Source organism: Muntiacus reevesi, chromosome 3, assembly GCF_963930625.1.
Source record: "Muntiacus reevesi chromosome 3, mMunRee1.1, whole genome shotgun sequence".
NCBI lineage: Eukaryota > Metazoa > Chordata > Mammalia > Artiodactyla > Cervidae > Muntiacus > Muntiacus reevesi.
Window position 1 is genome coordinate 191,985,711 of NC_089251.1, and position 288,358 is coordinate 192,274,068.

The following is a 288,358-nucleotide window of genomic DNA, read 5'->3' on the forward strand; positions in this document are numbered from 1 at the left end:
TGGAGAAGGGAATGGTTACCCACGCCAGTATTCTTGCCTAGAGAATTCCATGGACAGAGGAGATTGGCAGCCTTCAGTCCATGGGGTCCCAAAAGTCAGACACAACTGAATGACTTTCGCTACGAATCACCCAGACATCCTGCTGTTAACAGCTATGATGGTGGATGCTGGGCTTTTGAGAAGAGTAGAAAAGTAGTTGGAAAAATGAAGCAAATATGACTACATTTTCTCTAATTTTGTATAACTCATCATACCTGTTGCTTAGCATTAAGACTGCGTATGTTAATCTTCAAAAACTGGGAAAAGTTGACTTTGAATTTAACTTTCAGCTTAATATATTCTTAGCAACTGTGTTTGCTAGCATGGGGATTATTTCATTTCTGACTACTAGTAACTCAGACATTAAAATAGATAAGGTAAATGACAAATCCGTTTCATTCTAGTATTATTATAGCTCTTTGCTGTCAGGAAAGCCAGGTTGTTTTGCTTCCTTTCTGTAGGAAATTGTCAGTTGATAGGCAAAACTTCAAGAATAATTAAAAAAATAGGATATGTTCACTCCCTTGGGAAAATCAATCTTTTGGAAATGTATTTAAATGAATTCAGTATCCTTTCTTTTTAATAGTGCTTATCTGGGCAAAAGCATTTATTTTAGATTTTATTATGGCACCCAGAAAACTATGATGCTTCTTTAAAAATAAATTATAGTGTAAAAGTCACAGAGGAAGCTGATTAAAAAAAAAACAACCTCAGGTACATTCCCTGTGTATCTCCCACTGTGTTATGCGCACTTAAAGTATGCCAAATAAATCTCACAACACTTCCTGTGACCTGAGACTATCTTGAAGTGTCTCGGTAATTGTTTAATGCTTCTGTCTCTTAGCATGCCAGGAGGAGAATGTTTTAGGCAGAGGTAGGTTTTGACAAACATCACAGGTTAATTCAGCGGGTGTTATTGCATCTGTGTAAATCAAGGTTTCACAGTTGCCCAGAAATACTGGGTATTTCTCCTGGCCATTCTCTTTGGGAAACTAGACTTTGACACATGGCTTAGGTCACACATAAGTGTCACTTCATCTGTTTACCTCACTTCTTCCTCCATAAAAACATTAAAAAATTGCTTTCATCAATACATATACTTCTGCTTTGAGAATGCTAAAGGCCATGGTGTTTGTGTTTAGAAATGGAGATGAGATGGCAGAGCTGAATGCGGGATTTATGTGGGAATAGAGATACTAACAGCTCTAGTACCATAGAAAGGTTCACTATGAGCATGGTGCACTATGGGAATGTGCAGTGGATCCTTTCACTTTTATGGTAACACTGTGGGTGGTACGGTTACATCGTTTTAAAGATGAGAAAGCCAAGAGTTGGAGAGTTTAAATGACTTGCCTAGGTTCTGTCTGGTGAGGTGCAGAACAGAAACAATATGACTTCATGGTCAATGACACCACCTATTATACTGTGTTGGAAGAGAGGCAGATAGTAGAGAGGAAGGAAATATGTGGACCTCCATGCAACTGTTCAACTTCATTCAATATATATCCATTCAGTGCAGTTTACTAATTGTAAAGTATGGAAGGTGTTAGATTTACATAGCTGATTATAGTTGCCTTTAAAACAGAGAGTAAAGTGAAGTAGAAAATTGCTTAAAACCAGAAATCAAAGATTTCAATTTTGGTACCACTTCTATTACAAACTAGCTGAGTGAACATGGGAGGGTTACTTAGACTCTTTTTGTGACATGCAGAGAAAATAAAAATGAAAGATGGGGAGAGAACACTTTAAGTTCCAGATGGCTTTTTGATTTGTGGTTCCAGTTTTTACCTGATCCCCAGCTGTAAGCTTGCCTTTAAACAATTCTGAACGTTTATAATAATTTTACTCTTCAGATTAATCTAACTGGAATTGGTCGCTGTTACAGTCAGCTAACACAGCAGGAAATACCAGAGTCTGGTCCAGTCTGAGTTTAAAAATCACATCAAGATTTAAGAGCTCTACCCTGCTTTCTAGATACACCAGGTTCACAAGTCAAGCATTGTGAGGACTCAGGTTTACATTTCCCTTTCCAAGGTTCTTGTGTATGTTGGTCTCTTTTGCTGGTTTGTGTGGGTCCCTTTATGACACCCTTCTCCTTGTGGGAGGAGACCTGGGCTGCTCCTGTGTCCCTATATAGATAATAACGCTGAGCGTCAGCCTTTGTGATCAAGTGTGCAGCTCTTTGCAGAATAATACCTTCTGCATAAGACTTTTGACAGCTGTAGTTATCACAAGTTATAAATATATAGTCTCAGGATTTTCTTCCTCCAAGTAGCCGATTCAACTATCCAGACATAGTTTACATGAGAATTTCTTAAAAAAAAAAAAAAAGAAAATTACCATTATGGTCAGGTTGATAATACTTCTCTTTCTTTAGGATTAAAATGCTAATTATAGAGTATGTGTTATAGGTTCATTCATGTATTTTTAATGATGGGAGTCTGTCCTTTGGAGTATTAAATGCCAGTTTGGAGTTGATGATGAGGCACTGTCTATACTGCCATTAGGACCTGACTAGCAAATGGTCAGTTTTCATTCCAATCCCTAAGGCAATCCCAAAGAATGCTCAAACTACCACACAATTGCACTCATCTCACACGCTGGTAAAGTAATGCTCAAAATTCTCCAAGCCAGGCTTCAGCAATACGTGAACTGAGAACTTCCAGGTGTTCAAGTTGGTTTTAGAAAAGGCAGAGGAACCAGAGATCAAATTGCTAATATCTGCTGGATCATAGAAAAAGCAAGAGAGTTCCAGAAAAACATCTATTTCCGTTTTATTGACTATGCCAAAGCCTTTGGCTGTGTGGATCACAATTAACTGTGGAAAATTCTGAAAGAGATGGGAATACCAGACCACCTGACCTGCCTCTTGAGAAACCTATGTGCAGGTCAGGAAGCAACAGTTAGAACTGGACATGGAACAACAGACTGGTTCCAAATAAGAAAGGAGTACGTCAAGTCTGTATATTGTCACCCTGCTTATTTAACTTATATGCAGAGTACATCATGAGAAATGCTGGGCTAGAAGAAGCACAAGCTGGAATCAAGATTGCCAGGAGAAATATCAATAACCTCAGATATGCAGATGACACCATCCTTATGGCAGAAAGTGAAGAGGAACTAAAAAGCCTCTTGATGAAAGTGAAAGAGAAGAGTGAAAAAGTTGGCTTAAAGCTGAACATTCAGAAAACTAAGATCATGGCATCTGGTCCCATCACCTCATGGGAAATAGATGGGAAGACAGTGGAAACAGTGTCAGACTTTATTTTTTTGGGCTCCAAAATCACTGCAGATGGTCACTGCAGCCATGAAATTAAAAGACGCTTACTCCTTGGAAAAAAAGTTATGACCAACCTAGATAGCATATTAAAAAGCAGAGACATTACTTTGCCGACAAAGGTCTGTCTGGTCAAGGCTATGGTTTTTCCAGTGGTCATGTGTGGATGTGAGAGTTGGACTGTGAAGAAAGCTGAGCCCCCCAAAATTGATGCTTTTGAACTGTGGTGTTAGAGAAGACTCTTGAGAGTCCCTTGGACTACGAGGAAATCTAACCAGTCCATCCTAAAGGAGATCAGTCCTGGGTGTTCATTGGAAGGACTGTTGCGGAAGCTGAAATCCAATACTTTGGCCACCTCATGGAAGAGTTGACTCATTGGAAAAGACCCTGATGCTGGGAGGGATTGGGGGTCAGAGGAGAAGGGGAGACAGAAGATGAGATGGCTGGATGGCATCACCGACTTGATGGGCATGAATTTGAGTAAACTCCGGGAGTTGGTGCTGGACAGTAAGGCCTGGTGTGCTGGGATTCATGGGGTCGCAAAGAGTCAGACATGACTGCGAATGAACTGAACTGAACTGAGCAAAATGGCTGATGGATAATGACTTCTAAATTTAGTTAAGTCATGCATGATTCTTAAAAACCACCACTGAACTATACAGTGAGGAATTTTAACAGCATAGTAGTTTGTGTTCTCTCAGTATCAGTGAGATAAGCTGAGTCATGCTAACTTCAGCAGAAAGGAGAAATGTGTTAGAAGCATTTTATGGTACCTCATAGAATCAAAGGAAATGTTAAACCTTTAGACATTTGAAATGTGGAAACCAGGAAAAGCAGATCTCAGAAGCAGGAGTTTGTGACTAGTTCTGAAAATTTTTTGTCTTTAATGACACTTAATTCACAATTTCCAGCATGTCATTAGTCCAAGTTCTAAAATTCTGGGGAAAAGAATCTGATTGCCCTTGCTCTTTTCAAGTCCCTCCTCAGCCAACTATGGTCCAGAAAGTGATTGTACAGTACAAATATGGCTAGGTCAATCTGAAACAATTGCCTGGTAGTATGTTATTTAAGGTCCTTGACTATAAGCAACAGACATTGAATATGGGTTAAGTAGAAAGCACATTTTTTATTTTTTATTTTTTTATTCTTCAGTGGGTTTTGTCATACATTGATATGAATCAGCCATAGAGTTACACGTATTCCGCATCCCGATCCCCCCTCCCACCTCCCTCTCCACCCGATTCCTCTGGGTCTTCCCAGCCCACCAGGCCCGAGCACTTGACTCATGCATCCCACCTGGGCTGGTGATCTGTTTCACCATAGATAATATACATGCTGTTCTTTCGAAACATCCCACCCTCACCTTCTCCCACAGAGTTCAAAAGTCTGTTCTGTACTTCTGTGTCTCTTTTTCTGTTTTGCATATAGGGTTATCGTTACCATCTTTCTAAATTCCATATATATGTGTTAGTATACTGTAATGTTCTTTATCTTTCGGGCTTACTTCACTCTGTATAATGGGCTCCAGTTTCATCCATCTCATTAGAACTGATTCAAATGAATTCTTTTTAACAGCTGAGTAATATTCCATGGTGTATATGTACCACAGCTTCCTTATCCATTCATCTGCTGATGGGCATCTAGGTTGCTTCCATGTCCTGGCTATTATAAACAGTGCTGCGATGAACATTGGGGTGCACGTGTCTCTTTCAGATCTGGTTTCCTTGGTGTGTATGCCCAGAAGTGGTATTGCTGGGTCATATGGCAGTTCTATTTCCAGTTTTTTAAGGAATCTCCACACTGTTTTCCATAGTGGCTGTACTAGTTTGCATTCCCACCAATAGTGTAAGAGGGTTCCCTTTTCTCCACACCCTCTCCAGCATTTATTGCTTGTAGACTTTTGGATAGCAGGCATCCTGACTGGCGTGTAATGGAACCTCATTGTGGTTTTGATTTGCATTTCTCTAATAATGAGTGATGTTGAGCATCTTTTCCTGTGTTTGTTAGCCATCTGTATGTCTTCTTTGGAGAAATGTCTGTTTAGTTCTTTGGCCCAATTTTTGATTGGGTCATTTATTTTTCTGGAATTGAGCTTCAGGAGTTGCTTGTATATTTTTGAGATTAATCCTTTGTCTGTTTCCTCATTTGCTATTATTTTCTCCCAAACTGAGGGCTGTCTTTTCACCTTACTTATAGTTTTCTTTGTTGTGCAAGCACATTTATTTTAAGCATAAGAGAGTTCACTGACTGCTGGAAGGTGGAATTATCAGATCTAGAATCTTAACAGTGCAGCAGGAAGTAATTATCTTGTCTTAGCATTGCTAACCACTGAAATGAAAGTACTTCATTCATTTTATTTTTCTTACTTTCTTTATCAAATTGTTCTCAACATTAAGTTTCCCACAGAGAGGATATAGTTCTAACTTTGGTCATCTTTCTGACTTTTCCCCTAGGTTTATTTTTATTTCAATAAAACAATTTAATTGTAATGTTAACAAAATAGAAATATTTTCTAACAACACTTTCTTTAGGTTTCAAAATATGAAGTAATTTTTAAAGAAATATAAAGCTAATTTTCTGACTTCATTTACATAAAATTAGGAACCCCTGCAATCTATTTTAAATGCTGGAAAACAGTTTGAATATTCATCTTCCTTACTTGCTCTTTCCATAGGAAAAACTTCTTTTCTGGTGAAACTGGGATAAAGGTTCTTGTATGGTTTGATCTTTCTCTCTCTCTCTCCTGCCCACAGAAGGACTACTTTTTCTTTCTCTGTCCTGGGTTTCATTAGTAGGCATAGCCAAATAGTTCAAGGCCTGTTTTCTAGTGAAAGGCCAGAAATATGACTTACGAAGGAAGTTGTGAATTTTTTAGTGTAGAATGTGGAACTCTCTCAGCTGTCAGTTACAAGCTGTGGACTTGGAGGAAGGTGATTGGAGGCTCTAATTTTAGTTGATATTCACAGATCTATTATTTACCCTAGCTGTACCAAACGACAAATAGATAATACATTGAGAGAGTTAAATCTTAGGTAGGTTGATAAGGAGTCCAAGGCCCTCAAGGAGGAGAAAGGGGTACAGGGCTCTTAAGGAGAAAGCGACAAATGTTTTTTTACTTTCCTGCATTTTAGTCACACAAAATGTTTTTTTCCTTTAAGCCCAGAGCTAATGATTACACAACAAAACAATTCATCTTGCTCAAGGGTATGTTTTTCCTTAAGCTCTGTACTAATGATTCAGTTCAGTTGCTCAGTCATGTCTGTATATTTGTGACCCCATGGACTGCAGCATGCCAGGCTTCCCTGTTCATCACCAATGCCCAGAGCTTGCTCAGACTCATGTCTATCGAGTTGGAGATGCCAATCCTACCATCTCATCCTCTGTTGTCCCCTTCTCCTCCTGCCTTCAAACATTCCCAGCATCAGAGTCTGATCCAATGAGTCAGTTCTTCACATCAGGTAGCCAAATTACTGGAGTTTCAGCTTCAGCATCAGGCTTTCCAATGAATATTCAGGACTGACTTCCTTTAGGATTGACTGGTTTGATCTCCTTGCAGTCCAAGGGACTCTCAAGAGTCTTTTCCAACACCATAGTTCAAAAGCATCAGTTCTTCAGGGCTCAGCTTTCTTTATAGTCCAACTCTTTATAGTCCAACATCTATACATGACTACTGGAAAACCCATAGTTTTGACTTGACGGGCTTTTGTTGCCAAAATAATGTCTGCTTTTTAATATGTTGTCTAGGTTTGTCATAGCTTTTCTTTCAAGGAGCAAGCATTTTTTAATTTCATGGCTGCAGTGACCATCTGAGTGATTTTGGAGCCCCCCCAAAACAAAGTCTCTCGCTTGTTTCCATTGTTTCCCTATCTGTTTGCCATGAAGTGATAGGACCAGATGTCATGATCTTAGTTTCTTGAATCTTGAGCTTTAAGCCAACTTTTTTACTCTCCTCTTTCACTTTCATCAAGAGGCTCTTTAGTTCTTCTTTGCTTTCTGCCATAAGGGTGGTATAATCTGCACATCTGAGGTTATTGATATTTCTCCCGGCAATCTTGATTCCAGCTTGTGCTTCACCTAGCCCAGCGTTTCCCATAATGGCCTCTACATATAAGTTAAATAAGCAAGGAGACAATATAAACAACCTTGATGTACTCCTTCCCAATTTGAGCCAGTCTGTTGTTCCATGTCTGGTTCTAACTGTTGTTTCTTGACTTGCCTACAGATTTCTCCAGAGGCAGGTAAGACTGATCTACAGAGTTAAAGGCTTGGCATAGTCAATAAAGCAGAAGTAGATGTTTTCCTGGAATTCTCTTTTTCTATGTTCCAACAGATATTGGCAATTTGATCTCTGGTTCCTCTGCCTTTTCTAAAACCAGCTTGAACATCTGGAAGTTCAAAGTTCACATATTGCTGAAGCCTGGCTTGGAGAATTTTGAGTATTACTTTACCAGCGTGTGAGATGAATGCAACTGTGCAGTAATTTGAACATTCTTTGGGACTGCTCTTCTTTGGGATTGGAATGAAAACTGACCTTTTCCAGCCCTGTGGCCACTGCTGAGTTTTCCAAGTTTGCTGGCATATTGAGTGCAGCACTTTCACAGCAACATCTTTTAGGATTTGAAATAGCTCATCTGGAATTCCATCACTTCTGCTAGCTTTGTTCATAGTGATGCTTTCTAAGGCCCACTTGACTTCACATTCCAGAATGTCTGGCTCTAGGTGAGTGATCACACCATCATGGTTGTCTGGGTCATGAGGATCTTTTTTGTATAGTTCCTCTGTGTATTCTTGCCACCTCTTAATATTTTCTGCTTCTATTAGATCCATATCATTTCTGTCCTTTATTGTGCCCATCTTTGCATGAAATGTTCCCTTGGTATCTCTAATTTTCTTGAAGAGATCTCTAGTCTTTCCCATTCTATTGTTTTCCTCTATTTCTTTGCATTGATCACTGAGGAAGGCTTTCTTATCTCTCCTTGCCATTCTTTGGAACTCTGCATTCAAATAGATATATCTTTTCCTTTTGCTAATGATTGTATGTACTAATGATTATATAACAATAATGTATCTTGCTCAAGAGCTTGTTTCTCCTTCTCAGTAAGAACCTTCTGACTAATCTTGTTACTAAGACATATGTTGTGGGAGTTGGTCTGGTAGGACCTTTCTATTGTTAGTTCTAATCTTGTTAATTTAAGGTGTATATTGTAGGAGTGGGTCTGGTAAAAGTATATAAGGCCTTGATTAGACTAATGAGTGAGGCACTCTCTGTCTCCCTTCTGATGTCTGTGTCAGAAGATTTGTCCTTTTTCACTGTAATAAAACTGCTGCACAAAAGCTCTGAGTGATCAAGCCTGGTCCCTGATCCTGAAGCTGAGTCTTCTTCAGAGATCCAGAATCCAGTATCATTCACCATGAGCTATCAATATTGCCATCATCACTTTGTTTCCTATGTTTGCTTTCAATTTTGTTTGTTCCTAAGTGGGAGGTACAGTAAGTGCACTCAACACCCCCAATAAAAGCTTTAAAAGGATTTTCTGTGATTCTTCTAAAACCACATTTTCTAGCAACTTCCCTGGAAGTCCAGTGATTGCGACTTCACCTTCCAATGCAGGGAAGTTCTATGTGTTGGAACACATTTGGTCTCTGGTCAGGGAGCTAAGATCCCACAGGCCTCTCTGCCAAAAAAAAAAAAAAAAAAAAAGAAAAAAATAGAAACCAGAACATAAACCAGAATCAATATTGTGACAAATTCAATAAAGACTTTAAAAATGGTCCACAAAAAAATCTTATAAAAATTAAAAGTACATTTTCTATGAATAGGGAGAAAGATGGATCCACCAGTAGTTATACTCAGTTCAGTTCAGTCGCTCAGTCGTGTCTGACTCTTTGAGACCCCATGAACCGCAGCACACCAGGTCTCCCTGTCCATCACCAATTCCCAGGGCCCACCCAAACCCATGTTCATTGAGTCAGAGATGCCATCCAACCATCTCGTCCTCTGTCGTCCCCTTCTCCTCCTGCCATCAATCTTTCCCAGCATCAGGGACTTTCCCAATGAGTCAACTCTTTGCAAGAGGTGGCCAAAGTATTGGAGTTTCAGCTTCAGCATCAGTCCTTCCAATGAACACCCAGGACTGATCTCCTTTAGGATGGACTGGTTGGATCTCCTTGCAGTCCAAGGGACTCTCAAGAGTCTTCTTCAACACCAGAGTTCAAAAGCATCAACTCTTCTGCACTTAGCTTTCTTTATAGTTCAACTCTCAGGACTTCAGTAAATGAAAAATTGAAATAGTATAGAGTTGAGAGTAGAATGTTGAGGAAAAAACGTTAACCAAGGGATTGAAAGATTTGTACACTGAATACTATGAAATATTGATGAAAGAAATTTGAAGCCACACATAAATGGAGAGATATCTTGTGTTGATGGATTGGAGAATTAATATTGTTAAGCTCTCTGTTCTACCCAAAGCAGTATGCAAATAAAATGCAATCCCAATACAACCTCTAGTGGCATTTTTTTTTTTTTTTTTTTACAGAACTAGTAAAAACAATCTTAAAATTTGTAAAAACAAACTTAAAATTTGTATGGAACTACAAAACATCCCAAATAGCAAAAGCAATCCTGAAGAAGAACAAAGCTGGAAACATTAAACTTCCTGATTTAAAATGATATTATAAAGAGACAGTAATCAAAACAGTATGGTCGGTGCTTGTGTAAAATAAACAGGCCCAGAACAATGGAACAGAACAGAGAACCCAGAAATTAACCCACACATGTACAGTTAGCTAATTTTTGGCAGAGGAGCCACGAAGGCACAATGGAGAAAGGACAGTCTTTGGTCAATAAATGCTGTTGGGAAAAGTGGATAGCCACATGCAAAAGAAATCAAATTGCACATTTACCTTAGGGGAAAAAAACGCCTCAAGCACAAAATGAGTTAAAGATTTAAACATCAGGTCCAGGGCTCCCCTAACAGCTCAGTGGTGATGACTCAGCCAGCCAATGCAGGAGACATGGGCTCAATCCCTCGTCCAAGAAAAACCCACATGCCACAGAGCAACTAAGCCTGTGCACCACAACTGTTAAGCCTGGGCTGTCGAGCCCACATGCTGCAACTGATAAAGCCAGTGCCCTCGAGCCCACAGTCTGCAACAGGACAGGCCGCCACAATGAACAGCCTGTCACCGCAAGGAAGGGTAGCCTCTGCTCGTTACAACCAGAGAAAGGTCTGCAAGCAGTGAAGACCCGGCATAACCAAAAATGAATAAATAAAATTGTAAACATATAAGTCCTAAAAGAAGGAAACATCGGGAGAAGACTCCTTGATATTGGTCTTGTCAGTGATTTTTTTTTTTTTTTTGATCTGATACTAAAACCATGGGCAACACAAGCAAAAAATAAGCAAATGGGCTACATTAAGCTAAAATGCTTCCTTGCTGCAAAAGAAATCATCAACAATAATGAAAATGGAGCCTATGCAGTTGGAGAAAATACTTGCAGAATGTCTGTAGGAGAAAGAGTTAATATCCAAAATATATAAGACAACTCAGATAACTCATAACTAAAGCAAAACCAAATAACCCAATTTAAAAAATGGGCAAAAGATCTAAATAGTCATTTTTCCCAAGAAGACATACAAATGGACAGCAAGTATATGAAAAAGATACTGAACATCACTATCACCAAAAAATGAAAATTAAGACCACAATGAGATATCACTTCAAACCTTAGAACAACTACAACTAGGCCACACATCAGACTTCTCATCCTGGGGATCCAGCAAAGGAACTTGGAATCCCCAGGGAACCTGACTTTGAAGGTTAGCAGAATTTGATTACAGAGCTTCCACAGGACTGGGGGAGACAGAGACTTGTGGGGGGGGAGTGGGCACAAACAAAACCTTGTGTGCACTGGGACCCAGGGGAAAGGAGCAGCGATCCCACAAGAGGCTGAGCCAGACCTGCCTCTGGGTGTTCAAGAGTCTCCTGCAGAGACGTGGGTCAGCAGTGGCCTGCTGTGGGGCCAGGGGCACTGGCAGCAGTGGTCCTGGAAGGTGTGGTGTGTTGGCCCAAGTCCTCTTGGAGCAGGTCGCCTACCATAGACCTGCTGGGTTGGTGACCCACAAACTAGAGAACAGTCATACCGGAAAAGTTCACACACTGTTGCAAAGGTTCTAGACTCCACATCAGACTTCTCAACCTGGGGAGCCAGCAAAGGAACTGGGAATCTCTGAGCCCTCCAAGTCTGTAGATTTCCAATATGCTCCTGGGAAAGAGTGGAGAAATAGCTGCAAAAAGAATGAGGAGGCTGAGTCAAAGCAGAAACTATGTCCAGTTGTGGATGTGTCTGGTGATGAAAGTAAAGTCTGATGCTGTAAAGAGCAATATTGTATAGGAACCTGGAACGTTAGGTCCATGAATCAAGGTAAATTGGATGTGGTCAAACAGGAGATGGCAAGAGTAAACATCGACATTTTTAGGAATCAGTGAACTAAAATAAACAGAAATGGGCAAATTTAACTGAGATGACCATTGTACCTATTACTATGGGCAAGAAGCCTTTAGAAGAAATGGAGAAGCCTTCATAGTCAACATAAGAGTTTGAAATGCAGTACTTGGATGCAGTCTCAAAAATGACAGAATGATCTCTGTTCATTTCTGAGGCAAACCATTCAACATCACAGTAATCCAAGTCTATGCCTCAACCACTAATGCCATAAAAGCTGAAGTTGAATGGTTCTGTGAAGACCTACAAGACCGTCTAGAACTAACACCCAAAAAAGGTGTCCTTATCATCATAGGGGATTGGAATGCAAAAGTAGGAAGTTAAGAGATAACCCGGAATAACAGGCAAGTTTGGCTTTGGAGTATAAAATGAAGCAAGGCAAACAGTTTTGCCAAGAGAACACACTGGTCATAGCAAACACCCACTTCAAACAACCCAAAAGATGACTCTACACATGGACATCACCAGATGTTCAATACTGAAATCAGATTGATTATAATTTTTGCAGCCAAAGATGGGAGAAGCTCTATACAGTCAGGAAAAACAAGACCTGGAGCTGACTGTGGCTCAGTTCTTGAGCTCCTTATTGCAAAATGCAGACTTAAATTGAATGAAGTAGGGAAAACCACTAGGCCACTCAGATAAGACATAAATCAAATCTCTTATGACTATACAGAGGAAGTAACAAATAGATTCAAAGGATTAGATCTGATAGAGTGTCTGAAGAAGTATGGATAGAGGTTTGTAACATTGTGCAGGAGGCAGTGATCAAAACCATCCCCAAGAAAAAGAAATGCAAAAGGTAAAATCGCTATCTAAGGAGGCCTTGCAGGTAGCTGAGAAAAAAAGAGAAGCAAAAGGCAATCAGTAGAAAGAGAAAGATATACCAAACTCAGTGCAGACTCCCAAAGAATAGCAAGGAGAGATAAGAAAACTTTTTAAGTGAGCAATGCAAAGAAATAGAGAAAAGCAATGCAATGGGAAAGACTAGAGTTCTCTTTAAGAAAATTGTAGTTACCATGGGAACATTTCATACAAAGACAGGTACAATGAAGGGCAAAAATGGCAAAGACTTAACAGAAGCAGAAGATATTAAGAAGAGATGGCAGCAAGGATATACATAAGAACTCTACAAAAAAGCTCTTAATGACCCTGTTAACCACAATGATGGGGTCACTCACCTAGAGCCAGACATCCTGGATTGTGAAGTCAAGTGGGCCTTAGGAAGCATCACTACAAACAAAACTATCAGAGGTGATGAAATTCCAGCTGAGCTATTTCAAATTTTAAAAGATGATGCTGTGAAAGTGCTGCACTCAGTATGCCAGCAAATTTGGAAAACTCAGGAGTGACCACAGGACTGGAAAATGTCAGTTTTCATTCTAATCCCAAAGAAAAGCAATGCTAAATAATATTCAAATTACCATACAATTGCACTCATTTCACATGTCAACAAAATTATGTTCAAAATCCTTCAAGCTAGGGTTCAGCAGTTCGTGAATTGTGAAATTCCAGGTGTTCAAGCTGGATTTAGAAAAGGCAGAGGAACTAGAGATCAAATTGCCAACATATGCTATATCATAGAAAAGGTAAGAGAATTCCAGAAAAGTATCTACTTTTGCTTCATTGACTATGCTGAAGTTTTTAAGTGTGTGGATCACAGTTAACTGTGGGAAATTCTTAAAGAGATTCTTTAAGATTCTTAAAAATACCAGACCACCTTTTCTGCCTCCTGAGAAACCTATATGCTGATCAAGAAGCAGCAATTAGAACCAAACTTGGAACAATGGTCTGATTCAAAACTGGGAAAGAAATTCATCAAGGCTGTATATTGTCACCCTGCTTATTTAAAGTATATGCAAATACACCATGCAAAGTGCTTGACTGGATGAATCACAATCTGGAATCAAGATTGTTGGGAGAAATATCAACAACCTCAGATATGCAGATGATAGCACCCTAAAGGCAGAAAGCGAAGATGAACCAAAGAGCTTCTTGATGAAGAAAAAAGAAGAAAATGAAAAAGTTGGCTTAAAGCTCAACACTCAAAAAATGAAGATCATGGCATCTGGTCCCATCACTTCATGGCAAATAGACGGAGAAACAATGGAAACAGTGACAGACTTTAAATCACTGTGGAGAGTCACTACAGCCATAGAATTAGAAGACGCTTGCTCCTTGGAAGAAAAGCAATGATAAATGTTGACAGTGTATTAACAACCAAAGAGAGAACTTTGCCAGCAAAGTTCATCTAGTCAAAGTTGTGGTTTTTCCAGTAGTCATGTACAGATGTGAGAGTTGGACCATGAAGTAGGCTGAACCCCGAAGAATTAATGCTTTTGAAATGTGGTTTGGAGAGAGTCCCTTGTGCAGCAAGAAGATCAAACCAGTCAATCCTAAAGGAAATCAACCCTGAATATTCACAGGAAGAACTGATGCTGAAGTTGAAGTTCCAATAGTTTGGCCACCTGAAGTGAAGAACTTACTCATTGGAAAAGACCCCGATGCTGGGAAAGATTGAGGGCAGGAGGAGAAGGGAGTGACAGAGAATGAGATGGTTGTGAAAGGTTGTTGCTGAACGATAAGACGTGGGATTCTTGGCCTCCGGAGGAGATGAATTCAATCCGGGGCCAGAGATGAGGCCGGATCGCTCAGAGCTTTTGTGTAATAAAGTTTTATTAAAGTATAAAGGAGATAGAGAAAGCTTCTGACATAGGCATCAGAAGGGGGCAAAAGAGTACCCCTTTGCTAGTGTTAACAATGGAGTTATATACTCTCCAATGAATCCAAAGAATGTCTGGAGGTTGTAAAGACCTCACCAGACCTACTCCCATAATTTACATTTTAAGATCACAGAGTTGGCCAGAAGGTTTAATCCAAAGATTGTCCTCAGGCAGGATACATCCTTGTAAAGACCAGGCCTACCCTCATGATTTATGTTTTAAGATAACAGAGTTAGCCAGAGGGTTTGATCCAAAGACTGTCCTCAGGCAGGGTACATTATTGTTATATAGTCACTCACAATCTGTTAATGAAAAGAAAGGAATGGCATAAAACTTAGAATGGCACCAGATAATTCATCCCTGGCCATAAAACGATTGACTTGAATCTTGTAGAAGGGCAGATTACCAACAAATAGTTTCGTTTACATAGATTAGGGGAACAATACCTGAGTAAGTAGGTTGGGCCATCTGGCGGAACCAACTTGAAGATAGAGTCATAGCTTAAGACAACATTTCCATAAGAAAAAGAAATGTATTGGTTAACTCAAGGTTTGAGAGTAGTTAGCTTCAGGTGAAACCAGGTGTCATAGCAACACAGCATTTTAAGAGAAACCTCCTTTTAAATTTGTATAGAGAAGAAAAAATATCGGTGGTTTGTTTCCTCCTGCCGCTTAAGAGAGATAAAAATGTCTGGCACTTGCAGCCTCTTTCCTCCGTTTGGAGACCCCTGGCCTTCCTGCCTGTTACTCTCTCAGTTGGATGGCAACACCAACTCAAGCGACAGTGTTTGAGCAAGCCCCAGGAGATGGTGAAGGACAGGGAAGTTTGGCATGCTAAGAGTCAGACAGGACTTGGTGACTGAACATCAACAAGAGCAATTATCAAAAAGCCAAAAGATAACAAGTCCTCTTGAATATATGAGGCAGGAGATAGATGGGCTGCAGACTCAGCAGCTGGGTTTAACCCCTGTGAAGAGATACTCCAGCATGAAGATAACAGCAGGAGAGAGGAGGAGCTGAGCCCTGCCCATATAAGAGATGACAGATAAAGAGACCATGTATTTCTCATTCTTGAGGTCAAGGAGACCTTCCCAACTACGCATGCGCAGAAAGCCTCCTCTAGGGTCAAAGGAGGGGCCACTAGCCCATAGTAGGTGATGTCGGCCTACCTATAGGCCTGTTCACTAGAATTCATCTTGGCTAAGAGATGTCCGTGCACAGAGTGAAAACCCTGAGACAGACCAAATATGGACCGAGTGCCAGGCAACCAGATGACTGGCCAGAAGAACCTGTGAGGAATGCCCCATGGTTCAGACTCCCAGAAGGGCACTCCTCTCTCTGAGACTGCCCATGTGAGCTAGTTCACATGTCCTCTTTGCCTCTGTGTGAACACTTTGTCTCACTACTTCCCATCTTTCTGTGGAAATTCACTTCTGCAAAGCTGACAGGCATTGCCACTGGCCCTGCTCCCTGCTGATCTAGCGGCGAGGTGTCAGGGCTCTCACCGCTGTGGCTAGACTTCAGTCTCTGGCCCGGAAACCAAAATCCTCTTTCAAGCTGCTGCAGGCTGAGGCCACCCAAGATCAAATGTGGAGAAAGAGAACCCTTCTGCAGTGTTTGTTAGAAATGGAAATCAGCACAAATATTGTGCAAAACAATATAGAGGTTCCTTAAAAACTTAAAAATAGAACTACCACATGATCCAACAATCCCAGAGGATTGGGCATACAGCCAGAGGAAATGAAAACAGGATCTTGACGATGTATGTGTACTTTCAGCATTATTCACAGTAGAAAAGATATGGAAACAACATAAGTGTAGTTTAGTGGGTGTGTGGATAAAGAAAATGTGCTATATATAGTGGAATATGATTCAGCCTTAAAAAAGAAGGAAATCTTGCCATTAGTGATAAAATGGGTGGGTCTGGGGGACATTAAATAAGTCAGACACAGATATAAAAATATCACATAATCTCATATAGGGAATAAAAAAAAGAAAATCAGAATCAGCATAGCTGATTTATTCTCTATAAAATGATGGTTAGAAATTCAAGGGTGGGGATAAAGGGGGATATGAAGCAAATGGTGCAAACTTTCCCTTATAGTATGAGTAAGTTCTGGAGGTCTAATGTATAGAATGGTAATTATATTTAATAATAATGTACACTTGAAATTTGCCAAGACAGTAGATCTCAAGTGTTCTCACCACAAAAAAGTTTTAAAAAGTAACTATTTGAGGTGATAGATATGTCTGTGATTATGGTAATGACTATAGTAATCATTTCACAGTGCATACATTTATCAAACATCCTGTTGTACACTGTACTTTTTAATTTCTTGATTACACTTCAATAAAGCTGAAAGAAATATAATATGTAGTTGATTCTGAAAATGTTTTAAGACCAACAATTAGCATCTCTTTGAGTTCACTGGTTAGGTAAATTCAAGCTAAGTTTCAAGTCAGTTCTTCTGATAACCAAAGCATGGGCATTTATAAAATATAGTACTTGGAATTTTCTCTGTAATACTGCTTATCAAACCACATAGAACTTTCTAGAGATTATACAATTATGCCCTGACTTGGATGTGCCAAGGATCCTTTCAATTTTAAAATTATGTCATTATAGAAAATGATATATAGCATAAGGGATTCATACCATAGGGATTTCCAAAGTGACAAGAAAAAGGAATGTAAGTTTTTCTTAGTATCTTCACCGTTATAGTCTTATAGGAATAATAGTATAAGACTTAACATCTATTATTCAGTAAGGGATATGAGAGCAATACTTCATCCAGAGTAGGTCCTAGGAAACAAGCAATCCTTGATTGCCACCACCTATTCAAAGCTACCGTCTTGGAATATGGTCCATGTGACCGAATTCTAGGGCATGAGTTACAAAGTCTTATTCAGAACAAACATGTTTAGCTCCTAATGTGGTTGATATTTGCTTCAAAGGCAGATGAAATAGCACATTGGGGATTCAAAGCCTGAATTTCTAATCCTACTTAGTTGACAACTGAGAGTCTCTTGTTGATTCAGACGTCCTAGCATTGGCCTGTGGCCAGGTGTGGTCATAACCATATTCTGTCATCTTGAGGAAAAAAAGAGGAGGGTGTACTAGAACTTCACCTGCTTCAGTTTTGTTAATTCAATTAAATACATATATGTGAAAGTTGTTCATTTACTCTCTTAGAAAATATTTGTAAGCACACTGCTTGGAAAAACGAAGCACATGCAGCTGAATTAGAAGTAAATTAACAATCCAGAAACAGAAAAAGCACGCAAAAGCCACTTAATAAGAGATGTTAAGCTAATGAGACTCCTAAGAAAGGAGAGAGAATTTTAAAAATGATTGAATGATCAGAAAAGGCTTCATAGAGCTAAAGGAATTAGAGATGAACCTTGAAAGATGAGTGTAAGAGACATTATTGTTTTTTTCCTCACCCAGCATCTCTTTGCTTTCTCTGAGGGAGGAATCACTTCCTACTTCACTCTCTACCGAGGTGTTATATGTTCAGTGTCAGAACAGGCCTCCAACCTAACCTGGCCAGTCAGAGCATGCAGCCACCTGGCTGTCGAGGTTGTTCAGGGACGAAGGCATACTCCAGCCAGACTGCTGAGGAAAGCACACCACAGCGACCTTTTTCCTACTAGATTAACAGCATGTTCCTAGAACAGTGAGTGGTTCTGTGCATGGATTAATGTGTCTGAAACCTCTGTACATATATACTGGGAATGAACAAGTAACTAATTGAATGGTAGGTAGTGGGAGGCAGATATCTCCTGTTTGGAGTGGAAGGTTACAAATGAGCAAGGAGAAAAGTTTAGAATAAACTAGAAGTACTAGTTTAAAGTTAGAGATAACAGGTTGAACTCATGTCTAGCTTAATGTAGATAGAGACAAATGCATATAGAAATATTTATAGATATGTACATATACAATAGTCAAAGCCAGAACAATTTGAGCTACAAAAGTTATAAAACAAAGTGGTGTTAGAGCATAACCCGAAGGTTAAAATAAATATCCATAAATCCATACCGATTTAAATACATGAGTGAATCAATAAATGAGAGAGAAGACATAGATCTCTCATTCAGCAAAATTACAAAGTGTTTATGTAGCTAGCTTCCCCTCAAGGAGCTGGAACATAAATTCCCACCCCTTATGGTTCAATTCAGTCCCTCAGTCGTGTCTGACTCTTTGTGACCCCGTGGACTGCAGCATGCCAGGCTTCCATCATTACCAGCTGCCGGAGCTTGCTCAAACTCATGTCTATCGAGTCAATGATGCCATCCAACCTTCTCATCCTTTGTTGTCCCCTTCTCCTCCTGCCTTCAATCTTTTCCAGCAATAGGGTCTTATTTACCCTTAAGAGTAGACTATGCTAATTACTTGCTTCCAAAGGGAATAGTATGAAGGGAAAGGAAATGTAAATTGACTTTGGAGAACACTTTGGTAAACACTCTTACCTTAAGATGATGAATGTTACCATCATCAGTGACACCTCATGTTAACAGCATAAATCCTTGATGTGATGAAATGGGAACAGTATTTCATCTCTGTGGTCTTTCTTCCCAAGCTGATGACCTCAGTCTAACCATGAGAAAAACACCAGGCAAACCCTAGTGGAGGTACACTCTACGAAATACCTGACCAGTACTCCTCAAATTGCAAGGTCATAAAAAACAAGGAATGTCTGAGAAATTGTCACAGCTTAAGCAGCCTAGGGAATCATGGCAACTAAATGTGAGTAGGTATCTTAGATAGGACTCTGGAACAGGAAAAGGATGCTAGTAAAAATGTAATAAAATTCTAATTAAGTACTGAGTTTAGTTAATTTCGATATTGGTTTCTGACTTGTGACAGAAGCACCGCAGCAATGTAAAATGTTAGCAGTAGGGGAAATGGGTGTGGAGTGTACAGGAAATCTTTACACTAACTTTGCAGCTTTGTGTAAATCTACAACCTATTCTAAAATTAATTATTTAAATGCAAAAAGAAAAAAGATGGTTACTCTACTTTTCAAGCTCCATTTTGAATATGAAGTCCTCTAATGCTCTTCTTTGCAGCATGGTGATAGTAGGAACTGGCTCCCCACACCTTATTCTGTTCAGACAGCTTTGCTCTAGGAATAGTGCTTCAGGAAATAGATTAACAATATTAAATTACTTTTGAATACATACCATCAGAAAACAAATACTCACATGATGTCAAGAGTTATCTTCCCTGATAACAAACTCTTAAAGGTAAATGCATGATTTCCAAGAATGAAATAAATACATCTAAAACAATAAGCTCACAAAATGATGAGGCTGCTTGCAATACTCTCAGAGTTTAATTGGAAAACATAGTTACTGAAAAGGTAATTTGAACTATAACTATAAATCTTTGTGAAGAATAATCATCTATAACTAGCCTTTTACTTCATTTATTCTTAGCTATTGCATGTATACAAAAAAAATTTTTAAAGAAATTGGATGCACTAGAAAGTAATGAAATTTAAACTCATTCTTTTTGTACAAAGTGAATCTGTAAATCTCTCCTGTTGCTACCCTTTCAGTCTTTTTTTGAGATTTTTGCTTGGTTGAGTGGGATGAGGGAATGTAGTTTCTCAACAAACTTGTTTCTTTCCGTAAGGAGTTTCTGCCCTGGGTTTTCTTGCCACTAAAACTTATAACTTTTCCAACTTTAAAAATGATTCCAGTCAAATTGTGTACCATGTGCTTACTTTACAAAATAGAGGGACTTTGAGAAACATAGTGATCTCAGTTATGCATTGCTTACCTGCCAAGGGAGAAAGTTAAGTATTTCAGTTTTTAAAATACTTTAGAAAATAGGAACCCTGGATCATTCTCTCTTCAGCATACATATATGCAAAAATAATATGGTTTTAGTGGTGGTTGTTACTTTATGTTTGTATGTTTTCATTATTTTTATTACATTCCCCATAATCAGTCTGCTATTGATACTACAGTTGTGGTCACCACTTACCTCCCAACATTAATCCTGTAGCACGAGGTGCAAAAAAGAAGCTGTTATAAAGAATAATTTCAGTGAAGTGAAACATTTGTACTCAAAAAACTGACTTGGGTTAAACAAATACATAAGTTAAATTTCCCAAACTAAATAATTTACATTTAAAGCGTATTTTAATATTTTATTTTGATAATTCATTTTATTTTTATAATGCAATGATATTTTAGTACATTCTTTAATTTTAGTTCTGAATTTTAAAAAGTCCTGACATTTTAAAGAGGTTGACAACCTATCAGTGTTTGTTTTGAAAATTATTTTTAAAATTTGATTTTTATTAATGCTTAGAACTGAATTATTTCTCAGAGACTGCATTACCACACTAAAATATGAATGACATCCTTGATGATCTATCAGATATAAGAAATTGGTGAAAAAGAGAATTACTGTTAAAAGTGTGAAAATCCTTTTTACACACATATTGCAGTTAAGTTTTAAAATAATTTTAAAGTTATAGCGCAGAACCTTGTACCATTTGGAGAAAGGAAATGGAGTCTCTTTTATTAGTGAAGGGATTTTGTTTTATTAGTCATTATGATTCTGAGGAGAGGGATTGAGGTCAATGACAAGGCTAAATGGCAACAGAGAATTCGTAGGATGATGCCAACATCCACATCAGTCCTCTCCCCAAGATTCATTTTTCAGTTTGTACCTTCTCTGCACTGTCTGACAACAGGCAGAACCCTGTGCAAAGAAATCCTTCCTTGTGAATAAATCCTTCTCAAGCTGAACAGGTTTAGCTACCTAACTGCTGCTTAAGCTCAGGAACACTTTCCCTAGAGAAACCCAACTTAAATCTTCAGGTCTCTTGGATTGGGTATCCCTCCTAGGCATTCACATAAAGTAGTCTGCTCATCCCTACGGAGAGCTTTATACAACTTTACACACTGGCTTGTGATTTTTAAATTGTGTGCATGATCTGCTAAAATGTAATTTAAGGGCTTATTTATATTCTCAGTGCCTTATATAACCACAGGCACAGAGGAAGGGTCAACAAATGTTTGCTGAAGGAACAATTAAGCATAAGGGTAGAAAACAGGATGACCAGAATGATAAACCTACTTGGGAAGAACTGTCAGCCCTATCTTGAACTTCATCCAAAAAGAGGATAAAAATGCTTGGAGGCATAAGCTTCTTTGAAAGTGGGGCCATGATGAAGGCTGTGACACAGTCACTGGGGAAAGTGAAAGATTTTAATTTAGCAATCTTTTAAAAGATGTGCAGTTTTAAAGATGCCCATGTGGATATTGACAAGACAAATAGGTTGTTTCATAGCAGATTTAATTTTCTTTCTCAATGATTAGAGTAATTCATACTCATTCCTCTAAATTAAAAATGTACATAATTACATCTCCAATTGGAGATGGAAGAGCAAGGTGCTCACAATACTACAGACAGGGATCCATTTACAGCACTGGTAACACTTATAATAGACATCTATGATTTTGCCCATCAAATATCGATTTCTCCTATTTTGGGTAATAGCACACTGATTTTGCTTTGAGACTTGTCTCCCAACTTGGTTTTTGTGATTTACCTGGGGCAACTGCCTAATAAAATCTGAAGTGAAGCACATGAGCTAGATCTGGGCAACTAGCATAGTCCATTTTCTCAGTCACAATAATTGGCTGAGAGACAGATGTGTGATCCAAGTTGAATTAATCAAAACTTATCCGGGGACTTTTCCTGATAAAAAGAGAAGATACATTTGTTCCTCTATATCCACATGTCTGGCATCCACAGTTGGTTGAATCTGTGAATGAGAAGCCTGCAGTTATGGAGGGCCACTTATATTCATTGTATTATGCCATTTTATATAAGAGACTTGAACATCCAATTTGGGTATGGCAGGCAGGGCTTCTGGAACTAATCCCCTGCTGATACTGAGGGATGATTATAGTTTCTTTCCATTGCACTTGGATCTATGAAGATCTTGAGTTGCCAGGGGTCAACCACATGATGTCCCTGAAATGCAATCCATGCAGCAGAAAGCTGAGCCTGATGCTCTGATAATATTGTGTAGCTCTCCAGAAACAGCTATTGGTAGATAGAATTACTTCTTAACTCATCAGTGACTTGAGCTAATAAATTCCACATTTTGAGCAAAAATCAGGGAGTGATTCCTCTTTTCTAGGCAAGACCAAATTTTTTATTTTTCAGAATAAACAATGAAGAGATTTAGCTAACAGTGAAAATATTCTCTAAGGTTTAGTTTTCACTCAAAGGAATGTTGTCATAGTCAGATATTAAAATACTGGTTTTAAATCCCTGCTGTGTAGTTTATGTAGCGAGGGGATTTTGTTTGCTTGTTTTTTAGTATTCACGTAGTTCAGCTCAAATTTAACAAAGTAGATACAGAGAGATTAGCAAAGGAATGGACATTTTATACAAAGCCTGTTTTTAGCTTTTCTTTTTTTTTTTCATTACTTTTCTCTCTTCTCTTTTATCCAACATTGCTTTTCTTAGGGCAGAAATCATCGGCAGTGATGACACTAGTTATACCTGTGTGTGTTAGTTGTTCAGTGGTGTCTGACTCTTTGCAACCCAATGGGTTGTAGCCCACCAGGCTCCTCCGTCCATGGAATTTTCCATGCAAGAATACTGGAGTGGGTTGCCCTCCCCTTCTGCAGAGGATCTTACCGACTCAGGGATTGAACTCAAGTCTTCATTGCAGACAGATTCTTTACCGCCTGAGCTCTGAGGGGAACCACAATTACAACTCTAGTATCAACGTTGAGGTTTATTTATGGGCAGGTCCATCTGTGTTCTTTAGTAAAAGGTTGAGCAGCAAGCTCAGACAGTGTTCTCAACAGAAACAGATTTTTCTCAACAGGAACTTTTGAAGCATATTTGAATTATTATAGTGATGAGAAATGCATCTTTTTAAAGTTTATTTCTTTTTAATTGAAGGATAATTGCTTTATAGTGTTGTGTTGGTTTCTACCAAACATAAACATGAGTCAGCCATAGGTTTACCCATGTCCCCTCCTACTTGAATATCCTTCCCACCTCCCTTCCCATCCCACCCCTCTGGGTTGTTACCGAGCCCTGGTTTGAGTTCCCTGATTCATACAGAAAATTCCCATTGGCTATGTGTTTTACCTCTGGTAATATGTGTTTCCATGTTACTCTCTCTATACATTCCATCCTCTCCTTCCTCCCCCACCCCACCAGCCAAGTCCGTAAGTATATTCTCTAGGTCTGTGTCTCCACTGATGCTCTGCAAATAGGTTCATCAGTACCATCTTTATAGATTCCATATGTATGCATTAGTGCACAATATTTGTTTTTCTCTTTCTGACCTACTTTACTTTGTATAATAGGCTCAAGTTCATCCACCTCATTAGGGTTGACTAAAATGCATTCCTTTTAATGGCTGAGTAGTATTCCACACTATATATGTTCCACATCTGTCAATGGACATCTGGGTGGCTTCCATATCCTAGCTATTGTAAATAGAGCTGCAATAATATTGGGTTACATGTGTCTTTTTCAATTTTGGTTTCCTCAGGCTGTATGCTTAGTAGTGGGATTGCTGGGTCATATGGTGGTTTCAAAGACTACATAAACAGATGGGGAGATATTCCATGTTCCTGGGTTGGAAGAATCAATATTGTGAAACTGACTATACTGCCAAGTGTAATCTACAGATTCAGTGCAATCCCTATCAAATTACCAATGGCATTTTTCACAGAACTTGGACAAAAAAAGGTCACAATTCATATGGAAACACAAAAGACTCTGAATAGTCAAAGCAATTTTGACAAAGAAGAATGGAGCTGGAGGAATCAACCTTCCTGACTTTAGATTATACTGCAAGGCTATAGTCATCACTGGCACAAAAACAGAAATATAGGCCAATGGAACAAGATAGAAAGCCCAGAGATAAACCCATGCACCTAAAGGTAACTTATTTTTTTTTACAAGGGAGGCAAGAATATAAAATGGGGCAAAGATAGTCTCTTCAATTAGTGCTGCAGGGAAAACTGGACAGCTATGTATAAAAGAATGGAATTAGAACACTTCCTAATACCATACACAAAGATAAACTCAAAATGGATTAAAGATCTAAACATAAGACCAGAAAAACATAAAACCAAAAAAAAAAAAAAAAAAGACTATAAAACTCTTAGAGGAAAAAACAGGCAGAACACTCTATGATGTAACTTACAGCAAGAACCTCTATGACTTACCTCCTAGAGTAATGGAAATAAAAGCAAAAATAAACAATTAATTAAATGTAAAAGCTTTTGCACAGCAAAGGAAACTATAGACAAGTTAAAAAGACAATGCTCAGAATGGGAAAAAATAATGGCAAATGAAACAACTGAAAAAGGGTTAATTTCAAAAATATACAAGTGGCTCATACAAATCAATATCAGAAAAATAAACTATTCAAAAAGTGGTATAAAGACCTAAACAGACGTTTCTCCAAAAATGACATACAGATGGCTAATAAACAAGTGAAAAGATGCTCAACATCACTCATTATTAGAGACATGCAGATCAAAACTACAATGAGATATCACATCATACCAGTCAGAAATGGCCATCATTAAAAATATATAAAACTAATAAATGCTGGAGAGGGTTTGGAGAAAAGGGGACCCTTTTGCACTGTTGGGATTGTAAATTGATACAACCACTATGGAGTTCAGAGTGGAATTCCAAAGGAAACAGTATGGAGTTTCCTTAAAAAACTAGGAATAAATGAAATGAACCTTTCTAGGAGAAATGCCATTAGACATTTCTGCTTATTGTTGTTTAGTTATTAAATCATGTCCAACTCTTTTGCAACCCCATGGACCATAGTAGCCCACCAGACTTCTCTGTCTATAGGATTTCCCAGGCAAGAATACTGGAGTGGGTTGCCATTTCCTTCTCCAGGGGATCTTCTTGACTCAGGGATTTTTTGCCAATTAGCCACCAGGGAGGCATTACCCAAGGACAAAAGCTTCCAGTCACAACTATTTATTCTTTCTTTTCCTAAAAGTAAAGGACCAAATTTCAAGCACAGGATGCTTTGTCTATGAAAGGATCAGTTTTGGCCACATGTCCTGTGGAGCAGACTGTGTGAGTTCCTATAGCTTGCAAATTATTTATAGCAGGGGAGAGACTTCAGATAATAACCACTGAAGAATAAGCTTCCAAAAGAGTTTTAATAAGGAGAATGAGTTAGTCAGATTCATACTTTAGGATGATTGCGTGTGTGTGTGTGTGTGTGTGTGTGTGTTAGTCCCTCAGTCGTGTCTGACTCTTTGCAACTCAGCCCACCAGGACTGTAGCCCGCCAGGCTCTTCTGTCCTTGGAATTCTCTAGGCAAGAATACTGGAATGGGTTACCATTCCCTTCTCCAGAGGATCTTTCTGACACAGGGATTGAACCCCTGGGTCCTGTTTGGCAGGTAGATTCTTTAATACTGTGCCACCTGGAAAGTTCATACTAGTTGAATGGGGTCGCAGTCCATGGGATCCCAAAGAGTCGGACATGACTAAGCGACTAACACTATACTAACAGTGAGGAAGGAGGTTTTAAACATTTGATAGTCTGAGAGCTTTTACCTTAATATTGGCAGGAGATGGTGGTGGCCCTCATCACATAGGCTCAGTAAGCTTGGGGAGAGGTAGCAGACCTCTCTTTCTACTGTTGGGACATTTGTTATTGAGAACTGTCCCAACAGTAGACCTGGATTCCCTCAGTGGTCATTCGGTTGAGTGGATGGCAGAGAGGAAAGTATCACTAATAAGACCTAGGATTTTGGCTTGGAGAGTTGGATGGAGGGTGGTGTTATTTACTGAGATGGAAAATATAGAAAGAAGAGGCAGATTGTGAATGGGGTGGGGGTTGGAATTGGGGACAGCAAAAGGAATTAAATATTTGATTTGGGGCATGTTGAATTTAAGGTTTGAAAATTATCCAAAAGGTTTTATATAGATCTGAATCTCAGAATTTGTGGACAGAGACACAAATTTAGAAGCCATCACTATACCAGTACAGATCAAAGAATCAAAGGTCATAATGGGAAACTCTTTGATCTATTTATTTTTGGCTAGCATTCCCTTTTCTGAAAATATTTAGTAGTGATCAGGTAATTCATAAAAGTAATAATGTGGCCATCATTTTAAAAAATGAGTATTAGTTGCAAATATATAAAGGTATTTCACAAGAAGAGCATTGTCTTAAATTTTTCTTGAAAATATTGAAAAACCAGTATGTTTGGATTTATATTCTTTCCTGACAAAAACTGGCTGGAGATGCAACAATTAAAATTTGTATTTGAATACTCAAGACAGATGTTGTGAGAGAGAAAAAAGGATCAAGATTGGAAGGTAGAAAAATAGAAAGAGAAATGAGGAAAGCCAGAAAAGAGTATTTAGGAAAAGGACATAACTGTGAATAAGAAGGTAAGATAAGAAAAAAAAATCCACAGGATATAATAAAGAGGAACAGGGTAATATGCGGCTTGGGTGAAAACTGTGCAAAGAAGGTTGTAAAAACCACAGAATTAAAAAAAAAAAATCTCTGTTTGTCAAGAGGAAAAACACCTTTTGTCGTTCATTGACTTTTAATCTTTAATTTTTTTCTTTTAAAAACACACACTCTAAAAATTAAAATAAAAACACACACTCATACACATTAGAAATATAAAATTTGGTACCTAATCTATATTTTTTCTATGCTGATTCTCCTCTGTCCTCAATTTTTACCATAGTTAGCATTTTTCATAACAGAGTTTTCTTTGAAAAAAAATTTTGTGGCGTCACAGTATAGTCATGTGAATAATTGATGTAAATATTTCTCCATTCTTTTTTATTTTTTATTTTCCACTGAAGCAAATGAAGTATTTATTAGGAGGTGAAAGAGAACAGTACGTGTAGACACACGGGGAGACTCGGAGAGAGTCTCTGAGTCAGGCACTTGCGGTGGTTTGAATTGCTTTCATGGAGCATTTCTTCCAAGTTTCCTTTGGCCAATCATTTTCATTTGCCTGGTTCACAGTCCACATTTGGTAGATATCAGGATGCTCTCACGTGTGCCCACACGACTCTTAGCAAAGATGGATTCTACCCAAAAGGCTTATGGGTAGAGCATTCCTTGACATCACTCCCCCTTTGAGATCCAAGGAACCTTTCTGCGCATGTGTGGTCAGAGAGGTCTCCTGATTTTGAGAATGAGAAATACGTGGTATGGGCAGGGCCCAGCCTCCTCCCTTAATTGTCCTGCTATTCTTGTCTTAGTTTCAGTCTACAGGGTATGAATCTCTAATTACTTTACCCTGGGGAGTGGGGGGCATCTACCTCCTGCCTCAAATCCCCCTTGAGAGATGTAAACCCAAAAAATCTTTATTGGGAAGATCAAGGGCGAAGGTCTGTCTTTCCTAATTTCTTCAGGCTGACAAGGGGCTCATAGGCCCTACCAAATTGTGGTCACAGAGCTCTTATCTGTCTCATTAAAGGGGCCCCTGGGTGATTTCTGCTATTGTTTCCACAGGATTGTTGTGGGGAGTGGCTTTAGTCCCTGCATCACCATTGTCCTGTGATGCCCTAGAGAAAACAAACTAAATAGTTGGAGAAAAATGGGCTAAAGATTAGTATAAAATTATTCTTCTGTTGCTAGGGGAAGGGTCGGGCAAGAGACATTATAATTTTCTTCAGTAGGAAAATGAACAATTCTGACCTTGTGCATTACTGTTCTGAGACTTGGGCCTCTGGTAGAAGACTGTTTTCCATCAGAAACTGGGCTAAAATTCCTTATGCAATGGTCAAGGGTTTGTCATGGTCCATGATGCACTTACCTCAGAGTAAACAAATCCAGCATTCTGTCAACAAAATACTTCTGTGTTCTTTTTTTTTTTTCTTTCCCCGTTTTTGGCCATTAAAAATAGGAAGTGCTTCAGTGGGTGGTATAAATAAATCTTTGGTTGTATCTGATTATACTAGATCAAACTGACTTAAATATAAAGTTGGGTTTCAAGATAGATCACATCAGTTTTCAGTATATGTGAGTAAGTACCATCAGCAATGTGGATTTCATGAGTTAAATATTTGGTGGTTCTAACAGCTGTTGAACGTATGTATAAATATTTCTTACTCTGAGGGTGGATTCTTTGTCTTTTCATTTGGTTAAGTTTTCTTTAGATACTTTGAAGCTGTATTATTGGGTTCATTACAGATTTGGAGCTACCATCTTCCTTGTGAGTTGATCACTCTTTGATTATTAAATACCTTTTATGTCTAATAATGCTTTTTGTGTTTAAATCTACAATATCTGACATAGGTATAGTTTCTTGAGCTTTCTTTTATTTAATATTGCCTTGTAGATTTTCCACCTCTTTGGCTTTAGATTTTCTGTGTACCTAAAGTATATCTTTTTAAGTAATATGTATTTTCAAAATACAATTTGTCAATATTAGTTTATTACTCAGATTACTAGTTAATATTTATTTTTATATTAATTTAAATTAATTCAATAAACAATATAGTTGAGTTTATTGCTACCGTTTTATTATTTGCCAGCTACTTTAGGGTTCCTTTTCTTTCCTTCCTTGCCTTTTTTTCTGGGTTAATAAAAACAATAATTTGATTATCCCACTTATTGTGTTCTAGTGGTTTTCCTAGAAATTATAACACACATCCTTATTTCAGTCCAATGCTAACAAGTACTTTTACAACTTTTCTAGAAGGTCAGAAACTTGGAACATTTAAATTCATTTACTAGTACTTTATTTTGCATTACTGTTTTAAATTGCAGTATACACATGAGCTATAAATAGTTTGCATATATTCTAAATTTTTAAATCATTAAAATTAATGTTTTGTACAGTCAACATTTATTCAGTTAACCCATGTATTTGCCTTTTTCATTTCTCTTTGCATTTTTGGTTTTTGGTCTGGGATCATTTTTCTTTTGTTTGAAAAGCACCCTTTAGTATTTGTTTTAGTGCAGGTCTACTAAAGACAAATTTTTTTGGTTTTTATTTGGCTGAAAATATTTCCTTTAACTTTTGTAGATTATTTTCTTTGAATGTGGAATTTTAAATTGGTAGTTATTTTCTCTCAAGATTTTAATGATTCTGTGTATTCTGGCTTTATTGGTTTTTATTAATAAGTCAGCTTTCATCTTACTGTCAATCCTTTGAAGATGATGGTTTTTTCCCCCGTATACTGCATTTAAGATATTCTCTCTGACTTTGGTTTTTAAATGTTTTAATATGTTGTTACTTCCTATGTTTTTCTTTGTATTTTTCGTCTTTGGTATTCTTGGCAATTCTTTAATCTAAGTATCAAAGTCCTTTTTAGCTTTGGAAAATCTCCAACCACTGTTTCTTGAAATGTTGATTTCCCTCTATTCTCTTTCTTCTTTTATGTTATGACTCAGTTTACACGTAAGTAAAAACCTTTTCAATGTGGCTGAAATGTCCCTTATATCCTATTCTTAATGGTTCATTCTTTATATCTCTCTGAAGATCGTGTAGATATTTTCTACACCCCCTATTTCCCGTTCAACCATTTTTTCTCTTACTATATGTCCACACTGCTGTTAAATCACTGTTGAATTCTTAATTTTAGTTGTATTGCCTTTTCAACTCTAGAATGTTCATTGAATAGCTTTTATAAATGGCATTTATCTTCAGAAATTCTCCTTTTATCAAAGTTTTGAGCATATTAACAAAAATTATTTAAAATTGTACACCCAGTAATTCCTATATCTAAGACTCCCATGAGCTTGTTTTAATGGCCTCTTTTTTTCCTTTGTCCTATTTTCTGACATCCTTATTTTCTCTCTCCTTCCTTCCTTCACTTTCCTTCCTCCCTTCTTTCCTTCTTTCTCTCCTTCTCTAGATGTTATCTTGAAAACTTTTTAGAAATTCTGGAGTTCTGGTTGTTTTTCTCCTAAGAAAGCTTTTATATGGAGCTAAAATGGGCAGTTTACCTTAATCCAGTCAGGGATTGAATGAAATTTAGTCTGGTCTTCAATTTTTGTGAGGCCTATTTTGTTTACAGTTAACACTGTCTTTTAGGGAGCAATCTTCAGGGCCCTGCTGAAGGCAAGGGATATTTACTAGAGCTCCTTCCTCCTCCTCAGCAGGCCCTGTTTTCCCATCTCTATGAGGCTCTGAAAAGCACTCCTGGCTTCTGCAGCTTCTTACAGAAGAAGCTTTCTAACTGCTCTCTCAGACAATCAGCCGTGTGCTGCTTTTGAATAGACCAGATCTTGAAGGGGAAGCATGGTGCTGAACAACTCATTTCTCTGAGTTTCCCTGGACGCCTTGCTGATCTTCCCCAGTGGCTCAGTGGTGAAGAATCCGTCCACGCTGCAGGAGATGCAGGAGACCTGGGTTCGATCTCTGAGTTGGGAAGATCCCCTGGAGGAGGGCGTGGCAACCCACTCCAATATAAGAATATTGCCTGGAGAATCCCATGGACAGAGGAACCTGGAGAACTATAGTCCTTGGGGTCACAAGGAGTCAGATAGGACTGAAGTGACTTAGCACTCATGCATGTATGGATGCCTTGCTAGCCCCAAGTTCCAATTTTTGTCTTCCTAGCTATGTGCAACTGCTAAGACTCAGCTCTGCTTCTTTCCTCTTTTACCAGCACATTTTCTTTGCTTCTCTGTCTCTCTTGGTGCCAACTATTAATCCACAAATGCCTCGAGGTGAAAAGAAGTGTAGAAGACTGGCTCTCCCTCACTTTGTGTCTGCCTGCCTTTCAAGATCTTGACTGTCAAGTCCCAATTGCCCTGATGACACTCCTGTTCCTTAAAACAAATTTTGAAAAGCTATCCACTTCTCAAGTTGTTCTTGGTAGAAGAGTTGGTCAAATCCAAGCTCATAGCCAGAAGCAGAAGTCCTTAAATATTCTTATTTTGTGTGAATAATAAGTTATCTTTATAGATCCAGGACATTAATTCTTTATGTAAAATATTTTTTCTATTTTTTAGAGCTCATTTTTTATTTAAAAAAGTGTTTCTTATGTCTGTTGTCAAACTTATTAGTCTTTTAAGACTTCCATTGATACTAAGAAATAATTCTCTCCTTACCTTCTTCAGACATTTTCCCCCTTGGTTTGCTGCTGTTAGTTGCTAAGTCATGTCTGACTCTTGCAACCCCATGGACTGTAGCCTGTCTGTGCATGGGATTTCCCAGGCAAGAATAGAGTAAATGGCCATTTCCTTCTCCAGGAGATCTTTCAGACCCAGGGATTGAACTGGCAGGAGGATTCTTTACCACTAAGCCACTGGGGAAACCCTTTCCTTGCAATTAATTTTGTTGCATAGAATTCTGAGAAATTTCTATTTAAAAATTATTTTAAATTATTTGTTGAGTGAATTTTTCCCCCTACTGCTCTTTGAAATTTCATCTTTTTCATATAGAATTATTATTTATACTGTTGGCTGAAATAAAAATGCAAAACATGAGAGCTGTGGGTTTCAGTTTTATCTGAGCACTTACTGAGAACTGTAGCCCAGGATAAGCCTTTCAGAGAACTCTGAGGAACTGATCGGAAGGGGTATGGGGTGGAGATTTTGGAGAAGTGGTGGTGGGAGTGGATTTTGGAGAAGGGGTATGTGCAATCAAGCACACATCTCAGTGGAGGGTTGGTGCCAGTCATGAAGAACAGCCATCTCAGTTAATGATTTTGGTGCTTTTCTCTGAATGAGAAGATGCAAGACATTGAGTTCTTAAAATTTTCTCCAGAGAGTTTCTAATTATCTGAAGGCCTGTTCTACCAGTCTGATCTCTGTCCTGAACTTCTTTCAGGATGTGTTGAATATCAGCAACCAAGATAGCTAATGACTCAGTTCTTGTAGAACTGGGTGATGAAGCACCATCTTTAGCTGGTAATGCTTTGGTTTTTTTTTCTGAATTCTCATTGATCAGGCTCTTATTACACCTGTAATCTGCTGTTTCAGTTATTAAACTTTAAGCATTTATTTTACTACCTGGTGGTTCAAGTACTCTCTTAATATTCTTATTTGTCAATTTTATCTCAGCTGTTTATGTCAGGATTTCTTTGCCTATAGTGTCAGAAGTGATAATGATCTGAACTAAAGTAATAGTAGGGGAGCATATAGAGCAAGAACAAGGTGAGTGGTATTGATTCTTGCTGCCTGTAGTGCTTGAGGGATTTGGAGGCGGGACATGGCATCTCTCATGATGCAGCCTTCGGGCTTGATAAACTGAGAGAGTGGTAGTGTCATTAACTAAGACTGAGAATATAAAAGAAGGAGAATGTAACAGAAAAGGAGGTTCATCTGTTCCTAGAGCAAAAGCAGGAGAAGCAAAGACAATTGTAAAAGATTGATAATACTTTGAAATGGCTTTGTTGACTAGTAGGATAAAAAGTTGATGTGGGAGAATTTTTCAAAAAAAGCAAGTGAAGTCCAGTTTGAGTTAGATATCAAATGAAATTTGCTATAGTACCACTTCTAACAGTTGCACGATTTTTAAGGATTAGTCCACAGCAGCCCTTTCCATATACTCAACCATGTGAGAGGCAAGCTGTAAACAATGTTTGCAGTCTATTGAAGGTCCTAAGCTTGGGAAAAGGGGTGCAGAAGGCAGACTGATCAAATTTAGGAGGATCTTGAGCAAGAAAAACAAAAAAACAACTGCAAATGAAAAAGTACTTAGAAGCCACTGGTGAAAAAACTGTTGACGTGACCTTATAAAATTGAGTTTTGTAAAGAAAGAATTGAAGCCAGGCAGATTATTGCAAATATCAAATATGATTTTAAGAGTTAAAAGAGTTTTATAAGGCCTTGTTTTTATTTTATTAGGTTATTTACATAATGAGCCAGCCCTGATCCTCTCTTTTTGGCTATGCTCTTTGCAGTTTAAGGATAAAACCGTTTCTAGACAGGAACCCGGAGTCCAGTTTGTAAGTCTAATATGCACCTTCCTAGTTTCTTTCGCTGTGTTTATATCCACCAGTCTTCTTTTAGTCACCTTTATAAAGACTTGGAAAACGTCACCTTGAATTGTATACTCTAGCTCTAAAATATTGTCTCACTTAAACATAAAGACTAGGAAGGGAGAAGATTTTTTAGAGATTTATTTTTAATGAGGCTTCTTTTGCTTCCTTTGACTTTGGTCATCCCCAACCCTCGCCACTACAAATTTGGACCCCATGATCAGAGTTGTAGAATTTTGACCTTGTAAGAAATTTTTACAGTTTATTAAGCTCTAACTTTTTCTCTATTAAATAAATGAGACAAATGAGGGACAGAGAAGACAAGGCTGATGTCACTGGTAAGTCAAAATCAGAGCTAACCCCAGGAAATTCAGATTTCCTAACAAGATTTAGATACTTTCACTATAGTGTGATGATTAGAAAATTCATATTGATTCACTGTATCACTTTGCATAGTGTACCCCGCCCCCACTCTCCTTTAATATTCAGCAAAATTTTTAATGTGGAAGAATAAAAAGGGGTTTCTGATCCTCCCCCTCCAGAGTATCAGATTTCTGAAAAGAGCTGACACAAAGCACTTTTGTAACCTAATTTTGTATAAAAGCCCTGAGAGTATGCAAATAAGGCACAGAGCCAAACTTTAGAAGTGAAGTGAAGAGATAAAGAATTGATACGGTGCCCTTTTTAAGATTATACTCTAGCCCTGAATTCCTCTTCTTTCCTGGTTGACAAGCCACAAACAACTCTGACCTCCAGCAGCCTGGCCCCTGCGGAGGATGCACAGCTGGTCCAGCAACAGATGAACCCAGTTCTCGTTATTTTGGCAGTGTCTGTTCAGACATGCTCACCACACCCCCATCCTGTTCTACTTCAGTGTTAGAAGGAAATGAAGCCACAATGAGAACTAAAAAGAGCTGTAACACCCTTTGTCCCCTGCCTGCCTCCTTCCTCCCTTCTCACCCCCCTCCCCACATAGAGTTACTCCACCCCAAGCAGGCTCGGCGTGACATCCCAGGTAAAGGAACGATGAGCTGGGACCATAGCTGCAAAGTGACACTCAGAAGCCAGAAGCTTCTGTAAGTGCCAGGTCCGCACAAGACCCACGCCAAAGCAATGGCATTGTCACTGGAAGAATTCATCCACTCCCTTGACCTCAGGACCCTCCCCAGGGTCCTAGAAATCCAGTCAGGCTTCTATTTTGAAGGTAAGCACCTTCCTATCTTCTGATTGGCTACAATATGCTCAGTATACTGTTAGGAATTTAGGTGCAAGCTTTTTAAACAGAGAATATATGAGTTCTGTTAAAGGAAAGGTCATTATCAGAGACAGTAATTGAGAAATTGTCGAGACTTAATATATTGTGTTGAACAAAGGAAAAACTGGATAAGACTTGTGTGGATAGGGGCTAGAAAGTGAGTGAAGCTTCTTGAACTTTTTGTAGGGCTTTAAATAGTTCAACATGAATTATTCTTGCCTTTCCTTTGAAATTGGATGTAATTCAAGTGAAAAGTTATCTGTATCCATGTTTCTAGAACATAGAATATAGTTTTTGGGTTTTTTTTTTAAAAAAACAGCTATTAAAAGCACAACATTTAGGGAGAAAATTTCACCAAAATCTTAACCACTTCTAAATGTTGCTTATATCAATGTTTCTCTCCCTCTTTCCATAGTGGTCTAACTTCTAATTTAATAATGGCATTCATATTTAAAGGTATAGAAGTTAACACTTACTAAATACAAGATAATTTTTATAGAATCTTTGTCAGAGTTCTAAAGTCAGAGTTCAGCCAAGACTATTGAATAAGTTAGTGTGCTTTGGTGTAACTTACTGTTATTACTTCAGAGAAAGCATTAAGACTTACAATATATACAATACATACCCTCAATTTTTTTAAGCAGTGGTTCGACTATATGTAAGACAGAGTCATTTTCTGGGGAAATATATATTTCTGGTTCCAAGGGTGGTAGAATCGAGCCAGTCATACAATTAAGTCCAGAAAAAGTACCGGGAAGGTAAAAAGCTGTTGGTTGGCAAATCTTTCCCATTTGCAGACAAAATAATTTTTTAGATATTATATTAAGAAATAAAATGATTGATGAATGTCAGACCCAGTTCACACGCACACAAACACACACTTGCACACCTGTGAGTCTGCGCTCTAGTGCCTGGGAGCTGCGGCTACTGGTCCTGGGGTGCTCCTGAGCCCGAGCTCCCCAAGAGGAGAAGCCGCCACAGTGAGAAGCCCCTGCCGCGTCTAGAGTAGCACCCACTTACTGGGACTAGAGAGGGCCTGCAGGCAGCAGGGAAGACCCAGCACAGCCAAAACAAATGCATAAAACAAAATCACCTTATAGGAGAGAGTGAGCTAACCTCTTGAGGTAGTACAGAGTGACTTTTACTAAGACTGTATGATTTATAACAGAATAGAATGAGTGAATGTGGGTGGTAAAAAATCCACCTGCAGTGTGGGAGATGTGGCAGACATGGGTTTGATGCCTGAGTCGGGAAGATCCCCTGGAATAGGAAATGGAAGCCCCCGCCAGGATGCTTACCTGGACAATCCCATGGATAGAGAAACCTGGCGGACTGCAGTCCATGGGGTCACAAAGAGTCGGATATGACTGAGCGGCTGAGCGGGCATGCACAGGCAATGAATTGGTGTAGGCAGCCATCAGTTTTCTACAGACCATTTTGTTTAATTCATTTGTAAATTGATTATTTTGAAGCAGACCATATTTTTCCATATATATAATACTGCGAAATGTATCTTTGTTCCTAAGCTGTATCCAAGTCATTGTTTGGTCTCATAGTTTGTGCTTTTAAGATTTCACATTAGAAAGTTCTTCCTCATGTTTGGTTTACAAAGATATTTTCCTATGTTATTTTAAATCAACTTTAAATTTCATATTTAAATTTTAAACTATGCCATGAAGTGCAGAGGAATCCAATTTTAGTTTTTTCCATATAGTGACCACAATTTTCTAGCACCATTTACTAAGCTAGCCATCCTTTTCCCTCTGATTTGTGTTGTCTTTAAGTTATATGCTCATAACTGGGTTGGTTTGTCTCTTAAATATCTCTTCTGTTCATTAGTCTGTGTTTTCTCAATTGTGTTCAAGCATTGTTTTTGTAACTATGGCTTTGGCATAAGCATAGTTCACATATAAACCAATCTCTTTGCTCCTTTATCCTAAGTTGATGTAGCTATTCACAGACCTTTCAAACATGTCTTTAAATAAATCAATTGATTACTTTAAAAATTCAACTGGGAAAAAAAAATTCAACTGGAATTTGTATTAGAGTATGTTGATTTTATAGATTAACTTGGGAAGAATTGACATTTTTACTTTAAATCTTGCAAAAGAACATACTCTGTCCATGTGTTCAGACTATCTTCATCCTTTAATACTTTACTACACTTAAGAGAAAAAAGCATACATCTTGATGAATTTTCACAAATTAAGTATATCCATGTAACCACCATCACGGTCAAGAAATAGAAAATTACAAGTACTTTGGAAGTTAAATCTTGTGCTCTTTCTCAGTCATTATCTACCATCTTCCCAAGAAGTAACCCTTATCAGACTTTTGCCCATTTATGAACTTTATATTAATGAAACATTATAATAGTATTCTTTTATGTTTGGCATATATGTTCAACATTATCTTTGTAAAATTAATCCATGCTGTTCTATATAGGCTATTCATTCCAGTGTGTGTAATATTCCAGTAGATGAATATATTGCCATTTATTTATCCATTCCACTACTAATAGGCATTTGAATTATTTCCAGTTTGAAGATGTCTGTTAATGTTGTCATGAACATTCTTATATATGTGTGTTCACATGTGTATAATATTCAATTGTGTATATAAATGAGTGGGATTGCCACATCACACAGGATGCATATGTTTGGTTTGGGTAGGTAATGGAAAACAAGTTTCTTAAGTAGTTACATCACTCTACCTTCCTACCAGCAGAACATGAGAGTTCGAATTAATCCATATTCTTCATAACCCTTGATATCTCTTTTTAAGATAATTGAGATTTAGATCTAATATCATATATTTTCAAATGTACAAAACTATGATTCATTATTTGTACCTATAGCAAAATTATCACCACTATAAATCTAGTTAACACATATTACCACACATGATTACAGTTTTGTTTTTTTTTCTTGTGATGGGAACTTTTAAATTTTACTTTCTTAGCAACTCTCAGAGTCTGGTTCTCTCCTGAAAAGACAAGGATTTAATTTGTAAGTGATAAGGCATCAGTTTTTGAAAAATCTCCCTGATGATTAAAAATGAAGCCAAATTTGAGAACTAGTATTGTAAAATCAGTTCTCCCAATTTTTTTTTATTAGCAATTCATTAGTTTATAGAGAATTGACATGATTTTTAAATGAAGTCTTCTTCTGAACCATGAACCCAGTTTATCTGTCTAGTTATATGAATAGATATCTTTTCACTTCTGTCCATAACATTTAATAATTTTTATTTGTGAAGCTCTTACACTTCTATTTCAGATTTATTCTTAGTTACTTGATTGGTTTTTAAAATTCCATTATAAGTGGTATCTTTTGAAGTTTTCAATTTTTCTTTGTGTGTTTGAATTCTAAGAATATATCTTTATTTTAGATTTGTTATATACATATTTAAGTTTTCTATAAATGTTGATAGGTTCTTATTCTTTCCAATGATTGTATTTTATTTTCCTTCAGTTAAAGTATTAGCTAGTGTTTCTATCAATAGTATCTTATCAAATAAGAGTAATGATAAAGGCCCTTATTTTACTCACCTGACAACCATAGAGAGAAAGTTTTAATAATTTATCATTAAATATAATGTTCAGTTTAATTTAAAGAAGTTTCTAGTTCTCTACCAGTTTTTTAAGTCATAAAGTTATGTTTACTTTATCAAATTTTTAAATAACTTTTGTGATGATAATATTTTTTTTGCACTGATTTTTTAAAATCTTAAGTCATTTATTTGTGGGATAAGATCAATTTGGTTATATATCATTGAATTCAGTTTATTAGTTTTAAAGAACTCTTGTATTTCTTTTAGGGTATGAAATTGGCTTATAATTTTAATCTTGTATGACATCCTACCCAGGTTTTTCTACTGAATTATGTTGAGTTTATAGAACTTCTTGGGTAGAGTCTTTTTTTTTCTTCTTCTAAAGATATTATATAAATTAGATGTAATTTCTTATTTAAATATGTAGTAAAATTACAAATAAAGCCATTCTTAGCTGGGATTTCTAATGCAGATATGTTTTTTGATTATGACTTCAGTTTTTTAAGTAGTAAGGTCTTTCCTTCCATTAACATAGTTTATCTCTCATTAAAAATAAACAAACTAAAAATTCATCTTTATGATCATGTATTAGAATTTTTAAAAAAAATGTCTCCGTAGAGATCCTGTGTATTCTAAAGCTAGTTCCTAGAATGCAGACACATACACATGTTATATTGCTATACTGACTGATACCATATTTCCTCTGTTCTCATTGATTACCACTGAAGTGGAAATGTGAGTACCTATTACTATGATACTGATGAACTTATTAATTTTAATAATTTATTTTTTATTTCTCTGATTTTCCTAAATATTGATATAATTAGAAAACATTGAGTTGTGTCTCTTGTCTAATATGTTTTGCAACTGTTCATTTTTCCTTAACTTGATAGTATAGTCCAGAGCCTCCAGTACTGTGTTAAAAAATGAGAATTATGAATCATAAAGAAAATGTGTTTAAAACTCCTTCATTAAGTACAATATTCTAGAACTGGTGTTTAGTCGTCACTAAATTAAGGAAGTTCCTATCTATTCCTTGCTTTCTAGGTTGTTCGGTTTCTTTGGTCTGCTAATGAAATTACCTTTAAAAGATTTTTCAAACTGAAGAATCTTTTAATATAGTATTAATAATATGTAGTAACATTTGAAATACAAAGTAAGAGTTTGATATATTTAAAGATTTTTGCATTTGATCATAATTGAAATGAGCTAATAGACTCATTTATAATTTTAGATTCAAGATAACACTAGCTTTCTAAAATGAACTACATAGATTTTGTTGTTTTCTTTTTTTTTTTGAGGTGTTTGAAAAGAGAGAAATGGGCCTTAAACTCTTTACTTTGGTAAAATTCTCTTATAAGAATAACTGGATGTGAAATTTTGGGGAGGGAAATCAGAATTTGGTTTGGTGAAATCCTCTGTTGTTTTGCTTCTCTCCTTGATTTCTGACTCTATTATTTTCTTGTGTCCTTTGCTCTCCTGCTCCTTTTCTGGCTTCCTGGTATAAATCACAGTCATTTTAAAAACACTTCTTTCTTGGTAAGTACGTCTAAACCTATATTTTTCTCTAGATAGTTGTTTCTTTCTCATAAATTTTGCCTCGTAATGTTTTCACTTTTACTCAGTTCTGAGTACATGTTTTTCCTTTTAAATCCAATGGCTATTTGTTTTCTGATAATATAAAATTGTCTTTAGCTGTTCTTTTCTTTTAATTACTAGTTTTATTGTATGTTGTTAGAGAACAGTAGTCTATATTGTATTGTATTACTGTTCCTTTGAAATTGATTCAGGCTTCCTTTATGACATGAAACGTGAAATATCAAGTGAGTCTCAGCATGGACTAGCCTATATAAAATACAATAACACATTATCAGGCATTGTTCAAAAGCTAGAATCATGGAAGGGATTGGGGAAGCCCCTACCCTATTGGGGCTTATATTCCAGTGGCTGGAACAAATGACAAACAATTGACAGATTTGATATATACACAAGTACCATGAACTAAATAAGTAGAGAGCAAAGCAAGAGGGGGAGGAGATGATCTTTTGCTAGGGCAATCAGGGCAGGTAGGTCTGCTGAGATGATATTTGAGCAGAGGCCAGAATAAACTGAGGAAATGAGTCTTGCTTATTTCTGGAAGAACATTTCTGCTGAGGACAGAGCAAGTGCAAACCATATAACAGATCTCTTTATCTAAGTAAGAAGCAAAAAGGAGACACGTGAGGATAAAGCAGAGCAATTGAGGGGAAACTTAGTGGAAATGAGGCTGAGGACATGGGGATGCATAAATTTTGTAGGCCTTAAAAGCCATGTAATATATAATTTGCTACATAGTGGGGCTGGGGAAGTGGGTGGGGACCAGTAAGATAAAATGATCAGTGAACTTCTCTCTCAAGAGCTGGTTTAGTAGCAGAGACCTGAATGCTGAGAAGGAATCAGACAAGAAAATATCCTGGAGGTGAGTGTTCCAAGCTGAGTGAACAGCTAGACCAAAAGGGGGGTTAGTCTGTTTGAAGAAGAGAAAAATACCCCTGTACCTCGAGCGTGTAAGACAAAACGGGAAGGTCATATGAGAAAGAGACTTAAGGAACGGGCAAGAGCATTTCAAGGAGTTTAGATTTTATAACTGGTAATGACCAATGCGCAGTAGGAGATTGACGGGGCTTGTCACCATCTTAGGTGGGACTGCACAGGCTTTTGTGGGGCAGAAGTGGGTTGAGACACTTTAAGACTGTGTGACAATCCAGAAGAGAGTTCGTGTTACTTTGATTCAGTTGGAAGAGAAATGACGAATGTAGTGTGTACTTTGGAGGTAGAAATGTCAGGACTTGCTGATAGATTTGATATGGGTGTGAGGTAGGAGAAGACTAAATGATGCATGACAGGACTTTGACCTTAACCATTAGATAGATGTTTGTACCTCTGACAGAGTTGTGAAGACCTTGGCAGGATAGAGGTTTGATAGAGAAAGCAAAAACTCACTTTGGACATGTTAAATCTGTTATTCACCCAAATGGAAATTTCAAGTAGACAATTGAAAAAAATAAATTTTGACCACAGATTGAAATAATGACTGGAATGCCCCATCCTTGAGCTAATTGATCAGGACTTTATTCATCACAAACCTTGTAGGCTAAAAACAAAAAAAATGAGCACATACCTTAAAATATCAATTTCTTTATTGTTATTTATGGTAATTCTAAAGCATACACAGTAGTAAAAATTATAAAAGGATAAAGATGAAATTAATAATGTTTTAAACAATTTGTGTTTTATTAATAATAAACCCATTTTTCTCTCATAAAAGTTAAATTATTGTAATATATTAGCTATTATTTAACATTATTGGAAGTATTAAATATTTCCATTATTGAATACTTCAGTATTTGGAAAAATGTTGATTTAATACCATGTGATAGGGTGATTCAAAGACATAGCTGTAATGTATTTATTTCAGTGCTTGTTCTAAATAATAGCCCTTAAAGATACCTTGTAAAGGTCCAGCATACAGCATATGTACACACCATATAAAATATACATTTAAGGAAGATTTATCATTAATGTTGGTGGCCATCAATCCATATGTGAAATAATTTTCTTCATAAATCTGATTTTGACAGTTTCTTTAGACAGCAGTTGTATGTAGCTGATGACAAGTTCGTACTAGGAATAGAAGTGTCACTGTCATTTTCTTCTTGATAGGTTCTGCAATTTTCAATTCTGAAATGTCTTTGTAGGCATCTTACAAAGTTATTGCCTACTTTGTGGAGAGTTGAAACTGGATTATAATAATTATTAACTTGATCTGTATACAATCCATTATATGCAAGTATTGCAAGAAAAGGAACAAAAGAAGACAATTGCTTTCATTCATGTTTTTGGAATTCTGAAACTGTCTCAACATGTTGTAGACTATACATGTTATGTGACCATCTGGTATGGGAATAAATTAAATTTTTTATAATTAAATACTAGAGTTTAAAATTAAATTTTAGAAAATCTTTAGAGTAAATGTTAGTATAGTTTAATTTTATTTTTATATAAAAATTAATACAAATTGAAGCTCTAATATTTTCTTCTTTTATCTCCCTTCTCATAATAATAATTATCATAGATTTTTGTCTTTAAATTTTGAGTACATCATAGAATTGGACTTCCTGACTCTTTTCTGACCATAGGACATGGGACTTGCATTAACCAATGTAATGAGAGCAGAAGTAAGGTGTATCATTTTGAACAGATGCTTTAAGAACCAGTTCATAATTTAGCATATTTCATCCTGGTAGATCATGTCAAAATGAAGCCTTCAACAGTCTGGATCTCTAAGTAACTATAGTTATTAGAGACCCAGCCTTCACTCATTTGAATTGGACAGAGAGTGAAATGAGAAATATACCTTTATTATTTAAATCTCTGAGAATTTGAAGTTGTTTGTTATTTCAGCATATGTGTGTGTGTGTGTGTGCACTCACGTGTGTGTGCACGCATGCGCGCTCATTCATGACCAACTCTTTGTGACCCTACGGACTGTAGCCCACCAGTCTCCTCTGTCTATGGGATTTTCTTTGCAAGAATACTGGAGCGGGTTGCCATTTCCTCCTCCAGGGGATCTTCCTTATCCAGGTATCAAACCCACATTTCCAGTGTCTCCTGAATTGGCAGATGGATTCTTTACCACTGAGCCACCTGGGAAGCCCTATTTCAACATAATACTTTCCTTACTGATACAAGTTATATTCATTATAACTAGAACTGCATTTATTACCAACTAAAAAATCTAGATATTAGACAAACTCTGGAGAGAGTCATACAATCCCAGGAAAGTTAGTTGATAATAATGTTACCACATTTTTATGGAAAAGTGATTTTGCCACTCTGTATTCAGGAAATATTTGCTGCTTGACTATTCTGCATATCGCTAATATTACCATTTTTCACTGATTACTTCATATATGTAACCAGTTTGATGTTGTCTTAAAATTTTGGCAAAAACAAAGTTTATTTGTATTACAATCTTGCTCAATTAACTGGATGTTGAAAAAATGGTTTTTCTCTATAGAAATAATATGTGCACATGGCTAGAAAATTGGAAAATGTAGAAGCATAAATATTCAATAATTTCATCAAATATAAAGAAATATGATTATCATTTTGATGTATTAACTTCTAATTTTTATAAAAGTGTGAATTAACTTTTAAAAGGAGAAAAATTAATGCCAATTTCTCCCCCATGCTTTATCCAGAATATCACCACTCACTGCGACCTCCATCTACCCCCTTGGTAGGTTCAAATCATCATAACATATTGCCAGGATTATCAAAATAGCCACCTAATTGGTCTCCCTACTTCTCTTTCACTCTTGAAGTCTATTCTTACAGCATCCAGAGTCATGCTTGTAAGTGGTATGTCAGATTATGCTGCTTCTCTGTTAAAAAATCTCCAATGGCTCTCCCAGTTTTTCTCAAAATAATGATCTTCCAATGGGTAATAGGCTTTTATTTTTCTCTCTTTACTCTCATTATTGCTCTGACTTTATTGTTTACAAATCTTTCCCTTCTAACCCCATTGACCTCCTCACTGTTCCTCAAACTTGAGGATATGCTTCTGCCTTAAAACTTTGCTCCCACTTTTTCCTTGAGTCGGCAAGCTCTTCAACCAGATGTCAACTTGTGGGGCTTATCTGACCACCGTATTTATTACTGAAAATTTTTTGTTTCCTCTTCCCTATATTTCCTATACTCACTATTAAATTCTTCATTGTTTTGGAATCAAAACACTATCTTCTTCTTATATATCATGTAGGTTATTATTTATTGGTTGTTTTTGCATCTTTCCCCATTAAATTTTTCTTATAGTTTAAATGTGATATTAATTTTTTGAGGTATTAATTTTTAAAACCATATAATTCATCTCTTATAGGTATACATTCAATGATTTTTAGTAAATTTATAGAGTTGTGCAACCACCACCAATATTAGACCATTTCCATCACCCCAAAGAAGTCCCTTGAGCTATTTGCCAATCATTATTGCTTACATTTCCAGCCTCAGGCAACAACTGCTCTCCTGTCTGTCTATAAATTTGCCTTTCTTATACATTTCATATAAAATAAATCATACAGTATGTAGTTTTGAAACTAACATTTTACTTAGCTTAATGTTTTTAAGGTTCATCTATGTTGTAGCATATATTACTATTCTAGTGTGTTTTTTGTTCCTAAATAGTTTTTTTGTGTATGGATATACCACATTTTGTTTATTCAATACCAAAGGCCATTTGTATTATCTCCCTTTTGGAGATAATATGAATAATGTACCATTTTAATTTCCTACTTACAATGAATTTGGATTCCAGTTTCTCCAAATCCTTGCTAAAACTTGTGTATCTTTTGTTTTATAATCAATGGTATCTCACTGTAGTTTTAATTTCATTTCCTTAATGACGAGTGATGTTGAGCATTTTTGTCTGTGCTTAGTAGCAATTTATTCGCCTTTTTTTGAAATAGCATCTCTTCAAAGTTTTTGACCTTTGTCCTCTTGTTATTGAGCTGTAAGACTTATCTCTGTATTTTGGATATTTGATTTGCAAATATTTTCAGATATATAATTGAAAATATTTTCTTCTGTTCTATGGCTTGTCTTCATTTCCATAATATTATCTTTTGAAACAAAAAGATTTTAAATTTATATAGTTGAGATGTGTCATACATTTTTTATCGTGTTACCTAACTCAAAGTTAGAAAAATTTCCTCCTATTTTGTGTTGGGGGTCCACCAGATCATGCCTGGTTTTGCTGATTTTCTAGAAATACAGAACTCAGAGAAGCTGTTAAACTGAGTTACAGTTTACCACAGGGAACAAAGAAAAACTAAAGCCAGTAAAGAAAAAGGCATATATACAGCAGAGTCTATGAGAAAACAAATTGCCAGTTACCCTCTCCCAGTGAAGATACATGGATAATGTTTAACTCTCCTAGCAATGATGTGTCACAATAAGGACATATTATTTCCAATTAGGGACGCTCATCTCTGCCTTCGTATCCAAGGTTTTTATTGGAGCAGTTACACAAGCATGGAGGATTTGTGTGACTGACCTCAACTCCTGGGTCTTCAGATCCTCTTGAGATCAAGTGGTGCTGTATGGTCCAGGACCCCAAATGGACCGTAAAGGGCATTCACCATAAATCACATTGTTAGCATACTCTATCTGGTGTGGCCCAAGGTCCCAGATATACAAAACCACTCTTATCTGACAGGATAAGGGCTTAGATGCTTTCTCTCCAGAGCCAGTTAAGGGGTAGTCCTTTCTTTGATATGTGCAGGGTTTGAGCACCCTCAGTAATAGTTAGCTCATTACTACACAGTTTTTTTTTTTATACACGTTTTACCTCTTATCTCTAGGTCTAAGATCCATTTGCATTAGCTAGAATTTTCTGAAGCCTTAATTCCAAGTAACTTAAGAATTAATCAACTATACAGTTATGAAGCATGCTGGGGATGACTCAGGTACAACAAGCTCTCTCTAGCTGAGAGAGGTGAGGGAGTTAGCCAAACAGATATCTGGTGAATGGCTTTCCAAGTTGCGAGAATATCTTTAGCGAAATATGGTGAGAGTATGCTGGTGTATTTCAGAAAAAGTGAGAAACCACTAAGGCTAGAAGGAGGAGGAGAGTGGACAGAAATGATATCAGAGGGGAAATGGTGCAGAACCATATGTAGTTCTTTTGAATATTATAAGAGTTTTACTCTTAGAATTGGGAACTTGGAGGTACCAATCTAAATTAGCAAAAGCAACTAAAACAATGCAAGATCTCTTCTCATCACTTTGAATATAGATTCTATTAGCCATTTCTTCTGTTTACCAAAATGAATATTGATGAAAGCACACATACATTTGCAGAAGTGAGAGCATAGTTTTGCTTAAATAAGCCCATAAATATAATGTTCAAAAGTATTTCTTATAGCAATTTTTAAATATCATGAAAATGTTTTCCCTCTTGGGGAAAGTAAGATTTGGAGGAGGTAAGATTTTTAAATATTGTGTTTTGAATATATTAAATATCATATTTCTTTTTCCTGCCAAAATATGTTAAAATTATGGAAATTAGTCCTTAAATTGTATCTGCCTCCCTGCATTTCTTCTCTCTATCCTTCCTTCTACAAAATGAATAGAGAATGATTCTTGTCCTTAAGGACTCTTTAGCACAGTAAAAGAAGATAGATTTTTAAAAAATCAATACATGTGCTATATTGTGAAATGTATTTTAATAAACCGTTTTGTGAACACTGAGAATTTACCACCCAAAAAGCTTACCAAGAGGTGATGATATTTTTCTGCAGCCTATATAGAAAATGAGTAAGCAAATAAGAAAATTTCAGAATGAGAAAAAAATGTTTAGATCATTATACAAGTTTGAAAAATCAAAATGTGATCCAAGAACAGCTCAGAGAATAATAGGTGATCAGGTAATTTGTGGTCATATTTTAAGTGGCTTCTGAGCTATAATAAGGTTATTGAATTTATGCTGTAATCAATAGTAACTTATAAAAGAATATTATTTTTATATCTGATTATAAAAGTAAATCATGTTGATTGTAAATTTGAAAATTATAGAAAAAGTTAAAGAATTTCTGAGATTTTAAGGCAAAAAAAAAAAGCCTCAGATGAGTAGATTAGACATTTATTCCAGTAGAGGTTTACTAGATGAATATGAGACAAACACCAAGGATCTAGTTGCAGCTACAAATAGAAAAGAAAGGATCTGTGGTCTTTTTGGGTTGAACATTCTGAGCTTCACAGTTTATGAGCTGTGAGCAAGAGGGAGGAGTTGATGACAGATCAGAGGTTTCTGGACTAAGAAAACATGGTGGGTGATAAAAGTATTACTTGAAAGTCTTGCCACAAGAGCAGCAGCTGTTTTGGAGATGGAGGCATGATTCAGTTCCATTCCAATGAGCATGAACTCCGGTAGGACATTCAGATGCGGATGAACGTTAGCCCACCAAAAATGTATGTCTGAAGTAAAAAGAGTAGTAGGCTTCCCAGATTTAATATATCAGAATTGTAAGTGGGTGAAAAAAGCCTTGTTATTTCAGGATGGCGCTATAGTGCATGCGTCAGGTCAGAAATATGTGGATCTCAAAGAGCAACATGGAAAGTATGGATAGAGAAGGAGTTGGTCAAGCCGACAAAGAATAAAGGAAGAAAAGTCTCGAGGGAGAAATTGGAGAAAGTGGACTGGTTTGTCAATCAAAATAAATGAACATAAAGCATTAGAATGGAAGTGTCAGAGATAGCATTTGCTGTCAGCACATAGTTTATGATAGATTATTGACTATGACAGCTCTATATACTGAAGGATTATTATGGGATGGGTATATAGATTTGGGTGTGTAAGCATATGCAATGCGTGTAAAAATGTGTTTTGCATATGTATGTTTATACATAAATATATCTGAATATATCTAATACAACACATATAATTAAGTAATACTTTATCCTCATCTGTACACAAGTTTAGTACATGTATGCATATATATTTAATCTTATTAAATTTTTTATATTTATTTTTTATTTTTATTTTTTTTCACTTATTTTTATTAGTTGGAGGCTAATTACTTTACAATATTGTAGTGGTTTTTGTCATACATTGACATGAATCAACCATGGATTTACATGTATTCCCCATCCTGATCCCCCCTCCCGCCTCCCTCTCTACCCGATCCCTCTGGGTCATCCCAGTGCACCAGGCCCGAGCACTTGTCTCATATAAAAAATTTACTCTGTATAAAAAAAATGTATATATACAGAGTAAATTTTTTATATGTATAAGTACATTTAATCCTTGGTGTCATCTGCTGAAATTATTATTATTTCCATTTTCAAGTCACCTATTTGCCCCAGAGATAAAACTTGTAGTAAAGTTTATTCTTGCTCTTCCTACCTGAATAGTTTATGATATTCTGTAGTAAATCCTATCTTTATAAAAACATCAACATTTTTAGAAATTTTATAACTATTTACTGTTTGACTATACACTTGGGTTACAAAGAAACACAAGAAATAGCTTGTATTAGATGCACATTTGGTTTGTCTTTTAGGACTTGGTGGCTCAGTGGTAAAGAACCTGCCTATCAGTGGTGGAGACGAGATGTGGGTTCGATCCCTGGGTTGGAAAGATACTCTTTCAGAGGCCAGGGCATCTCACTCCAGTATTCTTGCCTGGAGAATCCCATGGTCAGAGGGGCCCAGCGGGCTACTGTTCATGGGGTCACAGAGTCAGACGTGACAGAAGTGACTTAGAATGCACAAGCACGCACATTCTACTACTGATTACAATTTCAATTTAATAAGTATGATGTTAAAAATTAACTTGAACTGGTTAAATGCATTGAATAATGATACACAGTGAACTATATGAACATGACTTTTATTAATTTGACACATGTATGAGTTCATGTGGCAAAAAATTGTGCCTATTTTAATACCAACATAATTCTTTTATGGCTAATTGGCTTTAACTTTTTTAAGGTTTAGTTTAATCGGCGAGGGATATGGTAGTAAAATCAGGGAAAATTAGAAAATTATAGCATTGTATTCAACTTGTGTTTATTCATATTTCATAAGTTTTAAATATTAGGGCAAAATAAAACTTTTTTTTCCACTTTTTAATATTAATTCACAATATTGATATTGGTTCATACAGACTCAAGAGAAACAAAATTTTGTAAAGGCTAATGAAATATGTCCTGTCACATATTTAAAAAATAATTTCAGTTAAATGAAACAGAGCACCAGTATTTCTCTACATGAACTTATATTTATGATAATGTATTAAAGATGAACATTACATTTCTTAAGTAGAATTTTCTAAATATTTACAACAGATTCTGTTGAGCTTCACAGGTTTAAAACTGCTCTTGATTCAGGAAGATCTAAGTTTGCAGACAGTGAAAGTTGAACACTTTCAATATCTAAGTTTTACAATTCAGTAAAACTTATTATATCCCAATATTTGAAATTGATAATATGACTAATTAAAAAAATACAAATTAGCTCTATTTGTGTCAGTGTCATATAGTTGAACACTAAAATGACTATCAGAATAGAATTTGGCAAACCTGAACATTCAATTTTATTTGAAAAATGTTGATTTGGTAATATGCAAAATTTACATTCATTAACACACAATATTATTTGAAATGATGTTAAATGTTTTCCTATAAAAACCTTGGAATCATTTTTTATTTAAGGCATAACACTTCAGCTACTGTATATCGCGACTCTTAGACTGGTTCTAGGCCATACACTACAGATCAATGAATTATCCTTTTAGTGTAATTAAACATTACATTTAAAAAATAAAAATAAAAACAAGTGTGTGGCATTTTTGTGTTTGTCCTTAAATGGAGCACATTTTTTCCCTAAAACTTAGCTCAAGCAGAACTTATTTGAGGTAAAAGTCCTAAAATAGGAACATTAAAAGCAAGCAAAAGAAGCTCAGGTAAGAGTAATATCAGTTGTTTTATTTTCAAAAGCTATAGAGGAAAATAACTGCCAGGAAGATTTTTGTGCTCTTTAACTTAAGCGGAAATGTCCCAAAATGTGGGCATTTTTATATGGTGGTACACATTGTTCACATCTATTGCAGAATATTCATGCTTTAAAAATTCAACTTATTTGTTAAGTGCCAAGCTTGACTATGCAATATAAAGATGAAAAAAATGGAAAGCTAGCATATGTTTTTACATATACTCGTATAGAGACTATTCACATGCTTCCTTCATTTTATAAGTATAAAGAAGTGGCTAAGCAATAAATTAAGTAAAAATTGTGTTTTTTATTGGCTTCTAGGTTTTCAAATACTGTGAAATAGACGTTTTGTTTAGGGTTATTAATTACCAAATTCCTTTGAATAAGTACAAATTATTCATCAATTATTTAACATTGAAAAACATTTTCTAAAGAAAATGAAAAAGCTTTGGCCTTATGTGTAGTAGTTTATACTTTTGTATACTATGATACCAGCAAATGTTTTTAGGCCCTGCTAAATAACTGGAGAGTAAGCACTGAGAATGGGAGAAAAGGTAATTTCAAGTAAGGCGTTAAAAATTCTAAAAAATTATTTTTAGAAATGTCTATCTTTGATGCAGTATTTAAGGTCTGAATTTTAAAAATTGCACTCTAATTGGGGCATCTACTTTGCTCTACTTCTAATAAATGTTTGAAACCATTGTACCTTTTAAAAGCAGGTTTTAGCAAAAGTCACAAGATGAAATTTACTGAAATGAAACAAAGTTTTTCACATGAAATAACATTTTTAAATGGCAAGGACATTATTTGAAAATGTTGCTGTTATTTTAATGAAAAATAACTTATTAGGAAAGGGGGAAAGTTTTCACTAGTCTGTATAATGAAATTAATTTTCTGATTTTCCGTTTTACTCTAGGTTAGAAGGGTTGGTTTAGTGATTCAGCACTTAATGTCAGTTAAGGAAAGAACACCTGCCCCATGAACAATGTGTAAATTCTAACCACAGACCAAAAGGCATTTTTTTTTTCACTTCTTTATTGACATCAGGAAAAGCCTAAAACATATTTAAAATATTTTCCCCCAGAACTTGTGAAATCAAATCTTGAGTTTTTAATTAACTGTTCATTATCAGAGGCCACTCTGATTTTGAATATTAGTAACATAGTTACTGATTTAAATATATCCCAATTTAAATATAGTATATGTCTTTATTCCAGTAATTTAAGAAAAAAAGAGCCATCATTTAGCATGTTCGGAGAGATTACAGAAACTTGGCGGTAAGGAAAATCTGAACTTGTTTTAGAGCAGACACAGGCTGGACCGTCCTCTGCTTGCCCTCCTGCCTGCCTCCCTTCCGTTCTCTGCACTTCAGTCGGATGAGACTGGACACATTTACTGATGCTCTTGGACAGCAGTGTGCTTGGAATAGCAGTTTTGTGCTGTCGTAAAACAAGAAGAGGGACTGGCGTATTAAAAAAAAAAAAAAAAAACCCACTGCGATCAAGATTTTCACGCAAAGAAAGGACAGATAATATAGAGGGTAATAATAGAGATGACACCTGAAAAAATCCCAGGTCGACTGTACATGCATTGCATGCTTAAAAATAAAAAAATCAAGATTAGGAGGCGTCCGTGACCCTAGTGACCCGGCTGTGAGCTGGCTGCGGGGTGGGTGTGAATCAGGGCTGCCCGGGAAGGCTTAATGCACGCACAGCTCCTGTTGATAGGTAGGGAGAGGGAGGGTCGTAAATCCTGAAACCCGAGCTTGGCTGAGGCGTCGGATCGGAAACAGAGAGGGCAGCTCCGGGTTTGCAAAGGCGGCCGCAGGCTGTGCGGTTGCGGTGCTGCCGCCGCGCTCCGGTGGCCTCGGCCTGGGCTCGCTCACTGCATCAGAGTCGCGACAGCAGCGGCAGCTATTGACAGCTCCAAGGATCCAATTTTCTTTTTTTTTTTTTTTAATATCACTTCACCCTGCCTTCTTGTAATTTGTCCACTTAAAACAAACAAAAGTTATTTTCTTTATTTCTAGTAAATCTACTCTTTTTAGAATAAGACAGTATTCCAAATCAACAAAATTAACCTCCTCCTTTTAGAGGGGCAGAGACTTGTCCATAAAGTCTTTGTGCAATTATTCCACCCACTGATTATTAGTGAAGAGAAGAAGAAAACTTTCTTTTTCCAATAACAGGATCAACAATTATTTTTCTTAATGATACTTAACAAAGGAAAACAAATAAATGATTAAACAAATCTCCAAGAATATCCATTTATTCAGTTAATACTCTGAATGACTGGCGATATCTGGCAGATACTGAATTTGCAATAACAAAGCTCATTAAATCACCATAGCCCTCCCTAAGAAATCAAGACTCCTCATGAAGTCAGATGTAACAGCTACAGAAGTGTGTCCTGTCCAGCTCTACACTAACAAATGCTTACAATTTTGTGGTCACCCCTGGATTGGTATACGATGGAGTTTTGGACAACTGCTGATTAGAACATTTTACTATTCTGATAATATACCTAAGGAAACTTTTTTGGTATAGAAAAAACATTATTTTGAAGAAGATTTTAAAAAATAGGACATTGAGTAAACTGCTTCTTATTGCAACACACTTTAAATGAGTGCTTTAAACCATTGAAGATAGAAGTATGGACTTTGATTTCTGCTGTTAAGAACATTCTCTTCTTATTTGGAACAATAAGCCTTTTGTTTATCAGTTCTCATTACAAATTTGACAGTGAAATTGTCTACTGACAGATGCCATTCATCTGACAGGTGACCTGCAACATTGTATTTTTACTGTTGGGCTCCATGCTAGTTGGTTTTCTAGTTCAGATTTCTTTTGAAAAGAAAACAAAATTATTCAAGGGAGTATCATGTTTTAAAAACCCAGAAGCTCAATGCTCAGCAAAATTTAGCAGCTCTCATTTGTTGAAATAAGCCCACGGTGTTATTAATTTCATTCTATTATTAAGAGTGTGTGTGCTCAGTTACTCACGTCTGACTCTTTGCCACCCCATGGACTATAGCCCACCAGGCTCCTCTGTCCATGGGATTTCCCAGGCAAGAATGCTAGAGTGGGTTGCCATTTCACCTCCAGGGGATCTTCCTGATCTGAGAAACGAACCTGTGTCTCCTTCATTGGCAGGTTACCAATGCACCACCTGGGAATCCCATTTTTTAAGAGTGACTGATGAAAAAAGGTCAGGCGAAGCTTTCTGGAAAAAATGACTTTAGTTTCAAACTGACTGAGAATTGATGTCATCATTCACCTTTACTAGGTTATTTTTTGTCAATGTTGGTAGCCTTCAGTCTTTGAAACCATATGGTCTCATAAAATGAAATTTTATCAAATGTAGAATGTTTATTTGCAAACACGTCAAAATATTTACATGACCTTTGTGTCAGCTTGATGTAGTCCAAACTATTTGTCTTTTAAATACTCTGACAGCACCTTTCACGAAAGGCTCATTAGAGACTTCTGTAGCAATATTCTAGCTAACTTTCTGGTTATATGACAAAGCTGCTTGGCCAAAGCAGGATTGTGAAGCCCAGGACCTATATTGGGCTCACTTAATTCTACCCCTTTGCAAGCACAGGAGTGTCTGTGTTACATTTGAGACTAATTTTGAACACCACTCATTTTTGGCTCAGATGATAAAGCATCCACCTGCAATGCAGGATACCTGGGTTCAATCCCTGGGTCAGGAATATCCCCTGGAGAAGGAAATGGCTACCACTCCAGTATTCTTGCCTAGAGAATTCCATGGACAGGGGAGCCTGGTGGGCTACAGTCCATGGGGTGAAAAAGAGTCAAACACAAACTGAGTGACTAACACTTTCACTACCAATAAAGCCATCTTAATACTAATATCCATTATTCTAATCTAAAAAACTGTGTTAATAGGAGATAATGTAGACGACACTTGTGGTAGTTGTTTTGAGAGTATGAGCTTCTGATTAATTTTTTGGGGGGGTTAACTAGTTTATACTTGGGTTCTATATTTCTGATTCAGTTCAGTTCAGTCGCTCAGTCATGTCCGACTCTTTGCGACCCCATGAATCGCAGCATGCCAGGCCTCCCTGTCCATCACCAGTTCCCGGAATTTACTCAAACTCATGCCCATTGAGTCGTGATGCCATCCAACTATCTCATTCTTGTCGTCCCCTTCTCCTCCCACCTTCAGTCTTTCCCAGCATCAGGGTCTTTTCAATGAGTCAACTCTTTGCATGAGGTGGCCAAAGTACTGGAGTGTCAGCTTCAGCATCAGTCCTTCCAATGAACACCCAGGACTGATCTCCTTTAGGATGGATTGGTTGGATCTCCTTGCAGTCCAAGGGACTCTCAAGAGTCTTCTCCAACACCACAGTTCAAAAGCATCAATTCTTCAGGGCTCAGCTTTCTTCATAATCCAACTCTCACATCCATACATGACCACTGGAAAAACCATAGCGTTGACTAGACGGACCTTTGTTGGCAAAGTAATGTCTCTGCTTTTTAATAGGTTATCTAGGTTGGTCATAGCTTTCCTTCCAAGGAGTAAGCTTCTTTTAATTTCATGGCTGTGATCACCATCTGCAGTGATTTTGGAGCCCCAAAAATAAAGTCAGCCACTGTTTCCACTGTTTCCCCATCTATTTGCCATGAAGTGATGGGACCAGATGCCATGATCTTAGTTTTCTGAATGTTGAGCTTTAAGCCAACTTATTCACTCTCCTCTTTCACTTCCATCAAGAGGCTTTTTAGTTCCTCTTCACTTTCTACCATAAGGGTGGTGTCATCTGCATATCTGAGGTTATTGATATTTCTCCTGGCAATCTTGATTCCAGCTTGTGCTTCTTCCAGCCCAGTGTTTCTCATGATGTTTGCATATTCAGTTCAGTTCAGTTCAGTTGCTCAGTCGTGTCTGATTCTTTGCGACTCCATGAATCGCAGTACACGAGACCTCCCTGTCCATCACAAACTCCCGGAGTTTGCTCAAACTCATGCCCATCGAGTCGATGATGCCATCCAGTCACCTCATCCTCTGTCGTCCCCTCCTCCTCCTGCCCCCAATCCCTCCCAGCATCAGGGTCTTTTCCAACGAGTCAACTCTTCGCATGAGGTGGCCAAAGTATTGGAGTTTCAGCTTCCTCATCAGTCCTTCCATATTAGTGTACTTCAAATACAGACTATTTTTTATCCCTTACCCAGGACTATAGGTTAAGCATATTGGACACATGCACGTGTATCTCATTGTCTGTGCTGAAGTGTATTAAGTAGTAACATTAAATATCTGTCTTTGCACATGTCCCAAATACTCTATTCTTGCTCTCAGTGGAGGAGATCTATCCAGAGTTGCTTGTTTCTTGTTTTCATTCTTGTAGTTTTAACTAACTCCCAAATTTGTATCATTTCCCAGGTTGACATGTATACTGATTTTCTTTTACTTTTTTTCATGATTTGTAATTGTATCTCTCAAACATAAGTAAACTTTGGAATATACTTGGGAACTTTAAAAAAACAAAAACATATTCCTGGATTCTACCCTGGAAAATCTGATTTAGAATTTTTGGAGTAAGCCCTAGAATCTGTATTTTAAAGTGTTACCCCATTAATTCTGGTGCAGCCTGCTGCAAAGCAGTTGTTCAAGAGGAACTAGATAGGACTATGTCTACTTAAATATGACCATTTGATGGCAGAAACATATATTAGGAACTGAGCATGGTGCTTTCTTTCCAGTTTCTCTGCATTTTAATACACCAGCTTTCTCTTACTGCCCCAGCATCGTGCTCTGGAAGTCACTTTGGCCACATTGTTCTGTTTTTGTTTCACCAATTTGTGGAGGGCCATTTCAGTATTTGTGGCTGCCAATCTATTCTGGCTCTCCTCACTGAATACTTAATGGCACCTGTTAACTTCTCCTTGCTTCTCCTGTCTTGCTGTTGCTCCTAAGAGAACTTTCTTAGAAACACAGCAATATATTGCCTACAGTTCAAATCCACTCTTCATATGTTCTCTTCAACCAATTTATATTTTGTAATCAAATCATCTTGGAAAGACACTAGATGCCATATAATTCTTTAATATGTATTAATTTATTTAAATCTGAAAAGTGCTATTTTAACTTTCTGGAATGCCTGTCCCTTAATATTAATAACCAGCCTTCCAGATCGACCCCATTTGGCCATAATCATACATCACCTACTGCATATGTAAGAGTCTATACTTTAAGCTCGTTGTTGCTGACTTCATTAGCATAAGAGGACAATCAAGGTGATACAAGGACACACAAAATACCCAAGTTCTGAAGCACTTTACCAGTAGCAGAACCTAGGCTCTCATATCAGCTGTTTTTTTTCTTCTATAAAGAGCTACTGTTTAGTACAGTGGCCACTAGCCATTCTGTGGCAATTTAAATTAAATACATTTTTAACTTGAGTTCCTCAGTTGCATTAGTTACATTTGAAGTGCTCATGAGCCCTTTGTGGCTGTTAGCTGCAGTAATGGGCAGCTCAAATTATATGTCCATTTTTGCAGAAAGTTTGAATGGACAGTGCTGCTCTAGAGTCCCTCTGGGACCCTCTGGGTGTCCCATAGGTAGGAAGAGACTCAAATTTTTCCAGTATCAGTGTAACCCACCACCTCTATCTCTGCTATCATGACTCTCCTAAGGGCTTACTGCAGTTAGGGGTTATTCATTTTCCTCAGGCTCCTCTGCTTCCCTTTGTCTTCCTAGTTCCTGTGGTTGAATGAGGCTTTCCTAGTCTGTCACTGATGTGAGAAGTTGCACTGCACCACAGGCATAATACACACACACACACACACACACACATATGTTTATGGACCTGTGAAATTGCAGTAATAATACAGAGAAATCCCATGTAACCTTCATCTAGTGTCTAAGGGTTGTAACCTGTTACAAAACTAAAGCGCATCTCAGCCAGGATATTGACATTGATACAGTGAAGGTACAGAGCATTTCTATCATCATGTCACTCATGTGGCCTTTTTATAGCCACACCCACTTCCTTCCCACTCCCCCCATTTCCTACTTAACCCCTTTTAACCATTATTCTGTTCAGCATTTTGATAAATTTTTCATTTCAAAAGTGTTATGTAAAGAGAAGCATGCATCATGTAACCTTTTGGAATTGACCTTTTTGCTCAGCATAGTTCTCTGAAGATTAATACATATTTATGAATGAACTAATTGTTCATTTTTTCCTGCTGAGGCGTATCCAAAATATGGATGTACCACAATTTATTTAGCTATTCACATGTTAACAGATATTTGGTGTGTTTCCAGTTTGGGGCTATTATGAGTAAAGCTGCTGTAAAGCACCTATTTCTGCTTTATTGACTATGCCAAAGCCTTTGACTGTGTGGATCACAATAAACTGGAAAATTCTGAAAGAGATGGGCATACCAGACCACCTGACCTACCTCTTGAGAAACCTATATGCAGGTCAGAAAGCAACAGTTAGAACTGGACATGGAACAACAGACTGGTTCCAAATAGGAAAAGGAGTACGTCAAGGCTGTATATTGTCATCCTGCTTATTTAACTTATATGCAGAGTACATCATGAGAAACGCTGGGCTGGAGGAAGCACAAGCTGGAATCAAGATTGCCAAGAGAAATATCAATAACCTCAGATATGCAGATGACACCACCCTTATGGCAGAAAGTGAAGAAGAACTAAAGAGTTTCTTGATGAAAGTGAAAGTGGAGAGTGAAAAAGTAGGCTTAAAGCTCAACATACAGAAAACTAAGATCATGGCATCCGGTCCCATCACTTCATTGCAAATAGATGGGGATACAGAGGAAACAGTGGTTGACTTTATTTTTCTGGGCTCCAAAATCACCACAGATGGTGATTGCAGCCATGAAATTAAAAGATGTTTACTCCTTGGAAGGAAAGTTATGACCAACTAGACAGCATATGCCAACAAAGGTCCGTCTAGTCAAGGCTGTGGTTTTCCCAGTAGTCATGTATGGGTGTGAGAGTTGGACTATAAAGAAAGCTGAGCACTGAAGAATTGATGCTTTTGAACTGTGGTTCAAAAGAAGACTCTTGAGAGTCCCTTGGACTACAAGGAGATCCAACCGGTCCATCCTGAAGGAGATCAGTCCTGGGTGTTCATTGGAAGGACTGATGCTGAAGCTGACACTCCAGTACTTTGGCCACCTCATGCGAAGAGCTGACTCATTGGAAATGACCCTGATGCTGGGAGGGATTGGGGGCAGGAGAAGGGGACGACAGAGGATGAGATGGCTGGATGGCATCACTGGCTCGATGGACATGAGTTTGGGTAAACTCTGAGAGCTGGTGATGGACAGGGAGTCCTGGCATGCTGCGATTCATGGGGTCGCAACGAGTCGGACATGACTGAGCGACTGAACTGAACTGAACTGAAACAGCTGTAGACAGGATTTTATGTGAAAATAATTTTTTTATTTCTCTGGGATTAATGCCCAAGATTGAAATGCTGGTAGTTGCATGTTTAGTTATGTTTTTAAGAAACTGTCAAACTGTGTTTTCATGTGACTCTACCATTTTACATTCTCTTCCAACAATGTACAAGTATTTCAGCTTTTCTGCATCCTCACCTGCATTTGTTGGTGTGACTTCTTTTTTTTTCTTTTTTTTTAAAGCTATTTTGAGAAGCATCTAGTGATTTTCATTGTGCTTTTAATTTGCACTCAATAATGGTTAACAATGTGCTCATCTGCCCTCTGTGTTTCTTCCTCAGTTAAATGGTTGCTCATGTCTTTTGCCCATTTTCTAGTGGGATTGTTCGATTTTTTTACTATTTGATTTTGAGAATTCTCTGTAAATTCTATATACATGGATTGCAAATATTTTCTTCTAATCTGGAGCTTGTCTTTTCATCTTTTTCCCATTGACTTTTACATAGAGTTCTTTATATTAAAATTATTTCGAATGTGTGTTAAATTTTCAAATGCTTTTTCTACATCAGTTTATTTGGTCATATGCTTTTCCTTCTCTAGCCTAACAATATAAAGGATTGCACTGATCGGTTCTGAATATTTGAACCAACCTTGTATCTTTGGGATTAACCACATTTGGTTATGATATATAGTTTTCAAATATATTGCTGTACTGTATTATCTAAAATTTTGTGAATGATTTTTTTACACAATACTTCTACCAATACTTTACACAATATTCTACCAATACTTTGGTAGAAGTATTGGTCTGCAGTTTTCTTTCTTGTGGTGTTTGTCTGATTTTGGTAGTATTAGAATTATAAAATAAATTAGTACATACTCTGTCTTCTGCTTTCTGAAAGAGGTTGTGTAGAATTGGTGAAAATACTTCCTTTTAAGTTTGATAGAATTCTGTAGTGAAACAACCAGGTGCTGGAGTTTTCTTTTATAGGACTTTGTAATTATGAATCAAATATCAGAATAAAGAACTGAAACAATTATTTATTTTGTTTTGGGTGAGTTGTGGTATATTGCGGTTTTTGAGGAAGTGGTTCACTTCACCTTAGTTGTTGAATTATGTAAGTTAAGTTGTTTGTAGGAATCTCTTTTTTCCTTTGGAGGGTCTGCAGTGACATCTTCTTATTTTTTCCTCTTATTTGTCATGTGTATCTTCTTTCTTTTTCAGAGTTTCTAATGGTTGTAATCTTTATTGATCTTTTCAAGGAATCATCTTTGTTTCATTGATTTTTCTCTCTCTATTTTTTTTCCAAGTTCTTAACGAAAAAGCTTAGAATATTGACTTGAGATTTTTCTCTTTTTTAATATCAGCATTTAGGATTTAGGATTTAATATCAGCATTTAGGATAAGGATACTTCCTTATCCTTGTCAAAATTTGTGGTTTGATGTGTTGCAATTTTCTTTAGGCCTGGAAATTATTTGGAGGCATGGCATTTATGTTTTTAAGTGTTTGGAGGATTTTTGTTATCTTTCTGTTATTTATTTTTAGTTTAATTCATTGTAATCAGAGAATACTATGATTCAGTTCTTTAAATTTGTTGAGGTTTGTTTCATGGCTCGGGATATCTCCATTCTGATGGGCACTTGAAAGCAATGTGTGTTTGCTGTGTTGGTTATCATCTTCTATAAAGGTTGATTAGATTCTGTTGTTTAGATTTCTTGCTATTTCTATATCCTTACTGATAATCTATCTAATGTTTTATCAGTTGTGGAGTGATGGATGTTGAAGTTTCCAACTGTAATTGTGGATTTGTCTATTCCTCCTTTCAGTTGAATCAGTTTTTGTTGACATATTTTGTAGCTCCATTGTTTGATATATACATATTTAAGATTGCTGTATTTTCTTGGTATATTGACAATTTTATCATTATGTAATATATACCCCTGTCCTTAGCAATTTTCTTCAATCTGAAGTTTGCTGTATTTGATGTTAATTTAGCTCCTCCTGGTTTCCTTTGATATGTTTTTGCGTGATATATCTCTTTCCATCCATTTTCTTCCAGCCTGTCTATATTGTTATATTTGAAGTAAGTATTTTATAGATAGCATATATTTGGGTCTTTTTTTTTTTAAACTCCATTCTATCAATCTCTTTTTACTGATGTATTTAGACCATTTACATTTAATGTAACTGTTGTTATGTCAAAGCTTAATTCTGTTATATATTTAGTTTTCTGTTTGGTTTCTGTTTTTTATTTCTCCAACAGGAGATGAGATGCATTGCCTCACTATTGGTAGATGGGGTTAGAAGCCCGGGTTCTCCTTTCAGCCTCTTTTGACACCCAAAGGAAAAAGGCTCCCCCTTACTGCTGGTCAGAGGGGGAGGCTGACTTCTCATGAGTTTTTCACTGACACCACTCTTGAGAGGAGGGATAACAGTGCCTCATTCTTCTTGAGAGTCATGGTCTCTTGTGGTGGGGTGGTGCCTAATTACATGGGGCAGGAGTGAAAATCCTGTTTCTCTGACATCCTCTGACTTCCCTGTAAGGGGGCGGAACAAGTGTACCTCAGTACTGCTGGGTAGTTTTGGAAGTCTAGACTCCTCACTTGGTTTCCCTGACAGAAAATGGAATTTATTACTGTTTCACAAAGATGTAAGTCCCACCTCTCAACTCTGCCTTTTCTGACACCACCTCAGCAAAGGGTGGGTGAATGTCTTATCACACTCATTGAGGGTGCAATTCTAACAACTCTACCCAGCCTTTTCTGGTGTAGGTGGCTGTGAAACTAACCATTTTTCTGTGGTGTTTGGCTTGAGTAGAGTGGTCACTGTCAAAAAGTTTTCTGTTTTTCTAGGCTGTCCCTTTCCTGACTTTTTGGCTAGAGAGAACAGAATTTATTGGATTTTTTTTTGTCTGTACCCACTGGCATTTCTAGGTTGCCAGTATCTTCAGTTGCAAGTCTGGAATATATGAGGTTAGGAAAATGTATGTCTACTTCATCTTTCCAGAAACAAAAGTCCCAGCTGAAGCACCTTTTAATAAGACTTTACTATAAACTTGAGATAAACACTCCTAGGACTCAATAAATATTTGTTAAATGGTCTTATAAATGTGGTACAGATGTCCTATTCATGGAGCCTAAACCCAGGCCTTTTCTCCTAGTACATGTTGTTTTCTTTCATAGTAATTATCTTTTTGTAATCATATATTTGTATGGTTCTTTGATTAATAACTTTTATTTCAGTACATTAAATATTTCATGAAGGTTAAGATCACACATCATTTGGTCACCATTATATCAGTAGTACTCATCATAGTTATTTTGCTTGGCACATAGCATGTATTCAGTTAATTTGTTAATTAGATTAATGTGGAACCACAGATACAGAGGACTACTGTATAGTATAGGCAGATTTCCAACCAGCTGGAAGGTAATCACCCCAAACCCCAGCAATGTTCAGGAGTCAACTGTATTTGTTTGGATGGGGTAAACAGACAAGGTAACTTTCAACCAGAGCCACCAGCCAAGGCCACTAGTCGTCCCAGACCCATCTTAGCTGATCACCTCAAGGAAGACGAATTTCAATATGCTAGCATACTTGTAACCCATTTGTGGCAAACTAAGGTTCCTTGGTACAGGGTGGGAAGAAATTTATCTTTGATATATGTTTCTTGATTCCCAGTCCAAGTCCGTCTTCTCAAGTTTCTGTTTTCACTTCCATAATTTTCTCTTTTTAGAATGACAAGAAAATAACAATTTTTTATTCAGGAGGACCCCCATCCCTATCTACAGAAAGACATTTATCTTTCATCTTAACCAAGCAAATCACACCATTTTACAATAGTATAACATTATATTGAGTTATTTGATCTTAAACAACATCATATGAAGTAATAATAATGACATCAATGATGGCTAATGTTTCAGTTCAGTTCAGTTCAGTCACTCAGTCTATTGAGCCCTAAACAGGTGCCAGATTCTGGTTTGTAAACTTAAAAATTGATTTTATACTTTGATCCTCAAAGCAACTATCCAAGGTAAAAATTGCTATTCTCATTTTAAAGATAAAGAAATTGAGGTACTATCCCATTTTACAGAAGATGTTGCCTGAAGTCATATATTTATCAAATGTAGGTTCTGCTTTTGACACTGACTGACTCTAGAGAAGGCATTTTTATCTGTGAGTTTTACCTAGTTAAATGCCTAGGAATGAGTAGAGAGAGGAAGTTGTGCATGTGTGTATTCAACAGTTGTATCACTTAATAGAGATAAAGTTCAACCCTGAAATTTAATCCTTCTGTCTCAACCTCAGCAACAAACCTATCTTTGGTGTTTCAAACAAAAGTGTACATTTTTTTCTTCATAAGACAATGTAAATTTTATAGACATATGAAGCCTAATTTAAATCCTGAAATATGCATAAATTTCCCTTACCGTTTGAGAGGCTATTAACTGTCCCAGTAACTGTATCTGTTCTCCTGGTCTTCTATGGTAACAGAGATTTCAGCTGTGAACACAGCTGCCTGGCTAAAGATGCTGCACCGGTCTCCTGAAGCTTCAAGTAGCCACTTGATTAAGTTTCAGCTAATGGACTGAGATAGTATTTGACATTTGAAATTTCTACTGCATGCTACTGAAACAAAAAGAATGTTTCCTTCTCTTCATCTCTCTTTCTCACTGGTTGAAACTCAAACATGGCAGTCGGTGCTGAAGCAGCCCCCTTAGAACATCCCCACGGGCACTATCAAACCTCTTCTGGAACAGTCAGTGGCATGTGTGTTTTTGAGGGGCATGATACCTTGGTGCAGAACTGCAGGAATGCCATTGACATCCAAGTAAGCTGTGCTTCAGGTCCTTTTATAATGGGCAGCCTATGGGGCCCTGAACAGATTTCAATCATTGGACAGATTGATTTATTTTAAAGAACAATGGGTTATGTCTTTCTTCAGACATTTTAAGGTAAGGCTGCTATATATGCGAATTAAATAACTGTTTTCTGTGATTCCAAGGATAAGCATAGTTCTCAGTGTCTCTATACCCTATAGGAACACATATTACACTTAAAATGCAGAACTTTTAACAACAAGAATTTCTCAAAAGCATGCATGCACACCAAGTGTCACACTAAAATAATTGGAATTCCACCATTGAAAGTATTCAAATATAGTTTAGACAACCAGTTGGTAGAGATATTGTATAGAGACTCAGTCATTTTAATATATTAGTAGGATGTGATGCTATTTAAGCTCCTGACACTAAGACTAGTGATTCAAGAGATCATTAGAAATAATGGCACTTGGGTTAGAAATATAAATGAAATTGAAAGTCATCCTATGGCTGCCTTTGGGCTATATATAGTTGTAATTATTATCAAGTTAGATGTTTTATGCCTTAATTCAGGTGGCTACCTGAAAAAAATGATGGATGGAGACTCTGTATTCTTCTGTCAGATTTCTTTTAACTAAGACTTTGAGAGTAAATTAGCCAGATCTGACAATTAAAATCTTTAAAAATAAATATCTCCCAAGGGGGCTTAAAGAAAGCAAGAAAAGTCATAGTACAGGACTGGGCTCAGAATAATTTATACCTGGCATGCTGTCTTCAATTGATTGATAGTCACTTGGAAATTTATGTTGAGGTGGATTATTAGGCCTCATCTTGATTCACCTGGAAATGTGCCATGGATGATTATTGATGGGAAGGGAGAATGGAAGAATATAGTTTAGATATTTGCCATCTCTCTCATTGAGAATACCTGGCACACTAGTTAAATAGAACTCACAAAATTCATCTCTTAGGAGATTTCACATGCTCTTGGCTTAGCTCCTTAGCTGTGTGGATGCAGCAGTTCAAAGTGTCCAGGTTCAATTAGGTTCAAGCACTGTCTCATACAACTCAGAAGAGTATAATGTACAAATCAGAATGCCAGTGTGAAAGTTTGCAATTAGAACTATTATGGTCTAGTTGATTAAAATTCCTGTGTCTTTTAGTCAGGGCACTCAGGTCACTGGTGATATTGAGATAAATGAGTTAATAATACTGATTTTGTGTATTACATTATAACTTTCCCTTTTCTAGTATATTCAAAATTTTCTTTAACTCCCTGAGACTACATCCTGGATTCCTGCACAGACTGACTTGGTCATATTTGTACTTAACAGTTTAGAGAAGTGCTTCTCAAACTACCTGCAGTGAAGGTCCAGTTTCTTTTCCCAATCCATTATAGATGGGTAATTTAATACAAATGAATTATTATAAAAATAAAATAAAAAATAAAGGTGTTTAAATTCAAGCATATATACCTTTATTATTTAATTCCATGGATATAAAGCAATTTCAAAATTCATATTTTATAAGTAAAATAGTTAATGAAGTATTTAGTGCTAATGAACTTAGGGAAAATTTATAATATAGTGAAATTTTATCTTGTATGCATGGAGTAAACACATTATAGTACATTGGAGCCCATGTATAAACAATTAAACCAATGTACTGATATTCATTAAGTGCGATATGGAGAACAAATTTATGATTTTAAATGGCTATGGAGAACTACAGCAGCTTTATTTAACATTTAGGATATAATACATAGGCAAATATATTGAAGTATATAAAATGTACTTGAAATCAAGTCATTCCTAAGATAATAAACCAACTCTCAGTGCAACATTATTCATATAATTATATGAGCATATGATTATAACATTATTTATGATATAATTTTGAGAATTAAAATCCGGGTAAAGCCAGGGGAATATTTGGTCAATAATAATATTGGGAGATACAAATCACTGATTTGCTCCATCATCATAGGGAAATGTTTCATAGATATGTAGGAGGGATACTCATTTCATACACCCTGAATCCCTTTGTTCTAATATTTGTTGCCACAAAGAGCCATGATGATGACGTCTATAGTTACACCAACTTGCAAACCCTCTAAGCACAATTTTATTTAATCTAATAAATTGATTCTACCATTAAACAAATTTTAAATTTTTAGCTGGTGCATGACACTGTGAATCTTTCTCCATCAACTACTAAAACCTGATTGTCTAAATGCTACATATTTCACTCAGAGTAGTTGAAAAGTTGGACATTTTCTGGCCTCACTATGATTTTAATCTGCTTTATTGACTCTTGGATTCCATCATTTTCACCCTATTGTGGTTTTCATTGTTTCCATGTCCAGACTTTTTAAGACTCACCAACATTCACTACAGTTTCTAGCATATTTCTGTCTTTAAACTTGACTTCTCAGTTAACACTTAAACCTAAAATTCACCAGAAAAAAATCCCATGTTGGTAGAAGTAAGAGAGATTATGCCTTTGCAGTCTTTGGTGTCTGTCATCATTTGCCTTAATACTTGGTGCCACTGTATTGCCCTCTTCATATTGATAGTTCGGCAGAAGGAATGAGAGTCTCTCTGACCTTGAAAGGTCATTTCTTATCAATATTCAGATATACCTCTCAGTGGTATACCTCTCAGATATACCTGATATCCAGCTGGTAGAACCCATCCCTAGTAAAGCTGCAAGCTTGCTGTTTTATGCTTTTTTATTTGCAAACTACATTCATATATCATGTTCATCTATTTTTAGATATATTCTTCATGTCGTGGGTGGGAATGACTTTGTCTATGCCATACGGGGGATGGAGACAGTCTTTTTATGGAAGATTGGCTATGTAAGAATAATAACAAAGAATAATCACAACTGTTTATGAGTAGAAATGATAAATCTCTACTGGCAAGCCCAATCTATAGATAGTGTCATACGATATCAGTCTGACTTTACAGAGTAAATTAAATCAAACTTAGACCATTTTATGAACCTCATCCTCAAGTCCAGCAATATAAAAATGATAAACATAATGGAAAAATAGAAAATTTAGCCCCAGAGATTCATATTGTAGAATTACTTGCCCTTAATGTTCGTTGTCTAGGGAATTCACAAGGTGACCAGCTAATCTCACATATGCTTGTACATTTGTTATTAGAGATATAACCCATGCCAAAGCCTTGGGTTAACTATGTTTTAAACTGTTGATGGAGAAAGACTTCTACTCTATTCCCAGTAATTTGTTGTCATTTTACAGTATAGCCAAGTTATAATTTAACATTCACTAAGGATCTAAATACTAATCAACAAAAATGTGCAATTATCTGTGCACATGTGAGGAGGGGTATAAATATAGTTAAGATGATGTCTTTTTTTTAGGAAGGCATAGCAAATTCTAATGTATATATATGATATCATTGGTCAGAAAATAATACCACAATCACAGGCTGTGATAATGATCACATGCAAAGTACTATTAGAGAAAAGAATTAATTCTTACTTAGGTGGGAATAAAGGAAGGCTTTGAAGAAGACAATGAACATGAGCTAAATTTTTAGGATTGGTTGAACTTCAGCAGACTGATGATGGAATGAGTGGTTGGCATGGCAGGGCTGAGAAGTGATGGCAGGGGAATGGAGTGAATGAGTACATGCTGAGTAAAGGGCAAAAAGGCCTGTAATAAACTTCCTCTTGCCTGACTGCCACACATTTTCAACTTTGTAAAAGAAAAGGAAGAAAATCTTTGGAACCAATTTTTTTTTTTCTGTGTGATCCCAGCATTGCTTATGTGGATTGTCAAATAAGGGATGGGCTCATAAAAGGATATTAATGTGTCATTTTTATTGAGCAAAGTCGCATTACAGAACAGGTGATTTCAAAGGCACATGACTCTCTCATTACAGCCTTCAGGGGCAATGTTTGATCACTGAAAACAGGCTGCTTTGTTCCAGCTTTCTCTGATGTTTGGCATTATCCTGAATACATATGCTCTGACTTGGAAAGAATCAGTCTGTAAAGATTTAATAGATTTGAGATTTGCATATTGAAAGTGCATGTCTTGTGGTTAAAAATGAAATGAAAACTATTTTTATATCTATATACACACAACACATTATTCAGACACGCATCTCAGCAATTTTTTGAAGGCAATTAGGCATATTATGATGTGCTTGTTCTGAGATTATGAATGTTGGTTGCTTTTTAAATTAACCATTTTATATTTTCACTGAGGAAAAATGTACTTTAGGAGACATAATAATGATAACAATGTACAAGAACTCTTCAAGTTTCAGGAGTTTGTGATTTGCTGTATCTCGTGTCACCTATCATGGACATAACTTTCTAGAGTTGGGTATCACTGACTTCTCCCTGAATTAAAAATGAGTTCATAGCTTTCTTACTTAGAGAATATTGCAAGTCACAAAGAATTAAAGGCAAATATTAAAGATTAACATTCTCATGAGTTTCTTTTCCTTGTATGACTGAAAAAAAAAGGGGGGGGGGGAATTTTCTTTTTTCAAAAGAAGAGGGATGATTAGAAAGAGACCTGAAGTGGCAAAAGGTTTTTGTATGGTGACAAAAACTCACAATTTTCTCTTAGATTTTGACTTCTGTCCCCTATGAGTTGATATGTATTCTCATATAAACTCATCTTTTAAATCTGAATTCCAGTGGAACCTTTGAAAAAGAGCTGGCATTCCAAGTGAGTCAGTCTGCTGTACATTACATCTGCAATTAGACATTCATCACGCTGAAATTAAGCGAAACAGACTTCTGCTGAAATGGGAAAGATCAAATTACATTCTATTTCATGTGACAAAAATCTCACTGTGTCACTTTGCTCTTGTAAATCCTTCCCTTTCCTTATCCCCACTGACACAGCCTCAGTGACGCTGAATGCTTCCTCTACCTGACGTCCTTCTCTCTGCTGAGTTTTGCTACAACCTCAGAACAGAGACTATTTCAGTTATACATTTGTTGTCTAGACCAGTGCTTTCCAGACCTTAATGTACTTATGAATCATCCGGGGATCTTGTTAAAAATGCAGGTTCTGATTCAGCAGGTCTGAGGTCTGGCTAAGATCCTAACAAGCTCCCAGGTGATGCAACAGTCCACACTTTGGATAGCAAGTACCTAGATATGTATGACCTCTCATTAACTTGGTATTAGTTCCTGAACCCTGATAACTGAAAATGTAAATTCTCTGACTCTGAGGTTGCTTTAGATTAATTGTTTTGTTGTTGTTGTTTACTGGTAATTTTATAAACACACTGCATGATCTGGATTCCCTCTAATTCTCCCGTCTCCTTTCTTACCAGTTCCTACTTCTTACTTATATTTGAGACATAAAATATTATGTGAAGTTTCCAGAATGTATCAGACTCTTTCACACTTCACTGCCTTTTCAAATACTATATCCTCTCCTGCCTTAACATCTTGTGAGGTTTCCTTTAAAACTCAGCTAGGCTGAGTTGTCTCCTCCATAATTCTTTCTCTAATCTCTCTACCATGTAATTGCTTAGTTAAATGTTGCCAATTTACTCCCACAATACCCTGTATTTTCTGTATTATAGCATTCTCGCAATCTGCTGCAATTGTTTGTGTACTTGTCTCTTCTCTTCAAAACAGTGCTTCTATGGAGAAAACATATACATGGGACCTCTAATGCACGCATGGGTTCTCAGCTGCTTCAGCCATGTTTGACTCTTTGTGACCCTATGGACTGTAAGCCACCGTCTCCTCTGTCCATGGCATCATCCCAGCAAGAATACTGGAGTGGATTGCCATTTCTTCCTCCAGGGGATCTTTCTGACTCAGAGATCAAACCCACATCTCCTGCAGCTCCTGCATTGACAAAGGAACTCTTTACCACTGAGCCACCTGGGAAGCCTCTATATCTCTAATTACAATGTCAATTAGATTACTGCCAATTAAATGCCAAATTAAATTACTGCCAATTACAATGTCTGACACATAGTAAGTGTTCATTAAAGATTGCTCAATCAGTGAGGAAGGGCGGTTGATGTATTGGTAGATATACAGTAATATAATGCAGTATTTTTTTCATGAAGCTTAAAATTAAATTGGGAGTAATAGAAACTAAAGTCATAAAAAGTTAAGTACAGGATGAGATAATACTGTAAAAGTAAAATGCTACTGTGAGATTAATTGCCAAATGAGAATCAGAAAATACCTATTCTGAGCTCACTGGAAGAAAATGTCACTGTGGATTTATTATTGTTTAATATCCCAGTGTGTTCCGTGAGGGATTTGAGATGGCCAACAACACAACGTATTGAAGTTAATGAAAAGTAATGAACATATGTGTATGTAGTTAAGGGAATAGTGTGAAAAAAGAAGCGAGGTTTAGAAGTATATGAGGAGCGCATACACTAGCTTGCCTGCAAAAATGACCCTCATTTTTGGACCATAAGATTGGTGTGCTAGATTTCATTTCCACTCTGCCTGGAAGGCTGACTCCTGTGGAGTCAGCAGCTCACTGTCCTCTAGCTTCTGGCTGAACTGGGGTGCACTGGCTTATGATCCAATGGAGAAAGAGTGGGATCAGGACATTTATGTTCTTGTATTTCCTAGAACTGGCTGTGCCCGTGTGTCAATTGCCGCCTTGTTAAAACCTCCTTGTTCTTGTTCAGTTGCCCAGTTGTGTCTGACCCTTTGCCACCCCATGGACACAGCACACCAGGCCTCTCTGTCCCTCATCGTCTCCCGAAGTTTGTCCAAGTTCATGTCCATTGCAACAGTGTCCATCGCCCAAGTTCATGTCTACTGCATCCATTGCACACATCAGTCATTCTGTGTAAGGCCACCCAAGACGGACAGGGTCGTAGTAGAGAGTTCCGACAACACGTGAACCACTGGAGGAGGGAATGGCAGACCACCCCAGAATACTTGCTGTGAGAACCTCATGAGTTGTATAAAACCTCCTTAAATCATTCTGATTTGCATATGTCCCCTGCTCCCTGTTGAGACTGATACACTCACAGAACTGTTTCAAGCTAGATTAAATGCCATTTCCTTCTGCAGAGGATCTTCCTGATCCAGGGATTGAACCTGGGTCTCCTGCATTGCAGGCAGATTCTTTACAGTTTGAGCTACAGGGTAGACCTAGATTAAATGCTGGGCTTAATAGCTTTCATGATAACCATTAATACTATAAAAATGTTTTAGATACCTGCTATATATCTGTGAGGAGGGGTCTCAGCAGAGAAAAATTCAGAAAACCAACCAACTAACCTAAAATTGTATGCTCTTATTGTTTGTATTTTAGTGTGGTAAAGAGGGTTTAAATCATATTGGAGGTAAGAAAATTGATATATTTAAAAATCCCAGAGTTCTGCAATGTTTATTTATATCAACCTCTAGTTTCCTGTCTTATTGCAAAGTGACAGTATCACAGAGATGTAGCTTGGGGGTTGTTTCCTTTTTATTGAGGGTAGGTTATCCAGAACTTTTGCTTCTCCTGTTTCCTGTTGCTCATCTTTAAATTCACTGCTCAGCTTTGACGTCTACGGTAAAAGGTTTCTTAGGAAGGAGACTGAAATCCTGAACTAAAATGTTTTTCAGTTTCTCTGGACTGGTCTGCCCCCTGTTGCCATCAGATATTGAGAATTGTTTTCAGCTTCTCAAAAACAAGAGAAAAAGTGGGCAAAATGTTATATTCATGATGATGAAAAGAACTAGGTATTTTAAATAGATGCAATGCTCTTAATATGAAGCCCAGGTATACAAATCCTCTGTCTTTGGAGGTTAGATGATATTACAACCTTGTTTGCAGTATTAACTTAGATCATTATTGACTCATGTGGGTTTTACTCTGTGACCTAGCAAAAAAAGATCATAAATTCCAGCAGTGGAAGACATGGCTGAGCTTGACCTTGGAAAGATGAGCTAAAGGTACTAAAGAAACCATAAATTCAATTTACAATAATAGCAAAAATAAGATTGCTTACACTTTGCCCAGTGGATGAAGTGAAAAATCTAATATTTTTCCTAGTACATGCTGTACATTTTGCCAAGCTTGATTAAATTCCTGTTTAGCAGATGTCTAAGAGAAGAACTGAATAAAAATGCTTCATATGAGACTTTTGATTCCTACTTTGGTCTTCATTATTGAGTTATCCTTTTCTTCTTCTTTTCAGGTTCTATTTATGAAATGTTCGGAGATGAATGCTGTTTGTCAACAGGGGAAGTGATTAAAATTACTGACCTCAAAATTAAGAAAATCATGGCTGAAATTTGTGAGCAGGTTGAAGGTTGTATGTCTCCACAATCATTTGAACTGCCTATGAATTTTCCAGGTACAGTATTTTGCAGCAGTTTCTCATTTGTAAAACTGTATTGTTAAATGTTATATAATTTCTATAACTGAAAACAGTGAAAAAATGGTATTTTTTGTTTTATTCTAGGGTAGTGGGTGAAAAACTCGAGTCTTAAAGTTCAGTGATTTTTAAGGACTTATAGAAGGCAAATATTCTCACCTTTTCAGTAAACATATTTTACTTAGGAATTAATATTTTCTGCTACGAGATATTTGTGAGTTCAAATATATGCACCATTAGCTGTACTAGGTAGTAGGAATGAAGAAATTAAAGATGTATTTTCATAATTTATGTAGAACTAATTAATCTTTCTTGATCATATTTGCACTCCTTATTCCTAACTCCTTGGATTACTGCTAACCTTCATTTGCTGGCCTCACTGACAAAGCTTGGCTGCTCTTCTTTGTCTAGTTAAGGCTATCTTCAAAAATTATCTCATATATTATGTCTCCTAGGAAGCTTTTGCTGACTTTATAATTCAATCTAGATATCACTGTTTTATGTTACCATAGTATCTTGGGCGCCATACTATACACCTTATTGGATAGTAATTAGTGATTTCTTTATTTGTCTTATTCTTTAGAACAGAGTTGGCAGGTTTTTTTTATAAAGGACCAGGAGGTAAATATTTAAGACTTCACTTGCCAAATGGTCTTCATAACAACCACTCTACTCTGAAGTTGTTACATGAAAGATGCTATAGACACTACTTAAACCAGTGAAAGTGGTTGTGGTTCCATAGAAATTTATTTCAAAATCAGGGGGTTGGCAGATTTTGACCTGTGAACTATAGTTTGGTGAACTCTGCCTGATAATAAACCCATACAGGAGACATCAGAGACATAGGTTCGATCCCTAGGTTGGGAAGATCCCTGGAGGAGGTCATGGCAACCCACTCCAGTATTCTTACCTGGAGAATCCCATGGACAGAGAAGCCTGGCGGACTACCGTCCATAGGGTCTCAGAGTTGGACACAACTGAACGGACTTGGCATGCATGCACGCAATGTGGCAGTGAGGTGTGGCAGGGGTGGAAATGCTCACTAGTCCTGTGATTATGTTATAATATTTTTGTGAACTTGTGCTTCTGAATTGTGAACTTCACGAGTGCTTCTTGGTGCCATTCCCCGCATCCTTAGTTGGGACAGTGTGGCTAGAGTGGGTTGGGGTTGGGTATTTTCCTTCTCCGTCGTGGAGGACCAGTGCAGGCCAAAGTTGGGTATTTCCCTTTCCCCAAGTGGAAAGGCGAGAGTGGGCTTTGCTGTGTATTTTCCCGAAGTGGAAGGCTAGAGTGGGTGTTAGCTGTGTATTTTCATCCTTCCGTGTCAATGAGTCTTGATAAACCACTGATTAAGAACAGAATGCTCTGGCCTGCTTCAAAATGGGTTTTTCTACCTTCCCTCTATGAGAAGCAGGAGGGGATTTTTCTTTGATTAAACACTGTGAGAGCTAGGTTGAGTTTTTGGTGGTAGAACTTAAAAAACTGTGGTCCCTCCCTATGACTAGATCTCTCCTGAGGCTTTTTACTGTCACACTTGTCCACGTTAAGCCTCCAGCAATTTGTTGATTGTAGTTCAGATTTGTCTACACTGGTATTGGTTTTTGCAGCAGTTTCTTCTCTAGCAAATTGTGACTCTCGGTATCTCCCTGTCTGTCCCTCCAGTTTTGGAGGCAGTAGTTTGTCCTCTATTTCACTTCTCTGATGTACCTAAGAACAGTCATTGATTTTTTCAGTTTGTTCAGATTTCACTTTTCTTTAGGACAGAGGGATATCTTCCAAATTCCTTGTATGCCAGACTAGAAACAAGAAGTCTGGTGCTTTTTAAAAAACTATCTAAATATATGTGGGTATATCAGTATTAGTCTGAGGATTACAATTAATGTCTTAATTTTTAGCAGTCTAGTTTGGATTAGCCAATCTAATTTCAATGGTATAAAAAATTTGGCTCCCATATAGATCTGTTTCTTACTCCTTGGTTCAGTTCAGTTCAGTTCAGTTCAGTCGCTCAGTCATGTCCGACTCTTTCTGACCCTGTGAACTGCAGCATGTCAGGCCTCCCTGTCAATCACCAACTCCCAGAGTTTACCCAAACTCATGTCCATTGAGTCAGTGATGCCATCCAGCCATTTCATCCTCTGTTGTCCCCTTTTCCTTCCACCTTTAATCTTTCCCAGCATCAGGGTCTTTTCAAACGAGTCACCTCTTTGCATTCGGTGGCCAAAGTATTGCAATTTCAGCTTCAACATCAGTCCTTCCAATAAACACCCAGGACTGATTTCCTTTAAGATGGACTGGTTGGATCTCCTTGCAGTCCAAGGGACTCTCAAGAGTCTTCTCCAACACCACAGTTCAAAAGCATCAATTCTTCGGTGCTCAGCTTTCTTCACAGTCCAACTCTCACATCCATACATGACCACTGGAAAAACCATAGCCTTGACTAGACGGACCTTTGTGGACAAAGCAATGTCTCTGCTTTTTAATATGCTGTCTAGGTTGGTCATAACTTTCCTTCCAAGGAGCAAGTCTTTTAATTTCATGGCTGCAATCACCGTCTACAGTGATTTTGGAGCCCCCCAAAATAAAGTCTGACACTGTTTCCACTGTTTCCCCATCTATTTGCTATGAAGTGATGGGACCAGATGCCATGATCTTAGTTTTCTGAATGCTGAGCTTTAAGCCAACTTTTTCACTCTCCTTTTTCACTTTCATCAAGAGGTTCTTTAGTTCTTCTTCACTTTCTGCTATAAGGATGGTGTCATCTGCATATCTGAGGTTATTGATATTTCCCTTGGCAATCTTGATTCCAGTTTGTGCTTCTTCCAGCCCAGAGTTTCTCATGATGTACTCTGCATATTGGGTTTTTATTATTATAAAAATCACATCTTTATACATTGTGTGCCCATTAGCACAGATTTGTAACTTTTTTATGCAGCTTAAAAAAAAATAAGCTAGGAGAAAAATGAAAGCAAAGCATACATTTAAATGTCTTTTACTTTCGTAGTTACCTTTATTGATAACTCTTATTTCATCACATCCAATAGAGTCACTGATTTGTATCCTCTCATGTTAGCCTAAAGGACCCCCTTGAGTGTTTTCTTGTTTGGAAGGTTTGGTAGTGATGAATTCTCTCAATGTTTGTTTATCTGGAAAAGTCTTAATAGTTTCTTTGTTTTTACAGGATTTTTTTTCTGGACAGAGAATTTTTGGTTGATAGCTCTTTTCTTTTAGCACTTTAAGTATGTCATCCCAGTGATTTCTGTCTTCCATGGTTTCTAGAAGAAATTAGCTTTTAATCTTATGAGATACCCTTGTACATGATGAATCTTTTCTCTCCTTCCCCCCACCTCAAATTCTCTATGTGTTTTTACTTTTCAACAGTTTACTTATGATGTGTCTAGGCATGGTTCTCTGAGTTTATTCTGCCTGGAGTGTGTTGAGCTTCTTAAGTGTGTAGATTAATGTTTTTCATCAAATTTTGGAAGTTTTTGCCATTATTTCCTCAAATATTATTTCTACACTTTCTTCTCTTTCTTCTGAGGTATTCATTCTTCACATATTGATATGCTTGATGGTGTCTCACAGGTCTTTGAAGCTCTGTTTGTTTTCTTCACACTTTTTGTTTCTTAGAATGGATAATCTCAGTTTACCTACTTTCAAATTTGACTTATAGTCTCTATTTGCTAAGACTAGATTTCATACTTCCTTTTCATCCTATAGACAGTTTCTTTTGGTTCATGAATATATTTAACATAGCTGTTTGAATGCTTTCTCTAGGAATTCTAGTGTCTAGGCTTCCTCAGAAACAGTCTCTGTTGATTGAATTTTTTCCCCTTGCTTATGAGCCAGACACTTGTTCTTTTGCCTGTCTTGCAATTTAATGTCTAAAATTGCATATTTTCAACAATATAATGTATCAGCTCTAGAACTTGAATTCTCTTCCCTCCTCAGGGCTTCTTATTGCTGATTATTTAATGATTCTTCTGAACTAAGTCTGTAAAGTTTACATTCTTTGTTACATACAGCCATTGAAATCTCCACTATAGAAGTCATTGCTTGGTGGGCAATGAAAGTCTGGACAGAGATTTCCTTAAGCAAGTGGAACCAAGACGTTTCCCAGCCTTTGAAGAGATTCTGTGTTCATTTGGAGCTTGCCTTCAAACACTCAACCAAGCAGTTGAAAACTCTTGCTTAGCTTTTATTTCCTGCTCACATAAAGCTTCAAAGTCAACCAGAATTGAGAGTTTATGGCCTTGTCAGGTCTTTCTTGAGCATGCACATAGTTTGGGGCATGTGCAGGGTCACATACATTTATGTGGGCCTCTAGATTTCCAGCAATGTCTTGGAGCTTCTCAGTGTTCTTATGGACATCTCATTCCTGAAAGCTTTTTGGTTAACCTTCCCCCTCCCCAGCTGTTACACACCATAGAAATTAAATAATTGCCTCTCATTGTTTTTGACAAATGCCCTGAGAAGAAGTTTCTCCCCCTTCATTGAATTCAAAAGAGACCAAATAGAGGCAGCATTACAAACAGAAGCTTCCCCAGAGTCACCAGACATGTCAAATAATGAGTTTTTTTGAGAATGAGCTTTGAAGGAACTCCAGCTTCTGCCCCATCTTATGACTGCTGGCTTTGCGATGATCATAGGCTGTTGGTTTTCAAGCTACCATGAAGTTGAAGAGGGTAGGAAGAGTGGGAATACAAGCAAGTTAAAATGCCACAAAGTTTGCTGTTTTTAAAAAGATTCAGCTCATAATATTTTTTCATTAATAAATTTTCTCCAGATTGCTGTAATTCTTTGATTAATTTCCAGAGTTCTGAAAAAATTAATCCTGGTGATTTTTAAAAACCAGTTTCTCTATTGCTTTTATGGAGGAAACAATTTTCAAAGGCCCTTATTCTACCATCTCTTTGACATCATCTACTCTTCTGTATTGATGTAAAGTATACAAATGTAGATTCTTAATTTCTGGTTGATAATTCAAAAGTTTTGATGAAGATGACCATAACTTTGACAATGGTATGCATGGTACCCTTTCTTTGCAAATAAAGATGCTCTACTGAAGAAAGATATATAGCTTTTAATCAGTAAATATAGCTGTATAGATGCAACTCCAGCAAATGAAAGCTCAAGCAACAATTAAGAAAGAAAAGCTCTGTAGTGAGTTGGCAAGGACTCTTTAAAGGAATGAACTGGAAGCTGATTTTTTGCTAAATGGGAGTGGGAAATTAAGCTTGCAATATACATAGCTGATTGCATCATATATTTTAATATTATGTTTCTACATATATCTATTATGTTACCTAAAGAATCTTCAATATAGTGAAAGAAATAAAAAGCAATCACTTCAATTGTTTATGGAAAAAACATATTGTATTAGAAGCATAATTTGTTATTTTAGAAGACAGCCCACTGGTTAAGTTGTTTTTATGAGCTAGAAAACATGTCATTCTTGCCAAATGCAACAAAAATATATTCTGATATTTGGTAGTTGATTGTATTCTCCACATAGATCAGTAAATCATGTAATGTTTGGGTTATAGTAAAGTTCCAAATTTCTGGATTACTTCTTGGAAATATTTGTTTCTCCTTCATAGTGTTATTAAGTATGTATAATAAATGATTTCTCTTTAGACATAAGAAGTATCCTAAGTTTCGGTATACTTTTTTTTTTTTTTTTTTTCAGATGGACAAAGTTTATTTCCAAGTAGCAAACTTACATAATATCTCTAAACCATATGTTCAAGAAAGGCTGTGGTTGAATCTGTAAAATCACCATAAAATTACATGGTTGGACTGAAGACATTTTTCTGTTTGAATTTTTAGATCATATTTTGCGAATTTTATTATTGTGGAGGAATACTGTTGTGTAGGTGTGTGGGAAGTGTGGCAGTAGGACTTAGATGTGGAACATTCCCTACTACCCTACAGCCTATCCTGCCCACATCACAGTCTCAGAGAATCCTAATGATGTGTCAGACACTGTTCTAAATTCTTATACATGTAAAACTCCTCTAAACACTTTTATGTATATATGGATTACTAATTGAATTCACATTTTACATATGAGAAAACAGTTACAGAAAGGCCAAGTAACTTGCTCAAGATCACATAGCTAAGTAAGTGGTTATGTTAAATCTACCTTGGTGGTGGTGGTTTACTGCTAAGTCATAACTGACTCTTGTGACCCCATGGACGGAAGCCCGCCAGGCTCCTCTGATTTTCCAGGCAAGATTACTAGAGTGGGTTGCCTTTTCCTTCTCCAGGGGATCATCCTGACCCAGGAATTGAACCTGTGTCTTCTGCATTGTAGGGGGTCTCCTTCACTGCAGACAGATTGTTTATCATTGACCCACTAGGGAAACCCCTAAATCTACACTAGCACTGTCCAATAGACATTTAATATGCTTACTCTTGTTTATTCATCAAACATTTATGTGGCTATCCCAGAAAGCTTCCTTTCTTCTACTCTTGGGTTTCTCCTGAGTAAGTGATCTAAGCAAGCCCAAAATGGAAATCGTAGTCTTCTATAACCTAATCTCCAAAGTGACACACCACCACTTCTGCTATATTTTTTGATCACACAGGTGAATGCTGGTGATCTGGGAGGGGACTGCACAAAGAAGTGACAACCAGGATGTGGGGCAGGAATCACTGGGGCCTATCTTGGAGGTTACCAAACACAGATACTTTTAAAAGTTAAAAAAATAGTGAATTAATTTTACAAATATATTTTATTTAAAACTACGTGTCTAAAATATTGGGGCATCCCTGGTGACTCAGACAGTAAAGAATCTGCCTGCAATGCAGGAGTCTTGGGTTCAATCCCTGGGTCAGGAAGATCCCCCAGAGAAGGGAATGGCTATCCACTCCAGTATTCTTGCCTGGAGAATTCCATGGACAGAAGAGCCTGGCAGGCTGCAGTCTGTGAGGTCACAAAGAGTTGGACATGGCTGAGCGACTAATACACTTTCACTTTCATCTAAAATAATATTCTTTTAATATCTAATCAGTATAACATTATTGAGATATTTCATATTACTTTCACATCAAGCATGCATTTTTAATGTGTTATAACCCAGCGTGTGCTTTCCACTTATAGCACATATCAAGTCTGGCCATACAAATTTCAAGTGGCCATATTTGAAATGCTCAATGCAGAGCTTCAGCTGTGGTACTGTATTGGAGAGCTACAGTACAGATCCAAACCATTCCAGAGTCTGTGCTCGGGGGCACTTCTTTCCTAATCATAGAAAAGAGTAAGGTGGTCTTTTTGTCAGCCAGCATCAGTGTTATAATGAGTATCCACAAACAAAATAAAGAATTGAGAAAACACAAAAAAGAACAAAAATTAAACAAAAAATTATGAGGATCAACAAATCCCCCAGATATGTGGCTTTCTTTCTAACTTTTTTGTTATATACAGTAAGCTTTGTAATGTTAAATCTCAATTAATGCTACTCCTAAATAACATAAAATAGGAATTTTTAAATGAATGTTAGAAAATTTATTAACTATAAAATTTCTTTCAGATGTTTAATGGACTTGAGTCATGCTTTAAAGACAAACTTTAGGCAGTGCTTCCTACATAAATTAATTGCTACCAGATAAGTGGATAAATGGATTTCATTTGTCAAGAGGTCAAGCCGTCTTTAAGTAGCCTTGTAGCTGCCAAGCTGACTTGCTACACTTCATAAATTGGATCAGTCATGGCACAGCTGACAGCTTGAGCATCATGCGTTAGTGGTTCCCCTTGAGTCCCATCTCCCACAGGGAAGATGGGAAGATGGGACTGAGCCAGGTGGATGTCTAATGCACAGTGGAGGAACAGTGAGTTCAGGGAATCTCCAAAGTGTAATGGGTGCTTACCAACCTGCCATTCTTTGCCCTTGAAGAAAACATTGCCTTTATTACCTGGAATGTAAGAAAATCTCTTGGGAAAGAGGAGGGAGACTTTACGATTCTAGAATGTCTCTCAGGAGGGAGATACTCTCTACTATTTCCATACTGGTCAGTAAGCAGATCTTTTACCTCCAGTTTTAAGACATGTGAAATGCTATGGAGAATTATCTTCCAACATATCTATATCACTTAACAGTAAAACTCTTTCCAAAATCATTTTAATTATAAATGTGAAAAGTGTAGGAAAGTAGTAATAATCAGTGTTCAAAATTGGATGAATAATAGAAGTATTTCTTCAAGAAACTGATTAAGGTTAAATGATTAAAATTTATGAAACTTGCTCCTTTATGCATGAACGCTAAAACACCTAATACATGAACATTTTTCAAAATGAATTTCTCATTGTTTTATTTGGGAAAATATATACTTAATTGATAGAAAATGTAACATTACATTCAGTGGTGATTTATTATGTTTCATGTATCATTAGAATGATTAAATCTTTTATGTTTAGCCATTTTAAGATTGTAGCTATAATTTTTTACTATAATATCAGTTTATAAAGGGACCTGATAGGAAAATTGTGTGAAAATATTTAAAATATATTTAATAGCTTTATAATACATGAATAACATTTTGTCTTCATTTTTTAAATGATTTACATTAAAAGAAGCAATCTATAGAGCAGAATTTGCTGTTATTTTTACATCTGGATGTTATGATAACACATGATTCAGAAAAGCCCTAAGTAGGGCTTCCTGATTTCTGGACCATTTTCTATTCCAGGAATCACAGGCCATTCTTCCAGGTTTTCTGGGTCAACTTCTCTTAAGGCATTTCTTCCCCTCTGTGCTCACTTAAGCAAAAGAGGTTCATCTCTGTCTCTTATACAAAATATTTTCCTAGACTGATCAGGAAAGGAGTATTCTTCTTATACCACACAAGAAAATGTGAAGTCGTCTAAATGCACAAAAATTCAGAATTTTGCAATAATTTTCAGCTCCATTTTTTTTTTTTTTTGCCTGTGTTTTCTATTCTGTAGTGCATGCTCAGATTTCTTTTCCTCGTCTTTGGTCTTTGAATAACTAAAATATATATTATCTTTCAGACAAATAGACCAGCAGTTCTGGCTCACAATGTTCTCTTCGCCCAGCTGTGTACCTCTTAGAATTAGACTGGAATTCTATCAAAAAGATGATTTTAAAATAGACTCTTTTACAAATGGCACTATTCTATAAGTTCTCACATTTTTAATATTGTAGGCACTTCTGCTAAAAATCTATGTCATCACTTTTTGCTCTTACCACCTCCTTCTTTTTCATGAACAATTCCTTCAAAGCTCTTTATGGTGTTGCCTCAGCAGTACCAGCATGGACTCTCATGAGAGGAACCAGACTGTCCACCCAAATTGTCTACTCAGGCCTTCATTTCTTGAAGTGGATATCACTAAAGAACATTACTATATTCATATTTAGTTATATATCAGAGATTTAGAGTTTCTGTCATTGGATGAAAAGATTTTTAATAGACTTTATTTTTTAGAGCAATTTTATGTTTTCATAACACATTTGACATGAAGTACAGAGGTGTCCCATATACACCCTACCTCTGCATAGACCTAGCCTTCGCGATTTTAACATCTCCTCCCAGAGCGGTGCATTGGTTACGATGGGCACATCAGACTTGACACATCATAATCTCTGAGGTTCCTGGTTTACACTGCACTTTACTCCCGGTGCTGTGTGTCCTATGGGCTTAAACAAATGATATGTATTCACCATTATGGGATCATATTAGAGTATTTTCACTGCCCAACAATCCTCTGTATCTGGTCTCTTCATCTTCTCTTCCCCAAAATCTCTGGCAACCATTGGCCTTTTTGCTGTTTCTATGTGTTCTGTCTGCTCAGTCACTCAGTCATGTCCTACTCTTTGCAACCCCATGGACTATGGCCCACCAGGGTCATCTGTCCATGGAATTTTCCAGGCAAGAATACTGGAATGGCTTGCCATTTCCTACTCCAGGCAATCTTCCCAACCCAGGGATTGAACTCACATCTTTTGCATCTCCTGCATTGGCAGGTGAATTCTTTACCATTGCACAACCTGGGAAGCCCAAATGGAAATTAAAAAAAGGAATGGGGTGTGTGTGTGTGTGTGTGTGTGTGTGTGTGTGTACTCAGTTGTGTCCAACTCTTTGTGACCTCATGGACTGTGACCTGCGAGGCTCTTCTGTCCATGAGATTTCCAAGGCAAGAATAATGGAGTGGGTTGCCATTTCCTACTCCAAGAGATCTTCCCAACCCAGGGATTGAACCCACTACTCCTGTGTCTCCTGCATTGGCAGGCAGATTCTTCACCATTACACTGTACTCGTAGTTTTGCCTTTTCCAAAATATCATACAGTTGAAATAATAGGCTATGTAGTCTTTTCAGATTGGCTTCTTTCACTTAGTAATATGCATTTGACGTTCCTCTATGTCTTTTCATGTCTTTATAGCTCATTTCTCTTTAGAACTGAATAATATTGCGTTGTCTGGTTGTACCATAGTTTATTTATCCATTCACTTATTAAAGGACATCTTAGCTGCTTTTAAGTTTTGACAGCTATAAGTAAAGCTGCTATAAATGTCATGAGGGTTTTTGTAGGAATATAAGGAATACAATTTTTTATTTTATTTTATTTTTTTGGAATACAACTTTTTAAAGTTATAAAATGTATTGATTTCTTCTAACTTTGCAGATGCCACATATATCTTGTAGAAAATTTAAAAAATGGAAGAAAATGCCAAGAAGTAAATGTAGAAAATGGAAGAAAATTCAGGGAGCTATAGTCTCATCACTGGAGCTATTTAGCATTAATATTTAGTGCATTCCCTTCCATTGTTTTCAAGTGCATTGTACACCTACACATGTATAGGAACATGTTTTCATATGAAAAATAAACATATTTATGAGGACTTGCCAATGTCATTAAGTAGTCTTCAAAACATGATTTTTATCTTATATATAATGGAGGATTATGTGGCTATACCATAATAAATCCATTCCAAACATGATCATTTATGCAATTCCATTAGAACAGTCTTCTAGCTAAAGTTTTGTATGCACTTCTGATTATTATGATCATTTCATATACATAAAATTATGACTTCAAAAGTAAAAAATGTTTTTAAAGTTTTGATGCATATTGCCAAATCACATTCAATAAAACTTCTGCCAATTACATTCCACTAGAAACTAATAAAAAGCCCAATCTGACTGCTTTTTTGAAGTAGGGGAGTTGGTCTGTTACACTTAGCTTTTGATGATGAAATTAATTTACATCTTTTTTCTAACACTCTCTGTGCCTTTTTCCAGTACTTTATTGGGAAGATAGAGACAGTCATGTCTAGGTTGCAAGACAATCGACATTTAAATCCCTCTCAATCAGCTATAAACCATATGGAACTCCAGTTTGTTTATCTGCACTATCTAAAATGATCATCAACAGCAAATCCAGTCTCTCTGATCTCTTCAGCAAGTTATTGTCAGGGCCAAACTCTGAACAGTCTGAGCTAGTTCCAAAGGTGTTAAACCTTGCCAGATAATCCAGTGCTCTAACGACGCTCATCCCAAAAACTGCTCATGAGCTCTTGCTGACCAGGTACCAGGTCAGATCTTTTGTATGAGGTTCAGGAAAATTTTTCAGAATCAATCCAGTGGGAATTATGGTGGGATTCCCAACTGAGGAGCCATTGCCGATTTCAGGTAGGATTTTCAAATTTATGTTATTCAAGTCAGTTTTTTGGTTGCCTACTAATATGGGATCAAAAGGATGTGCTTAGGAAGAAAATATTGCTTTATACATGCCGGTGAATTTAGAAAAGAAGTTTGGTTTTCTTTATTGTGCAAATCAAAATCTATTTAAATCATAAGCTCTGAAATCTATTTAGAACTTATGGTTACATTGGAAAACTATATCTCTTCCTAATTTGAATTTAATGTAAACTGATTTTTAATTGTTTTGTATAACCATGGATAGCAGATTTTTTTGAACACTGCATGGTAAAAATCAGCAAATATGTCAGACAAAGCACAGCGTTAAAGGAAACACCACAGCATATGTTGACAGTTATAGAAGAATTGCTGCTGTTTTCACCCTTCACACCAGAATAATTTTTTCAATATTTACCTCCCATGTGTAGAGAGGGAAACATATGGGGCTTTACATAATCATAAGCATAAACAGGTGGCTACTTAGGTACATTTAATTTGCAAGCAACATCAATACTGAACAACGCAATCAGCACCACATGGCTCCCAAACTCTTTCCATTAGCAAAATTAAGATCATTAAAATAGAGGAAGGGTATACTCCTCCTTCAGTTGGCTTCAACTACCCTTCACGGCCATGAATAAAACACATTTTCAAAAATGCCTTGGCATTTTGCTGCTTCTTTTGTTTAAGGGAACTTCAGCAACTGTGTATAATGTACATCTTGTGAATAGCTACAACCAGCACAATATTTACATTTAAAATGTGCTTACATCTCCCTATAATCAGCTTACTATGAGCATAATATTATGATAGTTAAATTCTTAGCAAATTTATTGAAGCACGGAGTCAGACAGACTCCTCAAAGCCACCTGGAAATATTTCCCCAAAGGCAGTCCAGCTAAAGAAGTCACCTGAGGCTCTTTTCCATAATCAAACACTCTGGCATAATCTATAATGGTTGCTGGGAATTATTTTTGCTCAGACTGTGTCACATACTACTGAATCGTGGATTCTACATATTTTGTCTCATCTAATTTGATCCAAACTGGAGCATCTAGTGTGTGCTCTTTGGCCCTATAAGTGTTCATCTCTCTGATGTTATAACCAACCTACAATGGCTTAGAATTCCAGAGTGAAAGAAAATGAGGTGAAAGAAGAGCTATTTTTTTTTTTTTTGTATTTTCCTTTTTTGGTGCTTGCTATGTGTTAAATGCTATCTAAGTGTGTTACATGTATTCTCACTTAATCATCAGAATGATTTTATGAGGAGGATGATACAATATTCTCCATTTTACAGAAAAGGAAATTATTAACTCTGAGAATTTAAGTTCTCAACTTTACACAGTGGGGGGAGGACTGAGGTCAAAATTAAACTCCATCTGTTTGAAGCAAAAATTCCTACTCTGACTACTTTACTTTACTATTGGAATAGTACTATGTTGCTCGCCCTGAAAATTCTAGTGCCTGAAGTCACCAAAGTCCAGAAATAGTAAATCTGTAATATTTTGACCATCCTCCTAATAAAGCCTTATGAGAGATTTGAGGGAACTAATTGTCTATGGGAGTTCTTTCCAGTCCTGATGCCTCTATGTGTAATCTATAATAAAAGGGACAGTTCTTTGCAGAACTGCCAGAGTCCAGAGAACTGTGTTCTTGTCAAGATTTATGAAAAGAAAAGTTTCTCACATCTTCTCACTTCATCCTAGGTCTATTACTCATTCTCACTGCTTAGTAGAGAGAAAGTTTTAACATGAACAAGGATATATGGTACTTTTATTAATAAAGCCATGATTAAAACAGAGTTTTAGGCATAGATGTAAAATTATATCATTTGATTTTAAAATCTAACATTATTCACATGAATTATTTGCTAAATATCTCAAATGTGTTAGATATGCATAGTCCAACCTTTTAAGGACATAGTGGGAAAATAAGAGTTTTTTCATGCTGTGTTTGAACCCCTGAGATAAAAATGAATCAAAAGTTTATGACATTATTTTTTACCCCAAGTAAAAGAACTATTAAAAACTGTTAATAGCTATTATAGATAATTCTCATTTCATTATATGTGTAAAGACATTCAAACATAGGAATTCTACATCCTCACTTAGCATCTAACAGTTAACAGACTTGGTCACCAGCTTAGATATGTCTTCTTCCTTCCTAAATACCCCATTAAATTACTATGCAAAATTTTCTTATGACCTTTGACTTTCCTTGCATTCCTCGTTGCTACTCTTAGAGACTTCTATCAAGATTGTTAGAATCTGTACATCTGTGTCTCTTTTTCTGTTTTGCATATAGGGTTATCGTTACCATCTTTCTAACAGACTTTTGGATTCTGTGGGAGAAGGCGAGGGTGGGATGTTTTGAGAGAACAGCATCGAAACATGTATATTATAAGGGTGAAACAGATCACCAGCCCAGGCTGGATGCATGAGACAAGTGCTCAGGCCTGGAGCACTGGGAAGACCCAGAGGGATCGGGTAGAGAGGGAGGTGGGAGGGGGGATCGTGATGGGGAATACATGTAAATCCATGGTTGATTCATGTCAATGTATGACAAAAACCACTACAATATTGTAATGTAATTAGGCTCCAACTAATACAAATAAATGAGAACAAAAAAAGATTGTTAGAATCACTTATTAGTTGATGATTTTCAGTAATCCTATAATTGACTCTGAGAAATCTGAAAAAGTTTTTTACAGCTTGGATGTTGTTATTATTACATTTCATTACTTTGCCCAAGAATTTTGTGAGGTTTTTTGCTTTGATAGGGTATTTCATACATCTCATTAAATCCAAAATTAAGTAGAGATAATTGAGCTAAAATTTCTAGGCAAAATACAGGATTTGTGGTAGTCTTAAAGAAGTTAGTTTTTGTAGGATATCCTGACCTAAGAATTACCTTGGGAATATAACAAAATAATAGGAAAATGCAGAACAAAAAACTTACATAGGCAGGTATAAAATAACAGGGATTCTTTTTTTTAAAAATTATTTTTATTAGTTGCTAATTAGAGGCTAATTACTTCACAACATTGCAGTGGGTTTTGTCATACATTGGCATGAATCAGGCATGGAGTTACATGTATTCCCCATCCTGATCCCCCCTCTCACCTCCCTCTCCACCCGATTCCTCTGGGTCTTCCCAGTGCACCAGGCCCGAGCACTTGACTCATGCATCCCACCTGGGCTGGTGATCTGTTTCACTATAGATAATATACATGCTGTTCTCTCAAAACATCCCACCCTCGCCTTCTCCCAAGAGTCCAAAAGTCTGTTCTGTACATCTGTGTCTCTTTTTCTGTTTTGCATATAGGGTTATCATTACCATCTTTCTAAATTCCATAAATATGTGTTAGTATGCTGTAATGTTCTTTATCTTTCTGGCTTAATTCACTCTGTATAATGGGCTCCAGTTTCATCCATCTCATTAGAACTGATTCAAATGAATTCTTTTTAATGGCTGAGTAATATTCCATGGTGTATATGTACCACAGCTTCCTTATCCATTCGTCTGCTGATTGGCATCTAGGTTGCTTCCATGTCCTAGCTATTATAAACAGTGCTGTGATGAACATTGGGGTGCACGTGTCTCTTTCAGATCTGGTTTTCTTGGTGTGTATGCCCAGGATTGGGATTGCTGGGTCATATGGCAGTTCTATTTCCAGTTTTTTAAGAAATCTCCACACTGTTCTCCATAGTGGCTGTACTAGTTTGCATTCCCACCAACAGTGTAAGAGGGTTCCCTTTTCTCCACACCCTCTCCAGCATTTATTGCTTGTAGACTCCTGGATAGCAGCCATTCTGACTGGCGTGTAATGGTACCTGATTGTGGTTTTGATTTGCATTTCTCTGATCATGAGTGATGTTGAGCATCTTTTCATGTGTTTGTTAGCCATCTGTATGTCTTCTTTGGAGAAATGTCTGTTTGGTTCTTTGGCCCACTTTTTGATTGGGTCACTTATTTTTCTGGAATTGAGCTTCAGGAGTTGCTTGTATATTTTTGAGATTAATCCTTTGTCTGTTGCGTCATTTGCTATTATTTTCTCCCAAACTGAGGGCTGTCTTTTCACCTTACTTATAGTTTCCTTTGTTGTGCAAAAGCTTTTAAATTTCATTAGGTCCCATTTCTTTATTTTTGCTTTTATTTCCAATATTCTGGGAGGTGGGTCATAGAGGATCCTGCTGTAATTTATGTTGGAGAGTGTTTTGCCTATGTTCTCCTCTAGGAGTTTTATAGTTTCTGGTCTTACATTTAGATCTTTAATCCATTTTGAGTTTATTTTTGTGTATGGTGTTAGAAAGTGTTCTAGTTTCATTCTTTTACAAGTGGTTGACCAGTTTTCCCAGCACCACTTGTTAAAGAGATTGTCTTTTTTCCATTGTATATCCTTGCCTCCTTTGTCAAAGATAAGGTGTCCATAGGTTCATGGATTTATCTCTGGGCTTTCTATTCTGTTCCATTGATCTATATTTCTGTCTTTGTGCCAGTACCATACTGTCTTGATGACTGTGGCTTTGTAGTAGAGTCTGAAGTCAGGCAGGTTGATTCCTCCAGTTCCATTCTTCTTTCTCAAGATTGCTTCGGCTATTTGAGGTTTTTTGTATTTCCATACAAATTGTGAAATTATTTGTTCTAGTTCTGTGAAAAATACCATTGGTAGCTTGATAGGGATTGCATTGAATCTATAGATTGCTTTGGGTAGAATAGCCATTTTGACAATATTGATTCTTCCAATTCATGAACACGGTATGTTTCTTCATTTGTTTGAGTCCTCTTTGATTTCTTTCATCAGTGTTTTATAGTTTTCTATGTATAGGTCTTTTGTTTCTTTAGGTAGATATACTCCTAAGTATTTTATTCTTTTTGTTGCAATGGTGAATGGTATTGTTTCCTTAATTTCTCTTTCTGTTTTCTCACTGTTAGTATATAGGAATGCAAGGGATTTCTGTGTGTTAATTTTATATCCTGCAACTTTACTATATTCATTGATTAGCTCTAGTAATTTTCTGGAAGAGTCTTTAGGGTTTTCTATGTAGAGGATCATGTCATCTGCAAACAGCGAGAGTTTCACTTCTTCTTTTCCTATCTGGATTCCTTTTACTTCTTTTTCTGCTCTGATTGCTGTGGCCAAAACTTCCAAGACTATGTTGAATAGTAGTGGTGAGAGTGGGCACACTTGTCTTGTTCCTGATTTCAGGGGAAATGCTTTCAATTTTTCACCATTGAGGGTGATGCTTGCTGTGGGTTTGTCATATATAGCTTTTATTATGTTGAGGTATGTTCCTTCGATTCCTGCTTTCTGGAGAGTTTTAATCATAAATGGGTGTTGAATTTTGTCAAAGGCTTTCTCTGCATCTATTGAGATAATCATATGGTTTTTATCTTTCAATTTGTTAATGTGGTGTATTACATTGCTTGATTTTCAGATATTAAAGAAGCCTTGCATTCCTGGGATAAAGCCCACTTGGTCAAGGTGTATGATTTTTTTAATACGTTGTTGGATTCTGTTTGCTAAAATTTTGTTAAGGATTTTTGCATCTATGTTCATCAGTGATATTGACCTGTAGTTTTCTTTTCTTGTGGCATCTTTGTCTGGTTTTGGAATTAGGGTGATGGTGGCCTCATAGAATGAGTTTGGAAGTTTACCTTCTTCTGCAATTTTCTGGAAGAGTTTGAGGAAGATAGGTGTTAGCTCTTCTCTAAATTTTTGGTAGAATTCAGCTGTGAAGCTGTCTGGTTCTGGGCTTTTGTTTGCTGGAAGATTTCTGATTACAGTTTCGATTTCCTTGCTTGTGATGGGTCTGTTAAGATCTATTTTTTCCTGGTTCAGTTTTGGAAAGTTATACTTTTCTAAGAATTTGTCCGTTTCTTCCAAGTTGTCCATTTTATTGGCATAGAGCTGCTGGTAGTAGTCTCTTATGATCCTTTGTATTTCAGTGTTGTCTGTTGTGATCTCTTCATTTTCATTTCTAATTTTGTTAATTTGGTTCTCTCTTTGTTTCTTGATGAGTCTTGCTAATGGTTTGTCAATTTTGTTTATTTTTTCAAAAAACCAGCTTTTAGCTTTGTTGATTTTTGCTATGGTCTCTTTAGTTTCTTTTGCATTTATTTCTGCCCTAATTTTTAAGATTTCTTTCCTTCTTCTAACCCTGGGGTTCTTCATTTCTTCCTTCTCTAGTTGCTTTAGGTGTAGAGTTAGGTTATTTATTTGGCTTTTTCTTGTTTCTTGATGTAAGCCTGTAATGCTATGAACCTTCCCCTTAGCACTGCTTTTACAGTGTCCCATAGGTTTTGGGTTGTTGTGTTTTCATTTTCATTCATTTCTATACATATTTTGATTTCTTTTTTGATTTCTTCTATGATTTTTTGGTTATTCAGAAGCATGTTATTTAGCTTCCATATGTTTGAATTTTTAATAATTTTTTTCCTGTAATTGAGATCTAATCTTACTGCACTGTGGTCAGAAAAGATGACTGGAATGATTTCAATTTTTTTGAATTTACCGAGGCTAGATTTATGGCCCAGGATGTGATCTATTCTGGAGAAGGTTCCGTGTGCACTTGAGAAAAAGGTGAAGTTGATTGTTTTGGGGTGAAATGTCCTATAGATATCAATTAGGTCTAGCTGGTCCATTGTGTCATTTAAGGTTTGTGTTTCCTTGTTAATTTTCTGTTTAGTTGATCTATCCATAGGTGTGAGTGGGATATTAAAGTCTCCCACTATTATTGTGTTACTATTAATTTCCTCTTTCATACTCGTTAGTGTTTGCCTTATATATTGTGGTGCTCCTATGTTGGGTACATATATACTTGTAATTGTTATATCTTCCTCTTGGATTGATCCTTTGATCATTATGTAGTGTCTTTCTTTGTCTCGTTTCACATCCTTTATTTGAAAGTCTATTTTATCTGATATGAGTATTGCGACTCCTGCTTTCTTTTCTTCTCCGTTCGTGTGAAATATTTTTTTCCAGCCCTTCACTTTTACTCTGTATGTGTCTCTTGTTTTGAGGTGGATCTCTTGTAGACAGCATATATAGGGGTCTTGTTTTTGTATCCATTCAGCCAATCTTTGTCTTTTGGTTGGGGCATTCAACCCATTTACATTTAAGGTAATTATTGATAGGTGTGGTCCCATTGCTATTTACTTTGTTGTTTTGGGTTCATGTTTATACAACCTTTCTGCATTTCCTGTCTAGAGAAGATCCTTTAGCATTTGTCGAAGAGCTGGTTTGGTGGTGCTGAATTCTCTCAGCTTTTGCTTGTCTGTAAAGCTTTTGCATTCTCCTGCATATCTGAATTAGATCCTTGCTGGGTACAGTAATCTAGGTTGTAGGTTATTCTCTTTCATTACTTTCAGTATGTCCTGCCATTCCCTTCTGGCCTGGAGGGTTTCTATTGATAGATCAGCTGTTATCCTTATCGGAATCCCTTTGTGTGTTATTTGTTGTTTCTCCCTTGCTGCTTTTAATATTTGTTCTTTGTGTTTGATCTTTGTTAATTTGATTAATATTTGTCTTGGGGTGTTTCACCTTGGGTTTATCCTGTTTGGGAGTCTCTGGGTTTCTTGGATTTGGGTGGCTATTTTCTTTCCCATTTTAGGGAAGTTTTCAGCTATTATCTCCTCGAGTATTTTCTCATGGCCTTTCTTTTTGTCTTCTTCTTCTGGGACTCCTATGATTCGAATGTTGGGGTGTTTCACATTCTCCCAGAGGTCCCTGAGGTTGTCCTCATTTCTTTTGATTCTTTTTTCTTTTTTCCTCTCTGCTTCATTTATTTCCACCATTTAATCTTCTACCTCACTTATCCTATCTTCTGTCTCCGTTATTCTACTCTTGGTTCCCTCCAGAGTGTTTTTGATCTCATTCATTGCATTATTCATTTTTAATTGACTCTTTTTTATTTCTTCTAGGTCTTTATTAAACATTTCTTGCATCTTTTCAATCTTTTTCTCCAGGTTATTTATCTGTAACTCCATTTTGTTTTCAAGATTTTGGATCATTTTTATTATCATTATTCTAAATTCTTTTTCAGGTAGATTCCCCATCTCCTCCTCTTTTGTTTGACTTGTTGGGCATTTTTCATGTTCCTTTACCTGCTGGGTATTTCTTTGCCTTTTCATCTTGTTTAGATTGCTGTGTCTGGAGTGGGCTTTCTGTATTCTGGAGGTCTGTGGTTCCTTTTTATTGTGGAGGTTTTACCCAGTGGGTAGGGTTGGACGATTGGCTTGTCAAGGTTTCCTGGTTAGGGAAGCTTGCGTCGGTGTTCTGGTGCGTGGAACTAGATTTCTTCTCTCTGGAGTGCAATGGAGTGCCCAGTAATGAGTTTTGAGATGGTCTATGTGTCAGGTGTGACTTTGGGCAGCCTGTATGTTGATGCTCAGGGCTATGTTCCTGCGTTGCTGGAGAATTTGCGTGGTATGTCTTGCTCTAAAACTTATTGGCTCTTAGGTGGTGTTTGGTTTCAGTGTAGGTATGGAGGCTTTTGGATGATCTCTTATTACTTAAAGTTCCCTGTAGTCAGGAGTTTTCTGGTGTTCTCAGGTTTTGGGCTTAAGTCTCCTGCCTCTGGATTTCAGTTTTATTCTTCCAGTAGTCTCAAGACTTCTCCAACTATACAGCACTGATAATAAAACTTCTAGGTTAATGGTGCAAAGATTCTCCCCCATGAAGGACACCCAGAGAGGTTCACAGAGTTACATGAAGAAGAGGAGAGGGAGGAGGGAGATAGAGATGAGCAGGGGGAGAAAAAGGGGGACTCAAAAGAAGAGAGACAGATCTACGCAGTTCTCTGTTCCCAGAGTGGTCTCCGTAGCCCAGACACCCACAAAGATTTACAGGATTGGATTGGGAAGAGAAGGGGAAAGGAGGAAATAGAGGTGTTCTGAGGTAGAAAATGGAGAGTCAAGATTGAGAGAGAGTAATCAACACACTCTTGAATAAAAATGGGAACTGAATATTGGATTCTTAAATGTCCACAATTTATATCATATACTGAGAAACAAAGATTAAAAATCTAGAGTAGAGGTTAGACTCCTAAAAATACAATATTAAAAACAAAAACCAAAACACACACACATAAAAAATTTTAGAAATATATATGAAGTTTGGTTTAAAAATAGGGCTTCTCTCTTTTTTTTTTGTAAGGTTATAGTGTAATGAAAAATGAAAATTAAGGATTAGTAGAGGAGTAATAGAGGGCTTTAAAAGGAAATAAGAGTAAAAGAAAAATAGAAAATAGAAGAGAAAAAGAAAAAAAAACAAGAAAAAAATTTTTTTCGTAATTAAAAAAATCATAAAAATCTATGAAAATGAAAGTTAAGGAGTAATGGGGGAGTAATAGGGAATTTTAAAAGGAAATAAAAGAGAAAAAATAAAAAAGAAAAAAAAGTAAAAATATACCTAGGAATTTCTCTGGAGCTGTTGCGGTCAGTGCTGGTTCGGCTCAGTTTCATATAGCTCCTCGTTCCAGCTTACACTTCTCCATATCTACACGCCCCTTCCAGTGTAGTCGGTGTTTTCTCTGGGGATTTTAATCTGTTGCACCGGTCCCTTCTGAAGCGGTTCCCTTTATTTATTTGGCTTCTGTCTGCCGGTCTCTTCAGTGCCCAATTTCCACCCCGGCACAGGCGGGCGGAGGTGGTCTCTTGTTCAGGTTGCTAGTTCCGTCGCGCTACGGGGAAGGGGGTCGCTGCTTTCCCGTCTACACTGCTCAGGCTCCCGGCTGCTCTATATGGAGCGTGCCCTGCGCTGTGCGCGGTTCCAGCCCTCGGGTGTTCCACAAAAGCGCGGAATAAAAAGCTGTGCCTGCTTTTTGTGCTTTCCCCGTCAGAGCGGTTCAGGCAGCCAGGAGCTTGACGGGCGCACTCTCCCAAGGTGTGGCGCGCCTTCTGCCCTCCGCGTCCCCAGCCCCAGTCCCCACCCACGCCGGTTGGGTGCATGCGCCCTGTGTCTCGCGCGACCATCCAGAATCTCAGGAAGCCTTTGGTTAGAAACTGGAGGCCTGTTTGCAGTGGGGCAGGGGATGCGGTCCTTGGGGCGGAGCCTGCCCCTTTCCCCTCCCCCCTGCCTCCTGCCTCCGGCGGGGCTGGGCCGGTCCGCAGCCTGCTAGCTCTTCTCTGGACTTGCTCGGTCCCTTTGTTCTGCTAACGGCTGGCAGTGTGTTCGGGCCGGTTACTTATCTCTCTCTCTTTCGCTATGCCAAAGTTTAAGTTGGTAACTCACAAAAGCTCCCTGTGATTGTCCTCAGGGCACTCAGGCCCGGTCCTTACCCTAAGCAATGCTGCCCGCTCCTCTCTGTTCTGCCCCCACTTGCTGGTTGCGGATGCTGGCGTCTGGGGTACTTTTCTGCTGGGAGTTGCTTTTAGGCTCGTAATCTGTGGGCTTTATATATTCTTCCCCTCCCAGTCAGGTTGCCTTCTGAGATTCAAAAACTTCCCCCAGACCCGCCAGTGCGAGGGTTTCCTGGTGCTTGGAAACTTCCTCTATTAAGTGTCCCTTCCCGGGATGGATCTCCGTCCTTAGCTCTTTTGTCTCTCTTTTTATCTTTTATATTTTGTCCTACCTCCTTTCAAAGACAATGGGTTGCTTTTCTGGGAGCCTGATGACCTCAGCTAGCGATCAGAAGTTGTTTTATGAAGTTTGCTCTGCGTTCAATTACTCTTTTGATGAATTTGTAGGAGAGAAAGTGGTCTCCCCGTCCTATTCCTCCACTATCTTGGCTCCTCCAATAACAGGGATTCTTAAGAATTTGATTGCATGACAAAGTGCCACTTTAAGAGGCAGAGGCATACCCCTACAAAAATAAGTGAAATACAGCTTGCTTTACTGGCAGAGAGACAAGACAGAAGACAAAAAGTACATCATGTATGCCTTTGTATGACAAACACTTTGATTTGTCTCTAAATGTTCTTCTTCACATAGATCAGTCCATTGGAAATTTTTGAGCAGTATCTCAAATATATATGTATTTATTTAAAATTATGTGCTTGCATGTATATTTTCTGTATTGTTAACCTATATCTCAAAGGCTAATTTCTTTATGATGATAATGGATATAAATATACATTTCGACAACTTTAAAAGTGTTGAAGAAGTTTCAGCCACCTTTCATATTTTATTAGAGTATCATTGTTTTATTTCATAATATTGCTAAAGAAAAACTTGAGTGAGAGTAGAAATGTCAGCTTCGTCCTTTTTTGCTCTTTGTTTGTGTTATATTAATTTTATTTTCAATACACAATTTTTTGCAAGAAGTGTGTGAAGTCATTCATTTTGTGAAATTTATTTTATTTAAAAACTGTGATAATATATCTGGAAACCCACTTAACATGGTCAGGTGGTCTGAAGCTCACTCAGAGTACATGATCTAATAGGCAGCACTGTCAACCCCTTCAGCTTGTACTGGACTCCCACGTCCTACACCTTCAGGCAAGTAGCCCCCTGACATATGAAGAGATGAGACCAGTGCCAAACGATGTCGTAAATATCAGTGAAGTTCACTTTCTCATCTTGCTTGTTCTAAGAAGTTCTAAGAATTTCTGCACCTAGAAGGAGAGTGAAAAGCTAGAAAAACAATTTATGGCTCCAAATAATAATGAAAGGTTTAAATGTGTAACCTTGGGATTAAGCCCTTGAGCTTTAGAGACACAAAATCCTACTATGTATTTTATGTGATGTGAGACGATAGAGAATTTACGGTATCTCTTCAGACTTTCTTGTGCTTGTTGGTGAAGTGTTTGTTTTTATTTTCTAGCTACCTCATATTGTTATTCAGAAAACTGAATTCTATCATGCAGGTAAATGTCCAGCATATTCTAAGTTGCTAATCTTTTAATATCCTAATTTTGAAGGTATGAGAGGAAAATGAGAATTAATTCGTAAAGTTCACTCTAGGATTCGTTTTCTAAGAGTTGGAGGGATATGTTTGGTTGGAACTGTGAAAGCAAGTTAGAGATTCAGTTCAGTTCAGTTCAGTTTCTCAGTTGTGTCCGACTCATTGCAACCCCAGGGACTGCAGCACGCCAAGCCTCCCTGTCCATCACCAACTCCTGGAGTTTACTCAAACTCACGTCCATTGAGTCAGTGATGCCATCCAACCATCTCATCCTCTGTCTCCCCTTCTTCTCCCACCTTCAATCTTTCTCAGTATCAGGGTCTTTTCAAAAGAGTCAGTTCTTTTCATCAGGTGGCCAAAGTACTGGAGTTTCAGCTTCAATATCAGTTCTTCCAATAAATATTCAGGACTGATTTCCTTTAGGATGGACTGGCTGGATCTCCTTGCTGTCCAAGGGACTCTTAAGAGTCTTTTCCAACACCATAGTTCAAAAGCATCAATTCTTCAGTGCACAGTTTTCTTTATAGTCCAACTCTCACATCCATACATGATTATTGGAAAAACCATAGCCTTGACTAGATAGACCTTTGTTGGCAAAGTAATGTCTCTGCTTTTTAATATACTGTCTAAGTTGGTCATAACTTTTCTTCCAAGGAGTGTCTTTTAATTTCATGGCTACAGTCACCATCTGCAGTGATTTTGGAGCCCCCCCAAAATAAAGTCAGCCACTGTTTCCCCATCTATTTTCCATAAAGTGATGGGACCAGATGCCATGATTCTGGTTTTCTGAATGTTGAGCTTTAAGCCAACTTTTTCACTCTCCTCTTTCACTTTCATCAAGAGGGTCTTTAATTCTTCACTTTCTGGTTAAAGGTGGTGTCATCTGCATATCTGAACTACAGATTAGATGAGGAAAAAAGATTGGGAACTCGTCACAGTGGTCTTATGTGAATACACAGTTGGAATATAAATAGTATTGCAATATACAGTTGGAAATTTTATTTTTTAAAAAATGTCTCCTTATTTGTGTGAGAATTGATGAGGTAAAGGAACAGTAGAAAAAAGTCTGATGAGTGTAAATTCCACACAGTGAACCAGGAATTTATTTTAGCTCTTTTCATATTCGAGGGTCTGGGAAGGCTGATCCATGGAAATCAAAGGCCTACTTGTAAGACCACATACATATTTTTGTGAACTGGAATAAATATGTTTTCATAGACAGTGTCCTTGTAAATCCTTTGTGTGAAAGGGAGGTAGCCTGGTGTATAGGTAAGATTATGACATTTGGATTTCAAAGTATGAGCTGAGATTCTACAGCCATGACTATGAAAATCATGACTTTTTATATTCCTTGGTAATATTTGTTTTATTGTTCTTAAAAGATTATAAATGATGCATATGAAAAAATTATTCAAATTTCTTACTTTTTAAGCAGATTTCAGTTGTTACTATTACATAATAATGATTGTAGATCATCAATAGTTAGATAAAAATATAAACTTCCCCAAAGCCTAAGATTCAGGATTAAGATCTCAAAGACTAAATTTACTTATTGGCTAATTTTCAACAGATCGGCTGATTACATTTCCTTATAATTTTTGTTTCTCAAGAGACACACTCCATCTGAGCAATTTCTCCTAAGTAAAAATAAGAGTAGTATGCTTTTTGCATGTGTGCTAAGTTGATTCAGTAGTGTACAACTCTTTGCAACCCTATGGACTGTAGCCCACCAGGCTCCTCTGTCCATGGGGATTCTCCAGTGGATTGCCTTCCCGTCCTCCGAAGGATCTTCCCACACCAGGGATTGAACTCATGTCACTTGCGTCTCCTGCATTGGCAGATGAGTTCTTTAACAGTAGTGCCACCTGGGAAGCTCATCCATTTTAATAGGTGACAATCAAATTTGGAATAAAAATCTATTTTCTTTCTGCTTTTTAACTTTAGTTGTTAAGATTATATATTGACTTCTTTTATTATCACTCTAACTATCACATACCTCCTGAAATATGTTTTGTTTTGTGTTTTGAAAAACTAACAGATTGTATTTTCTGCACTATAAAACTATATTGCTTTAGTTTATTATGAAATTATAGCTACAGTATGATATAATTCACATATATATGTATGTATGTGTAGGGCTTCCCTCATAGTTCAGTTGGTAAAGAATCTGCCTGCAGTGCAGGAGGACCCTGGTTCAATTCCTGGGCCAGAAAGACCCACTGGAGTAGGGATAGGCTACCCACTCCACTATTCTTGAGCTTCCTTTGTGGCTCAGCTGGTAAAGAATCTGCCTTCAATGTGGGAGACTTGGGTTCAGTCCCTGGGTTGGGATGATGTCCTGGAGAGGGGAAAGGCTATCCACTCCAGTCTTCTGGCCTGGAGAATCCCATGACCTGTATAGTCCATGGGGTCGCAAAGAGTCTCACGTGACTGAGCAACTTTCACTTTCACTTTCATATGTATGTGTATAGATGTATATTTCTATATGCTTGAAACTAGTTTATATGGCATTGAGTGGCTGTTTATAAGGACAGACTCTTTGGACTGGCTGCAATGATATGAAACAGGTTAATAAATATTTTTACTGTACTCTGCCACTTAGTATGCTAAACTGTGTCCCTAATCATCTTCTGAGGGAAAACACACAGATTTCTTAGATAGATTTTTCTTGCAATAGAGACATCCAACAAGACAGCTCTGAAATGTGTGATTAACTTGAAATAATAGTGGCCCATAGGATTTCAGGCTTTTCTACTTCATAACATTTTGGGTCTGTTATTACCTTAGGTGAACCCAATTCCCCAGGAAAGAAGATGCTGAATTAATTCTGTGACTTATGTCATCAATATAGCTAGGATAGAAATAAAGCTATGTTTCTCTACGTTTATGAGATTCTAGGTAGCTATTATTTAAACTTATTTCAGGAAAACAGCTAAATTTTTTATACCCTTATAATGCCAGCAGACTCTTAGAAATAAATCTTCCCATGGAGACAAATGAGGCTAAACATGCGCATATACTTGCACACGGGTGCACACACACACACACACACACACACACACAAACACACATAAATTCAGTTACTGTGGGGAATTTAAGAGTACTGTTTTATTGGATTTTCCCTGATACAAGACGTAGCAAAATAAGAAGCTCCTTCAAAGTAAATGTTTTTTTCCCTTACTGTCTTCAAGCACACCATGCAGGGGATGAACACTGTTTGATTTATAAAAGTTTTCAGACAGGTTGCACATGCTGTCTTCCTCAGTCTTAGTCAGGATTGCATCATGTACTTTTTCAGAACATTTATATTTAAAAATAATCAAAGTCCTGTATTTTTTTAAAGTAAAATAGTAATGTAAATCTTTGTACCATAACCCAAAATACATGTAAAAGCCATTTCAATCTGGTTAATAATAACTTGATAGATAAATTTAACTGGACTGTATTTTTGGCTAAGTGAATAAATAACTTTTCCAAGCTATATCATTCCTCTAGGGTTCTGTAGATGCTTTCTAAGTGGATGCTATAATGTAATATTTTCTTAATTTACTTTGGAGTTAAGCAAGCAGTTACCTAATTTTTCCTTTGTCCTTACTTTCTTTGGAATTTAATGAAATTTATTCAATAAATAAATTTCTGTTAGTGTTACAAAACAGATGTGCCTATGAAATAAATGCAAAATAATTGAAAGAAAAGAATTAAATTTAAACATGGAAACATAAAAAGCTGTGTTACTTGACTGTCCTAATAGTATTGGAAGAAAAGATTTGAAATAATGAAAAATTAGAGAAGTAATAGAAAGAATGAATGATATATAATCAAGAGATTTCAATCCAGAACAACTTCCTAACCTGGCATTTCCCAATGAGAATTATATTGAAAACTAGTATATATGATATACTGTTTTGTAATTTATTAATGAAGGTTTCCCTAAGAGTTTTATGATGAAAGAAATTTGGGAAATTCTGAATGTTATATTTGTCTATTATGAGTCATAGTGCATCTAAAGTTTCTGAGAAATTTCAAATTACTTGGAAAAAGGTAGATACTTTTTGTTATGGTAAAATGCACATAGCATCAAATTTACCACTTTAAAATGTACAATTTAGTGTCATTAAGTTCATTCATGATGTGTTACAGTCATCAGCAGGGTCAAGTTCCCGGTAATAGCTTTGTAATTAACTTGACCATGAAGCAGTTTCCTACTGGAATAGCTTTTAATTTTGGTGTTTCCAAAGAATATATATGGAAATACTCATCTAATCTAGTTCTTTCATTTTAAAAGTTTAGAATGTGATCTTGAGAGATTAAGTGCCTTGCTCAAGATCACACATGTAGTTCGGAGATAGCCAGTAATTCATGCAGATTTAGTTTTCAAGAAGTGGGCCTTTTCTATTTCAAGATATTTCCCCCTTGTTTCCATCTATGTGACCTGTGTGGATCAGACAATCCAGCCTACAGATAATACATTAAGATATACCCTAGAAGAATTCAGGGTTAAAACAAATATCTCTAATCTTTAAAAAGGTACTTTACTTTTAAATGCTATGTTTTACTTGCTTTATAACTCTCTCACTGTGATTTACTTATGAGAGCTTTCATTGTTAAGAACTCTTTTTAATTCACAGAATTCTGTTCTCAGGTCTTTTTAAGATTGTGGCTGATACAACGCCATACCTCACTATGGAAGAGATTACAAAAGCCAACCATATTAGACCAAGTAGACTGAATCATCCTTGCTTCTATCATCAGAAGGATATAAAACTAGAGAATCTCATCATAAAGCAAGGTGAGCGAATCATGCTCAACTCAGTGGAAGAGATCAATGGAGAAATAATGGTAAACTGTTGTGTGCTAAGGAATCAGCAAAAGCACTCATTTACTTTGTCCTTGTCACAAGAAGGAGAGTTCTATGAGTGTGAAGATGAACATATTTATACCCTAAAGGAAATTATCCAATGGAAGATCCCCAAGAACAGAACACGAACTGTGATACTTACAGGTTTTTCAGCTAAGTGGGACTCAACAAATCCATTCCCTAGAGGCTTTTATGGCTCTGTGATTCTCAAGCCTGTTTATGAAATTCAAGGTGTGATGAAATGTAAGTATCTACTGAGAATGAAGTTTTATGAGTAAGTTTGTGGGGTTTGGGAAAGAGGAAGATTTTAGTCTAAAGAATGAAACTATGCTCCTACTTATCCGTTAAGCCCATTGAGAGTTAGATTCTCATCTGTAAATAAGCAAGCCATGTATTTGTTTCAAGAATCAAATTCAATAATGTATTTAAATGAATATTTTAAATTGTGTAGTGCTATCCAAATGTAAAATGCTGTAATTATCAGGTACAGACAGATTAAAATATTGATTTATTTTTTATCACTGTCAGTTAAACACGGTCATAAAAAGAGTTACATTTTAGAACACAGCATAATTGGTTAGAAATAAGCTTTCTCATATTGTTATTGTTGTTGTTGTTCAGTCGCTAAATTGTGTCTGACTCTTTGTGACCCCATGAACTGCAGCACACCAGGCTTCCCTGTCCCTCAATATCTTCCAGAGTTTGCCCAAATTCATGTCCATGGAGTCAGTGATGCCTTCCAACCATCTCATTCTCTGTTTCCCCCTTCTCCTCCTACCCTCAATCTTTCCCAGCATCAGGGTCTTTTCCAGTGAGGCGACACTTCACATCAGTGATTAAAGTATTGGAGCTTCAGCACCAGTCCTTCTAATGAATATTTAGGGTTGATTTCCTTTAAGATTGACTGCTTTGATCTCCTGGCTGTCCAAGGGACCCTCAAGAGTCTTCCCCAACACCATAGTTCAAAAGCACCTATTCTTTGGCACTCAGCTTTCTTTATGGTTCAACTCTCACACCCATACATGACTAATGGAAAAACCATAGTGTTGACTGTATGAACATTTGTTGGCAAAATGATGTCTCTGCTTTTTAATATGTTGTCTCGGTTTGTCATAGCTTTCCTTCCAAGGAGCAAGGATCTTTTACTTGCATGTCTTCAGTCCCTGTCCACAGTGATTTTGGAGCCCAAGAAAATAAAATCTGTCACTGTTTACACTTTTCCCAATCCATGTGCCATGAAGTGATGGGATTGGATGCCATGATCTTAGTTTTGTGAATGTTGAGTTTTAAGCCAGCTTTTTCACTTTCCCCTTTCACCTCATCAAGAGGCTCTTTAGTTCCTCTTCATTTTCTGCCTTTATAGTGGTATCCTATGGATATCTGAGGTTGTTGATATTTCTCCTGGAAATCTTGATTCCAGCTTGTGATTCATCCAGCTTGGCATGTTGCATTATGTACTCTGCATATAATTTTAAAAAACAGGGTGACAATATACAGCCTTGATGTACTCTTTTCCCAATTTTAAACCAGTCCATTGTTCCATGAGCAGTTCTAACTGTTGCTTCTTGTCTGCATGTAGGTTTCACAGGAGACAGGTAAGGTGGTCTGGTATCCTCATCTCTTTAAGAATTTTCCAGTTGTGATCCACACAGTCAAAGGCTTTACCATAGTCAATGAAGCAGAAGTAGATAATTTTTTGGAATTTCCTTGCTTTTTCTATGATCCAATGGATGTTGGCAATTTGGTTTCTGGTTCCTTTGCTTTTTCTAAATCCACCTTACACATCTGGAAGTTCTTAATTCACATACTGTTGAAGCCCAACTTGAAGGATTTTGAGCATTACCTTGCTAGCATGTGAAATAAGTGCAACTGTATGGTAGTTTGAACATTCTTTGGCATTGCCTTTCTTTGGGATTGAAATGAAAACTGGCCTCTTCTAGTTCTGTGGCCACTGCTGAGTCTTCCAAATTTGCTGGCATATTGAGTGCAACACTTTAGCAGCATCATCTTTTAGGATTTTACATAACTTTCTTGTATGGAGGTGTTCAAAAGTGATAAGGATGCAAAGTTATCTTAATGTGTCCCTTACTGTTATTTTGTGAGAGCCTTTTTTCTTTTTTTTAGCCATCCATTACTGGTCATAAATCTTCCTATCAGCTGAGAGTTCCTCTGACTTAAGGGAAAACAATGTGACAAATTAATTCATACAAAAGTGTGAGTTAAAAGTTATTGAAATATATTTGATAATGTTAGCTTTAGGTAGACAACATAGTGATTCAGTATTTTATAGATTATACCATCTTTAGAGTTATTAAAAAATTGAGGCTGTATTTCCCTGTGCCTTACAATATATCTTTGTTGCTTATCTACTTTATACGTAGTAGTTTGTATATCTTAATCCCTTATCCTATTCTGCCACTCCCCTTTCCCTCTCCCCATGTGAATGTGTTTCAATATGTAATCTTCATAAGATTTTTAAAATTGTATATTTTTAAACTTTTTATTTTATGTGTGTGTGTGTTCTCCAAACTCCTCTGCCTCCGGACTGCCACTTAACATTGAGCAGAGTTCCTTATGCTATACAGTAGGCCCTTGTTGGTTATCCATTTTAAAAATAGCAGTGTGTACATGTTTAGCCCAAACTCCCTGTCTATCCCTTACCCTGATCCTTTTCCCCTGGCAACTGTCGGTTCTCCTTCACTAATTCTGTGAGTCCGTTTTGTAAATAAGTTCATTTGTGTCATTTCTTTTTAGATACTGCATATAAGGGATGTCATAAACACTTCTCCTTCTCTGACTTACTTCACTCAATGTGACAGTCTCTAGGTCCATTCATGTTGCTGCAAATGGCATAATCTTCATGAGATTTTTGCATTTTAAAATAGAAATAGCTGAATAGAGCCTTGTAATCCTAAAGAAATTAACACCTTGACTTTTTAAGATTATGGCACATAAGCAGGGCAGGTATGGAGCAAAGAGTTCTGTATTTTCAGTCAGGAGTCCTAGATTCTAACTCTTGTTAATAACTGGTTAATATGACAAAAAATTAAAGTCACAATAAACTTTAGACATTACATTAGTGTTCTGGCAGCTTTCACAAATGTACAATCAAAATTGGTAACTGGATTTTCCTTAATTTTCATAAATAATGGATTGCATTTTCTCATTTTAAAATCGGTTTTTCTAAAACCATTAGCAGCTCCTATAATGCAGATGCAAACGAAGGTGAACCCAGAACCTAAATATATGAACAAGATAGCTACAATATTTAATGAATTTATGTTAGGTATCACAAAAGCCTTCACTGAGCAAATGACGTGTAAACTGAGATCTGAAGGCTGACTAGGAGATGGGCAGGTCGAGAAAGAGAGGACAACGTTGGAGGAAGCAGATGTAGCTTACAGGAAAGGAGATAAGCAAGAGATTGTGGTTCTAGTGCAGCTGACATGAGAAAAAAAGAGAAGGCGGGTTGAGACAGCCATCAAAGCGTGCAATGGAGGAGTAGAATCAGGCATGGTGGGTCTTGAAATATATGAGTTAAGTAAGGGATTAAATAGGGATTAAATTTGTCCAAAGGGCAAATTAAGAGAGATTTTCCAGCTGGATAAACAAGATAGAAGTGTAGTGAGGCCGCTTGTTCTATGGCAGAGTACTGGAAAGTTAATATAATGGTAACTTGAGAGGGACAGCTGTTCTTAATGGGTATTTCAGAAGTACATTCAGCCAGAGCTCAAGGTCTGTTGGGAGTGCAAAGAAGTCAACCTCATTGCCAAGCTTCTGGCTTGATTTGGTGGCTGAATAGTGGTGCTGTTTAGTAAATATTAACATTGACAAAGAGCAAGGGATATTGACTGAATTGTTTAGACGGACTTAAATATGATTTCATGCTAATAACTAAGGTCCCAGAAGAAATTGCCTTTGGGTGAAATAAAATCCTTCCCAAAAGGTTTTAATAAATTTCTATCCTTTAATAATATTAAAATTGGATTTTGATTTTAATTATTTTGGATCTTTGATTTTTAGGAATTATTTTAAGCGTTAGCTCTTATTGTACAGAAATTTCAGGATTCTGTATGAGACTGCTTTACTAACTGCTGCATATTTCCTGAAAATGGATGCTGGGTGTTCAACACAAAAAGTCCAATTTTAAAAATTGTTATTATAGGCATTTTTCTTCTAAAGATAAAATGTAGACTTTTAAATTTTATTTTCAATATACTTTTTAAAATTTTATTCGAGTACAGTCGATTTATAATGTTGTGTTAGTTTCAGGTATAAAGCAAAGTGAATCAGTTATACTTATACATACATCCACTCTCTTTGAGACCGTTTTCTATTGCAGAGGATTGAGCAGAGGTCCTTGTACTGCCCAGCAGGACCTGATTAGCTTTCTATTTTATATCTAGTTGGGTGTGTATGTCAATCTTGATCTTCCAATTTATCCCTCCTCCATCTTACCCCTTAGTAAGTTTGTTTTCTACATCTGTAATTATGTTTCTTTTTATACATAATTCTTTAGACTGCTTTTTAATCAACTGTGGTCTTGTGTTACATTATTCTTTTTTTATACTGAAGAGTTAAACTTGCCTTGAAGTCACGGGCACATGCTCTGCTAAGTTGTCTTTCAATGGCTTTGAGTGTCCGGCATAGTTCAAACTCCTCTTGTATCCCGCATTTCTGAAGTGACAAGAAAAAGAATAGATCTGAGTTAGGAACAGGGAACCTTAGAGAAACTTTAGAGCAAAAAGGGAGATGAAAAATATTGAGAACTATAGGAAGCTATGAAATTATTGTTTGTTGAAAAGAGAACATAGCAAGTAAATAGAGAAAAGAAGAAATGTAAGATATTCTACTCCTAGTGCTAGTTTTTAACATTATTAAAGAGAAAATTTAGACTTCACTAAAAAAAGAAGTAGCTGAAAGTGTTTAAATGAAATATTTGTTTCTGGAAATTCTTGGTTGTATTTCCATCATAGGCCAAACCTCTCTAACTCTTACCATACATTTAATGATTTTTTAAAAAGCTATATCTCTTTGGGAAAGAGGTATAAATAACCACCAAAGACCTCTAACCACAGGTTTCTAACCACATAGCAAAATCAGTTTGTGCCTTTAACGGGAAGATAAAATTCATACTAGTATAACAGATGGAATGAATAATATTTGCAAGTGAAAAATGGAGGCAGCCACTTAAAATTGCTTCAAAAAACTAGAAATCTTTTTAATGAAGTTATGTTTTGATGTATCGATTGATAGTTGTTTCTTTACTAATGGAGATTTTACAAGTTGGAAAGTTGCATTTTGCTTTAGGAGAAAAGCAGTGCCTTTCAAAATTTGGGGAAAGGTTTCCACTCAAATATATGATATATTAGTTCATTTATGAATAGAGGGCTGAAATCATACAAACAAAATGGTGTTATCAGAAAGGCAGTATCTGAATATTGGAAATAGGTGACAGATGAAGAAAAAATTGCATCAATCTTTTAGTATTCTGAGACTCTTTCTCTCATTAGTTTAAAAAAAATTCCATTTTTATCAAAGTCAGAAATATTAAATAGTGGTAAAAAAGACAAAGTTATCAGAAAACCCATGTTCTTGATCATTCCCAAAATTCCCCTACATTCTGCTACTCTGAAGTAACTCCTTTAAATATCTTGCTCCTGCTTTCTTGTATTGCCATTCACATTTCCAAATAATATATGATATTGCTATTTTTCATGTGATCAATTTTAGACATAAACTTCTGACATTCACTTGTGATGTGAAGATTTAATGGTCTTATACTCCTATTTTCTCTTCTCTTTCTCCTTTCTTTCATTTTATGATAAGTCATGGTTAAGTAGTTTCATTTCTGTGACAATTCATCACTGAATCAGGTGGTAGATAACGATCATAATTTCACTTCTGTATAACTTTACTTTTCTGTAATAATGACCTTATTATTTCATTGCTTAGTTTTCTTCAGTCCTCTCCTAAGACTTGTATGTTCCAACATCTTTGTTAAAAAAAACAGAAACAAAAACTATTCTCTACAATATTCCATAGCCCAAATCATCAAGAGATCTACATCTTCTTTTATTTTTTATCCTGAAATATTCCTCCTGGAACTCTCTGATCTCATGCTCCAATCTGTATGTGGGGATCTATAGAACTAATGCATAGATGGTTGGCTTAGGTTCAGTTCAGTTCAGTTCAGTCACTCAGTCGTATCCGACTCTTTGAGACCCCATGAACCGTAGCACGCCAGGCCTCCCTGTCCATCACCAACCCCCCAGAGTCCACCTAAACCCATGTCCATTGAGTCGGTGATGCCATCCAACCATCTCATCCTCTGTCGTCCCGTTCTCCTCCTACCCACAATCTTTCCCAGCATCAAGGTCTTTTCAAATGAGTCAGCACTTCGCATCATGTGGCCAAAGTATTGGAGTTTCAGCTTCAGCATCAGTCCTTCCAATGAACACCCAGGGCTGATCTCCTTTAGGATTAATTGGTTGAATCTCCTTGCAGTCCAAGGGACTCTCAAGAGTCTTCTCCAACACCACAGTTCAAAAGCATCAATTCATCGGTGCTCAGCTTTCTTCACAGGCCAACTCTCACATTCATACATGACCATTGGAAAAACCATAGCCTTGGCTAGACGAACTTTTGTTGACAAAGTAATCTCTCTGCTTTTTACTATGCTATCTAGGTTGGTCATAACTTTCCTTCCAAGGAATAAGCGTCTTTTAATTTCATGGCTTCAATCACCATCTGCAGTGATTTTCGAGCCCCCCAAAATAAGGTCAGCCACTGTTTCCACTGTTTCCCCATCTATTTCCCACGAAGTGTTGGAACCGAATGCCATGATCTTAGTTTTCTGAATGTTGAGCTTTAAGCCAACTTTTTCACTCTCCTCTTTCACTTTCATCAAGAGGCTCTTTAGTTCTTCTTCACTTTCTGCCATAAGGTTGGTGTCATCTGCATATCTGAGGTTATTAATATTTCTCCCTGCAATCTTGATTCCAGCTTGTGCTTCCCGCAGCCCAGCGTTTCTCATGATGCAGTCTGTATGTAAGTTAAATACGCAGGGTGACTATATACAGCCTTAACGTACTCCTTTTCCTATTTGGAACCAGTCTGTTGTTCCATGTCCAATTCTAACTCTTGCTTCCTGACCTACATACAGATTTCTCAAGAGGCAGGTCAGGTGGTCTGGTATTCCCATCTCTTTCAGGATTTTCCACAGTTTGTTGTGATCCACACAGTCAAAGGCTTTGACATAATCAATAAAGCAGAAATAGATGTTTTTCTGGAATTCTCTTGCTTTTTTGATGATCCAGCAGATGTTGGCAATTTGATCTCTGGTTCCTCTGCCTTTTCTAAAACCAACTTGAACACCTGGAAGTTCTCAGTTCACGTATTGCTGAAGCCTGGCTTGGAGAATATTAAGCATTACTTTACTAGTGTGTGAGATGAGTTCAATTGTGCAGTAGTTTGAGCATTCTTTGGCATTGCTTCTCTTTGGGGTTGGAATGAAACTGATCTTTTCCAGTCCTGTGGCCTCTGCTGAGTTTTCCAAATTTGCTAGCATATTGTATGTAGCACTGGTGACAGCAAACACCCTCTTCCAACAACACAAGAGAAGACTCAACACATGGACATTACCAGATGGTCGACACCGAAATCAGACTGATTATATTCTTTGCAGCCAAAGATGGAGAAGCTCTATACAGTCAGCAAAAACAAGACTGGGAGTTGACTGTGGCTTGGATCATGAACTCCTTATTGCCAAATTCAGACTAAAATTGGAGAAAGTGGATAAAGCCACTAGACCATTTGAGTATGACCTAAATCAAATCCCTTATGACTATACAGTGGAAGTGAAAAATAGATTTAAGGGACTAGATCTGATAGACAGACTGCCTGATGACCTATGAATGGAGGTTCGTGACATTGTACAGGAGACTGGAATCAAGACCATCCCCAAGAAAAAAAAATTGCAAAAAAGCAAAATGGCTGTTTGAGGAGGCCTTACAAATAGCTGTGAAAAGAGGGGAAGTGAAAAGCAAAGAAGAAAAGGAAAGATATACCCATTTGAAAGCAGAGTTCCAAAGAATAGCAAGGAAAGATAAGAAAGCCTTCCTCAGCTGTGGTACATGTACACCATGGAATATTACTCAGCTGTTAAAAAGAATTCATTTGAATCAGTTCTAATGAGATGGGTGAAACTGGAGCCCATTATACAGAGTGAAGTAAGCCAGAAAGATAAAGACCATTACAGCATACTGACACATATATATGGAATTTAGAAAGATGGTAATGATAACCCTATATGCAAAACAGAAAAAGAGACACAGATGTACAGAACAGACTTTTAGACTCTGTGGGAGAAGGCAAGAGTGGGATGTTTTGAGAGAATAACATCGAAACATGTATATTATCTATAGTGAAACAGATCACCAGTCCAGGTTGAATGCATGAGGCAAGTGCTTGGGCCTGGTGCACTGGGAAGACCCAGAGGAATCAGGTGGAGAGGGAGGTGGGAGGGGGGATCGGGATGGGGAATACATGTAACTCCATGGCTGATTCATGCCAATGTATGACAAAACCCACTGCAATATTGTAAAGTAATTAGCCTCCAACTAATAAAAATAAATGAAAAAAAAAAAAAGAAAAAAAAAAGAAAGCCTTCCTCAGCGATCAATGCAAAGAAATAGAGGAAAACAATAGAATGGGAAAGACTAGATATCTCTTAAAGAAAGTCAGAGATACCAAGGGAACATTTCATGCAAAGATGGGCACAATAAAGGACAGAAATGGCAGGGAACTAACAGAAGCAGAAGATATTAAGAAGAGGTGGCAAGAATACACAGAAGAACTGTACAAAAAAGATCTTCATGACCCAGATAATCATGATGGCGTGATTACTCACCTAGAGCCAGACATCCTGGAATGTGAAGTCAAATGGGCCTTAGGAAGCATCACTATGAACAAAGCTAGTGGAGGTGATGGAATACAAATTGAACTATTTCAAATCCTGAAAGATGACGCTGGCTTAAGGTTGGGATGCTATAATTAAAAAATACTGTAAACTGTATGACTTATAAGCAACAGGAATTTGTTTCTTACAGTTCTGGAGGCTGGAATTCTGAGATTAGGTTGCCAGCACAGTTGAATTCTGTTGAGGAAACTCTTGCAGGTTGCAGATTGACAGTATCCTCGCATAGACCAGAGTGGGAAAGGAAACTCTCCGGTGACATTTCTTTTATTTTCTTTCTGTCTGCACTAGGTGGCATGGGGAACTTCCCCCACCAGGGATCAAATCCATGCCCCTTACAGGGGAAGCGCAGAGTCTTAACCAGTGGGCCCCTGTGGAAGCTCCCTCTGGTGATTTTTGCAGCTTCGGTTGCTTCGTTATGTCTCTTTGCCACCCCATGGACTGCAGCCTGCCAGACTCCTCTGTCCACGGTATTTTCTAGGCAAGGATATTGGAGTGGGTTGCCATTTCCTCCTCCAGGGGATCTTCCCTACCCAGGGATTGAACCTAGATCTCCTGCATCTCCTGTATTGATGGTGGGTTCTTTATCACTGCACCACCTAGGAAACTCCTCTGGTGACTTTTATAAGGGCTCTAATCTCATTTATGAGGGCTCCATGATTTTATCTTTACTTATGACTGTTTAATTCTAATCACCTCCCAAAGGTGCCACCTTCTGTATCCCTACATTGGGAGTCGGTTTCGACATATGAATACTGGAGGACACAAACATTTAGTCCATAACAGTGTTGTATTGGAACTTCGATTTAACATGATCCTGGTGGTTATCTTCGAATTGTTTCTGTGTTTACCAGCAATTTCTTTTTTTTTTTATTTGTTTATTTTTTTTTATTAGTTGGAGGCTAATTATTTCACAACATTTCAGTGGGTTTTGTCATACATTGACATGAATCAGCCATGGAGTTACATATATTCCCCGTACCGATCCCCCCTCCCACCTCTTTCTCCACCCGATTCCTATGGGTCTTCCTAGTGCACCAGGTCCGAGCACTTGTCTCATGCATCCCACCTGGGCTGGTGATCTGTTTCACCATAGATAATATACATGTAACAGCAATTTCTTAACTCAAAGAGCATTCTTTTCTGGTTTCCTTTAGTTTTGTGGAGCCCATACCCTATTTGTTTCCTAAGGAAGGTGCAGAGGATATTAATTAGTTGATTACAAGACCTGTTTGTTTGAAAAGATCTTTATTTTACACTCAAATAAGATGGATAGTTTGATTATTTCTAGAATTCCCAGCTGAAAACGACTTCTCAGAATTTTAAAAGCTTTGCTCCCTTATCATCTACCTTCCAGTTTTGCCTTTGAGAGATTATCCATAGTATTCAGAAACAGCACAGTAATGGGCTTTGTGGTAGATCTATTCTTTCACTGTGAGGGAAGTTTTCAAGTTGGAATTTCAGGTGCTTCATTTCTAGGATAAATTCTCTGGTAATTGCCTTTCAACTATTTTTTCTCTTTTTTCATTCTGTAACTTTTAATCTCATGTTGAAGCTCTCATACCAATGTAGAACTCTTTTCTTTATGTTTTTTGTCTTTGGTTTACCTTCAGGGAAAATTTCTTAACTACATTTCCAACTGTTCTAATGAATTTTTAATCTCAGCTATCATATTTTTAATTTCTAAGAGTTATTTCTTACTTCATTTTTTAACTGTTACCATATTCTTGTACTAAGGATGCAATATCTTCTCTCACTGAGAATATACTATTTCTTAAAGTTTTCTGCCATGACCATCCCCATGGAAAAGAAATGCAAAAAAAAAGCAAAATGGCTGTGAGGCCTTACAAATAGCTGTGAAAAGAAGAGAAGTGAAAAGCAAAGGAGAAAAGGAAAGATATTCCCATTTGAATGCAGATTTCCAAAGAATAGCAAGGAGAGATAAGAAAGCCTTCCTTAGCGACCAATGCAAAGAAATAGAGGAAAACAACAGATTGGGAAAGACTAGAGATCTCTTAAAGAAAATTAGAGATACCAAGGGAACATTTAATGCAAAGATGGGCTCATTAAAGGACAGAAATGGTAGGGACCTAACAGAAGCAGGAAACTTCCCTGGTGGCTCAGATGGTAAAGCGTGTGCCTGCAGTGTGGGAGACCTCGGTTCAATCCCTGGGTCAGGAAGATCCCCTGGAGAAGGAATGGCAACCCACTTCAGTACTTTTGCCTGGAAAATCCCATGGAGGGAGGAGCCTGGGTAGGCTACAGTCCATGGGGTCGCAAAGAGTTAGACATGACTGAACAACTTCACTTCACTAACAGAAGCAGAAGATATTAAGAAGAGGTAGCAAGAATACACAGAAGAACTGTACAAAAAAGATCTTCACAACCCAGATAATCACAATGGTGTGACCACTCACCTAGAGCCAGACATCCTGGAACATGAAGTCAAGTGGGCCTTAGAAAGCATCACCACGAACAAAGCTAGTGGAGGTGATGGAATTCCAGCTGAGCTATTTCAAATCCTAAAAGATGATGCTGTGAAGGTGCTGCACTCAATATGCCAGCAAATTTGGAAAACTCAGCAGTGGCCACAGGACTGGAAAAAGTCAGTTTTCATTCCAATCCCAAAGAAAGGCAATGCCAAAGAATGCTCAAACTACTGCACAATTGCACTCATCTCACACGCTAGTAAAGTAATGCTCAAAATTCTCCAAGCCAGGCTTCAGCAGTACGTGAACTTTGAACTTCCAGATGTTCAAGCTGGTTTTAGAAAAGGCAGAGGAACCAGAGATCAAATTGCCAACATCTGCTGGATCATCGAAAAAGCAAGAGAGTTCCAGAAAAACATCTATTTTTGCTTTGTTGACTATGCCAAAGCCTTTGACTATGAGGATCACAATAAAGTGTAGAAAATTCTTAAAGAGATGAGAATATCAGACCACCTGATCTGCCTCTTAAGAAATCTGTATGCAGGTCAAGAAGCAACAGTTAGAACTGGACATGGAACAACAAACTGGTTCCAAGTAAGAAAAGGAGTATGTCAAGGCTGTATATTGTCACCCTACTTATTTAACTTATATGCAGAGTACAGCATGAGAAACGCTGGGCAGAGGAAGCACAAGGTGGAATCAAGATGGCCGGGAGAAATATCAATAACCTCAGATATTGACACCACTTTTATGGTGGAAAGAGAAGAAGAACTAAAGAGCCTCTTGATGAAAGTGAGAGAGGAGAGTGAAAAAGTTGGCTTAAAGCTCAACTTTCAGAAAACTAAGATCATGGCATTTGGTTCCATCACTTCGTGGGAAATAGATGGGGAAACAGTGGAAACAGAGGCTGACTTTAATTTCTTGGGCTCGAAAATCACTGTAGATGGTGATTGAAGCCATGAAATTAAAAGACGCTTACTCCTTGGAAGGAAAGTTATGACCAACCTAGATAGCAGAGACATTACTTTGTCAACAAAGGTCCATCTAGTCAAGGCTATGGTTTTTCCAGTGGTCATGTATGGATGTGAGAGTTGGCCTGTGAAGAAAGCTGAACACTGAAGAATTGATGCTTTTGAACTGTGGTGTTGGAGGAGACTCCTGAGAGTCCCTTGGACTGCAAGGAGATCCAACCAATTAATCCTAAAGGAGATCAGTCCTGGGTGTTCATTGGAGGACTGATTTTGAAGCTGAAACTCCAGTACTTTGGCCACCTGATGTGAAGAGCTGACTCATGTGGGCAGGAGGAGAAGGGGATGACAGAGGGTGAGATGGCTGGACGGCATCACCGACTCGATGGACATGAGTTTGAGTAAACTCTGGGAGTTGGTGATGGACAGGGAGTCCTGATGTGCTGGTTCATGGGGTCGCAAAGAGTCAGACAGGACTGAGTGACTGAACTGAACTGAAAGTTTTCTGATTTTCCTTGCATTTTACCTGCCTCTTCCAGTGTTTTTATAGTTTTAGTCTGTCATTCTTGTTAAATGCTTTTCTGAAATGCTTAGTCATTATTTGCCATTTGTTCCTATTTTCATGTGAGACAAATTTTTAATTTACAGGTGAGGTACTGTTTATATACAAGCTCTTTGCTTTGAATTTAAGGTTACAATTTTTTGGCTTTTTCATTGGAGAATTCCCTAAATTCAGATCTGTGAGTCTTTCCTCCAGGACTTGATCAGTTTCATCTGAAAGCAATGTTCTTGATACTGTGTGGGGGTTATAAAACTATTGTAACTGAGTGGGGAAGTTTCTGAGGGTTTCACTGTTCCCTCATATATTTGACTTCCCTTTTTTGCTTTCAGTTTCACACTTCTCTGCTCACCTATGCTCACTTTCCAGGTTCTGGGACCCTGTATTGTTTCCTGCAGTGAGAGAGGTTGGAGGGGTTGTCAGCTATCTTTCCCAAATTAGAACTGAAAATCTGGATTTAATCATGCTTCAAATTTTCACATAATCCCCTTGTTTTGTCCTCTACCTTCTCCACCTTCAGAGGGGCCTTATGCCATCAGCTCAAAAGCCTTTTGATTGTCATCTGGGACACAAAAGGCTGGCTTTTCATTGGAGTCTACTCCTTATGTACATCAATTCAGTTCAGTCACTCAGTGTCCGACTCTGCGACCCCATGGACTGAGGCGCTGCCAGGCCTCCCTGTCCATCACCAGCTCCTGTAATTTACTCAAACTCATTGAGTCCATTGAGTCAGTGATGCTATCCAACCATCTAATCCTCTGCTGTCCCCTTCTTCTCCCACCCTTAATCTTAATCCCATCATCAGTGCCTTTTCAAATGAGTTAGTTCTTCCCATCAGGTGGCCAAAGTATTGGAGTTTTGGCTTCAGCATCCATCCTTCCAATGAATATTCAGAACTGATTTCTGTTAGGATGGACTGGTTTGATCTCCTTGCAGACCAAGGGACTCTCAAGAGTCTTCTCCAACACCACAGTTCAAAAGCATCGATTCTTCAGCGCTCAGTTTTCTTTATAGTCCAGTTCTCACATCCATTCATGACTACTGGAAAAACCTTAGGTTCATAGGCTTTCCTTTTTCTGTTCTACGAAATCACTGACCATTATTCCATCTGAGTTCAATCTTTGTCTAGTTCAAGGATTGCAGACATCTTTTAGATTCATTGAAACTTGTCTTTTTTTGTTCTTTTCCTCCTTTTTACCCTGTGATGCATCGGTGGGAAGAAAGGGTTGAAAAGCAATGTATTTTACCCATAAGCCTCACTACTTACTTAAATTGGTCCTAGCCCAGAGTTTTTCCTGGACCTAATATTACTCTGAAAGGGTTGGTTGCTAATATTGCTAAATGCTAAGTGTAATTTATAAACTTAATGTTTTTTTTTTTTTTTTAAACTTAATGTTTTTAACACAACATAATTTTTAGTAATTTTTGAAACTTTCTTGTCAATTTCTTATGTATTTATTTTTCAGTGCTGGAGATAAAGTTATTTCATTGCTATGTCGTGTCCAACTTTTTTCAACCCCATGGACTGTAGCTCGCCAGGCTCCTCTGTCCATGAGATTTACCAGGCAAGAGTACTGGAGTGGGTTGCCATTTCCTCCTTCAGTGGTTCTTCCCAACCCAGGGATCGAACCCCCATCTCCAGCATCTCCTGCATTGGCAGGCGGATTCTTTACCATTGAGCTACCAGGAAAGCCCTGATAAAGTAAATGTTTATTATTCAATAAATTAAATACTTTATTGAATGAATGAATGAAGCAACTAAAATAATTGTTTCTGTCTATGTATATTGTACAGTAAAAAGATCCTGCTTAGGTAGAAGAGAATTTTCTCACCTACCATATCCAGATTTGATTTGTTGCAATGACATATTTATGAACTTAATAGCTAAGGAGAATGAGTATTCACTTCATGGCACCAAAGTTAGTGTCAGTTATATATCAGTTATATAACTATAAATGATACTGACTTTGGTGCCATGAAGTGAATATTCATTCTCCTTTTATAGACACATAACAGGCTTCCCAGGTGGCTCAGCAGTAAAGAATCTGCCTGCACTACAGTAGCTTCAAGAAGCATGGGTTCAATCCCTGGGTGAGGGAGATCCCCTGGAGGAGGGCATGGCCACCCACTCCAGTATTCTTGCCTGGGAAATCCCATGCATAGAGAAGTCTGGTGGGCTACAGTCCATAGGTCTCAAAGAGTTGGACATGACTGAAGTGATTTAGTATGCACACATAGTCATATAACAAGCTCAGTTTTTATTAGTGATGCTTTTCCTGGTGTGTCCATGAAAATACTGTGACATAACATGATCTCTGAAACCCATGAATACTCTAGCCAGCTTCCATTTCATTTTCTTCCTTTAGGCAGAAATCTTACTACTAATATAAACATCAAACAGCAAGCAGAGGAAAGTATAGCTTTTACTGCATTTGTGTGTGTGGATATGTATATACATGTTTATTTATCCCTAAACTACCAATAATCAACATTTTATCAGTTAGGGTTCTCCAGAGAAACAGTATACAATTTTATATATAATTGTATTATATATGCATAGTTATATATTAGTTAAATATTTAATTTTAAGGTCTTGGCTAATGTAATTATGGGGTGGAGGGCAGTGGCTAATAAGTTCTATGTCAATCAAACAGGCTGGCAAGCTGGAAACATGGGCAGAAGTTTATGCTGCATTCTTGAGGCAGAGTTTCTTCTCTGGGAAAACTTTGTTTTTGCTTTTTAGACCTTCAGCTGATTGAATGAGGCTCATCCACATATCTAGAGCAACGTCCTTTACTTAAAGTCAAGTGATTTGGATGACAACCACATCTACAAAATACCTTCATGACAACAGCTAGATCAGTGTTTGATTAAATAACTAGCTACAATAGGCCAGGCAATTGACATATCAAATGAAAAAAATATGTTAATTGCATCATTAAATATAATAAAATAGCTCTTCACTTTTCTTAGCTTTTATGAGCTAAATGAAAATGTAAAAGACAGAGTAGTGTTACAGATAAAGCCATATCAAATGCAAGATTTCTCAAGGGCAATCATGATGATTTTTTTCCTTCTACAAATGTTGGAGAGTGATCCAAAAGGAACTATATCTGTTTGTAAATATAAATAGAAGTAGAACCAGAGGAGGACACCCAACAGAATGAAAATTCTTTGTATAGCTTCTCTTAAGTTGAAATGAAACTGAATAAATGGGAAAAAATTAAGTCACAGAATATAAAGGAAATTGAGATCAAATAGATGAATGATAAATCAAATTTTAATTTAAATGTCTAGAATGAGGCAAGCTCAGAAATTATTAGCACATCTAATAATCAATGCATAATAAAGAGTAGGATGTGATGCAAAAATGTAACCAATTCACTGAATAAATGAGAGTTGGAAACAAAATTTATGAAAGGACTTTAGAGAAATATAAGTATAGTCTTAAAGTAAATGACAACAACAAAAAAATCAAACTTAGAAAGTGAAAATTTCCCAAAAATACATGAGCTATTTAACCATAATAATATAGGAGAAACTAAAAATTGAGAAAAATTGCAGGCTAAGATTTACAAAATTCATTAAGATAAAAATATGTCAAAACAACCATCTTGCCTTCCAGACTTGAATAAGATTGTCTCAGTAGATTTCTAACTGTGTACTGCTAATTCAGGTCTAATTGCAAATGACTGGCTGTTGAATGCTGAGTTGAGACCAAGAGTATTCCAGAATATTAGCTGTCCAAGGATGCACGCATTGCCTAACATTAATCAAGCTTAAATATATACCTTTATTTTCTCTTTAAAGATAATTTTTAGTGGGTTCCCCCAAAATTAGTACTTAGGTAAAAGAGTTGTTGCAGTGGGAAATGCAGAAAAGCATCACCTTATGATTAACATTAGCCCGAACTGTAAAAGGGACTTTCCCTGAAAAGAATAGGCAGAAAGACAGAATTTAATGAAATGACTCAGAAGCAAAGGGAGGAAACCAATGCTACCTTTTTTAGAGAAAATGGAATGGACATTTTTTTCTTAATAGCTCCCTTTGGAGAACCAGAAATGTATCCAATAATTCATGTTTACCCAGGAAGAAAATTTGGAAAGTGTTAAGGTTGTGTGAATATATATTCTTTCTACTTCAGATTAATATAAAACTGGAAAATTTGTAATAAACACTTTCAGGAATGCCTCACATGCTCTGGGTTGGTGCTTTGTTATCTCTTAATCAATTTTTTGTGAAGATAACTTTTTTGGGAAAATTTTTAGTTTAGCTCCCTCACTGTAACCATTTTCATTTTTGGTGGTGACAGAGAGTATTAAATTTTTCCAGTTATAAGTTAAAAATACTTGTTTAAAGATGTGTAATACACACACACACACACACACACACACACACACACACTTGAATTACATATACCAAATGTAAGCAGTAGTAGTCTAAAGCTTATAAAGATTGTAATGTGATATCTCCCCTCTTATTTTTAAAAAAATATTTTGCAACAGCATATAACCATCTATTTTGTAAGAAAAACAGCAGAAATGTTGATTTATCTTTCTCTTGGACACATACTTAGATATAATAAAATTTGTCTTGAAATGATATCAGCTTGAAAACAAGTATGTCATATTCAAATTCTAGGAAACTTTAAAAAATATGTTTTTATTTTAACTTTTGGCTATGGAGAACTTTTAAAATCCTAAAAGATGATGCTGTTAAAGTGTTGCATTCAATATGTCAGCAAATTTGGAAAACTCATCAACAGGCACAGGATTGGAAAAGGTCAGTTTTTATTTCAATCCCAAAGAAGGACAATGCCAAAGTATGTTCAAGCTACTGTACAATTGCACTCATTTCACATGCTACCAAGATAATGCTCAAAATCCTTTGAGTTAGGCTTCAGCAATACATGAACTGAGAATTTCCAGATGTACAAGCTGGATTTTAAAAAGGCAGAAGAACCAGGGATCAAATCGCCAACATCTGTTGGATCATAGAAAAAGCAAGGGAATTCCAGAAAAACATCTACTTCTGCATTATTGATTACGCCAAAGCCTTTAACTGTGTAGATCACAACACACTGTGGGAAATTCTGAAAGAGATGGGAATACCAGACGACCTGACCTGCCTCCTGTGAAATCTGTATGCAGATCAAGAAACAACAGTTAGAACTGAGCATGGAACCACAGACTTGATCTAAATCGGGAAAGGAGTACATCAAGGCTGTATATTGTCACCCTGCTTATTTAACATATGCAGAGTACATCAGGTGAAATGCCGGGCTGAATGAAGCGCAATCTAGAATCAAGATTGCCAAGAGAAATATTAATAACCTCAAATACACAGAACGTGGCAGAAATGGCAGAAAGTGGGGAGGATCTAAATAGCCTCTTGATGAAAGTGAAAGAGGAGAGTGAAAAATCTGGCTCAAAACTCAACATTCATAAAACGAAGATCACGGCATCTGGTCCCATCACTTCATGGTGAGGTGCTTGGATGGCATCACTGACACAATGGACGTGAAGTTGAGCCAACTCCAGGAAACAGTGAAGGACAGGGAATCTTGTTGTGCTGCAGTCCATGGGGCCACAAAGAGTTGGACATGACTTAGTGACTGAACAACAGTGGAGAACTTAAAACATGCAAGAGTAAAGAGAATATTGTAACCAATAACAAGGATTTTGTTTTAATGTGTTATCTAACAAAATGGTAAAATATGTAACATTTGAAGTTAATGCAACTGCAATTAGATGGAGTGAGTTGTCAATATAGTGATTATCTGTGGGCTTCATGGCACTTAGTAGAGATAGACAAATGCTCGATTTCAGCTTCTCTTCCAAACATACTGTCGAATTAATCTGCCAGAATTCTATTTACTTTGGTCATTATTAATCTCAAATATTCCAGGGACAGATCCATCTTCAGACATAGTCTTACTTTCAACAGGTTTGTTCTCCAAACTCCCTTCTCTCATTGAAAATCCTGAGACTGAACTACATGTTGATCACTGATCATATCCTTTTAGTCTGCTTCCTTATCTATAATTGTGGTTTTCTTAGGGTGTTCCTTCTCATATCCTATCTTGGCTTGTAATTTCTCCCCATCCTTAAAGACTGATGTTGTGGTCACATCTTTCCTAGTATCTATCTTTGGCCCCATCCAAAAAACCTAGATATGTTATTCCACTCTTTTTCTGCCTGCTGTAGTTTTAACTGAGCCTTTTACATGATTCCATTTTCTTTCTTCCTCAGCATATCAGCTTTACTTCAAAAATATTTTTAGTCATTACCTTAGAGTTTGAAATGTGCATGTATAATCGAAGTCTACTTTCAACTAACACTATGCCACTTCATGATGAGTACAGGTAATGCATAACAGAGTATGCCCACTTACTCTTTCTTGTCCCTTTATACAGTGCTGTCATTTATTGCATCATCAATGTGCTGTAATTTTCCAATATGTTGTTGCAGTTTTTATTTTGAACAAACTGTTATCTGTTCTATCAATTAAAAATAAGAAAAAGTTTAAAAATAAGAAATATTCTCTTTGCTTTCATTTATTTCTTCTCTAATGCTCTTCTTTCTTCATGTAGATCTGAGTTTCTGACATGTGATTTTCTTTTCTCTGAAGAACTTCTTTTATATTCCTTGCAAGTCAAGTCTGCTGTTTATATAGTTTATCATTTTTGTTTGTCTGAGAAAGTCTTTATCTCTCCCTCACTTTCATAGGGAAGGTAAAATTTCAGCTTTACCCTCTTAGAGTGTTTGGCTGGACCTGAGAATTAAACTGATCTTAGATTAACAGGAGAAAAACATACAAATTTGCATAAGTTTGATGTGGGAGCCCTTATAAGAAAATGAAGACCCAAAGAAATATTGAAACCTGCAGCTTTTAAATTAGGTTGAATAACAGACTTTTGTGGAAAAGTAAACTATGAGGAGAAGCTAAAGGAAGATACAATTCTTTTGACAAGTTCTGTTTGTCCAGAATTATCTTGGCTTTGACTCCCTGTTAAAATGTTTTCTTTCTTCTGGTATGGAGGACATCTTTAACATGGAGTCTTTATCTCCTGTTTCTAGGAAGAAAGGGGAGATTAGTATGTTCTTGAATCTGCTACTTTTGAAGTACATTTAGCTCAAAATAATTCTTAAACCAAAGAGATATTTTGAGATGGCATCTTCTTCCACCCTTGACTTTTGAAGGGTAATTTTTCCATATACAAAAATCTAGGCTGGTATTTTTTTTTCTCTTTCAATATTTAATATGCTGTTTACTATCTTTCTGCTTTCATGGTTTCTGAAGAGAAGTCCAATGTAGTTCTTAGCTTCTTTCATCCAAAGGTAAAATGGTTTGTTTGTTTGTGTTATTTTTTCCCTTCTGGCTTCTTTAAGTTTTCTCTCTTCTTTGACTTTCTGTAGTTTGAATATAATATGTTTAGGTGTCAATTTTTTTGTTTGCTAACTTCATTAATTCTGGAAAATTCTCAGCCATTATAACGTCATGATTGCATCTTTTCTTTTCTCTCCTTTTTTCCTTCTAGCATTCCTCTAATGTGTGTATTACACCTTTGGAATTGTCCTACTGGTCTTCGAAATTCTCAGTTGTTTTTTTCATTCTTTTTTCTTTCAGTTTGGGAAGTTTCTATGGACAAATCTTCAGACTCATTGATTCTTTCCTTAGCCATATATAGTTTGTTAATGAACACATCAAAGTTATTCTTTAATTCTTTACCATTGTTTTTAATTTCTAGCATTTCTTTGTGGTTATTTCAAAGAGTTTCCATCTCTTTGCTTACATTAGCTATCTTTTCTTGCATTTTCTTCCATTAGTTCCCTTAGTATATTAATCATATTTAAATCCCCAATCTGATAATTCCAAAATCTCTTCCATATCTGAGTCTAGTATTGATGCTTGCTTTTTATCTGCAGACTGTTGTTTGCCTTTTAACATACCTTGTAATTTCTTGTTGAAAGCTAGGCATGATGTATAGGATAAAAGAAACTGAGGTAATAGGTCCTTAATGTGAGCTTTTAAAATAGGAATTAGGCTGTGTTCATTGGTTACTGTACCTGTAGGTGTCAGAAACTAACATTCTATGTAGTGTTATAGTTTATTGTTTCCCCATTGTCTTTCTCTAGAGACCCCTACTTAAATAGGATCATAAATGCCATTCTTTCCCTTGTAATCTCCTGCTATCATATATAAGTCTCCTTGATATGGTTGGTGAAGTGTAGGGGAGCTGAAGCATTCTATAATCCTATAATTAAGTCTCAGTCTTTTACTTATCTTGCTTCTCAGCTTTTTTCCTCACATCTCTTTAGTGAGATAGAATGGTCATCCGGGACTGGAGGTTGGTAATTCCCTTCCCACATCAGTTAGACTCTGTACAACCCAAGTTGGCTAGGCTGTAGCAAAGTAGATTTTCTTAGCTCAGGCCTTTTTTAAGAAGTGAGTGATCTGGATGTATTTCAAAATGGTTACTTTTCTCCTCACCCTGCCTAAAGCATGGAGGGGATTTTTCTTAGAAGAATGAGCAACAGATAGATTAGGTTTGGGTTGGGAAGATCAGAATTTCACTGTAAACGTGTTAATTTTGAGACATCATTTGGACATCCAAGTAGAGATCTTAAGTAGATATTTGGAGTGCAGGAGAATTATTTGGCTAGAGATACACATTGAAGAGTCATCAGCATACAGATGAGACTTAAAGACGGATGTGAGACTGTGTAAGATCAAGTGGGTGTGAGTGTAGACAAAGAAAGAAGCAGAACAAAGAAACATTAAAGGTATGTGTGTGTGTGGTGGGGAGGGGAGGTGCGGGGGGAGTAGGTGGTGTGTAGAGGAGAAGAAACCAGAAAAAAAGTTGAGAAGAATGATAAGAAGGAAATAAGTGAAAAAAAAAGTGGGGGAAAAAAAAGGAAATAAGTGAGAAAATTATATAGCAGAGTCAAATCTACTATTCAAATACTGCTGGTATTACAAGTAGGATCAGATAAGCTGGCATATCTTCAGTGAATTTGGTACAGAAGCATTGAATATAGGTCAGGAACTAGATACATAAAACTGAACAGAAGTTAGGTAGCCTGACCCATAGGCTTTCTCTGGCAATAAAATCATCCTAAAGTATTAAGACAGTTCTTTCCCCACTGGACTCATTGTGCCCAAATGCAGATTGTGATCTAGCTTGTATTATGGTCTTTATGTTCAATTTAGAATCCTCAGAAACCCCTTAATGGCATGTATTCTACCAGTGTCAAGCTGTGCCCTCAACTTGAGAAATGACGTGAGTCTATGAATTCATCTAGTCCTAGCTCTATAATTGTTAAACACTGTTCATTTCAACTGAAATAAGTGTGATTTTAAAGTTTCTAAAATTACGTTGGGTTTCAGAAAAACCTGTGGCAACAATTTCAAAAGTTTGAGTTTACCAAATTTTAGAAAATGAACTGATAAAGCTTTTTTTTTTCTTTTTAATTTACCCTCTTTTCTTTTTTAATGGAAAATCTTTGAGATTTTTACTGACCTTCAACCTATAGACAACCATTGATTTTTTTTTTTTTTATGTTCAAGAAAATAAAATAATACAGTATCATGCTGTGTGTTTCTAGGAACTCTCTTATGCAGCATGTATAAGTAATATGACACAAATTAGAGTTTTCAAATGATGCATAAACAGTAGTATAAAACATATTAATATAGGTAATGTTTTATAAGAGAAAAATTCTGTCTTCCAAATATTCCAAATTATTAATTTACAAAAGCATACATTGACAGAAGGGTGGCTAGATATACTGGAAAACAATGGTAGATTATAAAAAGGCTACAAAACATTAAGTGTTAAGAAATTTTCAAGAAAATACAAACCATTATAAAATCCTTTTAATATTAATGTAAGACTTTATTTTTTGATGCAAGACCATCTGTAATGATACTGTCTGGGACAGCATATGGAGAGCAGATGATTTCAGGACAATATTTTAAGTGTCTCTGTAGTCTCAAAGAAAGACTTCTGAGACAGTGGGCTCTTGGAAAAAATAAAGAGATTCATTATTTCCGGTGACACATTGGCAGAGAATGCACCATTAAGCACTCTGCCAGCAAACCTAGAATTCCTGAGTGGTCTTTTGACTGTAACATTCTGTACTACCTCTTTTCTGTCTAGGTGTTAAGGCAGCACCAGCAAAGAGAAGAATAGTTTTCACACTGGAAAAAGACTGCCTTTTGATATCCATTTCCACATATTAATTAATTTTGAATATTTTATATCTCACGATTTTGCAAAACAGTTACACCTGATAGGATAGAATTTTGTATAAAGATTGTATGTCTTGAGGCTTATGCAGGAAAAATCTTATGTAAAATACCCAAACTTTCCTCTAAGATTATTTTACATACACTATCTGGGCCGCAAAAACATGACCTAAAATGATATAATAAATTATCTGAAAAGACACTCATACGTTTAAACATATGTACATACATTCATGTATGTTATGTATGATAAAACTACAAGAAAGAATTGGAATAGTTAACACCAAAATCAGAGGAATGACTACTCTTAGGTTATTAAAGTGAGGAGGATATGATTTTGGTGATGTTTGTAGGGCTCCAAGATACTAGTTAATGTCCATTTCTAAAACTAGGCAGATTTATGGATGTTGGTTTTATTTACAGTCTATTTCATTTTTAAATATAAAAAAGGGAAAGTCATGCATAAGCAATGTTATATCATAAGCATCTGAGATTTTCTAAGACATTTATTTGTGCTACCTGGACTGAGTTTTTTTTTTTTAACTTTCTTTGAAGTGAAGTCACTCAGTCGTGTCTGACTCTTTGTGACCACATGGACTGAAGTCTGCCAGGCTCCTCCATCAACGGGATTTTCCAGGCAGGAGTACTGGAGGGGGTGCTGTTTCCCTAGGATATTTATTTAATTAGAGCATAGTTGCTTTACAAGGTTGTTAGTTTCTGCTGTACAGTTAAGTGAATCAGCCACATGTATGCACATTTCCCCTCTTCCTTGGGTTTCCTGGAGTGATTTTAATACTACTCCAGAGCAACTTTTGATGCAAAAAATGTCTTTTCTTTTTCAGTCCGAAAGGATATAGTCCGTATCCTCCCCAGTTTAGATGTTGAAGTCAAAGATATTACCGACAACTATGATGCCAACTGGTTTCTTCAGGTGTTATCTACACAAGATCTTTATGAAATGACCAATAAAGAGTTCCCCATAGTAGCTGAAGTCATAGAAGCACCCCAAGGAAACCAGCTACCCATAAGCATTTTACAGCCTGGGAAAACCATTGTGATCCACAAAAAGTGCCAGGCATCAAAGATCTTGGCTTCAGAAATTAGAAGCAATTCCCCTAAAAGACACTTCTTGATCCCCACTAGCTATAAAGGCAGATTCAAGCGGCGACCTCGAGAGTTCCCAACCGCCTATGACCTTGAGATAGCAAAGAGTGAAAAGGAGCCTCTGCACGTGGTGGCCACCAAAGGCTTTCATTCCCCCTTTGAGGAGCTGTCATCTGTATCTGTCGGGGATGAGTTTCTAGTGCATCACTCACAGACAACTGAAGTCCTCTGTGAAGGAATTAAAAAAGTGATGGATGTTCTGGCGTGTGAAAAAATCCTCAAAAATTCCCGTGAGGCAGCACTGCTGCCCTTGTACATGGACGGAGGTTTTGTAGAGGTGATCCATGATAAGAAACTGTACCAGATTTCTGAGCTTTGTGCACAGTTCCACCTCCCCTTCAATGTGAAGGTGTCTGTGAGAGATCTTTTTATTGAAAAAGACATTTTGGCTGCTACACCAGGACTACAGTTGGAGGAATCTATCACTAACTCTTATCTACTCATAAGTGACTTTGCCAACCCCAAGAAGTGCTGGGAAATTCCTATTGGCCGTGTGAATATGACCGTTCAGTTGGTTAATAATTTTTCTGGGGATCCAGGATCACTTCTAGTCAGTACTCTGGTCGAAGAGATCACTGAAGAACAGTATTACATGATACGGAGATATGAAGGCTCTTTCTTGCACCCCCCACCTCGCCCTCCGAAGCATCCCTCAGTGGAGAAAATAGAGTTAACTCCGCTGAGCTTAGCAAAAACAAGGACAGTGAATCTGCCCAAGTCTCCCAAGGTAAGGCTATGATTTTGCAGTTTTTCCTCTTGAGGGTTTTCCTGGAGGCAGTTTATTTCAAACCTTTTCTGAATCTGGTTTTTGCTTACTTCTCTTCCTTTCATGCCGTATTTGAAATGAGCATTTCTGATGCACAGTCGATGATTGAACGTCAACAGAGCATAAGCTGTTACAGCATTTGGTATTTTGATGCTTCACCAGTAGATGTGACAAGAAGTTTAAGAATTAGAAATAGTGGGGATGACACTTGATTATGATGACCCAAATTGCTGTTTCAATGGGTTTTGTTATTTAGGAATGGTTTATAAAATGCCTCAGAAGCAAATCTCTTTTACTTTGGAAGAGCTGTTCATTTTTTTTCTAGGTGGAGTTGTTTTAATACTACATCCAGGAAATGAGCACACAATAAACCCCCTTCTTCTGGGGGTGGGGTACCAGTAGCAGGCATCTATGACACATGTCTTCATTTTGTTTTATGTGCAGAAAGATGCAAAAGTATCTTGGCAGAACTGTGTGAGAATATGGGCATCTGCCCACATTCTGCCTGTCTGAGAACTGTCATCTTTAACAGTTCTTTTGAAAAACAAAATCAATAAAATTGCAGACAGTATGAGATCATTACAGAATCAACAACTCCATAACTGCTCTAAAGATTTTGGGAGGGGAGGGGTTTCAGCTTCGTTTTCTCTGAAAGTTTTTGCCTCTTGGAAACCACCTGCTGAGTCCTGGAAATCACTTATCCCTACCCCAGGGAGCTCAGGTCCTTCATCTGGCCAGCAGTAGTTCTCTGGTGTGTGGAGAAGAGTGCGTTCTGGCCTGGCAGATGTTGAGCTGGCAGCTTGGGGAAACAAAGCAATTAGTAAAACAAAGAGAGATGCTGTGTTTACTCTCTACACTCAGGAATGATAGCAGCCTCAGGCTTCAAGGATGTGGGTATAGAAATACTTTTGCTTCTACATTTCAAAGATTGCATTCTGATTGTTTGCTGGGGAAATCCAATAAAGATCTTCAAACTCATCTTCAGGAAAAGATAAAACCAGCAGAAATTTCCTTTCCAGAAAATCAATTTTGAAAGAGTCATTTTGAAATTAAACTGTTTCCAAATAATGTTGATTAACAGGCTGCTAAACATGGAGAGTGTCTGGCTTCTCCTGTTTAATATATTTTTATTACTGAATCAAATGATGTGAGAGATGGAATGTTGTTCTCAGTTTTAGTGGGAAGCAGAAGAAAGTCCCGTCTCCCAACCACCACCTTCTCTGCCTATGCCTATGTCTATGCCTAAGCCTCCAGAGCTGTTGAATACACGACATTGGAAAGCAAAGGAGACTTGGCACATGTACTTGAAATTAAGGACTTTGAGATGAGATTATCCTGGATCATTCAGGTGTGTCCAAGTTAATCACAAGAGTCCTTAAAATATCTTTCTCACTTGAGGTCAGGGTCAGAGAGCGATGTGACTACAGAAGAACTTTAGAGAGGCGGAGGCAGGAATCATTGAGGCAAGGAATGTGGATCGTCTCTATAAGCTAGAATGACAAGAAAGCTTTCTTCCCTAGAGCCTCCAAAAAGTTTCTTAACTAGTTAATGTAAATAGGGGTTTCCCTGAGTTCTGTGAGCCACTCTAGCAAGTTAATGGAACCCAAGGAAGGGATTCTGGGGACCTCTGATTTGTAACTGTCAGAAGCTGTCAATAACCTGGGGACCTACTGCTTGCAACTGGCATCTGAAGTGGGCAGCAGTCCTGTGGGACTGCACCCTTAAACTGTGTTGTTTGGCTGGCAAAGTGTTTTTTCCCTTCCTTTTTCCTTTTAATGAAAGTATGAGTTCCTGTACCCTTGGAGAACCTAAGGGGACACTGGGATTCAGGGGTGTTTAGAGACAGGATGTAGAACATAGTCAGAGTGGGCCTTCGTTTTCATCAAACATTGGACATGACTTGTGACAGTTCCTACATCTCGTGGTTTCATCACTAGAGAAGAATGTAATTTCTTTGTTTGGCTCCAATTTTTAAAAGAAGAAGGAGTTTGGATCACATGCCCATCTCCTGTTTCAATCAACTCATTGGTTGTCCCAACTACAGCCAGGATTGCTGGGGAAGGGAATGACAACTAGTTGTCTCAAATAATAGAAATATGGGAGCAGTATGTGAAGGTCTAGAGATAGAGTAGGTGCCTATTACTAGTAGAAGGAAGAAGACCAAAAATCCCTAAACTACTAAGAAAGCATTTGTAGAAAATAAATAAATTTTAAAAAGTTTAAATGCCCTTTGAAAGAATGTCACATGAAAATGATTGATGTGCTTCACTAGGAAAGAAACGCAAAGCAATAATGCTGTGTCTAGGTTACTGCTTAGAAAACCTTCTAGTCTTCCTCCTATGTTTTTAAAAGATATGATACAGAATACTGATGAACAGTCAGATAAAGGTCTGGGAGGGTCAGGAATTTCTGGGGTGTACAGTACTATCCTTCTGGTGTGTGGATGTGTCCACTTAACTGAAAGTTCCTCTGAACTCTGTACTTTTGGGAATTTTATGGAAGTTTCCTCTTGTAAGCATGAACAATTACTAACTCCTCTTCCAGTCCCTCTCCTCTAGAGAATGGGGATTAGGCATGAAAATTCCAAGCTTCTAATCATGGCTTGGTGTTTCTGGTGACCAGCCCCCATCCAAGAGCCATTTGAGAATCTACCTTATTAGAACAAAAGGCACCCGTATTGATAGCCTATGGTGAAGGATGTGAAATTTTTGACCTCCAAAGAAGAAGATATAGCTTTGGGATCAGGGACCATGCTTGATCATTCAGGCTCTTGTGTGGCAGAAGTTTATTACAGTGAAAAAGGACAGAGAATGCTTATGACAGACATCAGAAGGGGAACAGAGAGTGCCCCCCTGCTAGTCTTATCAAGGGCTCACATACTTTTAGGCCCATTCCCACAGATACATCTTAAATTAACAAGATTAGAACTAACAATAAAAAGGTCTTACCAGACCCACTCCTACAAGATAATCAGATTAGTCAGAAGGTTCTTGTTAAGGAAGAGAAACAATATACATTGTTATTATATAATCATTAGAAGTGAAGTGAAAGTCACTCAGCCCTGTCCAACTCTTTGCCACTTCATGAAATTCTCCAGGCCAGGATACTGCAGTGTGTAGCCATTCACTTCTCCAGGAGATCTTCCCAACCCAGGGATCAACCCAGGTCTCCTGCATTGCAGGCAGACTCTTTACCAGCTGAGCCACAAGGGAAGCCCATTAGCACAGAACTTAAGGAAAAACACACCCTTGAGCAAGATGAGTTTTGTTGTATAATCATTAACTCTGAGCTTAAAGAAAATAATGTCTTATGTGACTAAGACAAACCAATGTAGAAAAAAAAGTTTGTCCTTTTCTCCTCCTTGAGAGCCCTGTACCCCTTTCTCCTCCTCGAGGATCTCAGACTCCTTCCTCCTTGAGGGCCCTGGACTCTTTATCAACCTACCTATGAATTAACTCTCTCACTATCACACAGAAAATTCCAGGGGATTTAGAAACCCTGTGTCAGGAGCTGGGGTCAAAGACCAAATATTAGAAAAGAAGATGTTCCTAGTATCTTTTCACCTAGGAATTTACAAGGGCTTCAGGAGCTCTGTGCCAAGAATCAGGGGCAGAGATCAGTACATATGTTTTCTTTTATCACCAGCTTCTAAACTAAAACAAGTGCTATCTTTGATTAAAATCACACATGTAGGATTCCAGATCAAATTAATAATTCCTGTTTATTCAATTTTCAGACCCTACATCGACTCTTTGTCTAGTTCTGAGTCACACTTCTAAACAATGTTGATTAACTGAACTTCGTTAAGATGTTAAGAGTTATTTGTTAAGGTGTTAAAAGTTCCATGAGTCACTTTATTCTGTGAATGACTGAGGAAAATGAGTGATAGTCTAAACTTGAATGACTTAGTGCTAGATGATGTTAGTTATTTTATAATTGAAAGAGCTATTTTGTAGCAAAGAGTGCATTCTTATTTTCCATTGCGACATTGGTTGAGACTGAAAGGAAGTACATTTTTGGTGTAATACGTTGGAACTTATTTCTTGGCCCTGAAAAGGTTTCAGCAGAAGCTAGGAAATCCTAGGTCAGTGGTGTTATCAAGAGATACCTGCTTGATGGAAAGTTTATCTATCAATTGAGAGTCTATAATTGTTCATGATTAATTTCATCATTTCTGGTGTGGTCAATAAAGAGCTATATTTTCTCTGAAATCAGTTTAAAATGCCAGAGTATGCTCTAATTTACCTGTGTTCAGATCTACTGACAACCTCATTTTCAACATTTTTTCTAATCATGAAGATAGGACTTTACTCAGTATATTATTTTTGGAATTTAAACAGAAACTCTGTCAGTTTCTTCATAATGTACTTGAAAAATCTTGCAGCAACCATTTCTTATTATCACAATGTCATCCTTTCACATATTTCTTTCATATTTCTTCTGATATCTACATTAAAGCTCTTCTATATATGCTTTTGAAGGGATTGGATAAGATTTAAAAAAAATATTTGTAGGCAGAAAGCAGCCATTGAAAGCAAGCCTCAAAGATTTTGGATTGTATGTGGAATAGTGCCTTATATTCAGATAATAATTTGTAAGGGTTATTTGGAGTTTAACTATTCAAACTGACTTGACTCATTAAAATACCATATTACATATCTAGGGAAGAATATCAGATCCTTCATTGTATAGTTTACTTTTGCCTTCCCTTGGTCCTTAGCTTTACAAGATCATTTCTTGAACTGTTAATAATAGCATAGTTGTATAGACTGTCTAATAGTAAGAAATTAAATATATACAGTGTTAGTCAGATTCACTTGTGATAGGTATCCACTGTCAGTTATGAGCTCTACATTTCACCTAAGAAGTTTAGAAATTAAGACACTCTTAGGATAGGTTATAGGAGCTAGAATATTATAGAATTGTTTCCCAAGGTGAGATTGTCAACTGTTCTCTAATACCTAAGAAAGCACTCAGTGGTAGTAGAGATTTGAGAATTGTGGTTTGGGTGTAAGCTGGGCAGATGAGTTGGGGGATGGACTTCAATAGAGATGACAGCACATCCAGGCCCATGAAGTCTTACACTGGAAGATTCTGTTGTTGTTTTTTAAATGTGATAGCTCAGTGTTTGGAAGAATAAGGTTTGGAGTCTAAAAAAAAGGCGGGGGGATGAGAATGCACCAAACAACCTTTCAAATTTCCTTTTGGGTTTATACCAGTTGAAATTAATATCTGTAAGATTTGTGCATTCTGATACTTAGTCAGATGAAAACAATGTTATAAAGTGATTAAATGTTATAAAGTGATTAAATAAATTAAGCTGGGCCTAAAATTCTGTTCTAAATAAGAGTGTTGTGGAGTAAACTCTCCTCTGATGGTTAGTTTCTCTGTCAGAAGTAGTTTCAGATAGTTTGAAAGAGCATATCCTCACTGGGGTTTTTGCCTGTCCTGAATATATATGGCTATGACTTCTGAGTGCCACATAGGAGAAATGTAACTTCTGTATTCTGATGAAAAAGCCTATAACCAGATAGAAAAACAAACCTTTGGTTGAAAGATGAGATATTCCACTCCTTTGGAGACTGCATCTGGGACCAGAAATCTTGCATTTCACTAACTCTGTTTGGCCATTTAATGCCCAAGTGTCCACTTTGCTGCCGGAATGTCTAGATTTCTGTCGGACAAGAACACCCATAGGAGACATTAAGGCAAAGAGCAGGGGAGGCAGCTATGGCAAGGTACTATGAACTGAGCAGAAAAAAACCCTGAACCAGAATTAGAGTGAGAGCTGAAAAAGGCAGAAGGAAAGCAATCATTTCTGGGAGGTGTAGAGAGAGAACACTTCAACAGCTGCTGCTGGGTGCAGAGACTCATTTCTGATCTGGTGTGACAGAATGGCTGAAAAGTGTTAAAGAAACCCACACTCCTAGGCTAAATCTAGATCTTTAGAGACATCCACTCATGTGTCATCCGTAGGATTTAGTCACAAAGGATGTGATTTGTTTTTGTTTTTGTTAACTTGATGTGGTGTAAAGACATGGAAGAGTGGATTTGTAACCAACTCTGTACTTCTGAAGACTGATGCCTTAGTGTGTCCTCTTGTTCTAGCACAGAAGCTTTAAGTCTATTTCATTGTGAATAGACAAACTTAGTGTCAGCCATTTTCAAAGACCAAAAGCAAGGAATGTGAAATATAGACATACTTAAGAAATTGGGGATTTAAATCTGAATAACAAGGAAAATAAAGGGAATCTACGATCTTCCTTTAAAAAGAGATTTTAACTGTGAGATACAGTTTTAGTGTATGTTAGCAGATATTTGAGCTTTTATTAGGGCCAGATAACATACAGATTGGTACATGATGGTTTTTGAGTTCCCTGCTTATAAATGGCTTTAGCCTGTAAATAGCCAACTATAGTAGGAAGAAGTGAAAAAATGGGAGAATGAAAGGAAGTGCTGGGTTGAAAATGAGCCAAACCCAATTTCCAGCTGAAACCTTGCAGGTATAAATCTGTGCCCAATGGGTAGCACAGAATATTTAAAGTACTTTTTGTGCTGTTGGATATGGGAGAGTAATCAGAACTTTTGAAACTTTCCTCTAGTTATGACACGTGAATACTTCTAGCCAAATAGCCAAAGAATGGTTTGAATGAATTTTAAATGAAAAGTAATTGGTTAAAGTAAGACATTAGAAAACATTGTCCAATTTTAAGGAAATTGCAAGCAAAAAATGAGCAAGCTGTCAAACTAATAGTAAAATACTATTTTTTTTTCTAAGGAGTTTTTGTCCAGAGAACATTGTTTCCATTCCAGGATGGTTGAAGTACACTCCTGCTTAGAAATACTTGAACAAGCCAAAAATTTGGCCATCTTTGAGCTTTCTGCCAACTGAGAATACTCTCATGGGGTAGATGAGAAAGAGCTGATGAGAGTCATTGATTAATACTGTTCCTTGCTTCTCTCTCCCATCTGTGGAGTCAACAAGTAAAACACCACCAAATGGGTGATCATTATATTTTCAGTGTTAGTATTAAAAGTTCCACAAAAATATTAATTAAAAAAATATTTATTTTTCCAGTAGATTTGCAAAACGATTAAATAAAATTTGAAATAAATCATTTCACTTTAGATTTTTGGCATTTACAAAGGCTTTTCACTTTCTTAAATGTCCATAACCTGGATACCCTTATTTAGAAGTGAGCAGCCTTAGGAGAAGAATCAGCAGTTTGGAAGGTTCAGTGCACAGTTTGTATAAAGGGAAGGCATTTGAATTGCCAACTTCCTGTAATTTCTCTAGTGAGTTTAGTGCCTGGCATCACTGAGCTACGTGTGGGCTCACTAGATAGTTAACTGCTGCTTTTTCACTTTGCTATCTTCATTTTCTTCTAAAATTAAAAAAAATCCAAAGAGCAGGTGGAGAAATCCAGATGAAATCTAAATTCAAAATGACTTTGCAGCTCCCAAAATGGATTCATATGATTTTTTTCACTACTATACGTATCAGTTCTGAATTTATTTTAGAATAAAAACCTTGCCTAGAAAAAATTGATAAAGCATAAGCTATATATTTGAGCAAATACATTTCTTGCAAGTCAACCATGACTTTTAATCGCTGATGTCAGACCTACATAAATAAGGACATATGCTTTGCTTTGCAAACCAAATTTCCTACGTAAATGTTAAGATAGAAAATGAGCACAAGATGGTTCTGAAAGAATGCATAAAAATAGGCTTCCAAAAATTAGTATTTTTCTAAAAATTTATAGAGAAAGAAATGATTCATACAAATGCATTATTTAAGGGCAAACTTTCAACCAGCCTTTTGCAGCATTAATTCTTTTACATTATACTTCATCCAGACTCTAGCTTCAATATGATCATGATGTCATGGTCATGATCATTATGATGAAAAATACTTCTAAAAACACAAGTTGCTTTTAGCTGTCTTGTAGGACACACCATTATTTAAGATGTTTACCATGACCAATTATATAACTAATTTTAAATCTAATGAGAAGAGGAAAAAATAGGGGAAATCTTATAAAATCGGAAGGCCATTGACTAAAAATTAGCCAAATGCAGTAATTTTATATATCAAAGACCACAAGAACTATATAATAAATCTATAGTTATTTGTTGTTATTGTTTTGCTGCTAAATCATGTCTGACTCTTTGTGACCCATGGACTATAGCCCGCCAGGCTCCTCTGTCCTTGGGAATTCTCGGGCAAGAATATTGGAGTGATTTGCAATTTCCTTCTCCAGGGGATCTTCCTGATCCAGGGATCAAACCCATGTCTCCTGCATTGGCAGATGGATTCCTTACCACTGAGTCACCAGGGAAGCCCACCTATAGATATTTAGGTAGATACAAAATGTAAAAGGGTTGATTGTAAAATTATGGAGTTAGACAATATATTGTGTAGGAGATAAGAATGGAATTTTAACTTGTGACATTATGCTTATTTAGATCACTAAACTTTATATACCATTTGTCCTTAAGAGAAGTTTGTTGTTGTTTTCAAATGCTTTCCAAATATTAACTAATGTTTAAAAAGTGTGCAGTCACCAGATATGAGATAGGATAAAACACAAAGTCATGAGAGGTGTGTTTCTTTAATTGTTACCCAAGGAATTGTCCTTCTCACACTATTCTCCTCATTGTCTCTGGTTCCAGCTTCTTCTCTGAGCTATAATCATTTCTGCTTTTTCCAGTCATACTAGACACTTGAACCAAGTTCTCTCTCTGATGGTTGTCAAGCATACTGTATTCAGATGGTCTGTGTTACAGACAACCTCAATCTATATCAATAATTTTAAAAACCTCTTGCTTATACCTCTGTTGCTGGCATTATGCTAGGTGCTTTCATGTATTATCTTATTTAGTCCTTCACACTTTTTCATGAAATGAGTCTTGATATTTTTTGCAGGGGAGGTAATTGATATTGAGAAGTATGTAATGGTTGTAGTTCCAAGTGGTATTCAGGTTGCCAAATTTTATGGTCAATCTTAATTGCTTATATTATTTAGATACTAGGCAGTAAAAGCCACAGTTCAATACCCCCTACTTTTTGGAATCTTTCTTCATTTTCTGGAAATGCATACCCCACTAGTTTTCTTATGCTCTAGGGATTGAGTTTTCTTTGGAGGTCCTTGCTGGTCCTTCCTCTGGTCTTCACATCTAAGTGTTCACATGCCTGGGAACTCAATTTACTCTCTTCTCTTTCCATGTCCAGTCTTTGAGTTCCTGCTTATACTCAGAGTTTCTTACTTTATGCATATAAAATGGCTCTCAGTTAAATAACTCATATGTATGGATTTATTAAAGAAAGAAACTGGAAGTGATCTCCTGTTTTTTTAAAATCCATTTAAATGTACTTGGATATCAGCTTTTTAAGGAAAGTTCAGTCTTTGAGAGACGCCAGCTTCTACCAGTGTGTCTGGTCTGTAGCAATTATACTCTTTTCATGTACCTCTAGAAGACATCAAAGGATGAGGAAGTGGTGACATGGGGGAAGACACTTCCTTCTAGCATTTAATTCTTATAAATATGGGTTTGTCATGCTCAGAATTTTTCTTCCCTGATCCATTAATGAAAAAGCTGGAGAATACCCTAAGCTTTTTCAGATGTTAGAAATTTAGGGAAGATCTAAGGCCATTACTGACATGATTAGAAAGTTCTTTGGTGACAATTCAGATTTAGCTGAAATAAATTTCAGGAGCTAGAACTAAGACTAGGACTTGGATTAGGAATTTTGAAATTTCCCATCAAGTTGGTGATAACACAGATCCAGAGAGAATAGGAAACCTTTTATTCATTAAGGGAGCTATGGACCTATACAAAGAAAAAGACTAGGAAGAATTAATAAGGTATGGGTCTCAAAAAATGAACATATTCTTAATAAGTCAAGAAAAATCAGAGCATATTACAGATGCATAGAGAAAAGCTAGAACTATATATTTGCAATAAAAGATTGTGGAGAAAGATTTAAAAATCTATTGATTTGAATTTTCTTTAAATATTTAATTGTACATTGTGCATACCATGTTTTAAAATTATTTATATCAATAATTATCCTAAAATGTTAAAAATAATTATTATAATTGTTTATAGTTATTTTAGTTCCATAGATATAATTCCATATTTTAGTTCCATAGATATAAGCCTTAATTATGTGCCTTTTACTGTGATCAGCAATGGAGACATATCAGGTGAATGAAATATAGTATCTGTTCTCAGTGGACTTTCTGTACAATGGATTAGACATAGGAAAACAGAAAATTACACTATGGAAATTGAAAAGTCTCATTTGCAGGTCAGTACTGGGATTTGGAAGACAATTTATTAAAATCTCCCCTTCAAATGTGAACTCCCCAGGTGGCTCAGTGGTAAAGAATTCCCCTGCCATTGAAGGAGCCAGAGGAGATGTGAGTTCGATCCTTGTGTCTGAAAGATCCCCTGGGAGGATATGGCAACCCGTTACAGTATCCTTGCCTGGAAAATCCCATGGACAGGAGCCTGGTGGGCAGTCCATGGAGTCAGAGTCAGACACAACTTAGCGACTGAGCAATACACACAATGAAATGTGGGGTTGAGCCCAGAAAAGGATATTTAATGACTCGGGTGAAATATGTAAGTTTGGACATGTATAAATAGTCAGATGTCGAGTGGTGTTTAGAATGATTTAGTAAAACAAAACAAAACAAAACAAAAAACTCCTGTGTTGGCAATAGTGTGGAGACATAACCTTATTAAGATCTGTTGCTGCTCAGTCACTCAGGCGTGCCCGACTCTTTGAGACCCCATGGACTGCAGCCTGTCAGGCTTCCCTGTCCTTCATTATATCCCGGATTTGCTCAAACTCATGTCCATTGAGTTGTCTCCTGGATCCTCATATCAGGATCTAGGAGAAACTTAAAATGTCTGTAGCACAGTGTAATAATATGAGGGTAGGAGACCAAAGAGGGTCAGGATATGAAAGGTGAATCATTACCAAGGTTCTTAGGTCAGGGCTCCAAAGTGGTTCCGTTCTTTTCTGTATCACTCTGTCTCAGATGGTGAATGAGACTTGCTCAGAGTCAGCATATTAGATTTCCTGCCACACCGCATGTTCCCAAAGGTCAGAACTCAGTTTTCATGTTACTTGACCTACCCTTTGCCTATTTCTGTCGTCAGACCCACATGGTTGTGGACCCCTTTCTTCTTACCTAATTTCCTAAGGATTGTTCCCATGTTCTTGCAAACCTCACCACCACTCTTCATCTCTCCTACCTTTAGTCATTTTTTTTTTTTTTTTTTTGGTTTTGTTTTTCCAAGAGGTACTTTATTTTGTTATTTTCAAGTCTCCTTTGACAATAACCTTTGGTGCCCATTAAACCCACGGCTTCAACTTTTAGCTTAGGATTTGAAACAAACTAGTTCTCATTTTCTCTTTATCTTTCTAACTTTTAAAAAAGAAATACTATACTTTAGTGTTTTAGTACACCAAAAAAATGAAGGAAAAAAGATCAGCTGTATTCCACATTAAAAAAAAAAAAAAAAAAAAGAATGGTTCTTTCTAAACTGCCCTGTTTTTCAAAGAATTTGGATTTTCTAAAGAGAAAAAAATGGAGGCTATTGTAGGCTCCCCAGGTGGGAAATAACAATAAAATTTCTATTTTAGATACAAAACATCTAGAAAAGACAAGTTTATAGAGACGGAAAACAGAGAAATGGCTGCCTAGGGTGGTGGATAGGAGTAGAAATGAAATGCAAACAGACAGCATAAGGGAACTTTCTGGGTGATGAAAAAGTTCTAAAACTGGGTTTTGGCAATAGTTGCACAACTCTATAAATTTAGTAAACTCATTGAACTGTGCGCTTGTAAAGTGAGGAGGGTTTTCTGTTTGTTTGTTGGGTGCATGGCACGTGGAATCTTAGTTCCCTGACCCGGGATTGAACCCACATTCTCTGCCTTGGAAACATAGAGTCTTAGCAACTGAGCTAAGAGTAACAACATCAACAGGTGTATGTATGGCTGAATCTTTTCACTGTTCACCTGAAATTATCACATTATTGTTAATCACCTATACCACAGTACAAAATAAAAATAATTTTAAAAACTGCATCTCATAAAGCTATTCAATTGTCTAGTTTAGAAAAACACTCTAATTATAAAGCAGATAATCCATTCAAATAGAGGCTGGGAGACCAATTAGAAAGCTTAAAATATAAGAGAGATAAGATAATTGTCTCTGTGACTGAAAAAGCAATATTCAGAATGATTGTAGGTGATGCTATTTGTAGGATGTGTGACTGATGAAGTGTAAGGAGTAAAAAAGGCACTGTATAAGGAAAATATCCAGACTTCTGACATAAGCATCAGAATGGATGGTGATGAAACTCATTAAATCAAGAACACAGGACATGGAGGGATGGTTTTGTGGGGAAAAAGGAAGAGTCTATTTTAAAGTATGCTCAGTTTGAAATATCTGTGAGATGTCTGAGCTGAGGTGTCTGGTTAGACGTTAACAGTCTGTAGTTTGGGAAAGAATTTCAGGATGAAGTTGATGATTCAAGTGTCAGCAAATATAAATGGTAAATGAAGTTCTGGGAGAGGATTAGATGAAACTGGCAAGTGTGTAGCTCATGAGAAAGAATGATGGAATTCTGTGAGGAAATCCAAAATATAAGGGACAAAAGAGGTACATAAAAAGCCTAAAAATAAGTAACTGGAGAACTTTATTAACTAAATGCTTACCATGAATCAGTCACTACTCTAAGTTTTCTTACCTGTGTAAAGTCATTTAATTCTTACAAAAATCCAATAAAGGTAGTCTCAAATTTATTACCTCAATTCTAAAGTTATTAAGGCTGCTCAACGTTGTATAATTTTCCAAGACCAAAAGTCAGGATTATAGACCTATGGGTAGATATAATGAACCATATTTAAAGAGACTCAGTGCCATTGAGAATACTTGTGATTTTAGAATCAAAATTCAAGCTGTGGCTAACTGATGCTTTTATTTGTCCTCACAAAAAATGATAGAAGTCATCAGTGTTCTCAATGTGTGTGTAACTTAACATTTCATGGAACTTTAAGTTGTCAAAGGAGAATTTTTTTGAAGCATGGCATCCTTAATAGGACCTTCATTGACGGAAACTCCCTTTTCTGGAACATGGCGGGTTGTCATTATGTGGCTAGAGAATGGTGAGCTGGAAATAATGCACTAATGATAGATCTCTAGCTCTAGCTCTATCCACTGCTGCTGTTGCTGCTGCTAAGTCACTTCAGTCATGTCTGACTCTTCACGACCCCATGGGCTACAGCCTACCAGGCTCCTCCATCCATGGGATTTTCCAGGCAAGAGTACTGGAGTGGGGTGCCATTGCCTTCTCTGCTCTACCCACTACACTTATTTAATTATCCAAAGTAAAGTGTAGCCCCTGTGTAATTGGGGATGAGAAAGTGTAACCTTCCTTTATGCCTGGAACTAGAAGAAAATCTGATACTAGTGAACAATACAAGGACTACTCCACTGTCTTTAAAAACATTAATCACATTTCATCTTCCTTCTGTATTTCTTATCTTTCCAAATGCTGTATACTTAAACTAGGCACCTAGAAACAGTCTTTTTTTTTAAAATTTTTTTGCTCTTCCTATTTGCTAATTTTTAAATTCTGTAGATTCTATTTATTAACCTCTCTTGAATATATACTTCCTCACTTCAAGTCATCATTATTTCTTGGATGGATTATTGAGACCTTCTAACTACAGTTGACTCTTGAACAACACAAGTTTGAATAAGTGCATCCATTATATGCAAACTTTTTCAATAAATATTTCTGGTCACACTATATTCAAATACATTCTACACGTCACTGACATATTGATCATTGTAAAAGGAAACTCTTACTGTGTAGTTTCTTGCTAAAAATTCTATGTAGTTTTCCTTCGAATTTTTTTTATCATCTATCCTTCATGTGTTTCTAAAGCCTTCCTTCTCTCCATATCTATCTTCACATTTATACTTCAACTATACTAAATGTGTAGTTTGCAAAGACTTGATTCCTTCCTCAGTTTCCAATCTTTGAAAAGAATTTTGTTAATTTTATCTGTTCACTGGGTACTTATTAAATTTCTAATAACTAAATAATTCTCATTAAATCCTTTTAATTTCCCTATGAGTGTTACTAGGCCTTCCAGGTGGCTCAGTGATAAAGAATCTGCCTGCTAATGCAGGAGTCACAGGAGACACGGGTTCGATCCCTGGGACGGGAAAATCCCTTGGAGGAGGAATTGACAACCCACTCCAATGTGTTGGGCAGTCCATCCCAGGAGCAGAGCAGCCTCGCAGGCTACAGTTCACAGGGGTTGTAAAGAGTCGGACATGACTGAGTGAGCACACACATGCGTATTACTATTATTCCCAATTTATTGAAAAGGAAACTGAAACTCAGAGAATAATTGCCCAAGGACAGAGAGCTATCAGTAAGAGTTAGAGCTAGAATTCTAAGCCATCTTTTATCTTTCACGTAAGCGACCCTATGTTTTCACCTGTCCTAAGGAAATTTCCCTGCACTCCTGTACCTCCCAAACTTCAGCTCACACTTATGTTTGGTACTCTTAAGTGGGTTTCTGTAACAAGCCTTATGAAATTGCTATTGCAATTCATATATAGCACTTAAAGTGTTATAATGTTTTTTACTTGTCTATCATGACAATTAGACTTCAGGATTCTTTAGGCTAGGGAATATATGTGTTTACTTCCTTAGTGTTCATTAAAGTTCCTGGTATAGAGAGATCACTCAATAAATGTTTGTGATACGGAGAGAGAAAGAAAGGAAACGTTACCTTATTTCATTTTGCCTTATTTTTCTCTAAATTAATTCCTTTGAAAGCCATATATTAAAAACCGTCTGTAAATTTGTCACATTTGGGGGTGTTTCCAGACTAGTGGTTCTTAGTATTTCTTTGTGAAAGTATTAAAATTATACACCCAAACCTATTCATTTCATTTGTGCCTGCTTGTATTGCTTTTAAATTTATCGCCATTCCAGTGACCTAATACATGTTGATCAATCCTATTTACTTCTAATTTTTTTAAACTCTTGATTTCATATATACTTAATATATATAATCACATATATGCATGCATAGAGATGTATGCTATGCATACATGTGTGTGTGCACATGTGTGTATGGGTATAGATTATATATTATTGAACTCATCTGATATTATGAAGGTGATTTCAAAATATCTAAATACTATTCATTAAGGAATTCTTCTTAATTTTCTATAGCTTTTTTATCACATAATAAATTTCTTTAAAGTCTGTTTATTGATTGTTCATTCTTTTTCAGTGATTGTTTTATTGTTGAACTACATTCATACCTTTAAAATAAAATCCATTGTTATTTGTTTATATAAAAATATACTTTTTAAATGATTTTAAGAATAAGGCATGACATTTTAGGAAGCAGAAGGACAAAAGAAGAAAATAAAATCACCAGTTATCACATTAAATTTTTTTCTGGTAAGTACTGTATTTCCACTATTCATGTACATATAGTCTCAGGCACACATATATGTGTGAATCTGTATTTATCTGTGATAAAGTAATATATAGATATAGATGCATATATGCATAGGTACACATGTGTATAGTCTAACAGATTATTACATTTTACTCATTGCCCTGAAATTACACCAGGGCATTGCTCCAAATCTGAGACTAAATATGACCCAATGAACTCTACATAGTTTAAAGTGAGCTGCTAGACTGTATATGCAGGACTTGGAACATGATGTCCTGCAAGCTATGGCAACAGCAATGGCCAGTGTTGTATCTTGGAAGCCAAAGGAAACTTGATACTAGTGAAGTCAGGAGCAAGTGTGCTACAGAATTTCATCTCACCTCAGGTCGAGAAGGAAGAAGATTGAGAAATTAGCAAGGGGAGGAGAGAAGATTTATTTTTCAAAAAGTTGACCACATCCTCTGAGTTTTCTGTCTCCAAAATTATGAGTAAAGGAAGTTGGGTTCTTTTTTCTCACCTCAAGTTTTGAGATGAGGTTTTCAAGTAATCCATTTGGAGATCATGTCATTTGGCTGTGGGAGTTTGAGGAAAATAGGAGCTAGTATTTGACACATATCTACAAAGTCAAGAAGTAGGAGGTTATGATGGAAGAAGCTCTCCACCTGGGGTGAGTGATACTGGGAATAAGCTACATTTCCGTCAATGACTCAGCATGTATGTGGGTTCTCCGCAGACAAGATATGAACTTGAGGGAGGAGAAGGGGACTTGACTAATTGGTGTATTTTCTGAAGCCCAAGAGCTGAAGGCAATAGTTGTAAGAGGCTAGCCTTTGGCAAGGAAATTGTAATATCATTCATAAATAGGATGATTTCTAAGTAATATGAAGAAGTATCCCATGAATGAATGGGTCAGTGTTTAACTTTTACCACATCTAAACTACAGAGATATTAGCAATGGAAGACAGTGTATATACTTCTTATTCCCTTTTCTCCCTGGACCTTATGCTAAAGTGAAAAGGAAAAGTTAGTGGGTTGGGGAAGGAGACACAGAGAGTTAGTAATTAAAAAGTCAACCATACTTTCTGTTTCTCTGTTGTAAACTTGGAAGCCTGTTTAGGGCTTTAGCAGTTCAGTTCAATTCTGTCCAGTTCAATAGCTCAGTCGTGTCTCTTTGTGACCCCATGGACTGCAGCTAACTAGGCTTCCCTGTGCATCACCAACACTCGGAGCTTGCTCAAACTCATGTCCATAGAGTTGATGATGCCATCCAACCGTCTCATCCTCTGTCATCCGCTTCTCCTCCTGCCTTCAATCTCTCCCAGCATCAGGGTCTTTTCCAAGGAGTCAGTTCTTCACATCAAGTGGCCAAAGTATTAAAGCTTCAGCTTCAGCATCAGTCCTTCCAATGAATATTCAGAATTGATTTCCTTTAGGATTGACTGGTTTGATCTCCTTGCAGTCCAAGGGACTCTCAAGAGTCTTCTCCAACACCACAGATCAAAAGCATCAATTCTTTGGTGCTCAGCTTTCTTTATGGCCCAACTCTAACATCCCCATACATAACTACTGGAAAAACCATAGCTTTGATTAGATGGACCTTTGTTGGCAAAGTAATATCTCTGCTTTTTAATATGCTGTCTAAGTTTGTCATAGTTTTTCTTCCAAGGAGCAAGAATCCTTTAATTTCATGGCTGTAGTCACCATCCACAATGATTTTGGAGCCCAAGAAAATAAAGTCTCTCACTGGTTCCGTTGTTTCCCCATCTACTTGCCATGAAATGATGGGAATGGATGCCATGATCTTTGTTTTTAGAATGTTGAGTTTTAAGCCAACTTTTTCACTCTCTTCTTTCACTTTCATTAAGAGGCTCTTTAGTTCCTCTTCACTTTCTGCCATAAGGGTGATGTCATCTGCATAATTGAGGTTATTGATATTTCTCCCAGCAATCTTGATTCCAGGTTGTGATTCATCCAGCCTGGCATTTCTCATGATGTATTCTGCATATAAGTTAAATAAACAGGGTGACAAAACATAGCTTTGATGTACTCCCTTCCCGATTTGGAACCAGTCTTTTGTTCCATGTGCAGTTCTAACTGTTGCTTCTTGACCTGCATACAGATTTCTCAGGAGACAGGTCAGATGGTCTGGTTTTCCCATCACTTTAAGAATTTTCCACAGTTTGTTTTGATCCACACAATCAAAGTCTTTAGCACAATAATGAAGCAGAAGTAGATGTTTTTCTGGAATTCTCTTGCATTTTCTATGATCCAGGAGATGTTGGCAGTTTGATCTCTGGTTCCTCTGCCTTTTCACCAGCTTGAACTTCTGGAAGTTCTTGGTTCACTTACTATTGAAGCCTCGCTTGGAGAATTTTGAGCATTACTTTGCTAGTGTGTTTGATGAATGCAACTATGTGGTAGTTTGAGCACTCTTTGGCATTTCTTCGGGATTGAAATGAAAACTGACATTTTCCAGTCCTGTGATCACTACTGAAAGTCCAGTTGACATATGCCATCACCTCCACTGGCTTTGTTCATAGAGCTGCTTCCTGAGGTCCAGCATAGAGCTACCAAGCAGACAAACTATGAACTGGAGAACAATTATACCAAAGAAGTTCTTGCACTGTTTCAAAAGTTCTAGGACCCACAACAGGTTTCCCAACCTGGTGATCTAGCAAAGGTACTGAAAATCCCCAGGGAATTTTACTTTGAAGTCCAGTGTGATTTGATTACAGAATTTCCGCATGACTGGGGAAACAGACTCTTGGAGGGCACAAAAAAAACCTTGTGCACATCAGGACCCAGGAGTAAGGAGCTGTGACCCCACAAAAGATGGAGCCAGACTTGCCTGTGAATGTCCAGGAGTCTGCAGTGAAGACATGGGTTGACAGTGGCCTTCCATGGGGTCAGGGGCTCTGAATACAACAGTCCTTGGAGATCAAGCATGCTGGCTTAAGTCCTTTTGAAGGTGGTTGCCATTACTGGAGGGAACACTGTCCCACCCATCAACAGAAAATTGGATTAAAGGTTTACTGAGCATGGCCCCACCCATCGGAACAAGATTCAGATTCCACCACAGTCACTCTCACCCATCAGGAAGCTTCCACAAGCCTATTATCTTTATCCATCAGAGGGCAGGCAGAATGAAAACCACAATCACAGAAAATGAACCAAACCGATCACATGGATCACAGCCTTGTCTAACTCAATGAAACTCTGAGCCATGCCATGTAGGGTCACTCAAGATGGACAGGTCATGGTGGAGAGTTCTGACAAAATGTGGTCCACTGTAGATGGGAATGGCAAACCACTTCAGTATTCTTGCCTTGAGACTCCCATGAACAGTATGAAAAGGCAAAAAGATATGACACTGAAAGATGAACTCCCCAGGTCGGTAGGTGCCCAATATGCTACTGAAGATCAGTGGAGAAATAACTTCAGAAAGAATGAAGAGACAGAGCCAAAGCAAAAACAACACCCAGTGGTGGGTGTGACTGGTGATAGAAGCAAGATCTGACACTGTAAAGAGCAATACTGCATAGGAACCTGGAATGTTAGGTCTGTGATCAAGGCAAATTGAAAATGGTCAAAAAGGAGATGGCAAGTATGATCATCAACATTTTAGGAATCAGTGAACTAAAATGGACAAGAATGGGTGAATTTAATTCAGATGACCATTATATCTACTACTGTGGGCAAGAGTCCCTTAGAAGAATAGAGTAGTCCTCACAGTCAACAATAGATTCCAAAATACAGTAACTTGGGTGCAATCTCAAAAATTACAGAATGATCTCTGTTCATTTCAAAGGCAAACCCTTCAATATCACAGTAATCCAAGGCTATGCTCCAACCACTAATGCCAAAGACGCTGAAATTGAACAGATCTACGAAGACCTACAAGACCTTCTAGAACTAACACCAAAGAAAAAGCTGTCCTTTTCATCATAGGGGACTGGAATGTAAAAGTAGGTAGTCAAGAGATATCTGGAGTAACAGGCAAGTTTGACCTTGGAGTACAAAATGAAGCAGTGCAAAGGCTAACAGTTTTGCCTGGTGAATGCACTGGTCATAGCAAACACCCTCTTCCAACAAAACAAGAAATGACTCCACATGGACATCACCAGATGGTCAATACTGAAATCAGATTGATTATATTCTTTGCAGCCAAAGACGGAGAAGTTCTATACAGTCAGCCAAAACAAGACCAGGAGCTGATTGTGGCTCAGATCATGAACTCCTTATTGCAAAATTCACACTTGAATAGAGCAGAGAAAACCACTAGATCATGCAAGTATGATCTAAATCAAATCCCTGATAATTATTCAGTGGAAGTGACAAATAGATTCAAGGGATTAGATCTGATAGACAGAGTACCGGAAGAACTATGGATGGAGGTTTGTAACATTGTACAGGAGTTGGTGATCAAAACCATCCTCAAGAAAAAGAAATGCAAAAAAGCAAAATGGTTGTCTGAGGAAGCCTCACAAATAGCTGAGAAAAGAAGAGAAGCAAAAGGCCAAGGAGAAAAGGAACCATATATCCATCTGAATGCAAAGTTCCAAAGAATAGCAAGGAGAGATCAGAAAGCCTCCCTAAGTGATCAGTGCAAATAAATAGAGGAAAACAATTAAATGGGAAAGACAGATCTCTTCAAGAAAATTAGATACCAAGGGAACATTTCATGCAAAGATGGGCTCAATAAAGGACAGAAATGGTATGGACCTAACAGAAGCAGAAGATATTAAGAAGAGGTGGCAAGAATACACAGAAGAACTATACAAAAAAGATTTTATTGACCCAGATAACCACGATGGTGTGATCACTCACCTAGAGCCAGACATCCTGGAGTGCAAGTCAAGAGGGCTTGAGGCAACTGCAGGACAAAGTCTCAAACTAGGAAAGGACTCAGAGGTTTGGTGGTTATGATAAACTGGCCTGGAGTTTAGTGGTTATTCTACAGATGTGTATGTTTATGAATTATTTGTTCACTGAAAGCTATGGGATTTCCCCAAGATTTTATGCAGAGTTAGAACAACCACTAGTTCACAGAGATTTGAAGGGATATAAAAGAACAAGCATGAAGTTGGTTCTGGTCATATCCTATCAAATCGAACTTGCTCAATAAGTTGTTTATAACTGTGTATGTGTTTGTGTATCATGTGTGCATATCTCATGTACAAATATGTGTGTTTGCAAATGTGCAATGCAATTATCTTCTCCTTTTGAATATCAAGTTTTTTTTTAATTTCTAAGTATAAGCAAGTATGTTATCAATTTCATTTAATTTTTGTCATACCACTGCCCCACTCCTTGTATTTCCTAAAATGTATGTGGAGGTGCTTGTTTTCTCCTTTAAATTTCCGTTGCTTTCATGCTTGTTACTCTTTATTCCTGTATTTCACCATTTTGTTTTGTTTTGTTTTTTTTGATATAAAAAGTTGTACACAATGAACATATATGGCTTGCTGAGTTTGGTCATAAGTGTACACCCATGAAAGCATCAGTACAGTCTGTGTCAGAAACCTCATTCATCACCTCCAAAAGTTTTCTTCCAACCTCTTTATTATTGTTGCTCACTCTTTCTTAAATTACATTAGGTTTTCAGTCACCCTAAGTCATAGGAGAATTCCATGGACAGAGGAGCCTGGAGGGCTACAGTCATTGTTTCAGAGAGTTGGACATGACTGAGCAACCTAACACTTTCACGTCCACTTTAGCTCTTCTCACTTCAGTTGCATCAGATTGCTCTGATCTTTAGTGCCCCACCCCAATGTATGAATTCAGTTTGTTCTCTTCAATTTTTCAAGGAAACACTAGCAGTGCACACTTGGGTAAACATGAATTTGCTGAAGGTCTAGTAATAATAGCTGGGAACAGGAAGTGAAAGCTCTAAATCCTCATGTTTAATGATTAATTCTTGACCCTTAACCCTCTTCAGGTTTTATCATCACATAAAATTAATGCTTTTCTATCCAGGATTGTCTCATATTGGTTGTTGCTTAATGACAATAATAATAACAAACTATTAATTTAAGTAATAAATAATTGAATTGTTATTAATTTAATGAATTCAAAATGCTCATTCTCATAGTTTAGTTATGTAGTTTTAAGCTTGGAAGGCCTGACCTGCCTTGAAGTAAGATCCACTTATAATTTATTCTGTATCTTTATGTGTTTTACTCTCTATTTCATGAGGAATTTATTTTGTGCATTGCCTGATGTAAGGATCAAACTATAAAAACTGGTCCATATATTTCTCAGTACTATATATTTGCTAGACTATTATTTACCCATATGTATTGGAGGCAGTTTCTTGATTTTTTATTCTATTTCTTTGATTTACCTGAGTTGTCTTAATGTAAAATCAGTAACTCACAATGCAGTATTTTCTAATACATCTTTTTTTAAACTTATTTTTTTGTTGAACAATAATTGCTTTACAGAATTTTATTGTTTTCTGTCAAACCTCAACATGAATCAGCCATAGGTATACATATGTTCCCTCCCTTTTTAATCTCCCTCCCATCTCCCTTCCCATCCAACCCCTCTAGGTTGATACAAAGCCCCTGTTTGAGTTTCCTGAGCCATATAGCAAATTCCTTTTGGCTGTCTATTTTACATATAGTAATGTAAATTTCCATGTTACTCTTTCCATACATCTCATCCTCTCCTCCCCTCTCCCCATATCCATAAGTCTATTCTCTATGTCTGTTTCTCCACTGCTGCCCTGTAAATAAATTCTTCAGAACCATTTTTATAGATTCCATTCTAAAACATCTTAACACTGACATATATTTTTCTTTTTATCAATAATGGTTGAAGTTCTTGTCTTATTCTTTCAAATTAATTTTTAAAACAATGTTAATATTTGTATAAACATCTGATGGGCTTTTGGCTGAAATTATGTTGAACTGAAGTATTAATTTTGGAGAATATAAATTTTTTGATACTTAGATTTCCCAACTTGATAAATCATTTGATATTCCATTTAGTTAAATCTTCTCATTAAAATCATGTATCTTTCTAACAATTTTTCATGCAGTTGTGATGTTTCATCATATGAGAGGCCCTGTGGTACTTTAGAAATATTCAGCACTGTGGTACTTTCTCTGGTGTAGGATTTATGTATTTTTTTAAAATTAAATGGTTTCAGTTTTTTTGTTTCACTTAAGTCATTTTGTCATTTTAATGTCCTTTATATGACTTTGTTTACTCACAGAATATGTCAGCAAGTACAGTGGAAATTCCTGAGTTTTCATTATGTTTCTTTTTTTTTTTTTCATTTATTTTTATTAGTTGGAGGCTAATTACTTTACAATATTGTAATGGTTTTTGTCATACATTGACATGAATCAGCCATGGATTTACATGTATTCCCCATTCCGATCCCCCCTCCCACCTCCCTCTCTACCCGATCCTTCTGGGTTTGTGGGGCTTCCCAGGTGGTGAGTGGAAACAAATTGGTCTGCCAATGAAGGAAACAAAAGAAACATGGATTTGATCACTAGGTCAGAAGGACCCCTGGGAAGAGGAAATGGCAACACACTCCAGTATTCTTGCCTGGAATATTTGATGGATAGAGAAGCCTGGCGGGCTATAGTCTATGGAGTCATGAAGAGTCGAACATGACTGAGCACAAACACACACATTTGAGTAAAACCAGAGGGTATGTCTTTTAACATGGTGATCTTCTTTCAGTCAAGTCCCTCAACCAGAAAGCATTTCTTTATTGCTATGTTCTAAGTACTATTGTAAGTACTGCATATAAATCATCAGCAAAGCATCTTCGTGGATGTTTTGATACCACATTTAATATTATATTCTGGTAGGAGTAAATGATATAGAACACTAGAGCATAGTAAATGCTACGAAAAAAAGAATAGAGCAAGATGTGTGTGTGTGTGTGCTCAGTCACACCTGACCCTTTGTCCCCCCATGAGCTGTAGCCTCCCAGGCTCCTCTGTCCATGGAATTTTTGAGGTGAGAACTCAGGAACGGGTTGCCATTTCCTCCTCCAGGGGATCTTCCCGACCCAGGATCAAACCCACTGTCTCCTGCCCTGGCAGGGAGATCTCTCACCACTAGTGCCACCTAGGAAGCCCCATAAGAAAGATTAAGAGTATGAGGGGAGTAGAATAAATTTAAATAGAGTGGTCATAGTCTGCCTCACTGAAAAGAGCACTTTTCCAAAGACTTGAATGGGTAAGAGGAGCTATGTGGAGACCAGGAAGAAGTGTTCCAGGCCAGGGAGAGAGGAATGTCCCCAAATCCTGAGACAGGAATGTCCCTGATGTGCTTGAGAGTAAGCTGGACAGCCAGAATAGTTGGAATATAGTGAGTGAAGGAGACAAAGGGGATGAGATCAGAGGAAATGAGGAAGTCATTTGTTAGGTCTTTGTAGGTCCTTGTAGTGATTTTCACTTAACTTTTCATGAGATGTGAAACAACTGGAGGATTGAGTAGGGGAATGAAAGAAACCATCTTACATCTTAAACTCATTATGACCTTTGTGATGCTTGAAGACAGTAGGGGAGCAAGGATGGAAAACAGGGGGACCAACTGGGGGTCATGCCCCCATTATACTGTCCTGAGCCAGGGTGATAGCAATGGAGGTAATAAGAAATGGCAAGTTCCAAAAGTATTTTGAGTGCAAAGTCAAAAATATTTCTTCTGGATTGCATTTTTTCTTCTACTTTCAATAAGGGAACTTCATTTTATAACTTCTCTACTGCTGACTTTTTAAATTTAGCTTATTTCTACTTGGGTTCTCTTAATAACATAATTTTCTTCCCTTGGACTTTCCGTTCAGTTCAGTTTAGTTGCTCAGTTGTGTCCGACTCTTTGCAACCCCATGGACTGCAGCACACCAGGCATCCTTGTCCATCACCAACTCCCAGAGCCTACTCAAACTCATGTCTATTAAGTCTGTGATGCCATCCAACCATCTCATCCTCTGCTATCCCCTTCTCCTCCCACCTTCAATCTTTCCCAGCATCAGGGTTTTTTCAAATGAGTCAGTTCTTCACATCAGTTGGCCAAAGTATTGGAGTTTTGGCTTCATCATCAGTCCTTCCAGTGAATATTCAGGACTGATTTCCTTTAGGATGGACTGGTTTGATATCCTTGCTGTCCCTTGGACTTTATATGGGTGTAGTTCTCTTTTTAAAATATTGAAAATTTAATTTTAGCTATAATTTTAAAAAAAAGAAAAAAATCTGGAAACTTGGAGAACAAAATTCTTTTCCTGGCTCTGTTACTAGTTGGCATGTAATCTGGGATAATCTTAGCATCCTTAACTAAAAAATAAAGTTGGAGTTAATGATTAGTTCTATTTCTTTGAACCTAAGTATTCTACAAATCTCTGATCCCATATTTATACAATGGTCAGTAAAGAGTTAAAAGTAACTGAAAAATATTCATTTGAGTTGCATGAAGTATCAACATGTTGCTTTGCCATAGCAGAATAATTTTAAAGAGATGAAACAGAAGTATCCAAAAAATAAGCTTATGGTACTTTGGTGCAATGGTCATCTCCTGGACAACATTGCCTGTAAGAGGACTCCTTATCTATAATGTTTGATTTAATGTGGCCTGTTTTGGCTTCTTAATTCTGCACTTAGTAGGGTTTGGCCCATTTTCTCTTCTCTGTTTTCATGCTTCTCTGGAAAGACTTTCCCAGGAACTGCCTCTTTTCAGAATAACCCTTTCCTATTTCAAGCCTGATGTTCCAAAGCTTGTTTTATTGTCATTATTTTTGTTTTATTGTCACATCTAATGTCATTCCATTAGATGTGCATGCAAAAATATCCCCATCACCTTTTTATCTTCTTCATCTTAAAATATCCCTGTATTTGATGCCTGTCTTGAAATTCCTTTCTAGAGCTACCAATTCCTTCCCCATGTTGCCCCTGAAACCCATTCACGTGTAACTTGTCTCTGTTCTCACCTAGATCATGCAATGCATTTGTTTCTGTGCAGTGGTGCAGCCTAGTCCTTCCAGAAGCGAACTCAATTTGTTTTCAAAGGAATATAACAATATTGTTTTCCCCATCTCAAGGGTGTTACATTTGTGACTCTATTTGGCATTGAGAGACCAGAATTAAAATACTAAGATGCTATGGAATGAAAGGCAGAAATAGCTTGTTCTTGCAAATGGAAAGAAATTTACTCCTATTTAGCTAAAAGCACAAGACCTTTGCAATCAAACATTTAACATTATGACCAGACCAGGAAAAAAGTGTACTTGCCCAGTTATAATTGGTTCAACTCACAGAAGTGGATTTCTCATTGTCTGAGCAGCTACAGGAAATATGGCTAATGAAAGCAAATGTCAACCTGACTGAAGCTGTTCTATAAAGCCCTGCCAGACTTCTCTGTACAACTGTTATTTCCTATTATGAAAACTAAATCTTAAGTCATGGTTAAAAGGTAATCAGTGTTCAAGAGAGTGGTCTGTAGAGGTAAGCAGTAATTCAGATTTGATTGGCAGCATAGGCTTTTCAGGGAATAGTTCAAAATAAGGAGCACTTTGAGAGAGCCAGAAACACAATCCAAAATGAAGATTCTCAGAATTTTCCTAACATTGGGTTATCGATAAATATGTTACAAAATTTTCAAGCTGTGTCTTTCCTAGCAGCTATAGTTAAAAATACACAGTGGTTTTGTGTACTCCCTCTCGTTTGAGCCCTGTAACACAGCCTTGTGCTATGGGCATCATTGTCACCATTTTATAGCTAAGAAGGCCTGCCCAAGGCTCCCAGGTTTGCAGTCAGTCTCAGGGTGAATATTCTCCACGCTCTCCTGCTAGCAGAGCCCCTGAGCTTCTGAGGATCCCAGATGCCTCCTGGAAAGGTAGTATATGAATGACTCTATCGATTCTCTGCTCTATTGTTCCTTGTATGGAATTCATGTTTATTGTTTCCATCATTGGCCAAATGTAGTGATTGCACCTTCATCACAGGGGGGTTATAAAGACAAAATCCCCCCAAATAACATATGACTAAAAATGAACATATCACAAGGGAATTAATATTGCCTCATCTAAAAGCTCAATTTCTCCTGTTTTATATGCAGCTTTTATGATTTGAGATAAAGTTGTTTCCTTTATATCAAAGATATTGTGATAAGGTACATCAGTAACATAAATTTAAATGCAAACGCATTTGGATTTTTATATAAAAATCGTGTTGTTACATATAGTTGCAAAGAGGGATGTTGTCAATCATTTTCCTCTTTGGATCTGTACTGTTTCTGTAGTTCTGTGTGCTAACCAGATGAGCAAAGATTGCGGTAAGCTAATACACTTGGATTGTATATTGGCATTGCTACCAACTTTTCTTTGAACTTTATAAAATTAATGTCTCTCTGTTTCTGTTCTGTCTTCCTTCTGAGATAGAGCAGATCTAAGTTTCTGAGTATTCCTCACTTTACTTAAGAGAATTTTCCAGTTTGGAACAAGTAATGAGGTTATCTTGACCATAGTTCCCTTGAAATTCCTTAGAAGTTTATTTTTTATTTTACCACCTTACTTGCTAAAATTAATATTGATGTACATACTTCCTTTGTTAGAATGGAATAAACTGTGCACTAAATACCATATTTCAAAGTGTGTATGACTACTCTCAAAAGATGCTAACTAAGTCTTTGTCTGGAGTTGAACAAGAGAACAAATTTTCAAGACATTTGAATAAAATCTTCCATAGGAAAAAAATTGAATTATACACAGAACTCATGTAGTTTCAATGAAAAGCTAAATAACTTTAGGACTTACTTATAAACTACATGCTAGTTCCAGTTCAGTTGCTCAGTCATATCTGACTCTTTGTGACCTCATGAACCGCAGCACGCCAGGCCTCCCTGTCCATCACCAACTCCCGGAGTACACCTAAACCCATGTCCATTGAGTCGGTGATGCCACCCAGCCATCTCATCCTCTGTCATCCCCTTCTCCTCCTGCCCCCAATCCCTCCCAGCATCGGGGTCTTTTCAAATGAGTCAGCTCTTCGCATCAGGTGGCCAAAGTACTGGAGTTTCAGCTTCATCATCAGTCCTTCCAATGAACACCCAGGACTGATCTCCTTTAGGATGGACTGGTTGGATCTCCTTGCAGTCCAAGGGACTCTCAAGAGTCTTCTCCAACACCACAGTTCAAAAGCATCAGTTCACCTGTGCTCAGCTTTCTTCACAGCCCAACACTCACATCCATACATGACCACTGGAAAAACCATAGCCTTGACTAGATGGACCTTCATTGACAAAGTAATGTCTCTGCTTTTTAATATGCTGTCTAGGTTGGTCATAACTTTCTTTCCAAGGAGTAAGCATCTTTTAATTTCATGGCTGCAATCACGATCTGCAGTGATTTTGGAGCCTCCCCCCCCCCCAAATAAAGTCTGCCACTGTTTCCACTGTTTCCCCATCTATTTGCCATGAAGTGATGGGATCGGATGCTATGATCTTAGTTTTCTGAATGCTGAGCTTTAAGCCAACTTTTTCACTCTCCTCTTTTACTTTCATCAAGAGATTCTTCAGTTCCCCTTCACTTTCTGCCATAAGGGTGGTGTCATCTGCATATCTGAGGTTATTGATATTTCTCCTGGCAATCTTAGTTCCAGCTTGTGCTTCTTCCAGCCCAGCATTTCTCATGATGTACTCAGCATATAAGTTAAATAAGCAGGGTGACAATATACAGCCTTGACGTACTCCTTTTCCTATTTGGAACCAGTCTGTTGTTCCATGTCCAGTTCTAACTGTTGCTTCCTGTCCTGCATACAGGTTTCTCAAGAGGCAGGTCAGGTGGTCTGGTATTCCCATCTCTTTCAGAATTTTCCACAGTTTATTGTGATCCACACAATCAAAGGTTTTGGCATAGTCAATAAAGCAGAAATAGATGTTTTTCTTGAACTGTCTTGGTTTTTCGATGATCCAGTGTATGTTGGCAATTTGATCTCTGGTTCCTCTGCCTTTTCTGAAACCAGCTTGAGCATCTGGAAGTTTACGGTTCACATATTGCTAAAGCCTGGCTTGGAGAATTTTGAACATTATTTGAGTACGATTAGCAACTACATGCTAATCATACTCAATCTTTTATCAAACTGTATATCAGTTGGTTGGGATATGTAGATAAGGCAAAACAAAACCTACACACGAGAAAAAAAAAGCAACTATAGTCTAGATTGGTCAGGCCATGTGGATTACTACAGGCTATGGAAAGGACTTTATTCTTCTGTGACTTCTATAGGGAACCACTGAAGGGTAAGGAGCAGAGATGTGGTATGATATGACTTACCACTAAAAGAATCACTCTGGTACTAAATGGGTCACAAATCATTAACATTGGCAATATCAAGACACTGAAACTATGTTTCTAGAATGTGACCTAGATATTGCAACTATTTTATTATACTTCTGAAATTTATTTGAAGATAATTTTACTATATCAAAATGAAGTCTATTTTATTTCTGTAATACTTTGTCATATTTTGGGTAAGGTAGAGGATAATGAGGATTAAGTGAGGTAACTTACTGTGCACAGAATTTGTAAGATAATAAAAAATATATTGCCTATTCAGTGACACAAAGGGTGGATCTTGGCTGGAGTTATTATTTTTGTTGTGTCTTTTCAAGAAAAGATATAGGAATAAAATGTCAGGAAATTAGTTTCAATTAGGATACTGCAGTCTAAAAATATATTTTAGTACCATGTTACTGCCAATAAATGATTACTTTCAAAAAAGTTTGGACAGTTCAAAGCCAATAATTATGAATACCATTGATTTCTTTAATGAACATGTCAATAATGATGAAGAACCATTTTACGTTTCCCCCTTTAGACTTCCAATCTTTCATTATTCAATAATAGGGAATTGTAGAATAAATCAGGAAAGGTCACTAGAACACTTAGCCTCAGGATCTAGATCTGACTACTGGAAGGCAATTCTCTGTGAACATTGTTCTGTTAACCCAGAGTCCATATTTTCTGAGGAAAGACCATTGGTCTTGGTTAAAGGATGACTAAAGAGCAACCATGTCCTGGAATACAGAAGTAATATATTGCTTCAGAGAGATTTTGAGACTTCTTTCTCTTGTAGATATTAGCTTATATCCCAGAATAAAAGTCTCTCCCTATTCACAGGGGAGGATGGGCCACTGTGTCAGCCAAATGGCTGAGTATCATGCCTCTCTGAGTCTGTGATACAACCCCTCTGTATCTGTAGAGTAATATCATGCTGCCATAGACTTGCCAGTAATGAGATGCTCTGTGAATGATAAACTGTGTTCTGATCTGTAGACTTTGTGTTTCTTGTTAGAATATCTACCTATCAATTGATTGACTTATCAATCAATTGATCAATCTATCTACCTACCTACCTATCCATTTACCTACTGTTTACCTGTCTACCTATCTGTCACCTGGGTAGTCTGATTTCTCATCTTCTAAGTAATGTCTCAGATCCTTCACAATTTCAGATTAAATACTGATACATTCCCTTCATGAGGCTCATGCCATAGTGATATTTGTACTGAGAAATGAGATTTGTTTTGTGATGCCAGTTGTCAAGATATTCTGTCATTTGTTCTCTATGATAAATTCAAAAAAGAGATGAAATAATGTGTATATAAATATCTTCTTCACACACACACTTTCAGGACTGTCAATATGTATAGGTAAAAGCACTTCCCTGGCTGAGATGATGACTTTCAATTTCATTGAAACATTATAAGTTTAAATATGATGTCATGATGCTGAAGCTGAAATTCCAATACTTTGGCCACTTCATGCGATGAGTTGACTCATTGGAAAAGACCCTGATGCTGGAAGGGATTGGGGGCAGGAGGAGAAGGGGACGACAGAGGATGAGATGACTGGATGGCATCACTGACTCGATGGGCATGAGTTTGAGTAAACTCCAGGAGTTGGTGATGGGCAGGGAGGCCTGGCGTGCTGCGATTCATGGGGTCGCAAAGAGTTGAACATGACTGAGCGACTGAACTGAACCAAACTGGTGATGTCATATAGAGAACATGCTGACATGAGTGCTGCAGAATGTCATGTTGACATACTCAATGGATTGGTGATCTCTTTTTTTTTTTTGTTTGCATGAGTAGCTATGCAGGGTTTTTGCTTTCTGGTTAAGGAACAAGGTGATGATGTGGTATGTGTGGTATATGTTTGTGTGTGTGTGTGTGTGTGTGTCCATGTGTCTGTGTGTGGTGTGTATACACATGCACATGTGCACTTGTGTCTCTGCATACAAGGGTGATGGAGAAAGGAAGAGGTAAATGAAACAAAAAAGTTAGGAGATTTAGAATATGAAAGGGATAACCTGATATCTTACATTTTTATTGCCACAGCTGGTATCATAGCTTTAGGAATATGTGATGAATAATTGCTGAATGATCTTCAATAAATGGCCTAGATATAGGACTATTCCCAGAAAGTGTGTGGAGTCAGGTCAAGGAATGGCAAATCCAACTAAAGGAGCTTTTCAGGGAGCTGCCAGATTGATGTACAGTGTCAATGCTCAAACATGAGGCTATTTATTTTAAAAACAATTGTTTTATTGTGTTAAGAACATTTAACAAGAAAGCTAAACTATTAACATATTTTAAGTGTATCTTTGTGTGGATCACAATAAACTGTGGAAAATTCTGAAAGAGATGGGAATACCAGACCACCTGACCTGCCTCTTGAGAAACCTGTATGCAGGACAGGAAGCAACAGCTAGAACTGGACATGGAACAACAGACTGGTTCCAAATAGGAAAAGGAGTACGTCAAGGCTGTATATTGTAACCATGCTTGTTTAACTTATACGTAGAGTACATCATGAGAAATGCTGGACTGAATGAAGCACAAGCTAGTATCAAGATTGCCAGAACTATCAATAACCTCAGATATGCAGATGACACCACCCTTTTGGCATAAAGTGAAGAAGAACTAAAGAGCCTCTTGATGAAAGTAAAAGAGGAGAGTGAAAAAGTTGGCTTAAAGCTCAGAATTCAGAAAACTAAGATCATGGCATCTGGTCCCATAACTTCATGGCAAATAGATGGGGAAACAGTGGAAACAGTGGCAGACTTTATTTTGGGGGGGGGGGGCTCCAAAATCACTGCAGATGGTGATTGCAGCCATGAAATTAAAAGATGCTTTCTCCTTGGAAGAAAAGTTATGACCAACCTAGACAGCATATTAAAAAGCAGAGACATTACTTTGTCAATGAAGGTCCATCTAGTCAAGGCTATGGTTTTTTCAGTGGTCATGTATGGATGTGAGAGTTGGACTATAAAGAAAGTTGAGTGCTGAAGAATTGATGTTTTTGAACTGTGGTGTTGGAGAAGACTCTTGAGATTCCCTTGGACTTCAAGGAGATCCAACCAGTCCATCCTAAAGGAGATCAGTCCTGGGTGTTCATTGGAAGGATTGATGTTGAAGCTGAAACTCCAGTACTTTGGCCACCTGATGCGAAGAGCTGACTTATTTGAAAAGTCCCTGATGGTGGGAAGGCTTGTAGGTGGGAGGAGAAGGGGACGACAGAGGATGAGATGGTTGGATGGCATCACTAACAAAATGGACATGAGTTTGGGTGTACTCTGGGAGTTGGTGATGGACAGGGAGGCCTGGCATGCTGCATTCCATGGGGTCTCAAAGAGTTGGACACGACTGGGCAACTGAACTGAACTGAAGTGTATAATACAATATTGTTGAACATAGGTGTTATATCATAGAGCAGATCTCTAAAACTTATTAATCTTGCTTAACTGAAATTTACGTCCATTGATTAGTTACTCCCATTTTCCCATCCTTCTACTAGCAACCACCATTCTACTCTTTGACTCTATGAATTTGATTACCTCAGATACATCATAAACATAGAACAATGAGGAGTATGTCCTTGTGCCTGACATTTCCCTAAGCATAATGTCTTTCAGGTCTATCCATGTTGTCCCATTTCATTGGATTTCCTTGTTTTTTAAGGCTGAACAGTATTACACTGTATGTATACACTGTATTTTCCTTATCCACTTATCTATCAATGGACATTTAGCTTGTTTTTGCCTCTTGGCTATTATGAATAGTGTTAAAATGGATATGAGAGTGCATATGTCACTTTGATATCTTGATTTCGATTCTTTTGGATGAATACCTAAAAGTGGTATTGACGGATCGTATGTAGTTCTGTTTTAATTTTTTCAGGCACTAAGAACCCTGCATGCCTCTCTGATGGCTACAGGGTTGCTGGTTTTCACAGTGACTGCGATTGCAAGGCTGCTGGTTTTCAAGAGAGAGGATAAGACTAAAGCAAGTAAGACCCTACAAAACACACTGTCCTCATCAAGATTTGGTCATTTTTCTTGAATAAAAGATCTCAGATTCTTGAAAATATTTAATTAACCTCTGGAGTTTTTAGAAAGCTGATTCTGATGATTTTTGCCAGTGTTAATTGCTATTTTGGAGGTCCTTAGTCCCCAATTCCTAACTGTTCATCTTGGGAAAATTAATTAACATCCTCTCCTCTCAGTTTTCACATTTGTGAAACAGGGATAATAACATACCTCAGAAAAGTTGTGAGAATTAGACAAGCCCATTGAGGAAGATCACTGAGAATAGTACCTGTCACATAACACCCGATAACCACTGACCAACATGTTCATTTACATTCATTTAAAATACATAAGTTCAGGTATTAACAAACTTATCTTTTAAAAAAAATTGTTTTATATTTACAATGTAAGTCACATTTTATTTTTTCTGAATTCATTTATCTGGGTAGATGGATTTGTAGATTATATTATACAAAGTTTCAGATCACAGCAGTTGTTAATGTTTTATATTCTATTACATTGAGTATTCCCTAAAGCTTTTTGAAACAATACCAGATGGCCAACCTGTTGGAGATATTATGCTTATTATACTTACTGTTCAAGTATGTAGGCTGAAAAAAATCACAGTAAAACAGGGTACTTTTGTTACTACAGAAAAATAAGCCTGTTACATTTTTTTATGTACTTTTTAAAATGCGTTTACAAAATTGAACTTTTTGAAAGGACTGTCTCAGGAAGAAAATGTAAAATTTATAATATTTTATGAGGTACCTAGAGTTACAAAGTCATTAAGTTTTTATGAAACATATTAAATTTTAATAACAAGCAAAGATGCTTCCTTAAGATATCTTCTCCCAAAGGTGAGTAGATGTTAGAAGATGGGGCTATTTCAGTGGCTTAAATGTCAGCAAGCTTGAGCCTGTCAGTGAATGGGATTAATACATAATCAAAATGGATAATTTGGAATATTTAAAAATAATAATTAGGTATGAAAAATCATGATTATTTCCCCTCTTTTATAAATATATTGAGCATAATATTCGTATAAATATTCACTTCAGATTTTCTTTTGGGATTTATTTTTTTAGTTAGTGTTCTCAAGGTTCTGGTTTTTGAATAAGCAAGCAAAGATATCTATTTTGGTTTACCAGCTCTTCTTCTTCTTTAAGACTCAACTGATATATTTCAGTTATTATATTTTTGAATATTTTGATATGTTAAAGATTACATCAAATAGATCTAAGAGAGGTAAATGTACTTCATATAAAACCTTCTAATCATTCTGAAAAAAGCTTATTTCTTAAGAATCAGAATTTTACTTAACTTTATACAATCTTTCATGTATACCATGAAAATTATATATATATGTTTATAGTGAGACTGCCTTTGCTATCTGATGTTTTGGAAAGAAAATGCTTTCAATAGATAAGCACTATGACAAGTAGACTCTTTCAGTTGTTATTACCAAAAACTCTTCCCAAACTAGCTTTAGCCTGTTTTCTGTGTCCTCACCTCTGTATGTGTGTATGTTGGTCACTCAGTCGTGTCCTATTCTTTGTGACCCCATGGACTATAGTCTGCTTGGCTTGTCTGTCCATGGAATTCTCCAGGCAAGAATACTGTAATGGGTTACTATTCCTTTCTCCAGGGTATCTTCCCAACCCAGAGAGCAAATCCTGGTCTCCCGCGTTGAAGGCAGATTTACCTGAATCTGAGCCACCATGGCTCAGCCACCTGAACTTTCCCTGGTCTGAGCCACCAGGGAAGCCCCTCTCCTCTGTAGTAGACCTAAAAACTAGTAGCCTTGCAAAACACAGTATCTGTGCAAACCAGCAACCTTGCAGCCATCAGAGGATCACATTGAAAATAAAGGGATGGAAAAAGATATTCCATGCAAACTGGAACCACGAGAGCAGAAGTGACTATACTTATATCTATGCTGTGCTTTGTCACTCAGCTGTGTCTGACTTTTTGTGACCCCATGGACTGTAGTCTGCCAGGCTCCTCTGTCAATGGGGATTCTCCAGGCAAGAATACTGGAATGGGTTTCCATGCCTCCTCCAGGGGATCTTCCCAGCCCAGGGACCGAACCCAGGTCTCCTGCATTGCAGGCAAATTCTTTACTGTCTGAGATAAATACTTATATCACACAGATATATTTATCTGAATTTATATATCACAAAATTAGACATTAAGTAAAAATTTCTGCAGGAGATCAAGAAGATCATTACATAATAATAAAAAGATCCATTAAATAGGAAGATAAAACAATTACAAATATACATACACCCAATATCAAAGCATTTACATATGTAAAACAAACACTGGCAGATCTGAAGGTGGCAATAGACAGCAATAAAATGATAATAGGAGACTTAAATAACCCACTTTAAATAATGATGGATTACTCAGACAGAAATCACTAAGGAAACAAGACATGAACAGCATTAGATACCAAACAAACCTAATAGACATACCAGAACTTTCTACCCAACTGCAAGCTGACTGTACATTCTTTTCAAGTGCACATGGAACATCTAAGATCACATGGTAGGTTATAAAGTAAGCCTTAAGAAATTCAAGAAGAGCGAAATGATCTCAATTATATTTTCAGATCACAATGGAAATTAACTAGAAATCAATAGCAAAAGAAAATTGGAAAATCTCATTAATAAATGGAAAATAAAGAAATACACTTGAGCAATTATTGGGTCAAAGAATAAATAAAAAGAGAAATTAAAAAATATCTTAGCCAAAAATGAAAGCACACCAAAATGAGATACAGCAAAAACAATACTAAGAAGGAAGTTTAAAAACACCTATACAAGGTAGACCTCAAACGAGGAAGATCTCAAATAAACCGCTCAATTTTATACCTCAAGAAATATAAAAATGATGAGCTAAGCCACAATTAGCATAAAGAAGGAAGTAATGAAGATTAGAACAGAAATTAATTACAGAATTGGAAAATAATGCAGAAGGCAATAAAAAAAGAATTGGTGAAAAGAAAACAAAATTGATGAACCCTTAGCTAGACTAGGAATAAATCAGTGATGGTGCAAATAAAATCAGAATTAAAAGAGAAGATATTACAAATAATGACACAAATAAAAAATCATAAGGGATAATTGTGATCAGTTGTGAGCTAGCAAGTTGGACAACTTATAGGAAATGGATAAATTGCTGGAAACATACAACCTACTAAAACTGGTTCAAAAGAAACAGAAAGCCTGAACAGCTGAATAACAGGGAGATTGCATCAGTAATCCAAAACCTCCCTACAAAGAAAAGCAAGGACTAACTAAGGATAAGGCTTCTCTCATAGCTCAGTTGGTAAAGAAACGGCCTGCCAATGCAGGAGACCCAGGGTCAATTTGTGGGTTGGAAGATCCCCTGAGAAGAAAATGGCAACCCACTCCAGTATTCTTGCCTGGAGGATCCCATTGACAAAGGAGCCTGGCGGGCTACAGTCCATGGATCACAAGAGTCAGACACGACTTAGTGACTAAACCACTACCAACTAAGGATGACATCGCAGGTGAATTTCAGTTCAGTTCAGTTCAGTCACCCAGTTGTGTCTGACTCTTTGCAACCCCGTGGACTGCAGCACGCCAAGCCTCCCTGTCCATCACCAACTCCCAGAGCTTACTCAAACTCAAGTACATTGAGTTGGTGATGCCATCCCACCATCTCATCCTCTGTCATCCCCTTCTCCTCCTGCCTTCAACCTTTCCCAGCATCAGGGTCTTTTCCAAAGAGTCAGTTCTTCACATCAGGTGGCCAAAGTATTAGAGTTTCAGCTTCAAAATCAGTCCTTCCAATGTATATTCAGGACTGATTTCCTTTAAGATGGACTGGTTGGATCTGCTTGCAGTCCAAGGGACTCTCAAGAGTCTTCTCCTACTCCACAGTTCAAAAGTATCAATTCTTCGACACTCAGCTCTCTTTATAGTTCAACTCCCACATCCATACATGACTACTGGAAAAACCATAGCCTTGACTAGATGGACCTTTGTTGGCAAAATAATGTCTCTGCTTTTTAATAAGCTGTCCAGGTTGGTCATAACTTTCCTTCCAAGGAGAAAGCGTCTTTTAATTTCATGGCTGCAGCCAGCATCTGCAGTGATATTGGAGCCCAAGAAAATAAAATCAGCCACTGTTTCTGCTATTTCCCTATCCATTTGCCATGAAGTGATGGGACCAGATGCCATTTTCTTAGTTTTCTTAATGTTGAGTTTTAAGTCAGTTTTTTCACTCTCCTTCTTTACTTTCATCAAGAGGCTCTTTAGTTCTTCATTTTGTGCCATAAGAGTGTGTCATCTGCATATCTGAGGTTATTGATATTTCTCCTGGCAATCTTGATTCCAGCTTATGCTTCATCCAGTCCAGCATTTCTTATGATGTACTCTACATATAAGTTAAGCAGGGTGACAATATATAGCCTTGACAAACTCCCTTCCCAATTTGGAACCAGTCTGTTGTTCCATGTCCAGTTATAACTGTTGCTTCTTGACCTGCATACAGATTTCTCAGGAGGGAGGTCAGGTGGTCTGGTATTCCCATCTCTTTAAGAATTTTCTACAGTTTGTGGTGATCCACACAGTCAAAGGCTTTGGCATAGTCAATAAAGCAGAAGTAGATGTTTTACCAAATACTTAAAGAAATATTCATACTAGTCTTTCTTAAAGTCCTCTAGTAAATCAGAGAGGGAACACCTCCAAACTTATTTTATGAGGCCAGCATCACCACGATACCAATGCCAGAGAAAGACACCACAGGAAAAGTAAACTTCAAGCAAAGAGCCCTGATGAACATGGATGCCAAAAGCGTCAACAAAAAATTAGCACAACAAATTTAACAGCACTTTTTAAAAAGTATCATGTGCCATGACCAAGTCAGATTTATCCCTGGAATACCAGAATGGGTCAACATATGCCAGTCAATCAGTGTGACATAGGAAAATGAAGGAGCAAAAATTATTTAATAATCTCCACTCTTTCAGGAAAAGCATTGGCAATATTCAAGGCCCTTTTATGACAAAATTCTCAGGAAATTAAGTATAGTCAATTAACACAAAAAAGACCATATATGAAAAACCCATAGCTAGCATACTCAATGGTGAAAACTAAAAACTTTTTCTCTGATATCTGGAAAGAAGGCAAGATGGCCTACTCTTCAACACACAGTGCTGGGAAAACTGCATATCTACATGCAAAAATTAAATAGAGTCAGGTGCATTAGCAACTGAACCACAAGAAAACCTTATACCATACACAGAAATTAACTCAAACTGGATTAAAAAGTGACATGTACGATCTGAAACTCCTAAAAGCATGGAGGAAAAGCTTCTTGACATTAATTTTGGCAATGATTTCTTGGATATGATACCAAAGGCAACAAAAGCAAATATAGATATACAAAAGAGTGAGACTACATTAAACTAAAAAGTAGCTGCACAGCAAGGAAAACTTTCTACGTAATAAAAAGGCAGCTCATGGAATGGAAGAAAATATTTGCATGCTATATATCTGATAAGAGCTTAATTTCCAAAATATATAAAGAACTACAACTCAATAGTAAAAGAAAAACAAAAAACTTGATTTTAAAAATGAGTGAAGGAGTTGAGTAAACATGGTTCCATAGAAGACATGCCAATGGTCAATTGGTACATGAAAAGATGCTCACATCAATAATCATCATGAAAATGCCAATCAAAATTACAATGAGATATCATCACCTTTTTAGGGTGACTATTATGAAAAAGGGAAAGTATTACATATTTGAAACTATGGAGACATTGGAGTCCTTGTACACCATAGTGAGAATGTAAAATATAGCTGTTACGGAAAACGTTGTGGAGTTTCCTCAAAAAATTTAAAACTATCATATGATCCAACAGTTTTACTTTTGTGTAGGTATCCAAAGAAAATGAAATCAGGATATCACAGAGATATCTGCTTTCCCATTTTTGTTGCGTGTTGTTCTTAACAACCAGGATGTGGAAACAATGCAAACATCCATTGACAGATGAATGGATAAAGAAGATATAAAATATACATACAGTGAAATATTGTTCAACCTTAAAATAGAAGGAAATCCTATGAACTTGTAACAATATGGATGGTCCTTGAAGACATTATAAAAAGTGAAATAAGTCAGTCAAAAAAGGACAAATACTCTTGATTCCTCTTATGAGGCATCTAAAATAGTTAAATATATAGAAATGCATAATAGAATAGTAGTTACCCAGTGATAAGGGGAGGGGAATATGTGGAGCTGTTCGATGGGTAAATATTAAACCAGATGCGTAAAGTTGAAATTAATGTACAACACGGTGCCTATAGTTAACAATAAAGTATTGTTTACTTCAAAAATGTCTTAAGAGGATAGATCAAATGCTAAGTTGGTCTTATCACAAAACAACAACAAAAACAAAGAGTCCCAAGGAAACTTTTGGAGATGACAAGTATGTTTAAATAGACATTTGTTAGGTAGAGTAACAGTTTGTCGGTTCAGGAGAAGACTGCAAGAGAATTAAGATTGAAAATTGAGTACTCACAGGTCCTGGAGAAAGTACATGACAAGCCTGGGGGGTCCACATAGCCAAGTCAAGGATGCAGCAGAGAGCTGGCGGGAATAGGGGCACATGCCTTTATTAGGGTCCCAATGGGGTATTTTGGGGTTCATGATCTAAGCCTGGATTGATCAATTCAGACCATAAAAGTGAGGTTTTAGTAAGCTTTGTGGAGTGTGGAAAGGGAAAACCCTGGGAAGCAAAGGAGATTTTGTCACAAGGGCCTTTGGGGAAGTCATATTAGGGACGTACATTTACTTGTGACTCTGTTGGCTGTCATCTAGAACACACCCTTACATGAAGAGCTGGTATTAGTTTAAGGTCTTTAGGGTGCTTGGCTAAGCCAAATAAATGCCAGAACAGCAGTACTCTGGAGTTGTTTAGCTAAACTCTTGACAACCCCCAATGAGTCACACCTCCTGGTCTTCCAACTTAATGTAGTATATGTGTCACTGAGCCAGTTCTTGGTCTAAATCTGAAGGCTTGGTAGGTTCTACTTTGCATTCTAAGAAAGCCCTAAGCTGCCATATACAGAAATTGACTCCTTTTGAAGAGCCCGTTGGCATACTCAAATCATCACAGCATCCCAGCAGAACTCGCAATTTTCCACCAAATTGTCAGATACATAGTGCGCCATCTTGGATGCTGTGGACCCAGAAGACATTACGTAGAGTTGAACTCAGTTGATTCACACAGTGGTGAAGATAATAAGATGGTGTAGTTTTAAACCACTAAATTTGGGAGTGATTTGTAGTTCATTAATAGGCAACTGAGACACTCATAAAACACTAAAAATAAGATTATATAGAATAAAAATGAATGAGTTCCCTAATTATCATTTCCTCACTTTGAAATTGAGTTAAGGTTAACTCTTTTTCTCTGACATATAATTACATAGCCGCTAATATTACAGTTTTGTACAGTTGTTGTTGTATTAATTACTATACTTTTGGTTGTTTAGCTTCTTTCTGAAGTTTGTTTGCTTTTTCTTCCAAAGTTAAATGAAAGTTAAGCCATTTATAGATTTGGCAGTAAAGAAGATACCAGATGTCACATATGTGATGAAAATATTCTTAATTTTCCTGTTGTCATTAAAAAAATCTTTTAAAATCCTTTAGCGGAAGTTTAGATTTGTTTCTGCTTACCAGTCATAGGAAAACATAACTTTTTAAAATACATAAAATATTTTAAAGAAATTTCTGAGTATTTTTAGGAGTGTCTTCATTTTAATGATGGAAAATAGGATAAAGAAACTCAAACATGTTCTAAAAATATAAATGTTTCTTTTGAAAATTTCTAGCTTAGAACTTGGCATACTATTCATGCTGAAATATATTTGGAGTATGTGTGATAATCAGAAACAGTGATTCTTTAATAAGCTCGTACTCCAAAAATATTCTGATAGGTCTCAATGCTTCCACACTGGTTGATTATATGAACCATTACAGAAAGCTACATTCATTGCCTTACTCCCAAAGGAACTGCATTTCAGACCAAAGTTTTATTCTCTTATCAGCAAAATCTTGGGATTACCTCTAGATTCTTAATTATTTTTCATCCTCAAAACCATGCAAAAAGCAACTTAGAGAATTGTTGTGTTTAGTTTGAATCACTGTATCTTTATACACACATAGACATTGAACGCTGGAATGTATCTAGTTCTATCACCTTGATTTAGCATAACCTCATTTTTATGCTAAGAACTCATGACTGGCAGAACCAAGAGAATTCTAGCATACAAATTTTATTTTTATAAAGTAAGAATTTCTTAGTTATGGAGTGTTTTCCAACCTCTTCCCTTAAGCGAGCTACAACTAAATGAAAAGGCTGGACTTCTAAATTATTCAGTAGAACTTTTTACATTTTTAGACTTCTCTGAGAGTGTAAACATCATAATAACATTAGATTTAAAAATTATTGCTCTTATTTCCAGGAAAAAGCCATAGCAATTAGAATCTGTTGGCAAGTATACTTACTAAAGAGAAGAATGGAATTACAGAAACAAGAAAATATTTGAATGATTCTAGCTATACAGAAATGAACCATAACATCCAAGATTTTTCAGAAGATAACCTTGAGAGCTTAATCCTTAGACAATTCAATCATAAAGAAACTAAAAGTTCAAATATAAGAACTCTTCCTTTAAAATTCCTAGTGAACAGGTGAACACTCTCTCTGAAAAGTGGGCAGATGATATGAATAGAAAATTTATAGAAATACAGATGACATGAAATAAGTGAAACAATGCTTAATCTCACTAAAAATCACAAATATACAAATTTAAAAATAAGATATTTGAATTCACTAGGGGGAAGAGAAAGGTAATAAAATAATCAAAAAGTTTGAGCTAACAGGTTCCCTTATACCCTGTATGAATTTTTTTAACCTAGCATTTCCAGTTAACATTATGTGACCTAGAAAATTCCTCCATATGTGCATTCAAAAGCATAACCATTGTCACTTTGTTTCAAATAATGAACATATGGAAGCAATATAAATATCTATTAATAGGAGAGATTCTATAATCTAAGAATATTCATAATGCATTTTATTTATTTTTAAATTTTCTACATTTTTTCCTCCAGTGTATAGTTGATTTAAATGTTGTGTTACTTTCAGGTGTACAACAAAGTGATTACTTTTACACATGTATGTATCTATTTTTTTCAGATTCTTTTCCCTAATAAGGTATTACAAAACTTTGAGTATAGACTGGTGTGCTATAAATTCTATAGCACACTATAGCACAAATTCTTTGTGCTATAAATTCCTTTTTGATAATCTATTTTATATATGGAAGCGTGTATGTGTTAGTCCCAAAGTCCTAATTATCCCTCTCTCACCCTTCCCCCATGGTGACCATACATTTGTTTTCTGTGTCTGTGGGTCTATTTCTCTTTTGTATGTATTAATAAGTTTGTCTCTATTATTTCAGCTTCCATGTATAAACAATATTATATGTTTGTCTATCTCTGTCTGGCTTACTTCACTTAGTATGATAATCTCTAGGACCATCTTTGTTGCTGCAAATTGCATTTTTAAGAGAGTGAGATAGATTTAGATGTATTATAAAAGAAAAGTATTCAAGATATATTATTACATGAAGAAAGCTATGCTGAGTACAGTGACCCTGGGGGAAAAGGAGGGAAAAATAATGAGGTAAGAGGTATGCATATATTAATTTTGTATTTATGCAGAAATAAAAAGAAGGGGGAAAATGTAAGGTACGACTTGAAAGAATCTCATCTTTGGTTTTAAATTGTGCTTAGGTAAACCATAAATAATCAAATACTTTCATAGTTCCAACTTTCAAAGTGAGGTTAGTGATCGCCATGGAGCATAAAGGTAATTATTAAGTTCCATTATCTAGTAGGGTGTATATAAAATCTTTGTAACCCCAGAACAGGAAGATGACTGACCGTAGTCACAAAGCCTGAGTTTATGGGCTGAGTGACACTGAACATGCTGCTTCACCACTGTTCCTCTCTTTCCTGACTTGGAAAATGAATCTAGTAAGTTCCTGGGGGAGATCAAAGAAGATATTATAGGAAAACATTTCATATGCAGCCAAGCACATAAGTCTTCAGAAATTACTATCTATTTTAATGTATTCATAATAAAATAAACTAAGAAATTCAAAACAGCATCTTAAATCACTGATTAGAACAAAGTAAAGATAGTTAACTTAAATGATTAACCCAATTTAATGGAATCCTTAAAAGCATTAGTTTTATTCTAGTCTATTTCTTTCCTCATTAAATTTATCATTTGAAATATAGCTTTAGAAATTCAAATAATTTTTTTTAATATAAGTAATGTTTCCATGTCCCTATAGACTCATAAATTGACCAAAATTTAGAATGTCACCTGGTAAAGAAAGGTCTGCAAAGTAAATTAGAAATGAATGTTGTTTTGGATATGTTTGAAACACTGTAATACTTGGATTTTAGATTTAGCTCAACTCAACGTGCCAGCAAATTTGGAAAACTCAGCAGTGGCCACAGGATTGGAAAAGGTTCGTTTTCATTCCAATCCCAAAGAATGCTCAAACTAGCGCACAATTGCACTCATCTCACACGCTAGTAAAGTAATGCTCAAAATTCTCCAACCCAGACTTCAGCAATACGTGAACCGTGAACTTCCAGATGTTCAAGCTGGCTTCAGAAAAGGTAGAGGAACCAGAGATCAAACTGCCAACATCCGCTGGATCGTTGAAAAAGCAAGAGTTCCAGAAAAACATCTATTTCTGCTTTATTGATTATGTCAAAGCCTTTGACTGTGTGGATCACAATAAACTGTGGAAAATTCTGAAAGAGATGGGAATAACAGACCACCTGACCTGCCTCTTGAGAAACCTGTGTGCAGATCAGGAAGCAACAGTTAGAGCCGGACATGGAACAACAGACTGGTTCCAAATAGGAAAAGGAGTATGTCAAGGCTGTATATTGTCACCCTGCTTATTTAACTTCTATGCAGAGTACATCATGAGAAATGCTGGGCTGGAGGAAGCACAAGATGGAATCAAGATTGCCAGGAGAAATATCAATAACCTCAGATATGCAGATGACACCACCCTTATGGCAGAAAGTGAAGAGGAACTAAAGAGCCTCTTGATGAAAGTGAAAGAGGAGAGTGAAACGTTTGCTTAAAGCTCAACATTCAGAAAACTAAGATCATGGCATCTGGTCCCATCACTTCATGGCAAATAGATGGGGAAACAGTGGAAACAGTGTCAGACTTTATTTTGGGGGGGCTCCAAAGCCACTGCAGATGGTGATTGAAGTCATGAAATTAAAAGACTTTTACTCCTTGGAAGGAAAGTTATGACCAACCTAGATAGCAGATTAAAAAGCAGAGACATTATTTTGCCAACAAAGGTCTATCTAGCCATGGCTATGGCTTTTCCAGTGGTCATGTATGGATGCCAGAGTTGGACTATAAAGAAAGCTGAGCACCGAATTGATGCTTTTGAACTGTGGTGTTGGAGAAGACCCATGAGAGTCCCTTGGACTGCAAGGAGATCCAACCAGTCCATCCTAAAGGAGATCAGTCCTGCGTGTTCATTGGAAGGACTGACGTTAAAACTGAAACTCCAATACTTTGGCCACCTGATGTGAAGAGTTGACTCATTGGAAAGACCCTGATGCTGGGAGGGATTGGGGGCAGAAGGAGAAGGGGAGACAGAGGATGAGATGGCTGGACGGCATCGACTCGATGTACCTGAGTTTGAGTAAGCTCCAGTAGTTGGTGATGGACAGGGAGGCCTGGCGTGCTGCGATTCACGGGGTCGCAAAGAGTCGAACATGACTGAGTGACTGGACTGAACTGAACTGAACGGTGTGGTTTAAGGTTAAAAGATTCTTTCAGATTAGCCATATGAAAAGCAAGAATGTCTGATCCTACGCTAAGGGATAGGATTAAAAATAATTTAAAGAGAAAAGTCTGTCAATCACAGCATTTCATTCTGAGTTAATTTGCTGAAAACTGATAACCATGTCACTTTCGTATTTTATAGAGTAATGTTCTTTATGGAGATTTACTGACACTGAAATATCTCAAAGTGTATTTATTTATGAAGGTTAATTCACAATAGTCTTACCAAGGTAAGCTATTTTAAAACAAATTAAATCACTACTAAGTGATTTAATCACTAACTAAGCCCCAGGCCTGCAAAAACGATTAGAACCTGACAGCAGACAGCAAAGCCAATATAATGAACCCAAAGTGGTACTTCTACATTCAACAACGAGCTTTATCTAGGTAACTGTGTAGAAATGATGAGTCACCTGGGAAATTTTGTTTAGAAACATGATATTATTGACACTGTTAAAATTCTAATCTGAATAATTGTCTGAATGCATAAATAATTCAGCTTATAATTGTATTGTGTAATTATATTCTGAATTTTTAAAATGTAATTAATACTGTTTGAAGCTTTCTTTCACATTTAGCCTTTCTTCTTTCAAGAAAAGAAAGTCCCCTTGTCTTTCTTCTTTTTGAAGAAGAAGAGGCATGCATATTTTAAAAGAAAGTGCTGATTAGTATCCCTATTCTCTTGTCTTTATTGGAAAGTATGGTTCATTTTTAGGTAAGCCAAGTCTCACCACAAACGACAAATTTGATGATGAAGCAAAAACATTCACACTTTGAAGTCAGAAGAAACAGCTTGCTGGGTTGACAGAGGCAAATGGAGGGAAATGTGCCTAGAGTTGTTAACGAATCCAGAAACACAGCGTGGCATTTAAGCTAGTTAAAAGGGATGGAAGATTAATCCCTGGAATACAAATAAAGTTAGTTAATATTTATTTAGCTTTGAAAGTGCATTTCTTTAATTAAATAAAAGAAGCATCATTTTCCTCTACCAACTTATAATCTGTGTGAATGGAGAAATCATTAAGTAGCTAAGCTCAGAACTAGATAAACTACTGTATCTGTATGCATGGCTCAGAGAAAGAGATTGTAAGAGGAAAGAAGATGTATTTATGGACGTTCTATCATGAATCATTGTAAATAACTCATGAATTTATTGGGCCTGTTGAATAAATTTTACATTTTTACTTAGTTGGGAAGGAAATTCTCTGATTTCTGGAAGTAGAACAGAAAATAGGTTAACTATGTATTAATAGCTACTATTTTTTACTTATAGTATAAATTAAGCATTCTTTCCATGAAAAGAAACATTCAAACTGTGGAAAACTCTTAAAGAGAAGGGACTACCAGACCAACTTACATGCTTCCTGAGAAATCTGTATGCAGATCAAGAAGCAGCAGTTAGAACAGGACATGGAACAACAAACTGGTTCAAAATTAGGAAAGGAGTATGTCAAGGCTGTGTATTATCACCCTGCTTATTTAACTAATGTGAAGAGTACATTATACGAAATGCCAGACTGGTTAAAGCACAAGCTGGAATCAAGATTGTTGGGAGAAATATCAACAACCTCAGATATGCAGATGACACCACCCTTATAGCAGAAAGTGAAGAGAAACTAAAAAGCCTCTTGATGAAGCTGAAGGAGGACAGTGAAAAAGTGGCTTAAAACTCAACATTCTGAAAACTAAGATCGTGGCTTCCATTTCCATCACTTCATGAAAGATAGATAGGGAATAAATGGCAACAGTGACAGACTTCGTTTTCTTGAGCTCCAAGATCATTGCAGATGGTGACTACAGCCATGAAACAAAAGACGCTTGCTCCTTGGAAGAAAAGCTATGACACCCTAGACAGCATATTAAAAAGCAGAGACATTAATTACTCTGCCAACAAAGGTCTGTCTAGTCAAATCTATTGTTTTTCCATAGTCATGTATGAAGATGTGAAAGTTGGACCATAAAGAAAGGTGAGTGCCGAAGAATTGATGCTTTTGAACTGTGGTTGTGAAGACTCTCGAGAGTCCCTTGGACTGCAAGGAGATCAAAACAGTTCATCCTAAAAGAAATCAGTTCCAAATATTCATTGGAAGGACTGATGCTGAAGCTGAAGTTCCAATACTTTGACCACCTGATGCAAAAAACTTGACTCATTTGAAAAGACCTTGATGCTGGGAACCACTGAAAGCAAAAGGAGAAGGGGACAACAGAGGATAAGATGGATGGATGGCATCACCGACTCAATGGGACATGAGTTTGAGCAAACTCTAGGAGATAGTGAAGGACCAGGGAGCCTGGCATGCTGCAGTCCATGGGGTCTCAAGAGTCGCACACGACTTGGCAACTGAACAGCAGCAATATATGACTGTTTTAAGCTGCAGGGTCATAGAATTCTTAGGATTGCTTGTACTCTATTACTTCTTGACTTGTAACTCCTTCCCATCCCAATAAGTCTCATATCTACACAATATTTAGACACAATAATATGTAACAATTTTCAGTTTACAAGTGAAATTGAATCTTTTATGTTTTGAAGCTAATGTGCTGGAGTTAGCTTCACCATACATCTGAACTTGGGCTTTTATTGTTCTCTCTTCATCATCTTCTACACAGCTACACTCATGACATGGTGAAAATTTTGTTCTTTGTGATATATTTCCCAGAATATAGCCAACTGATGATGTTAGTGAGAAGTAAAGAGACCTAAGAGAGTAGCAATTGTTATTCCTCAAATAGCTATATATATGATTTTGGCCTTGTGTTTGTAGGACCATTAGGAGTTAGAAGAAACCACTCACCCTCTTTTTTGCTCTGTATTTATGAATTTTTAAAGAAGAAATTATGTATTATAATAGTATTTTTGACTTTGAAAATTCTTGAAATTCTCAGGGAGTATCTCTTGAGAATGTCTCCAGTAGCAGTATTAGATTTATAGGACACTTGTAGTTTACAAGAAACTTTGAAATTCAAAGTTAATGAGGTTTCCCCCATGGTGGCCTATACAAATGGAGATGTCAGAACAAAATGAAACATAAACTCATACTGCACTTGAGGGTGGTCTAATTTTTTATTATAATGTGGAGACAATGACAGAGGGCAGAATAAATAATATTTATATTAATCTCTTCAGGTAAAGCAGAGTTGGAACAACTTCTGGAGATATTAAGTGAGAAGTAAGGAAATATAACTATCAGAAATTAAATTAGAGAATGCACAGAGTAAGAAAATACACAAGCTGTTGCTCAGTTACAGTGTGATTATCAATATTTTCATTGCCTTTGAATAAAACCACCATGTAGTATGTCTGTCCTGAATCCTTACCAAGGGCATAATTTTATTTTATTTTTAGAATTAATTTTTATTGGAGTATAGTTGCTTTAGAGTGTTGTGCTATTTGCTACCTTATAACAAAGTGAATCAGTTGTACATATACGTAATTCATTGATAGATATATGAGACAGAGTTCCAAAGAATAGCAAGGAGAGATAAGAAAGCCTTCCTCAGTGATCAGTGCAAAGAAAATGAGGAAAATAATAGAATGGGAAAGGCTAGAGAGCTTTTCAAGAAAATTAGAGATACTAAGGGAGCATTTCATGAAAAGATGGGCACAATAAAAGACAGAAACAGGATGGAACTAACAGAAGCAGAAGATATTAAGAAGAGGTGGCAAGAATACACAGAAGAACTGTACAAAAATGATCTTCATAACCCAGATAACCATGATGGTATGATCACTCACCTAGAGTCAGATATCCTGGAATGTGAAGTCAAGTGGGCCTTAGGAAGCATCACTATGAGCAAAGCTAGTGGAGGTGATGGAATTTCAGTTGAGCTGTTTCAAATCCTAAAAGATGATGCTGTGAAAGTGCCACACTCAGTATTCCAGCAAATTTGGAAAACTCAACAGTGACCACAGGACTGGAAAAGGTCAGTTTTCATTCCAATCCCAAGGAAGGGCAATGCCAAAGAATGTTCAAATTACTGCACAATTGCACTCATCTCACTCACTAGCAAAGTAATGCTCAAAATTATTCAAGCCAGGCTTTAGCAGTACATGATCTGTGAACTTCCGGATGTTCAATGGTTTTAGAAAAGGCAGAGGAACCAGAGATCAAATTGTCAACATCTGTTGGATCATTGAAAAAGGAAGAGAATTCCAGAAATACATCTATTTCTGCTTTATTGACTATGCCAAAGCCTTTGACTGTGTGGATCACAACAGACTGTGGAAAATTCTTCAAGAGATGGGAATACCAGAACACATTACCTGCCTCCTGAGAAATCTATATACAGGTCAAGAGGCAACAGTTAGAACTGGAAATGGAACAATAGACTGATTCCAAATTGGGAAGGAGTACATCAAGGTCGTATATTGTCACCCTGCTTATTTAACTTCTATGCAGAGTACATCATGAGAAACGGTGGGCTGGATGAAGCACAGGCTGGAATCGAGATTGCAAGGAGAAATATCAATAACCTCAGATATGCAGATGACACCACCCTTATGGCAGAAAGTGAAGAACTATAGAGCCTCTGGCTGAAAGTGAAAGAGGAGAGTGAGAAAGCTGGCTTAAAACTCAACATTCAGAAAACTAAGATCTTGGCATCTGGTTCCATCACTTCATGGCAAATAGATGGGGGAACAATGGAAACAGTGAGTGACTATTTTGGGGGGGGCTTCAAAATCACTGTAGATGGTGACTGCAGCCACGAAATTAAAAGACACTTGCTCCTTGGAAGAAAAGCTATGACCAACCTAGACAGCATATTAAAAAGCAGAGACATTACTCTGCCAACAAAGGTCTGTATAGTCAAAGCAATTGTTTTTCCGGAAGTCGTTTATGGATGTGAGAGTTGGACTATAAAGAAAGCTGAGCACTGAAGAATTGATGCTTTTGAACTGTGGTGTTGGAGAAGACTCTTGAGAGTCCCTTGGACTGCAAGGAGATCCAACCAGTTCATCCTAAAGGAGATCAGCCCTGGGTGTTCATTGGAAGGACTGATGCTGAAGCTGAAGCTCCAATACTTTGGCCACCTGATGCGAAGAGCTGACTCATTTGAAAAGACCCTGATGCTGGGAAAGATTGAGGGCAGGAGGAGAAGGGGACGACAGAGGATGAAATGTTTGTATGGCATCACCAACTCAATGGACATGAATTTGAGCAAGTTACAGGAGTTGGTGATGGACAGGGAAGCCTGGCGTGCTGCCGTCCTTGGGATCACAAAGAGTCGGACAAGAATGAGAAACTGAACTGGATTTAGCTGAGACAGAGTCAAGGAGGGCTCCAAGGTTATTAATTTGAGAAGTTGGAAGAACTAACTTGCCATTTACTGAGATAGAGACAATTGGTAAGGTATCATGATTGAGAATAAATGAATGTGCCCATCACTCAATCATGTTTGACTCTCTGTGACCCCATAGACTGTAGCCTGCCATGTTCCCCTCTCCATGGAATTTCTCAGCAAAAATATTGGAGTGGGTTGCCATTTCTTCCTCCACGGGATCTTTCTGTCTCGGGGATCAATCCCATGTCTCCTGTGTCTCCTGAATTGCAGGCGGATTCTTTTCCTCTGAGCCACCTCTTTCCTCTGAAGCCCAACATGATTGAGAGAAGGGGAGTAATTAAATTTTAGATATAAGTTTAAAACGCCTTGCACATACAACTATATCCATTGGAGGATAGTTGAATATATATTATGTATTTAAGTTCAGTGATTAGGGAAGAGATTATAGGTGGAGATGTAGTTTTGAGTATCTTCAGTTTATGTGTGACTGATAACTGAGCAAATCTCAAGGTTTATTTATAAATATTACTCATTGAATAATTCAATTAAAATTTATGAAAGTACTATGCTGCATTCTATTTAATAATGATAAACAGCAATTTCTTTGTAATCAAACTCCCTTATTTTAAAGTACTGTAATTAATCATCCTATGTCCAGTAATACTTATCTATTAAGCACCATTTTTTAGCATTTTTTAAAATGTGGACCATTTTTAATGTCTTTGTTGAATTTGTTATAGTATTACTTTTGTTTTCTGTTTTGGTTTTTTGGCCGAGAGGCACGTGGGATTGAACCTAAACCCCCTGCATCAGAAGGTGAACTCAACCAATGGACCACTAGGAAAATGCCCTTAAACTCCTTTTTTTAACTAATTAAAATAAAGACACTCTTCCTAAATTCTGAAATTATAACCATTTTCTGTACAGAACACTATGACTTCAGTCTTTTCATATAACTTTTTCAAGATTCCTTGAATCTCTAGAATTGAATTCTTTTGTTAAGTATTTTATAAGTCCTTCAGTTGTGCATAGAAGTGCACCAACTACCTATGTACCTGCTTAAAAATATAAAACAGATTAAAAAGTCTCATAATCTTTTATTATAATTCTGATCAAGTTACCCAATAAAGAGCCAGATTCATTTTTCATGGAAATGATTCAAGAATACTTTCTTTTAAGAATGCTTACCTAAATAATCTGTAGTCCATTCATTCTTCAATATACTCCAAACTTTTTTTGTATCAAATTACATAATTATCCATATACTTGCCTTCTTGTAAAAGATATTCTCTCTTATTGAGCTTTTTCTTTTAAGTGACTTTTTGTGTTGCTGCTATGGGAAACTCAACATTCCTGTTATTTTTTAAATTAAGCAAACATCTATTGAAAGCCTGATAGGCATTGAGTTCTTTATTTAGTGTAATGATATATATTTATAATATGTATTTATTTCAAGGTAATTAAGAAATAAATTTTTTCATTATCATATAGAATTTTCATAAATTATACTAATAAAAACCATATTTCTCTAAGAAATGGGTTTATTTTCCTCTTAAGACTAATATAAGTGTTAGAATTGATAATGTAGCCATCATTTAACATACACAGAAGTTTTCAATTCAGCTCTCTCAAATGTAAAGGACCTATGATTTGATTTTTGTATACTCTCCGTTTTGATTCCAATTTTGTTGTGTTCTCAAGTCTTTATTTTTTGTAATCTGTTGGTTTTATATATAATTATAATCAATGCATATCTTTTTTGTAATGAGTAAGTATTCTTTTTTGTAATGAGTAAGTATATATATGTATATGAAAGTGAAAGTGAAAGTGAAGTTGTGTCTCACTCTTTGGGACCCCATGGACTGTAGCCTACCAGGTTCCTCCCTCCATGGGATTCTCCAGGCAAGAGTACTGGAGTGGGTTGCCATTTCCTTCCCGAGGGGATCTTCCCAATTCAAGGATCGAACCGTGGTCTCCCACATTCCAGGCAGACGCTTCAACCTCTGAGCCACCAGGGATACACATAAATGCATAGATTGTGGATATATCTATATATATTTGTGTATGTATATATATATGTGGTATATGTGGCTATATCTATATGTATCTATGGAGAATAAGTTGTACTTTTGTAAAAATATTTGCTGCCCTTATCTGATTGTTCTTTACTAGGTTATTCCTGAAGAAAAATAATATTCTTGGTACCTTTGATATCAAACTGCTCCATGTGTCTTGACTTAGCTGATGAAATGTGACTCATACGACACATGCCACTTCCAAGAAGAAGCTTTTAGATCTCGCGCTTGGTTCCACCACTGTTCTCAAGAATTAAGTCCTAGATAGTAACCACTTCTTCAGTTTGGTCTCAGATCTTAGCTACAGCTGAACCATGACAACATATAACAGGAATAACAAATAAACCTATATTATAACCCATTAAGAATTGGTGATTGTTGATACTAAACTAATTAATTATAAGCTAATATGATTTATTCATATGTATTATTCTGTATTATCCATCTATCTAGCTATGTAAGTGCATTAATTTCTCTTTACATATAAACCACCTAAATATATTAGTGCCTTTGGAGATTATTACATTTTAAGTACATTTTTGTCTATTCAAGAATATATATATTTCTGTAAGGTTTAAACACTTCATCAGTAACTCCAATTATAATTGTAGAAACAAGTAACATATAACTTCATGACTAATATGGTCACTAGCCATGTGGGGCTATTTAAAATTAAATTAACTAAAATAAAAATAGAGTTTCTTAGTTCAACTAGTCACATTTCAGGAGAAGGAAATGTCAACACACTCTGGTATTCTTGCCTGGAGAATCCCAGGGACAGAGGAGCCTGGTGGGCTGCTATCTGTGGGATTGCACAGAGTCGGACACAACTGATGCAACTTAGCAGCAGCAGTCATATTTCAAGTGTTCAAATAACTGCATGTGGCCACTGACTAGTGTAATGAATAACACAGATATAGAACATTTCTCTCATTCCAGAAAGTTTCTACTGGAAAGTTCTATTACCATATAAAAGAATGTTCTTTTGACTTTGCTGTACAGATATTTTTTATTTCCTACTTTTCTTTCTAAATAAAGTGGTGGCCATTTTTTGATCAAGACACTATTTTGTTATGATTTTTGCCACAAAAAAATCACAAATTGGTAGGAACATTCTAATGAGGAACAATCTCAATTGAAAAGTCATTATATGCTGTTCACTTAACAGGAGAGAAACCCAGTGTCATGGCATTTTCTATTAGGATATAAATAATTAGACTGCAGAGCAGGCACATTTCAGAGTTCAAAGTGACATTACCACGCCCTCATAAAAGATAAGCAGTGAGTCACTCTAATGAAACTCACTTTTGGGATAAACTTGACTAGCATATCAAAATGCTACAAAATATACTATCACTCTAAACTTTATTTCTTCAGCTAAATAAAGTACCTATCACTTTAGTAAATAGTTAATAATAACTGAAAAATTCTAGATGACGCAGCTGAGTGACAATGAAAGGACTCAGAGGAAAAAGCCAAAAGCTTCATTTAAAAGTTGCAAAATGCTTTCTGATGTTTTGTATACTGATCATTCTGATCTGATTGTTTTTATTATCATTTTGTCAAAAGTAGCCATTAGAGGCAATAGGCATTCATGTTGAATAAAATTGAATTTGTTCATGGAGATATTCTGTTAGAAAATGTCACACAATAATTCCCATCTTTTGTGCTTCTTTCTTTATGCTTCTACAAATGTGAAAATGACTTGTAATAATCTTAGACATAGTAAAATGTGTCCAAGATTTTGTAGTTGCATTTGAGGCATTGATCTACAAGTTCATGAGATTTTTGTGTGGTACTTTTTTAACCAGACAGTCACTCTGTATAGCTGTTCTTATAAAGTCATACAAATTAGTACCTGTTTGGTACCTACTACATATTGGTAGGTTTACATATAGATTTTTAGGAAGTTACACTGAACAGTGTTGAAATGAAATTTCTAGTTTTTTAAAGTTAATGATGATAAAGTCTTTCTTTTTCAAACAGGAATATTATTTAATGGCATTTTCTAGTTACATACCATGAATCTTTTTCCATACTTGGATGAATTAATGTTGACTATTGATTACTAAATCTTGACATGTAGGATGAGAGTACTGTGAATTTTATGCTACTGCTTTGATTGTGGAGGATGTTTATACAAATACATATTCAAAAGTTATGGTAAGTTGACATCAAAGTAAAAAAAAACTTATAAAATGTTATCTTGATATGCCAGATGGTTTTTTCCAGCATTCTCTAGGGTGTTGGGAAAAAAAATGTTTATTTTGGATAAAAATATGAAGTGTTAAACATTTTATTGAAAACCTCACAATTCTTGTTCACTGACATCTCAATATAAATCCAAAACGTGCTTAGACTAGGAAGTTGAACTAACTAGTCTTTTATAACATTTCCTTTGAAAAGGATAGCCTGGTGGCTCTGATGGCAAAGAATTAGCCTGCAATATGGGAGACCAGGTTCAATCCGTAGGTCAGGAAGATCCCCTGGAGAAGGGAATGGCAACCCCTTTTATTATCCTTGCCTGGAGAATTCCATGGACAAAGGTACTGTTCATGGGGTCGCAGAGTTGGACACGATTGATCAACTAACGCTTTGAAAAGTATTTGTAGTTCTTTAGTCACTCTGTTGTGTCTCCTTGTGACCCCATGGACTGCAGCACACCAGGCTTCCCTGCCCTTTACTATCTCCAGGAGTTTGCTCAAACTCATGTCCATTGAGTCAATGATGCCATCCAACCATCTCATCCTCTGTCACCCTCTTCTCCTACTGCCCTCAATCTTTCTCAACATCAGGGTCTTTCCCAATGACTAGGCTCTTTGCATCAGGTGGCCAAAGTATTGGAGCTTTAGCTTCAGTGTCCTACCAGTGAATTATTAAGAGTTCATTTCCTTTAGGATTTGACTGGTTTGATCTCCTCGCAGTTCAGAGGGATTCTTCTCAAGAGTCTTCTCCAGCACCAGAGTTCAAACACATCAATTCTTCAGTACTCAGCCTTCTTTATGGTCCAACTCTCACATCCATACAAGACTACTGGAAAAACCACAGCCTTGACTAGATGGACCTTTGTTGACAAGTAAAGTCTCTGCTTTTTAATATGCTGTCTAGGTTGGTCATAACTTTCCTTTCAAGGAATAAGCGTCTTTTACTTTCATGACTGCAGTCACCCTCTGCAGTTATATTGGAACCTAAGAAAGTAATGTCTTTCACTGTTCCCATTTTTTCCTCATCTATATGCCATGAAGTGAAGACATTGGGTGCCATGATCTTTGTTTTTGGAATGTTCAGTTTTAAGCCAACTTTTTCACTCTCCTCTTTCACCTTCATCAAGTGCCTTTTGGTTCCTTTTTGCTTTCTGCCAAAGGGTGGTATCATCTGCATATCTGAGGTTGTTGATATTTCTCCTGGCAAAGTTGATTCCAGCTTGAGCTTCATCTAGCCCAGCATTTCTCATGGTGTACTATGCAAATAAGTTAAATAAATAGGGTGCCAATGTACAACCTTGAGGTACTACTTTCCCAATTTTGAACCAGTTCATTGTTCCATGTCTGATTCTAACTGTTGCTTCTTGATCTGCAACAGGTTTCTCAGGAGGCAGGTAAGATGCTTTGGCATTCCCATCTCCTTAAGAATTTTCCAATTTGTTGTGATCGACATAGTAAAATTTGGTCTTGGAGTACAGAATGAAGTAGGGCAAAGGCTAATAGAGTTTTGCCAAGAGAACGCACTGGTCATAGCATACACCCTCTTCCAAAATACAAGAGAAGATTCTGCACATGGACATCACCAGATGACCAACACCAAAATCAGATTGATTATATTTTTGCAGCTGAAGATGGAGAAGCTCTACACAGTCAGCAAAAACAATGACTGTGGCTCAGATTATGAACTCCTTATTGGCAAATTCAGACTTAAATTGAAGAAAGTGGGGAAAACCACTAGATCACTCAGTTCAGTTCATTTGTTCAGTCATGTCCAATCCATTGCGACCCCATGAACCACAGCATGCCAGGCTTCCCTGTCCACCATCAACTCCCAGAGTACACCAAAACTCATGCCCATTGAGTTGGTGATGTCATTCAACCATCTCATCCTCTGTCCTCCCCTTCTCCTCCTGCCCTCAATCTTTCCCAGCATTGGAGTCTTTTCAAATGAGTCAGCTCTTCTCATCAGGTGGCCAAAGTATTAGAGTCTCAACTTCAGCATCACTCCTTCCAATGAACACCCAGGACTGATCTCCCTTAGGAAGGACTGGTTGGATCTCTTTGCAATCCAAGAGACTCGTTAAGAGTCTCATCTAACACCACAGTTCAAAACATCAATTCTTTGGCACTCAGTTTTCTTTATTGTCCAACTCTCACATCCTTACATGACTACTGGAGAAACTAGAGCCTTGGCTAGACAGACCTTTGTTGACAAGGTAATGTCTCTGCTTTTTAATATGCTGTCCAGGTTGGTCATAACTTTCCTTCCAAAGAGTTACCTCTTTTAATTTCATGGTTGCAATCTGCACCTGTAGTGATTCTGGAGCGCCCCCCCCCCCCCCCAAATAAAGTCAGCCACTGTTTCCACTCTTTCTCCATCTATTTGCCATGAAATGATGGAACTGGATGCAATGATCTTAGTTTTCTGAGCCAACTTTTCACTCTCCTCTTTTGCTTTCATCAAGAGGTTCTTTAGTTCCTCTTCACTTTCTGCCATAAGGGTGGTGTCATCTACATATCTGAGGTTACTGATATTTCTCCTAGCAATCTTGATCCCAGCTTGTGCTTCTTTCAGCCCAGCGTTTCTCATGATGTAATCTGCATATAAGTTAAATAAGCAGGGTGCCAATCCACATCCTTGACGTATTCCCCTTCCTATTTGGAATCAGTCTGTTGTTCCATGTCCAGTTCTAACTGTTGCTTCCTGACCTGCATACAGGTTTCTCAAGAGGCAGATCAGGTGGCCTGTTATTCCCGTCTTTTTCAGAATTTCCCACAGTTTATTGTGATCCACTGTCAAAGGCTTAATGACCAGTAAAGCAGAAATAGATGTTTTTCTGGAACTCTTTTGCTTTTTCGATGATCCAGTGTATGTTGGCAATTTGATCTGTGGTTCCTCAGCCTTTTCTAAAACCAGCTTGAACATCTGGAAGTTCTTGGTTCACATATTGCTGAGTGTGGCTTGGAGAATTTTGAGCATTATTTACTAGTGTGTAAGATGAGTGCAATTGTGTGGTAGTTTGAGCATTCTTTGGCATTGACTTTCTTTGGGATTGGAATGAAAACTGACCTTTTCCAGTCCTGTGGCCACTGCTGTTTCCAAATTTGCTGGCATAGTGAATGCTACACTTTCACAGCATCATCTTTTAGGATTTGAAATAGCTTCACTGGAATTCCATCACCTCCACTAGGTTTGTTCGTAGTGATGCTTCCTAAGGCTCACTTGATTTCACATTCCAGGATGTCTGGCTCTGGGTGGGTGAAAACACCATCGTGATTATCTGGGTCATGAAGATCGTTTTTGTACAGTTCTTCTGTGTATTCTTGCCAACTCTTCTTAACATATTCTGCTTCTGTTAGGTCCATACCATTTCTGTCCTTTATCGAGCCCATCTTTCATGAAATGTTCCCATGGTATCTCTAATTTTCTTGAAGAGATCTCTAGTCTTTCCCATTCTGTTGTCTTCCTCTATTTCTTTGCATTGATTGCTGAGGAAGGCTTTCTTATCTCTCCTTGCTATTCTTTAGAAATCTGCATTCAGATGCTTATATCTTTCTTTTTCTCCTTTGCTTTTTGCTTTTCTTCTTTTCACAGCTATTTGTAAGACTTCCTCAGCCATTTTGCATTTCTCTTTCTTGGGGATGGTCTTGATCCTTGTCTCCTGTTCAATTTCATGAACCTCCTTCCATAGTTCATCAGGCACTCTGTCTATCAGATCTAGTGCCTTAAATCTATTTCTCATTTCCACTGTATAATCATAAAGGATTTGGTTTAGGTAATACTGAATGATCTAGTGGTTTTCCCCACTTTCTTCAATTTAATTCTGAATTTGGCAATAAGGAGTCCATGATCTGAGCCACAGTCAGCTCCTGGTCTTGTTTTTGCTGACCACATAGAGCTTCTCTCCATCTTTGGCTGCAAAGAATATAATCAATCTGATTTCAGTGTTGGCCATCTGGTGATGTCCATGTGTAGAGTCTTCTCTTGTGTTGTTGGAAGAGGGTGTTTGCTATGACCAGTCGTTCTCTTGGCAATACTCTATTAGCATTTGCCCTACTTCACTCTGTACGCCAAGGCCAAATTTGCCTGTTACTCCAGGTGTTTCCTGACTTCCTACTTTTGCATTCCAATCCCCTATAATGAAAAGTACATCTTTTTGGGGTGTTATTTCTTAAAGGTCTTGTAGGTCTCCATAGAAATGTTCAACTACAGACCATTCAGGTATGACCTAAATCAAATCCCTTATGATTATACAGTGGAAGTCAGAAATAGGTTTAAGGGACTAGATCTGATAGACAGAGTGCCTGATGATCTATGGATGGAGGTTTGTGACATTTTACAGGAGACAGGGATCAAACCATCCCCAGGAAAAAGAAATGCAAGAAAGCAAATGGCTGTCTGAGAAGGCCTTATAAATAGCTGTGAAAAGAAGAGAAGCAAAAAGCAAAGGAGAAAAGGAAAGATATACCCATTTGAGTGCAGAGTTCCAAAGAATAACAAGGGAAGATAAGAAAGCCTTCCTCAGTGATCAGTGCAAAGAAATAGAGGAAAACAATAGAATGAGATATCCTGGCGATCTCTCCAGGAAAATTAGAGATATCAAGGGAACATTTCATGAAAGATGAGCTCGGTAAAGGACACACATATTATGGACCTAACGGAAGCAGAAGATCTTAAGAGGTGTCAAGAATACACAGGAGAACTATACAGTAAAGATCTTCATGACCCAGATAATCACGATGGTGTGATCACTCACCTAGAGCGAGACATCCTTGAAGGTGAAGTTAAGTAGGCCTTAGGAAGCATCACTCCAAAGAAAGCAAGTGGAGGTGATGGAAACCAGTTGAGCTATTTCAAATCCTAAAGGATGATGCTATGAAATTGCTGCACTCAATATGCCAGCAAATTTAGAAAACTGAGCAGTGTGCACAGGACTGGAAAAGGTCAGTTATTATTCCAATCCCAAAGAAAGGCAATGCCAAGGAATGTTTAAACTACTGTACAATTGAATTCATCTCACATGCTAGTAAAGTAATGCTCAAAATTCTCCAAGCCAGGCTTCAGCAGTACATGAACTGTGAACTTCCAGATGTTCAAGCTGGATTTAGAAAAGGCAGAGGAACCATAAATCAAACTGCCAACATCTGCTAGATCATCGAAAAAGCCAGAGAGTTCCAGAAAAACATTTATTTTTTCTTTATTGGCTATACCATAGTCTTTGACTGTGTGGATCATGATAAACTGTGGAAACTTCTGAAAGAGATGGGAATACCAGACCACCTGACCTGCCTCTTGAAAAACCTATATGCAGGTCAGGAAGCAACAGCTGGAACTGGACATGGAACAACAGACTGGTTCAAATAGGAAAAGGAGTACGTCAAGGCTGTATATTGTCACCCTGCTTATTTAACTTATATGTAGAGTACATCATGAGAAACACTGGACTGGTTGAAACACAAGCTGGAATCAAGATTGCTAGAAGAAATATCAATGACCTCAGATATGTAGATGACACCACCCTTATGGCAGAAAGTGAAGAAGAACTAAAGAGCCTCTTGATGAAAGTGAAAGAGGAGAGTGAAAAAGTCGGCTTAAAGATCAACATTCAGAAAACTAAGATCATGGCATCCAGTCCCATCACTTCATGCAAATAGATGGAGAAACAGTGGAAACAGTGACTGACTTTATTTTCTTGGACTCCAAAATCACCACCAAAATCATCTGTGGTGATTTAAGCATCATAAATTAAAGGTGCTTACCCCTTGGAAGGAAATTTATGACCAACCTGGAGAGCTTATTAAAAAGCAGAGACATTACTTTGCCAACAAATGTTCATCTAGTCAAGGCTATGGTTTTCCCAGTGGTCATGTATGGATGTGAGAGTTGGATTATAGAGAAAGCTGAGCCCTGAAGAATTGATGCTTTTGAACTGTGGTGTTGGAGAAGACTCTTGAGAGTCCCTTGGATTGGAAGGAGATCCAACCAGTCCATCCTAAAAGAGATCAGTCCCAAGTGTTCATTGGAAGGACTGATGTTGAAGCTGAAGCTCCAATCCTTTGGCTGCCTGATGTGAAGAGCTGACTCATTTGAGAAGACTCTGATGCTGGGAAAGATTGAAGGCAGGAGAAGGAGATGACAGAGGACGAGGTGGCTGGATGGCATCTTCGACTCAATGGACATGAGTTTGGGTAAACTCAGGGAGTTGATGATGGACGGGGAAGCCTGTCGTGCTGCAGTTCATGGGATCGCAAAGAGCCGGACACGACTGTTGAACTGAACGGAACGGAACATAGCCAAATGCTTTAGCGTAGTGTATGAAGAGGAAGTAGACGTTTTTCTGGAATTCCCTTGGTTTTTCTATGATCCAGGAATGTGGGCAATTTGATCTCTGGTTCCTCTGCTTTTCCTATATCCAATTTGTATATTTGACATTCTCAGTTCACGTACTGTTGAAGCTTAGTGTGAAGGATTTTGAGTGTTACCTTGCTAGCATGTGAAATGACTGCCATTGTGGCATAGTTCGAGCATTCTTTGCCATTGCCCTTCTTTGAGATTGGAATGAAAACTGACTTTTTCTGGTCCTGTGGCCACTGCTGAGTTTTCCAAATTTGCTGGCATATTGAGTGCAGCACTTTAACAGCATCATCTTTTAGGAGTTGAAATAGTATTTAGGTCCTTTTCATTTAGAGAGTCCATGCCTCTCATGTGCTTTATCCTTGAATTGCTTTGCCTGTGTCTCATTGGTGATTATGATGCTAATGCCAGGTATAGTTTTGGAGCATTATGTGTTTCTGGAAGAAATGTGTTCTGTAGAAACTTGCAGTTTTGGAAGGAAAAGTCCTCACACATCAGCAGAGCAAGACATTTGCTTAAAGAATCTATTACCAAAATAACAAGCTGTCACGTAATTTTTTAAGGAGGAGGTCTTTTGAAAATAATGACTGTGATAAAGTTTTAAGATAACTTGATTTCTTGGGAGATTTTTCCAATTAGTTACAATATTTTCTAGAAGCATAGTCCTATATGCATGTTTCATTATGAACATTATAAAAATTTCCCAAGTTATCAGTAGGTAATTTATAAACAATTCACTAATTTGAACAGTTGCCACAAATCACCACTCTTCCTTCATCCACTTTAATTGCTCGAAATCTGTCTTTCCCAGATTTGTAAAGTAACATTCAAAATGCCCAGAATGCACTGCTGTTCTCCTAATATAACCTTCTTTTTTTCTTTTAAAACCTCTGCTCCAATATTCAAGGTTATTTTATGATTCATTTGATGCAATTTTCCTATCAATCATGATTGGTCTGGAGATGGTCACAGGATCCCAGTTTGCCTAGTTGAGACCAAAGAGAGGAAGTATATTCTTAGTTGAAGTAGAGATGTTTCTGTCTTACAGTGGATATGAACAAAGAAACATTTTTTAGAGTTGCTTCTAGCAGTCATCTTGTGGCTATGACCAGAGTTGAAAAGTTGACAGAATTGACACGCTAAGAATGACAAAGTGGAGAGAAGCAAGAATTTAGGTCCATAATAGCATCATTGGGCCATGGTATCATGAGTTGCAGCAGCCTCATACACATTTCACAATAAAAATTATATATTAAATATCAATTTGAAAATATTATTTGCATTAAAGTTAACCTACATTGAAACAACTGTTATGAGAAAGTCCAGAAGCCTTAGACATATGGTTGAGAATACTATTATAGAAAAATTCTCTCAGTAACTTTACCCAAGTGTAGGACCATAGTCCCTTGTAAATTGAGGACTGCTTGTACAATCTATGCCTTGTAAAGTATTTAAATAATATGCAATGAATATTAAGTTGCTTTTTTATATCATATTTTAACTTTCCCATAAATCTCAATCATTAACTTAAAATTAACTTAAAATTAAGTAGTTATCCAGTCTGGGAACACAGATTTTTCCTGCCTTAAATCAGATAAAAAGATCGAGTTTTACCGTATGGTTTTGCTATTGTTTGAGAATCTAAATCCAAACATTTACTAAGAGGATAGCTCTTATGTTAATGATGCATTAACATTGCAATTTAGAATTTGTGATTAGGCATAAATAAGCTTTTGCCTATAATTAGCAAGTTGTTTTGTGTTTTCTTTTTCAGGTTGACTGTACAAAATACTATATGAGGTATATATAAAATAAAAAACAAATTCAATACTGAAATATAGATGAAGTGATAATTTTCCATGCTGGTCAAGGCTATGAGGAGAAACTATAATTGACTCATAAAGATGATATATAAATGATGAGATGTCCTTGTTTATCTTTCACTTAAGAGATAATTATTTTTCAACTGCAGTTGATCAGCATATGCTTTACTTAGAAAAGGATACCAATAATTCCTTCTCTGCCCTGCAAGGACAGCTTTCTCATTACAATCCAGGTCCCATAGAGTTAGTTGACTGAGACCTGGATAGAAGTGTGGTAATACCCCCATAATAAACAATGATTATGATGAGGCCAATGACATTTTGTTTGTATAGAATGTTTTTTTTACAGGTGTTTCCAAGTGCTCTGGGAGATAGTGCTCCCATTTTATAAAGAAATGAGCAAAGGTTAGGAATGGCTTTTATTAGTATCCCAGAAAAGATCAACAAAATGCCTTTTTAATTAATATTTTGATCCACTCAAAATTCTGAATCTATCCCTATATTCTGTAATACTCGAGACATGGGGTTATTATGGTCATTGGAGCTGGCTGCAATTCTCTATGATGTATTATGCTCTAATAAACTTTCTTTTTTTTTTTTTTTAATTATTATTATTTTTTTTATTTTTCAGGGGGTTTTGTCATACATTGATGTGAATCAGCCATAGAGTTACACGAATTCCCTATCCCGGTCCCCCCTCCCACCTCCCTCTCCACCCGATTCCTCTGGGTCTTCCCAGTCCAACAGGCCCGAGCACTTGACTCATGCCTCCCACCTGGGCTGGTGGTCTGTTTCACCACAGATAATATACATGCTGTTCTTTTGAAACATCCCACCCTCCCCTTCTCCCACAGAGTTCAAAAGTCTGTTCTGTACTTCTGTGTCTCTTCTTCTGCCCTGCATATAGGGCCATCGTTATCATCTTTCTAAATTCCATATATATGTGTTAGTATACTGTAATGTTCTTTATCTTTCTGGCTCACCTCACTCTGTATAATGGGCTCCAGTTTCATCCATCTCATTAGAACTGATTCAAATGAATTCTTTTTAATGGCTGAGTAATATTCCATGGTGTATATGTACCACAGCTTCCTTATCCATTCGTCTGCTGATGGGCATCTAGGTTGCTTCCATGTCCTGGCTATTATAAACAGTGCTGCGATGAACATTGGGGTGCACGTGTCTCTTTCAGATCTGGTTTCCTCGGTGTGTATGCCCAGAAGTGGTATTGCTGGGTCATATGGCAGTTCTATTTCCAGTTTTTTAAGAAATCTCCACACTGTTCTCCATAGTGGCTGTACTAGTTTGCATTCCCACCAACAGTGTAAGAGGGTTCCCTTTTCTCCACACCCTCTCCAGCATTTATTGCTTGTAGACTTTTGGATAGCAGCCATCCTGACTGGCGTGTAATGGTACCTCATTGTGGTTTTGATTTGCATTTCTCTGATAATGAGCGATGTGGAGCATCTTTTCATGTGTTTGTTAGCCATCTGTATGTCTTCTTTGGAGAAATGTCTGTTTAGTTCTTTGGCCCATTTTTTGATTGGGTCATTTATCTTTCTGGAATTGAGCTTCAGGAGTTGCTTGTATAATTTTGAGATTAATCCTTTGTCTGTTTCCTCATTTGCTATTATTTTCTCCCAATCTGAGGGCTGTCTTTTCACCTTACTTATAGTTTCCTTTGTTGTGCAAAAGCTTTTAAGTTTCATTAGGTCCCATTTGTTTATTTTTGCTTTTATTTCCAATATTCTGGGAGGTGGGTCATAGAAGATCTTGCTGTGATTTATGTCAGAGAGTGTTTTGCCTATGTTCTCCTCTAGGAGTTTTATAGTTTCTGGTCTTACATTTAGATCTTTAATCCATTTTGAGTTTATTTTTGTGTATGGTGTTAGAAAGTGTTCTAGTTTCATTCTTTTACAAGTGGTTGACCAGTTTTCCCAGCACCACTTGTTGAAGAGATTGTCTTTTTTCCATTGTATATCCTTGCCTCCTTTGTCAAAGATAAGGTGTCCATAGGTTCGTGGATTTATCTCTGGGCTTTCTGTTCTGTTCCATTGATCTATATTTCTGTCTTTGTGCCAGTACCATACTGTCTTGATGACTGTGGCTTTGTAGTAGAGTCTGAAGTCAGGCAGGTTGATTCCTCCAGTTCCATTCTTCTTTCTCAAGATTACTTTGGCTATTCGAGGTTTTTTGTATTTCCATACAAATTGTGAAATTATTTGTTCTAGTTCTGTGAAAAATACCGTTGGTAGCTTGATAGGGATTGCATTGAATCTATAGATTGCTTTGGGTAGAATAGCCATTTTGACAATATTGATTCTTCCAATCCATGAACACGGTATGTTTCTCCATCTGTTTGTGTCCTCTTTGATTTCTTTCATCAATGTTTTATAGTTTTCTGTGTATAGGTCTTTTGATGAAGGTAAACTTCCAAACTCATTCTATGAGGCCACCATCACCCTAATTCCAAAACCAGACAAAGATGCCACAAAAAAAGAAAACTACAGACCAATATTACTGATGAACATAGATGCAAAAATCCTTAACAAAATTCTAGCAAACAGAATCCAACAACATATTAAAAAAATCATACACCATGACCAAGTGGGCTTTATCCCAGGAATGCAAGGCTTCTTTAATATCCGCAAATCGATCAACGTAATACACCACATTAACAAATTGGAAGATAAAAACCATATGATTATCTCAATAGATGCAGAGAAAGCCTTTGACAAAATTCAACACTCATTTATGATTAAAACTCTCCAGAAAGCAGGAATAGAAGGAACATACCTCAACATAATAAAAGCTATATATGACAAACCCACAGCAAGTATCACCCTCAATGGTGAAAAATTGAAAGCATTTCCTCTGAAATCAGGAACAAGACAAGGATGCCCACTCTCACCACTACTATTCAACATAGTGTTGGAAGTTTTGGCCACAGCAATCAGAGCAGAAAAAGAAGTAAAAGGAATCCAGATAGGAAAAGAAGAAGTGAAACTCTCGCTGTTTGCAGATGACATGATCCTCTACATAGAAAACCCTAAAGACTCTTCCAGAAAATTACTAGAGCTAATCAATGAATATAGTAAAGTTGCAGGATATAAAATTAACACACAGAAATCCCTTGCATTCCTATATACTAACAATGAGAAAACAGAAAGAGAAATTAAGGAAACAATACCATTCACCATTGCAACAAAAAGAAAATACTTAGGAGTATGTCTATCTAATAAACTTTCAATTCAGTTATAAGTCCAGAGGATAAGGCCTATTTTACAGCTTAAACCTCATCTTCAATCTAGTAAGGTCCAGGAAATTTTAACCCTATGGCCGGGTAATGCTTTGTCGGGATCTTATAGAATAAGATTACTTAATTGGAGTCTTAACCTCCTTTCAAAAAGTCTCTAAAAAAATCTCTGGTCCTATCAAGGTATCTGTTTCAGACTCACCTGTAGGTTTACTGCTACATCTGAGATGATACTTCCTATGAAAGTATATTGGACATGTAACAAAAATCCAAAGAATTGAAAATATGATACAGCCTTTTTATGAATATAAATCATTCTTTTGTGTTTCAAATATTCTTTCAAAATAAGCTGCTGACGTGCAATGCTTCATATGTAGTTTCATGAAGACTTTTCTTCCCCATTAACTTGACATAGAGAGCATCAGTCCTGGAGTTTGAATAAATATCGAGCTCACTTGTTTTGCTTACAGCCAGTTTATTATCACTACGTATCTTTATGCTCTTGTCATATTTGAACAATGGAAACTAAAGAAATTGCTCACACTGTGAGGGGCATAGACTGAATAATTACGTGCTTTTCCAGATAAAGGAAAATAGCTTTTACCGTGCACTGAGCTCTAGACTCAACGAGGCATAATATCCTCAGGGCTAGATCAGGTTTTACATATGAGGAAATTTTTTGCCAATAGCAATATTCTGACATATAAGATTGTTATAGGGCCATATTGAAAGAATCATGGGATGTTAAATGGAGTGAGACCTTAAAGTTCTTCTTATGCTACTGTTTCATGTGTAGGAGGGTAGTCCTAATACATTGCCTGGCCTAGAATCAATTAAAAAGCTAGGAGTCAAACTGGGAATGACATTTAATCTCCTGACTTTCAATCCAGTCTGCTTTCACTATGAAATAATTTGAGGTATGACTATGGCTCAGACAGTAAAGAATCCACCTGCAATGCAAGAGACTGGGATTTGATCCCTAGGTTTAGAAGATGCCCTGAAGAAGGAAATGGCTACCCACTCTAGTATTCTTGCCTGGAGAATTTCATGGACAAAGGACACTGGCAGGCTAGAGTTGGACACAACTGAGCTATTGACACTTTCACTTTCACAAAGCACTTCATAATTATATTATTATAGGTTAACATGGAATATGAGTTTCTGAGAAAGTGTGACTTTCTCAATGTTATGTAGTAGTAACAGAACTATGATTAACATCCTTGTTTCTTTTTTTTAAAAGTCAATGTATAATTGATATATAATATTATATTATTTCATAATAATTTTGTATTTCTGTATTTGTGTACTTTGTGAAATGATCAACACAGTAAGTCTAGTTAACATCTGTTATAGTACATAGTTAAAAAATATTTTTTCTTGTGATGAGAATTTTTAAGATTTACCCCATTAGCAACTTTCAAACATGAAACAGTATTGTTAACAATAGTCACCATGCTGTTTATTACTTAACTATGTCATATTTATATTTTACTTATACATTTATACCTTTTGACCCCTTCACTCATTCTGTTCTCTTGTAACCCCTGGCCTCTGGCAACCACAATTTCTTCTCTGTGTCTCTGAGCGTTTGTTTGTTTCTAAGAACTGAGACCATATAATATTTGTATTCTCCTATCCGAATATTTCACATAACATAATACCTTTAAGTACTTACAGTTTGACACAGTAGTGCAGGTACATTGTCTAACACACCTGTATCTTTATTTGTTATTTTCCATGTAAAATTATAGCATAAAGATATTGTAGGTCATCTTTTTAAATGACTTTAAATATCTACTTTACATGAATTCACCACAGTTTCCCTACAGTTATCCTGCATTTTTTTGAATTTTAATTGTCATTTTAATGATCATTTCCAATATTTCTCTATAAAACAGTTTATATTTAAGATTAGTTACTTAGGCTTATTTCCCACAAGTAGAATTACTGGTCAATGGTATAATAATGTTTAAAAGTCTTGATAAATATTTCCAAGTGACTTTCCGTAAGAGTTGGGAAATAACTAATGCTCTCTCAAGTTAGATATGTGTAAGAGTGCTGTTTTTGGTCACCTTGTTTTGATTGCTTTATGAAGTTAAAGAGGGGATTTTGTTTAAACATCTCTGAAACTCAGGAGCCATTTTGGCATAAGTTCTACTGTGTTTTCTTTCTTTATATTAGTCTTTTCTCTCATACTTTTCCATTGTACATTTAAAACAGTATGAAGGATCTGGGGTAATATAAGGATATTAAAGGGAGCTGGGAAATGGAAGGAGGGATAATGAGCAAAAAGAGACTACCAAAGACAAATTTTTTTTTCTGCTGAAAATTTCCAAAGGATCAGCCACTCTTTAACTTCCTAAGTTAAATGAGCAGATGATTCTGGCAAACCCAATAAAGACATTTTCAGCTTCTGTAACTTACTGAAGAATAATTGCCAAGAGCAGGCAGTGAAAAGTCTGTTCTAGGGGCTAATATATCAGATATAAAATTTTGGTAAGTTGGTCAATTTCAGTGATTTAATAAAAGTTTTATTTCCAGATTTCAGTTGTTTATCTTTACTATCTAGTCTTTTGTTCATGGCCAAAAGCAATTTTCCAAAGGTAACATTAAATTGTTGAAAGTAAAACCTAGTGAATTGCTGTACTTTCACCTAAGGAAACACCTATAAGCATAATACAGAAATGACTATAATAGTATTGAGAGAAACAGACTAGTTTTTCAATACTTATTTATACTTTCAGCATAACTTACTCTACATACAAGATTTGCTTTTGTAATACATTATGTACCTGAGAAATTTGGGTTAAGGTTTATGAAAGGAATTGAGTTCATCACCATCTTCTTCATCCTTGCATATATGTCAAGCAGCCCGGGGCACAGAAAGATGTCCGGAATTATTTGAATTTAGCTTCTGCCCACAAACCTAATAACATAATAACTAAAAAATACTTGTATACATTTTTCTTAAGAGAGTCTAACTTAAGAAACCTTTATCCTCCATCCGCATTACATTTAAAGACTAGAAAGCTCATCCTCTGAATATTACCATTTTGTCCTACTCTTTTCCCAGATATCTCATTCTTTAATTCCTCTTAAACGCCAAGCATATTTCTAATATGAACTTCTTTTCTTCATTCCATTCACATCCATTAATTTCTAAATGTCAACCTGACTTTTGCATTTAATTTATCTTTGGGTAAGATAAAACTTGAGGCTTATCAGGGTTTCCCTGATAGCCCAGTTGGTAAAGAATCTGCCTGCAATGCAGGAGACTCCAGTTCAATTCTGGGTTGGGAACATCTGCTGAAGAAGGGATAGGCTACTTACTCGAGTATTCTTGGGCTTCTCTTGTGACTCAGATGATAAAGAATCTGCCTGCAATGTGGGAGACCTGGGTTTGATCCCTGGGCTGGGAAGATCCCCTGAAGAAGGGAAAGGCTACCCACTCCAATATTCTGGCCTGGAGAATTCCATGGCCTGTATAGTCCTTGGGATTGCAAAGAGTCAGATATGACGGAGTAACTTGCAAAAAAAAAAAAAAAAAAAAAGCAAAACTAGCTCCAGAGTCAAGAGAAGACAGTCACCTTGTGGTGATTCTTGCCCTTTAGTCTCCTGTGGACCACTTATTTGGATGCTTACCTTCCTCAAGAGAATAGCCATTTTCTTGTTTATGAATCATCTTTCCGCACGCTATATATCATTGTAAGAAAAATTTTTATCTTTCCTTTGTTGGCCTTTTCAACAAATGAGTTTTACACTTAGGAAGAAATACTCTTCATAACATGTTTATTGTGATGAAATATACATGATGTAAATTTACCATTTCAATTGATTTTTAGGAATACAATTCGGTGAGACTAAGTGTATTCATATTGTTGTACAACTGTCACCATAATCCATTTCGGGAATATTTTCATATTCCCAAATTGAAACTTTGTACCCATTAAACAGTAAGACTCGTTACTCCCACTGACTGGCAACCAGCATTCTGCTTTTTAGCTCTATGAATTTGACTACTCTAGGTAACTCATATAAGTGAAATCATACTATATTTGTTCTTTGGAGTCTGGCTTACTTCACTTAGCATAATAACTTTAAAATATTTCTTCATGTTGTAGCATGTATCACAATTCCTTTCCTAAGGCTGAATAATATTCTGCATTTTGTTTATGTATTCTTCTGTTAGTAGACATGTGGTTTGTTTTCATCTTTGGCTACTGTGAATATTGATATACAATCATCTGTTTGAGTCCCTGTTTTCTATGCTTTCGGATGTATATCCAGAAGTTACATTGCCAGGTCATATAGTAATTCCATGTTTAATTGCTTTAGGAACCACAATACTATTTTCCACAATGATGCATATCCTTTTCTCCCCTGAATTTCATGTAACCCTATTGACTGCTCTGCAAAGAACTGGTTTTAATGGTTTTTGTTTACTCATTTACAGCAACCACTTTAGTTATTTTTCACTGGTGTTAATTATTTGCATGGGGATCAACTGTCACCTGATGGGAAAGTACCTGTGTTCCAATGATTTCTTCTGTGTTCTGTCAAGCCTGAACACCTCGTGTAACCTTGACCATTATCTTGGTCAACCAGTAATGGTTATTCCCATTTTGCGGATTGATATCTTGATTAGATGAGTATGTCTGTTATGAGAATGAGTTGGCATAGCAAAGGGTTAACTGAAAAGCAGAGTAACCACAGGCAACTTCCACAGGTTACTTAGGGAGTTGGAGAAGCTGGTTGTAAAATCAGTTTCTAAATTCATAGCTGAACACTTTCTGCTGTGTCTCTAGATTTTTGTTTGCTTTTAAGGCTTAAAATTTTGTTTTAGAAATGTTGTAAACCCTTAATTGGCTTATCTTCCTCATTCACTCCATTTTGCATTTTTATTTTATTATGGAAAAGAGAGCATAATATGTCTAGCAAAGTCTTCCACCTTTTGTAATTCTAATTCTACAATATTACAAATGAAATTTGATAAACAACAGCAAACAATGGTATTTTAGGAGCTATTTTCAAAATCAGAAGAAACACCAAAAGAAATAAAAAAACATAATTTTATATAAGAGGTATAGGTTCAGTTCAGTTCAGTTCAGTCGCTCAGTCAGGTCCGACTCTTTGTCATCCCATGAACCGCAGCATGCCAGGCCTCCCTGTCCATCACCAACTGCCAGAGTCTACACAAACCCATGTCCATTGAGTCGGTGATGCCATCCAACCATCTCACCCTCTATCATCCCCTTCTCCTCCTGTCCTCAATCGTTCCCAGCATCAGGGTCTTTTCCAATGAGTCAGCTCTTCGCATCAGGTGGCCAAAGTACTGGAGTTTCAGCTTCAACATCAGTCCTTCCAATGAACACCCAGGACTGATCTCCTTTAGGATGGACTGGTTGGATCTCCTTCCAATCCAAGGGACTCTCAAGAGTCTTCTCCAATACCACAGTTCCAAAGCATCATTTCTTCGGTGCTCAGCTTTCTTCACAGTCCAACTCTCACATCCATACATGACCACTGGAAAAACCATAGCCTTGACTAGACGGACCTTTGTTGGCAAAGTAATGTCTCTGCTTTTTAATAGGCTGTCTAGGTTGGTCATAACTTTCCTTCCAAGGAGTAAGTGTCTTTTAATTTCATGGCTGCAATCACCATCTGCAGTGATTTTGGAGCCCCCCAAAAAATAAAGTCTGACATTGTTTCCACTGTTTCCCCATCTATTTGCCATGAAGTGATGGGACCAGATGCCTTGATCTAAGTTTTCTGAATCTTGAGCTTTAAGCCAACTTTTTCACTCTCCTCTTTCACTTTCATCAAGAGGCTCTTTAGTTCTTCTTCACTTTCTGACATAAGGATGATGTCATCTGCATATCTGAGGTTATTTATATTTCTCCTGGCAATCCTGATTCCAGCTTTTGCTTCCTCCAGCCCAGGGTTTCTCATGATGTACTCTGCATAGAAATTAAATAAGCAGGGTGACAATATACAGCCTTGATGTACTCCTTTTCCTATTTGGAGCCAGTCTGTTGTTCCATGTCCAGTTCTAACTGTTGCTTCCTGACCTGCATATAGGTTTCTCAAGAAGCAAGTCAGGTGGTCTGGTATTCTCATATCCTTCAGAATTTTCCACAGTTTATTGTGATCCACATAGTAAAAGACTTTGGCATAATCAATAAAGCAGAAATAGATGTTTTTTTGAAACTCTCTTGCTTGCATAGGTTACTGACTCTTAATACTGAAAGCACACAGAAAACTTAATAGACAAGTTTAAAGAAATAGTAAGCTTATTCATGTTTTTATAATTTATGTATTGTGGACTATTATCTTTCACTGTTCTTTGTCTATTAACCACATGTTTATTGAGAAGTGGCGAGGTTAGATAGTATCTTTCCAAATTTAAAGCTGACTTTTCTATAGAACTGCAGTATTTGTAGAGTTTTATTGGTTCACATAGATGGTGTCTATACAATTTAAGAACTTTTTAGATGTGGGCAAGCAAAATGTCAAACGTCTATATATATGATTATAGGAACAAGAAACTAAAAATATTTTCAAACATGATTACAAAGATGAAATTTTTTAAAAACTTGATATTTAGTTAGAACGCTTGCTGGTAATATACAAAAAGTATATATGTATACACACACACACACACACACACACACACACACACATATATATATAATAAAATGCCTACTAACTTTTTATTTCTTTTTTCATAAAAAATATTGCAGGAAATAATTTATAGCTCGTATTTTGGAATCCTAGTAACTCATAAATGCTCTCTGGAGGTCTGATGCTATGTCCATCACAGATGCTTCAATAAATAATTCCTCCCCTTCTCTACAGCCATTTGTAGCCACATACTATCTCTATGTTTAAATAGCAAAAGAAAAAAGCTGATCAGATTGTTTATGCCTTCATGAAGCTGACCTTACATATAATCAACATTTTCACATTCCACTCAGAAGTTTTAGGCCAAATAAGAGGCACTTTGGGGAAAATCAGTTGGATTGGCCTTGCAATTAAGTTTTTAAAAAATTACTTTTTAATCTCTTTTGTTCAATTTTTAAAAAACTACTGGGTTATGACTATGAACAGTTTGAAATTTATATCCATTAAAAAGTTTTAGCAATGTTCCAATACTCTAGAGCACTCCAAACTTCTGTAATATTTGTCTGACAAGATACTGTCATTAAACAGGGTCAAAAACTGGTAACCACACCTCCCCTCCACCCCTCGATGTCAGTCACAATTATGGTCCTTATAATTTTTTCTGTTTTCCATCTTTAACTCTGAAGGTGTTTGAGTTACCAGCACCTAATTTCATGGATGTTTTAAATGATTTTAGATATTTTTTGTGATAAGATATTCCCAGTTTCTCAGAAAAGACCCATAAAACAGGGGGGGAAACCGAATTAGGTTCCTGTTGCCAAAGTCCTGATTATTTTTCTGTCTCTTTCCCTGGAGGAGTCGGGGTAGAATCTGTCCCAAGGTCCAAGTGTCCCTTATGCAGTGGCTCTTCTTCTGTCTTGACGCGACCACGCACATGGTCAGATGGTGCTGGAGGAAACGACACGGGCGCGGGCCAGCCTTCCTGGAGAAGAGATGCTGGCCTGCTTGGTACCAGCGCAAATCCTCTGAATGTGAGCCCTTTAATCAATGATATTAAAGCCACCTTAAGTGCTTAATACTTAGTATAAAAGAGTCATAGCGTACAAGAATAATGGCAAAGTGGTAGACTACAGATTTATACAAAGTCTCATTTTAGTTCCAAAGAGCTTGTTAGGTTTACAGCATTAAGTAGGCTGCCCAGGTCCTCCCTGTTTCACAAACCACCTTCTTCTTCCCACTGATGTTTTTTTCTGTTCTTTATTCTTAATCTTTGGAAGTAATTGGAAGTAACTGTCATTTATTTTTGCCCCACAGTTTGCTCACTCTTGCTCTCTCAACTTCTTTCTTCTTTGGAAATGCAAATTTGTTTTTAGACTTGGGCTTCTTATCCATTTTTTTGGCAAGTGAAAGAGTGAAAGTGAAGTCGCTCAGTGGTGTCTGACTCTTTGCACCCCCATGGACTGTAGCCTACCAGGCTACTCTGTCCATGGGATATTCCAGGCAAAAGTACTGGAGTGGGTTGCCATTTCCTTCTCCAGAGGATCTTCCTGACCCAGGGATTGAACTGAGATCTCCCGCATTGTAGGCAGATGCTTTACTGTCTGAGCTACCAGGGAACTATCTAGCTCCCAAATGCTTCTCTTTGGATGGCAAGTATTTGAGGTCTCCATCCCCAGATATTCAAAGTACTGGCCTGTCCAATAGACAGAACTAAAAGGGATTGATCAGGTCTGTCTCCTGAAGTACTCTTTTATCACCAGGGTCTTCCTCAGTTTTATCACTGCATCCTCATGTTTTTTGGGCGGTGTCAGTTCATTTATAGCTCACTTAGCAATAGCAGTTCATCTGGGTGCTATATCTTAAAGTTCCTCCTCAGAGCTATAGAAACATCTAGGGTTAGGTCTATCCAAGAAAATACTGCATTTGTGATAGATACTCTGAGTTCAGTTTGAACTTTGTATCCTCAATGCTTAATTGTTTACTCTCAGGTTGCAGTGGGATACATGGAGTACCTGAAAATGTCTACATCTTGGTCATGTGACAATCTAACTTTTATCTTGTATGACAAAATAATGAGTATGTCCTTATATGGCAATGATGTGATTAAGTTAAGGATCTTGAGAGGAGAAGATTATCAGGAATTAACAGGTAAACCGTAAATGACATCATACACATCTTATAAGACAAAAAGTGAGGAATTTTAGGCACACAAAACCACAGTGAAAAAGGCAATGAGGTCAATACTGAAATGAAGCAGCCGTGAGCCACAGAACACCGAGAAATGTCAACAACCACCGGAAGAAGGCAAAAATGCTTTTTCTCCAGAGCCTCCAAAGAGAATAGAGTCATGCTTACACCTTGATTTCAAACTTCTGACTTCCAGAACTTTTAGAGAATAGATTTCTGCTGTTTAAGCCAAACAGTTTGTAGAAGTTTGCTACAGCAGGAATAAATATCAGACCCAAGTATCTCAAGTCTTCCCAGAGAACCATGGATAGGCATTTATTTCCCAGGCATTTTAGAATTTTACAGAAATAGCCTAGTCAGAAGGCCAACCATGAGTTAATAATTGATTAACCAATCCACCACACATGTATTAAGAACTCACTGGAAATTTAAAAGATGAACAAGCAGAGAGACTGCCAGGAGCACGCTGTGTAGGGGGTGGACTTAAAACAAGCAAAGTCAGGGTCTGCTCATGCAATTGCAAAGCATAGAAGAGGAGGCATTAAATGGGGCTGAGAAATAATCTTAAAGGTCACAGGAGGTGGTTTGGAGTTTGTCCTTTGGGCTATAGCATAGCATTCATTGAGGAATTTTAAATACCAGAGAAATTAAAACGAAAACTCTAATTTTATGTGATAAACATAAGACTCTTTGCAGTTGAAATAAAATAGAAATGTCTCTGTTTTCAACTCTCATGAACAATACCAGAGCCTCCCCTTGTTGCCTTGTTTCCCTATGTGATTCAGTCCCCAGTGCCCAATCCATAGAAAATTTTCCTTTCCTATGCATGATTGTATCCACATATGCTACATTGTTAGCAACTGGATTATAGCCCCATTCTCTGATAATGACTGTGAATTTAGTTCTGGATAATGAGTATTTCTTTTTTTTTTTTTTACTTAAATTTATACTGAATTCTAACACTTGCTTTATATTATGCATATGAAAAATAGTTTATATTCTCTAGATATGCAGCAGACCGTTGTGTGAAGTAGGGTGGCAGGGAGAAAATGAGAATCTGGGGGCAGGGTGGGACTTCCCATAGCTTTGTTCCATAGCTGAGCTTTTCTCTGTTAGGTGTGAATAGTGTAGGAGAGGAGAAAAATTTTTCCTTCTACCCTTCTGGGTTCTTGGCTGAGATCCTTGTAAATAAAAGACAGATTACCAAGAGGAAAGCAGAGGTTTATTAACATGTAGACCTCATGTGCACATGAGAGTAACCCTGGTAACACCTAGGGCAACCGAGTATCCCAAGGAGATAGCTTTAGAATTTAAGTTTAAATACCATCTTAATCAGGAAAGGGTAGGGGAACATAGGCCCTTGAGAGGGGAGTCAATGATTTTTAGGAAAGATGCTGTTGTAGTTCAGTCACTAAGTCGTGTCCGACTCTTTACAACCCCGTGGACGGCAGCACGCCAGGCTCCCCTGTCCTTCACTATCTCCTGGAGTTTGCTCAAACTCAAGTCCATTGAGTCAGTGATGCCATCCATTCATCTCATCCTCTGCCACCTTCTTCTCCTCCTGTCCTCAATCTTTCCCAGCAGCAAGATCTTTTCCAATGAGTCAACTCTTCACAGGAGGTGGCCAAAGTACTGGAGTTTCAACTTCAGCATCAGTCCTTCCAACGAACACCCAGGACTGATCTCCTTTAGGATGGACTGGTTGGATCTCCTTGCAGTCCAAGGGACTCTCAATAGTCTTCTCCAACACCACAGTTCAAAAGCATCAATTCTTCGGTGCTCAGCCTTCTTTATGGTTCAACTCTCTCATCCATACATAACTACTGGAAAAATCATGGCTTTGATTAGATGGACCTTTGTTGGCAAAGTGATGTCTCTGCTTTTTAATATGCTGTCTATGTTTGTCATACTTTTCTTCCAAGGAGCAAGTGTTTTTTTAATTTCATGGCTGCAGTCACCATCCTAGTGATTTTGTAGCCCAAGAAAATAAAGTTTGTCACTGTTTCCACTGTTTGCCCTTCTATTTGCCATGAAGTGATGGGACCAGATGCCATGATTTTATTTTCTCTTTGAATGTTGAGTGTTAAGCCAGCTTTTTCATTCTCCTCTTTCACCCTCATCAAGATCTTCCATCCTTGTCGAGAAAGAAGAGACCCTTAGAAAAAAGATAAGAGCTATGATAGTTTGTGACAAAGTCTGTCTGAATGTGGTGATGACTTCTGGTCTCTTCTGTGAGAAGAGTCGACCAATCTCACACTGAACCCCTCAGGGAGGAGATCTATGACAATTGAGTTTTGGAGGATTTCTCTTCTAGTCAGATAAGGGGAGCCAGAGGCAGACTCTACCTGCATTTGCTATTTTCCAAGTACCTACAGCTCAAAATAATCAATATACCAAAGCAACATGTTTGAGGCGGCATGCCCTAAACTCCTGTAGTCATATTTGGAAATTATGTGTTCTGCTATCCGTCAGTAGAAAAGAGCCAAGAAGATAAGGACAGAGCCCGATTCCGATTTACCTCCTCAGTCACCATCACACCCTTGACTAATAAGATTCTTTTCACGAGGTCCCTGTGAGAGTATTCCTAATCTATCCCCCCCTATATAAAATAGAGGGGTTGTGTGAATTTCCCTATTGAATAAATAGTTACTAATACTGATCCTTGTCAAGGATATGAATTTGTTATAGGTATAAATAAAAAATAATTAAATTTGAAAATGCAGTGACATTCTCTCCAACATCGCAAAGAATGGATAAATTCTCAATTGCAAATGTCACTGATCGTTGAGATAAGCCTTTTATTCTAGAATTAGTTTATGATCTATTCATGCACATGTAGTTGGAGAGTAAAATTCTCAAACCTAACACATTAGTCAAAATATCTCAAGGACATATGTATAAAAGAGGTAAAATTGAATGTATTTACGTAGCTCTTTGCCAAGAAAATGAAAATGTTTTAAGTAAACACTCTAGGAGCTGAGATTAGATGAGAATACTTGATATATGGGTGGCATTTGAATTCTTCTTACTTGGCTCTGCTTGGAGAAACACAATACTCTGAAACCTTCTCTGGTGCATTTACCAGCCTGTTGGCATCCTGAACATCAAGAAAAGGTGCCAACTGTGATCCTGAGAAACTCATTGTAAGCCTAGAGTTTATGTAAATAGCCGTTGTCCCAGAGATATACATATCATTTGAAAAACTGAAAACCTTTGCCCGTGGAAGTCTCTTTTCAAAGAGATATTTAATCCTGGAGCCATGGAGTTTTGGCAGATTTCCAATATTGTATCCGAGTACACAGATGTAATCTCACTGCTTTGTGAGCAATGAACAGCTAGACTCTGTAAGGGGCCTGCGAAGAGTCAGGGAAGACTGCCATCTGGTGGGAATGTAAAATTGCTACTGAAATACAGTCACAACCTCCCTGTTGCTATTTGCTTACAACCTAACTTTTAAAGCAAATATGAAATGATGTTTTACTGTATTTTCTTAAGAGCTAAAATTTTAAGGCTTTTTTTCAAATTTTTATTGGAGTATACTTGATTTACAACATTACGTTAGTTTCAAGTATACATCAAAATGAGTCAGTTATACATAACACATATATCCACTCTTTTATTTTTATTGTATTTAAAAAAAATTTTTTTTTAATGTGGATCATTTTAAAGTATTTATTGAATTGGTTACAATACTGTTTTTGTTTCCTGTTTTGGTTTTTTGGCCACAAGGCATGTGGGATCTTAGCTTCCTGACTAGGGATCAAACCCACTCCTCATGCATTAGAAGGCAAAGTCTTAACCACTGAACTGCCAGGGAAGTCCTTATATACATTCTTTTAGATTATTTTCCCACAAAGGCCATTATACACCAAATATTTCAGTAGATATCTCTAAAAGATACAGATTCTTAAACAATTCTGTTATATTCCTGACAACATTAGCAATAATGCCTGGATGTTATTATCAAGTTAGAATTCAAATTTGCCTGGCTCTCTATTAAATGTTTTCTCTAAATAAAATGTAAAGATTACAATTGAATGACATGTTTTAAAGTCTCTTTTAATCTATAGATTTCTTTCTGTTTTTTTCTCAGTTTGTTTGAGAAACTGGATTAGTTCTATAGTTTTCTACAGCATGAATTTTACCAAATGTATCCCTGTGGTTTCAAGAGTGGAAATGCTTTTCTTTTGCCAGTTAAATAGAGCAATTGTGTAGAAACTGAAATTAACTGTGATATTTTAGTTCTTTACCAAGCACCTTCTCTTTTTAGATTTCTTGTACTTCACATAGGATTTCTGTGTATCAGTTTCCCCCTTGGTCTACCACAAGCCGTATAATCTTGTTTTTGCTGTTCAGTCTGACTCTTTGAGACCCCGTGGACTACAGCATGCCAGGCTTCCCTACCTTCATTATCTCCCAGAGTTTGCTCAAACACATGTCCATTGAGTCAATGATGCCATCTAACTATCCCATCCTCTGCCACCCTCTTCTCCTCCTACCCTCAGTCTTTTCCGGTATCAGGCTCTACTCCAATGAGTTGACTCTTCACGTCAGGAGGTCAAAGTATTGGAGCTTCAGTTTCAGCATCAGTCCTTCCAATATTCAGGGCTGTTTTTCTTTAGCATTGACTGGTTTGATCTCCTTGCTGTCCAAGGGACTCTCAAGAGTCTTCTTCAACATCACAGTTCAAACCCATCAATTCTTCGGTGCTCAGCCTTCTTTATGGTCTGTCTCTCATATCCACACATGACTACTGGAAAAACCATAGCTTTGTGTATACGGATCATTGTCTGCAAAGCGATGTCTCTGCTTTTTAATAAACTGTCCAGGTTTTTAATACACTGTCATAGCTTTTCTTTCAAGGAGCAAGTCTCTTTGAATTTCATGGCTGCAGTGATTTTGAAGCCCAAGAAAATAAAATCTGTAATTGTTTCCACCTTTTCTCCGTCTATTCGTCATGAAGTGATGGAACCGGATGTCATGATTTTAGTTTTTTGTATGCTGAGTGTTAAGCCAGTGTTTTTCACTCTGTTCTTTCACCTTCATCAAGAGACTTTCTCATTCTTCTTTGCTTTCTGCCATATAATCTAGATGAAATATATTCTAGATGTCATGCATTCTAAGTTTGCTTTGCCTGTGAGTTGGCTTCCTTTGAAGATGTTCTTCTGATATGTTTTCTTATACATTGTTAGTTGATTCTTGAAGCTTGGAAGATTCAGATTTGGTTTTTTGGAAGGACTACTCCATGAAGAGTGCTGTGTATTTCTATCAGGAGGTACATAATATCTGGCTGTCTTTTATTTTTATTTATTAAAAAAATTTTTTTTATTAGAGTGTATTTGCTTTACAATGTTGTTATTAGTTCCTACCATATAGCAGAACAAATCAGCTGTGTGTTTAAATAGCTTCTTTTTTGGATTTCTTCCCGTTTAGGTTGCCGCAGAGCATTGAGTAGAGTTCTCTCTGCTGTGTAGTAGGTTTTGGTTTGTTTTTATAAAGTTGGCTGCTGTTGATGATCATTGCCAACTCAAATTATAAAGCAGTTCTGGGTCACTGGGTCTTGCTTCTGTTTTAAGAGATTAGATATCCCTAAGATGGGCCTCTGCCTAGGTACATGGTGGCACCCTGGATTTCAGGGAATTGCACTGCACTGCGGATTTGATAAACCTGATCAAGGTGTTCAAAAACTCTATTCTAGTTTAAATAAAATCAGATCTCATGAAATGAACAATCCTTTTTAATTACAGAAAAAAACTGTCGATTTAAGAATCCATTTGCCAATTCAGGAAACGCAAGTGCTGCAGGGTCAATCCCTAAGCTAGGAAAATTCCCTGGAATAGGAGATGGCAACCTGCTGCAGTATTTTGCCTGAAAAGTTCCATGGACAGAGAAGCCCACTGGGCTACAGTCCATGTGGTTGGAAAGAGTCAGATGTGACTGAGCACACACATAATGCAAAATAAAGATTATATTACAAAGGACACTGTTAAAAGAGTGAAAAATAAGGTACAGAGAAGGGAAGACTATTTATAAATAAGTAAGCAATATTTAAAAAAAGACTTTTATTCAGAGTATATAAAACTTACCAGTCAATGACAAAATTACAGACAGCATAATACAGAAAATGGGCAGAACAACTGAATGGTTGTTATTTGCAAAGTACTAACAGTTACTTCACGGTGACCAATATAACATTGAAGAAATAGTTAATCTCACTAGTCACTTGGGGAATGTAAATTAAAACCGCAGAGAGATAACACTATAGATTCATAGTGTGGTTAAAAAGACAGACAGTATCAAATCTTAGCAAGAATATGAAAAAACTGAATCTCACGTACTCTGTGTGACTATAGTCTGGAAAATTGCTTTGCAGGATCTACTAAAGCTAGGCATATACATTCCTTATGACCTAACAATTTTGTGCCTACAGAAATGTAGGCATATGTGCACCAGAAATTAATGTATATACATATGTACAAAAAGACACACATTAGAATATTTATAGCAGTGTTATTTGTAATAGCTAAAACCTGGAAACAACTCAGATCTTCTTCAATAGTAGAGTATATGAATAAATTTTTGTATATTTGTACAATGGAATACTCTCTGAATTTCAGAAAAGATGAAAGAATCCAAACACAAAAGAGAATATACTCTATTATCCAAAATATGTAAAGTTTCCAAACAAAAAAGAAAACTGAACTATGCTATCAGAAGTCAAGGTAGTGGTTAGCTTTGGGGAAGAGGAATTGAAAATGTGAGTGGGTTGAGGCATGAGAGAGTTGCTGAGTTGCTATTAATACTCTATTCTACTTCTAGTATTTCTTCGTCAGCCACATTAAAAGGAAAAAAAATTAATTAGTCAAACCCATCAAAATGTCAAAAAGTTGAAATTATCAAAAAGATTGAAATAAGGGTTTACAACACTCTGACAGCAAATTTCACCATATTTTATACTTTGTTATGTGACATTAGCAACTGAGAAAATGAAACCTTAGTGAATAACAATATATTTTAAAACAAAGCAATAAGAATATGAAGACATTTGTCTATAGGTTTTCAGTGCTGTTTATAACTATGCTATTCTAAATCTAGTACTTCATTGTACTTAAAAGTCACTATAATTAATGTTAACTTGAGTTTTTCTAATAGTAAGGAAAAAAATGACATATTATTGTGTAAACTAGTTCTTCCTAAAAATGGCTAATGTAACACAAAGAAGCAATATGGTGACAAATTAAAACCATTTCTTTTTATGAAAATAATCTTATAAGATGTATAGAAAAATGCTTATGATTTTAATATGCTAGTACATGTAAAAGGCATAGAATATGGTGCCTGACACTTAGTAAGCACAAAGTAAATGTTAGCTATTATTATTATTTATTCAAACAAATGACTCAGTGAGGGACATTTTCTATGAAGTTGTGTGAGAGTTCAATTTTTCCTGACATGTATGTTCATTTGTTTTGCCGGATTGTGCTTCAGTAATGGAACCCATGAAGTATTTTTTAATGCACTGGAGAAGCCATGATTCTCTCCCTTAATGATTTCTTTAGTAAAAGCATTGCTTTATGGGTGAATGAAGTTCAACTAGTTGATAGAGGAGCTCCCTTATCTAGAATTTTTAAATCCTACAGGAGGCTTAGAGTGGTGAATCTGCATATGAAATGTACTCCCAAGGTCATTATATGCAAGTTACTATAGCAAAGAAATTGTAGTCAGAAGTTTACAAAGTTCTACAGGATGTTTTGAATATGGTTAATTTATAGAAACAAAAGTAAAAAATGTAGTAGGATCCTAAACTCACTACACTTTGTGAGGGGAGAATGATTATGGCATTTTTTTGTGCTATATAAAGATTTATTTATAAATTATCTGACGGCAAGTTATTTTTTCCAAAACTGAAGATTTATTAAGATTTATTTTACAATAAATCAAGTGTTCAAATTTGCCTACCTAATGCATGATTCCAGTTGCCTTTTGGTTGTCTATAACCTAGAGGGATACATATGTACACATTTGAGCTGGCCTTTCAATAAAAAGGACAAAAAATAACTGAGAATCACTTACAAGGAATATTTTTTAAAGGATGCTTTAAAAATATTTCCAAAGCTAAGTGCTTTAATTCCTGAAAACAACTTTCAACATATAAAACCTCTCATCTTACAAACTTTAAAAACTTAGAAACAAAATTTTTAATCATTTACAAACACTTCCAAAGAGTTTCAGTGGGTTTTGAACACAGTATTTAAAATCTTAATTAATTGACAGCTCAAATCTGTTTGGGTTTTAAAAAAGAATTGTATGTTAGGAAAAATAGGGTATTACTAGCTGTACTACATTCCTTTGTACTACATGTACTACATTATCTTTGCAAAATTAGTAGACTTTGTTGAAATATAAGCATCATGATTTAGTGAGAGCAATTAACAAGGTACTGTTTCCATTTAGATCAATGTATTTTTGTGAAGCACTACTTTTCATTGGTGACACCCACTTAAACTCAGTATATAAATCAACTTAATTATGAAGGAAACAATTGAATTGCTGTATCATAAAGTGTTAAATCAAGATTTAAAAAATAATGAAAACCATTCCAGCATTTTTCTGTTATTAATAAATGAAATAAAATTTTGCTTAAAATATTTTTATTTCAACTTTATTAAATTTCTACTTTGTTTTACAATCATATGTTGTATAGTAAATATACATAAATTCATATATACTAGTAGAGTACATATGTAAAATTTTGTGTATTTGCACATGCATCCCCTGGAGAACGAAATGGCAACCCACTCTAGTATTTTTGCCTGGAGAATCCCGGGCCAGAGGAGCCTGGCAGACCACAGTCCCTAGGACCACATAGAGTCAGACATGACTTAGCGACTGAGCAACAGCAACAAACACATGCATCACATTTATGTTATATGCTTAAATTTTTTATTATTAAAAACATGCAATCAGAATGGTTTAAAGTTTGCTGATTTAGAGGTTGGTAGGAAAGAGAAAAGATGATGAAAGAGATGAGTGAATGAGGGTCCAAGAGAGAAGAGAGTACAGTGTCTCTGGAGACTGAGGGGAAAGCATTTCTTAAAAAATGATGAGGTTGGTAACAGAGTTATGTGCAGCAGAAAGCTCAGGAACCATGAGGTCTGAGGAAAGGCCATGGGATTTATGACTGATGATGAGAAAGTTATTGGTGAAAATATTTTTAGTCAAGTGGCAGGCACAGAAACCAGATTCTATGCAGTAAATATCTGTTAATACATGAGTAGGAGAGAAGGAAAAGGAGCAATAAGAATAGTCCACTCTCACTAAAGTCTGGCAGAAAATGAACAAAGCAGTGGAGAGGCAGAGTCAGAAAATAGTGTAGAAGTGGGCATAGTAATTGAGACAGGGAGAGGTGGGAAAGAAAGGGTCACAGTCAGAGAAGTGGGAACATACTTTAGAAAGTGGACAGGACATTTTGCAAGTCAATGAGAAAGAAGAGAACTTAACTGACTTTCTAAGCAAAGACAAGGAAAGTTGTGGAAGTTGATTTCAAATAACTGTTATCTCATTGAATTAACTGATTAAATATCATTCTATGATTGAGGAATGTCAGGTTGCAACTTCAGCTTGATATAGGAAGAAAAGATTTTGAAACATCGTCTATGTATGCCTCACAAGGAACTGAAGTAGAGATCCTCAGATTGCTAAGTAATAACTGAGGACCCAGTGTCACCAGGCAACATGAACTTATGTCAGAGACAAATGGGAAAATTACAAGACTTAAAAAAAAAAGAAAAAAAAAAAACAACTAACAGCAATGAGCCACCTTTCAGGAAGTGAGAGAACAGAAAGTGACTTCTAGGAATAGGCAAAATGAGTGGAATAGAAAATGAAAATCTTAACAATCACAGTGAGAAAAAACTGTTAACGTGAGTTCCAAGGATCCCTTAGGTTGGAAAACAAGTGAGATAAGGAGGAAGCTAGAAGGAAAAAGTGAACTGAAGACTGAGAGGGCAGAATAGGGCTAAGTAAGAATGTGTGCAGAGGAGAGTGCTGGAACCCAAGATCTGGATGATGGAGAAACTCTGAGGGCCAGTGAGATCCAAGTTCTAACTGTACTTACAAGAGACTTAAAAAAAAATGAGTAAAAAATAAAAGTGCTACAGAGGCATGAAATGTTAAGTCCTCTGATGTCATTTTGGTTAGAGGGATGGCAAAGAGCAGGCCAGGAGCTGAAGAGAACATTGTGAGCACAGTGGGAGAGGATCCTAGAGATGATGGAGGGATCGTGCCAAGATTGTGCAAGAAATTTAGAGATGTTGTTGGATGGTGGTATGAGAGCACGCTTTATAAAGGGCATGGAGAATGGGGTGTGTGAGCAGGAAGAGGTCAGACAGCAGCCTTATGGGGAACGCGTTTCACAGAAGTGTGGCCAGGCTTGAGGTGAGGAGATGGGAAGCAGCCTTTGAGGAAGACATCCTGTGTTGGGCACTCTTTCAAAAGAGCAGGAGATTTTTACATTTTAATAGCACTTTGGTGGTAAGAGTGCCATTTTGCAATTCATAGAATGCAAATACCTGAAGAAATAGATGACTGTTACTCATCAAAGCTGTTGCTGGCTCAATTAATAGTATAGCAATGTTTTAAATCAAGTTGCCAGGATGGATGACTTTCAAAGATCCTTGTGAAAGCCTGTGTTTTAATGCCCAGAAGGTTAAAATGGTTTCAAATGTAATTTTTAAGAAATGAATTTTAAATTATTTTTCTAGATACAGAACGATTATATGGTAGACTGCAGTTCCCATCTGCCATCTGCATCAAGCCTTGCTCTACTGGACATTTTTCAAATGCTATTCGTACGTCCACTGATTCAAAACTAATTTCACCAAAACTAATCTAAACAAAAAATGTGTCACATAATTTATGTTGCTAGAATTTCTGTTTCTCTAATTCAAATTAAGATTAATTTTCCTTCCCTTTGGCCACAAACTGCCCTTACAAAGTCTAAAGAGTTAGGATTTTCCAATTAAAATAGGAGCCGTGAAAGTTATAATAACCACATGAATTAATCATCTTAAAACTTTCAGGAAGGCCAAATAATGAAAAAGAAGAAAATATATTTCTACACAAAGAGCTATTCCTGTGTTCATAATAGTAACACTGTAAGTAAGCCAACTGCTGTATTTTCTAGGGAATACAGTTGTCACAGCCCCTCTAAAACAGCAAAAACTTTTACGTGCCTGTCCATTATCTAACAAGTCTAACATCTTTTGAGGGCAGCCAGACTTCTCATTTATTTCATTATTTGTATAACAAACGTACAGAGTAACTGTCTCCTCTGACCTTATTTTAAAATAAAGGTATGTTGGTCAAACATTACCTCAAGTTTCCATTTTGTCTTTGGCTTAATTCATAGAAAATTAGAGTGGCAAGAAGTAGATCGAATTGAGCTTGACAGAACAGTGTGAAGAGGTTCTCGGCCCTGAGACTCTGGAGGAAAATTCTTAAATTAATTTCTTTCAATCAAAGTGTATTATTATATTGAGTTCTTCTTGCACCTGTAAACTATGATTTTTTTTTTTTTCTTTTTGCCAAGACAGTGACCAAATAAACATCAAATTAAGATGGTGGGACTTGTAGATGTCAAATTATCTAGTTGCCAGTTTTCAGCAGAGGAAAACTGCTGAATGATTTATATGGATGATCAATGAAATATATTAGTCCTTATTAACTTCCTTTGGTACATAATATGTTCTGGAAACAGGTCTTTGAAAGCAGGCTTAAAGTAGGCTTAGTAATAACTGAAGGATTTCTTTCCCAGAGAGCATGGTGTGATTTGTGATATATGATATATGATAAAATCTCTAATCATAGTTCCAAGAGGGATAGTCTCCTTTGGATCTGGCCCCAGCAAGTCCAGCAGGAAGTGGAGGGCCTTGAAGGGCAGAGATGGAATATTCTCATCTCTTATCAGGGCAGCTAGGGAAGCAGATAAAGGCATCTTTGTTTTCCATGGGCCAGTTGTCTCTTTTCTGACCCAAGGGAAAGGACAAGGCAAATAGAAAACCCCAGCTCTTTTAAATGTCTAAGCTTCTGAGCAGTCCTTGGAGCAGGCTAGGATAAGAGGGCTTGGTCCCACCTGTTAACCACAATTAGGCCCAATAGCATCTAAGTGTCAAGCCACATGTGTGCATGCACCTGGGACTGTTGCTGAGGCCCTCAGTCAGCTGTTAGCTCAGAGTCCGGCCAGTGTGATCCCAGGGTGCAAAGAAGGTGTGTATGGTAGAGAAGGGAAGAGCCCTGGCTGAGAAGGGTGAGTGATGCCAGCCAGCAAGGGTCTCAGAAATGCCAGACAGGCCACAGCCTGAAGTTCTGGGAATGGAAGGGAAGGTGGGCTTCCAATGGGCTTCCAATGGGCATGCATACCACAGGCCTGGGCAACCCCCTTGCAAACAACCTAAGGCTGGAAGGGACTGAAAAGGTTTCAGAGATGGTTTGTCTTTGGAATCGGACAAAGCAAGGCCAAAAGCATTCTCTTTCAACTGGTACAGAGAACGTTTTCTTTGCAGGAAAAAACAGTTAATTTGTGTAAATGGATGATTGTATGAAACCTCAAATTATTGTCTGAAACAGAGGACTATTTATATGGATGATCAACTTTAGATTATTTTTCAGTTGATATTCTTGCTTATTTAAATATTTTCCTCAGGAAAAATACCAAACATTTGTTTCCATTTAATTAAATCTTTATAGTGCACAATGAGAAATTTATTACTTTTTCCAAACCACTTGATAACCTTCTAAATAATTTATGGTGATTGAACCATAAATGAACCAAAATGAACCATAAATGAACACACACACTAGAACACAGATTACATAGAGCATTACATGTTCTCCTGGAAAGATAATTTGAATGTGCACAGCAAACCTATATTTCTTGTGATTAGATTTTGGTCTTTGCTTATTTATTTTAATGTATAGGCTCAAATTATTGTTACCTTTTTGTTTTAAGTAGAATTCAATTCCGAGGAATAAAGTTCATGAGAAATTTTTTCCTGAATATTTCACATTTGAAATTTCTTCTCAAGTATCCCTTGAATTCACTACTCTGAAATGAAAAAATACAGCCAGTGTAAAAGAGAAGTTATTTATATAAGCAGAGAAGGAGGTCACTTTTTTAAGTCTGTTAAGAGAATGATTGATTTTAACTGGGATATTTCACATTATTTTAAATGTAGAAGATGTTTAGTTCCTGGGCCAAGAAGTCCCTCTGTGGCTTTCTAAGGAAAGCCCTTGGGGAGAAAAGACAAGCAAATATAATCACAAACTGGGAATCTCAATGGCTTGTTTGGAAAAGGGTAATTTTTACCCAACAACATGGCCTAAGGTATGAGACGAAAGATAGATTTGAGAAAGTCTTTCAATTTTTTTTCCATGGCTATCTGGGTTAACTTTTTTGGGACAGTGTTTATTTGCTCCTTTCTTTGTGCATGAGAAAAATATCCAATATCTTGTAATTGGATCATTGCTTTCAGCAGGAACAGTAAAAGCAGTACTTAAACTGCAAGCCAAGAATAACATGACAAATAATTTAATAGTCATTTTATATTAGCAGACAGGATGCTAATGACTCATTTCTAATGACAAGTTAAATGGAAATTACACAAAATTAACAGGATCTATTTTTGAAGTACTATAGAGTGGTCACAAAGGCCCAATGACTGCCAGTTCAGATTTATCTGCGTCTCTATTGTTTGCACACATCTTATTTTTCTCATTTTTCTCAGACTTGATCTTCAGATTGAAAGCTTGATATCACTGCAGCAGTGCCAAACAGAGGGTTTTATTTCTTCTATTATTGTTAGGCCACAATTTCATGCCTTGGGAATATGGGGCCACTGTTTATACATACTCAGTTCTCAGGTTCTCACTTTCCCTGTCATCACCATTATTTGATTTATAATCTCCATACGTAGTGACTGTCTAACATGAATCAGAGAAATACATGAGATGTTACATAACATAGTGTTTGCAATGATTGCAACAGTAAGTTCATTTAAAGCACAAGATTTGTGATGTGCTTTTTTAATGGATAAAAGAAGTTAAAATATGTGTGCCTTTCAACTATATAATGTTTTACTATTAAGAGTGAGTGGCTATCACTCTTAACATGTGAACCTGTGACTGTATATTGGTCATTGATAAGCTGGCCTCTTTTTCTTTAAATGTCATAAAAATTGTCTGTATTTTATTCATGCATTTCTTTGTTTGTTTAATTTATAGTTATTTAATACTATATTTAAATGCCAAAATAAGGACTAAAAATAATAAAGGCATCATCTTTATTTTCAGTGCATTTCTATTTTAATCAAAAGATAGATATTAAACATGAAGCTAATTGTTGTTTGATTGTATTTGTGAAAATTGCATTTCAGTAGAAGTATAAGTTTCTCAAAGATTTGGAAAAAATGTTGCTAGCTAAAGACTACATGGTGATGAAAAATGGATAGGAACTCCAGACTTAGTAAAAGTAATGAGGAAGCATTTGTGAAGAACATTCTAGGTGAACAATGTAGCAGAGTCACAAGAGAGAAGGTAGGGAGTGGGATTATAAGAGCTAGAAGGCTACTGGACATAGAGAAAATAGAGGGATCATCAGATCTGAGGTCCCAATGAGACCCATAATTAGTCCTGGGGACAAAAGCCCTCTTCGAAATGAGAACACTGGATGGAGTATAGAGAGACACTGGACTTGAGGATGGGAGATTAGTGGAGAAAGGAGGACATTTAGTGATTTTGAAAGTGGAAAATGTTCAGGTTATGTCAGATTTCAGATGTGACTCTGGAAGTGAAAGGCTAAGGAAAAGAAATGGAAAGTTTATTTGTAATAAGGAGATCCAGTCAGGGTACTGAAAGGAATATTTGTATAGGTATGAGCATCACTTGGGATCATGGGGCTTGAAGAGAAATAATCCAGTCTTTTTATGAAGAATGAACTGTGACTAGAGATTAGTGGACAGATGGTACCAACAATAAAGGAGATACTGCATAGCTAGATGGCAGGAATAACAGAGCAACAGGGATTTTTTTCAAAGAGGTAAAGACATCTATTTACTCAATCTTATACTCCTTTAAGGGGAGGGCATGACAACCCACTCCAGTGTTCTTGCCTAGAGAATCCCATGGATGGGCTACAGTTCATAGGGTCTCACAGAGTCGGACACAACTGAAGTGACTTAACACACACAAAACTCATTTAAAATATTCTACACACCAAATTAACATAAGCACTAGGGGCCAGAGCATCTTCAACCTGAGGGTATCTAGGGTGTGGAAGAATAAGCAGCCATTGTCATTTGCAATGCAAGTGCTGTCCTTAGTGAAGAATGGAATTTTAGTCAAGATTGGAAGGTAGAGACAACGTTCTGAAAGAAAGTTAAGTATGCGGCGAAATTTGCAAACCATAGCGCAAAGTTCTGAAGGCACAGTGGAAGAACTTGAGAGATAGGAAAGAAGGAGAGAAAGCCACAGGGCAGAGTGAGAGGTGGGGGGTGGAGGGTGGGTGGGGTGGGTGGTGAACCGGAGCTCAAAGAAGAGCAATTGGCACTGAAAAAATGGAGCATTATGGAAATTTTACTGTAGCACAAAATCAATACCTGGGGATGGTTTGAAGACTCAGGGACCTGGAGGGAAGGGCTAAGGGAACAGAGTTTAGAGGAAGTGGCAGAGTTAGTAGCTTAAGAGATGAGTACCTCCCTTCTCATTCAGACCTGGGAACAGGAACTCACCTGTAATAACTAAAGCAAAGAAGAGCTTGGAAAGCTTCACTGAGCTTCACTAGAAGAGATCAAAAAGTGGGTACTGTCTCTAGCAAAGTGGGGTTCTTAATTGCTGAAATGATGATATATAAAATGTCCAACCTGCCCAGAGGTTTACACCAAGAAGCTCCAGGCTTTTGTAATAATTGACCCATTCTGATCAAGAGTTCATTTTCTTTCCTCAGCCTTTCATGTTAAGCTTTCAGGTTTAAGAATTTTATTTAGATTCTGCACTCTTCTCTGAAGTCTGGGATACACGTTAGTTACATAACTTGCATGAACTTTTCTGACATTTTCTCCTCAGTGTTTTAATGTCATCAATTGAATTTGGTATGAAAAAGTAGGAAACTGCATTCCTTATTGAACCTAATTTACTGCTTAGTACTTCTCAGTACAAAGTACCATGATTTAATACTCATCTAATAACTTGAGATAATAATATATTTTCCAAAGTATCTAATTCAAAATCAGGAAAGTATTTTTTTTCAAAGCTATGAGGTACTACAGGCTTGAAAATAATTTTAAAAATTCATGTCAAGTGATGGACTTAGCTTTTATGGGCTGTGGATGAGTCAAATATAAAGAAGTACAGTGACTTAGTTCTAGTTAATATCAATATTCAAGCTGTGATCTTTTGAGTTGTCCCCATAATATCATCAGGATTCCATTTTTTTGTCATTAAATTGGTCAGGCTTTTTGGCAAAGGCTTTGGCCAGTGTCAGCGTCACGAACCTCATCTGCAATGTGGGAGCTGGTAGACCAGACCCAGAAGGAGGTCCGGCCCCATCCAGCACTGCTGTCCCTACTGAGGGAAAGAAGTAGAAGGAAAGAAAGAAGAATCTGAAGAGTCTGATGATGACATGAGCTTTGGTCTTTTTGACTAAACCTCTTTAGTAACACATTCAAAACAAAGCAGAGCTCTTAAAAAAAGAAGGAATTTGAGAATTATCAACAAATGACTGTACTCTTCTAATCCTCTGCCTAAATAGTTGGCAGAGATCTAAACATGGATCCCCAACTTCCGGGATCTAATGTCTTATGATCTGAGGTGGAGCTGTGTAATAATAATAGAAATAAAGTACACAATAAATGTAATGCACTTGAACCATCCTGAAACCACTCCCCCTCACCCTGGTCCATGGAAAAATTGTCTTCCATGAAACCAGCCCCTGGTGACAAAAAAGTTGGGGACCACTGGTTTAAGAAATTATAGTTGAACAACTTAGAGTCTGAGACTTCTTATATTTACGTTTATGTTCTCACAATGTTCCCAGCATCTGGGATACTAAATATAAATGGTTGTTGGATGTACCAGTTATCTATTGTCACACAATGCTGTTCGCTCACCAGGAAAACTTAGTGGCATCCAGATAAACACATTTTTCATGAGGCTCTGGAATTCAGCTGACCTAAGTTAGTTTTAGCTCAACTGGTTGGGTTTAACCAAATATTTAAGACTCTTCTAGTCCTTAGTTGTCTCCACCAGGATGACTGGGGTAACCTGACTCTAATTCCTGTCCTGTTCAACCTGCAGAAGGCTAGTCTGGGCATGTTCTCACGATGTAGGGGAAGGACACCCATGAGTAAGACCAACTGTGCAAGCATTTTCAACTCTGTGTCACAGGTGTCAACTTCCTGTTGGTCTAGCAAAAGTCACGTGGACAAATCAAAAGTCAGAGTAAGAAGGCAGTGCAAAATCATACAGGAAGAACATGCATACAGAGGGGAGCAAGAATTGGGGCCAATGGTACAACTGGTCCATTGAGTGAATACATGGATCAACGAGTGATGGAAGAGCACTGGACTAAGGGTTGGGAGACATATCCCTGAGGCACTGTTCATTCTGTTAATTTGGGTATATTGTTTAATTGTGAAGGACCCTAATTTCCTTAATGGCTCTTCCCAAACTTTAAAAGCCTTTGATTCAAGGTTTTAATGAAGTTTTAATGAATTTAATGCTGTATACAGTCGGTAAGAGGAACCTAAGGGAAGTTGTTCATTATCCTACTCCTTAGTGAACCAAAATGGCTAGTGGTTAGTGTGGATGGCCAAAATTGATTGGCTACTTTTGACTCCATGAATCTCTGAATATGTTGTAATCATATCCAAGCTGAAAAACTTCTAATCTGAATTTCAGTAAGGAGCAATGTGCTGAAAATTCAATTTCTTATTTAAATTGAAAATTCAATTCAGTGCTTGCTCCTATCTGATGATTCTTTTGAAGCATACAGTATGTCAGGGCAACATCAAACACTATGACATTTCTTATAAGTGAGATGTGTTTTAGAGTCCATTGATGTTTTACCTTAATAATTCATTGTTATGATGAATTGCCATTCTAAAATTGACTAGAGGAGCTTTGTCATACTTGGATAATGTTGATAAAAGTGTAGGTTATTTTAAAGTAAATATTGTGATTAGTTTTACAATATAAAAGGTGTAGATAATACAGAAGTGAAACCTGTTCTTCATTATACAATAAATAATTTTGTAACATAAAATGAAAGTCTGCATTACTAAATTATTAAGAATAAAAATGAAGTAAACAATATTTTATAAGCTTCATAAGAAGAAAGTAATGTACACAAGTGGGCTTTGAAGATAATATTCTGCGTCTGAGAGGGCTCGTTAATTGAATCACCTAGATTGCCCCAAAAATTCAACACCTAGATTACCAAAGTATATTGATGAAGATATAATCTGTAACCCACTTTGACATATGGACTGTTTGATTTCAGATATACAGAAATAACTCACCATATGATAAGTATCCTTGTCATACACTGGGAAGCATTCATTTTGGACTGATAATTTACTTGTAAAATCAATCACTCTGGTCTGTGTCATTTCAGAGTGTCCACGTAGACAGATCCAAGAAACTGTACTCAAACCAAGTTGGTCTGGACTCAAAAGTACCAGCTGGATGTCAAAATGATTTGGCTGATCTGGAGAAACAGAAGAGAAAGACTGAGGCAACTGCAGTAACAGGTACCGATGCAACCACAGGTTGGTTAAGCCACATGATACTGGTTTTAACTGCCTTTATGACAAAGGCAAAATGTACATTTTATTTGGAATATATGACTCAGTCAAAGCAACAGCGCTGACCTGTGAATCTCACTGAAATTTAGTTTTAAGTGAATCATAATATTAAACACAATGACAAAAGATCTGTTCATTGTTATTAGATTTTTCTTCTCTTTTATGATTTTCATGCCCAAGGAAGTGTTTTTAGTCTAACATTTCTTGTATTATCATGACAATAATATTGCTAAATGTTTGCTAGATTTAAGAAGAAGGATTAACAGCTTGAGAAGAGGTCAAGATAATTGAGATTCTTTTAATTTTAAAAAGTGTCAGATGGGTAGCCTAATGCAGACTTGAATTATAATAGTTTAGTTTATAGAGACGGTGTTCTGATATTTTTCATCTCTACTAAAAGCAAAACAAGAGCAAATGGACTTGTTAAAAAGTTGATAGCATTCAATTAAGTTACCCAGACTAACTTCCATATTGTGGAAATCTGGGATAAGTTAGCAAGGGAAATGAGAATTTTCTTTCTTGGCAATATTTTTAAACACACCAAAGAAGCTCAGTTTCTATTACACTTTATCTTTGAAACTTCCTTCACATTTCGTTTGTAGAAAAATTGAAACTGTAATTATGCTTAAGCATATGGTTTGTTCTTTTTCCCTCCTTATTTGATTTTGTACCCGGCACTCTTTTTTCCTCCAAGGGCATGTAAAAGTCAAAATACTAGATATAAAGTCTCTGAAGTGTTTCTGCTCAAACTCTGACTGTGCAATCTGGGTTCTTTCATGTAGTTAACTTACTGGCTTCTGACACTCCTATAAAAATATCCCATAGAGCTTTTCTTATTACCTTTTCATTGACTCTTTCTGAATGATAAAAATGAAATTCTGTAAAGGGCTTTGAAAACCATGCATATTGCAATTCCTCCAAATTTCAAATACTAACCAAGTGTGACTATAAAAGAAACAACTACTGCAGCGAAAATTGGCTGCAGTGTGCTGAGTCTCAGGCTATTATTAATTCATTGGAAACTGTTTTTTTTCCTTAAGATTATGGATCCTAAGAAGTACCAGATAACACAATCGCTGAGATCAAAGTTTTTGTTTCAATCATTGGAAAACTTATTATCTGACCTTCCCCTGTGTGTGAATCTTCCTGGGATGCGATATGACAGCTCCAGGTTTGTGCTGTGAATGAATCAGTGCAGAGTATGATACAGACCAGGGCAGGAACTGCTTTGAACCTATTGCCTGTTAGTGATGGTTTAAGAAAAAAGAGGACCTGGAATTAAACTGATGGTCCTAGGCAAGTGCGACTTTCTAACTTTACTCAAGAGAGTAAAATGAAATCTGCTTTCTTACATTAATTTCAACAAGAATTTATTTAAAAACTACACAGTATGTGTATCTGGGCAACATTTTCACTTGCTTTCCCATTTGAAATTATGATAAATTATAGAGTCTGTCTTCATTGTGAATTATAATTGTGTGACAGTTCCATAATAAGAATACAAAAAAGTAAAGCAGATATATAATTCTTCAAAATTCACTTTTGTCTTGTGAAATTTAGTCTATTTTCTTCAGTAAAAAGAGGCTCTTTGAATCTATGTGTGTGTTAGTAGCCCAGACGTGTCCGACTCTTGCTACCCCATGGACTGTAGCCCACCAGGCTTCTTTGTCCATGGGATTCTCCAGGCAAGGATACTGGAGTGGATTGCCATGCCCTTCTCCAGGGGATCTTCCCAATCCAGGGATCAAACCCAGGTGTCCTGCATTGCAGGCAGATTCTTCACCATGTAAGCCAGCATGGAAGCCCCTTTGGATCTATACTTAACATTTCTGTACTTTGAATGAGTAGCTCATCTGTGAATATTCATTAACTACCTGATGGTTCAGGATGGACAAATCATACTCTTTCTGAGTTTTCTCCTCTTTTTAAATTTTAGACACAAGTCAGTCACTTCCTAAATTCTCTTCGGGTGAGAATGGCAGTTTTAGAGTCTCTGTAGCATATCACAGAGAAAGCAAAGCAAAACCAAACAAAGCCTCATTAAGACAGGGGAGCTGCTTCTGCAGTTTTGCCCCTTCTGGACACCCAGACCTTCTTCTTTCAGTTAGATGAAGTGGAACCATTTCAGATCTGTATCTAATAATTATACTGAAGGGAATTACTTATTTTGAAATTCACTACAGACAACTAGAAGATTCGCTCTAAATAGCTAAACACATTGTATAATGAGGGTTTGATCTGTTGTGGCCTGGAGCACAGGAGATTCTACCACAGGATCCATGCTGTCAATCCCAGTTCCTCTTCACTTAAGAAACATGAACATACCTCACCAGATCTCAAGGGTGACCTTCCTCTCTGGATTTTCGATTCACTCTGGCTGTTCCACAAGGCCCATATCTCATTTAGGGAACATTATTATTAAGTCCGCACATTGTTTGTCCATAAATTACCAAAAGAACAGTTCTCTGAAAGTAGGATGATTACATAGTTAAGTTTTGGATTCTGAAGCTAAGACTAAACGTTAAATGGTGGCTATTGCATTCACCAGGTCTGTACCACAAACAATTTGGTAACATCTCTATCTCTTTATTTGTAAAATTGGGTTAATAATAGTGCTATACTACAGGCTATTTCAATGACTACATTAGATAAAATAGGTTAAAATTAGTATGCCTGCAAGCTAAGCTGCTTCAATCGTGTCCAACTATTTGCAATGCTATGGACAGCAGCCGGCCAGGCTCCTCTGTCCACCGGATTCTCCAGGCAAGAATACTGGAGTGGGTTTCCATGCACTCCTCCAGGGAATCTTCCAAACCCAGGGATTGAACCTGCATCTCTTAAGTCTCTTACATTGGCCGGCAGGTTCTTTACCACTAGTACCACCTGAGAAGCCCAAAGTAAGTATAGTACATAATACACTTCAGTTGAATTATGGCTATTATAATTAATGTCTGCATATTTATGAGTTGATGGCTAAGAAAAATTTTGCCTCCTGACAGTATATTTTGCAAAGTGCTGGCTCTGACCACTTGGTATGGCTCTTATGGTCTCTGAGTTTCTGTCCATAGTATTTCCCTTTGAGAACTCTGTCCTCTTGGGAATTTCATGGCCTCTATGAATCTTATGTACATGGAAAGTGATTAGGAATCTTTTGGAGATGTGTCACTGAATCTTCTGAATCTTTGAAGCAATGCAATCCTATAGAGACATGGAATCCTTGAGCCTCCCTAAAGGACCCCTCCGGCTCCTTACCTCAGCTGCAGTAGCTCAAGAAGAGCACAGTTTCCCTGGTTAATCAGTGGCAGCAGTGTTTTTGAAGAGATGACATGTGTTAAGTGCAAATGTTTGTTCTGAGCTACTTGCTTCACGTCCAGTTTCCAGGGTGGACTTGCATATGAAAAGTTTATTGAGAAGTGCTTTGTGGGACAACACATAGGTTGAGGAATGAAAGTGGGTCTGGACAGAGAAGTCATCATAATAGGAATTATAATAAATAAAAGAAATCGTAGTAGAGTCACAAGAAAGACCTCAGCTGATGGCACAGGGAACTGTGGAACTGGTGTGGCTCTTCTGAGTTGTCCTGTGTTAGGGCAAGGGGGCCAGGTTTTCATGGCCCCTGCTTCAGTCCATCATTGGATTCAGTTGCCTTTGCAAAGGGGACATGACTGTGGGCAAAGTGGTTTCCTTCAGCCCAGGGCAAAGTTGTTTGGTATCGGAGGATTATCATTTAGCTGTGAGAAGGATCTGGTTATTGTGTAGGTCACACATTAATTGTAGAGATTCCTTTGGTGATCTGACTGGCTAAACAGAAAGATGGTTTTCTTTTATTCTCTTTATATATTTGGTTTTATCCTACATAAATATTCTCTATTGAGTAAATTTTATACTCTCCTGATTTCAACATTCTCTAATGGAATTTCCTTGCTTTTGAAGCTCCAACTATATTCTAATTATCCTACATCTTTATATTAAACCCAAGCCACAACTCATCGTCCAAGTAGTCAAGCAGTGAGAAGACCCCTGGGCCAGAAAACGAAATACAGGTGCAGTGAGGTCTAGTCCCAGCGCTGTGCATCCTAGCTGTATGGCCTTTCACAGGACATTTCATTTTTCTGATTTATATTTTCCTCATCACAATATGAGATGCCCCAGGTCATTTTGATGTTCTTTCAGTTCTAAAAGCATGTGATTAGATGGTCTTTTCTGATATCATAGTCACGGCACTATGATAAGTTAAGACTTTCTAAGTTAAGACTCACATAGAAATGATTCACCACATCTAAAAAAATACTTATGGTAAATTAAACAGATAAGAGGAAACAAGTTTCATGGAAAAGCTTTCATTAAGGTCATGGCAGAAGCTAGAAAGAAAGAATGGATTTATAAGAAGATAAACAATTCTTTATATTGAGCTTTAATTCAATGTTAATGTTTACTGTAAACTTCAGATTTTACTTATATGTTGGGAATCAAAGCATAGGAACTTCTCTATAAAACTATTTGAGGATTAAACAAGGTGAGGGTTCCACTTTAAAGACTTTGACTGAGTGACTGAATATATGTTATTTAGAGGTAGGCATTTTAGAAATAATAAAATATATCCTTGTTTTTCAATTTTATTAAACACAGACTTCAATAATTCATTGTTATTCTAGATAATATGTAATTTTAAGCACAATAATTACTTTTACTCCTAAAGACTAGAAAATCATTGTTTCAAATATCGGATAATTTCAAACTGGTAATCCAAAAATCTGGTATATCTTTTGTCCTTCTACTTAACATCAGTGCAGATTTTTCATAATATAAACAAAATAATGACAGCAGTAGAATTTCTCTCACATTTCTAGGGAATACTGTTTTCAGTTTAGAAATACTGACAGCCTAAAGTAAAACATTATAACTCTGCTCTTCCTTTTATAGCAACCTATTAATATTTCCCTCTTTTTGGAAGGTTTAAATGTTGAAGAATATACTGGAAGGAGAACCCACAGTCATTTCCTTCTTTGAACAATTCTGAAACATCATTTCCTATTAGGCAGTTGTGTGAGTACTGACAGCCTTGCCCCTCTTCTTCCCTAGAGATTAATTTATTTCCTGCAGTGCTTGCTCTTCATGGAAAATCTGACTTGTCAGCCCTCACCAATGGGAGATCTCATCAGCAGAATGTTAATTATAAAAGCAAAACTATATACCATATTGAAAGGGAAAAGCAGTTCTCCAGGCAATGCAGCCTTTTTGTTTTCTTTTCTCTCCACTTCATTCTCTCCTCAGACTGTGCCTGAGTAGGAATATTATCCACTGGGCAAACTTTCTGCGAGATGGTGTGGTATAGAGGAAATGTGCAGGTTTTGCCACCAGACAGACCCAAAACTGGATTCTAATTCAAAGAATGTTGAATTTATTTGGGATTTGATTTCTTTATCTGTAAAATAAACATAAAAATGCCTGCCTCATGTGAAATTATTTAATGAGGCTGGCACACTAGAAAATTATTCATATTATCATAGCCTTCGTTTAGCACCTACTGCATATTGACTGGTGTGGCATAATTGTAACCATGTCACCTGTTAATCTATTAGAGTTTAAGAAATATATCTTTCAGCTTTAGGAGTTAGGTATATGAGATGAAGACACCTTATTGAGATGGCCTGTTTGAAGGTTTACTCTTCATTTCCTTTCTCTTCTCATCATCACTCACACTTTTCATGATGCTCACTAGATACTTATGAACTTATTTTTTTTCACAAATCAGTTCTTAAAAAATTGAAAGGTGTCTGCTAATAGTTTTAGGCCTACCTATTCAGGTTGGAAACTGTGTTTTAGTTTACTAAAAGTTATTTCGCTAAAATTGTCAATTTCTGTTTGTTTACGTCTCAGAAACAAAATTTTGGTGAATTAAATCTTGAGACAAAGAAGATTGTCAGCAAAGATGGTGGCAGCAAAACAGAGATAAAGAGATAGAAAATGAAGAAACAAAAGCAATTATTTTAAGTCCAGGATGATCACTCTTCAGTAGTATGACTACAATTAACAAATCTGTTTAAGTATATTCACTTTTTTATTGTTTCCCCCACGTGGTTTTATAATTTGTGTGTAACACTATAAAGAAAACCAGTTAAAGCAAATTTATCATTTTTCTGTGATAAAATAGGAAAAAGATGCCACAGTATAAACTCATAATAACCGAGACCTGATGCAGGGCTCCTGCAGCAGACAGGATCTCTGTGCACAGAGCAGAGAAAAGTATTATTCTTTCACATGGAAAAATGAGACTTTTCTTAATGACCAGTGACAGTATCTTAACTTGGGTAGAACAAGGGATTGGATCTGTATGTTGATCTTTGCCTTGGACCTTTATAGAGTCATATGCACATCATTAATTGATCCTTTTTAATAGTAAATGCATTTTTTGAAACTATAGAGTTTTCTTAAAAATAATGAGCTTTTGAGCCTCTCCCCAATTTCCTAATTTCCCTTATTAATAACTTCTAACCTTATCATTTTAAATTTCCTTTCCCTTTTTTCCCTAACCTTTTTTCTTGTTGGCAAAGGACTTTCTTTTACCCATTAGTTCAATCAATTTTGGTTTTTATTTCATTCACAAGGGCCATCTATAATTTGGCCAATAAAGTAAGCAAAGCAAAAAGGAACAGATGACTTTGAAAATTTGTCTCAGTGAGTCTCTAAGTTCTTGTACATAAAATGGTCATTCAGTGAGCATGTTAAAAATACATATTCTTGGGATGTTCTCTCTCTAGCAGTGCTGACAACCTCCGGTGGGTCATATGCATCCCATTGCTTGTTATTGTACTGCTCTCAAGCTAAGAATATTTGTTTTTTCATTTTTAAGTGGTTGAAAAATAAAAATATTTTCTGACACATTAAAATTACCTAAAATTCAAATTTCAATTTTTATATAAAGTTTTACTGCGACAGAGCCACACTTATTCATGTGCACATGGTCTGTAGCTGCTTTTGTGCTGTATCATCAGAACTGAGTAGTTTTGACCAAGACCATATGTAAAGCCTAAAGTTTTTGTGATTTGGCCCTCTAGAAGGAAACTTTGTTAACCCCTGCTCTAGAGAGTCTGATTCAGAGGTTCTCAAGAAAGAACAGTCATTGATTTGATTTCAACACATTTTTAGGTGATTGTGATACTGAGGTCTGATGACACTTTGAAAGGTAATACAGTAGGAAAATTAAGAACAAACTGTCTCTTCTTCTCCCCTTCTCATCACCTACTCCACCAGCAATTCCTATTGGCTTTATCCTCAAACAGTATCTGGAATTTATTTATTTATTTATTTTTACCTAGTTCACTGCCATCAACTTTGTGCAGGTCATCATCACCTTTCATCTGGATTCTTGTATTGGCTTCCTAACTAGTCAATCTGCTTCTGCCCTTGCCTCAGTATCCTCCATTCTCAACAGGCCAGCCAGAGTGAATGTTTTAAAACCTTAGTCGGATCATGTAACTCTTTTCTTCAGAATCCTCCAGGGGTCTCTCCGTTTCTCGGTACCTTGGCCTCCCAGCTGCTCCTCAGAAGTGTGAGGGGCACTCCATCCTCAACACAACACAGACTGTTTCTCTAAGCGGCACAGTCTTTCCCCGAGAGATTTGCATGGCTTTTATCTTCATTTAGGTCTCTTCTTAGCCATTACCTTCTTGGCAATTCCTTCCATGAACGCCCTATTTGAAACTGTAGCTCTTCACCGGGGTCTATGACCTCCTTTATGGCATCTCACACGCCGCACACTTTGCTGCTTCATTTTTATTATGGGCCGTCTTCCCCACATGTGGGCTCCATGAGGACAGGAAATTTTACCCATTTGCTCTGTCCTTAGATTTAAAAGAGTTCCTGGCTTACTGCCGGTTCTCAATAAATATTTCTTGAATAGAGAATCGAAGCCCAGACTCCCATTCTGTTCTTGACAGATTGTGTGTGACACCTATCAAACATGCAAAAACAATTGCCAGGAGTTTAAGACTCGTCTTTGAAAAATGACGTAATATCTTGTAACCACCACAGATGAGAAGAAGAATAAATTTGTATCATTTGCTTTTTTCCGTCTCAACCAATAACTTAGTTACAAAAGATGCTAAAGGAAAGTAAGTAGAGGAAGGGTACTTGGGTGAAAATTCAGCTGAAGATGTTTGGAAGAGGTTCTAGAAAGTTCCACAAACAAGTGCTTCTTAGAGCAAGTAGATGTGGTTACTTCAAGTTTTACTTTTCAACCTCAGGCTGAGCAGTTTGAGGAAGCGGACACTCGAAGTTCTCAAAAGGGAAAATGCAGGGCATGACTAGCCTTGGTTCAGTTAACTGTTCGGGGAAAATCAGCTTTATAAAAGAATGTAGAGCATTTTTAGATATGCCTGAACTGGATTCCTCAAAAATCAGATGAAATGGAGATTTTCTTTGACGTTAATACTCTCATTAAAAAAAAATTCTCATCTAATCTTACATATTTTTAAAGCTTCATTTTGTGAATTAAGCAGTCGTTTGTTCTTACATAGACGTTGACTATTGAAGAACTATTCTGACTATTGAAGTACACATTTTTGAGAGAAAAACAAAACAAAATAAAACTTCATTCTGTGTTCTTCTGTGGATGAAGTATTTGGCTTGAACTCCCAGGAACTGAGTGCACATGATTCCAGAGCCCTCAGTTAATACCATCATCTAAGTAATTATGAATTTTCAAAAATAATCGGTCAGTATTCAATTCAAGGTAAGAAACATCACCTCCAAATTAATTTGGTGACATTTTCCAAAGTAGTGGTCGATGAATGCCAAAAGGTTTGATGGCTTTAAATCAATTTGAATTTTAAAACCTAAATAATTGTCAGAAAAATCAGTTCATTCACATTGTGAGAATTCTTGTAACTTAATTCAGTAAAGAACAAAGTTTCCACTTAACATGAAATCAGCTGTGTCTTAACTTCAGCTGGCCACTAAAGCACAGGCATCATTGAGGGGATTTCCCCCCCGCCCCGGGTGGAAGATGGGCCTAAATCAGGCAGAGAGGCAACTTATAAAATGAAGTCGCTCAGTCGTGTCCGACTCTTTGCAACCCTGTGGACTGTAGGCCACCAGGCTCCTCCGTCCATGGGATTTCCCAGGCAAGAATACTGGAGTGGGTTGCCATTTCCTTCTCTGGGGGATCTTCCTGACCCAGGGATTGAACCTGCATCTCCTGCATCGCAAGCAGATTCTTTACTGCTGAGCCACCTGGGATTCCCAAATATTTCTTTGAGCCGTTTTGTTTTGGGCGGGGGGACAAGAATACTGGTGTGGGTTGCCATTCCCTTCTCCAGGAGATCTTCCCAACCCAGGGATTGAACCCAAACCCGGGTCTCCCACATTGTAGGCAGATGCTTTACCATCTGAGTCCCTTCCAAAACTAAGATTGTTTAAGTTCTATTATTTTATATTGAGATAATTTAATTATTTTAATCCCTCCCCTCCCAGTTTTCTGCTTAACTCTGTACTATCTTAAATCAGTTTACTGACAAGGGAAAGTGAGACTAATAACTGTCAAGATGACAGATTGAACTTTCAAGCTACAGGCTTGTGTGACGATGAGATAGTAATAGCAAGTAATATTTCTGTTGCGCTTTACATTTTGCAAAACACTTGCAGGTTCATTATTGCATTTGATGTTTCCTCAATGCTATGATTCTGTTATTGCTACCAAAACTTATTCACTTGTAAGAAAATGGAACTCAGAGATTTCTCAAGACACACAGCCAGTAAGTGTTAGAATCAGAACTCAGATCGAGTTCTTCAGGTTGTTTCTCTGTACTACCGTGTATCTATTTCATTTGCCCTCCCCAGCCTCTCCCCTTAGGAAAAGCAAGGCTGTGAGGGAGAAATTTGATTGTTATCCCTTTTTGCAGATAAAGTCACAAAGATAGTCCTTGGTGGAAGTGGGGATTATATCTGGGCATATTGCCTAAGAATCCCGTTTTCTTTTATCTATAATGTATATTCCACAGTATGTAGTTTTATTGCTGTTTGTGATAAAAGGAAGACATGAAAATCTAAAGGCAGCAGTTGGGGATGGTGGATGATGAGGAGAGAGAATGAAATCAAAGAGAGCATGAGGTCTAGATGATCTTCCTCTCATCCTACCCCACCTTCCAGCCCCCAGCCTCACTTAGCACTGAGGGGAAGTTGATGGAGGAAGACAAATTCAGGCTGTTAGAGGAATTAACATGATGTGTGGAGAAATTCCACTTTTTTCTGCTTTGACATCCTCTTTTTTTCCCAGTTAGTCTGTGAACTCCTCAGAGATCACAGACTATATTTTGTCCTTATATTTTACACAGATAGTAAAACTAGGTAACAGTTGATGAAACAGTAAACCTCTTTATTACAAAATATAAAACTTTTACACTTATTGACTCATTTGATCCTTGTCATAACCCTGTAAGATAGACATTATTGTCCCTTCCCCACCCCCCTTGTTTTCAAAGATGAGGAAATAAGGTACATAAAGGTTCAGTAACTTACTTAATGTTATAGAGCCAGTGTGTAGTAGAAAAGGAAGGAAGGAAGAAGGAATGAAGGGAAGAAGAGGAAGAGGGAGGAGAGGAGAGAGGAAGGCAAGAAGGAAGGGAGGAAGAAAGGAAGAAGAGGAAAAGGGAGGCAGAAAGGGAGGTAGGGAGGAAGTCATAGGCTAATGAACGTGATCAGTTTTCTGTACTGTTTGACCAGTATAGTTCATGCCATTACAATTTTTTTTTAAACCGCCTATGCCCCATGCTCCACAAAGCCATAATGGAAAGAAGCGTTCATCTTCCCTGAGCACAGAGAGTGCATGGTAGCTTACTTTCCTTGAGAGTGTGACATGATGTCTTTTTTTAAAAAATAAAAAAGTATTTCTTTATTTTATTTGGAGGCTAATTACTTTACAATATTGTAGTGGTTTTTGCCATACATTGACATGAATCAGCCATGGGTGTACATGATGTCTTAACATCAAGTCTGTGCACATGTTCATTAGAAACGAGATTGTACAGTTTTTGTCTGAGACCTGTTGCTTTTTTTCATTTAATGTTATAGGTACCCTTTTCTCCTCCACTATATTTGGACTCCATTGCATAGCCATTGTGGCACAGCTGAGATGATGGGTCTGCAATCGGACATTTTTAGAGCACAATCAAACTCTAGCCTCTTACTAGCTGTGTGATTACTAGGCCAGTCTCTGAACTTCACCTTGGAGTCAGGTTTTCACTTCACATTACCAGATAAAAGAGTCTTTATAAGCATAAACTAAAACACAAAGAAAAGCACTTTGTAAGCTGAAAGACACTTAACAAATTTAATGTATTATCTCACAGAAATATCTACTTTGTTTTTGAAGGGTTTACATGAGTTCCTTGGACTTTTGGTTTTTTTTGTTTTGTCTTGGTTCTTATTTTGTTCTCAGTTCTCAAAAAACTTAGAGGCAGGTGAGTGTCCTACAAACAGTGCTTGAAAGCAAATAGTTTCTTTCTTGACTATTTCTAATACATGTTCTGATGGACCCCTTTTAATATTTTTTTCTTACAGAAATCTTCAAAACTGAAGAACATCAAAAACAATGAGATGTGACTGAAGCCACTTGGGCAGTGAACATAAATGTTGCAATGTAAAACCAAACCCTAGCCTTCTAGCTGAAAAAATAGTCCCGAAAGGAGTCCGGGCCATTGCAAAGGTGAAGACAGCATTGAAAGTTTTTAACAGATATAATTTAAAGAGCAACCTAGGATATAAAATTCATAGTCTATTTTGTTGTGCCAAAATCTCCATGTATTTTTTATTGTTTCTAGGGACATGTTTATTTAATGTGCACATTTTTTGTGGTTTCTATTCCCACTACTGACAATTAAGCAATTGGAAATTACTTTTATACTTTAGTTTCTTAGTAAAACAATTTAAAATAGGATAAAAGCTCACCAACTATCTTCACTTTCCTCAGAATTTGTTTTGCCATTTTTTAGTGTTATTATCATTATTGTGAAAAACAATAAAGAATAGTTATATGAGAGTGATCTAAAATAGCCAGGTTTCTTATGTGATTCCCTTGGAGCTGTGGAAATAAGTTTGACTTTACATTTTCATTTAGTTTTAGAAACATATAGTGAAAAGTGTGTTTGAGACTTGATAGTCAAAACCACTCTGAGATACAGGTAGTTCCCATAACTTTTCCCCCTGTCCCTTAAAAACCAGAGTTCATTACTGCAATATCACCAAAGATCTGATAATATGCTTTATTAATTTATGTAATGTAGACCAGATAACCCTTTAGATAAATGTTTATTAGGATTGTAGGAAAGCCATTTCATTTATATATCATTTATGTATTAAGTATACAGGGACAACATTATTTTGCCTCTAACAAAATGAAATGACAGAGAATTAGACAGGAATTATGCGTGTGTGCTATTTTGTTCAATTCTTGTGACCCCATAGACTATAGCCCGCCAGGCTCCTTTGCCATGGAATTTTCCAAGCAAGAATTTTCTGGGGTGGTTTACCATTTACTACTCCAGTGGATCTTCCTGATTCAGGGATCAAACCCATGCATTGGCAGGTGGATTCTTTCCCACGAGCCACCTAGGAAGCCATACAGGTATTATACAGGAATTTAATGGCCTACTTTGGACTTGGTTCATAGATTGTGCTGTATACAAAAATATAGGTAATCTCATATCTCATAATCATTTTATATTATGTATAGAAATCATTCGCTTTTTTAGTCCTAGTTTCTGAAGACAAATCATGAAACAACTTTTCCACAGGAAAAAAATTACAATCTTTCATAAATGCTTACATGCTGAATTAACTTGCTTCTCTGTACCTTATTTTCTTCCTTTTCAAGTGGAAATGGACCCTGATTTCCAGTACCCTAAGGATTATTTAGTGATTTGATATGGTCATATGTTGTTATTTATGATTTCTGAAATTTTCTGATGTTTCACTTTTATCTATTATCATTGTTTGTGCCCATAAAAACAAGAACTTTTAAAAGATTATGTCCCTACGTTTGATTGTTGAACTCCACTGAGAATCCTTTCTCAACAATTTTGGCAAACTCATAAAACTCACAGGCCAGTTTGTTAATTTTCAAATAAAAATAAATAGTATTTTTATTTGTTATATGAGAACAATTAAGTTCATACTTTTAGTAAGTACAATTCTTTGATTAGAAATTCAGGAGAATGCATGTCTTAGTTCAGTCATAAATCATCAAGAGCTTTCTAGTGCAAATCATATATATCATTTCTAACAATGCAAATCCTTTTTGTACTGTGTTTCTGGCTTTCTTGAATTTGAAAGACGTAATAAACTTCATGCTCATCTATGGAAGATTTTGGGAGATTGAAAATAAAGTTTGTTTTGCTTGTGTGTATGTTCTCTGTCATATTTAATAACTATCGTCTTGTAACAAATAGAATATTCTTTAACTAGGATTGAAATCAGATCTTCAGGAAAAGGTTACCTGTGTTGCCTTCTCTGGTGGCACTGTGGTAAAGACCACCTGCCAATTCAGGAGATGCAAGAGATTAGGGAACAGCAACCCACTTCAGAATTCTTGCTAGGAAAATTCCCTGGACACTGGAGCCTGGCGCGCAGAGTCCATGGGGTCACAAATTCAGACACGTGTACACATGCACGCTTAAAACATGCTTACCTGTGTAAAAAAGCCAGGAGAAGTGTGGTACCTACTCCTCACTCTGCCACCCACAACAAGGACCTAGAGGCTGAGCTCAGTCATGTCTAACTCTTTGAGACCGCATAGACTGTTGCCCAACAGGTTTCTGTTCCATAGGATTATCCCGGCAAGAATACTGGGCTGGGTTGCCATTTCCTCCTCCGAGGGATCTTCTTCACCCAGAGATTGAACCCACATCTTCTGCGTCTCTTGCATTGCAGCCAAATTTTTATCGCTGAGCCATCTGGGAAGTCCATAGTGCTGAGCACAATGATCAGATTTCACGGTATGATGGGGCTGCATAGATAGACACCAAGACCTCCAACAATCAATGCTCCCTTCTTGCTAACAGTTTGGGGAAGGGGATGGAAAGGGGGTGAGACATGAAGACAGGAAGGTGCTTTTTGAGGCATGTTAGCATTTTATAACCAAGACTTTAATATAAAAATTATTTGTTTCAAGATAAAGTCAATATTAATGAGACTTTTGAATGTTTATCCAAAGGCTTAAGTTACAACCTGCTTGTAAAGGAAAAGGGTATGTAAAATCCCTGGGAAGGAAGAGTCGGAATCCGAATATATCCCAATAGGCTGGAATACTGGAAACTCAAGCCCAACAGAATGAAAACTGTTTTGGTTTGACGATCAAAAATTTGCACAGTGTGACTTTACTGCTTCTAGTGCTCCCACTGAGGCCCAGGTTCCATCATCTCTTCCTGGGTTTCTGCAGTAACCTTGTAACCATTCTCTCCTTTCCTGCCTAACACAGAACTGAGAATGATCTCATTAGAACAGGCTATTTCACACCACAGTTGCTTCCCACCTCACTCAGAGTAAAAGCCAAAATTCGTGACATGATCTGCAAAGCCCTACATGATCTGTTCCTGTTACTTCTCTGACTTCTTGTCCTCTCACTCCCTTGCTCAAGTCATGCTGGCCACCGCACTGTCCATCCAACAGGACTGGGCAGTCCTCTCCAGGCCTTTTCTTTGCTTTCTTTCCACCAGGAAAAGCTCTTTGCTCAGACAGCCATACAGGCCAGTCCCTCACTTCCCTCAGGTTTTGTCACACGAATGCCTGCCCTGACCACACTGCCTCACAGTGGAACCCCACTTAATGTGTGAGTGTGTGTGTGTGGGTGTGTGTGCGTGCAGTCACTCAGTCATGTCTGACTCTTCTGCGACCCCATTTAGCCCACCAGGCTTCTCCATGGGACTTTTCTGGCAAGAACACTGGAGTGGGTTGCCATTTTCTCCTCCAGGGGATCTTCCTGGCCCAGGGATCGAATCCGAATCTCCTGTGGCTCCTGCATTGATAGGTGATTCCTTAACACTGAGACACCAGGGAAGCCCAATATTTTATTAAGAGTGTAAAATTAAAACTCTTTATAGCTATCACGGAAACAGTATATTGAAAAAGAATACCTACTGAACTGTACAACCAAAAAAGAAATAAATTCATTCAACTAGTGTTTACTGACACCTACTGGATTGTTTTACTTATAACTTTACTCTATAAATTGTGAAAAATTTAAAATACATTAAAATCTGGACTGAATCAAGTGTACTTTATTCAATTTCTTTGTAAGTAGAAGTTTATTGCACAGTCTGTTTATAGTATATATACTCTGTTTATTATATAGTCTATGTTTAATGTACTGGAGCCATACCAAAGAATGACCTTTAAGTAAATTAAGCTGGGGGTCCTTAGTCTCTGTAGCTTCCCTATGCTGATGTGACTCACACTATTAATGTTTTTTGTCATTTCTTGATAACAGTGCTATGATAGTGCACGTGAGATACTGCCAGGATTCTCTTGCTCTGCATCATGCTTTTTACCCCTCACTAAGCTAAGCAAACTTGGTGCTGGCTAAGCCTAATGTGTCTTGTATATTGGTTGACAATTTGAAGCTGAAACTTATTCTAATGTTCTTGTCCTTGTAAGAATATAAAATAAACATTTAAAATATTAGCAAAACAGTTTAGGCACAACAGGAGAGAAGATTGTAGGGATAGTAGTAATTAAGTCATCACCCAAAATGCAACAAAAAAGACAAAAGGAAGTATAAAAGAGATATTAAAAGACATTCAGATGAGTTTTAGAAGGCATAATATTTATTAGAGGGAAGGAAATGGCAACCCACTGCAATATTCTTCCCTTGAAAACCCCATGGACAGAGGAGCCTGGCAGGCTATAGTCCATGGGGTCTCAAAAGAGTTGGACACAATTTAGGGACTAAACAACAATACTTATTTAACTAGAGTTAGAGCAAGAGAAATTGGGAGACTGGCGCTAGACTGAGGTAAGGCAATATTCAAAGAGGTGATGCCTGAGAGCTTTCTAGAATTAGTAGATAATACTAGTTTTCATTAAATACAGAATATCTCAAGCTGGATAAAAAAACCAACTTCCCAACACATGATATAGTAGTGAAATGTGAGAAGATGGCTATCTAGTTAAGGCCGGGCAAACAATAAACTTTACCAAGAACAAAAGAGAAGCTGGAAGCAAGGGTACTGGGGGAGACCCTCTTAAGATCCGTGAACCAAAATAATTTTAAAAGTAGGAATAAAGAAACTTTTACAAGGAAACAAAAACAGGGAGCACTTAAAATCAGTTGACTTCTCAGCACAAAACTACATAAAGGATGTACTTCAAGAAAGAAAATAAATCCAGAAATGAAGATCTGAGAGTCAAGAAAGAATGATACATTAAAAGAGAGTTCACTGAACAGGAGACAATATTTGCCCCGTGCACGTCTGAGAAAAGAATTGTATCTAGAAAGTGTACACTAAAGAACCTGCTCGCATTGCAGGAGATCTGGGTTCGACCCCTGGGTGGGGAAGGTCCCCTGGAGAAGGGAATGGCTGCCCACTCCAGTGTTCTTGCCTGGAGAATTCGTGGACACAGGAGACTGAAGGCTTGCAGTCCATGGGTTGCAGAGCCGGGCACAACTGCGTGATTAACACTTTCACAAATCGTCAGGTAAAATGCTGACAGCTTAATTTTAAGAAAGGATAGAGGACTTAAGTGAGCATTTCATAAACAAGTATATCCAAATTTATAATGGGCATATGTAAATGTGCTCAGAAACGGCAATCTTTAGGACAAAGCAAATTAGAGGCATGATGACATATACCATTACAAATTCACCAGATGTCTAAGGTTTTTTTTTTAAATGACAAAAACAAGTTTTAAAGAATGTTTAGAACAATCAGAACTCCCACATATTGCTGGTGCGAAGTCTTTCTTTTTTAATATTTATTTATTTATTTGGCAGTATCAGGTCTAGTTGTAGCATACCAGATCTTTGCTGTGTCGTACGAGGCATGCAGGCTCTCCAGGTGTGGAAAGCAGGCTTAGTTGTTGTGAGGTGTGTGGGAATCTTGGTTCCTCAACCAAGCATTAAACCCATGCCCCCTGCATTGCGAGGTGGAATTTTAACCACTGGACCACCAGGAAAGTCCCACTGGTGAGAGTTTAAACTGATACATCCACTTTGAAAAACTACAGTATCTACCAAAGATAAGCAAATATCTATTCTGTGATTCAGAATTTCCACTCCTAGGTGTAAATCAAACTCCAATTAAATTAATTAAAAAGGAACTGAGTACATTAACCTACCAATGGGACAGGTTAAAAAGGTGCTTGTAGCAGCTGCACTCACAATAGCTTCAAGCTGAGCCTGGTCTAGAGCCATGAGCCACAGAACAGAGAACTAAATTGTGATGCAGCAACATGAGTGTGAGGATGCATGCTCAAAACCATGATGCTGAATGATAGAATTCAGACACAAGACTATCATATGCTGCATGATTCCTTTTATTTTACATTTACAAGGTGTCAACCCTGTTTTATGCTAATGGAAGGAAGTCTGTGGTTTGCATTTGGGTTGGTACTGACCAAGAAGAAGAAGTCATGGCACCTGGGGTATGTCATTTAGAATATACATATATATTTCAATGAGTATAAAACAAGGTTCAAGGTCTACTGGAAGTCAAATCCTGGATTTGGAATTGAACCCATGTCCACTGCACTGGCAGGCAGTGTCTTAACCACTGGGCCATGAGGGAAGTCCCCTGATATTTTACACCATTGGATAAGCCAAAGAGAGTATCAAAAAGGCCAACCAAAATGAAGTGTAGCAAATCAATGAACTGTGATAACACGGACAGGAAAGGGGAATTAAAGCAAGAATGGAGCTGTAGAAGAAGAGTTGACTGGGAGACTGTTGACCTTGTTGCCCTTTGAGACACTTTAAGCGCGCAGCCAGAGCAATCTGATGAAGGCTACATGAAGAAAGTGGGTGTGAGTATGAAGAGGCCTCCAGCAAGGCAGTGACGGCACAGATGTCCATATGACAGGAGCCCTCTGAGATATTTCACAACATTGAAAGTGTGAAATGCTGGATGCTGATCCAACTTAGAAAAAGGTGTGACAGTTCACCAAGGCATGCTTGCTCTTTACTGTAAGATATATGACGAGGAGAAGACAGGAACTGTTTGTACTATTTCAGATGTGCTTTACCAAGAGACATGACACTCAGTTCTCAATGTTTTCCAGTTTTAAATTATAGTGCACTAGATAAATATTAGCTTTACTATTTTCTGTTTGCTTGTACATTTGTAAGTGACAGTTTTGGGTCTTCCCAGATGGCCAGAATGGTAAAGAATCCCCCTGCCAATGCAGGGGATGTAAGAGATGCCAGTTTGATCCCTGGATCAGAAAGATGCCCTGGAGGAGGGGATGGCAGCCAACTCCAGTACTCTTGCCTGGAGAATCACATGGACAGAGGAGCCTGGTGGGCTACAGTCCATGGGGTCGCAGAGTCGGACACAACTGAAGCAACTTACCACAAGTACATAGCAGACATGATTTTTTAATGTTTAGGTAGGATTTTTAAAGATCATGAAACAGTTTTAATAGCTCGCATTGACAATTAAGAGCACTTTGTACAATGTCAGCTTGCACAGTCATTTTTATGGTCCCCTACTTACTACCATGTAAGGCATAGTGCAGGCTAAATTATAGAGGTATATATTTTGATGTTTTGGCAATAAACATATTACAGTTTTAAAAATAGCTAAGAGAAAATGTTGCAACTGTATTATATAGTAATTGTTACCAAAATAGGATATGAATAATTAGTGACTGTTGGGAATTGTGTCAGGGAGAGAACCTGTCGGGTTAGACCAGTTAATGTGCAAGAATCAGTAGCTTCTTCTCCTCACACCAGACTCTCCTGCAACCTGGTGATGATGCACATTTCCCGTTATTCTAAGGCTATGGTGCGGGGTCATTACCCTTGATTATTTCTTTCTAAATGTGTCTCACGCACATCTATTGCTCTCCGTCTCTTTCTCACCTTTCCTAACTGACACCATCTTCCATCCCACCTGAATGAACTCAAGTGAATGGCAGTGTTCAAACATCTCCTCTGTGAATGCTGCAAGATTCACTCAAGCAGACACCACCATCCCCATTTCTCCTCTACTACTGTAGTACATAGGACAGAATTCAGGGCTGTGAATATTTCTTTGCATGTATTTTCACCGAGTTGAGCTATCTCAAATCCTAAAAGATGATGCTGTGAAAGTGCTGCACTCAATTTGCCAGCAAATTCGGAAAACCCAGCAGTGGCCACAGGACTGGAAAAGGTCAGTTTTCATTCCAATCCCAAAGAAAGGCAATGCCAAAGAATGCTCAAAGTACTGCACACTTGTTTTTCTCAGTTAATCTTAAAATCTTAACTTGCAGAGAGACTATTAAAATAATCTTTTTGAGCATTTGAATTATGTCAATAGAAAGAATCTATTTTCTGTTTTAAACTGAACTATAGCTGGTTTACAGGGATTCCCAGGTGTGCTAGTGGTAAAGAATCCGCCTGCCAATGCAGGAGATAGAAGAGATATAAGAGTTTGATCACTGGGTCGGGAAGATCCCCTGGAGGAGGACTTGGCAACCCACTCCAGTATTCTTGCCTGGAGATTCCCATGGACAGAGGAGCCATCAAAGTGATTCATGTATGTATGTCTGTGTGTGTGTGTGTATGTATATATATATTTTCAGATTCCTGTCTGTGATTGATTATTATGTGATTTTAAATATGGTTCCTTGCGATATATGATAGGACCTTGTTGCTTATATATTTTATTTAGAGTAGTATTTATCTGTTAATTCCAAGCTCCTAATTTATCCCCCTCCCCATTTCCTCTTTGGTAACTGTGTTTATTTTCTATGTCTGTGAGTCCTTCTCTATGTTGTGAATAAGCACCTTTATATCATCTTCAGATTCCCGCAAGTGATGTCATGTGGTGTTTGTCTGTCTGACTGCACTTAGTGAGATCATCTCTAGGCCGGTTCACATTGCTGCAAATGACCTCATTCGTTCATCCTATGACTGATATTCCATGGTATTGCATCTTCTTTGCCATTCAACTCTTGATGGACACTGAGGCTGTCCCTTGTCTTGGCTTTGTAAGTAGTTTCACAATGAATATTGGGGCGTGTGTATCTTTTCACATTAGAGATTTACCTGGATATGTGCCCAGGAGGGGGATTGCTGGGTCAGATGGTGACTCTATCTTTAGTTTCTGAGGAACCTCCATTCTGTTCTCCACACCGGCAGCACTGATTTATATTCCCACCAACAGTGTAGGTGGGTTCCATTTTTCAATACTCTCTCCAGGATTTATTATTTGTAGACTTTTTGAACATGGCCATTCTGACTGGTATGAGGTGATACCTCTATGTAGCTTTAATTTGCCTTTCTCTAATAGATAGTAATGTTGAGCATCTTTTCATGTGCCTGTTAACCATCTGTATGTCTTCTTTGAAGAAATGTCTATTTGGATCTGTTGCCAATTTTTTTTTAAATTGAGCTGCATTATCTGTTTGCATATTTTGGAAATTAAGCCCTTGTCAGTTGTAACATTTGCAAATATTTTCTCTAAGGAATTGTCTATTTTCGAGTTTGTTTTTAAAATCTGTATTCAACTCTTATTCATTTGTAAACTTGCCATGAAAATTTTAAAAAACACAGGTAAGCTTTCTTTTGTCCCAAGTAACTATGAGCTATTATTTCTTTACATATATACTAACCCTCACTGCCATGGGATCTGTATTCAAGGGCTAAAATCTGTTGTTCTTATCTGATTTCAAACAGTTGAGTAAAATAAATAGTGGTTCAAAATCTATGCCAGTTCTATCAATTAAAGTAACAGTTATCTGTAATAGGTGTTTTTAAATATGAATTTAACTTTTAGGGATAAAGTTGGTAAAATTAAGTCTTGTCTCTTGTGTGTAGGGAAATTTTGTCCCTTCTTATGGGTCAAACAGTTGAACACTGTTTAATGGTCAGCATATTAAATCTTATTTTTCATAAACCAAAGAGTTGTGAATAACGTTGTGTATTTCATTTTTATATTATGTAGACATTAGAACTAATGCTTAGATTTCAGTTTGAATTGTTTTCTGTGTTTATTTTACTTTAACCTAATTCAAAATGTCTAATAAGAAATTTGGCATGTGCCTGAATTCTCAGTAACATTGGAAATGAAGAGAACGGCTCATCATAGAGATGACCAATAGATGGTGCTGGTTGTCTGATTTCTAAATCTAAGCCATTTTCTCAAAAATTTGCTTTTCCCTTGTATTCACTGAGGTTTTCCAAATACAATATCTTATTCATGCTGTCAGTAAAATTGGAGTTTATAAAAACCTAAATTTGGAACATCCAAGTTTTTTAAAAAAATGCTTCTGACTCTCCACTCAATCTTTTTTCTTCATGTCCTAAAAGGTAAGAGATAGTTTATACCTTTCAAACCTAGAACCCAGTTATGATATCCAAATAGTTATTCTCAACATAATTAAAAATGCATAAACAGCCTCCTTACATGCCCTCATTCATTTAGATATTTTTACTGCAAAGAGTACAAATGATTCAAATATGGTATAACTTAGTTCAGCAAGACACATTTATTCTGCAGCTAGGCTGAAAGGGTAACTGTCAAATTTTTATTATAAACTGTTTCTTCTTTTGCAACATAACATAGGAGCTGGAGAAGGACCAAAGCAGGTTGAGAGCACTAGAATTAGGGGAAAGAATTTTTGGTTATGTCTGTGTGAGGCGAGCAGAAGTAACGCAGCTTAGATTAGGAGTAGGCCTTCCTACTTGGTAAGATTATCAGGCCACCTGGATACAACCAATTAGCCAATTAGGACCAATTAGCTTTCACTTAATATTGACCACTGTTTGACAATTAGGAAATTAGGAACAGGGCGGAAACCCCCAGGAAAGTCCCGCTCGTGCAAAAGTTTTGACCAATGAAATTGTTTTGCAAATGTGTAACCAATCCGCTTCTCACCCTATAAATTTGTGTAACAGCTTAGGCTCGGGGCTCTCTGACCTGCACCACTGCGTTGGTTGCAGCAGGGAGTCCTGACTTGAGTCAGTAATAAACTTCCCCTTTATGCCAGTTGCATTGTCTTGGAAGCCTTCTCTCTTCCCGCTAGGGGATTCGGACATCGGGCATAACATTTGGGAGCTCGTCCAGGAGCCCTTTACTGGGGGAGGAGAACACTTCCAGGACAGAGGGGAAGGATAGATAATAGCTCCGGTGCTCAGGAAAACACAGGGAGCCCAAAAACCCAGCGCTGTGTTGTCAGCTGTCCGTGTGTTTGTCTTTGGCTCTCCGTGTTTGTGTGTGTGCCGGCATTGTCTCAGGCAGGACAGGAAGTCCAGAGTAAATCTGGGGCCCTAGAGTAAATCCTGCTGTGAAGCCCTAGAGTAAATTCTGCTGTGAAGCAGGAAGGTATCTGGCACAGGAAGTCCAGAGTAAATCCGGGGCCCTGCTGTGAAGCAGGAAGGTATCTGGCACAGGAAGTCCAGAGTAAATCCGGGGCCCTGCTGTGAAGCAGGAAGGTATCTGGCACAGGAGAAAGCTTTCTCCAGCCGGCATAAGGCTGAGGCCAGCGAGCGCGCTGGAAGGCAGCTGGCTCTGCGGGAAGGAGAGTTCCTCTCCTGATCCCGAGTCTGGTGAGAAAACTCAGGGGGCCCGAAACTCAGGGGGCCCGAAAACCCAGCGCTGTGCTGTCGGCCGACATTTGTCTGTCTGTGTGTTTGTCTTCGGCTCTCTGTGTTTGTCCGTGTTTGTGTGTGTGCTGGCATTGTGTCTGGTCTAGTTCTGCCTTCACTCTTTAGGAGTTTCAGTGAACAGGTAAACGGTTGTGGGTGCAATTGATGAGTTCTGGCCAGGGCTACACTCTGGCGGACTCTGAAGGCCCAACAATAAGTGAGCCTCAGTAACTAGAAGCCCGACCAGGTGAAATCCTCCTTTCACTACAATTGTCAGCAGCTGTTGCACCACAGGAGAACGGGAGCGAATTCTGGCAGAAGTGCGGAAACGGGTCCCAGGGGCCGACGGGAGGCCAACCGCCCAGCTTCATCTCGTAGACGAGGGGTTTCCTTTGTTGCGGCCTAACTGGGATTTTGAGTGAGCAGAAGGTAGGGAGCGTCTCCGAGTGTACCGCCAGACTCTGATGGCTGGCTGCAGGCCACAGCAAGAAAGCCGACAAATTTGGCAAAGGTAAATTTAGTAAGGAAAGAGCCCACTGAGAGGAGGCTGGCGGAAGCTTTCAGGCAATATACACCTATGGACCCCCAGGCTGAGGAGTCACGCGCTGCAGTTCTGTTAGCGTTTGTAAAAGAAATTACAAAAGATAGAGAGATTGGGAGAAATAATAGGGAGATCCCAGAAGAAAGGGAAGAATGAATTCGACGGGAGGAAAGGGAATTAGCTGAGAGGATCAGGAAGGAAGATAGAGAACATAGAGTGAGGGAAAACCGAAGAACCAGAAGGAGCTAGCCCAGATTCTTTTTGTGGGGATAAAAGCCAGAACAGAATTGAGGGAACCTCGAGACCCCTGGACGAGAGAAAAAGAGAAACCAAAAAGCAGGCTCTAAAGAAAGATCAGTGCACCTACTGCAAAGAACAGGGGCACTGGAAAAATGAGTGCCCTAAGAGGGACCTGAGGAGAGGTACGACCCAGAGAGAGAGAATCTCCCCTGGAACTCGAGTTCTATATGTGGGGGAAGACAGTGACTAGGGGAGTCAAGAGTTGGCACCCCTCCCCAAGTCCTGGGTAACCACAGAATGAAAAGTAGATCTGGGAACACACCAGGTGTCCCATTCATTTTTGGTGATACCAGAATGCCCAGCCCCTCTACTTGGAAGAGACTTGTTGTGGCCGATGGCATTCCCTGTGAATATGTTGGATAATTGCAGTCATGAGGAACTGGAAAGTTCTGCTAAAGATTACATGTTAGATCTGAGGTATGGGGACCCTGAAAATCTGGAATGTTTTAGTATTAGCCTGTCAAATGTAGGCTTTGTACCTCTCTATGGTGGAGATCAGACCCAGAAAGTTCTTGCTCTTTTTGCACCTGAGGACTCACTCACAGCTGTGGTGATTTACCTTGCTGATCAGTGGTGGGCTATTGATGATATTGTGAAAACATCTGTCCCTTCTAGAGAGGGGCTTAAGCAGGTGAGAACGCTTGGGGAGAGAGTGGTTAAAGCAGGAAATGGAGAGAAATGGGATCCCATTCCTGTGTCATAGCAGTACTGATTATGCTAAGATTCTGTGGAAGAATGGAGAGGCCATTGGGTTTTATTCAGTGAAGCCTACAGAGCTGGGAGAATGACCGTCATGAATGGACTTGGACAGCTGATACATGTCTTATCCCTAGCCTTAAGAAATGGCAGGGATGGGACTGGCCAAACAGAGACATTCAGTCGTCATTGAGCTAAAGGCCGGGGCAACTCCTGTGAGGGTGAGACAGTACCCCATGAGCCAGGAAGCTCAGTGGGGGATCACTCCCCACATTCACCGTCTCATGGATGCTGGAATTCTCAAGTGGTGTCAGTCCCCTTGGAACACCCCCTTACTGCCGGTGAAGAAGCCAGAGGGGACATATTACCTGCGAGAAGTCAACAAACGGGTGAGTGACATACACCCCACTGTCTCTAACCCGTATACCCTCCTGAGCAGTTTGCTGCCTGAGTAAACTTGGTACACTGTTTTGGACTTGAAAGATGCCTTTCTCAGCCTACCCCAGGACAAAGTTGGCAATAGAGACTGGCAGGGACTGGGTGACCCTCCTTCCCTTCGCACTCTTTCGGGCACGTAACACCTCTTATAAGCTGATTCTGTATGGAAGACCCCCTCCTGTGTGTCTTAGAACCTAGTTGGAAAGGCCCTTATGTTGTTCTCCTTACCACTCCTACTGCTGTCAAGGTCGACGGGATTGGACCCTGGGTTCACTGCAATCACCTGCGGCAAGCCACACCGGAAGAGCAGGAAAAAGCGCGAGCAGAATGGAAGGCGAGTCCTCACCCGTCAAATCCTTTGACTCGTCTGACGGGAGGTCTCCTAATTCTCCTGTTGATCAGCGACGTGCAGACTCATGAGCTGCTCAACAAGACCTCAGGAATCCACCCTCCGAACACCTGGTGGCCAGACCTTTACTTTGACCTAAGGGGAATCTTCCCCAGGGAAGGACCCTGGGGGAAATACCTACAATTCGAGCCATGGGGAGCCGTGGGGACCGGGAGAAAACTCAGCCAAGAGGGGTTCTTCGCGTGCCTGGGCAAACCTGTGGTGGCATGGAAAGCTATTATTGCAGGAGCTGGAGCTGTGTAACCTCTTGTGATGGGCCCCAGGAATGGGACGTAAGAAACAGAGATTTGGTAGCCCCGAGCGTGGCGCAATCCGCAGGGCCAAGTACTGCAGATATGGGTACAATTTAACCAAGCTTCACTATCTCTGCAAGGCCAAGGGCTTTCCTCCCTAGAAAGAGAGAATGGGAAGCCCAGCAGAGATGGTTTCAGTCTTGGTTTCAACACTCCCCCTTGCTGACTACCTTAATTTCTACCCTCCTGGGCCCACTTATAGTGTCATGGCCCAGGATGGAAAAGAGGAAGATTCCTCTACTTGAACAACAGACAGGGGGGAATGTGAGGCGAGCAGAAGTAACGCAGCTTAGATTAGGAGTAGGCCTTCCTACTTGGTAAGATTATCAGGCCACCTGGATACAACCAATTAGCCAATTAGGACCAATTAGCTTTCACTTAATACTGACCGCTGTTTGACAATTAGGAAATTAGGAACAGGGCGGAAACCCCCAGGAAAGTCCCGCTCGCGCGAAAGTTTTGACCAATGAAATTCGCGCGAAAGTTTTGACCAATGAAATTGCTTTGTAAACGTGTAACCAATCCGCTTCTCACCCTATAAATTTGTGTAACAGCTTAGGCTCGGGGCTCTCTGACCTGCACCACTGCGTTGGTTGTGGCAGGGAGTCCTGACTTGAGTCAGTAATAAACTTCCCCTTTATGCCAGTTGCATTGTCTTGGAAGCCTTCTCTCTTCCCGCTCGGGGATTCAGACATCGGGCATAACAGTCTGAAATCTGCAGAACTGGAAAGGTACAGTTCTGGTAAAGCAGTTTAAATTATTGTTCCCATTAACCTGGCAGGTTTTCAAGTTTAATTTTTCTTTTTTTATGTTCAAAAGCAATGAAGAAAACAAAAGTAATGCAACCCAGGAAAGGCTACATACAGTCAAAGGACGTGTTGCGAAGGACACATAGAGAGGTCAGGCCAGTTGTGGGAGAGCCATAAAGGTGTCCGGTTAAGTGTTGTTGCAGAAACATTGGAAAAAATATCTAGAAGTCACACTTCCTATTTTGATCATGCATTGTAATGGCTTATATCTAAGACTAAACATAATGCTTTGTCTAGCCATACCATATAAGGTAAAAATCAGAGAATTTGTAGAACCTATAGAATAAGCTTCCCAGGTGATGTCAGTGATAAAGAACCCACCTGTCAGTGCAGGAAACATAAGAGACACAGGTTCAATCCCTGGGTCGGGAAGATCCCCTGGAGAAGGGCATGGCAACCCACTCCAGTATTCTTGCCTAGAAGATCCCATGGACAGAGGAGCCTGGCAGTCCATAGCATCACAGAATCGGACACGATTGAAGCGACTTAGCACACAAAGAATAAACGGCTTTGGAGAAAATTTAGATCAGAAAACACTGGCCTCTAAGTTAGCAAAGTCACTACGAGGAGTTCTTAATCTCCAGTAATAAGAATTCACCATAATAGATCCTATCAGGAGTGTAGAAATGAGGGCTATATTTTACAAAGGAAACTCAGCTTTTGGAAAGTTTGCTTCATGGTATTCAGATCTTAAAATTGTGGGAATAAATGCAGACTTACTGAGTTTTCGCTGAGTCTCACCTTCCCTAATTTTCAAGGGAGATGATTAGATAGTTTCTGCCCCTGAGTCAAGTGCAGGCAAACTTCCTTCCTATCAGGCAAGAACGTAGGGATTCAGTGTGTTTAACACATGTCGATCTCACTTTGGGTAGCTGACGGCTTTAGGTTATGTCACTTGTTAATACCCAACCTTTTGTTGTATTTTATTTATTTATTTAAATTGATCTGCTTCTTTTAATTGGAACACTCAGTTTTGAAGGCACAGACGTCTGGTATCATATGTTAACAAGCAGTTTTATGATGTGTTTACATACAGACTGTTAGGCAGTGATGGTCTAGTTAACCTCGTTTTGCTCTTATGCATGCCTCCGTTGTGATAGCATACTGCTAGTTATTTTTATTCAGAGTGTTCTGATCACATGTAGTTCTGTGATCCAAATATGCAGATATGAAGATATTTACTTTCCATTACATTTTTAAGAGTTATAGGCAGAAATTGTTAGTAAGTTAGCTTTTAGAGAATGTCCTTGCCATTTTTTGCTTTGGGAGGGAGGGTCCATGACTTCTTTTTCACACATTGTTTTCTATTTTCATTTATAAGAATAATATAGTATCTTCAGGCTTTGGTTCCTCAATATTATTATATTAATAAAATAGAAAATTTAATGGTATTTCTGGAGGAAAAATATGAGACTGAAAGTGTGTTTTATCATCGAGTAGAAACGACAATTTGAAGTAGTAAGACTCTAATATTACTCATCATTTAAAATATCGCCAGCAACTTTCAGGAACAAGCCATATGCTTGTCCAATCCAGGAGTTCTTCACTAAGCCAACAAAATTGCTGGAAGATGCCTGTGCATTCACACCTACCTAAGAGGAAGGGTCTTATTAATATTTAGGCAACAGTAAAATCACTCCAAAAATCAATTTTATTTATGCATGTAATTTTACAGTGTTATAAATGCGCGAGGAACTCTGTGGTTGTTAAACACATGTAAAGCCTTTCATGCTTAAAACGCAGGAAAAAGCTTAGGCAATATTGGGAGTAGCCTGGTAACTATAGTCTGTGGGGCTGCAAAGAGTGAAAGACGGCTTGAGCAAGTGAGCAAGCACACACCCACTGTTAGACACACATCTGGAATGAACTGCAAAGCTTTCAAAGTGTATCCTATTCGTAATGACTAGAATCAGATTGGCAGTATATGCTTCTGTGTTAGTTTTCTGTTAGAATGAGAACTGAGGAAAAATACAGCATTTAATGTAATAACATCTAGGAAATCAACTGGCTTATAAGAGTGTAATAATCCATGTTTTCCATAATCAAATTTAAACCATGTCTGATTTCTAGAATAACCCTTACATTTGGCCAACAAATGTTCAGTTTGAAGAACCAGAAAATTGTTTCTGATCAACTCTGCAAAAACTGTTTCCACAGTTATATATACAGAGAGTTTTCATAAATTGGAAATTTCGGTTAGCTAAATACCTCCTTCTCCATTCTTAAAGATGCTGTGGTTTTATCTCTAATTTAGTTTCTTTTTTGAAATTAATTGATTACTTTATTTCATTTTGCAACATTGTATTGGTTTTGCTATACATTGACTTGACTCTGCCATGCGTGTACATGTAGTTCCTAAAGAAAGGACTAGATGAGTATTCACCAATACTTTGTTGAAGAGAATGGATCATGATACATAACAGTAGAGTAACATTATTATGACAATATTCCATTTTCATTATAGAAGTCTCAATTCTTAGAACAATGTAAAGTTCAACATAGCAAATATCTTACCTATTTTTAAATACAGAACATTGCCCTTTTATACCCCAAAAGAGTTAAAATACAAGAAGAGAAGCAGCGGCAGATGTGGGCAGATATTTAGGCAGGTTGCAGATCAGACTCTGGGAATTATCCTATGAAAAACCTGCTTCAAAACTGAAGGCATCTGAGAATATTAAAAATATAGAACTATATATTTTCACCCTCCTGATTTCCTGGCTTCAGTGACAGTTTTCCAAGAACTGTGTTCCTCCAGTCCTAACAATAGTTCTTCAGTCACCTAAGTTTGTGTTAATATTTCTGCCTGCAATGACGAGAGTGGTTACTGTTTTGCTGACTAATTTCTGATTGACGTCTATCAATCAGACACATGTTCCAGACTATGTTCTGCCACAAACATGTAGACTACATTTTTAGAGAACAGTACTGTCTTGTAAAGGTATGTGTAACTTTGTTATATGAAAGCATATATTTGTGCTAGTAATAATATATAATTTTTCTCAACTTAGTTTTTATTCAGCACAGTTTTTCTCTCAGTTAAATGTTAGAGAAAATCACTTTAACTCATAAATCCTAACCTTAGTGACAGTTATGTATTTTAATAAAATACTCTGTTAGAATCAAACAAAGATCAAATTAGTGCTATTTTAGGATACGATGTTAAGTGAAGTGTTGTTCAATAGTATGCCTATTATACAGAATTGTTTCGGAGTAAGTTCCAAGGAAGAATAGCAGAGCAGTTGGTATTGTTGGTGTAAGATCGTCCTTATGTTTTTTAGGTGGTGGGGCAGAGAGCACAGTATGTAAAATTTGCAATAAAATGAGGTTTCTTTTATCTTTCTGCTCCTCACCTCTTGAGTCTAGAATTCATCCACCTGATACAAGGTGACTTTCGTTCATTTTGCGTTTATATTCCAGTTGACAGGAATGAAGGAAGAGTTCCGAAAATCTTAAAGGATACATTTGGAAATTCTACACACAACTCTGCTCATGTGTAGGTAGAATCTGCTCGTACTCCCCTCGGCACGTCACTGGGCTGTATCTAGTCAACAGAAATGCTGAAAAATAGAAGTTTGTTCAAAGTATGTGTATGGAAGGACGAACAATGCAGTGAGTATTGTGTAAAAAATATTGAGTTATGTTACTGTGAGAGAAGGGAGAAGGTGAGCATGGAGAACAGTGTGTGGTCTTTGTCGCCAGCTGTATTCCCATCACTCTCGTAGCTGAGTCTGTACTTTCCCCATAGGTCTTACAGTCTTGCCAATTCCCTCTTCCAAGGAAGCCAACCCAAATCCTTGTACCTCCTGCTTAACCAGTGTTTAGGGCTTTAAGTGCTGTGTGGTCCTGCCAACCTGACCCAGGTGAACTTCTCATGGTAGAGTTAATGATAAATGGAAAAAGGGTTTTTTTTTTCAGGTCCTACTAAATGATATGCAATAGAAAGAGCATATCCAATTTAAAACTTTCCTTCTGAAAATGAATGCATGGAAAATTTCCCAAATTACCCTGCTTTTGGTCACTTTGTATTATGAATTCAAGGCAGAGAGTGCTTCTTGGAGCAGAGGGGTAGTCTCTTATAACTCTGCTCTCAGATTGGCTACATTCAGTTTAACTCCCTCTCTTTTGTAGGAATTTGAATTTAAAAAACACCAGTATTTTGAAAATTTCAGTCGTTTCTTCTAATGTCGCAACTTCTCTTTGAATAATGTTTTTAATCTGTTATATACCTGGCAATAATTTGTACAAATATCTGGCCAGAGCAGAGCAAGGATTGCTAGGTTTACAGACTGAAACACCTAACTATTTCTCACTTTCCCCACAAATGCTTACACAAAGTCAAAGCCACAAATTTTGCACTCCTCTTCCTACCTTATTTTTTCCTTTTTTTAAATAAAGAATTATATTAGACTTGACCCACTGGTTCCAAATCGGGAAAGGAGTATGTCAAGGATGCATATTGTTAGCCTGTTTATTTAACTTATATGCAGAGTACATTATGAGAAACGCTGGGCTGGATGAAGCACAAGCTGTAATCAAGATTGCTGGGAGAAATATCAATAACATCAGATACTCAGATGACACCACCTTTATGCAGAAAGCAAAGAAGAACTAAAGAGCCTCCTGATGAAAGTGAAGGAAGAGAATGAATAAGTTGGCTTAAAGCTCAACATTCAGAAAACTAAGATCATGGCATCTAGTCCCATCACTTCATGGCAAATACATGGGGAAAGAGTGGAAACAGGGGCAGACTTTATTTTGGTGGGCTTCAAAGTCACTGCAGATGGTGACTACAGCCATGAAATTAAAAGATGCTTGCTCCTTGGAAGGAAAGCTATGACCAACCTAGCCAGCATATTAAAAAGCAAAGACATTACTTTGCCAACAATGTTTTTCCAGTGGTCATGTACGGATGTGAGAGTTGGACCATAAATAAAGCTGAGCACCAAATAGTTGATGCTTTTGAACGATGGTGTTGAAAAAGACTCTTGAGAGTCCCTTGGACTGCAAGGAGATCCAACCAGTCCATCTTAAAGGAGATCAGTCTTGAATATTCATTGGAAGGACTGATGCTGAAGCTGAAACTCCAATACTTTGGCCACTTGATGCGAAAAGGTGACTCATTTGAAAAGGCCTTGATGCTGGGAGAGATTGACGGCAGGAGGAGAAGGGGACGACAGAGGATGAGATGGCTGGATGGCATCATTGTCTCGATGGTCATGGGTTTGGGTGGACTCCCGGTGTTGGTGATGGACAGGGATGACTGGCGTGCTGCGGTTCATGGGGTCGCAAAGAGTCAGACACGACTGAGTGACTGACATGAATAAGAAGCATTTAGAAAACGTTTTAGAAATGAAGGGCTTCCTCAACTAGCTCATCTTACTGAGGACATTGAGTTCTTCTTTGTTGACATGTAGACACAGAACGTTCACTTTGTTCCTATGGTCAACATTGTCAGAACTCCAGCAACTCATTTACATTAACCAAGTCCAAGATACGCTCATCTAAAAGAAGGAACAATTCTATCTAATTACAATAGAGATGCCAACTTGACTGTACACTCATGCTTTCAAAGCATGCCATTTGCCCCTGCAGAGGAATCTACTGAAGAAGCCAGATTACTCAATAACATCTGGACAGGAGAAATCAACTGTTTGAGCTTAGGGACTTGAATCATTAACTCTTTGAACTTAGGGGCTTGGGTCATTCTGAGGAATCAAGTCTTTGAAGATAGATTAATAGGAGTACTGTTACATTTCTCTGGTCTTATTAGGAATACAAGAGAGAGTATATTTTTTCTCTGAAGTTACTAAGAAAAAGTTTCATCTGCTGTTAAAATAACTCTTCAAACTATTATGAACATTCTTTCTATTTTTGACATAGTTACACAGTGTACACCTTTGTGGAGTTTTATTCTTTTGCATGTAGCCCTTTGGTTTTTCAAACACCATTTGTTGAAGAGGCTGTCTTTCTCCATTGCATATTCTTGCCTATTTTATCATAAACTAAGTGACATATGAGTGTGGATTTATTTGTGGATGTTCTAGTCTGTTCAGTTGATCTCTGTGTCTCTTTTTGGGCCAGTGCCATACTGTTTTGACGACTGTAGCTTTGCTGTATATTTTGAAAACGGGGGCAACATTGTTCTTCTTTCTCAAGGTTGCTTTGGTTATTTGAGGTCTTTTTTAGTTCCATACATGTTTTAGGATTATTCTAGTTCTGTGGGAAAATGCCTTGAGTATTTTCACAAGTACTGGTTTTGATCTGTAGATTGCCTTGGATAGTATAGACATTTTGACAGTATTGAGTCTTCCAATCTAAGAACACCATGTATCTTTCCATATTTTTATGTCATCTTCAGTTTCTTTTTTCAGCATTTTTTAGTTTTCAGAGTATGAGTCTTTTGCTCCCTGTGTGTGTGCTCTAAGTCGCTTCAGTTGTGTCCAACTCTTTGCAACCACATGGACGGTAGTTGTCTGGCACCCTTATCAATGGGATTTTCCAGGCAAGAATACTGGAGTGGGTTGCCATGCCCTCCTCCAGGGATACTTCCCAATCCAGAGATCAAACCCAAGTCTCCTGTACCTCCTGAATTGCAGGTGGATTCTTTACCACTGAGCCAACAGGGAAGCCCTTAACCTCCTTGGTAATTTATTCTCTTTAATGTGATGGTAAATGGAATTGTTTTGTTAATATCTCTTTCTGATATTTTGTTGTTGGTATACAGAAATGAAACATGAAAGATGATTTTTTGCAACACTTGTATTAGCAAAAAGTGAATATGGTGCTATTGAATGTACACTAAAACAGCATAAACCATGGCATATATTAAAGAACATTCACAATCCAGGAAGCTGTACTATGTTTATTTTATATCCTTTAGTTACCTTCAGAATATATATATGTGTAATATATATACACACATACATATACAAAAAGGGACTGTGAATTGATTTATATATGTATATATTTATAAAATGATCAGTCTGAGCAATCATAGCAAATTAATGCCACAATTACTTTTAATTCAATCTTATTTGCATTGTGTGTGTGTATGTGTATGAGAGGAAATCAGCTTATCTTTGTTTTCTGTTTTTTACGTAATATGTTTTTAAACCTCTCTGATATAAAGGTTTTACCTTAATCATTGGTTTTGAATTATTTAATTTTGGGATGCCTTGGTGTAGTTTCCTTCATGGCTATTTTATATGGAGCTCATTCATCTTGTTGGATGTATGAGTTATATTTTCCATCAAATGTGTACAATATTCAGCCACCATTTCTTAAAGTAGTTTTATCTTGCCCTTTCTTCTGGGACTAATATTACATATACTTTATGATAATTGGAGTTCACCCACAGCTCACTGATGTTTTGTTCATTTCTTAATTATGTTTTTCTTTGTTTCTTAAAGGTACTTTTGTTTTTATTGTTATGCCTTCAAGTTTACTAATCTTCCTTCAGCACTAATTGGTTGTTAATATCACCAGTTGTTATCTAATTGATTGTATATTTGTCATCTCATACATGGCAGTTTTTATCTCTAGGAGCTTGATGTGATTACTTTTTATTTTGTTTCTATGTTTCATGTCATAATATGATGTCATAGAAAGATACTTGGGCTTTGTTCTTGATTTCTGAAATAAAGACATTAAAATCCTTGGAATTTCTAGTGATACATGATAAGATTCTCTTTCATTCTAATACAATGTTTCTTTGAGACTTTGATAGCTTTATGATGCGGATGGTTACCATAATCACTGCAGATGGTGACTGCAGTCATGAAATTAAAAGATGCTTACTCTTTGGAAGGAAAGTTATGACCAAACTAGGCAGCATATTAAAAACCAGAGACATTACTTTGCCAACAAAGGTCCATCTAGTCAAGGTTATGGTTTTCCCAGTGGTCATGTACAGATGTGAGAGTTGGACTATAAAGAAAGCTGAGCGCAGGAGAACTGATGTCTTTGAACTGTGGTGTTGGAGAAGACTCTTGAGAGTCCCTTGGACTGCAAGGAGACCCACTCAGTCCATCCTAAAGGAGACCAGTCCTGGGTGTTCATTGGAAGAACTGATGTTGAAGCTGAAACTCCAATACTCTGACCACCTGATGTGAAGAGCTGACTCACTGGAAAAGACCCTGATGCTAGGAAAGATAGAGGGCAGGCGGAGAAGGGGACGACAGAGGATGAGATGGTTGGATGGCATCACCAAATCAATGGACATGGGTTTGGAAGGACTTTGGGAGAGAGTGATGGACAGGGAGGCCTGGCATGCTGCGGTTCTTGGGGTCACGAAGAGTCAGAAACGACTGAGCAACTGAACTGAGCTGAATGGTTACCAGAAAGACCAAGTTTTCATTAGAAACTGAGAACTTTCAGTCCTATCTTCAACCTCCAAGGGTGGGAGATTAAATTAATTGCTAATGGTCAGTAATTCCATCAAGAAATTCTATCCACTCAAATCCCGCACCCCCCCCCCAAAAGTCCTGAATAATGAGTTCCCAGCTCAGTGAAAACATAGAAGTGCGAGGAAAGATATGTGCACACAAAGGACATGGAAACTCTACTTCCCTCACCCCGCCTTTTCTGCGTATTTTCCCATTTTTACTTCCTGAGCTTTATTCTCTATGACAAACCTATAATGGTAAATTAAGTGCCTTCCCAAATTCTGCAAGCCATTCTAACTAATTATTGAGCCTGAAAGAGGTAGATTCTGGAAACACCTCCAAATTCATAGTCAAGTTAAACAGAAGAGTGGGCAACCTAGGGGCCTGATCTTATGATTGGCATCTGATCTGAGAAGTTTTGTGAGACCGAGCTCTTAAACTAGGGGAGTCTTAAGTTAACTCTGGGTAGCTAGTGTCAAAATTGAATTACATTATAGGATTATCAGTTGAAGAATTGATTGGTATGAGAAAAAACCCCAATACATTTGGTATCAGAAGTGTTGTGAATAAAAACAGCTCATGTAGCCAAAAAATCATTGCCAAATACAATGTCTTGAAGTTTTGCCAAATGTTTTCTTCTAGGAGGTTTTTTTTAAGCTCCTACTTTTAGATCTTTGCTCCATTTTCAGTTACTTTTTGTAAATGGCATAAGGATCGACCTTTATTCTTTTGCAATTTGGTATCCAATTTTCCATATACAAAGGTTTGAAAACAGTGTCTTTTTCCCATTGAATAGTCTTGGAAACCTTGCTGGAGATCATTTGTAAATGTAAGCGTTCATTTTGGGGTTTTTATTTTCTTCCATTAGTCTATGTGTCTTTTATATTAGTGTCATACTGTTTTGATTACTATGGCTTTATAATAAGGCTTGAAATCAGGATGTATAAGGGCTCTAAGTTGGTTCTTTTGTTGAGATTGTTTTGGATTGTCAAGGTCCTTTCAGATTCCAAATAAATTTTAGGATGGATTTTTCTGTTTTTGCACTAAACATGATTGGGATTCTATAGATCATTTTGGATAGTTTTGACATCTTCGTTAAAATAGTAAGTCTTCCAATTCATGAACACAGGTATTTTTCCATTTATTTGCCTCTACTTTAACTTACTTCAGGCACATTTTGTGGTTTTCAGTATACATGTCTTTCGCTTCTTTAAGTTTACTTTAGGTTGTATTATAAAGAACCTGCCTGCTAAGGGAGGAGATATAAGAGACATGGGTATGATCCATGGGTTGGGAAGATCCCCTGGAGTAGGAAATGGCCTTCTACTCCAGTATTCTTGCCTGGAAAATTCCATGGACAGGACCTTGGCAGGCTACAGTCCATGGGGCCATGAAGAGTCGGACATGACTAAGTGACTGAGCATGATAATATAAGCATTTTATTCTTTTTATAGTATTGTAAATAATTTTCTTTTCAGATTGCTTAATGTAACTTCACAGAAACATACCTCCTTTTTGTTGCTGATTTCATATCCTGTGATTTTGTTGAACTTGTTTATTAGTTCTAACTCTATTTTGTGGAAATCTCCTGTGGATTCTTTCTCTTATTCCACATATGAGACTATACCATCAAAGAATGGAGATAATTTTATTTCTTCATTTCCATTTCGGATCCTATTTATCTATTTATTTGTTTCCTAATTACTCTGGCTAGAATTCCCACGTCCATGTGGCAAAAAGGGGCATTCTTTCTTGTTCCTCTATGTATTATAATCTTTGACTGGATGATAGACAAACTTCTATTTCTCCCCTTTATGCTACTATTGTTATAGATTTTACTTTCACACGTTTTAAATGCTGCGATAGCAAAATTGTTATTTTTAACAGTCAATAACCTCTTGGAGACTTAAGTAATATTAATAAAAACATCTCATATATTTATACATGTACTTACTATGTCTGGTAGTCTTCTGGCATCATCTTTCTTCTCCTTGAAGAACACCCATTAATAACTCCATGTTGTGAGCATTTATTTATGATGTATTGTTTTAGAACTTATATGTTTTTAAAAGTCTTTATGTAGCTTTCATTTTTGAAAAAATTTTTGGTGAGTATGGGAGCAGGTAATTTTTTCTTTTATGTGATTTAAAGATACCACTCATGCTTTTATTGTTTCCAGTGACTTTTTAGTTCTGGTTGATTTTTCAATTTTCTCTTTATGATTGAATTTGACATTTATAATTTGGTTATAATGTGTCTTGGCTCTTATAGTCTTTATTTTTTGTTGAGTTTCTTAGACTGGTTTTATACATTCAATCAAACTTATTTCCCTTAATTTTCAGTTCTTATTTGATATTCTAATATATTTTCAATTCTGTATTTGTTTTTATTCATTGCTCTTTCTTCAAATACTGGTCATGTTTTATTAATTTTGGCATGCAGAAAATTTTTGATTGCATGCCAGATATCTAAATTTTTTAATCTATTTTGAAGGTTAAGTAAAAGTGTGTATATTAAATTAAAAGTAAAAGTTTTTTTTCTAGTTTTCAAGCCTTGCTCACGAAGATACATTAGACAGTACAAGAGTGTACTAACCATTGGATAAGACTCTTCCATGTTTGCTGCACAAAGCTCTACTTTTTAGACACAACCATAATTTCTATCCATATGTAAGCACCAAGCAATATGCCTAAGTCTTTTTTGGCCCTATTTTGTTTGTTTGTTTGTTTTTCCTGTTTATATAATCTTTAAAATAGTGATAAGAAGATATATATATATATAATTGCAAAATTACATAAAATAGTAATTTTTAAAGGCCTGGCAAGTTAGAGGTAAATAAATGCTAGTTCTCTTGCTCCCTACCACTAAGCTATCAAGTAAACAAAAAGGTGCATTACAAACTGTTCTGGCTCATAGAGAAGCTTTAAGTTTCATCTACTAATCTGTCCCAAGGCAAAAAATAAGGTTTTGTCCTCTTTTGGTGGAGTGGGGGTTAGCATCACCTGGGAAATATTTTTAAGATAGAAATGAAGGTATTGAAGAGTGAGATCACCAAGAGGGGGGCGTAGGCAGTTCTGTCAGAAGAAGAGCTAACATCTATTTAGGAACAAGACAGCAGTGAGAGAATCCTAAACACAGACATGAGGCTGAAGCCCATCCTACACTTCAGAGACTAAGACACATCTAAACGGTGAATTCAGTGAAGTTGAGGGACTCAAAATTAACATACAAAAATCAGTAGCATCTCTATTCACTAACAACAAAATTGTATAAAAAATAAAGGAATCAATCCCATTTATAATAGTATAAAAATTTAAAATGCATAGAGGTAAATTTAGCCCAAGTGGTGAAAGATCTCTACTCTGAACATTATAAGACATTGATGAACAAAATCAAAGAACAAATAAATAAATGGAGGGATACCCTGTGTTCTTGGAGTGGAAGAAATGATGCTGTCAAAATGTTGATACTTAAAAAAGCCACCTATAAATTCAATGCAAATCCTATCAAGATTCCAATGGTATTTTTAACAGAAATAGGAAAAAAATATTCCTACAATTTGTACGGAACCCTGAAAGATGCAGAATAGCCAAAAAAGACCTGAGAAAGAGAAATGAAGTAGAAGGTATCACACTTCCTGATTTCAAGCTATACTATAAATCTATAATCACCAAAAGTTTATGATACTGACGTAAAAACAGAAAAATAGACCAGCGGAACAGAATAGGGAATCCAGAAATAAGCCCAAGCATAATCACTTGACTAAGATCTGACAAGGGAGCCAAGAACACTCAATGCAGAAAAGACAATGTCTGCAATAAATAGAATTGGGATAATTGAATAAATAGAAGCGAAAGGATGAAACTGGACCCACATCTTACACTCTTATAAAGATTGACTCAAAAGGAATCAGACTTAAACGTAATACTTGAACATGAAACTCCTTGAAGGAAACTCTAAAAACACAGGCAGCGAGCGCACTGGCGTGAGGTCCGTCGGCACTGCAGTGAATCCACACAGAAAGCGCAGGAACGGCTCAGAATAAACAAGCGAGGCGGCCCCAGACCGAGCACAGAAGCCACCAGCAAAGTGAGAGGACAGTGTGCACAAAGGGAGAAACAAGGGCAACCGTGCATCTGACAGGCGATTCGTATCCAAAATGCACAACAACTCATACAACCCAGGGCAGAAGGAGACAGGTCAGAAAGTACAAACTTCCAGCTACAGATCAGTACTAGGGACGTAATGCACAACAAGATAACTATAGGTAACACTGCTATATAATATATTAAAAAATTGTGAAGACAGTAAATCCTAGCAGTTCTCATCGCAAGAAAAGTGTTTTCCCTTTTTGTCTTTCTTTCCTTTTTTATTGTATTTAGGTGGGAGGATGAATGATAGCTGATACTATTGTGATAATCATTTTAAAATATGTGTAAGTCAAACTATAAAGCTGTATGCTTAAATTTAGGCAATGATGTATGCCAATTGTTTCTCAATAAAACTGGAAAACAATGAAAGTATTTGAGTTAAATTTAATCCAATATTTTAGAAAAAATGATAATGTTTAGGTAATTTAAACCACATTAAATAATTGCCTACTGGCAAAAAGTTATCTGTGCAAATGATTTATTTGTAGTGTTTTGCAATAGCCTTTAGCAATTTTAATTACTAAATCTATGTTGGCAGATGCTCATTTATTTGCTCATTAATTCAGGTTCTAGCTGGTCAGTGTTTTACCTGCTCAGATATTCATCATTCTCTAGTTGGCCCAAGGACTACCTCCCATCTGCTATATAACTTGCTTTTGTTTGAGATTTACGCTTAAGAACAACAGGCAGTGAGAGGATGTGGTCTTCTTTGGTGATCCCCACTTTACTCTTCCTGAGCTTTTTTCCTGTGGGCTTGGCCCCAGATCCAGGGTCAACCACCCATGGAAATGACATCTACCCCCCTTTTTGGGACCAAACTGATGGAAACATCTCAGAATTTCCAGTGCAGAATAACAAGATAATCGTTGATCTCTGGAAATATATGGATCGACTAAGAATATATAAGATCCTTATAAGAGAATCAAACAAATATTTTGCTTCATTTGGAAAAAACAACACAGGCAATGTATTTTGGGCACTGACTTTATTTTATGGAAGGCTATTTAAAACAGGTATGTACATTTGAATTCTTCGCAAGGAAAATTGCTTTTCTCTTTCTTTGATGCTAGAAATGGCATTATAGCTAATCTACTTAAGTGTTACTGTCTGAATGCTCAGGCATTCACTCAATATAACCAATGCAGTCAATATAATCATTTATCTTTAAGTACTCAGGCTTTTATATTACTTAATCAAATACTTCTTTTGATTAGTAAAGTTATTTGTCACACCTTTGCTTTACATTTTATAGACTTCCTGGTTTAAAAATAAATTCCTGCAGTTTGAAAATAAATTCCTGTAAACTGAGAAAGTTTATTGCTTGAAAAAGAAATGTCCCCTTCTAGATTAAAAAAACTCTTGTTTTTTTCAAAGCCTGACAGGCTTCTCAGATAAATGTGACACTATAAATATCTCCGTTTAATGGGGTGAGATTAATATAGGAAATGAGACAAGATTTCTTTTAGCTATGAAATCCAGGATGAGGTTTCACACAAACTGAGGTAAGGAAACTTCTTTCCCTTAAAAGCCTGGGCTTTGCCTCAAAAATCTTAGTGGAAAGTAATAAGATATGGCCCTCACTGCACAGTCCTTTCCTGGTAGTTGTTAGGCTCAGGCAGAACAAAGGGCTGAAAACAGGGAGGAACTGGTCCAGAATGCAGCACTCTCTTCCTGCACTTAAACAAGTAAGATGGGGAGACAAGTGTGATGCTCAAAACTCAGCATTCTCTCTGAGAAAGGGAGAAAGCTTCTCTCTTTTCTGCCTCAGTTGGGGTGAATTTCTCCATCTGTGTTTTGCTCTCACTGCTCCTTCAATCAATTATCTTATTACTGAGATTCTGGAACTAAATCAGCTTCCCACTGTCATGAAGTTCCTTTTTAAATTGTCTTCTCTGGATGTGACTAGAAGGAGTCTAGAATGAAACAAGGTCTAGAATGCGGTGCCTAGAAAAAAATACAAACTTCTGCACATTTGAATTATTGCAATGAAGCCTTTTGATTTAGGAAGAAAAGAAGAACCCATAGAGACTGCCTTGTGAAACGCTCTGCAGGTCCAGCTTAGTCAAGAAGGAGTTGGTAAAGAAAATAATAAAGAAACATAAAAACACAGAAAAATGCAAGAAAAGGTCTGTACAGGCTGGGATTTCTGAGAAGCATTGAGCTCTCAAAGTGAATGAAATGCTATTCATATGAATGGACCATATCATTAGCAGAAATAACCCTTTTACTCTTTGGAGGGGACCATATGAGTCTTTTCCTCTCTTATGGCTTTCTATTCAAGGTTTAACTCTTTTCACCTATGCTGTTTACTCTGTAGATAGATTTTCAGAGCCTCCCAAGAGTTCACGGTGTGCCTATGAGTCTGGAGTCTCCAGCTGCATATCTATCAACAGTGCCTGGGGAGGTAAGTGTTCTATTTCACCATGCTCCTTTACTGATCTGGGGCTGTGGGCTCTGTTACCTCTGCTTTTCCATGCAATAGGCTAAGTTGGGTTAAGTCTTGATATTTCCTTTGTAAACATATACAATTTTCTGTGCAATTTCCCAGGAGATGATCAATTAAAAAAAAAACTTGAATGATAACTCTGCTATGGCGATGTCTAAATTAATGATGCACCGTACACTGTCATTTTGTATCAGACATGTGGGCATGTGCTCAGTTGTGTCCAGCTCTTTGAGACCTCATGAACTGTAGCCCACCAGGCTTCTCTGTCTGAGTAAGAATACTGGAACGGATTTCCATTTCCGACTCCAGGGGATCTTCCAGACCCAGGGATTGAAACCCCGTCTCTTGCCATCTCCTGCATTGACTGGTGGATCCTTTAACCTGTACCACCTGGGAAGGCATTGTTCATTTTAGGTAGATACTAAAGGAGAAAATGATACTTTCAAGTATCTAGTATTTCAAATTTTTTATTGCATATTCCACCCACTCCTAGTCCCTTCTACAACCAGCTACTATTTATTTCGCACTTACACATTCCAGAACCTCACTTTAGCCATTTCGAGAGATTTAATTCAACCTTTGCCATGATCTTAAATCAATATTCAAATAATACAGAGAATCAAGCAGAAGCTAGAGAGGTTGAGCAATTTGCTTTTTATCACAAAGCTAGTAATAGAAAGTCTAAACATTCATCTTTCTCTCTCAATTCATTTCCTTAATCACTTAAGTTTTCCTCCTTAAACCCCTAACTTGAAAAAACAGCAGGAACTTAATAATGATTTATTATTTTCAATTGCAAGACATTTCATGCCTTAAAAACCAATTTCACTATAGGGGACACCTAGCATATCTGCTCCTTCTGATTGGTTTATGCAGGAACATATCTTCATTAGGTACAAAGTTTTGGAAGAGTGAATTTATAAATGTACATTTCAAAATAAAGGTTGTACTTGGCAATGAACAAAATTCTTCTAATTCAAGGTAAAGTTTATGCTGAGACTCATCCACTCAAAGGTGAAAATTAAGGCTAAAAGTAGAAATAAGTGAAATGAGGTCAACTAGTGCACTAGGTTTCATGTAATGAGAAGATGACTTGTCATCAAAAGCCTTGAAAGTATTCCTTGAAATACCTATCTATCAGTTGTGTCTTCTCCCATATGTTTTGTATCACCAGTATCTGGCTTCTCCTTGACATCAGATTAACAATCAAAATAGTTCTCTTATTGTCAAGCAGGAATGTGGAAGGATGTGCTTCATTAGCAGAAGGCATGGATTCATGCCTGTGACCAAAGCCTGGCTGAGGAGTAGGCCAAGAATAACCTTGGTCTGGGAGCTGCCAGAATCCTGGTAGACAAGATGAACCGAGGAATCAAGAAGTAGATAAATAGTCCAAAGACTAGAGTGAGAATTTGGTTGAAATGAATTAGCATCAAGAACCAGAAGAAAGTCGAACTGAAAATGAGAAAATGTATTCAAGTTTGTTTGGAAAGAAATTTGGTGGGTTATAGAACCATCCTTAAGAGAGCTAAGATAGAACAAGATGGTCATATCAACATCTCTTCCTCAGACTAGGCAGAGGATCTCCACAAATATCATCTACATATGTAACCAAACTGAAGTAAATATTTTCCTGAGGGAAATCTGATTATTTGCTTCCTATGTAAGGGGTAAATAAATATAGGACATAAATAATTTGGAACTGGATTGAACTAAGTAGATTCATATACAAATTTTTGTATCCAGAGTGTGCCCCCAATGGAGACTTTCCTGACTGTGATTATCCCTAAGTTCTCATAATCATATGCATTTCCTAGAGCCAACAAATTCAACATGATAGTTTGGAGAATAAATAAGATAAATTGTATAGATTAAGCGTTAGTCCCTTGGTTAACTCCTACTTTGTATAGACAGTTAATGGCTCCAGATATTTCCATCCTATTTTTTTGCAGGCATTAGCTTCTATGTGGTTATTGCGTATTTCCTTGCTGCAATTGAATCTGAGTTTTTGGGGAATTTGCCATATGAGGTAGAGTTACTACCTCGAGAGGAATACAGATCTAACTTCTGTTATTCAGTTGAGGAATGCCGTGCAGCCTACCCACAAATTATGGATATAGCCAACAGGTTTTATAAGGTAAAAGAATGCAATGATATTTTTATGAATGGAATGAATGAAAACACTGAATGGAGTTCTTCTGTTGGGATTTTTGATTTAAAAATAGACTAAACTTCACATTTATATGCATTTGAAATTATGTTCGAGTTTTGTCCCTTCCCGCTCTAATCGTTCTGCTTAGTATCCTGAAGGGATCCTAATAGTTCATATAAAATTGGCATAATTGTATTTATAAAAACATTTTTTCAATAGAATTCATGCAATAATCACCAAATTATGTTTGCCTCTGCAAACAGAACAGCATAAAACTCTATACAAAACAAAGTTAAATGACATCTTTAAGTGTTCAAATCTATTCTGAAAATAAATTTCATTTCTAAACAATCAGCTAGATGAGTATGTTACAATGTTCTTTTTCAGGAATTCATGATACTGGTAATTAAATATATTTTAATTTATTTTAAAATATTTTAATGACATAAATCTTATTCATTCTACAGTATCTGCAATCCAGAAAGATAGTTTCCACTACCAGAGGTATTCCTCAGTATGACACAGATGAGGACACAGCGATCTTTATGATGTGGGCGACCCATCAAGCTGCCATTGATGTGGCAATACCGAAGTTCAGTGATGTGTAAGAGAATTGCTTTATGTGATGTAATTAAACTCTTTTTTTTTTTTCTGGCATAGTAAAACATAATGTTTAAGTTTTGGTTGCCTCTAATGTTCATAGCTCAGATTTTCCATAATATCAGGAAATGTTTTTCCACTTTTACTTGCAGTTCATCTAAGAGTCACATATCAGCTATATATCTTGAATGTAGCTTTTCTTAATTTATAATTGTCAGTTCACTCTTTCGATTATGTCTCCTTAATTTGAAAATTTTTCAGTGTAGATTGATGTATTAATTTTTTCCTTTACTATTTAATACTTTTTCTGGTTAAAAAAAAAAAAACCTACCTAGTGATTTTCAATGGCTTGGTATTTTGCTGTATGTTTGTGTGTGTGTGTGTGTGTGTGTGTGTGTGTGTGTGTGTGTAGAGTCCTATTTATTAATAGTTCATCACTAACTGTGATGTTTCTTCACTCAGCTCCACAACGTTATCAAAGACTTTTCTCATCATATCAACATCAGAGCAATACCTGTCAAAATCATTCATTGCCTTGAGTCTTCCCTTCTTATTAGGAACTAGGGCTGCCATCACCAAATACTATAAACTAGGTGGTTTACATCACAGAAACTTATTGTCTCACAATTCTGGATGCTGCAAGTTCAGAACTAGGATGCCAGCATGGTCAGCTTCAGCTGAGGGCCCTCTTTCTGGCTTGCAGGTGACTGCCTTCTTCCATCATGGTATCTGTGTCTTCACATGGAGAAGAGAGAAAGAGAAAATCTGCACTCTAGTCCCTCTTTCTCTTTAGTATGAACTTCAACATGTAAATTTTCAGGCTATCATACCTTTTTTGTAAATTTTGAACTCACAATGTGTCAATATTGTCGTCCACTCTGACATCATAGAACGTGTTTTTAATATTTTATTCAGTTTTTATGGTTGTTCTCTGCAAGAGAGAACTGAGCATGCCATTGAAGACTTTAAATTAGATGAACTCAAGAAAAACCATCTGTTGTCCGTTTGTTTGTCCCCTGGCCTTGGGCCCTGTTATGTTCTACTCAAGAAGGTGATTTGATATCTGTGGCAAATTTCTAGTCCACTTCTGATTTCCTAGGAATTAGGAGCAATTATATTAGCATATACACAGAATAAACATGAGTCTATCATGTATGTTGTTCAAGAATGTTCAGAAATTGCTACTAGATAACCTTCTATTCATTGTATTGGTTCATAGTATCTAGTCCCTGAACTGTGTTTGTGGAAAACAAGTGACATTAGACATTAGTGGCACAGAAATTAGCTATAGGAGAAACACAATGAGAAAGCACCCAGAGTAAATCTAGTGGAAGTAAGAGAGGGGGTTGCTTAAGATGCTACAATTTTTAAAAATTGTGATTCAAAGTTTTCCCATCTCTGTTGCTATGTAGTAGATCCTTCCTTGATGGCCCAGATGGTAAAACATCTGCCTGTAATGCAGGAGACTCCGGTTCACCCCCTGGGTGGGGAATATCCCCTGGAGATGGAAAGGGCAACCCACTCCAGTACCCTTGCCTGGAAAATCCCATGGGCAAAGGAGCCTGGAAGCCTACAGTCCATGGGGTAGCAAAGACTCGGACATTACTGAGTGACTTCACTTTCACTTAGATTCTTCAGCCAGGCACAATGTAGAAGATAGTGTGAGGATTAATTATAATATACTGAAACTAGGTTTAGTTCAGTCAATTATTTAATAAATAGCATAAAATTCCCAAGGAAAAGACACATTTAGAATTTGATTTGCCTTTAAATGAAGTATTTTGTAACTCACGCAGCTAACTTTGTGTCCTTCCTTTAGATCATTCTATTCTTCTGAAACTGAACGAGACTTCTCCATGGACTTTCTAGGGACTATAGGATTTGTTGAGGCAGTACTATATCGTCCATACTTTGAAAGTTCAGCGGAATTCCTAGTGGGCTTCCCACACAGGCTGCTCACAGATCAGGATCGTAATGTTCTCACGAATAACTTCAGCAGACGGGAAAAAGCATTGATCACTGCAGCAAAACTCACTACAAAAACAAATAAAAGCACAGGTATGATTATGAGTTATACTAACCATGAAGCCTAAATGAACCAAAGTCATTTAAGAGCTAAATATATTTAATGATCCATTCAACAGGAATGACTGAGTATCTGCTATATTATAGATATATTGAATATAATTATGACAGTTACTGAAAACTACCCTTCCAGGACCTCACATGTTATGTAGCTTCTGCAACAGTGACAGGTCTAAAATCAGCACTTTTATAGGTTTCTTCTTAAAATTCTTATTGCTACCCTAATAATATTCTGGGTTTTTGCTTAGGATTCAAAACTGCTAGTCTGTGAAAATCTGACTCTTCATTATTGTTGTGTCAGTCTCCCCTGGGTAAAGTGTGCTCTTCCACCAAGACAGAGAATATAATAAGAAACAGGGGTGGTTGGGGTGGAAGTAGGACAACTGGGTGCAGAGAGAGAGTTATATACAATTTTTGAGCATCAATTAAATAATGGATATTGAGCTTTCTGTCTTCACACATCACTTTATTTGTTGTCCTTAGGTACAGTAGGAAATTCATAGCATTGTTTACATTTTTGAAGAAAAAGTTCATTTGACATTAAATAGCATGTCCAAAATGATATACTTTGTAAATAACTGAAGCAAACTTAAACTCCAGCTTGTTTAAATTCAGTTTTAGGGGTTTCATTTTTCTTCACTATATAATATTACCTGTGTTGAAAATACAAAAGTTATGATGAACGAGTGAACCTTACACATTCAAATCTCAATCGTTTAGAATTAGAACTGTGGAGTCTCCAGTTCCTGCCCATTTTTTCGTGGGTTAATCCTAAGGATCAGGGAAGATAAGTTGCAAGTATGACGTAGTTTTAGTGACAGTTGGACAGCAAGCAGGTCTCCTTCCTCGCAGGAAAAGGTTCACTCTAGAAACAAAACATTGCAAACAAGAGTAAGAACGGAGTTATGATGGGTCTCAACAATTTGTGCTTAATTTATTGCATAAAATATTGTGGCTATTACACTGTGTGAGAATTTTTTGAATACTTCTCATTCTCAAATAAGGGAAACAGCTCTTTTTTATTATATATGCTGCCAAAGTGAGCACAAGGAGAAATAGCTCTTCTTTTATGCTGTTAGATTGTCCAACACAATGCATTTCCCTGTATCCTATGACAATCCTATTGGTCAGACAGTGTTACTAATATATTACAAATCCTGTAATTAGAATTTTTATCTTATTTTGTATATTTTTAGGTTTTAAAGTTATATTCATAGTTTTATTAGCTGGAAACATAAATGTTTCTATTTTCACAGGAGGATTATTTTTAACAACTTGGAAGAAGCTCATGACTTCAAAATTTGCTCGGGCTATGGGACGTTTCCTCATTAAGAGGCTACTCTTAATACCAATTGAGTAACCTAAATTTCTGCTATTACATGTTGATCAGTTTAATTTCAAGAATAAAAGCAATCAAATGTTATAATGACTGTGAAAAGTTTGTGGTTCTTATTATCCCTACTTCATCTTTGTACTTTCAAATTTACCAGTCAATAATCCTCCCTGCCACCCTCCCCTCAGAATTGAGATACATACCTGGTAGAAGCTAATTAGTTTCATTGAATGCCTGAGTTACACGTGATTATGTCAATATCTGTGTCAAAGACAGGTTACACCATTGCTATCTAAGATTTTTATACTATGTTCAATGCTCATTGATAGACTGCCCAGTAAGCAGGGAAAATTCTCCTCTAAAGAGATTATTCTTATAAGATACAACCTTGGGCATTGAAGAGACATTTTAAGTAATTTGTATTCTAAGACAGAACTCCAGGTGCATTGCCATATGAGTACATTTATCAATTTATGTAATGAGTGAGTCTGCTCTTTCAGTGTCTGAGCACATGGAGAAATCATTTCGACATCGAGTAGAAAATTACTGAGCTACTCCAGTTTAAGACCCAGCTTCCCCCTCAGTCAGTCTCTCCCATGAGGGAGCTTCCATAAGCCTCTTATCCTTCTCCAGCAGAGGGCAGACAGACTGAAAACCACAATCACAGAAAACTAACCAATCTGATCACATGGACCACAGCCTTGTCTAACTCAGTGAAACTATGAGCCATGTTGTGTAGGGCCACCCAAGATTGACGGGTCATGTTGAAGAGTTCTGGAAAAACGTGGTCCACTGGAGAAGAGGAATGGCAAACCACTTCAGTATTCTTGACTTGAGCACCCCATGAACAGTATGAAAAGGCAGACAGATAGGATACTGAAAGATGAACTCCCCAGGTCAGTTCATGCCCAATATGCTACTGGAGATCAGTGGAGAAATAACTCTAGAAAGAATGAAGAGACAGAGTCAAAGCAAAAACAACACACAGTTGTGGATGTGACTGGTGATGGAAGTAAAGTCCAATGCTTTAAAGAGCAATATTGCACAGGAACCTGGAATGTTCAGTCCATTAATCAAGGCAAATTGGAAATGGTCAAACAGGAGATAGCAAAAGTGAACATCGATGTTTTAGGAATCAGCGAACTAAAGTGGACTAGAATGGGTGTAATTTAACTGAGATGATCATTATATATACTATTATGGGCAAAAATCCCTTACAAGAAGTGGAGTGGCCATCATAGTCAACAAAAGAGTCTAAAATGCAGTACTTGGATGCAATCTCAAAAACGACATAATGATCTCTGTTTGTTTCCGAGTCAAACCATTCAGTATCACAGTAACCCAAGTCTATGCTGCAACAAGTAACGCTGAAGTCAAGAAGTTGAATGGTTCTATGAAGACCTACAAGACCTTCTAAAACTAACACCCAAAAAAGATGTCTTTTTCATTACAGGGGACTGGAAAACATTAGTAAGAAGTCAAGAAATACTTGGAGTAACAGTCATATTTGGCCTGGAGTACAGAATGAATCAGGGCAAAGACTAATAAGAGTTTTGCGAAGAGAATGCACTGGTCATAGCAAATACTGTCTTTCAATAACACAAGAGAAGACTACATATGGGCATCATCAGATGGTCAATAGCAAAATCAGATTGATTTTATTCTTTGCAGTCAAACATGGAGAAGGTCTATACAGTCAGCAGAAACAAGACCGGGACCTGACTGTGGCTCAGATCACGACACCCATATTTCTGAATTCAGACTTAAATTGAAGCAAGTAGGGAAAACCACTAGACCATTCAGGTATGACCTAAATCCAATCCCTTACAATTATACAGTGGAAGTTAGAAATAGATTCAAGGGATTAGATCTGATAGACAGAGTGCCTGAAGAACTAATGGACAGAGGTTCATGACATTGTATGGGGGCAGGGACAAGACTATCCCCAAGACAAATCAATGCAAAAAGGCAAAATGGTTGCCTGAGGAGGCCTTACAAATAGCTGTGAAAAGAAAAGAAGTGAAAGGCAAAGGAGAAAAGGAAAGATATACCCATCTGAATGGAGAGTTCCAAAGAATAGCAAGAAGAGATAAAAAAGCCTTCTTCAGTGATCAATGCCAGACATAGAGGAAAACTATAGAATGGGAAAGACAAGAGATCTCTTCAAGAAAATTAGAGCTACCAAGAGAACATTTCCTGCAAAGATGGGCACAATAAAGGACAGAAATGCTATGGACCTAACACAAGCAGAAGATATTAAGAAGAGGCGGCAAGAATACACAGAAGAATTATACAAAAATATCTTCATGATTCAATAATCACAATGGTGTGGTCACTCAACTAAGCCAGACATCCTGGAATATGAAGTCAAGTGGGCCTTAGGGAGCAACACTACGAAGAAAGCAAGTGGAGGTGATGGAATCCAGTTGAGCTATTTCAAATCCTAAAAGATAATGCTGTGAAAGTGCTGCACTCAATATGCCAGCAAATTTGGAAAACTGAGCAGTGTGCATAGGACTGGAAAAGGTGAGTTTTCATTCCAATCCTGAAGAAAGGCAATGCCAAAGAATATACAGTTCCACTCATCTCACATGCTAGTAAAGTAGTGCTCAAATTTTCCAAGCCAGGCTTATAGTACATGAACTGTGAACTTCCAAATGTTCAAGCTGGTTTCAGAAAAGGCAGAGGAACCAGAGATCAAATTGCCAACATCCATTGGATCATCAAGAAATCAAGGGAGCTTCTGAAAAACATCTACTCTGGCTTCATTGACTATGCCAAAACTTGTGACTGTGTGGAATATAACAAACTGGAAAATTCTTAAAGAGAAGAGAACAACAGACCACTTGACCTGCCTCTTGAGAAATCTGTATGCATGTGAGGAAGCAATAGTTAGAACTGGACACAGAATAGACTGGTTCTAAATAGTAAAAGGAGTACATCAAGGCTGTCTATCATCACCCTGCTCATTTAACTTATATGCAGAGTACATCGTGAGAAACGCTAGGCTGGAAGAAGTACAAGCTGGAATCAAGATTGCAGGGTGAAATATCAATAACCTCAGATATGCAGATGACACCACCCTTATGGCACAAAGTGAAGAAGAACTAAAGAGCCTCTTGATGAAAGTGAAAGAGGAGAGTGAAAAAGTTGGCTTAAAAATCAGCATTCAGAAAACAAACATCATGGTATCTGGTCCAATCACTTGATGGCAAATAGATGGGCAAACAATGCAAATAGTGACAGACTATTTTTGGGGGAATCCAAAATCACTGCAGATGGTGACTGATGCCATGAAATTAAAACATGCTTGCTCTTTGGAAGAAAAATTATGACCAAACTAGACAGCAGTTTAAAAAGCAGAGACATTACTTTGACAATAAAGGTCCAACTAGTCAAAGCTGGACTTTGACTAGACAAAGGTTTTCCAGTAGTCATGTATGGATGTGAGATTTGGACAATAAAGAGAGCTGAGTGCCAAAGAATTGATGCTTTTAAACTATTGTTTTGAAGAAGAATCTTGAGAGTCTCTTGGACTGAAAGGAGATCAAACCAGTCCATCCTGAAGGAAATCAGTCCTGAATATTCACTGGAAGGACTGATGCTGAAACTGAAACTCCAATACTTTGGCCACCTGATGCGAAGAACTGACTCATTGGAAAAGACCCCGATGCTGGGAAAAACTGAAGTCAGGAAGAGGAGGGATGACAGAGGATGAGATGGTTAGATGGCAACTCCAACTCAGTGGACCTGAGTTGAATAAACTCTGGGAGTTGATGATGGACAGGGAGGCCTGATGTGCTGCAGTCCATGGGGTCACAAAGAGTTGGACATGTCTGAGCAAGTTAATTGTACTGAACTGATGCTGGGAAAGTTTCAAGGCAGGAGGAGAAGGAACGACAGAGGATGAGTTGGTTGGATGGCATCACCTACTCAATGGACATGAGTTTGAGTTAACTCAGGGAGTTGGTGATGGATAGGGAGGCTTGGCGTGCTGCAGTCCATGGGGTGCAAAGAGTCGGACATGACTGAGCAAGTGAACTGAACTAAACTCTAGCGTAAATTACACAAAACTAAGTTTTCCTTTTAAATATTATTTTTGTTATAATTGGGGTCTTAAATGAAAAATGCACATATTAAAAATGAGGAAAAATTATCTGAAATTCAACATATTTAAATCACTGCTAATGGCACTAATTGAAATGTGTAGGCTAAGTATCTTCTGGTGTTTCTGACCACCTGTCATACCTTTTCCCAATATGGTGCCTCTTTTCAATTTCACCTCAAAACCCAGTGTTCTTTAACTACCTCTCATCCAAAATGACCCCCTATGAAAATAAATGATTTTTATATTATTTGTTTTTCCCCATGAGAAGGACATATTAAGCAAAAGCCACTTTTTGAAAGTCAAAAATAGGTTTATCAATGTCTCAATACAAGTGAGATATTTTTACATAAAAATAAATCTAATAACTGAAGTGACAAAATGCATCAAACCCTAAAAATACCCAAGTCACCAAAACAAAGTTGAGACAGAAGAAAAAGCTGGAAGTATCACACTTTCTAGTTTAAAACTATAAACTGGAATCAGTAGTGGCCACAGTACTGGAAAAGGGCAGTTTTCATTCCAATCCTGAAGAAGGACAATGCCAAAGAATATCCAAACTGCCATATAATTGTACTCATTTCACATGCTAGCAAGTCAGTACTCAAAATCCTTCAAGATAGACTTCAGCAGGATGTGAACTGAGAACTGCCAGATGTATAAGCTGGGTTTACATAAGACAGATGAACCAGATATCAAACTGCCAATATTCATTGGATTTTATGAAAAAAGCAAGGGGATTCCAGAAAGGCACCTGCTTCTTCTTCACTGACTACACTAAAGCCGTTGATTGTGTGGATCGCAACAAACTGTGGAAAATTCTTAAAGAGATAGGAATGCCACATAACCTTATCTTTCTCCTGACAAACCTATATGCAGGACAAGAAGCATCAGTTAGAATCAGACTTGGAACAACAAACAGGTTCAAAATTGGTAAAAGAGGATGATAAGTTTGTATATTGTCGCCCTGCATGTTTAACTTCTATGCAGAGTGTTTCATGTGAAATGCTGACCTGGATGACACACAAGTTAGAATCAAGATTGCCAAGAAAAATATCAATAACCTCAGATATGCAGACAATATTACACTAATGGCAGAAAATGAAGAGGAACTAAAGAGCACTTGATGAAGGTGAAAGAGAAGAGTGAAAAAGCTATCTTAAAACTTAACATAGAAAAACTAAGATCATGGCATCCGGTCCCATCACCTCATGGCAAATAGATGGGGAAACAGTGTAAGCAGTGGCAGATTTTATTTTCCTGATCTCCAAAATCACTGCAGATGGTGACTGCAGCCAGAAATTAAAAGAGGCTTGCTGGTTGGAAGGAAAGCTATGATAAACCTAGACAGTGCATTCAAACAGCAAAGACATCACTTTGCCAACATAGATCTCTCTAGTTAGAATTATGGTTTTTCCAGTAGTTATATATGAATGTGAGAGTTGTACCATAGAGATGGCTAAGTGCCAAAGAATTGATGCTTTCTAACTGTGGTTCTGAAGAGGACTCTTGAGAGTCCTTTGGACAGCAAGGAGATCAAATCAGTCAATCCTAAAGGAAATCAATCTTGAATATTCATTGGAAGGAGTGGCGGTGAAGTTGAAGCTCCAATACTTTCACCACCTGATACAAACAGCTGACTCACTGGAAAAGATCCTGATACTGGGAAAGATTGAGGAGAAGAAGAAAAGAGGATGACAGAGGATGAGATGGTTGGATGGCATCATGGACTCAATGGACATGAATTTGAGCAATCACTGGGAGATAGTGAAGAACAGGAAAGCCTAGTGTGCTAGAGAGCATAGGGTTCAAAGAGTCAGACAGGACTTCACGACTGAACAATAACAACAAACAAAAAATGTATGGTATTGCCATACAAAGAGGCACATAAATTAATGTAAATAAATAGAGAGCCAGGAATAAACCCAAACATATACAGCTAATTAATTTACAACAAAGGAGGCAAGAGTTATATGGGGAAAGGGCAGTCCTTCTAATACATGGTGTTGGGAAAACTGAAGACTCATGTCCCAAAAAAACCCCAAAAAACAAACCAGACTGGATGATTATCTTACAATATACACAAAACTTAACTCAAAATTTATGAAAGACTTGAAAACAACACCTGAAACTATAAAAATCCTAAAACAAAATATAAATGGCAAGCTCCTTGAGACTGGAATAGATGCCCAATGCAGAGGCAACAAAGCAAAGTAAACAAGTGGAAACACATACTGAAAGTGTTAGTCACTCAATCATATCCAGCTCTTTGTGACCCTATGGACTGCAGTCTGCCAGGCTCCTCTGTCTATGGGGATTCTCCAGACAAGAATACTGGAGTGGGTTCCATTTTCTACTCAAGGGGATCTTCCTGAGGGGATTGAACCTGGGCCTCCTGCATTGCAGGGAGATTCTTTACCATCTGAGTCACCAGAAAAGCACATAATACTGAAGTAGGCTGCATTTCCCTCTCTGGGGGCTCTTCCTGATCTAGGGGTCAAACCACATCTCCTGAGTCTCCTGCAACGAAAGCAAATTCTTTACCTCTGAGCCACCAAGGAAACCCAGTCATAGGTAGGTCAATAAATCACAGGCTTGGTATGCAAAATTTCTTCAGGATAAATTCTTTATAGGCTTGTACTCATCTGGGGGCAGGGAATACTGGCATGCTGCAGTCCATGGGGTTGTGCAGAATCAGATATGACTTGGTAACTGAACAACAACACTTTTAAGAAAGAATGTAATTTTAACTACTTCCCTGTGAGAACAGAGAAACTCACACTCCTTGGCATAAGAAGACATTTCATAAGTATGCACCAAATTATTGAAATTAAAAAGAAAAATACTAAATGTACAATTTCCTATGACTTCTGATATTATAGCAAGAATTCTTGAAAAAATTCTTAAATAATCATGAATGGGGTGGGATATCATAATCAGTACTGTCTCACACAAATCTTGGATGTTTTTCTCTTGGTCACTCAAAAATATGACCAGAATTATTTAAGGATTCTCTAAGCTTTCTTGGGAGATTGTGATATTATTATTCTAATGCGATTCTTAGCCATATTCTTAATACTTCTTTGCAATGTATTACTCAAGCGGATGATCATAATTCTTATAAAGATACCTCCATAGTCTCTTGTGCACAAAAGATAACTGTGATTTATGTAGCCATTGGAACCTACGTTATCTGAAATAAAGCTTAGGTTTTCCTAAAATAGCACATTAACCTATATCATAACCCTCAGGATATTCTTGTATTTACTTGGTTTTTTTTTTCATTTTAGTAAACATTTATTTGTAGGAGTATTGCATAATGCAAACAACAATGAAATGAATAGTTCTCATCTTTGGACAACTCAATTTTTATCAACACTTGAGAACAGCAAAAATTTTAAATTTTCCTGGTCTTCTCCATCTCATTTTCTTTTCATGCCCTTGTACTTACTTTAGAGCTGTGATTATAAGGGAAAAACAGGTACTGAGAAAGTAAAAAAAAAAAAAAAATTCTACAAGATTGGCAGTACTGGTCTCAGAAGCAAGCATCAAATGTCTGGGAGAGCTTTGTAAACAAAGGCTGCGAGGTGCCACAGTTAAGTTTCTGATTCAGTTTGTCTGCAGTTAAGCCATGGAGTTTGCATTTCTAGCAAGATTCCAGGTGCTGCTGATGCTGCTGGCTCAGGGACCACACTTTAAGAAGCATCGGTCTAGAGTGAACCTACTTGGTCTGTTTGAGAAGCCTCCTTAGAAACTGAGTACTTAATTTCAGTTCCTCAGCATTTCTGAATTCTGATATTCTTGTATTTACTTGTTTTCTTATATTTTTTTCCCTTACCACTGAACACCTTCTCAAGGTGTTGGTGGAAATAGCTGCATATATTATTTTTCAAATGTAAATTTATATATTTTCTTGTTTAATCAGTCTCCATTGTTATATAAATTTGTATATTTTAGATTGTTTCCCCAAGAAACCTGGTGGTGTTACAACAGGTTTTTCTGCTTCCTGGTGGTGCGGTGAAGAGGAACTCACATGCCAAAGTAGAGGTCACAGGTTTGATCCCTGGTCTGGGAAGATTCCAAAGCCACAGAGAGACTAAGCCCAGCTGAATTCTACCAAAAATTTAGAGAAGAGCTAACACCTGGTTCCATCTGGCCTGGGAGGATAACAACCAGCTAGACGCTAAAAAGCAAGTTTTCACAGCACAGGTGCTCATGCACGTTGTGAAGCACAACCCACGGGCACAGCACATTCCAATTCCGGCTCAAAACAGTGGGGCTTAGGTACCACAGGGTACATAGGTTCATTTCTAATTCATGATATCCTGGACATGTCATAATAGCACTCTAATAACCCCATTTTCCAGTGATAGTATATTGAATTTAAGCTGGGCAATGTTTCTACGTGCCGAGGAATGGCAGGTTGCCAGCAAGTTACCAGGAGCCAGAAGAGAGGCGTGAAAGAGACTCTTCCTCGCAGCCCTGGAGAGGCATCAGTCCTGCCAGCACCTGATCTTAGGTTTCTAGGCTCTAGAATTGTGAGAGAGTAAATTCTGTTGTCTAAGCCACTTAGTTGGTGGTATTTTGTTAAGGCAGCCCTTGCAAAACTAATACTAACACAATGTCCCAAACTCTGAACTTGAGAATATGTTACGCTTCATGACCAAAGAGACTTAGCAGATGTGATTAATTCAGGGGGCTTGAGATGGGGAATGAAGCTGAATTACCAGGTCCAGCCCAGTGGACTCACAAGACCCTTATAAAGACGATGCCTGATGGCCCGAGTGAGATGGATAAGAGATGGGAGGACCAGACCACAGGCTGCAAGGATGTGAGGGAGAGGTCGCAAGAAACTCAAGTGGCCTCTAGAAACTGTAAAAGGCAAGGAAATTGATTCTGCCTTCAGAAGCTTCAAAGAGAATCAGTCCCGTGAACATCTTGATTTAAGCTCAGTGAAGTCATTATATGAACTTTTGAAACCAGAAGTATAATATAATAAATCTGTGTCTCTTAAGTCACTAAGTTTGTAACATTTTTTTCTTTCAGGGCAAGCGGAAACTCTGCGTGTCCTGGCATAGAGCTGACGGTAAGTGTACTGCCTCAGTAACAAACCGAGTCCATCTGCAACTACTTCTTTCTAGTAACCAAGTGTTAGAAGATGCTTGGAAGAAAATCCTTCAAGTGTCTATGAGTTAATTATGTTCTATTGTCTAATGCATCACATCCATCTCCCAAGACCACCAGTTCTCTTATACGGGGCACAGCAGTGTTCAAATCACCAAGCATGTTGTTTTCACTGAATATTACATCTCCAGAAGACATTTCTTTTTTCTTCCTTCCATGACCCCATCTTCTCCCAGCAAAACCTGGAAAAACACCTCTCTTATTTTTCCAGGATTCTCTTATGTGTCCTTCTGACAAGGTAGGTAATTAAGATTGGTGCAAGTTTGGGGCCAACTCATCAAAACAAGCCTACGATAAGTCTCAGAGAAGCCCACATCCCCCAAACCATTGAGCTGAATCTCAGAACTTTCCTATGAAGCAAGATGATTAAGTGCATGAAATGATATTGTGACAACACAGTCTTTGCAGAAAATTGAATCACTTAACAGTGCAACCTAGTAAGGATATACAGTTGGAGATAAAAGAGATATGAGATGCAGGCAATTTTTAGAATTTAACATTATTTGATATAATCTACAGATAGAAGAAAAGTAAATGAAAGCGGTCAAATAATGTGTTTTCCTTTCCTTGTGGTTGACAGCAAAGTGAATTCACTAGTTCTTTTATTTTTCCATAAAATGATAGTCATTCTATCCAAATATTCACATATCATTGAGATGGTCATCATAAAAGTGTCAGTACATTTTCTATTCTGCTACTGTATAAGTCCATTCTGCTTAACTAATGTTGCTCTTATGATAAGTTCTTTTACTCCTTAAAACTTTACAGAAAAAGTGGAAGCTAATTTATAGCTACGGTTAGCTCCAGAAAGCTGTTGCACTGAAATGCATATCCAAAGATGGGCATCTATATATGGCTTTTGCTGGGGTAAACTGAGAAGTCCTAAAATATCAAACTATATCTAAAAGACATAGAACAGATAACAAATACCAAGAAAGTGAAATATAAATGGGGATAATGATGGCTTGTGAATAAGATTTTTACCATGAATATTTAAACATTTATATAAATATTATATAGTAACAATATTTCTTGTTTGCTTAGCCAGTCAGGCTTAAAAATTCTACTGATGCTCATTAAGGGAGTTTGAACTACATTCTTGAGGGAGGAGACCTGAATCAGCTAGAGTCCTTATGCTTCCATTTTCAAGAGTCCATTCCATGGAACCACTATTAAGGAAAAGCTTTAGTCCCAGAAAACTCTAAAAGGAGTCTAAAACAGGACATGAAGTGACAGGACTCAAAGGCCTCATTGTCCTTTAAAATGAAATTCACAAACCTGTGGGCTTCCTCATTTCTAGCTAATTAACCAATATAGCTCAGCTCATCAGGAACTATACAAAAAAATCAAAAGGCAACATAAAGATACAAGAATTCCCATTTATTCAAGCATTTCCCATCCTGCATCATTTCAAAATTCACCAAACACTACTTTAAATATTTTGTACTAACCCACCCAGAATTCTGTGCCATTCCTTAACACTTTTCTAGGAAGCATTTAATGTTCCAGGAATGTGAACTCACTTATTAAACACAGGGATTTTATCTTCAGCTTTAAGGGTATGCCTGTCAAAGGATAAAGGTTTCTTCTATAAGTCACTCTAACTTGCTTCTGATAGCAGATCTCTTTTTCTTCGATTTTTGAACTTCAACAATGTTTCTGGACTTGCAATTTCTAGAGCATTTTAGATCATGTGGTCCATGTTTAAAGCATTTAGAAAAAAGTCATCTCTTTCTTTATTTCTCTTCTAACATTCAGGATTTTATATCTTCCTCTTGATCTCTATCTAAAATGTCTTTATGGGCAAAAGTCTTTTTATTAAGGTTTAGTGAGGTTCAGAATATTTACGTTGTCTATGATATTTTTCTCTTAATGTCAGTAGTGTTCTGATGAAGAAAAAATTATCGTTCTGACTGTCCCTGTAGGAGTAACTGGTTTCAAGTTTGGGGAAAAAAAGAAAAGTTATCAGATTGGGCCTTTTGCTCTTGAATAATTCAGAGCTGACTTTCTAAGGTATAAATGCTACTGGTAGTACCCAAACACTGAAAACTTGCCTCTTTTATGAATGTTATGCCAAGATCTGTCACTATGGTCCCTGAGAATAAAGAACTCAGAAACTGTATTCCAGATGCTCTAATCTTGTAAGTTTAAGAAATTCTGCTTCAGCTTATTACAAAGATACTCCAACTGGAATTGCTGCTTGCATAAAAACTAAAAAGCAGTATAAAATATCTGAAATTTATTTCCAGACACGAGAAAGCAATCAGAAGAGGGAAGTAATGGTTTACAGGAAAGGAGACAAATCTAGTGAGTCTTATAAAAGCCATAATTTTCTGCTATTTGCTAAACTCAAGAAGCAAAACCCCAAGACTCCAGATCTTATCCTGACTTGAGGAGAAAAAGGTTGGCCTTTAGGGAAATTAAAGCTATCAGAATTTGCAAAGTATAATGCCAGGATAAAAAGGAAAGCATGCAAAGACAGAACTTCAGAAATTTGCTTAGAATTCTCCTCCCCTCCAATCTTTAATTTGAATAGCAATCGGCATCCATATAGAATGAAACTCTACAAGACCAAAGGAAAAACATTTGCTGGGGGTGTGTAAGCCTTCGAAGAAGGCCATCATTCATTCACGTTTCCTCCAACCATATGGAGGAGTTTTTGTTGAATAAGGAAAACATTCATTAAACACTCCATGAAGGTCACTTTTTAGTAGTAAAGTAAACTAGTCCCAGGCAAAGTTGACTCTAGAGTTGCTTCAGGAACACTCTTTATTTATTCTTGAAAATAGTTGACCTACAATATCATGATTTGACATTTGTGTACATTATGAAATAATCACCACAATAATCTGTCCCCATACAGTTACTACAATATAATTGACCATATTTATTGTGCTGTATATTACATCCTCGTGGCTTATTTACTATGTAACTGGGGGATTGTACGTCGAATTCTCTTCACCTATTTTTCCCACCCTACCCGCAGCAATAATCTCTTTGTTCCCTGCACCGTTGTTGTTGTTATTTAGTCACTAAGTCCTGATGGACTCTTTCTGACTCCGTGGACTGTAGCCTGCCAGGATCCTCTGTCCATGGGATTTGCCAAGTAAGAATACAATATCTATGAGTATGCATAAAATAGTATAGAGGCGTCTCAAAAAATTAAAAGTAAAACTGCCATGTGATTCAGCAGTTTCACTTCTGGATATTTACCCAAAGGAAAAAACAATTCACAAGGGTATTTGCATTTTAGAGTTTATTTTGGCATTATTTACAATAGCCAAAGTAAGGAAGCAAATTTATTGTCCACTGACAGATGAATAGACAAAAATCACACACAACTCATTGGAAAAGACCCTGATGATGAGAAAGATTTTAGGCAAAAGAAGAAGAGGGCAGAAGAGTGTGAGATGGTTGTATAGAATTACCAATTTGTGCATGCTAAGTCACTTCAGTCTTGTTCGACTCTTTGCCACCTTATGGACTGTAGCCCACCAGGCTTCTCTGTTTAAGGGATTCTCCAGGCAAGAATACTGGAGTGGGTTGCCATCCCTCCTCCAAGGGATTGTTCCTACCCTGGGATCGAACCCAACTCACCAACACAGTGGACATGAATTTGAGCAAACTCTGGAAGAGTGAAGGACAAGGAAGCCTGGCATTCTGCAGTCTGTGTGTACACAAAGGGTCAGACATGACTCAGTGACTGTAAAACAATCACCTGGCCCAATATGACCAGAAATATTGGCAACAGCCCCTTGAAGCTGTGTGGTTCAATAGCGCTGGAGCTGAGAGAAGGGCGGACAGAGTTGATAGTTTGCAGAGCAAAGCCAGTGGCCTTGTTCATCAGGAAAGTTGGAGTGCAGTACCACTTGAGCAGAGAACAGCTCATGGCTTCCCCCAACCACAGAGCAAAGCTGGTGGCCTCAGCAGAGAATTCAGTGCACACTCAGCCTGAATCTGAGCCAGAAAACAATGAGCTATACAATCCCTGTGTCCTGGTCTGCTGCCCTGCCGGAGTGGGGAAGCTAATTCATAGTCCCACCTACTACAGGATATAGTACCAGTCCTGACAGAGAACTCAGGTCATTGTAGATTCCATTCTGCAACCTCATTTGGGTAGGAAACTAGCCAGAAGTCCTAGCCAACTGTCCTCAGCCAGTGGTGCACCCCATCCCATCTCCACCCTCAAAGGTGGAACATGTGTCTTGCCCCAGAATAGACCATAATAGCAGGATCCTCCTGCCTGAAAACATTACCAGCAGACATGCCCAGAAACCCAAACTGAGCTGAACGGTAAAGAACAATCTCTTCGCGAACAAATTTATAAGGCCTGGAAAAGACATCTCACTACTCAAAGATACAGATAAAATAATCAGATAAATATGACAAGACCAGTGGAAACTAATAAAGATCTCATAAATGACCCCAAATAAATGGGGAACTATAAACTCTCAGACCAAAAACTCAGACTAATTCTCTAAAAGAAGGTTTACTGAACTACAAGAAAACACAGAAAGAGAACTAAATAAAATTAGGAATCCAATGCATGGTAAACAAAATGAGATGTTTGACAAAAAACAAAAAGAGCAACCATTAAAAAAAGAAACAGAAATCCTAGAGAAAGAGAATACAATAACTGAACTGAAGCATTTAATAGAGAGCAACAAAGCAGACTGACTGTCTATGCAGAGAAATAGTCCAAGAACTAGAGTGGTAGGACATTGGAAATTACTGAGACAGAAGAGAAAAAGAAAAATCATACAAAAGCTTGAAGACAGCTGTAGGAATTATGGGGCACAATGAAACAAAACAATGTTTGCAATATGAGAACTGCAAAAAGAGAAGAAAAAAATAAAGGGAGAGAAAGTATATTTAAAACAAAAATGACTAAAAACTTCTCAAATCTGGAGAGAGAAATAAACATCCAAATTCATGAGGCTAAAAGAATCTCCTAATAGGTTGAAATCAAGTAGAGTTACACTGAAACCCTGTTAGATTCAAGAACAAACAAACCAAAAAACCCTGTTAGATCTATACTGTGAATTCAGTACAGTTGGAAAATTAGCAAAGTTAGCATACACAAATCAGTAGCAACTCTGTTCATGCCGGGACCAGCCGGAAGATTTCAGCAAGCAACACGACGCGTTCCTTTAGGCTAAGAAATAAAGACACAGAACAGATGGGGTCGAGAGGATCGCTGCAGTCAGCGATGATTCTTTATTTCTCAGGGTTATATTTATACTAAACCAAGAAGAGAATCTTAAGAAGAGTAAATATTTTTCCATAAACATCACTTTGAGATAACAATCACCAGAACTCTCTGATAACGTCAAGGGATAAGAAGGGCATCCCATTTATCTTAAGGGTGGTCGTGAAAGGCTTATCCACCTGCGTCATGTGTGCATTCAAGGCTTACTAGTGCTCTGTTTAACTTTGGATAGTAAATTCCAGAGGGGTGGCGGGACAGAGAGCTATGTCCTTGAAGGGACCCTTGATAATCAATCAAGGCAGCTCCCAGAGTCAGCTCTTTCAAGCCGCTCCCCGCAGCTCCCCCTCTTTTATTTAGTAAAATGGCACGCCTGATTCTTTTGGCGTGAGTAATTACTGTGTAGGACAGCCTTGATGTCCCATAACTCTGTAATTAATTTCTTTATGATACAAGGAGCAATGCACACAAAAAGGACGAACACTAAGAGCACAGCCACGACCCCCCAAAAAAGGTGCGAAAGTGAGGTTATCGAGGGAAAATTGGAAAACAAACTGTTAACAAACTCTTCAGCATTTTTTGCCAAATTCACACTAGCCTGAGGAGCATTTTCTATATCAAGAATTTCCTGATGAAGTTGTATTACATCTAAGGAAACGTTTTCATTATACCAAATACCATTTAAATGTAATTTTATCTTATTCCAAGGGGTCTCAGTATTATTATAAACTTTTTGGAGTTACACAAATCCAACGATAGTTAGCATGACAGCTAATTTTGGTTCTTAGCTTTAACCCTTGTACCTCTTCCCCCCAAAATCTTACTGCATCATAAAGCGCGTTTAGTCTATCCTCCAACTTTCTCTCTGTATCTTCTTGAATTCCTAAAGCTTTAGAAGTATTTTTTGCTAAATCATCTACAATGCTAGCAGCATGCACAGATTGAGCTAAAGATACAGAAGCAGTAACAGCAGAAGCAATTAAAGTACAAGCATTGCTATTCCTAGAATTATTAATCCTATCCCCCTTCGTGGCCTAGCAAGGGCTGTACACATCTTATTCCACAGCTCAAGCCTTGACTCCTCATACCAAGGTTCAGTGAGGTTCACAGGCATCATGACGAAGGGCGGTTGTTTGACTATCAGAGCCCCAAAATTATTTTTCATACCTCTTATACAATTAGTCAGGGTACAATTAAAACAATGAACATGATATAGACTAGCATTTTTAGAAAGAGTCACAGAGCCAACAAGGATCATAAAGGGATAGGGTACACAGGCCTGAGAATATCTCCAAGTCTCATTCCACCAATGCACTCTCCAGAATCATACTCCTTTGGTCTTCCCTCCGGTCTGCAAAAGGGTCCCATCTGTTCCGAAAGTGGCCAACAGCTTCCATATCTCGGTCTGGTACACCATGGTACCGCCAAGATTCCAAATTCTGGCTGCAAGTTGTCTGCTGCCTTCGTTTCCGGGGTTCCTGTTGGAGTCTGGCGACCAATGCCAAAGGGAATGTGTGTCATTAGTAATAGAATATACAGTAGCAGTCTCATCTCTACAAAGTTTCCATGGCACAGCTATATATCGTCCTTTTACCCCCAGGCCACAAAATGGAATGTCTTTAGGTCCAGTTCCATTGACTCGTCATGCATATCCTGTGGATTTCGTAATGCTAGGAATATCCACTCTCCAACTACGGTCATGGTCATAATCATAAGCAAAGTATCCTGCATCTGTAACAGTAAGACATCCTGAAACATTATGATTTCAGAAAAAACACATTGGTAATTGTGAAGAGGATCCAGTATAAGAAATAATAGCACTTTGAGGAGAGATGTGCTTATCAGAGAAGCCTCCTAATAAGATTGTACCATTTACATACACGGGAACAAAGCTCATTTCCCACCCAACTGGTTGTAATAGTGGAGGATCAGGAACATATGCCCCAAAGACATCAGCATTCATGGAAGTTATCTGGTTTAAAAGAAGTAATAGAGAAATCAATATATTAGTAGGCGAAGCGGTGGGAAGATTTGGAGAATTCTCACATGCCATTTGTGACAGCGCCTGTATCTGCTGGGCTGTTGGTAGCGGGGCTGTCTCCTGGATCGTAAGTCGTCTCATTTGTTCCACCAGAGATCTCCTCCGCCGTGCGTACCAACCTTTCCGGGAGCCAGTACGGCGCTTCGGCATTCTGTGGGAAAACACAAACATGACCTCTCCCCCATATTAGAACTGGATCCGGCCCATGCCATCTGCCTTCCAGCGGGTCTTTCCACCTGATCAATGGCCGAGCCTTTTTATTATCATAGTGCCAAAAACGTTGAGCTGCTGATTTGCCATCTCGGTCAAGGCTTAAAAAATTCAAAACAAACAAAGCATGACCAAGAAGATTGTTAGGCGTAATAGCATACAGACTCCCCCTTTTAATTTTTTCAATTGGTGCTGAAGGGTTTGATGTGCCCACTCAACAATTCCTTGGCCCTGTGGATTATATGGAATACCAGTCTTATGCACAGTTTGTAATTGGGCACAGAAGGATTGAAAATTCCAACCAGTATATCCAGGGCCATTGTCTGTTTTGATGCATTTAGGTAGGCCCATAGCAGAAAAACTCCATAAGCAATGCTGAATACAATGCTTACTAGCCTCTCCAGGTTGAAGTGTGGCCATGAGGAAACCAGAAAAGATATCGACAGTAACGTGCACATATTTTAATTTACCAAAATCAGGGATGTGAGTAACATCCATTTGCCATAGATCATTAGGGAGCAAGCCTCGAGGGTTGACCCCATATGTTGGGAGCACAAAAAATTGTGGACAAGTAGGACAAGCTTTTACAATTTGACGAGCGGCTTCCCAAGAAATTCCAAATTGTAACCGTAAAGAACTGCTACTCTGATGGTGTATTGCATGAGAGGCCTGTGCCGCAGAGATAGGGGTTAAGGAAGAATAACATACCATACAGGTGGCTTCACCCACCAGAGCATTCCCGGCCGTTAAAGGCCCAGGAAGGGCAGTGTGAGCATGTATGTGCCCAAAAAAGCAAGGATGAGTTCGGGCTCGAATGAGATTCTGAATTTTCAAAAACAAGGTTTGAATAGAGGGCTTTGCAGCTCCAATGAGGGGTACTGTTTCAATGACTGAGAGAGCTCTGACAACATAATGACTGTCAGGGTATAAATTAAAACTTTGAGGAACACGTTGTAGAGCCTGGAATACTGCAAAAAGCTCTACTTCTTGAGCTGATGACTGTGAGGTTTGACAATAATAAGATACATTTTCGATCACCAAACTGGCCATGCCATTGGAAGATCCATCAGTAAAGACAGTTGTCCCCTTTTTCAAAGGGCATTGATGCACGACTTTTGGAAAAATAAACTGATGCAGCTGTGCAAATTGTAGCAATTTATTAGCAGGATAAAGTTGTTTAATCTCCCCTGCATACTGTGCAAGCACAATTGCCCAATCATCAGAAAATTGAGAAAGCCATATCAAAAAGAGGCTTTAATTCGTATCCCTTTGTAAAGCAATGGGCTGAACTCCAAATGTTTCCCTTTCTAAACGAAAGCCAAGATAGGAATAAGGAGGAAAGGTTTGCACCTTTTCTTTGGCTATTATTAGCCCTACTGCTTTTAAGGCAGGTTCCATGAAGGCATAAGCTGATAACAAATACTCTTTATCTATATGTGCTAGCAATATCATCCATGTAATGGAGAATATAAGCATCAGAGTATTTCGCCTGAGTTTCCTGCAACGCTGCTGCAACAAATTTCTGGCACAAGGTCGGGCTATTAGCCATACCCTATGGCAAGACCTTCCAATGATACCTACACATTGGTTGGGAAAAATTAACAGAAGGAACACTAAAGGCAAATCGAGGACAGTCTTGAGGTGCCAAGGGAATAGTATAAAAACAATCCTTTAGGTCTATGATTATTATATGAGCGTTTCTCGGAATAGCCATGGGGAAGGTAAGCCAGGTTGTAATGCTCCCATGACTTCCATAGTTTCATTAACCTTTTGCAGATCCTGCAAAAGCCTCCATTTCCCAGATTTTTTCTTAATAACAAAAATGGGCGAATTCCAAGGTGAATTAGACTGTTCAATATGTCCCAATTCCAACTGTTCCTGTACCAGTTGTTGGGCAGCGTCAATTTTTTCTTTGGAAAGGGGCCACTGATCAACCCACACAGGCTCCTCAGACTTCCAAGTAATAGGATCTGCGTGAATTACAGGAGGATCAGAGGTCCCTTCTAAAAATACCCAAGTCTACTTCTTTTTTGTTAACCTTTTTGTCTGAATAAGCGCAACAGTTTCCTGATATTCCTTCAAAGGTTTGGCAGATTCTAATTCAAAGGTTGTGGGTCCTTTCCCTTCAGGAGTAGCATAAACTTTGGGAGTAGCATAAATTGGATCTTCGGGTGGGAGCATGTGTTTTAATTTACTCCCTTCCTCATGTTCAAAATCAAGGCAGTCTCTTATTAAAGACTATAATGAAATTGTTTCCACAGGAACCTTATTAGGTCCGTGGAGAGTATAATATGTTTGAATCTGTTTCCCTATCTTTTTCCATATCTCTAAACTCATAGTCCCTTCCTCCAGAAACCAGGGACATACTTCCTCAACAAAACTGAGAAAAGTCTGCAATTTTGATTTAGTAACTTGTATTCCCCGATCCTTCAACATTATCTGTAACATATGCACAAACAACTGACGACTATGATCTTGCCCTAGTTTATACTCTCGACATTAAACCTTCCTGCCCCTCAATATACAAGTATACACTCTCTTACTTACCTTAATAGTTTCAATGGGCAGCGGCCGCAAGGAACTTTCATTGAGCCGCACGTTGGGCGCCACTTGCCGGGACCAGCCGGAAGATTTCAGCGAGCAACACGACGCGTTCCTTTAGGCTAGGAAATAAAGACACAGAACAGATGGGGTCGAGAGGATCACTGCAGTCAGTGATGATTCTTTATTTCTCAGGGTTATATTTATACTAAACCAAGAAGAGAATCTTAAGAAGAGAAAATATTTTTCCATAAACATCACTTTGAGATAACAATCACCAGAACTCTCTGATAACGTCAAGGGATAAGAAGGGCATCCTGTTTATCTTAAGGGTGGTCGTGAAAGGCGTATCCATCTGCGTCATGTGTGCACTCAAGGCTTACTAGTGTTCTGTTTAACTTTGGATAGTAAATTCCAGAGGGGTGGCGGGACAGAGAGCTATGTCCTTGAACAGACCCTTGATAATCAATCAAGGCAGCTCCCAGACTCAGCTCTTTCAAGCCGCTCCCCGCATGTTCACTAACAAAATTTTTAAACAAAATGGAGATTCAATTCCTTCCATAACAATATAAATAAAACAAAATACAGAGAAGTAAATTTAGCTAAGGTGCTGAAAGATCTCTACTGTGAAAATCATAAGACATGGATGAAAGAAATCAAAGAAGACATAAATCAATGGAAAGATATATTATGCTCATGGATTGGAAAAAATGATGCTGTCAAAAAGTTGGTACTACCAAAAACCACCTTTCAGTTCAAACTAATTTCTATCAAGATTTCAATGGCATTTAAAGAGAAGTAGAAAAATGCCAGGAGCCAGCATACAAGATGCCACCCATGACAAGGTCGTGAGGAGAAGACCTGAGAAGCAAGGCAGATCAGGACTTCAGGGATTTCGAAAAGCTACCCCGGCGCTCACCTTAAAGATGATCTCTGTCTTTCTGATGCTTGCTATATTAGACTACTCCCTAATTTCTGTGACATGGGTAGAAGGCCTTCCCCGATCTCTCTCCAAACAGAATCCACTTAGAACTTTAATTAATATGTCCAATGGACGGTGGTATCCTATAAGATTATCCAGGATGCAAGGAGTGTTTCAATTTAGACTCCTTTGCTGGCATTCTAGCCTGCTTGGCAAATGCCTACTAATGCACATGACTGCTCACAACACCTTAATCATAAACAGCATAAAAAACCTGATCACACAAAAGGCCCTAATAGGTACAGAGCCATTCGGGAGGTGAGGAAGCCCTATTAGAGAACACAAAAATATTATTCTAAAAGCAGTTATAGTTAAAGATTTAGAAAAATAAGAGTTTAGAATTGTTCATTTTAACCAGGAATGCTACACAGGCGCTGCTTCACTGGAGCTGCAGAGTCTTTGTGTGGTAAACCTTTTAGCTAAATTTAACTGATAACTTCTGCAAAAGGACTGACCTTTGTGTTCATTAAAGAATAGATTACGGAAAACAGCTTTGCATTCACCTAGGTCATAAAATGTCAATAGGCCCCAAGGCCAGAAGATAATGTACAAGACTCTCACAAAGAAGTTGCAGAAGACACCCTGGTTTCGTGAAGGATAAGCTGATGTAATATTAGACTATCTTCCACTTAAAAATGTACTAACTTACAATATAAAAGCCACGGTAAAAAATAGATTTGCCAGACTCTGCTGCAACCCCCATCTGGTCTCTCTGTCTCTCTCTCTCTCTCTCTCTCTCTCTCTCTCTCTCTCTCTCTCCCTCCCTCCCTCCCTCGCAGACTTGGCCCCATCAAGGCTGGTCTCACGTGTCTTCTCTCACAGACGCCTTTCATCCTGAGGGTGCCCCCTGGATTCTGCCGAGGCTGGACCCCGGCAGGATAAAGCACTTCTGAAAATTATATGGAACCACAATAAACAGAGTGACCAAAAAAAAGTCCTGAGAAGAAACAACAAGGTATTACCATATGACCCAGCAATTGTGCTTCTGGCATTGTGAAAATGTTAGAGTATGAAAGAGCTATGTCTGGCACTTTGAGGCCCCATGGACTATAGCCTGTCAGGTTCCCGGGTCCTTGGGATTCTCCAGGCAAGACTCCTGGAGTGGGTAACCCTTCCCTTCTACAGGTGATCCTCCTGACCCAGGGATCTAACTGAGGTCGCCTGCATTTCAGGCAGATACCTTACTGTCTGAGCTACCAGGGAGACCCACTGGGAGTATATCCAAATGGTAACAAAAACACTAACAAAAAGATATCTGCACCTCATATTCATAGCTGCTTTATTTACAAGAGCAGAGCCAAGTGGTGAAAATCTAAGTGTCCACTGATGGATGAAAGGATAAAGAAGTTGTGGTAAACACATACAATGGAATATCATTCAGCCATAAAGTGCAGGGAAATCCTGACATTTGCTGCAACATGGATGGACCTTTAAGATATTATACTAAGTGAAGTAATTCAGAGAAAGAAAAACACTATATGATCTTACTCATATGCAGAATCTGAAAGGAAAAATAAAGCTTGTAGAAAAAGAGATCACCTTTGGGGTTACCAGAGGAGGTGGTCAGGAGGATAGGGAAATGAAGAAGCTGGTCAGAAAGTACAGACTTCCAGTTATAAGATAAATACTAGAGAGGTAATGTACAATGCGACCAATATAGCTAACGCCACAGGGCCTGTGCATGCTCTGTCATGTACAACTGTTTGTGGACTAGAGCCTGCCGGGCTCCTCTGTCCTTGGGATTTCTCAGGCAAGAATACTGCAGAGGGTTGCCATTTCTTTCTCCAGGGGACCTTCGCAACTCATAGATCAAACCCAGGTCGCCTGCCTTGGAAGTCAGATTCTTTACCACTGAGCAACCAGGGAAGCCTAACACTGTTGTATTATATATTAAAAAGTTGTGAGAAGAGTAAAACCTAAGAGTCCTCATCATGAGAAGAAAGTACTTTTCCCTATTTTTTCTTTCTTTTCATTGTATTTAGATGAGAGGATGGATATTAGCTGAAAGTTTTGTGATAATCATTTTACAAAAGATGTAAAGCAACCTTTCATACTATATGCCTTAAACTTAGGCAATGACATATGTTAACTATTTCATAATAAAACGGGAAAAATATGGAAGTATTCCTTTGGGTTAAAATTAATAGGTTGTTTTAGAAAAACTGACAATGATTATGTAATTTAAACTACAGGAAATGATGACTATTTCCAATAAATGATCTGTGCAAATTATTTATTTGAACCATTTTATAATAGCCTTTAACAATTTTAATTGCTAAATCTGCATTGGTAGATGATCATTTATTTGCTCATCAATTCAGGTGCTTGTT

At 37.4% G+C, this 288,358-nt stretch overlaps 1 protein-coding gene across 1 annotated transcript; it reads left to right on the plus strand.

Moving 5' to 3' along the window:
• Positions 1-34,608: 34,608 nt before the first annotated feature.
• Positions 34,609-225,989, plus strand: THEMIS (thymocyte selection associated). Its single transcript, XM_065928969.1, has 6 exons — positions 34,609-34,699; positions 71,236-71,394; positions 99,564-100,022; positions 123,806-124,854; positions 218,153-218,306; positions 225,835-225,989. The coding sequence occupies exons 1-6, from the start codon at positions 34,609-34,611 to the stop codon at positions 225,987-225,989; spliced, it is 2,067 nt and encodes a 688-aa protein (XP_065785041.1).
• The last annotated feature ends 62,369 nt before the right edge of the window (positions 225,990-288,358 follow it).

Coding starts and splice junctions, on each gene's coding strand:
- THEMIS (XM_065928969.1), top strand. CDS start 34,609: ATGGCATTGTCACTGGAAGAATTCATCCACTCCCTTGACCTCAGGACC. Junction 34,700..71,235: donor GTCAGGCTTCTATTTTGAAG/GTAAGCACCTTC, acceptor TCTTCTTTTCAG/GTTCTATTTATGAAATGTTC. Junction 218,307..225,834: donor AGGTACCGATGCAACCACAG/GTTGGTTAAGCC, acceptor TCTTTTCTTCAG/AATCCTCCAGGGGTCTCTCC.